This window comes from Phyllostomus discolor, chromosome 7 (genome assembly GCF_004126475.2).
Source record: "Phyllostomus discolor isolate MPI-MPIP mPhyDis1 chromosome 7, mPhyDis1.pri.v3, whole genome shotgun sequence".
Classification (NCBI taxonomy): domain Eukaryota; kingdom Metazoa; phylum Chordata; class Mammalia; order Chiroptera; family Phyllostomidae; genus Phyllostomus; species Phyllostomus discolor.
The window spans coordinates 29,840,823-30,129,180 of NC_040909.2; the positions used below are offsets into that span (position 1 = coordinate 29,840,823).

General features: G+C 39.6%; 4 protein-coding genes and 2 long non-coding RNA genes across 10 annotated transcripts; 4 read left to right on the forward strand and 2 right to left on the reverse strand.

The window, feature by feature from the left end:
- Positions 1-15,529: 15,529 nt before the first annotated feature.
- On the reverse strand, positions 15,530-85,331 carry ACAD11 (acyl-CoA dehydrogenase family member 11). The gene is made up of 21 exons (XM_036030656.1): positions 85,083-85,331; positions 78,558-78,657; positions 75,763-75,888; positions 75,083-75,244; positions 73,504-73,668; positions 70,968-71,103; positions 70,244-70,371; positions 65,038-65,144; positions 63,875-64,001; positions 53,946-54,023; positions 53,159-53,297; positions 46,573-46,680; positions 44,840-44,938; positions 24,732-24,798; positions 24,020-24,105; positions 22,175-22,246; positions 21,177-21,331; positions 18,380-18,496; positions 17,415-17,524; positions 16,372-16,486; positions 15,530-16,340 (listed from the first exon to the last, which is right to left on the reverse strand). Exons 1-20 carry the CDS (start codon positions 85,229-85,231, stop codon positions 16,372-16,374), a joined length of 2,346 nt encoding a protein of 781 aa, XP_035886549.1. The 5' UTR covers positions 85,232-85,331; the 3' UTR covers positions 15,530-16,340.
- On the forward strand, positions 39,605-44,478 carry ACKR4 (atypical chemokine receptor 4). The gene is made up of 2 exons (XM_028518024.2): positions 39,605-40,045; positions 42,650-44,478. The coding sequence occupies exon 2, from the start codon at positions 42,659-42,661 to the stop codon at positions 43,709-43,711; it is 1,053 nt and encodes a 350-aa protein (XP_028373825.1). The 5' UTR covers positions 39,605-40,045; positions 42,650-42,658; the 3' UTR covers positions 43,712-44,478.
- A 535-nt stretch (positions 85,332-85,866) lies between the features above and the next one.
- On the forward strand, positions 85,867-107,157 carry UBA5 (ubiquitin like modifier activating enzyme 5). Of its 5 annotated transcripts, none has more exons than XM_036030657.1 (13): positions 85,869-86,167; positions 90,605-90,650; positions 90,750-90,839; positions 93,840-93,949; positions 94,743-94,829; positions 95,462-95,546; positions 96,557-96,661; positions 96,836-96,963; positions 99,450-99,585; positions 99,845-99,920; positions 100,063-100,169; positions 100,692-100,808; positions 101,117-102,279. In XM_036030657.1, the coding sequence occupies exons 1-12, from the start codon at positions 86,007-86,009 to the stop codon at positions 100,773-100,775; spliced, it is 1,215 nt and encodes a 404-aa protein (XP_035886550.1). In that variant the 5' UTR covers positions 85,869-86,006; the 3' UTR covers positions 100,776-100,808; positions 101,117-102,279. The 5 variants fall into 5 exon arrangements, with proteins under 5 accessions (XP_035886552.1, XP_035886550.1, XP_035886551.1 ...); XM_036030658.1 differs by having other exon boundaries at positions 100,692-100,804; XM_036030660.1 differs by lacking the exon at positions 85,869-86,167 and having other exon boundaries at positions 90,750-90,834; positions 100,692-102,279.
- LOC118501595 lies at positions 95,553-96,164 on the forward strand. Its single transcript, XR_004904220.1, has 2 exons — positions 95,553-95,814; positions 96,041-96,164. It is a non-coding gene; the product is annotated as an uncharacterized LOC118501595 (long non-coding RNA).
- Positions 106,811-145,399, reverse strand: NPHP3 (nephrocystin 3). The gene is made up of 27 exons (XM_028518465.2): positions 144,959-145,399; positions 142,976-143,101; positions 142,280-142,430; positions 140,021-140,173; positions 138,875-139,008; positions 137,325-137,485; positions 136,781-136,937; positions 134,699-134,773; positions 133,028-133,201; positions 130,468-130,571; positions 129,411-129,525; positions 129,022-129,165; positions 128,446-128,543; positions 127,310-127,412; positions 126,816-126,898; positions 125,251-125,389; positions 120,232-120,396; positions 119,085-119,179; positions 118,425-118,547; positions 114,406-114,595; positions 114,007-114,248; positions 112,659-112,734; positions 111,405-111,532; positions 110,256-110,496; positions 108,786-108,911; positions 108,074-108,189; positions 106,811-107,442 (listed from the first exon to the last, which is right to left on the reverse strand). The coding sequence occupies exons 1-27, from the start codon at positions 145,352-145,354 to the stop codon at positions 107,262-107,264; spliced, it is 3,996 nt and encodes a 1,331-aa protein (XP_028374266.1). The 5' UTR covers positions 145,355-145,399; the 3' UTR covers positions 106,811-107,261.
- Positions 145,400-145,608: 209 nt separating this feature from the next.
- On the forward strand, positions 145,609-152,597 carry LOC118501596. The gene is made up of 3 exons (XR_004904221.1): positions 145,609-145,832; positions 146,198-146,296; positions 151,779-152,597. It is a non-coding gene; the product is annotated as an uncharacterized LOC118501596 (long non-coding RNA).
- Positions 152,598-288,358: the final 135,761 nt, after the last annotated feature.

A 288,358-nucleotide genomic window follows, 5' to 3' on the forward strand; every position in this document is an offset into this window, starting at 1 on the left:
AAAATCCAATGCCTGGAAGGAATGTTTGCCTCATCTCCTGGCCCCTGCCAGTCCTTGCAGTGTGTGAGCAGGAAGAGAGGAACCCCATGCTCTCAACCTCCTTATTTCAGGGAAATTTTGTGAAGATGTGCCTGGAAGTAATGAGGGAATGAGTCATTTGTCTTCTGCAAAAAGGGCATATGGAAGTAATTCTACAAATACTTAGTTGCACATGATCAGTGACATTGCTGCAAATAGAACTTAGGCTCAGATCCCACTCATAACACTTTTTAATATTTTACAGGACTCAAAACAGCCCTTCTCATACAATTATCTGGTTTCCTAGCTTTCCAAGACAGGAAATGGAGCAAATTTCCTGGCTTTAAATGTAAGAGTTGACCAGAGACTATCTTGTCAGCCTTAAGGTAATCGAGATGAGTTCAGGGTCTTTATGCACCTCTTAAGTTTAGAGCAGAAAACTTGGTCACTTGCTGCGGAGCTAGGTGAAACCACACCCTCTGAGTGACTGGGACTTTCCTAAAGCAGCTCAGGCTAATGGAAAATCTCTGAAGTCAGGCCTTGGATTGAAAGTGCACAACCTACTCCATCTCCAGGCAGGAGAGGAGAATCTTGAAAGAGGCCAAAATGGGTTGGGGGGGGGAGGCAAATTTGGAGAAAACAGGCAATGAAGGAAGAAGGAAACACTGGAAAAGAAAGCTGTCATTAAAACACTGAAGAGGTAGCCATTACATCCAGAAAATCACAGGATGCCACTCTAAAATATTTTTTTAGAGAACTAAAACCAAGACTTAGAAATTAAAAAGATAGAAATGAAAAAAAACGGGAGATGGTGAGATGAAGTTGAACAATTTCCTGAAGCAGAGTAAAAAGATGGGAGAACAGGAGACAGAAGTTCAATGAGAGGCTCAGTCCAGGAGGCCCATTGTGCAAAACGACCCAGATCCTGGGGGAGATGAGTTTTGAAAAAAAAAAAAAAAGATGTGAGCTGAATGGATGTTTGTGTGGCCCCAAATTCACATGTTCACATCCTAACCCCCAAGGGGACAGCATTAGGAGGCGGGGCCTTCGGAGCTGGTTAAATCCTCATGAACAGGATGTGAGCTCCTATAAAAGGGACTCCAGAAAGCTCTCTCCAGCGCGTCCTGCTGTGTAAGAACATGGTGAGAAAGCAGCGTTTGGAAACCTGAAACAGGGCCCTCCACAGACACTGGATCTGCTGGTACCTAGATCTTGGACTTTAGCTTCCAGAACTTTGACAAATAAATGTTCATTGTTTTAATCCACTGGTTTAGGGAATTTTTTACAGCAGTCCAAACTACTAAGTGGGTGGAGGACACGATAAAAACTCAGAAACCTTCCCAGAAAGCTACTGGATGCCCAGCTCAATGGATGAAAATATGCTCGTACAAATTCAGGTTGCCATGAAATTTTACAACATGAAAACAGGAAGTTTCTGTAAGCTTCCAGGGTGTGGCAGGAGACGTGGAGAGTGTTTCCTGGAAAGGAGCAAGAATCAGAGTAACACTGGATTTCTCAGTAACACTTAAAATTAGAAGACAGGGCATGGCGCCTGCAAAGTCAGGGGAAATGATTTCGCAGCCCGGAGCCTGGATCTAGGCAAACACCCAGCTGAGTGAGGGGGCAGAATTGAAATGTGCAGACACACAAGGTCTCATATTGACCTCCCATGAGTGTTTTCTGAGAAACTCCTGAAGGGTGTTCTCCACTAAAGCAGAGTAGCGAGTAAGGAAGCAGGGATTCTCCAAATCGTGGTGAAAAGAGGTCCTAAATTAAGACAGTAACTTACACCTGACTTAGAACACAAGCAGACCGGAGGCTCTGGGAGCCTGTTCTTCATGAAGATGAAGTTGATCCACAGCCTGTGTGTTCAGATATACTAGGGAAAGGAGGTTGCCGTGCCTGAGAGGAGAGTTCAGAAGGGTCAGACAGCAAAATAATCGCAGTACACCCGACGTGGGAAGGTTAGGTTCTGACTGGCACGTCCAGAAGCGTGGTGCCAATGGGATTATAGTGGGAGAGGGGAGAACCAGGAGGTGAGAGCGAGTGCATGGAACTCTGTTGGGGAAGGAAGGTGAAAGACAGCTGAACCTTCTAAATTAAGAAATCTATCAGTAATGTCTATAACAAAAAAATGGTCAGTATAACAGACTATGAATAGTCGTATTTTATTACCAAGGCCAGATTTCCCAAGTGTGATGATTGTTGTATGGGCAAGTGACATGATGTCTGCTACCAGCTCTCCAGTAGCAGAGGGGTGTGTGTGGGGAGGGGTGGCAAATGGGCTTTTAGAGCAGGGCGTACGCGTGTTGATGACAGTCTTCACGTAACTTTTCTGAAGGCTTGAAGTTCTTTCAGAATGAAAATGGAGATGACTAGTAGTGTAATTGCATTACTTGGGAGTGGTAGCCATGCTCATTACGTGTTTGAGTGGTTGCCGATGGGCACAGGAAATCAGTGTGTCAGAAGCGTTGGAAAGAGGAATCACTGATGTTTTTCGTAACCACTGATGACTTTGAACTCTGATGTCCATCTTTGATTAAAAAGAAAAACTAAGTTTTGAAAAATCAGTACATACTAAGGGAAATGAAAAGTCAGTAAAACCAACATTTTAAAACAGTTTTTGTACATGTAAACAATGTGTAGGAAATATAATAAAAAATAGTATTCACAACAACACAAATATCATAAAGTATTTAGGAATGACCATAATATAAAATGTTCAAGATTTTTATAAAGACTGACCTCCTGAGACTCATGAAGGAATTTCTGAGTGGAGAGACATGTCTTGTGGCTGGGTAGGATGACTTGATATTGCAGAGATGTTCTTAAAGTAAATTCAATGCAATCTCAAACAGCATTTCAACAAAATGATTTTATGGCTCATTTGTGAGATAGTATAAAACTATGGGAAAGAAAATAGATAAGCAATTGCTCAACTAGATTTTAAAGTATATTAAAAAGCTAGAGAATTAAAACAGTGTGGCATAGGTACTGTAAACAAAAGGTGAACAGAAGCAAACAGTTTTAAAAAAATCAGTCCAAATAGACGATAAGTAGCATGTGATGAAGGTGGCCTTTCCGTCTTGCTTTTTGTGACAGCACAGATGGACTGGGAGATTATTATGCTAAGTGAAATAAGCCAGTCAAAAATAATCTAATGAACAAAATTGATGAACAGAATAGAAACAGCCCTAGAAACATGGAGCAGACTGATCTCAGAGAGGGAATGGGGAACTGGATTAAATAAGGTGAAGTGGTTAAGCCAAAAAAAAAAAACTCCAACTATATATATGGTGTGTCCAGAGGTATTCAGCTATATAATATGGAAAATAGAGACATTTATTGAAGAAGATACAAGATATAAGAAACATTGTACATAGGATAATGACTCCTCAGTCCCCTTCAAAGTAGGCATCATGGGACCTCACACAGTTCTCCCAGTCACTGTCAGCTGCCGCATTGTATTTTCCTGAATCTCATGAAGGTCTGAAATCTCTTCCCTTTAAAAGGTGATTTTAGTTTTGGGAAAAAACAGAAGTTGCAAGGTACCAATCTGGGCTGTAGGGAGGCTGAGTCACCTAGGCGATTTGAACTTTCACCCAAAACCTCTGCATGAGATGTGATGCCTGAGCGGGTGCATAGGAAGCTGCCAATCACCAGCTGCCCCCAGCTGCGGCCTTCTGGATCATCCAAATTGTTTCTGTGGAGGAAGGTTCAAGCCTAATGCAAAATTTGATGCAGGTTCCTTGTACTCGCTCAGTCATTTGAATGTGACGGCCACACAGTACACATTCTCCGTCAACAGCGTCTACCTCCCCCACTGACTAGTACCGTGATGTCATCACTATTCACCCATGGGCATTCCAGTCCACTCTCCTTGGCTGTCGGGTTACGTTTTTCTTAAAAACAGTGCCTCTGCTCCATATACGTCAAGTTCAAAAATAAATGAGGAGCTCAAGATAACATCAGTCTCGTTTGATCTAGTCCTGGTGTCTCCACCCCATTTTTAATGCATTGTCTTGTTGCTGCTCCATCTTAGCAGCTCTAGAGTCTGTCTCCAGGCTTCTCCCCCATCGCATAGGCCTCTGACAGAGTCTGGACCAAGTCCATTCTTCGTCAGGTCCTACTTCTAAACCCAGCCACAATCTGGTCCCCCAGCCCCATGCTGAATGCCCTTCCACCACTCCGGGTGCTCTTGGGCCCCAGGCCCGTGCCTGGTCTCAGGCTGTGAGGCCTTGATGAGGCGGCATTTCTCCTGCTATCGCCTGCTACCGCGGTGAACTCAGACTCTAGAACGTGCCGACCTCCCCCTCACCACCGGGCCCTTCACACACTGTTCCATCCAGGACGTTTCTCGCACCTGTTGTTTTCAGATCTGGGAGCTTTCTTGACTCCCTGATGATGATGTGGGCCCTTCCAACGAGAGCACGCCACTCAACGCACCACCTCCCCACAGGAGGCGAGTTTGGCGAGTGCAGGGATGTCTGCCTCTTCCACCTTTCGCCCCCCGAATTAGCATTACACCTACAATATAACAGGCACCCATTCAGCTCTGGGTGAATGGATTAGGCTGGGCTTGTGTAAGTCAGTTCTTAATGATGTTTTTTAAATGGTGTACATTCACGTGGCTCCGAATGGCTGGTAATGTCAAACCGCAACCTGTATCAGCTGACATGAATAAAACCCTGGGCTGTCTCCAGTCAGTGCCCTGTGGGCAAAATTACAGATTCCTGCCCAAGCCTGTTTCCTTTGTCTTATAAGTATTTCCAACAATACCAGCTCCTCAGAATCTGGCCCTTTGGGGTTTGGGGATGGGACCATGTCCCCAAATGACAAGATATCCCACCATTATACTGTCTTGCTTCCTGCTTCTGGGTTCTTCAGTTGAAGTTGTTTCAGACTCATCTGGCACAGTGTCCAAGTTTCTACTGTGGAAATGTGATCTTAACAAAAAATTTTCAGAATATTTCCCATGATTTTCCTGTGTAAGTACCAGTTTATTATCTCAAGGTTGTGAGGCTGATAAAAATTGGGCTCGATCCAGCACAAACAGGTGGGGTTTTCTGGTGCATTGGCGGCTGGAGGAAATACCCGCAAGGGTGAGGACAACCTTAGGATCTCACTCGTGGGGACATCCTTCTGCCCAGGACCGCCCAGGTCCCCCCTCTCCGCGGTGCTGTCAGCCTGGTGTTCCCTCAGTTCTGTCGGTCTGCTGGCGCTCCTGCCGCCGCCGCTGCTGCTGCTGCTGCTGCTGCTGCCGCTGCTGCTGCTGCCGCTCCTGCCGCCGCTGCTGCTGCTGCTGCTGCTGCGTAGCTCCGATTAGAATGTCGGGAAGAAATCCTTTTGATCTGAATGCACTTTGAAGAATCATGAGGCAGCGAAGCTAACACCAGATAGGAAGGAATATGCTAAGTCTTTCAGCATTCATGCTCCATTTCTGGCAAAATATTAGCGCTTCTGTGAGTGGCTGTTTCTGCCTCTTCTGGATGGTTTTTGTCTCGAGCTTTGCCAGCAAAAGTAAAGTCAAAAATAGAACAAAGAAAATCACTAGCATAGCATGTGAGGATCACAATGTTTTGTGGGTTTGTTTGCCTGTCAAATTATATACTCTGTCCAGCTGTCTTGCAGGGTTGGAAGGAGACGAGTTGCAAAAGGGTTTCCACTGGATTTGTATCTAAAACTAACTCCAGTCACAGGGGGAGGGGAGACCTCTAGGATCAGCAGGTCTGTGCTGCCTGCAGAGCGGCAGCCTGGACCACCTGGGAGCACAGGCAGCGGGAAGGAAGCCCGCTTGCTCATCAGCACTGCAGAGGAGGGGCGCTTACCCTTCTAGGTGCAGAACGGACTGGCAGTGTGTTCAAGGGGGCGATCCCTCCAGGCTGATTCAGAGCTTAGTCCCTGATTAGTGGGGAGTTCATTTAGCATCTTGGAGACAGAGAAAGGCGTTCTGAAGAAGTAAACAGGATGAAATTCAGCAAGTAAGCCATTTGGGGACAATTTCCCCCGAAGCCAAAAACTTCCTCACAAACAACTTTGCAGAGAATGTGGGAGAGAGTAATGGATGATCCCAGTTTTGAATTTTATAAAAAATGTTTCCTTTTGCCATGACAAGATTGTTATTAATTCCCACCAAACTGACCTCACAAATCAGCGGTACAGCCTAAAGAGCCCGAGCGTAAACTCTTGGGTTCCTGCGCATTGGAGACAGCGCTTTGTTGCTGTCTGCAAAACCCCAACCACCCTGAGCAAACACCGCTCCTCCCCCAGGTGCTCTTCAGTGATGCTGGGAGCTCGGGCCTTGGTCACTAGGAATCTCAGCAGTAATCCCTTGCTGTGCTGAGGAGTGTATATATATACACACAGACACAGAAATGCACTGGAGATAACTTTCTCCTTCCCCAGACAAAAACATGAAAGATGGAAAATCACTGTCCTCCCTTAGTTGCCGTAGTGACGGTTGTTTTTGGCTGCTCGGCATCCTTTCTCCATTGCTATCAGCGCCCCAAGTCCTCTCCCCACGGAGTGCGATTTGGTGGGAAGGTGCCCTGGTGACCCCTCAGGTGACCCCTCAAACGGCTGTTGCTGAGCGGCGGGGCTCTGCAGTCCTGTATGGTAGCCACTGGCCACGTAGTGACTGCTGAGTGTGTGAAATGTATCCAAGGAACTGAAATTTTAATTTAACTTACTTACACTTAAAAACCGATGTTCAATTCAGTTTTTGAAAACTTTTAAGAATTTCAGTAAGTTAATCTACTTTTTCATTAAGTTTATGAACTCTACGTAAGTTAACTTCTTACAGTTCTAGTATTTCCATGGAAAATTCAGCTTCCAAATTAAGATGTGTTATAAATGTAACCTGGATTTGGAGGGGAAAGTATGAAATATCTTATTGATCATTATTAATGGATTACATGTTGCAATGATAATATTTGACTATATTAGGTTAAATAAAATACATTGTTAAAATGAATTCCACATGCTTCTTCTTACTTTTTAAAATGCAGCACTGGAAACTTTAAATCCCCCATGTGGCTTGCATTATATTTCCCTCCTCACGCATCCTGTTCCAGGACAGGCGAGAGCAGAGCTGGAACCTGAGTTTGGCCAACCTGAGGCTCCTCCGAGCTGGAGCAAACGAGGCGAGGGCAGGGGAGCCGGGGCAGGTCAGAGGGAGGCGAGCCACTGCAGGGCTCCCTCTGCCCACCCGTGTCTTGGCGAAGCCCTGCGCACCGCCTTGGTCTTCCACCTCCGCCCGCCTCGCAGAACCCCTTTGGCTCACGGAAGCCAGTCTCTTCCTGGTGTTTGCAGGCAAACATCATGCTAGACCCAGTGAGAATTTGGCAGGAAGTGAGTCTGTTCCCCCTGCCCCAGTTTCACCAGAATTTCTGGTACATCTGACTACCACCGAAGTCACAACGCTGGGGCTGGGACTGGGGCCAGGGTTGGACTGGGGCTGCCGAGTCTGGACCAGGCTCCCTGGGATGCCGATGCTCAGCCCGGGTTGAGAAGCACGGCTGTAGGTCTTCCTTGAAGCATCTGCATGACCAGTGAGTACACAGAAGCCTGTGCTACCATACTGCTTTTTTAAAAGTTAAATTTATTGGGGTGATACCGGTTAGTAAGATTCTAAAGGTTTTAGGTGTCCATTTCTGTGATACATCCTCTGCATATTGCACTGTGTGCCCACCACCCAAAGTCAAATCTTCCATCACCGTGTATTTGACCCCCGCCGTACTACTGAGGTGGATGTTAAGCAAACTCCCTGGGACCCCTGCCCTCCAGCTGGAGGCGTTGCATTCCTGCATCCAACACATGTTACTGAGGACCTTGATTATGCATGTTCTAGGCATCATCCTAGACACTAAGGATATAGAAATGAGCAAAACAGACAGAAGCGTTTCCCTGCTAAAGGTACTTTTTAGTGGAGGAAGGGGTTAAGTCAGCCAGGTATAAAGGAAAAGTATGTTACATGGTGAAAGTTCTAAGACGACGACCAAACCAGGGAAGGGGATAAGGAGTGTGGGTATGTGTGTTTGAAATTTAGATGGGCTGATCCCAGAAGGAACACCTAGAATGTTGTTTCTCAGGAAAGGAGCAGCCTTGGGAATGTGGGCTGGGGAGAGGACTCTCTAGGCAAGCAGAAAAGCAAGTACAAAGACCCTAAACTAGGACCTTGGCCTTAAAGTTGTTAGGAAGTTCATTAATTTAGGCCACCGCTGACTTGTGAGGCTGAAGCCTACTCAAGGCTTCTGGGGGCTGGCAGTGGCCTCTGAGGAGCAGTAGGCAGGACTGGGTGTTCCTGAAGGATGGGGTGGGAGGATGCTGGGCCAGAGCTCTGTGTGGACTTGGTGAGACTGCTGCCTTTATGACAGCCTCGGTCTTGTACAATTTGGTGTGCCATTTCAGAACGTTTTGACAGGACTTGTTTTTCTCCTTGTCCGTTTAAGGGGTCTCAAGCAGATTTGGAGATGAAGTTACGTAGCTTCTAGGCCAGATAACACCTGTCTGTGGCCAAGAGAGCTGCCCTGTTATACCCAAAACCCTCTTTGTTGTTGTTGTTTTTATTTTATTTATTTTAGAGGGGAAGGGAGGGAGAGAGAGGTAGAGAAACATTCATGTGTGGTTAGCATTCATGTGTGGTTGCCTTTCGCACACCCTGCACTGGGCAACCTGGCCTGCAACCCAGGCATGTGCCCTGACTGGGAATCGAACCAGTGACCCTTTGGTTCGCAGGTGGACATTCAGTCCACTGAGCCACACCAGCCAGGGCCCAAAACCCTCCTTGTTAAAGAGGGACTCAGCTCTCACTGGAGACAGTGTGTGTTTTCAGCCAGCTGACCAGGAGCTCAGACTTCTTCAGTCCCTAGTCAGGAATCCCCACCTGATTGCCAGGTGTGGGCTTGAGGCCCACTTTTGTTTGGCCCAGTCCACTGGGCATACATGCCTATGGACAGATCTCTTGTTAACAGTTGGGTTTTGATTTGAACACTTGTGTGCATGAGAAAAGAAAAGTAAAATGAGAGTAGCCTAATTTCCTAGGAGTCGGTGGAGAGCTTTCTGGTCCACACAGGGAGGAAAGTTTGAATCGAGAGTCCCAGCCTACTGAGGTAAGTGAGGAAATCCAGGAAGGCTCTTTTTGCATAGACTTTCCCCATAAGCGTGGCCTACTTTACCAGGAAACAATAGACAATTCTCTCTCATTTTTTAAAAAGATCTGGGGTATTGGAGGAACAGCAGAAGGCCCATGTGGCTGGTGTGGAGAGAGTAAGGAACCAGGATGTAGAAATCGGAGCCCAAGAGGTGAGGGGGGTGGGGAGAGGAGGCAGCACCATCTCCCTCCACTCCCGTTTAGGGAGGGTGTCCTCGGTTGGTCACCTGGTGGCGGCACAGCAGTGCTGGTAGACTGCCTTCTGGAGGCCCCGTCCCCGTCCATGGGCCGTCCTGCATTGGAGCGGTACTCCCCTCGGGTGTCCTGAGGGAGGGGCCCCACTCCAGGGTCATCGCCCTTTGTTCACACACTTCTGGGCGAACATGAGGCAGAGAGAAGCCCTTGTTTCACAGGGCTTGTAACAACCACAGTCTTACGTGAGAATGTGTGTGGGTTTTCATGATAAACACATCATCACAATCAGACACTAAAAAAAAATGAAAATACTGTGGCTGGATCCTAAACCCTAAATATTCTTTGGCTGCCTTAAATTAAGTGAAGGCTGTTCCCAGAATCCTGTTTATTCGGGAAACTGGAAAATTCTAACAGTCACACAAGATAGTTTTGTTTTTCTGAGCTTTCCTGACTTCCCTCTGGACCTAGAGCTGATGGCAGCAGCAGAACTTTGAAAAGTAGGTGTGCATTGCCCTGGATCGTTAAATACTCATTAAAGATCTTGTTTCATCAGCTGAATTGCCTGAACTGTTGTGCGCCCCGCCACGGCTAGGGGACCAACGTCCTGTCTCAGCCCCCTTTTCTGCAGCTGCCTATACCCCATCCTGGGTCTGCTGTCCAACCTTCGTGTGCAGGGCCCCCGGTGCAGGCTTTCTGCTCTGCTCTCACCGCAGATCTGGAAATAAATGTTTTCTCCTCTCGCCGATTGCAAGTCAGAGGTCAGGAGAGGGTCCATGCTCATCATTCGTTCATTCATACTTTAAAAAATGTTTTCTTTTACTTTTCAGTTACAGTTGACATACAATATTATGTTTCAGGTATACAATCCAGTGATTATTCATCCATATAACTTATGAAGTGATTACCCCGATAAATCTAGTACCCATCTGACATCATCCATAGTTACCACAGTATTATTCACTATATTCCATATGCTGTATTTTACATCCCTGTGACTATTCTGTAACTAACAACTTGTACGTCTTTTTTAAAAAAGATTTTATTTATTTATTTTTAGAGGGGAAGGGAAGGAGAAAGGGAAACATCAATGTGTGTTTGCCTCTTGAACACCCCCTACTGGGGACCTGGCCTGCAACCCAGGCATGTGTGCTGCCTGGGAATCGAACTGGCAAACCTTTGGTTCACAGGCCAGTGCTCAGTCCACTGAGCCACACCAGCTGGGGCCAACTTGTACTTCTTAATCCCCTCACCTTTTCCACCCATCCTCCCATCTGGTAACCATCAAAATGTTCTCTGTATCTTTAAGTCTGTTTCTGGTCTGCTTATTCATTTATTTTGTTGTTTAGATTCCACATACAGGGGTGGGCTAAAGTAGGTTTACAGTTGTTTGCATGGAAAATAGTACAATAACTAAGGAATAGTACAATAATTAAGGAATAGTACAAGAATAAATTCTGTTTCTCTCATTCTCACAACTGGAAACTTACTTTTGCCCAACTCTGTATAAATGAAATCATACGGCATTTGTCTCAGACTGACTTCCTTCACTCAGCACAACACCCTCTAGGTCCATCCATGTTGTTGTAGACAGCAAGATTTCACTATTTTTTTTTAAAGATTTTATTTATTTTTAGGGAGGGAAGGAAGGGGGGGAGAGAGAGAGGGAGAAACAGAGAGAGAGTGAGACATCAATGTGCGGTTGCTGGGGGTTATGGCCTGCAACCCAGGAATGTACCCTGGCTGGGAATCTAACCTGGGACACTTTGGTTCCCAGCCCGCGCTCAATCCACTGAGCTATGCCAGCCAGGGCTAAGATTTCACTATTTTTTTAATGACTAAGCCATACTTCATTCTATATATGCTCCAGTTTTTCTTTATCCGTTCATCTGCTGATAGAAACTTGGATTGCTTCTGTATCTCAGCTATTGTAAATAATGGTGCAATGAAAATATGGATGCTTATGTTTTTTTGATTTAGTGTTTTGGGTTTCTTCAGATAAATGCCCAGAAGTGGACTTGCTGGGTCCTTATTTGTCTCATTATATATAGCCTTTGTTATAAAGTCTGTTTTGTCTGGTGTAAGTATTGCTACCCCAGCTTTTGTTTTCATTTCCATTTTCCTGAAATATCTTTTTCCCTCCCTTTCCCTTCAGTCTGTGTGTCTCACATCCGAGGTCTCTTTTTAACAGCCTGTGTTACGGTCTTGGGTGGTTATCCATTCAGCCAGCCTCTGTTTTTTGATGGGAGCATTTAATCCATTTGCGTTTACAGTAATTATTGATAGATATGTATTTATTGCCATTTATTTATATTTTTTATCTTTTTTGTTCTTCTTAAAGAAGACCCTTTAATGTGTCTTGTAATACTGGTTTGGTGGTAATGACCTCTTTTAACTTTTTCTTGTTTGGGAAGCTCTGTATCTGTCCTTTGATTCTCAATGATAGTTTGCTGAGTAGAGTAATCTTGGTAGTAGGTCCTTGCTTTTCATCACTTTGAGTATTTCGTGCTAATGTCTCCTGGCTGCAAAGTGTCTATTGAGAAATCTGCTGACAGACTTATGGGAGTTCCCTTGTGGGTAACCATCTGCTTTCCTTGTGCTGCTTTTGATTCTCTCTTTGTCTTTAATCTTTGGCATTTTAATTATGATGTGTCTTGGTGTGGTCCTCTTTACATCCATCTTGTTTGGGACTCTCTGTGCTTCCTGGACTTGCATGTCTATTTCTTTCACTAGGTTAGGGAAATTTTCTGTCGTCATTTTTAAAAATGGGTTTTCAATTTCTTGCTCTCTCTCTTCTCCTTTTGGCATCTCCATGATGTGAATGTTGGTGTGCTTGATGTTGTCCCAGAGTTTCCTTAAACTATCCTCAATTTTTTTGATTTTTTTTTCCCTCTGTTCTGACTGGGTATTTTTCTGTTTATCTTCCAAAAAGCTGATTTGATCCTCTGCTTCATCTACTCTACTGTTGATTTCCCTCTAATGTATTCTTCATTTCATTTATTTTATTCATAATTTCTGACTGGTTCTTTATGTTCTCTGTCAACATTTTATATGCCCTAACTCTTTTTGGAAGTTTCTACTAAGTTCATCTGCTCTTCCCCTAAGTTCATTGAGCATTCTTATAACCAGTGTTTTGAGCCCTGCATCAATAGATCAATCAGGTAGATTGCTTCTCTCCATTTTATATAGTTTTTTTTTCTGTTGTTTTTTCTTTGGGACATGCTTTCTTTGTCTCCTCATTTTGGTAGCCTCTGTGTTCATTTCTGTGTATTAGGTAGAGCTGCTCTATCTCCCAGTCTCGGTAGAGTGGCCCACTGTAGTAGGTGTCACGTAGGGCTCCATAGCACAGCCTTCCTGATCACCTGAGCTGCCTGCTCCAGGTATGCACCCTCCTGTAGTAGCTGAGCCTTGATTATTGTTGGCCTGTCAATGGGAAGGATTTACCCCCCAGACCAATCAGCTGAGAGGACTAGTTGCACCACAGTGGAGCAGCTATGCAGGAACTGACCCCATGGAGAGGACTCGCTTCCACAGGGCTCTGGTGCCCAGTGAGTGCTGACTTTGAATGTGTCATTCATCGAGGTGATTGGGTGATGCTCTGGCATTGTCTAAAGCGAGCGGTCCACTGTTGCGCTGGCTTTTGGTTGTCTCAGGAGGTGCAGGCCATGGTAGCCACAGCCTGTGCCCTGCATAGGCCACCCAGCGTGAGCTGCAAAGTGATCTGCAGATGGCTGCTGCTTATGCTGGGCTTGGAGGTGCCCAGGAGAGGCCAAGCTGTGAACCAAGGCTGGCTGCTGCTAGTGCCAGGCCTGGGCCATTTAGCAAAGGCATGGGCACACTCAGGCCAAATGCTGCTTGTTTGGGGTCTGTGGATCTTTGAGAGATTTTAGGAAAGTTTCCAGCATGAGCCAAGATAGTCTGTTTGCTTGGAGAAGCAACTGGAAAGGCTTGGGTGGGCCTGCAAGTTGCCATTCATTTGTACTTTTACTGAGTGCTGAAAGGAGGTCAGGTATGGTTCTAGGGGCTGTGGAGGCCCCACTACACAACAAACGTGAAATAAGTGACTATAGGAGGGGAAAAGAGAGGTTACACTCTAGCAAGCAGACCACAAACAAGTAGGTAAGAGATCGTAAATGATTAGTGCTATGAAGAAAGAATGGCAGATAAACAGGTGGAGAATGACAAAGCATGCTGTGCCCATTTAGAACAAGGAGTCAAGAAAGGACCCTTTGATAAGGTGACTTTGGATCAGGCTTCTGGGAATCTCAGGGTAGGTCTTTTCTGATTGGTCCAGACCCCTTTACTCCTGGGGGCGGGACCATCAAGTGTCAGTGAAAGAGTGAAACTGGGCCCCTGCTACCTGGCTTGACTGAAGAAGGCATTTGTTCTCGGAAGACATTTGCTTCAATACATTTTACTTTTTAAAATCCTTTATTAAGACCTCTACTGATTTAATGCCCTTAGAAGCCTGGGTAAGAAGTTCCTTCCTTCTGAACTTCCTAGAAACTATAGTAGCTTAATTAAAGAACAATGAGAAAATGTTTTTCTGCAAGCTTTATGCAACCTATTAAAGGAACTAAATGCTGCTTTTCACCCACTTCAGTTCTCCTAGGTGAAATAGGAGCAGGCCTGTGACATGTGAATAGGCCATAGTTGTGGGCAGAGCTGGGGCGATGTGGACCTTGGGAAACCTTTGTAAGTAACCAGAGTGATGAGGAAATCAGCTCCTCCATGATCAGCTGAGCTTTCTGTTGTGTTCCCAAAGTTAAAATGTCAGCAGCCTCAAATACCAGAGAGATCCCTGGACAGGCACTAAGGCCTTCCGTGACCGTGACTGCTTAGTGTAGAGCCTTCCAGTAACTTCCCTGTGGGGCACTCACGAGGCCCCTCCCCCTGCTGTCTACCACACACAAATCTTGGACGGTGAAGCGGTGAAGCGCAGGCTGGTGAGTGCTATAAAGCCTCCTGTGGGTGCTATAAAGAACAACTGCCTACTTTAAAGCTACAGGTTTCCAATGCACGCTGAACCTCGCTGACGGCCGGCTCCAGGAGGGCTGCTACACAGCGACACCTGGTGGCAGCCCGAGGAGCCCCAGGAAATGGCTCTGAAGCTCCCAGGCTTACACTCAGTCACCGTAATGGAGGCAAAGGGTCCCTTGATCGAATGTTATGCTTTGAAGACTGGAATTTTCCCTTTCAAACCAAACCTTACTGTTCTTTGTAACATTTTATCTGAATAAACTGAAGGGCAGAGGAGAGAAGTGAGTGTGGATCACATGGAGTGACTTGCCTGAGGGACGGGTGTGTACATGACATAGAAAAAAATAGACTAATTTGAAACAAGTTAACCACCAATTTAGCCAGTTTTCCTCAAAGACAGAGGAAATAATTATCACAAAATTATAAGTACCAGTTGTAATCTTTAATTCTAATTGTTCGGAAACAATCCTGATTTCTTCCAGGTCTCAACCTTTGAAACCAGTAATAGGGTGAAACAGTTTGGGTTAAGGCTTTATCCCCGTTCGGTAAGGCTACCCTCACAGCACCTCACTGTGCTGCACAGATGCCAAGGTGCTTCTCTGCGGCTTCAGTGATCGTCACACAAACCCTCAACAGGGAAGGGTCCTCGGGGTTTAACGTTCATTCGGACGTGCAGAAATGGAAATGGGGGGCCGAGAGGTTAAGGCTCAAAGGCAAATGCTCCGGAAGTCCCCGTGACACACTAGGGGCTGGAATCCAAGTCTCTGACAACGGTCTGCTCCCCACCCCCACTCCAAGATGTTTAAATGATGACTGAAATAATCTCGGGACATCAGTAAACTCATGTGATATGTAAGTTTTCTAATAAGACAGTTTTATAGTTTTTAGAAATAAAATTACTATCACTTGAAATTTAAAAATTTACCAGTTACTATTCCAATGGCTCCCACACTGAAAAGGTAACAAGAGGTAAAATTAATTTAAAAATTTTATTTAATTCAGTGTATCCAAATTTTACCATTTCAACATGTAATATTTAAACATATCATTAAAATAAATGTTAATAAAAATACTCTTTTTAATACTAAGTCTTCAAAATTCGGTGTCTTTTACACTCTATTTCTTAATGCTAAATTTTCATTCAAAATACTTGCTCTGTATTTAGATTTCACAAAATTTACATCTGAAAAAGCCAATTCACATACCCAAGTTATTCCAAGCATACTTAAAAACTTTCCAGTAACTGAGCTGAGAATCAATTTAAATCAACATTTTTTAAAAAATAAGACCCTCACTTCCTCAGCTGCACTAGCCAGCCCAGAGCCCAAGAGTCACAGGTGGCTGGCCGGTGTCCGCTCTCCACACAGCGGGGTCACTGGGGGACAGCACTGGGGCGGACCGTGTGTCATCTCAAAGTTAAAGAACTTCCTTGTCGCTTACATTGTCCACTCCCTCATCAACATATTCTAAGGAATTAAATTCTTCTCAAATACGCTCTCTCATAATATGCCACATTTTCTAGTGAACTTTAAACCGCATTCAGAGTTCATGTGTAAATGCTTCCGGCTGAGTCATGAAGACGCTTCTAAGGGCATGAGTTGTAAAACGACCCATCAGTCATGCCTCTTCCTCCGACGCGAGCATCACTGCAAAGTGCTAAACCAGCCCCCAAGCGAGTGTTACGGAGATCCGCTCTAGTTTTTACAAAGTAATGGTTAAATATTCCTTTAATGTTTAAGGAACAATTCATGACATTCAAAAAGTAAAAGCTTTGTATGCTTTAGCTCTCCAATTTGCTTCATTATCTCTTTACTAATTGAGTGTTTAAAAACTAAATGCTAAGCACTTAGGTATTAGAGCGAATGACCACAGCTATAGAATTTCTTATGTAACTTAATTAAAACCCACTGATCAAACAGATGTTCAAATCTTCCCCCAAAGCGAGTGATTAACCCTGTGCTCAAACTGCTGTGTGAGAGCCCAGTGCTGCAGCCCGGCCGCTCGTCTGGGGGGCGCAGGGCGTCGCCTCCTCACATCCTGGCCCTCGGGCCTCTGGCCTGGTCCTCCAGCTCCAGTTTGGCGATGGCTGAGAGGTGGACTTCGTCGGGTCCATCTGCTAAACGCAGAGTGCGCGTTACGGCATACCTGGGCAAACAAAAAGAACAGGATGGCAGAAGTTACCAGAGGAACATGGTACCTTAACACAGTCACTTTGATTGTCAGTCAAACTCTTCAGTTTGGAAATCTGGCCAAGGCAGTGATAAGAAAAAGAGCGCAGGGAAAATCCAGCGAAGAAGCCCAAGGACTTCTGAAAGGCCCCTTCCAAGTGGCACAGTGCAGCGGGCTCGTCTCAGTCTTGGTTTGCTGTAGGTTACTAGAAATTGCTAGAACTAAGAGACTTCATAGGTAAGCCACAAGCTGTGAACTCTGAGTGTGTAATACTTGTATAATACTAAAAATACGTAGTGCTTGCTATGTGTTTAGCTCTTGCTGCAGGTTAAAAGTTGATGGGGGAAGCAAAGGGGCACTTCCCCAGGGGGAGGGAGGTGGCAGTGGAGGCGAGCAGTCCTCCCTGACTCCCACCAGCACCCGGGGTCCCGCCGTGAGAGGGTCTCCACACGCTGCTGCACACGGGCTGGGCTTCGCGGTGGAGGGGTAAGGCACCCAGTCCACGGCTCTCCTGGTCCTGGGCTCTCTTTGGCTGTCTCTGCCCGGTCCTCTCCTTCCAGGTTCAGGGTGAGCCCCCCTGCTATTTCTTCTACCGAAGAGCCCCAGCGTGGAAGTTCACGTAACTGAGTGAGATGACCGTGGTCAGTATAAGAGCTCTGTGCTAAAGCACTAACGTTACAGCTGAACCTTCAACAACGTGGGGGGTGGGGTGCTGACCTCCTGCACGGCTGAAAATCTGCCTATGACTAGTACTTTATTTAGCTTTCAAAGATAATTTAGAGTAAATTGGTGTCTCTATTTTCTTCTTAAACAATTAGTGGCAAGGCATCTGTGGGTTTATGACTCCAAGCTGGTCGAATGCGGGTGGTTATTAACACCCACAGAGTAAACAACATCTACTCACATGTTAGCCAGAGGGTAGTCCTGGGAAACACCTGCACCTCCACACACTTGGATGGCCCGGTCAACAATTTTGCAGATGGCCCGAGGGGCGGCCACTTTAATCATTGCAATCTACAAAAGCAAGATAAGAAAAGAATGTTCCTTTCTTCCACAATGTACCACTTGGCGGAATTTGATATAATCTGTATTTTGTTTGTGAACTCTAACAAAGGAACTTTTCCACATGCATACACCCCTGAAACAGTATCTTTGATGAAAACCAACAAGGAGATCCGCTGTAATGCGGCTAATGGCCATATTTCAGTCAATGTGGGCCTTCGGGAAAGAGATATCTCTCCCAAGTCACATTTTGTAAATGTATGACTTGCCTTGTTTCCGGAAGAATTTCAGGCAGCTGATAAGTTACATTCATCACTGTAGGGATCATAAAGTGTCCAAGAATTTTCACTAATCAGTTTTCTCTTGGCAATTTTACTTGCTGTTAGCATTAAGCAATCATGTTCTTATTCCATATAGGCCAGAAACACAAGGCAGCAGAGGACAAGCAGTTTTATGTAACATTCACTGAGTGGCAACGCAGGGCTGCCCAGTCTGTGTCAGCTGGGCCAGTCTCCTTCACTAGCACCCCAGGCTTCCAGCAGGAGGGGTAGCTACTCTGCCCAAGGTCACAGAGCTGGCAGAAGGTGACACAGTGGGTATAATTCCAAGTCTGTAAGAAGTTTCGGGTTTCCCTACTCCCTGTTGCTGCATCTGAAGAATGCCGAAGATATTTTGTATTCTGAAAGTCATTCTCTAAATCAGCTCAGTGAAAGGAAAACTAGTGAGTGACATACATTTATAATCTGTAAACCAGAAACCACACAGAAGCTTCCAGTGTTCTCAGTGCATCGAAGTGCCACGAAACCCGACACGCCCATTGGAAGGGAGACTGGAGAAGGCTTGTGAGGGGTGGTGCAGGGGCCTCACCTCCTTCCTGGCGCCAGCGCTGCCCAGGGTGTCAATGCTGTGGGCAGCTTTCAGGGTCAACAGGCGGATCTCTTCAATGGCAATGCGGCTTTCAGCAATCCCGTGAGCCACAACCTCCTGCAGGGGTCAGGGACCGCAAAAAGGAGGAGATAAGCTGATGTCTTACATCCCATGTAACACGGCCTTGAACTTTGGTGAAAGCACTCTAGTCCAAGGACTGTCCCCAAGCCTCACTCTCTATATTTTTTAGTGGAAGAGTTTTTTCATGTGATACAACCTCTCCACTAGTTGTAGAACCACCAGGTTACCTATTTCACCTTCAGGGACTTGGGTAGATGGTGGCTTTTGAGGAATTAGTCTGTTTCCCCTAAGTTGTCTAATTTATGTGCTTTGCACACATGCCCAGATCAGGAGGGAAGAAGATTCCACTTTAGCCTCAGCTCCAGGCCCATTCTCCCCTTTTCCCCGAGAGCTCTGCACTGTGTGTAGACTGCTGGCACAGATTAAGAAAGTGGCACTTCCAGTGACTTCTAGTCCAGGAAAAGAGAAAAGATGTACTTTACCCATTTCTCTTGCTAAGTGCAACTAAAAACCTAGACATCATCTATAAAACAAACCTAAGAGGACTCCAAAATGTGGAGAGAAGAAGGCAGACCTGCTAGGGACTTCCAGACTAAAAAAACAACTTGGTGGTGACTTCCCTGGGTTTTCTTTTTGCCTCATATATCTTGGACTTGGAGCTGAGGAAGCCAGCAACTGGGAATTGTCAATGAGCACAAAGAATTACGCAAAAAGAAAACAGCCCAAGAAAAGCTTTCTCTCTGTAGCTGAGGGGTTGGGAAGGGGCAACCTAGCAAGAAAGAAGACTTACATGGAATAACCACTCTACCCAAGCCAGACACCACAGAAAACCGCTCAGCCCCGCCCCTGCTCATGCCCGCAAAGACTTCCACCCGCAGCAGTGCTGCAGGGAGGAGCCTCAGCACCCGTGCCAGGGTGGCATCAGAATGCCAAGTAAGGAGCTGGGCCAGCAACAAGCTCCATTCTCCCTGCGGTGTCCCTGGACTTCCATGCCGCCACCTTCAAACAAGCCATCAGTGGCGAGTCTCCTTTTGATGGCTGTAAAACTGGGTGACTGAGTACATTGTCATGAACAGACCCCAAATTTGCTGAAAAGGGTTAAGTGGGTAGAAAGTGCTCTAAGGAACTGCCAGGTGGCTCATTAAGACAGAACTTTGGTACAGAGCTGTTAGCTTTATCTCCTGGGATATTTACAAGGCAGCTGGAAGGAGTCTCTGAATTCAGGGAAAAGGAATGTTAACTTCACACACACACACACACAAGCTGGTCCAGATTTCTGTTTATGACGTGTATACACATCTCTTCTACTTCTGCCAGATCATTTTCTTTGTGCCAAATGCAAGAAGTTTCCAGTGAAGGGAGTCATATTTTTGAGAAGCCTAGGCTTGTTCTGCTTAAAACATTAACTTGAAAAAGCAGGAGGGAAATCTCCCTCTAACACAGTGTTAACACCTGTCTTATGAAAGCAGCAATCGAGCAGAATGTTCCTGCATGTTCGAGATGCCTGTCCATCAGCCTTCCTGTGTCCTCCCGTCACCCTGCACCAGGGGTGGGACGAAATCTTGAAAACAGAAGAAGAGCATAAGAGGTGAGAGTGCCTTGAACACCGTCTTCTCTCCTCCTCCAGCAGCACTGGGGAGCGGTACCCATGGCCCCAACTCACTCCTGCTCACCTCCTCCCACAGAGCCCGGCCAGTGGGGGAACCCTGGCCCCTGCTGTGTACTAAAGGGGTTCCCCATGAATGATTCCTGGGTGTGTGCCCTGAAGCAGGCTGTATTTTTCCGTAAGGACAATGTTATGACCAAATCACAGATGTGCTGAATAATATTTTACAAAAAGAAATATAGCCTATAGAAAATAAAAACATACTGCAAAATTTTATAAGATGGTCACAAGTATACTTTACAAGGGCATCAATGTGCTAAAATACACATGTCCAACAAACACAAATACAATTTCACCATGACACGCTTGACACTGACATGTTAGCAATGGAAAGCATGAAATATTTAACAATAATTTTTCTTGTTTTCTTAAAAGTTAGAAGGGCTTTTGGGGGGATGATTTGCATGTCCCACTTCGTAAAAAGTTTTCTAAGGAAGTCTGAAATGATACCTTCTTCTCTCTTGATAAATGTTCCCTCATTTTGATTAGATTGCCTACACATAATGCTGTTGATTGTGCTTTGTGAACAACAGACTCCTGCGTGATTTATGAGTGAGAGCTCAAAAACTCACAGGCATCCCAGCAGATGTTGGTTCCACTTCTACTTGAGTTTCTCCAGTGAAGCAGCCCGCTCCCTTCCTTCCTCGGTCTCTCCCCTCCCTGAATGTGAGGCCAGCTCCCTCTGTCCTGACGCTGGCCTACCCTAACCCCTTCCAGAAAGCCCAGAGACAAGGCACTCGTGCAGCCCTCTGGGATGTACCAGGCTCTCTAGAGAATGGGAATCTGAGGAATTCTGAGACTCCCGCCTGAGAATGGGAATCTGTCCACACTCTGTGCTGAGGTGCGGAAGCACTTTAGGAGTTATTTAATCTTTCACACAGATGACTGTCTCTCATCAGACTATATTCAAACACAGACGTAAATGTGCGTTGGGGAAAAGAATTATGTTGTTTGTGCAGAGGACATCTCTCTGACCAAGGAATGCTGTTTGGTTCAGGGTTAGCATAGTGTGCTGGGCTATAATAAATTGAATTAAATAATTGTCCTCACGTGGGAATGCAGTTTCTTCCGAAAAGCCACCCTCTGTGCTGCCCGCTCACACATGATCTGCAAAGCGCGCTCCGCCAGACCCACTGTTCTCATGCAGTGATGGATCCTGCCGGGGCCAAGGCGGCCCTGGGCGATTTCGAATCCCCTTCCCTCACCTGTGAGGAGGAAAAGGGAGCATGACAGTGACTACAGCCTGCGTGTTGTGTCGTTTACACAAATGATGAACTGCCCTCGGTATAGATAAAGGGCGTCTTAGCAGGGAAAAAGTTCTACAACCAGATTCATTATAAACTGATGGAACTTTTGATTGCTCAGTTTTTGAACCGCCATCAGTAAACGTTGTGATCAAATTTAAGAACTATTTCCTGAGTACCTACTGTGCATAAGCTATCAATGCCACGATGGTTACACAGGTCAGTTCGACACAGTCCCTACACTAGGGACCGGGGACAGGGACGCTAAGCGTGAGGAATGTGGGGAAGGACAAAGATGGGCACAGGAGGGACAGACTGCAACCTCAGGGCGGGGCAGGCACAGGCGTCTGGGTTTGCTGAGAGCAGGGGATGAGGAACACAGACGCCTCCCTGAGAGGGGTGCCCTCTGAGATTCCCTGAAGGCTGCTGGGATTCCGGTAAGCGAGAGGGTGGAGTCGCTCCAGCCTCCCAGTGTTCAAACTCTTTAACATGTGTGCGACTTGAATTCAGAGAGTACTGAGGTTTTCTTAAAACAAGGAGAGGCCTGAAGATCATGTTCTAGGAAATAGTGTGTTGCTCTGAACTATGTAATTTTTAGCTATGTTTTCAATTGATGTGATACAAAACCACAAACACTTTAATAAAACATTCTATATAAGAAAATCCACAAAATAGAAGAATGTTCCCTTGTAAATGGACTGAGGGAAAATGAAATTAAGGTGGACTTCCTATCTCTTCCATATTTAGACCTGAAAATATCTTAATACACAATACTATAGAGTCATTTTTGCGAACGTATCTCACCTAGTATTAAATTGGTGGCAGGCACTCGCACTTGGTTAAAATGGATCTCAAAATGCCCTCCATGAAAATAATCTATCAAATAGAAAAGAAAATTTTAAAGAACGAAAGGAGTTCGCCAGAAAAAACCCAGTCTCATATAATTAACCTGCTGAAGTGTAATTTCTCAAAGACAGTAGGCCTCACGTGCCTCGGGTGTCGCGGGCCTTCCCGGGGAGCGGCCGGGCCCCGGCATCCCTGCATCCCCAGCCGGGAAAACTCGTCCGTCAAACGTTCCAGTCAGGAGGGACTGTGGAAATCTTCCGTCTGTTCTGAATGCGTCTCTGAAGCTGCAGAGCTTTTTGCAATGGAACATGGCTGCACAGCTCTGATCAGACCATTCTATTATTGTTTTATTATTGCTGCTTGTTTGAAGTTTTTTATATATGGGCTTCCAAAGAAAATTTTGTTTGGAGGGAAAAAGAGGTTTCCATAGTTTAAAAATGAAAGTGCGCAATGCAGTGCAAGTTCCTTATTTCTCATTGTAAGAAACCGAGGCCCGGGCATGACGGGGCTGCTGGGGGATGAGGGAGGCTCACTCAGAGATGCAGCGCCGGCGGGCCCTTCAGGGATGTGCACTCCCAGCCTGGGCTCGCTCCCTGCCTGTCCCCTCCTGAAAGTGCTGGCGTGTCACTGGGGCTGGGAACACGTTCACATTTCTGTCTTCACAGCGCCCCGCCAAGTTCTGGAGATAATCTCTTGCTCACTCCACACCCTTTTCCTGTCAGAATAGACCTGAGTAATCAACCTTCTCCACACTGTTTCTTTTGGCCTTGGGCACTGGGAGTTGGAGAGGTGCTGGAGGACTGGTCACACTGAACATTCTAACATGGCTCTGCAGTGCCGGGCATTTGCAGCTGATCTCTATTACGAACTCGTTTCAGGAGTTGTCAGGCTGCTGGTCTGCACCCGACTCCCCATGCACAGTCTGATCCAGGGAGCCTGTTCCTCCCCGTTTTGCCACGTTTAACCCTCAGGTCCTTTCTACTGCAGCTTCCTACGGAGACGACTGTGTCAACTGGTCCGTGAAACTGCAAGTCCTACTCTGTCACATGAACGTTTTCACAGGCCACATTCAACAATAAAGAGAAGGCCGGCCTCCCACGGAACCCGAGGTTCAGTGAACTTTTTTGCAGCATTATCACCTGCTGTGTAATCACCATGCTTTCAAATGTACTTATTTACCTGTTTGTAGTTATTCCCCCGTCCCCACCCCGTGTAAGCTCTACAAGGGCAGAGAGCTTAGTCGCTTGTTTTCGCTCATGCGCACTAAGTACTGAGACCAGTGGTCAGCATTAGACCCTTGCTGAGTGAATGACCAAGCTGCAGGGAAACAGTGGGCATGAACCTGGCATGGGTGGCAGGAAATAAAATGCCCTTGCTTCTCAGAAATTCTATGCATGGAGCAAGGGAAGGAAAAGTTTTGCACTCAAATCAGCCAACACTTCTTGCTTATTAACAGCTCTTACAGGTTGATTAAGAAAGCTAAACATGGGTTTTATTGTGGATTGACTAGACTTCATTTTTCTGTGTGTATCTCACGAATCCATTCTCCTGGGTGACAGACAGAAGGCCGGCCGGCCGGCAGAGCTGTGGTTCCTCAGGTACCACCTGCCCTTTCCCAAAAGTAAACAAGATGAGGTGCAGTGCTGCGCCACCTCTTTTTACTTGATGGCGTTTACATTACGACAGTTGTTGGGGCGAAAAGATTTCCAAGCACACATCTCGCACACTGAAGCGCTGTCTCTCCCCTTCAGTGACACCACGCACCGCAGCCTTGCCACACAGCCTCGCCGATGGGGCACTCACCCATGTAGCCAAAAACTGACAGAGGCCTTCTGACTTCTACCCCAGGCGTGCTGAGAGGGACGAGAATCATGCTGTGCTGTTTGTGTCTGGTCAAAAGAAAAACAGACGTGAGGAGGAGTCTGCTAAATGGAAAAATAAGACATGGCAGGCAGAACTGCAGTTGTATGACTTGTCATTGTCATGTGATCGTGTCGGCAATGCTGTCCGGACTGGGTGTAAAACACACACACCAGAAAGAGGCGGATGCGGGCTGGGATCCGAAACAGTAACAGGGATTTGAAAATATGTAAAAGTTACTTAACTAGGGCTTCTCATTGCTCAACTATAGGAAATGATGACAGACAGTGCTAAACATTTCAAGACCATCACCTTTGATGTACACCATCATTTAATTACTTACAGACAGTTTGGAAAAATTTTGTCTTATAATTTGACCCAAAAAGCTGTGAGGATTCACAGCAATACTTTAAATACAGGCAATTCCACAGTGAAGAATGTATGACAACACTCCCTAAAATGTTTCCTGGATATATCTTTAAGCAAAATAATTGTAAAATACAAGTATATGACATTTAATCTCATAATGTATTTTATTTTATATTATGATTTGTGAGTCTAAATGGTGCATTTTAAGTTAACTGAGTGGACAGAGAGTAAGACTGACTGGTAATCCTAATCCTACATAGACTTTCAGTCACAACTGTTTTATTACCTGGCTGCTGAGGTATTCTTAGTTCTTCCCAAAACGATCGCAATTTTGCACTTTGGATTCCCAGCTCCTAAAACCAAGGGGAAAATGTGCAGAAAACATCATAAAAGGAAATTTTTAGTCTGACATTATACCCTAAAAATTCTAATCCTTCCAAGTTTATCTCTGGCAAAAAAACAAATAGGAAAAATCTTTGATTTATTAGAAAAAACAACACTTCTGTACAAAACTGTGTGTTGACTCAGGAGAAATGACCCGGCAAGGCCAAGAACGGGCTCTGTCTGTGGAAACTGCTGCACGTCAGTGGTCAGGCATGAGGCCAGGAAGCCGCCGCAAGCCTTCAGACCAAAGGACAGCTCTGCTGCTCCTGTGTGTCAGACTGCGGCCTGCAGTTCCTCCCGTTCAGGGCTCATGCTTTCCGGCACGTAGACAGGAGGGTATTAAGACTCATATGCCATTTACTCCCCAACCCGTGGCTGAGAAATGAAACCAACTGCCCCAGCGGTGAGCAGGGCGAGGTCCGCCTGCTCGAGCATCGCGGTCCCTGTCCCAGGGCACGTTGCTTGCCCCGGCCGCGTCGTGGAGCCGCGCCATGGAGCAGATGGTGACGCTGTGCTCCACGTGCAGGAGGCGCTCATTCCGGCTGTAGCACATCTCGGTTCTCATTTATTTATGTAGGGTTAGAAATTTGAAAACACAGTTTCTCTCATTTTAAGGCAAACTTTTACTTTATGATAGTTCAGAGGTCTATGGCCTTATAGCAAAAAAGCACATTTCATTTTCACCAATAAGTCTAACAACCTGGCCCCACAAGGAAACTACCATTTAACTGTCCAATTACAAGGCCATAAACAACTGAGTCAGACTAAATTAAACACATCTATACAAACTCTTAAATTATCATATTTTTTCTTTTAACTTCTCATAAAAAGTGGTTTCAGGAGATTTGAAGTGATGTGAAGATTCCCTGAGAAATGTTAGGAATGACGTCACACAGCTGAATGCCACAAAACCCCATGGGTTTAAAAGGAAAAGCACCATGGAGCATATTAAGGGACAGTGCAGGGATGTGACAATGCAGGGATATAACCAGTAAAACCCACATTGGGAAATCTATGAGACAAGTGATCCGGTTCCTTTAACAATTAAATTGAAATAAAAGGAAAAAGAGAGAGAGGGAGCCTATAGATTAAAAATGACTTTAAAAGCATATCAACCAATAGTAATTTTCAGACATTCGATGCTAGTCCAGTCCCACAAACTGAAATGAAGTAATGGCAATTACGAAACAATGAGAACCATGAATACTGGACACACGGACACTGACACAACTTCAGGTGTGCCAAGGGTGCTGTGGTCGCACTTTTAAAAGTGCCCCAATTGAGAAACATAATAAAACATCTGAAGGGAGTGATGCGGTGTCTGGACTCTATTTCACATAAAAGGGGGTATGGGGAGTAGGGATGAAGCCTGACTTAACATGAGCTGAAAGCTGCTGTGTCTCGAAGCTGCCCAGAGAGCATCCCTAGGAGACACATGTGCAGCAGTGACGTGGAGGAGGGACAGGCCGGCACACAGCTGCACCTGGGACTTCCATAGCGGTGAACAGGACGAGTAACGGACGGCAGGGCCTGGAGGGAAGAGAGGTGCGGTCACTGAAGCCTGCTCGGGGACTCAGCAGAGGACACAGTGAAGAATCGGTGCTAGAAGAAAAGATGATTAGGCAAGAAACAGAGAGCAAGGCAAGCCAGGGTTAAAAAAACTGAGAAGTTAGAACGGGTCTACTTTAAACCCTAGCACTTGCATTTGAAATTCTGAAACTCTGTGCAGTTGGATCTCTTGATCTATAGAAAAAAACAAATAGAATGCACAACTGTAGCTCCTGTAGTATTTTCAGTCTATTTGAGGGGATAATAAACAGAGAAAACTATACAATGGAAACTACAATTTGCTAGAGTTCAGAATGGAAAACTGAATGGATAGTTTTTCTAAATCCAACTTGGAAAGAGTCAAAATGGCCAGAATTGTCTTCCAGTGATATAAAAATATAAGAGTATGATGAAGGTATAACCTTAACAGAAAATATATAGAAGGTGAGGCATGGGGTTGGTGGTGGTGGTGGTCACCAGCAGATGAGAGTTCAGTAAATGCCCAGGAAGCAGACAGGGGCAAGCTGACCAGCGGCATGGACAGAGAAGTCAGAGTCTAGGAAAGGACGGAAGGAACCGCAAAGGGCTCGGGCCCCAGAGTCAGAAGGTATAACTGAGAAGTGAGGCTACGAGATTTATTAGTGGGCCGCTGTATCAGGTGGCACTCTCACAGGTCAGCATCAGACAGCCTAAGGAGAAAAGTACACAGTGTGCTACTGAAAACCAGAACAAAGTCATTCTGAGACTTGAAAGGGAGCTTCCCATCAGCTGACTCTCAAGTGAGTCCCAGCCCTGTTCCACCAGGTCTCCTTACAGAATTCCCACTCAGGAGAGAAATGTGGCCAAAAAAGAGCTCTGAGTTACTAATGAAGGAGACAACCAACTACTCTCCTTCTTCTCTTATGTATGAACAGAAACCAAGGACCTGTAGTATGTGAGGAGAGCCCACAGCATTAATGAGAATAACTGTCCAAAATAAGCTATAAGAGGACCTCAAGGAACAAAATAAAAGAAACAGAACCTAAAACAAAACAAAATTGAGCCAAACCAAACAACAAAATCTCTAGTTAATGTAATCTGAGAGACCTACATGTATTGCAGCCATAAAACCAGAAAAGGATGCTATGAATCAGGGACACCAGCAAACAAGAAAATAAAAGCTCTTAGGTGATTAACCTATGGTTGCTAAAACATAAAATTGAACAGAACCACTACAAATCAAATCAGGAAAATTTCCATAAGCAAAGGAAAAAAGTCAGAGATTAAAAACAGGAGAGCAAAGATAGAGATACTTAGAGCAAAAATATAAAGTCCAACATCAGAATAAAAGGGGGTACAATAAAGAGAAAAATTAAGGGAAGAACTTATCAAAGAAACTTGTAGAAGAAAATTTTCTAAAACCAAAAAATAAAAGTCTTCAGATTACAAGGACTACTGCCTGGCAAGAAGAATCTTCAGATATGCGCTTGTGACACTTCAAAACACCAGCAATAAAAGGGAAATCCTAAATGGTTTCAGAGAGAAAACAAGTCCCTTATAAGCTAATAAGGATTAGACTTGTATCAGGCTGAAGACTCAGAGAGAGGCCTCCAGAAAAGAATGAATTACATGTACAATTTAGAACTGTGTGTTGATGTGTAAGAGCAGATAATGCTAAAAGCAAATAATGCAATGCAAGAAAAATGGCAATTAGAAACTCCAGGAAAATATTTTCTAAATGTACAAGTGAGCCATGGCCCAAATGGGCATGAACTGAAGTAATGCCTAGAGTGTAATATAAGCTTCTAATTGACCTTGATGCTCCAAATGGCCAAGGGGATATCACCTTGCCTCAGTTAGAGAGGGACACGCAATCTAACACACTTAGACCGGCACTGAACAGTATTAACCCAGTTCTATAAAGCGAGTGTGCTATGTGTGGGTTTTCGAAGTTGAGTCGCCCTGTGGTCAAGCACACCACAGAGACATGACATAAATGTCAGCTCTCCCAACAACGTAAAAGTAGAGGCTGTGGCTGACATAAGGTACGATATGGCGGAAGAGATAAAAGGTAAAGAAAGCAGTAAGTGCACTCATATCCTCATGTAATAAAGTAAGCTCGAAGAGAGTCTGCCCATGAGGATGCAGAGGAAAGATTAGAAATCATTTAAAGTTTAAAAGTAATCAAAATATTTGAAACAATAATATATATGTGGAAATGGCTGTTATATTACAAATGAGTGAAACTGTCATATTCAAATTGGAGAGTCAATGGATAGTGCCTAACATGAATAAACTTGGGAAAAAAAAAAGCATTTGACTTAAAATTATAGCACAAACCAGAGAACTAAAACCAGAAAATGTTAGAAGAGTTTTCTCTACCGTATGGTATCGGGGTGTGGAGGGATGGGGAACAGTATGTTCTTAGACATGTTCTCATTTGTTACCATTTCTAATTTAATAATAATAGTAATAATTTTATTTTGTTATTATTTTTTAAGATTTTATGTATTTTTAGAGAGGGGAAGGGAGGGAGAAAGAGAGGGAAAGAAATATCAACGTGCAGTTGCCTCTCGCATGCCCCCTACTGGGGACCTGGCCCCTGTAACCCAGACATGTGCCCTGACTGGGAATCGAACTGGTGACACTTTGGTTCACAGGCTGGTGCTCAATCCACTGAGCCACACCAGTCAGGGCTAACAGTAATAATTTTAAAAGCATTTTAAAAACTAGCCTACCATCTTGTAAACAAATGGAGATCACAGGAGGAGGAGAAAGAGACTTGCTGAGTAAACTGCAGTATGTTGTTTTTTTCCCTTTTCCTAATCTCTTTTTAATTTGAACATTTAGCACAGCTGTGGAGAAGCATTTCCTGCATAGGGCGGGGCATTTTCCCCACTTCGTCTATGTGATAATACACAACTCCAGAAGTCCTCCGTGCATACTCTGCCTTATAAAACACTTAAACTGATTAAAAAAAAACCCCCACTAAAAATAACCTTCATCCGGGAAAGGGAGAGAAGGGGGAAGAAGTCAGTGTGCCTAAACTAATGACTCAATCCATGCCCAGGCTGGTGGTGAAATAAGGAAACACCTTAAACTGGTTTAGACCTCGAACCACACAACTGCTTTCCAGCCCTGTCAGGACCCGCAATCGCATGTACATACATGAACGCATAATTCCATTTGTGACTAGAGAGTACAGGAGAAGTCTTTTAACTTAGAACAGGACATTTTAAAAAACTGACATTAAGTTGGCTAATAGATACCACACTGTAATCAGAAAACAAATAGGCAAACTTGTCTCTCCTATTTTTTCTTCAAATGTATGACTTACTGTCTCTATTACACATGAGGTAAAGAGCAAAACCCTTTTTTCCTGCCTTCTGGGCTTTTGCAACATAGTCATTACTAAGTCCAATTGTTTCAAGTAAAATTAGAAAATTATGATATTAAAAATAAATAAATCTGGTTTTCATTAAAAGAAAAATACAAGCATCTTCATAAATACAAGAGAAATGTAATGTTCAAATAGAGCGCTGTGCAAAGCCCTGAACGGTCAGGAGTCTGGGTATCAACATTAGACAGTAGGGCCCCTTAATTCAGGTTAAAGACATTATTTAAACAGCCAATAATAAATAACAGTGTTCAAATATCTATATATACATATGTGGAAATGGCCCTACTGTGTGTGTGTGTGTGTTGAGCAGTTTTAGGTTCACGACAACATTCAGGGGAAGGTACAGAAGTTCCCTGTATGCCCCTGCCCCCACCCACACACAGCCTCCATGACTGTCAGCATCCCCCACCAGAGTGGCCCGTTTGTTAAAACAAACTTACACTGACCCACCCCAGTCACCCAAACTTCAGAGTTTACATCCCAGTTCACTAGATGCTGCACATTCTGTGGGTCTGCACAAATGCACAATGGCACGGGTCCATCATACAGAGTATTTCCACTTCCCTAAAAACCCTCTGTGCTCCACCTGTTTCTGTCTCCCCACTCTGAACTCCTAGCAACCTCTGGTCGTCTTAGTTTTGCCTTTTCCAGAATGCCATACGCTTGGCGCCCTGGCCTTTTTACTTAATAAAATGGGTTTAAGTTTCCTTCATGTCTTTTCATGGTTTGGTAGCTCATTTCTTTACAGTGCTAAATAATACTCCATTATCTGGATGTTATTATTTTAAATGGCAATCTCTCCCTCTCTTTTGGAAATTCCCATCACACATATTTTAGACTTTTTGATATTGTCCACAGCTTTCTAAGACTCTTCATTTCTTTCCATCTTTTCTTCAAATGGGATAATTGCTCCAAGTTTATCTTCAAGTTCATTAACTCTTTCCTCTCTCATCTCCATTATATCATTAAGCCCATTCAATGAATGTTTTTTCAGATATTTTACTTTTCAGTTCTAGTATTTTCCAACTGATTTTTTATATTTCTCTTCTGATATTTTCTGTTTGTTTTCTAACTTCACTGAGCAAACTTATAATTGCTGCCTTAAGCCCTTGTCTGATAATTCCAATATTTCTATCCTTCAGGAGTTGGGTTTTCTCCTTAAAACTGGTAAAGTCTCCATTGGTTCTTCATTTGGTGGGTGATTTTAGATTGTATTCTAGAAATTGTGATTCTTTAGTTTTAAAGAATCTGGATCTGGATGTTTTTGTTTTATCAGGCAGTTAACTTAGGTAGAGACAAACTGTGGGATCTGTCTCTATTTAATAGAGGTGGGCAGGAGATCAAATTCCAGTTTAGATCCTTCTGCTTAGCAACCAGGTGCTCTGGGTCTGTCCCATGCAGAACTCTGATTCAGGAGTCAGCCAGAGAGCTGGGCAAAGCTCACGTGTAAAACCTGAAACTCCCCTTTTCTGACTCTCTCCTTTCCCGGAATACCCACCCTACTCTCTCCTTATCTAGCAGCAGTGGCTGCACCAGGCACCGTCTTCTGGTTTCTTAGGACGCAAAGACCTGCACCACACTGGGGCCTCAAAGCCTAAATATGGAAAACTCACTTTGCGGTCATCTCATCTTCCAGCTTTGACACTGCTACAAAATCAGTCTGCTTTTGGTCACTCCTAAGAGTTCTTAGGATGCTTTTGTTAGCCTTTCAGCTGTTGATCTGTGAGAAGGTCAATTTTAGGTACTAACTCCACCACACTGTAACTGGAACTCCCTTAGATCCCTTCCTTTAAACGTTGCCAAAACCACTTTTTACATATTTATGTACCTATCATTGCTGTTCCCTGAAGTTTTAGAAATGCAATGATCACCTCAAAATATGATCATGTAAGAAAATTAGAAATCTTAGAAGCTCTAAAATGTTAAAATCAGTAAAACCAAGATCTTAAAATTCTAATTCCCTCAATTGTTCTGTATTGTGAATTACACTTGTAAAATATAGTTAAGATTAAAATGCAATTGTTTTAAAACAGAAACAGACTCACAGATACAGAGAACAGACTGCGGGTTGCCAGGGGTGTGTTGGGGACTGAGTGAGAAAGCTGAAGGGACTGAGACGTACTGATTGGCAGTTACAAAACAGTCGTGCTGATGTAAAGTGCAGAGTAGGGAATGTAGTCAGTAATGCGGTAATAACTGTGTATGGAGCCAGGGGAGTGCTACAAATATCAGGGGCAGCACTTTGTAAAGTATATGATTGTCTAACCACCATGCTATGCACCTGAAACTGACACAAAATGATATTGAACGTAAACTACAATTTAAAAAATAAAAAATTATAAGAATGAAATGTATTCATGACTTGTGACTTGAAAGTAAAAAAAAACTTTATTTAAAAAACGTGTTTTAAAATCCAGTGGCTATAATTTGGGTTCCTTCAAATTTAATGGAATCTACTTTCTAATCAGTTCTGAAAAGTCTCTATTTAGAGAAGGATGTTTCAGTTGTTGTGCCTGTCAAATTTTAATGAGAAAGGATCCCCCCATTCACAGATTTCAAAATTAAGTTTTAAAAATCTCAGATGTTATGCTCTGGACAGTGAGTCCACCCGACTCTCCTCATCTATGGAACCATGCCTGAACTTCCAAATTATCGTCGTTTTATTTTTACAGGAGTGTGTCTTTTTGGTTTCTCTAGGCGCTAGTAGGTTAAAAAAAAAAATGAACTCCATCAGTCTGAGGATCAGCCCAGAGAACACTAGGATGATTCAAATGGCACATGACAGTACTGGCGTTTCCCTGTGGGTCTTAACTGAAATTCCTTATCTGAAGATGCTGGGCTGGGGGGATTTCTTTCCTCCCTTGATTGGACCCAGATGTGCAATACAATGCAAACATGCTTTGATTCTTAGTGAGAAATTATAAAGAGCCTCTCTAGCGAGGGCCACTTTTAATTTTTCAACTAGATATTTTTTCTTCTTGGGGTTTTTAAGGTTTTAGTCGTAGGAAACCTTAAGGCCCACAGGTGAAGGGTCAGGCCACCTGCTCCACATAACTCTTCGCCTCCTTGGTGACCATGCTTCTGGAAATCAGACTAGGACATAATGGTATGACTTGGGGTCACTTTCATTATAGGACTTTTCTTTCTCAATTTCTATCCTGGTAATCAAGAACATTTTGGACAAATCTTCTAAGAATTCATGGATCTTAATCCTAGATAACCAGAAGCTAAATCCTTCACAATAAAATCTTCTCTCCAATTTCTTTAAACCCTAGTCAAAAGCCCCACTTCCTAATACTCGGAATATGTATATTTTTCTCTAATATTTCCCAATAGCATTTCTTGCCTTGAAGTCTCTATCATGAAAAATTGTTGCCACAGCATTATGTAAGTGCCCAACAGATTTCAGGTGTCTGGTACAATTCAAAGACAATAAATAAATAAATAGTAAATAGTTCTTTGATTCTCTCTTGCTCAATCTAATCTAAAATGATGCAGATTTAAAAAAACACTAAGCCTCTAAAGTGGCTCTCCTTCTGGGGTCACTAAGTGGAGGAAGTAAGAGTGAGCGCATAGATTGTAAGGGTTGAAATATTTTGATTTAACCTTGATGTTGCATAAAATAGAAAAAACCCCTCACAAATATATCATCTCCTCTTGGCTACAAGCAGACTTTGGCAGGTACAGCAGCTAAAACATCCTTCTTCTAAAGAGAGTTTTGCTCTTTTATATTATTTTAGTTAATGAACAGGATACCAAATGTCATAGATGAAATATATTAGAGGAAATCTGAATAGACTGGCAAACATTTAAACATATCTGCTATGTCACAGGCTTTCATGAATGAAAACAGATGGCTCAGATAAAATGATTTTGTTTTTGATTCAAACTCTGGCATTTCAAGGCTGTTCATGTGCCAGGATTAAGTCAGGCTAAAAAGGACATCTCCCTCATATTTGCTGATGAATTTTAATTTCTTAGACTCCTACAAACCACAGCGTTATTAAACAGAATTACTCTCTACCACAAGGAAAGATGGCGGCTGGGGAGGGAATGTGACCGCTGGGTATGGACGTGGTCTGTATCGATGAAGAAAGTGACGTGAATTAATTTTATGATATGAAGCACAGTCAGCCATCCACAAATTCCCAAGGCTATTTCTTCTACCAACACTGACTCGCTAAGGTGAAATACTTAAACTTCATTTGGTTTTAGGTTTAAAACTAATACTCAGCCTTAATCCAAATTGGAATGAAAAACCATTATGAATTAAGTACCATTTTGAAATGAAATTTCTACTTGTTAACAATAATGTTCATATACTATCATTCAGTTTTAAAAAAACAATCTCATGTATTCTCTACAAGTATTAATGTGTGTGCTTTTTAATGGGGGAACACTTTGAAATTCACTTATTTCAAATACTAGATATCACTAAACCTCTAGGAAAGTTTAATATCTAGCATTCAATAAATGAGTGTCACATGCTCTGCTGCTACCTTGTTGTTGTAGTTACAGAATACAGCTGGACCAAAATTCCAGATAATTACAATTGAATTTTTTTTAACTTAAATAAGCCATAAGAAACTAGAAGAAAAAACAATTTTTAAAGAAATCTTTGGATAGCAAAGAAATTTTAAACCTTAAAAATAATAAATGAAATCAAAGAAAAAGATAAGTTGACTTATCTATATAAACTTATCATACATTAAAAACCATTTTAAAATGAAAAAAAAAAAAAACAAAAAATTGGGGGAAAATACCACACATAACTGGCAAGGGCAGGGAGGGAGGAGCACTGCCTCTGTTAGAAGCCATTTGGAAAGCAAAGTGGTAGTCAAACAGCACGTTCTCTAGGCCAGGTTCTAGGGAAAAGACACTTCCATACATTATTGGTGGGAGTACGAGGTAATGTACAAGGAGGTAATGTACATCCCTGAAACAATTCCACTGCTAAACTTGTAAGTTGTGGAGGATAAGTTACTTAAAACGGATTGATTTGTTGATTCATTCATGTACTTAATAATTATTCAGTAAGTGGGTACTCTGCATAAGGCACAAAACTAAATGTTGAGGATATTATATACATGATGCAAAATTACTATGGAAGATAGAATATGTTAATAAGTACTAACAATTAGTGAGACAGTGGTATTGGAGTAAAGAGTACGTATATCTAAACTAATCTAGAAGAGCTGAGGAAGGTTTCCTGTATTAAGTAATGCTAAGGTCAGACTTGATCTGAATCCTAAACAGGAGTAAGGGAGCGATGGTGAAATGGGAGGAGTATTCTAGATAGGCAAAAGAGCAAAAGCAAAAGCTCGCAAATCAGTACTGTATGCACATATCGTAACTGAAGAGAAATCATGTAACTGCTAATTATGGAAGCTGCAAGTGTAGACTAGTCATTGAAGAAGTATAGCATCGACTGCTGGTCAAGATGGCAGTGTAGGTAGACACTGTGCTCGCCTCCAACAACTACATCAAAATTATAACTACATTATGCAACAGCCACCCTTGAGAACTAAGTGAAGACTAGCAGAACAGAACTCATATAACAAAGGATATAAAGAAGTCATGTCGAGACTGGAAGTAGGGGTGGAGACACGCAACGGGCTGGTCCCACACACACGAGTGGAGGTTAAGAACCACGAAGTATATGTCTCCTGCAGGCGTCACCCCTGAGGGATCTCAGCCCACCCTGGGCTTCCGAACCTGGAACACCAATGGCAGGAAGAGGAGTCCCCTTGACACCTGGCTGCGAAAATCAGCACAGCCCTCTATGGAGGTGAGACAAGAGGGCTGCTTTTGGCCCTCTTAAAGGGCCTGACTCACTCACTCACAAACACTCGCCCTAAGTTCCAGCAAAGGGATAGCAGTTCATAAAGCACCAGGGGCATGCTGAGAGGATCTCAATTGTCTAGCATTAGGATGACGGCTGGAGGGGCAAAACCATCCAGGATGAAGTTCTGGCAGGCACTATTGTTCCTTTGTTGAGCCCTCCTCCGACGCAGCTGGCAGGTGCTGGCGGAAATGCTGGCAGGAGCCATTTTTCCTTTGTTAAGCCCACTCCACACACAGAGGGCAGGCACAGACAGGCGCCTGAGTCTCCATTAACCTGGCTAACACTACTCTTGCCCCATCAGGGTGATTCCCTGAGATTGTCCCACCCAACTTACACACCCACCTTAACCAAGGTGATTCCCTGAGACTGTCCCACCCAACATATACGCCCACCTTGATCCTCTTTCAGTGGCTATTCCACACTAGTGGCTGGTCTTGAACCATGCTATGGACTTTTAAAAAGTCTCTCAAAGGCCCATAAACCCCAAACAAGCAGTGACTGGCCTCAATATTGCCCTGTACCCCTTGCTAAATGGCCCGAAGCCCAGTACTAGTGGCAGCTGGCCTTGATTTGCACCACAGCCTCTTGCAGGCACCTCCAAACAGCAACTACCACAGATCACTTTGTAGCCCTTACCATGTTGCCCCAGACAGAGTATAGACAGCAGCTGACTCCCCACCTCCAACCCCCATAAGAGGCTACAGAACCAATACACACAGTGGCCAGCTTCAGATCACACCCAATCAACTCACAAATGACACACCCAAAAAGTAGACTCAGCAAGCACCACAGCCCTGCTGAATCAAATCCAGCTCCATGGGATCAGGTCCACACAACAGCTCCTGAACTACAGTTACAGCCACACTTCATAGCCAGTCAGCCCGAGGGTTAGTTCCACCCACTGATGTGCCACAGCAATCAGGGCTCAACTACAGCAGGGGAACACACACAACCCACACAAGGTTACAGCCCTGGAGCACCCAGCTCAGGAGGCCCCTGTCATGGGGCCTCACAAGACACCTATTATGTCAGGTCCATCTGTCAAGACTGTGAGATGTAGCAGATCTACCTAACACACAGAAACAAATATAGGGAGGCTGCCAAAATGAGGAGGCAAAGGAACATGCCCCAAATGAAAGAACTGCACAAAACTCCAAAAAAACTGAAATAGAGGCAAGCAGTCTACCAGATACAGAGTTCAAAACACTGGTTATAAGGATGCTCAATGAACTTAGGGTAAGAGTAGATAAACTCAGTGAGAACTTACATGAAGTAATAGAAACCACAAAAATGAACCAGTCAGAATTGAAGAAAACAATAACTGAAATGAAGAATAATACATTAAATGGAATCAATAGTGGATTAGGTGAAGCAGAGGACCTGAACCAACATTTCTCCAAAGAGGACATACAGATGGCCAATATACATATGAAAAGATGCTGAATATCACTAATCAGGGAAATAAAAATCAAAACCACAATAAGATTATACCTCACACCTGTCAGAATAGTGAATAAATCAACACACAACAAGTGTTGGTGAGGATGTGGAGGAAAGGGAACCCTTGTGCACTGTTGGTGGGACTGAAATTAGTGAAGCCACTGTGAGAAAGAGTATCAAGGTTCCTCAAAAAAATAAAAATAGAACTACCACAGGACTCAGCAATCCCACTTCTGGGTATTTATCCAAAGTAATACAAAACATGTATTTGAAAAGATGTATACATCCCTATGTTCACTGCAGCATTACTTACAATAGCCAAGATATAAAAGCAACCAAAGTGTCCATCTGTAGATGAATGGAAAAGAGGATGTGGCACATATATAGTGGAATATTACTCTGCCATGAAGAATGAAATCTCACCATTTGTGACAACAGGGATGGGCCTAGAGGGTATTATGTTAAATGAAATAAGTCAGTCAGAGAAAGAAAAACACCACATGGTTCCCCTTATATGTGGAATCTAAAAAACAAAGTGAATGAAAAAACAGAATTGGAACATACTCACAGATACAGAGAACACTCTGTATTGGTGGTCAGATGGGAGGGGCTGGGGAGCTGGGTGAAAAAGGTGATGGGATTAAGAAGCACAACATTGGCAGTTATAAAATAGACATGGGGATGTAAAGCACAGCATAGGGAATGTAGTCAGTAATATTGCAGTAACTATGTGTGGTGTCAGGTGGGTAGTAGACTTATCAGGGGGATCATCTTTACATTATACAAATGTCAAACCACTGTGCTGTACACCTGAAACTAAAACAATATTGCATGTCAACTGTAACTGAAAAAAATTTTAAAAATTAAAAAAAGGCCCTGGCTGGCGTAGCTCAGTGGATTGAGCACGGGCTGCTAACCAAAGCATCGCAGGTTTGATTCCCAGTCAGGACACATGCCTGGGTTGCGGGCCAGGTCCCCAGTGGGGGCCACGTGAGAGGCAACCACACATTGATGTCTCTTTCTCTCTCTCTCCCTTCCTTACCATCTCTAAAAATAAATAAATAAAATTTTTTTAATTAAAAAAAAGAAGAAGTATAGCATCAAGGACAAATAAAATGGGGTACTAATCAGAAGGAAAAGTAGGATTATTTATTAAATAAAAAATATTAACTGCAGACATACTATGTGCCAGACACTATTCTAAGCACTTGAAATATACTAGTGAAGAAGCAAACAAAAGTACCCGCCTGATGAAGTTTATATTCCACAACAGGGTGAGAGACAACAGACAACTGATACAGTGCATTAGCACATGGTAAGTGCTATGGGTAAGGTGAATTAGAAGTACAGGTGGAGGGGGGCATTTTTTCAGTGAGAAGGTGGTGACTGGACAGAGGCTTGAAGCAGATGAGAGAGTGAGCCTTGCAAACATTAAGAGGAAGCACATTCCATAAGACAAGTAAGCCAGTACAAAAGCTCTCAGTAGGAAATATGCCTGGTACATTCCAAAACAGCAAGGAGGCTGGTGTGGCAGAACAAGCAAGAAAAGGGGAGAGTACTATGAAATTCGATCGGAGAGGCAATGAGAGGTGGAGGGATCCTGCAGCCCACTCTAAGAATTTTGTGGAAGGTTGCTCATTCATTTCCTCCTGCCCAGATGTGTATTAAATCAAAAGGAACAAGAGGTAAGAGAGGGGAAAGACCAGATAGTCTAGAGAGGGCAGGGATAGGGATAACGTTAACAGCAGCGTCCTTCCGAAGGCAGGAAGAAATTAACGATCAGTTTGGTAAATACAAGCGATGGCTCCTTTGGGAGAAGCGTGCGAGAGCCTGCTCAGGAGAGCTGATTCTGCTCTCCTCTTAGCCATTTTCCATTCGGTGGCTTCACATTGGTAGCTTAAAATTGGCCATAGAGGGAACATTTACACAATGGAAAATGACAGCCACCACCAATCCAGGGACTGGTTTTCCTGGTGTGCTGGTTTAGTTACATGAAAATGACTTTTCCTCAAAGCCTGCTGGATAACAAGGAGGAGAACCTGGTGGTACCCTCAGATATGTACTGTGAGAAGGTGTGGGAAGACAGAGGTTGCAGTGACCCGGAGCCTCTTTTCTGTGAACTGAGTTAGAGCAACTGCTTGGAGAGAAAAATGGCATGTGTCTGAAATAACTTCTGCAGGTAGAGACAGAGCCCAGCCTTGCGTGACTATACAGTGAATGAGAGAACTGTTATGTAAATGTGGAGAGTTCAAATGAACCATAAAGGCTAAATCTGCATAAATGTCTCATCTTTCTCTAATTTTCATTTGTTTAAAATGTGGGGAAAATAAGCAACTTACTCAGACACAGGATGGGCTGCTGGCCTGAAGGAAAAGGTTACAAGAAGGCAAGGGGGTTTAAAGTCACAGGGAAAGGCATCCTCTGAGGTTGAGGATAGGCGAGTACAGTGAAGCAAAATGGAGTCTAATTGCTTAAGTGAAATATTAATGTGGCATACAAGATTATGCCTAGTGATTGCTTAGAATTTAGTCTTTGATAATTTAATTTTCAAAAAGACAACTTTCTGGATGAAAAAAACATTTTGTTTTCTTTCCTAGGCAATCCAACTTAAGAGAGACTTTGCTGCAACCTGCAAGTGCTTGTCAGCTGCCTTGCCACTCTTGAGTGAATTCTTTCAGCTTGCTGGTCAGTTCCTAAACCACAGGTGCTTTCTGGTCACTTTTGGCTAAGTGGCAACGTTGAAAGGCCTGTAGTTGTTGAAACAAAATGAAATTCTTTCAGGTTTGTATCCTAGGACACTTAAGAACTTGGATTTGATTTCACAGGATGGTTATACATAAAATACAGATCAAGCACCCACAAGGTTAAATTGCAGGAAAGCCCTCTTGGATGCAAGACAAAGGCGGGGTATAAAACGAAAACAAAAGTAACCGGAGTTAAGAAGAGGTCTTTGGATTTCATTCACACCGCACTCAAGACTGCTCCTCTCTGCTCACTGAAACAGGTTGGTTTTCCTTTTCTCATTCTGACTGAGGATTTTTTTAAAAAGCCCAAAGACTTTGTGTATTTATCATTGTGGGGGAAGCTTTGATGCATAAAAATCTGAACGTTTATGGGCAAAAGAGAACTATTTGAAAACAGCTGTACACTTTAACCTTAAAACAAATATCTGAATATAGCGAGAAGAAAATATATTATTTTTATACCATTACTTGTCTATGGAATGTTGTTGATGAAATACAGCTTTTGCTGTATCATTTGGTTGCTTTTTTTTTTTTACAAACACTAATTTTTTTTTTATTCTGGTAGTAATTACAAAGACATCTAAATGTGTTTCTATGCATCTGTCAGAGGATCCTCTCTGGAAATCATTTCCATTCCTACCCCTATTTATGCACATTTTTAGTAAGATCAATTCTTACTTTAAAACATCTTTCCTTAAAACCTTATATTATTTGGCCACATGCTTCCTTATGATCAGGTTTAAGATTTCTGGGATGAAAGAGAAAGAAAGAACAAAGTTCTTTTTTTTGTTAATAATTAATAAAAACCAGAGTAAACTTCCAGATTGGAACTTTCAAATAGCATTAAGGATAAAAGTAGTCATTTTAAACTGTCAGCACCTGGTTTTTACATAGTTAAAGTAATTCTTTTATGTGGTATCTTTCCTCAGGGGGTCTTCTTTATTTTGCTTTACTCATCCCCAAAAGGTTAGCAAGTATAAAAATATTATTTTGAAAATGTACTGTTTAAGTTGTCACACTGGTTTTTTTTTTAGATTTTATTTATTTATTTTTTTAGACAGAGGGGAAGGGAGGGAGAAAGAGAAGGAGAGAAACATCAATGTGTAGCTGCCTCTCATGTTTCCCCTACTTGGGACCTGACCCACAACCCAAGCATGTGCCATGATTGGGAATTGAACTGGCAATACTTTGGTTCACAGGCTGGCACTTGATCCACTGAGCCACACCAGCCAGGGCATGTCACACTGCTTCTCTGAAAATATTTGGGGTTCTTCCAAGGACAAAAATAACCAAGGGGAGACAGAAAGGCTAAAAAAAAAAAGCAAAACAAAACTCAGCACTCTAATAAAACCATTAAAAGTTATTATTAAATACATTTTAAAACTTGTAAATTCTGGGTATTAATAGCCAATATAGTAAAATAACAATAATGAGACAGGAGAATAATAGCTTATCTGCTGGCAAAACCTTTCTTTGATAGATATTTACTGAGCAACTAGTATGTGCCAGGCACTTTGTAAAGTATTAATTACAATCTTGGGGAACTTAGAACACAGAGGGAAAATGTGGTCTAGGAAACACATCTTTTCCATAGGATAGGGTCAGTTCTCTGAGAGGTATGTATATATAACTTTTGGATCGGGAAAATCTTCCTGCAGGGAACAGGTAACATCCAGGGTCATTGAGTAGGAACTGGCCCTTCAAGGGAAGGGCAGGAAATAGTATAACAGGTAAGGGAACAGAATGAGAACTGTAGCTCGGGCTACTCAGTACTAGTACTGTCTGTGGTGCTGGGCCCCACAGTAGAGAGAGGTGGCAGGAACCATGAGTAGGACCAAATTATGGAGGGAGCCTTGGATATCATGCCAAGGAGCTTGGACTGCCTCTTTCAAGTGAAGAGATGTGTCTTTCAGTTGAGGAGCTAAGCAGGGGAGTAAGAGATTGACGTTTTAGAGACAGCACTCTGGTGGCAGGAAGAAAAATGTGTTGGACGAGGAGGTGGTAAGGAAGAATGAGAACAGCAGGATGCCAGTTAGGAAGTACAGTAGTAGGCCAGGTGAGAAACAGTGATGGTCTATTCATGTGGATGTGACAAAGAGTGCTGATTAAGATGAGACAGATTCCAGATCTATTTGGAAGGTAAAAATCAGAACTGAAGGGCTGCCTGGAAATCACAGATGAAGGTAAGAGAGAAGTCCGGATGGTGCAAGCTCAAGTGACTTGTGGGCTTGGGGGACCAGTGGAGTGACAGCGCTAGCGAACAATGGTGGATGATGAGCAGGTGGTGGCAGCATCTGGAGGAAGGCGAACTAGAAGAGACTGCTCTATAAATGCCAACTAATGAAGTTGAGCATACATACTCAGATAACATTTCAACATAAGTTTATAAATATATAACATAAAAAGGAACTTTAAGTAATTAAAATAAGTATTTTTACTTAATTGGTCAATATACTGCATACAAATCACAAACTTGTATATGTAAAAATGATAACATTTTTGATTCCTTTTAGTTGAAATCTGACTAAACTTTCACATTTTAAAAACTATTTTCACAAAACAAGTCATGACTTTTATTTAGGATTTAATGATTAAGAAAATTCCTCAGGGTATTATTTTTAGCTTCCTTGTGTAAATCCTAGCTCCTGCACCCAGACATATGAAGACAAGGATGAAAAAGGTTCTTGGGGATATATACTCCAGTGTGGCTTCCATTAAGGATTTCAAAAAATGGCAGATTCAGGCTCATGGATGTTATTGCAACAAACTATTCTCTAGTAAGAGAACAAAACATATGCTAGATAAAAAGTGTTTCCTTTTAAGCAACATTAAAATGAGTATCCTGTTTTCTTTTTGCCATTTAGATTGCAGCCATGGCTTTGGAACACAACCAATCAATGGATTACTACTACGAGGAAAATGAAATAAACGGCACTCACGACTACAGTCAGTATGAAGTGGTCTGTGTAAAAGAAGAGGTCAGGAAATTTGCCAAAGTTTTCCTGCCTGCCTTCTACACAATAGCTTTCATCATTGGACTTGCCGGAAACTCCATAGTAGTGGCGATTTATGCCTACTACAAGAAGCAGAGAACCAAAACAGATGTGTACATCCTGAATTTGGCAGTGGCAGATTTACTCCTCCTATTCACTCTGCCCTTTTGGGCAGTTAATGCAGTTCATGGGTGGGTTTTAGGGAAAATCATGTGCAAAGTCACTTCAGCCTTGTACACAGTCAACTTTGTCTCTGGAATGCAGTTTTTGGCTTGTATCAGCATAGACAGATACTGGGCAGTTACTAAAGCACCGAGCCATTCAGGGGTGGGAAAACCATGCCGGCTCATCTGCTTCTGTGTCTGGATGTTTGCCATCTTGCTATGTATACCTCAGCTGGTTTTTTATACAGTAAATCACAACGCTAGGTGCATTCCCATCTTTCCATACCACCTGCAAACATCACTGAAGGCATCAATTCAAATGCTGGAAATCTGCATTGGATTTGTTATTCCCTTTCTCATTATGGGCGTGTGCTACTTTATCACGGCAAGGACCCTCATCAAGATGCCAAACATTAAAAAATCTGGACCCCTCAAAGTTCTGTTCACAGTGGTTATAGTTTTCATTGTCACTCAGTTGCCTTACAACATTGTCAAGTTCTGTCAAGCCATAGACATCATCTACTCCCTGATCACCGACTGCGAAATGAGCAAACGCATGGATGTTGCCATCCAGATCACAGAGAGCATTGCACTCTTTCACAGCTGCCTCAACCCAGTCCTGTATGTTTTTATGGGATCCTCTTTTAAAAACTACATTATGAAAGTTGCTAAGAAATATGGGTCCTGGAGAAGAAGACAAAGACAAAATGCAGAGATTCCTTTGGATTCTGAAGTCCTTACAGAGCCAACCAGTACATTCAGCATTTAAATGTAAAACTGCCTTCTATCTTGCTTCGATACACATGAATGATGCTTTGCCCTCAGATAAAACATCTGCATTATTCTGAACTTCAAACCTCAGACACGTGGTCGAAACTTACAACAAAGAAGAGTTAGGGTGAGGAACAGGGGAGGGTAGAAGCCAAGAAGAAGAGGAAACAAAATAATGCATAAAACATGCAAATTAAAATAAACAATATTGGAAAATAGTAGTAACAAGCATAAGTAATAAGACCATCATGCTATAAGTAGGCCATCTAACATCAATAAAGAGGCTTATATTAAGGGGCATTTATTATTATTTTACATTACATAAAAATGATTTTCCTGTATAATTTTAATACTTGAATAAATATACAGCAAAATTTAATCTACTCTTCTTTTCTTGTTTCTTAATTTGTGAGTTCATAAAACTCCCAAAATAACAATCAACAATAAAAAAGTACATAAAAAGCTTTTCTGGCCTATTTAATACATTTCTGGTAAGTTTCTAAATACACAGTTTGCTTCCCTATGTCACCTTTCTTTAGTAGGGAACTGGTTATCCCATTAGATTTATCACGCACACTCTGGAAGCGATCCTCAGACAACCACATCTGATAATTACTATAATCAGTTACTTTTATAACTTTCTAAAGGGTTCATTTATTTATGTGAGTCTATTACTGAGAGCTGACTAAACAATGTATTCTTCTATGTATAAAGATTCTTACTTTTCATTTAAAAACTTGTATTTTTAAGACATGAAAATATGTAGCACAATAAATTATTTTAGGTAACATACAATTTCTCTCTAAAAACAACTACATATAAATTACTGTAGTACATATGATATGTCTCTATTAAAATTTAATTTTGATAGACAATCCAAAGGTCAAAAATATTGTGCATTAATATGAATTTTATCTTTCACAAACTGTCAAAGAAAAAGACGTTTTCTGCTCTTAAACATCACGTAATCAAGACATGTTATAAAATTACTTTTCTTTTTATCTGCTATTTCTAAATTTGAAAATGCCAAGGCAGAATTTAAAGACCTGTCATTGTAAAAGTAATAGCTATGTATCATATTATTTTAGGACAGCATCTCACACAAAGGATCAATTTGAATACTCACCACTGCTCCACCATTTCTTGCCATTAACTACATAGCTATCTCCATCTTGTTGGATGCTACATTCAATATTTGTGGCATCACTGGATGCTACATCGGGCTCTACAAATAAACAAAGGCTGAATTTACAGGAAGGCAAATGTCAGTTTACAAAAGAGACTTACAGAGGGAAATGTGAACTCTCTGAGGACAGACCATCTTTGTCTTTTTCATCTTCCTATCCTTCCCCCATTCCACCCTGGTTCAGGAGAACCTACAAATAGTAGGTGTTCAATAAATGTTCACTGGAAGAATAAGTGAATGAAGTAGTTAGAACAGAGGAGATCAGCCATCTAAACTGTGTTCTTGGTTTCCTCATTGATATATGACGGGATAAAACTCAATCCTTTTTCCAGTCATCAAGAGCAGATTAAAAACATTGTTTTTCCCACAAGGGAAGTCTGTACTAAATATTTACAAGCCAGATTTCCTTACCATACAGTTTACTATCTTAAAGGATTTCTAACTATGCCTTGCAAATTCCATCAGGAATGCTTTCTCTGACTTATTTTGCCTTCTATAAAGCCTGCTCAACACTTAGCATCTTCAGAAAGTTTTCCATGGAACTCTTACACAAGTGCTTTACTGCATGGGATTTCTGCATCCACGGGCTCACTCCCAGTCATAGTAATCTGCACTTGGTAATAAAATGTTCTTTTAAATGGGTCCTTCAGATATTTCATGCGCTCAGTTTCTAAAATTAGAGACTCAGTTTCTTCAGAAAGGGGGCCGTGGACTCTACTTATTCTGTAGCCTCGAATTAGTGCTTTACAGACAGAGAGCACATTGTACTGCAGGTGTTATAAATGCCGCTTACTGATTAAATAGAGAGCAGCTTGCTATTATAAATGTATGTAGTGTTATAGAAGACAATAAAATCTGGCCAAAATTACAACCAGATGAAATTTAGCTTAATTTTATTTCAATTATGAAATAATGTTTGTCTCTTCAGGAGTTCTTAATTAGTGTTTCCTATGTGCAAATGGTACCAAACCATTTTTATTAACATGCTCCTAGCTGTATTTCCCTATAAGATAATCTAAGCTATATGACCAGCATTGGTGAAAGTTCTACTTTTCCGGGTTTATGCAGAGTTAAGTATTTTGTAAGTATCAATACAAAATTATCACAAAGATGAATATTTCTTACATAAGGGCAAAAATGATCTTTAATATCCATAGGTGACAATTTTAGAAAAGCAAGACAAAGTATTATGAAACTAGGTGTACTCTGCTGCTAATGCCTACCAGAAAACAACACCTCGTGTCCTCCCTAAGGGGAGGACAACTTTTATTCTGCACATTTAAAAATTTGAAAATTTAGCCCTATCCGGTGTGGCTCAGTTGGTTGGCCATTGTTCTGCAAAATGAAGAGTTGCTGGTTTGGTTCCCGGTCAGGGCACATACGTGGGTCCCAGATTCAGTTCCCAGACAGGGGACATGCAAGAGGAAACAGATGGATGTTTCCCTCCCTTTCTTCCCTGCCCCCACCTCCCTTCTCCTCTCTCTAAAAACAAATAAATACAAATTTTTAAAAAGGGCCCAAATTTAAAACTGTGCTCAAAACAAAGCTATTCATATTGTAACCACGAACAAATTGCCTACCACACAGAGCCACACCCCACATTTCTTCTGCTCACCCGCAATGCCTCTGGGGTGATGGACTGCACGAGAGAGAAGAGTGGTTTGCTTTTTTACCTGTCATACAGAAGCAGGAGGCAATGCTCCCTTGAAGAAGAGGCTCAAGCCACTGCTGCTTCTGCTTTTCACTTCCATATAGGTGGAGTAACTCCATGTTCCCTGTGTCTATGTGATAAGAAAAGCATTTGTTTTGAATTGTACACTTTACTAATATTGAAGTCTAAAATTTATGTTAGAATTAGATAATACAGATGTTCATCTTTTTAAAGCAAACGTTTGCTAACAATATTTTGAAGCACAATGGTAAATATAATTTACAACAAAGGTATGCCACACAGTATTTATAAGTACATGGCTTTCAGTGCATATTTATTCGGCTTGTTCTGAACCACAGACACTTGTCCACTTTATCTCAAGGAAGCATGGTTCTAATGAGATCTAACTCAGTTAGGACTGATGGAAACAATTTATTAGCCTAACATTTGCTGCGTACCTTGTAAATATGCTCTGCCAAGGTTGAAACACTCCTGGAAAACAATGAACATTATTCTACTGAGACTCCAGTTCCTCAAACACACTCTTTGCTTTCTAACTTCCATATGTTTGCACCAGCCAGGCCTTCTCTCAACTGAAATTCTACCCATCATTCCTAAGTAAATTCCTGCTTCTGAGCCACCTTCGTTATGAAGAATCTTGGACTACCCAGTCAGAAATATCTTCTTCTGAACTCACTTAGTAATTATTGTCTCTTTACCTCCAACATTGTTCTTACTACTGTGTGCCCAACACCGTTTAAGAAAGTACCAGCTTATATAACAAGGATGCTGCTAAACACAGAATCCCTGCCCTGGGTAGAAAATGACAAAGACCCTCTACAACCCTCAGCAGGCATTGTGCAGTGCATGATGACACTGTAGTACCACTCTCAGGTGTTTAAAAAAAAAAGAAAGAAAAGCCTTATGTCTACCATAGAGCAAAAGTAGGTGACCTAGATGCCTTTCTCTGATTTTCATTCCTATCGAATTTCAAAAAATAATATCTAAAACCTTTCCCTTGAATACTGATTACTTATAAGATTTTGAGAAAGAATTTTTCAACATCACCTCTTACAATGACTTTAGGACAGTCACTAAAATGCCTATGAAAATTGAGTTAAGTCTCTCAAAATATGTTTGTACTCTGTTCAGATACTCATAATGGAGCCAAAATCATATTAAAATGCAAAATTCTCAGTAGATTAACACAAGCTTAAAATTCTTTTTGACTGAGGAAGAAAATGAGTCCTGAGTTGAAAAAAATGAAGCTCATTGTTTTCTTTGCTTGTTTTAAATTCAGTGTTTCTTGTTATGGTTCAAATGGGGTAAATGTTGAAAATAAACTCTCCAAAAGGGTTTAGTAGTTTATTACAAGATGCTGGCCCAATGAACCTATTATCTATGGGTTGGGAAAAGAGCCTGGGTAAATTACTTCTACACAAGTTTCTCCCCTAATCAGCCCAATGGACCCCCAATTTTCCACTAATAGCTTTAGAATTAAAATTGCTACTTTCAGCACTCCGATATACAATACTATATGACTTATTAAAGGGCAAGGCTCAAAAAAGCCAAATGGGATGACATATGTTTTCTATAAACTTTTATAACTACTTGGGAAATAATTTAGGTATCTTGAGCAGAAATTCGTCTTTCTTAAAAAAATTATATTTTATTGATTAAGCTATTACAGTTGTAATAGTCCTGATTTTTCCTCTTTGCCCCCTTCCACCCATCACCCTTCCACTCCTTCAGGCAGTCCCCCCACCATTGTTCACGTCCATGGGTCATGCGTATAAGTTCCTTGGCTACTCCATTTCCTATACTGTACTTTACATCCCATGGCTATTCTGTAACTACATATTTGCATTTCTCAACCCCCTCACCTCTTCACCCATCTTCCCCCTCCCTGCTCCCATCTGGCAACCTACTGGTAACTAAACTTCCTTTATCTTGCTTTTCGAGTCTTTCTTTATCTCTAACCTTTGGCCTCTTATAATGATGTGTCTTGGAGTGGGCCTCTTTGCACCCATCAGAATTGGGACTCTACTTCCTGGACTTGCATGTCTATTTCTTTCGCCAGTATAAGAAAGTTTTCTTTCACTATTTTTTCAGATAGACCTCCAATTTCTTGTTCTTTCTCTTCTCCTTCTGGCACCCCTGTGATGTGAATGTTGGATCTCTTAAAGTTGTCTCAGAGGCTGTTTCTCCTAACCTCTTTTTTTCGGATTCCCTTTTCTTCTTTTTGTTCTGCATGATTATTTTTTGGTTTCTTATGTTCCAAATCAATGATTTGATTCTTGGCTTCTTCCATCCTACTGCTGTTTCCCTGTACATTGTTCTTTATTTCAATTAGTGTGTCCTTCATTTCTGACTGGATCTTTTTTATGCTGCTGAGGTCCTCACTAAATTCCTTGAGCATCCTCATGAAAGACTGGTTTTGAACTCTGTATCTGATAGATTGCTTCTGTCCATTTCGTTTAGCTGTTTTCTGGAGTTTTGATCTGTTCTTTCATTTGGGCCATATTTCTTTGTCTCCTTGTTTTGGCAGTCTCCCTGTGTCTGTTTCTATGTATTAGGTAGAGCTGTTTTGACTCCATGTCTTGATAGCGTGGCCTAATGTAGTAGGTGTCCGTAGGCTCCAGTGGCATAGCCTCCCCTATCACCTCAGCTGGGTACTTGAAGTGTGTCCTTTGTGTGGGCTGAGTATACCCTCCTCTTGTAGTTGAGCCTTGGTTTCTGTGGGCAGATCAATGGGAGGGATTCACCCAGGCCAGTCAGCTGTAAGAACTGGCTGTGCCCACTACCACCAAACTTTGCCCTCTGTGGAGGATCAGCTATGCAGGGGCAGGGTGGTGGTGCTCCAATGTGGTCTGGGTGCACAGTCCCTGGGGTTTCCATGGTGGTGCAGGCCAAGGTCGGCCCCCACCTGTGTTTTTCCCGGGGCACTCTGCCTGAACTGTAAAGCAATCTGAGATGGCTGCTACTTCTGCTAGGCTTGGAGATTCCCAGGTGAAGTCAAACTGTGACTCTAATCTGGCTGCTGCCAGGACTCATTGAGACCAGCTGTTGCTTGTTTGATAGGATTTAGGAGCCAATACTAGCCATTCTTATTGAAGAGCAGCTTGGGTGGGGTACAGCCTCTGTGGATCACCAAGGTGGATCACACAGTGTTAGCCAGGTTGATGGAGTCTCAGATATGGCACTAGCCTGCTGGGTCTGTGGGATGAGGGTTTAGAAAAGGGACAGTGGTCTCTGCCTGCCTTGATGCCAGATACTTCAGTTTCTCTCTGTGTGCCACTGGTGCCTTTCAAGCTGCCATCCTGCTTCTGGAGCTCAGAGGGAGCAAGTCTGAGTAGGCTAGGCCATCTGTGGGTTCTCCAAGAGGAACTGCTTAGGGATCTAGTAGCCTCCTCCACTGACTCAATCCTTGCTGGGTTTTGCAGCCATAAGTTGTGGGGACTCATCTTCCTGGCACTGGAGTCCTGGGCTGGGAGGCCTGGTATGGGTCTGGGACTCCTCACTCCCAAGATATCCCTCCTGAATTTTTATCTAAGTGGGTGTGAGACCAGCCCGTTCTGCATCTGTGTCCCTCCTACCAGTCTGGGTAGATGTGGTTTCTTCAACTCTGTACTTGTCGGACTTCCATTCAGCTGGATTTTGTAGTTGTCAAACTTCCATTCAACTTGATTCTGATGTTCCTGAGTGATGGTTGTTGTATAGTTTAGTTGTAATTTTGATGTGGTTGTGTGAAGAGGTGAGCCATGTCTGCCTATGTCACCATCTTGACTGGAAGCCTATTGGAATTCATCTTTTATGCTTAAGAAATCTCTCAAAGTATTTAATTGGCATCCATTACATGCCCTTTTTATCTGCTTTGGCAATGCTCCAAAACCCAATGCCCTGAGCCCTTCAAGAAGAGATCTCCGCTACAAAGAAAAATGCCTAGTTTTCTACTTATGATTTTATACATCTTGTTTGCTGAGGAGAATTGTTGATCATGCTTTGATCAAAGAAAATGCATTTCCCTGGCCAATTTTAAAATTTCAGTGGTTTGGTGATATCATTTACACAGTACAACTGATAGACTCATGAAATTAAAAAAAAAAAAAAGAGCACAACCATCTTGTGAAAAGTAAGTTCACAAGTCAAACAGAGAAATAGTGGTAGAGCTGCATGTGCAAAGGATGTCCTCTATAGCATTATTTTTCATATTATGACTCATTAGTGTGTCATGGAATCAACTTAGTGGAATATGGCTAGCATCCATAAAAACTAAAATAGATCAAAACAGACTACGTTAGATTAGACTCAGTGGAAAACATGTGAATGTAATAAGGGAAACTTGTTTCATGAAACCTTTTTTTCTTTTAAAAAAGATTTTATTTATTTATTTAATTTTAGAGACAGATGAAGGGAAGGAGAAAGAGAGGGAGAGAAACATCAATGTGTGGTTGCCTCTCATGTACCCCCTACTGGGGACCTAGCCGACAACCGAGGCATGTGCCCTGACTGGGAATTGAACCAGCAGCCTTTTGGTTCACAGGCTGGCATTCAATCCACTGAGCCACACCATCCAGGGCAAGACTTTTTTCAATAATATATAAGTATCTCTCTCCCACTTCATCTCCCCCAACACCCCCCCCTTTATCCATTAATGAAGACTCAAACAACTCTCTATGCCATATAGAGAGTCACATTATAAAATATATTTCTTACTATTAACAACAAAAAAGTTTTAAACAAAAGATGAGCAGTTCTCTTTCCACAAAAGTGAGCCACCTATGCAATATGATGTAATAGCTTCACACCAATGAGATGAATCTTTAGAAACTTGGTGAATAAATTTCTTTACTTTCACAATAGCCTCATTATTAGATTAAAATGTATTACAACAGTGATTTGATAAATCGGGGTTTTGAAGAGGGAAAATCACACCAGAGTCAGGGTGAGTCATCAACAGAAGCCTAGGAACTATCTCAATTGTTACAAAGAAATGAAGAGTCAAAGAACAGGGAGGAAACACTTTGCTAAAACACCAGCTTGTGTTTTCTCTCAGCTATCCAATATACCTCTTTTTGGCAATTCCACCCTTCACTAACTCTCCAGGGAGAGCTTTAGCATCAGGGCCATACAGTGAGCACAAAAGACAATACTGAGGCCTAACTTGGTCAGGATACTACAGGCTATCACACCATCACCCTTCTATTGCGCATCAACTGCCAGTTCTTGCCTGGCAGCATCAGAGTATTCCCAGGGTCTACCCTAGACCTACTGAGTCACAATCTCCAGGGATGGAGCCTATGAATCCAGATTTTTAAAAATTCCTTAGGTGGTTCTTCTGAAAATTCAGCTTTGAAAACACTTTTAACAGATTATATTCCATATTATTTTTTTAAAGAAAAGTTAGCCTCCTTCCCTCATCCTTTCGATTTTCATGTCAAAGTCCTTAGCAGTGGTGTCCTTGACTTCCCCATGTATACCCCATATCCAATCAGGAAATCCTCTTGGCTCTGCCTCCAAAATATATTTAGAATCTTTCCACTTCTCACTCCTTCTACTGCTAGTCCCCTAGAACAAATTGCCATCATATTTCACTAATAATAATTACAATAAATTCCCCACTTCCCTCCTTCTGTTAATTCTCAACATAACAGCCAAAGTGATACTTTTAAAACCTAAGTCATATCGTGTCACTGCTTTGCTCAAACCTCCAATGGCTTCCCATTTCACTGAGATAAGCCCTTACCTGCTCTATAAAGCCCAACATATAAATAAGGTCCTTTCCTCTCTGATGTCTTCTACTATTCTCCCAGCCACACTCGTCTCCTCGGCTATTCCCAGAACACACCTATCACATTATTGCCTTCAGGCCATATATTTTCTGTTCCCTCGGCTCTGAAAACTCTTCCCCCAGACATCGGCATGGTGAGCTCTCTCCTCTTAAGTCTTTATCAAATGTCATTTTCTAAATATGGCCTAGTCCAACTGTTCTATTTTAAACTGTAATCCATATTCCTTTCTTTCAGCATTCCAGAGTGCCCCTACCCTGCTGAGACCCTTTTTCCCAAAGCACTTTTCATCTTCAAGCTTACTACATTATTTATTTACTATATATATCACTTATTTTTTTCTCCCTCCATTAGAATATCAGCTCCATGGGGGCAGGAATCTTTCTTTATTCTATTCCTTGATATATCTCAAGGATCTAAAACAGGGCTTGGCACATAGTAGATAATAAATAATTGGTGAATACATGGAAAGACAGTGAAGCTAACCAAAAGATTTGGAACTCTCTATTCATGCCAACTAGCCATAGAAATATCAAATATCCAATCAGGAAAATGCAACTCATAATTACACTATAAATCCCTTGGGTGGCAGATTCTATTAACTAATACTCTTAATGTAATGATGTTTAACAAAAGAGTAATCCACTGAGAACATTAGATCCAGTTTTTAATATCTAAATCAAAGTAACTAAGAAGTAAAATTATAGACAAATTTAAATCAACAACTTTATGTATGAAAAACTTCCTTGTCATAAAATAGAGAAAGTTTAAATACCACTCAAAACATGTGAGAACATCTGTTTTTAATAATGTAGTAACCTGGTGCTTGGCAGTTAAAGACAGCTGGAGCAAAGAAGCATTTTCCAGTTTCTTCAGCAATCAAGGCATAGTCCACCTGGCTGAGACCGCTCACAGCAGGCAAAAACAAATTCCAGAGACCTTCTGCTTTGGCCATTTCCTGTCAAGGTGAAGAATATGCCAGAGTGATCATACTTTGCCATGACCTAAAATAGTTTTATTTTTAAGATATTGACACTTAAGCTTTTTGAAATTTAAAAACATTTACGAACTTATTTATTTCATTTTATCCTATTATGCAAAACAAGTCACTATTAATTCATCATCATCAATAGTTATTTAACTGATAAAGAAATGACTTTTCCTCCAAGCTTCTTTGGATTTGGCTAAAAAAACAAATTTGCTTGAGTACTTCTTAATGAACAGAGCTATTACAAAAGCTCCTATACTTGAGCATAATTATGCCGAATAACTTTTTGCATTGTGATTTGAAAACATGAAAGTTGGGTTAAGCCCACGTAAGACAAATGCCTTGCTTGACATTAGTCTCAATTAAGTGACAGATGGTGGTAAGCAGTGTTCATGATATTTCTTTCCTTTGAACAGCTTTAAAAGGCTGTCTTCATCACTATACATAAAACATTATGCAACTTAATTTGTTTATTAGATTCTATTTTTAATTTTTTAAAAAAGTTATTATTGATATAATTATCCTTTACATATATAACAGCAGCAACAAAAAACAAACTAAGGTCTTAAAAAAACCTACAGAGAAATTTTCCATTGTTAAAGGTTTTATTTTTCTTACCTTGAGTTTATCAATTACTGAAGGTTTTTTCCACTTGTCTACTGAATTTTCATTTTGAACATAGAATTCAATTACCTCCTTAAAGTAATAAAAAGAAAAAAGCTCATTGGCTAAAGTTAGCATAACATAAGTAATGCCATAAACTGTTAATATCCAAACAAAACATATTTAGGTGAAGCAGCATTTTTCAACTACTATTAAATCAATCATATTTCTTTCTAAAACCAGACACAGAAGTATAAGATATTCTGGAGGCTTGCTGCTCACAAAACTACGCTCCCTCAATATTAGATAATAGAGTCCCCAAATCTATACCAAGGTCTGAGTGTTTCATTTTCAGCAAGGTGACACATGAGACTGTCACAGAAACCCCTCCTAACATAGTACAGCTAAAAATATCAGCTGAGATATTTAAAATAATTTAAAAAATACCTTCAGCACTGCATAGCTGTGCTGGGAGGAAATTTTTAAAAATCCTCAGAGGCCAGGAATTAAAAAAGCCCGACTCTTCAGGTGTGAGTGAGCACTGGAGGCGCATTTGGCTGAGGGGTGGAGTCTGACCCATGTTGGCCTGGGCCTCAGTTTCCAATGGGCCACATACACAGTGGTCAGGAGACAAAGCCAAATGCCCCAAACAGAGCAAAGGGGAGAATCAGAGGTCATTTCTTCCCTCCACCAAAGCCAGGGTACCTAATAGGCAAAAGCTAAGTGGGAATGGGGGAGAAAACAAAACCTCACCCCTCAGAGGCAGACCATGTGGAAAAGGTCATATATACAATAGGATGAAACAGGAAAAAAAAAAGAAACATTTCTAGCCTGAAGCCTGTCTTTGCCCAAGTTTGGGATCTGAATTCAGAGACCTGTGGGGCACTAAAATCTCAGGCCAAAAATTAAGCTTCCATTGTTCCTGGGGACAGCGACTACAGGACCTGGCAGAATCCGGAGTAAATCCTCTCTGGGTGAAAAGCTGTGAACAAAGCTTTAAATTATCCCAGCAGATAAAGTTAAATTCCAAAGAGCGTGAGCTTGAAATGAAAAATCACTGAACACTTGAGGAAACAGGCCACAGTTCACAAGGATCAGCAAAAATGATTGTTCAACAAAACAGAAAGACTATAGATAGAATAATGATCTGATCCAGAATATAAAGCAGTTATGTCTAACAGGTTTCGAGAATAAAGGAAGGAAATAGAAATATGACAAAGGATTATCAAGCTGGACAGACAAATTTGAAAAGAACTAAGTGCAACTTGAGGAAAAGAAAAGTAACAGTAATTAAACTGAAAACCTCAGTGGCAGTGGTTCTTGAACTTCGGCAAGTTTCGGAATCACTTGGGGAACTTGGAAAAAACCAGGGCCCAGGCCCTCTCCTACTGCAGTGAGCCTGGGGCTTCTGTATTCTTCACTAGCTTTCTAGGCAATGGTGACACAATCCACATTTTGAAAACTACTGCTCTTTGGATGGTTGACAAGTGAGGTTAGACTCAGCTGGGAAGAAAACAATCAAAAGGAGGATCTGAAGAAATTCCTCCTTTCTTGAATGAAGCACAGAATTCAACAGAAGGCAAATATGAGTGGTTGAGGGGTATGATGAACACAGAAGTTCTCACATAACCCTAATTGGAGCTGTAGATGAGACTGAGGAGAGATGGAGTGCTGGAGAAGATATCTAACAGATGTTGGGGTCTGCCCTGCCTGGTCTCAGGAAGCTGTAACCCCCCTGTGGCTAAGGCTGAGTGAGAGACCTCCGGTCCAGGAGACACTAAGGAGACGAAACTTATTTCCCTGGCATGAATGCTGCCTGTTCTGTGCCTGGCCTCTAATACTTGATCAGTTAGCCAATGACAGGTAAGATTTCCCAAGGAGGGAATCGCCTAAGACAGGTATGATCACGTGGAGGCCTCAGGGAAGAGACTCAGGGGGCTGTGGAAATGAAGGGGTGATCAATATAGACCCCTGCCCCCTCGGCTTTGTCAAAGCTTCCTTGTTCTTAGTTGTGAGGAATCCAAGTCTCCTGGCTACCTTTGTCTCCTCTGCCTGACTCAGGCCTGCGGAAATAACAAGGGCGGTGAAGCCCAGACCAGAGTCAGCAGACCCCCGGGGTAATCAGGCCTGGGACATAGAATATGCAAGATCCTGTGAGATCTGCTTGTTGGAGGATGCTATTGAATTAGAATATGAAGGCACAGGCAGGAAAGGAGACTAGCCTTTTAGGTCCTGTAGTCTTTTTAAGTGATAAAACCCAAAATCTCACATTGGCCCTCGAATTCAGAAAGCACAATGAAGCCAGAGCACAGTCAAACTGCAGAAAATCGAAGGGGAAGAAAGGCTCTTAAAGGGACAAATAAGAGGCTTACATCTCAGAGCAACAAATGAGGATATCAGTGGGACAGTATCTCTAATTGCTGAGAAAATAACTGTCAACCTAAAATTCTGTATCTAATAAAATGATTTTTCAAGAAATGGGGCAAAATAAAGGCATTAGAGAGAGAGAGAGAGAAACAGAGAGACAGGGACAAACAGATACAGTGAGAGAAGAGACGAGTATAAACCATTACTTCCCTCGCCTGGGGCAAAAAGAAAAAGAAGGAAAAGAGAAAGATAAAAGCTTATTAGAAGATTCACATTAAGAGAACTTGAAGAAACATCTGAGCTGCAGGAAGGAATGAACAGTAAATAAAGTCACAGACACAATGGGCAATAGCCACATAAAACAATAATGGTAATCTCTAATTCGTGCAACTAAAACATCAAAATGAACTAAAATCTTGGACTACAATGGCATTCTCCAATATTTTGCTAGCATAGCATCTCTGTACCTAATTTCTTCCCTCTACACCTGCACTTGGGCTAGCAGAATTACTTCACTGGATTAAAAGCTATGAACATTGTCAAAACTCCAGATTACAAAATTATTTTCTAAAATTATTCCACCAATTTAATCATATATGTAGTGTACTAAAATGTTCCTTTTATTGAAGGATGGTTAGTCTAGAGCAGGGATTTTCGACTGGTGTGCTGCAAGAATTTTTAAAATATGCAGTACCTGACTATTTAGTCAGGGCCATTGGCCTCTTTCCCCTCACACTGTCAAATTTAAAAAATGACAACTGCCAACACAACATAGTTGTTGGGTGTGAATGAATCAAAATTATAACTATTTTTTGTCAGATAGGCAAAAAATACATTTTATGGTGTGCTGCGGAATGTTAGTAATTAGTTTATGTGTGCCGTGGCATGAAAACGGTTGCAAATGGCTGGTCTGGAGTACTGCTATGTTTAGTAAAAGCTTCAAGAAGACACAGGACGGATCTTTCAAAGGCACTAGGATCAACAGCACTTGTTATTTCTGTTAGGAAGTCACTGAAATTTCCTGTTTAGGGTTGTTTATTATTTCCATGCCTTGTATTGCCACAGAAATAGTCAATGCTGTTGTGCTTGATAAGAAACATATTACGCAATACATTTACAAATTCCTCATCTCTGACTGCCTATGATACTACAGTTCTGAGAAATTATGTCAGTGTTCATATAATTATTTGAAAACGTGTATTATTTAATACCTCCTGTTCTAAAATCTATGCATTTAGAGATTTGCAAACTCTATTTGTGGTACAGTAAGGGTCAGGATTAAAATAAAATACCTCATTACAAAGAGCTTTCTTTAGTTCTTAAAATATAAAAGAGTTTACTGGTGAAAGAAGAAAGCAGAAAATATGCTTGATGCCTGATCAATTTTTCCAAAATATCACCTTTAGCATCTAACTTCCTCATTCACTGACTGAGATACTGTGATGGGGTCTGTTGGTTCTGAATCTTAGATCTGAGCCTACAAATAATTTGCAATTTACTATGTTTTTCACGTTCAATTTGAGTCTGTTAGAAAGAAGCAATAGTTCTTAGTATATTATTAGACTCAGGAAAAAAAAAGACAAATGTTATTATGTTAAAGTGTGTTCTCAGTAACATGTCATATTGCTAGTTCCCATTTTACGTGCTATTTTCGGGACTCCTTATCCTTATACATTTTAAATAACAATTGCTTTTAACATTTTCATAGATAATGAAATTATGCTCTACCTTCATGATATCCAAGGAGTTTCAAAAGATCATTAAAATCATTTAAATAAAGCTTTTTTCCTGTTATAAAAAATTGGGAAAATATGTAAAAGTACTAAGGAAAAGTGATTAATAGGCTTACTAGCTAAACTTACATACTATTAAGATGTTTGTGTATTCTGTGATACAATCGTGTTTTCCAAACCTAACTTTTAGTTTTTGTAAACTTATAATATTTAATAGAATTTTATAGGCTTTCCCCTTTCCATTTTGAAAAAGCAAATTTGTTTTCTCCAAATATCACTTCAAAAATTTATGCTCACAGATAGAGAATATTATTGGTCAGAATCATTCTACAGTAAAACCATTTTTACAGATGTTGGTAAAACTTTTTAAAGGGAGAAAGAGCTCATATTATTAGAAGTGCATATATTCCAGATGTGAAAGATCTACAATCACAAAATGATGGTGGCTTTCCTTGCCACACAAAACACCGACAATCTTTCTTTTAAAGCTACAGTCTGCTTTTTTCTTATAAACCATTTTTACTGCAAATTCTTTATAAATATTTCAATAGCTGCATGACATTAAATTCAGAAGATGCATCACAACCCAATTTGTGAGACTTCTGTGCTCCCTTGATTGCCTGGTCATGTTTATGAATGAAAGAGCAAGGTATGTGGCTTCTGGTTGCAAGCGCTAGTGTGAACAGGCAGGCTTCTGTTTAGAGTGAGAAGGTAAGAATCTGGCAAGGTGGTAGGCCAGCAGGAGTTTATACCGAATTCCCACCAGAATGAAAAAAAGGCCAAAAAGTGGGGGATTCTACTCTAGAGCACTAACTGGTATGTTGAAGCCCTGGCTTCTCTGAAACAGATCCTTTGCTTGTACAGAGTACTCTTGCAGCCTTCTAAAGCAAACACCACTGCTACCTAAGAGTATTAGAGACCAATCCAAGCAGCCCACCACAGGTTCACTCTTCAATCAAAAAAAAAAAAAAGTTATCACCTGTGCTATCTAGCCTTCTCTTGCTTCAAAATTCTTTTGAGATGCGGCTTCCTATGTTGTGGTTTATTCTTTTATACCATCCATTCTGCTTTCCAAATCCAATTTCCGTTCTCTCTTTTTTTTCAGGTTCAGAATATTTTACTCATAATTTACACACCATATTAGAGAACAATAATCCATAACCCTGAATCTATCTTGAATAATTTTCTTGTAATACATTTCCCAAAGCAATATGAGATATAATAATATTTCAGGATATTTTAATATTAAGTATTACTAAAACAATATATTTTTTAAGATTTTATTTATTTATTTTAGAGAGGGGAAGGGAAGGAGAAAGAGAGGGAGAGAAAAAAATCAATGTGTGGTTGCCTCTCGTGTGCCCCCTGCTGGGGACCTGGCTTGCAACCCAGGCTTGTGCCCTGACTGAGAATTGAACTGGCGACCTTTGGTTCACAAGCCAGTGCTCAATTCACTGAGCTACACCAGCCAGGGCAGAATCTTATTTTTTTTTTCAAAGATTTTATTTATTTTCAGAGTGGGAAGGGAGGGAGATAGAGAGAGAGAGAAACATCAATGTGCAGTTGCTGGGGGTTATAGCCTGCAACCCAGGCATGTACCCTGGCTGGGAATCGAACCTGCAACACTTTGGTTCGCAGCCCGTGCTCAATCCACTGAGCTACGCCAGCCAGGGCAGAATCTTATTTTTAATAAATTATCTTTCTAGGTTTTTGGAGTCTAGAAACAGAGTTTACTATATTTAAATGTAATTTACCAATAATAAAATAATTATTTGGTGACCAGGAGAGCCAGAAAATAAACCATATTCCAAATGACAAATTATTCTAATATTTAATTCACAAAGAAATGAGCCTTCCAAAACCAAACAGGAACAAAACTGGTGAACAATGTTTGCAGCTAAATTGCATCAAAAAATGGGAGAAGTTATTTCCAAGGGTGTTATTACAGAAACAAGCCATAAGACCCAGTTAGAAATCTATATGCAGGGAAAAATCTTAAATCCTAAATTATTAGCAAAAATTCAAAAGAAACAAAAATAAATATCTAGAGAGAACTGAATATAAATAATCAGTAATAGTAATGGTAATACATATCTTCAAAGACAAGGGTAGAAAGAAACGTTATTAGCTATTAAGGGAAACTACTCTCAAAAAAGACCTGTAGAAATAAAAAAACTTTTATACATATATTTCCTATTTCCTTAAAGTTAAGAAAATGTTTAATTTGGGGAGAGAAAATTAAAATGAGAACCCTTAAGATTAAAATAAAGACGGTGGACTTGAATGTCGCTAAAGGTAGGTTTTAATGTTCGCACCACACAAAACAGACATGGTCATTAAGTGATGGGATAGACAGAGTGGTTGCTAACACAATAGTGATGATCATTTTGTAGTTTACAAATGTGTAAAATCAACAGGTGGTGTACATTTAAACTTTCACAATGTTACATGTCAATTATCTCTCAAAAAAACTGGGAAAAAGATAAAGATCATGGCTGGTCTCGAAAATGCAAGCCCTCAAGAAGACTGTGCTTTTTTTAAAGATTTTATTTATTTATTTTTTTTAGAGAGGGAAGGGAGACAGAAAGAGAGAGAGAGAGAGAAACATCAATGTGTGGTTGCTGGGGGCCATAGCCTACAACGCAGACCTGTGCCCTGACTGGGAATGGAACCTGCAACACTTTGGTTTACAGCCTGCACTCAATCCACTGAGCTATGCCAGCCAGGGCTAAGAAGACTGTATTTTAAAAAAATTTAATTAGTGAGTTTTTTACTTTACAAATAATTTTTTAAAACTTTGATCACACCAGAAGAAACACTGGCTCCCACAAGTCAATGCAACTTCCTAATGAAATTGCCTACAATCAAATATTTGTTTTATGAATAAAAAAATGTGATGGGTTTTTTTTATTTAAAAATAACACTTGCCTCAAAACTCTAACAATTTTTATTGCTACTATTTGTGAACCTAAAAGTGCTACTCTGTTTTAACCAACCAGCTTTTAGTCAATTAGCTTGGAGTTTTCTGATAAAAATTACTGAAAAAAATTTATTAGAAAATATTCAAATGCATTTACAGGTACAGAAAGAGATTGTGTATCAACAACTCAGGACTAATAAATAGCCTCCACATTTATTTTAGTTCTTTTCTTCTAAGAAATACATGTTACACCCTCTCTTAATCCCATTCCTCTCTGCCCCATCCCCAGAGATATACACTATGCTTCAGTTGATTATTAGCTTTCTTTTTTTTGTATTTTAAAGTGTTTATTATTGATTATGCTATTACAGTTTTCTCCATTTTTCCTCCTTTATTCCCCCTCCACACTTCCCCCACAACCCTCTAGCAATTCCTCTCCCTTAATAGACAGGGAAAGCTAAAAAATGGTATAGGAAACAAAGGACTCAAAGAACTTGAATGTACAATGGTACATACGCACCAGCCAGGGCTAAAATATTAATATTGTATTTTAATAAGGAGCATACATTCGTGTACTTAAGAAGGTTGAAGCACACATTTGAAACTCCCAAAGTCCCACATGTGGAAAGTGGCACAAAAGCAATTCAGATTCAAATAATCTGACCCCAGAGTGTTCACGCTAACCATGATAACCATGATATTATCCTGTCCCCCACAAAGGAGACTTGCTCGTGGTCACTCATTATTACTAATTTGCGGAATTTATACTGCAACCCAGAGACAACTGTCTCTAAATGCCACGTTCTTCCAGGGGCCCTGCTACCTTCTCCTATGCAGTAGCATCAGTACTACATTTTGTGACAAGCTCACAGAATGGCTTTCTCTGTTCTCTTTTCAAAACCTTAGTTCTCTGATGTGTCCCCCTCCTGTTTTATACTTTCACCAATTTATTCCATTTGTGGGAGGAGAGGTAAATGCTGCCGTCTTGAACCGAAAGTGTTCCATTTTCTTGTTAATACCCCAAAGTTCAGAATTTTAAAGCTCAAAATTGTATACATACTAACAGAAAGTTTCCAAAGTGATAACTTAAGCACTGAACACAAATAAAAGTTGAGTATTTTAGAACAGATTTCTTCATATTTAAGTAGTATTTTCTTTAAAAAACTATATATTCATACAGCAAGTGCTGGTGAGGATGTGGAGAAAGGGGAACCCTTTTGCACTGTTGGTGGGAATGCAGACTGGTGCACCCACTGTGGAAAGCAGTAAGAATATACCTCAAAATGTATCTGCCTTTTGACCCAGTTATCCAACTTCTGGGAATACATCCGAAGGAACCCAAAACACTAATTTGAAAGAACACAAGCACCCCTATGTTCATTGCAGCATTATTTAAAATTGCCAAGATATGGAAGCAGCTCAAGTGTCCATCAGTAGATGAGTGGATAAAAAAAACTATGAGACATTTACACAATGAAATACTACTTGGCTGTAAAAAAGAAGAAAAATCTTACCTATTGCAACAGTATGGATGGACCTGGAGAACATTATGCTAAGTGAAATAAGCCAGTCAGAGAAAGACAAATACCATATGATTTCACTCATATGTGGAATCTAATAAACTGAAATAACAAGGAAAATGGGGACATAGAGAGCAGGATGACAGCTGGTTGCTGGGGGTGGTGAGGGAGTGGAGGGATTGAGCAAAAAGGAAAAAGGCCTCATGGACAACAGTGTGGTGAATGCTGGGGAGAGGGGGGTATAAGGGGACTAATTGGTAATGGAAAAATACAATTAAAAATATATATAAGCCATATAAAAACTATACCCCACTGTATGAACAAAATTAATCTCATACCAGATCTTCACTAAAAATACAATTATTCATATAATTCAAGCAATAACATTAACCATCCTATAAACACAAATTGATGAACAATTTTGTTGAAAGAATTTTAGTCTTTTTCAGTTTTCTATTTGATTTTGCCAAATTTCTAGATCTCTCGGAATCATAAAAGATTAAAACAGGAACTTATTGTACTTAGTCATACCAATTCACATTGTAGTTGAAGAACTTGGGGCTCTAAGTCACTGTTGTGTGCCCAAGACCACCTAACTTGTGGCAGAAATGGGCTAGACTCGAACCCTTACAATCTACACCAGTGCTCCATCCACATATACCTCATCCCACCTGCCTTACATGTTTTCATAATAGCTTTTCTCCTTTCCTCACAGCCTTTATCATCTCTTATTTAATGTCTGTCTTTTATGCCCCATGGGAGTATAATAAGCCCTGTCTATCTTGTTCTTTCTTTTACTTTCAATGGCTTTCCAAGTGTCTAACCCATTATTTGATCCCTGATAACTGTCTGTTAACTGAATGAATGAATGAATGCACCATGTTACTTCTTTACCCTCAGTGAACTGACTGAAACTTAATACCTTAAAATAGCATCATGTGAGAAGAGGGGTGGTAGTAATTGTAAACTGCTTGAAATGACACTAAAAAATCTCTGGGTATGCCTACCTTGTGTCCTCTACAGTTCTCTTCATTCTCAAAGGGGTCTGTAAAAAGCCCAAAATCAACCAAACCAACAAAACACCATAAAGTCACTGCCTTGGCAAAGGCCCTCAAAGTAGTGTTTTACTCTAATATAATAAGGTTCTAAACTTTAAACAAAGTTAATTCCTTTCAACTTAATTTTAATTCCACAGATTTATCTGTAGCATTCCCTTGACATATTTTAGAAGCTTGGGGTTTTTCAGGGTCAGGTTCTGTAGCAGCTCAGTGCTCAGGTCAGGAGGGGCACCTACTTATGGACTGACTGCCAAGACCGGATACCATGGTGCTCCTAGAAGCAGAGATAACAGAAGTAATTGGATAGTCCCTGGGCACAAATACATTCTGTTCACATAAAGTTTACCTTTTCAGCTGGAAAGATGTGCTGCTTCATGAAATGCCTCACCCTAGTAAGAAGTTCCTGGCCTCTCCGAGTCTGTACAAACAACTTTGGGGTATTCTCCTTCTGTGGCAGTGTAGTTCTGAAAGATCTTTGTAAAAAGAAGTTATGAGGATATCCAATTATTATATTTCTGAATATAAAGTGAAGTCTACCCTAACTCCCCAAAAACAGCACTCAGAAGGAGCTGCCATATTTTGAATTTTTTAAGTCTTTCATATTATGGGGTGAATAGAGAATCACTTTATTTTTAACATAAACTTTAATGCTTAGACATTATTTGGGGAAAACATAAGCCTGGCATGATCTCAATCAATGATAATTTTGAATCTTGAATGAAGTCACTGGTTAGAATCTCTAAAAAAAGCAGGAGGGAGGAACAAAAGAAACTGAACATAAATTTAATGGTTACTCTTAGTATATGCCTCACAAATGTAACTGCCAGGTATCATTATAAACAATACCTCTAAAGATCATTATGATGAGCAACAGTCAGTCATTATGTTGTGGAGATTACAAATATTCGTCTATACAGTGGATTGTAAAAACAAGGCTGTGTTAACATTATGGCACAAGTACTTGTCACTTGGGTAGAATTTCCAGGGATAGCATCATCCATGGATTCAATAAGTGCCATACATCACACCACTTAGATGGGAGTGTGGCTGGCAACGTGCATTAGACACCTCACAAGTGCTCCACTGATGGAGACATGGATTTGAATGACGCTTACAAAACATTGGAATAAAATTTCATTGGCATGTGATGATGGAAGAAAGAAGTATTTCTAAATTTAGTACATTATCTCATGTAATTTATAATTTTAAATAGGTATATGTAAGTAACAAATATTAGAAGGAAACACTTGGGAGTTTTATCTATATCCTTAAAAGTTTATATACTCCAGTTGTCAAAGATACTTTCAATCACAAATATGAGTATTTTCTTTATATTTAAAGTCAATTTATTTTCAGGTAGGTAAGACATTGACCAAGCAAGTTATTGTGACCGGCAGCAGCAATCCTGGTGTAGGAAATAAAAGCGATCCCCATCCCCCTCCCATTTCTAACTTTCATGTACCTAACAGGTGCTCTAATTTGAGTTAGCTGAAGAATCTGTTTGCTTACCTTTTGGACAGCTGCAATCCGGTTTCTGCCAGAGGCTGCACAAAACTGGCAAACCGGAAGCTATCCTCAGATGCATTATTCCCCAGAAGGTATCTACTATATATTCCCTATAAATAAGTTAACAGAGAATGAGGAAAAATTACTGAAAACTGTTCAACTATCCAGTCTTTGTAGTTTTCCAGCTCCGTGGAGTCACTAAACTCACAGGGTACCAAGATAGAAATGAGATTGAGATGATCAATTCCATTAATTTACATGAAGAAATAATTACATATCACCTCCTAAATTAAATAGTCATACTAAGGTCATCTGGTTAACACACTCACATCCTAGCAAAACTGTAACTGGGAATCAAACCAAACTTGAAAGGGAACTCAACAGTAACCAAAGATACCAAACTGGCAAATTACACCGCCTCTAAAAACCACTGCTCTCCCTTCATCACGAGGGAAAATCTACAGAAACCGAATTAAAAAAAAAAAAAACTATAAAACCAAAGAGAAAGCAATGAGATGTCCTCTAAGAATATTTTATCTCATTTTTTGGACCCAGAGTTCAGGTGAAACTGTCTCCTCTGAACAATGTTAGCAGAATGCTAACCAGCTTTTCCCTCCCTCCCTCCCTCTTTTCTCTTTTTTTCTTTCTTTCTTTCTTTCTTTCTTTCTTTCTTTCTTCTTCTTTCTTTCCTTCCTTCCTTCCTTCCTTCCTTCCTTCCTTCCTTCCTTCCTTCCTTCCTTTCCTTCCTTTCCTTCCTTTCTTTTCTTTCTTTCTTCTTTCTTCCTTCCTTCCTTCCTTCCTTCCTTCCTTCCTTCCTTTCTTTTTCTTTCTCTCCCTCTCTCTCTCTCTTTAAAAAGGTTCTATTTATTTATTTCTAGAGAAAAGGGAAGGGAGGGAGAAAGAGAGGAAGAGAAACATCAATGTGTGGTTGTCTCCCACACGTCCCCCACCAGGGACCCAGCCCATAACCCAGGCATGTACCCTGACTGGGAATCAAACCAGTGACCCCCTGGCTCACAGGCCAGCACTCAATCCACTGAGCCACACCAGCCAGGGCCAGCTTTTCTTTCTTAATTCTCCATGTTCTGTGCTACCAACATAATATATTCTCTCCTTTCCCCTGCCTCCCCACCAAAACACAATCAACTGAATTTCATTATTTTTATATAATTCTTTTCTTTTTTAAAGATTTTATTTATTTATTTGTAGAGAGGGAAGGGAGGGAGAAAGAGAGAAACATCAATGTGCGGTTGCTGGGGGTCATGGCCTGCAACCCAGGCATGTACCCTGACTGGGAATCAAACCTGTGACACTTTGGTTCGCAGCCCACGTTCAATATGGTTAATAATATGGTTAATATGACTGTAAAATGCAGGATGAGGTATAACACAACTATTTCCTAAAGATATTTCAGTTGTTTGTGAATGGCATGAAGTCTGAGGACAGAGAAAAATAACCATAAGTTTCCTTAATCCTCCCATTCTTTGTTTCGAAAATCTCTTATTTACCTTTTCTTCCTCTAAGCCCTGGCCCCTTGCCACTGAAGTATTTCAATTTCTTAAATAAACTCTCAATGTTCAAAGTACACAGAACTGAATTACTATAATAAAGAATGCATTTTAGATTAAGCTGTAGTTTTTTAAAAACTTAATTTATGCTCAATTAATCACATAAATATGATGTTAGAAAATGGAAAAACTTACTCATCTATTCACTAAAAAGCATACATTAAGAGGCTACTCTTTGGTAGGTACTATGCTAGATTTGGGGAAGTTCAAAGAGAATTCTTTCCTCATCAATAAACCTGATTGATAAATGTTTTTTTCCAAATTATATTTTATTGATTATGCTATTACATTTTCCTAATTTTCCCCCCTTTACACCCTCTGCACACAGCACCCCCCACTCCAACAGGCAATCCCCACACCATTGTTCATGTCAGTGGGTCATTTGTGTAAGTTCTTTGGCTACTCCATTTCCCATATTGTACTTTACATTCCCAGGGCAATTCTGTAACTACCTATTTGTACTTCTTAACTCCTCATCTCTTCACCCATTCTCCCACTTCCCCCTCTCATCTGGCAACCATCAAAATGCTCTCTGTGTCCATGATTCTGTCTCTGTTCTTGTTGGTGTAGTTTGTTTTTTAAATTCAATTGTTTCAAGTATATTTTATTGATTATGCTATTACAGTTGTCCCATTTTTTTTTCTCCCCTTTATTCCCCTCTGCCCTGCACCCTCCCTCCCATTAGCATTCCCCCACCTTAGTTAATGTCCATGGATCATACATATAAGTTCCTTGGCTTCTCCATTTCCTATACTACTGTTAACCTCTCCCTGTCTATTTTGTACCTACCATTCATGCTTACTCCTTGTACCTTCCGCCCCATTCTCCCCCCCGCCCCTCCCCACTGATAACCCTCCATGTGATCTCCATTTCTGTGGTTCTGTTCCTGTTCTAGTTGTTTGCCTAGAATGTGTTTGTTTTTAGGTTCAGTTGTTGATAGTTGTAAGCTTGTTGTCATTTTACTGTTCATATTTTTGATCTTCAATTTCTTAGATAAGTCCCTTTAACATTTCATATAATAAGGGCTTGGTGATGATGAACTCTAACTTGGCCTTATCTGAGAAGCACTTTATCTGCTCTCCCATTCTAAATGATAGCTTTGCTGGATAGAGTAATCTTGGATGTAGGTCCTTGCCTTTCATGACTTGGAATACTCCTTTCCAGCCCCTTCTTGCCTTTAAGGTTTCTTTTGAGAAATCAACTGATAGTTTTATGGGCACACCTTTGTAGGTAGCTATCTCCTTTTCTTTTCCTGCTTTTAAGATTCTTTCCTACCTTTAATCTTGGGTAATGTAAATATGATGTGCCTTGGTATGTGCTTCCTTGGATCCAACTTCTTTGGGACTCTCTGAGCTCCCTGGACTTCCTGGAAGTCTATTTCCTTTGTCAGATCAAGGGAGTTCTCCTTCATTATTTTTTCAAAGAAGTTTTCAATTTCTTGCCCTTCCTCTTCTCCGTCTGGCACCCCTATGCTGTGAATGTTGGATCTCTTAAATTTGTCCCAGAGACTGCTTGTACTATCCTCATTTTTTTATTCTTTTTTTTTCTTGTTGGTTTTCATTGGTTATTTTCTGCTTCCTTGTGTTCCAAATCATTGCTTTGATTCCCAGCTTCATCCATTCTGCTGTTTTTTCCCTGTAAAGTGTTCTTTATTTCAATTAGTGTGTCGTTTGTTGCTCACTGGATCTTTTTTATGCTGCTGAGGTCCTCAGTAAGTTCTTCACAGTGTTTTGAATTCTGTATCTGATAGATGGCTTATCTTCATTTTGCTTAGCTCTTTTTCTGGAGTTTTCATCTGTTCTTTTATTTGGGCCATGTTTCTTTGTCTTCTTGTTTTGGCAGCCTGCCTTGTTTGTTTCTATGTATTAGGTAGAGCTGCTTTGACTTTGTGTCTTTGTACTGTGGCCTAATATAGTGGGTGTCCTGTAGAATCCAGAGGCACAACCTCTCCTATCACCCAAGCTGGGTACTCAAGGTGTGCCTTCTGTGTGGGCTGAGTACACCCTCCTCTTGTAGTTGAGCTTTGGCTGCTGTAGGCAGATCATGGGAGGGATTTACCCAGGCCAGCCAGCTGTAAGGATTGGCCATGACCATTGACTACCAACCTCCACTCTCTGTGGAGAATCAGCTATGCAGGGACAGGGTGGTGGTGCTCTGACATGGTCTGTAGCTGTTCACTGGGTGTGCTTGTCCTGGGGTCCCCTGGGTAGTGCAGGCCAAGTCAGACCCCACCTATGCTTTGTCTGGGGCCACCCTGCCTGAACAATAAAGCAATCTGAGATGTCAGCTACTTGTGCTGGACTTAGAGATTCCCAGGCAAGGGCAAGCTGTGAATCTAGTCTGGCTGCTGATATTGTTGGGCATGGGGTTCACTGAGGCCTACTTGCTTGTCTGATAGGATTTAGAAAAGTTGTGCAGCATGAGCCAAGACCAGCCATTCTTATGGAAAAGCAGTTCTGTGTTTGTGCTTCTCCTACCAATCCAAGATGTCGGTTCTTTAATTCCGTAATTGTCAAAGACTTCCATTCAATTTGATTTCTGACAGTTCTAAGTGATGGTTATTCTATATTTTAGTTGTAATTTGGATGTGGCTGTGGAAAGAGGCGAGTCATGTCTGCCTACACTGCCTACACTGTGAGTTGAGTGGGGTACAGTCTCTGGAGATCTCCAAGGAGAGTCAAACAGTGTTAGCCAGGTTGATGGAGTCTCAGATATGACACCAGCTTGCCAGCTCTATTTGAGGAGACCTCAGCAAAGGGACAATGGCCTCTGTTTACCTTGATGCCAAACAGTTTCTCCCTGCATACCACTGGTGCCTTTCAAACTGCTACTCCAATGCTGGAGCTCAGAGGGAACAAGTCCGAGTAGGTGATTCCATGTGTGGGTTCTTTAAGAGGAACTGCTTGGGGCTCCAGAAGTTTTTCCCACAGACTCAATCCCCACTGGTTTTCACAGCCAGATGTTGTGGTCACTTATCTTCCTGGCACTGGAACCTGAGGCTGGGAGGCCTGGTATGGGGCTGAGATTCCTTGTTCCTCAGATATCCCTCCCAAATTTTTATCCACCACATATTGGTATGGTACCAGCCAGTTCTGTGTCTGTACCTCTCCTACCAATATGGATCGATGTGGGTTCTTTAATTCCGTAATTGTCAGACTTCCACTCAACTTGATTTCTGACAGTTCTGAGTGATGGTTATTCTATATTTTAGTTGTAATTTTGATGTGGCTGTGGGAAGAGGTGAGCCATGTCTGCCTACACTGCTATCTTGACTAGAAGTCTCATAAAAGGTTTTAAAGTCTGAAGCAGACATCATTAAAAGATTTTAGCTGTGTCTTACAATGGATATTCATAAAATAGCCAATTTTCATAAGTGTTTCTCTTTTTATCATTATGTCTTTGTCCCTTCCTCTATCTTTTAAGTTTAATATACCAAAAAGTGGTAATACATTTTGCTACTCATATTTTTTCCTCGCAAATTCCTATTCTGTAAATTCTGAATTTATATTTAACCATGTCTTGTTATTTGTCATTATGGAAATCCAAATGATCTAAGAATAAAAAAAGACATGTAAAATCCTTGAACACCTGAAAATACTTAATAAATAATGGTAAAACACATGTTAAAAACAATTAATTACCTGTGATATTCCAGCCATTTTAAAGTATAAAAGGGCAAGAAAGAAATTCCAGTTAGGAAGAGTACAAGTAATTTCCCTGCAGCGGCAATATGTTGAAATTAGTTCTTCCATTGATGGTATTCCTATAAAAACAGTATGCACTGTGAACTTTAATAAAAATCTCATGGTAAATATTTCAAAGTGTCATAATATTGCATATGTTTATAAAATTAAATATAATAACCATTAGTCCATATAACAAAACATGTTCTAAATGTTGATTTCCAAAAGAAAACCATACACAAAGGATTATATTTTATCATAAATTACTACAAGTTCAATGGAATATTCAGAAAAAGCAATAAAAATTATTTAGAAACATTTTAAAAACAAATAAAAGCTTTTTATCTAAAATTGAAATATAATCCTATTTTTTTAATGTTTTATTTATTTACTTTTTAGAGAGAGGGTAAGGAAGGGAGAAAGAGAGGGAGCAAAAACATCAATGTGCAAGAGATACACTGATTGGTTGCCTCTAGCATGGCCCCAACTGGGGACCCAGCCCGCAACCCAGGCATGTGCCCTGACTGGGAATCGAACCGGTGATGCTTTGGTTCACAGGCTGGCACTCAATCCACTGAGCTACACCAGCCAGGGATATAATCCTATTTTTAAGTCATTCGGAATAATAAAGATAATTGTATATTAATAGGAATTTAGGCATCATTACGTTTTCATACCCATGTTTCTTGAAAATAAGAACTGTGATTTGTCATTAGAACTGTCCTTGGCCAAAAGTAGAACAGGAAGACATGAGCTAAGTCTGACAAAGGATGACCAATGGTTGAAAGCTCCCAATCCAGTACAGCTATAACTCGAGACTGTAATTAAAAATAAAAAGAATTAAACATTTTAGATAGAAGACAACTAAAATGGAGGAAATAAGTGAAATAGAATACATTCAGAATCATATTTTCCATCAAAGGAAAGCTGAGGCCATAGTCTATAGCTTTACCCGCAGTGGCACGTCTCACATACACACTAACTAACGCCTTGGTTGTGTAGAGCCAAGCCCTCTGACCCGTCAGTTCTCCAGCTTTTCCTTTACACAGCCTTAGTCTCTCTCCTAATGAGCAGAGACTGAAAGAGTAGAAACGTCCCAGGTGGGAATAACTGAGGTAAAGCAGAAGTTCTAATAATTTCCTACAGTTTAAGAATTTATGCCATATGTAATTAAGAGTTTGCTCTGGTGATGAATCTTACTACATAATATTACAATCTGACGGCAATTGTAATATTTAAATGTTATTTCATAGTATAAGGACAAAAATGTAATTGATGTAAAAAATGTAAAAAGATGTTGTTTATTTTACAAATACAAACTCTACCATTATATAGCAACATAATAGTCATAATTTGGAATCAATAAAACAGAAAATTTCCCTCATTCTATTTTGTGTAACAGTATGTATCAAGGGAATATATTTCTTTATGTTAAGAACACAGACAGTCAACTGTAAATACAAGAGGAAAAGCAATTTGCAGATAACATATATAGCATTTTTGTTTAAATAAAAAGGTTATAAATGAATTACTTTAAGGGGCTGAGGAGTGTAGGGGGTGCAGAGAAGGGAACATCCCTTGGACTGTTCGGTGCAGAGGAGCGGCATGACAGGGTTTGCCTTTGGGGGGTCACTCTGGCCTTTGAATGGACTGTAGGAGGGCCACTGAGGAGGCTACAGCAATAATCTAGTTAAAATTATCCAAGCCAGATAAAACAACAGAGGTCATCTGGGCCGCATGAAGTGCTGGGTTTCAGGCTTTTATGTAACTTTGTGTATGCCTGACCTCCCTTGCTCTTCTGTTGCACTTATACGTATTATTCTAGCTTCGCAGAAAAATGTGGATTTTGGAATCACACAGACCTATATTCAGATCTTAGTTCCACCATTTATTAGCTGTATAATTCTAGACAAGATGGTTATCCTCTCAGATCCTTAATTTTCTCAGTCACAACATACACCTCCTTGCATAGGGTTAAATGTCACAATTAACAGAGGGCAGGGAGCATGTCTGTTTTTTTACCAGTTCCTAGCAAAGTACCTGGCACACAGTAGGTGGCCAATATGTAGTTATTCAGTGAATTTAAGTACAGAGCCTGGTATATAACAGGCAGTTAAAATTTGCTATTAGGACCATGGGGAAAATTGATCACTTCCTTCCACTATGATTTGATGTTACAAGACCTTTCATCATTGTGGTTATACTGTTATTATAAAGTACTCTACTAGCTGGATTTTATAAGCTAATGAAAAACATTGGGTACATTTTTCTCTATTGTTCTATTTGCTTCTGTGCTCTTAACATCCAGAGAAGATGAGATACTTATAGTATGCTATAAATGGTTAACTTTTTCTCAGTGAAAATTGGAAATCTCCTTTACAGTTACATTTCAAGATATCTGAAATATTTCTTAGGTAATTCCACAAAGCTGTGAAACAATGGCCAGTGAGAAAAGTTGATGATTAATCAAACTGTATCAATTACTGTAAATTAATTAGCAATAGTTTATTAGCATCCCATCTATCCCTGTTTGTATAGAGAGCTATAAAAAACTCAATATAACTCCTAGTGGTTGAGATGAACATTTACTAGTCCATTTTGCTAACCTATCAACAAAATTATTTCTGACAGTTTTCCTGAATCCTCAGCACAAATGACTGTTTTTCTTTTTGTTGATTATGTTCTATATTTTTAAATTTTTCTATGTATGCTTTTTGTACTACCGAGTTCTATTAAAATGTATGTATCTTACCTTTTCAAAACAGAAGAAGCATATGCAAGCCCAGAGGACAAACAGCAGATAAAGAAGGCAAAGGAGAACATTACAGAATTTTTCATAAAAAGATGAAACTAGGAGTAAGGTTATTATATAAAATTAAATGTCATAAGTCAAATATAGTTGTTGGTATAAACAGTAAAATTTGTCTTTGAAGAAAACAGCAACATAGATAAATTCCCGAATCTTATTTAAACAGTAAGTCAGGTATCACTAAGAATTAGACCCATTCTTAAAGGTAGGCAACTACCCATGTCAGAGAATCTGCAGGACTCATTTGTAGAAGTTTGAGTGGTGAAGACAGTCCTGAATGTGGGGGAAAGTGGGGACCAAGAGGTTGGCCTCCTTCAGCACTCTGGGGGGGGGGTGAGGGGAACATCTACTTAGTACTTGTGTCCCATGTCAGACCTACTTAATTTATTGTAAACATGGCTTACAGTACCTCTTTAGGGTGGAAAACTATGTTATCCAGTCTGAAATCTCCATGAATCAAATTTTCTTCATTGTCATTTTCTGGCAAGTTTTGCATGAGCCAGTCAGAGAGCTGGCTCATGGCAGGGATGTCCTGGTGAGCTGCAGCTTCATATTGCTTTGTCCAGGTTGATACCTGAAGGTGTATAAATAAGAAAAATGACAGAGCTAAAGTGGAATGCAAGATCCAGTGCTTCTAAAATTAAAGCAAAATTTAATCACCAAATTTAGTTTTATTTTTAAATGCACAAGACAAATGCCTGTAAGTGATGGTCATATCAGCCTAAAACATTAATATCGGCCTAAAAACTTAAACATTTAGGTTTTTCTTCTATCTAGTTCCATTTTACTTACATAGATTTTTATCACACACACACACAAACACACAATACTGGCCTACGAATCAAGAGATGTGGGTTCTTGTTTTTATTTGGCAACTGTTTTTGTGAAGAAAAAGAAGAGTGCATACAGACACACACAAATAAACAGGCACAGAGAAACTCTGGAATGTCACAAGAAACAGCACGTAAACAAAGTCCCCCGCCAACTGAGACCACATTATTTATCTGCTTATATAAATGTCTCCAGTCCTCAAGGTTATCTGTTCAGTTTAATGCAGTAAAGATCTTTATGTTTGGAATCATATAGACCTGGGTTTAAATTATGTCTAAGCCACTTATTTGTGTTACTTGATACCTGCAAACCTGTTTCCCCATCTGCAAAATAGGAGTGACAATACCTACGCCTTCGGGCTGTTGCAAAAATGAAAAGGATGTGGCATATAGTGAGTAGTCTCTAAACCTTAGTTCTCTTTTTTCTCCTCTCAGCCCCCTCAAAAAGACACACAAAGGAAAAGACACACAAAGGAAATCAACCCCATCCATACATATCTGGTTCTGCTGATCCTTTGATTTTAAGTGCTTGCCACCTACTCCCTGTCACTCTAAGTTTTATCCTTCCTTAAATACACAGTGCAAGATCTCGCTCCCAGGAAGCTTTCCCTACTTTTAAGCAAGGGCATAGTGATATCTACCATCTGAATGGAACAGCTCTCATGATGAGTGCAAAAACAGTACTACTTGATTACATACTCTTTTATACCATTCTCTTGTTTCATATAAGTGAGATTCATGCATTGGTCTCTTAAAATGACCATAGTTCCTTTGTGGAGAGAACTTATTTCTGTTTTCTTGCTATTTAATGCAGTACTCAGCACATATTAAACACAGTCATGCTTAATAAATATCTGTTAAACCAACATCAAAGGAGAAAACTGAATAAAAATATATTAATAAAGTGCCAGTAGATGAAAAGGCTGAAGTAGCTTTAAGTTTGCATTCATTTACATTCTGTCAGTTACAGAAGCTTGCTAAACAAAATATGATCTAAAAATATAACATTGTTTTACACTTAAAATAAGTCAAACTAAAGGCTGATACTAAATGTTAGAGCCAAGTTTCAGAAAAGTATAAAGTAATAGGTTTTTATTTTGACTAATAATGTATATTACTTCTGGAAACTTTAGAAGAAGAGCGATGTGGATCCATTACCTGCCTTTTGCAGTACCCAGCACCGACTCCGTATCCTCCCAGCTGCAGTGAGTGTATGTTCAAAGAATGTAAGCGAGCCAAGGTTTCTATCATGGCCACGTATAAGGCTGAGCGTTCTGCTGGGCTAACTCCAGGAATTGTGAAATCACGAAAAATTCGACCCTATGGAAGCAATTACAATAGATAATTTAAAACAGGTCAACCTTTTCTTACCAACTCTTTGCAGAGTTGCTATCCCCTACTGCATACAAAACTATCAGGATAACAGTTTGCAACCAAAAACAATTCTTTGTAGAATATGCTAGAAAAACACTCATTTGTGAAATATGTCTAATATGAGCGTACATGCACAAGGGAAAATACAGGTGAATTTAAAGAACAAAGACTACTCTCAAGTTATATTTTACAAAAAAATCTTTAAATTTAAAATATTGTTCTCAATGGACTGATTTTCAATTTGGAGTTTTCCCCCCCACCATCTGGACAGTTTGGTTTTTACCATTACACACGGCTCTTTACTGACACCTAGAGGAAAACACTGTGCTCCAATTAAAACAAAAGTTTAAGCCCTCACAAAGCAAACCAATCACCTAAAATGTTGACAATAAGCTATCATTATCAACATCTAATTTCTTATATAAATAAAAGCCACACCAAAGTAAGATTAAGTGTTAATTTACCTGCACATGTTCCATCACATAAAATTCTGTTCCAATGACAGAAGTATCACTGCAGTACAACAAAGGCTTGGGAACAGGGAATCCAGTCGCAAACAAAGCTTTCTGGACTTTACATTCTCTATCAATCTAAATAGGATGGTAGATTTTAAAAATCAGAAACACAGAAATTTAATAACTACTTGGGAGTTAACATTAAGGTTAGAATTCAATTTTGAAATAACCCAGAGGATAATAACTTCCTTATTATTTTCTTTAAATGTAATCTTAGTGCAATTATTATAAATTAGACCAGCACTAAAACATAATCATTTTTTTCTGGGGGAATATTTTTTAAAGATTTATTTACTTATTTTTAGAGAGGGGAAGGGAAGGAGAAAGAGAGGGAAACATCAATGTGTGGTTGCGCCCCCTCATGTGCCCCCTACCAGACACCTGGGCCTGCAGTCCAGGCGTCCAGGCATCCACGCATCCACGCATCCACACATCCACAACCCACTCAATCCACTGAGCTACACCAGCCAGGGCAAGAACACTTTTTTATTTTGAGGTATAATTGACATGTAACAATGGAAAGTTTAATATTGAGTCATATAATGTTAAGTTAGTATTATTGTAAAACATAACTTAATTAAGCTAAAAAGAATAGGTATATTCATGGGACTTAATACTGGCTCTGGTCATCTGAAGGCAACAGATCCTAACCACCATATTGCACAGATATTATCATAAAACATTTCTTTGTTCTCAGCAGCTCCCTGATCACTGGCTCACTCTGTCTCTCTCATGAATTCCCTGGGGGCTCAGGCAAGTCTCTATTCCAAGGCCCTGGGCATAGTCAACTGTAGGATGCTGGGGGAGGTCAGTGGGTACCAGAAGGAAAAAGCAACTGCTCCTTCTGGAGATCAATGGAGGTAGCAGGGGTATGGGGATCCTTTCTAGTAACTGAGGTTGCTATAGAGCTCAAGACAATTCTTGGGGACGGAGGCCATGAAAAGCAAGCTTATACTGAAGCAGAAGCCCAAATGAGATGGTGAGGAGAAATGGGTCTCCTGACCAGGACAGATGTATGGGCGTATCACTTAAGACCCGAGGACACAGTCTACATGAGAACTGTAGGCTGCCAACTCATCTGCATGCAAAGTCCCCTGCCCCAGGCTCAGGCAGTGGTGACTGATCACTCATAAGAAGCAGCAGCCTTGCAGCTCACTGTGATAGCAGGGATAAGCAGGTGCTGCTCCACTAACTACAGCAGCGAAGTGGCTAAATCCATGACCAAGGCGAGAGAAGCCAGTGGTGCCAGTGGCTGTAGAAAAGAAGTGTTTGTAACACCTCGTTGCTGGAAATCAGGGGTGGGAAGGGATGGGATGGCATGGTGGTGGGGACAGATAGGTTAGGGAGTCACAAAGTGGGTGATGGTGTGGGAGCCTTGCTTTTTTTCAATGCAGACTTGGGAAAAATAAAGAACGTAGAAACAAAGTACTCCAGATCCTTGAGATGAGAGCATTATGTTATGTAATGTCTTCTGGTAGGATGTTATCAAAAAGAGAGACAAATAGAACAGTTTTGGGGGGCATTAATCTCTGGATAGGTAAGGACTCTTCTTCAGCCATGCCATGTTGAGGCTTAATAAAGGTTGCCCATCTTTATTGATCTTAAACATCCAAGTTACTTCATGTTTCTGGGAATATGATATGAGATCAAGAAAACCAAAATCAGCATTTTTCATTGCTGTGACATTAAGCCCACTCCTTAATGGCCTGAAAAGTCAGCTGGGCCTGGGAAGCACCTATGGCTATAATAATACTCTAATTATAAATATTAATATTTTTCAGGACTTTGATTTCTGTATTCCCCTGTTTTCTTCTCTAAAAATTCATAATGTTTTCTGAAAACAGAAAGACCCAATTAAAAAATATTTTATAATTCTCACTAAGTCCACTATTTAAAGAATACTATGAGTATTCAAATATTTCTTTTTACCACCAAAAGATCAGGGGATTGTCATAGCAAATATTTTAAATAATTCAGTGAATACATATTATTGTAAGATATAATATGCTTTTAAAAACATTATTTAAATATATAACCAAAGTACAAAACATCTATAAATGAGCAGCACTGAAAATATTCACTGGAGCCCTGACTGGTATGGCTCAGTTGGTTGGATGTCATTCCGCAAAGTGAAAGGTCGCCGGTTCGATTCCCAGTCAGGGCACATGGGTGGCACGTTTGGTCCCTAGTTGGGGCATGTATGAGAAGCAACCGATCAGTGTTTCCAATGTCTCTCTCTCACATCAATGCTTCTTTCCATCTTTTCTCCCTCCCTTTTCCTCTCTCTAAAAGTAAATAAAATCTTTAAAAAACACTCACTGGATGACTTTATTTCTGGCCAGTTGTACAGGAAGGATGAAATACATAAGAGGACTGGGTGTTGTACAGGATTAATAGCCTGAAGATAGACTTAATATGAGTCTCAAATCCTTTTTCAAAACAAAAATGGCATACACAGTTCAAGTAAAATGTTTTATCTAAGGAATAAAATGCATTTTCTATTACTTAATAATCAGGAGATGACTTTTCTGTACATGTCTAGTCCAGACCTCTGTCCTGACCTCCAGTCTCACATATCTGTTGACTGTACAAATGCATCTGGATGTCTAAAAGGCATCTTAAAACTTAACATTCCAGAAGTGAGTTATGATATTTCCCCTCAAAAGCAATTTAAATTGGTTTTGTGTGAATAAAAGGCATTTATTTGTCAGCAGAGAATGTATTATTGCATCCGCATACCATACCTTATGTGCCTTAGGAAGAAGTGAACCAGGTGGCTTCTTTCTGAGGACATATTTTTGGAAACCCTTCTGGAGATAAAAGGTTGGATTGGACTGTCCTGACCTAGGTAAGAGGAAAGAAAGGTCAGGTCACTTACAAAGATATGTTTTCCTTCTTCCCCAAATCCTGCTGAAATGTCAGGAGAAACACAAAATGCAAATACATCCATTTCAGTGTTGGAAAGCCAAGAGTGGTGCCACCAGAAGCTCAGCCCGTGGGTTTCTGGATGATAAAAAGCAGATTGCAACACAGTGGCAGCTGGAGGACCTGTAACTAACACAGGTAGAAGAGAGCACCTTACTCACTGCCTGTCCGTCCCCGCCCCCCCACCCCCCTACTTTTTAGAGACTTTTCCTGACCTCACTTCCCCCTATACTTAAAATTTTTATTCCCCTTGGTGGAAAAACTTGAGAGTTGTTTACATTCCCTCCTCCAATTCCTCTCCTTTTTTCCCCTTAAATGCATTTCAATCAAGCTTCATTCCTATCTTTCCCCCAAAAACTACTTTTTCAAGGTCACTAATACTGTTACGGCACCAACCGTGATTTTCCCCTGCTGCTCCAGCCACTCCTTCATATGCTCCTTTGCAGCCTCCTCCTTAATTCTTCAACTTCTTACTATCTTGGTGCTGGGACTGAGTTTCTAGACCTCTTTCTATATGTAGATGTGTTGTCTAAGTAAGTACTATGGTTTCATGGCTTTACATGCTATCTCTATGTCCATAACTCCTACATGTACATGTCCAGTCCAGACCTCTGCCCTGACCTCCAGACTCACGTATCTGTTGACTGTACAGATCCACCTGGATGTCTAAAAGGCATCTTAAAACTTAACATTCCAGAAGTGAGTTATGATATTTCCCCAAAATCTGCTTCTCTATAGTCACCTCTACTTTATTTTATGGTAACTCCATCCTTCCAGTTACCATGAAAAAACGGAATAGTAGTTGTCTCTTCTTTTTTTCTTTCATACCCCCACATCTGATTGGTCCTACAAAATAAATCCCAAATATGATCACTTTGAACCTATTCTATACTACCATCCTGATCCATGCCACTAATATTTCTTTACTGGATCACTGCACTATATTCCAAACTGATCTCCTTGACTTTGCCCCTTTCAGTCAAACACAACAGGAAAATAGATTTGTTTTAAAAGACAACTCAGTCCCTCCTCTGCCTGCAAACCTTAATCTCTCCCATTTCAACTCGAAGTAAGGGCCCAAGTCTTTATAACAGCCAACAAGGACCTGTTGCCTTTGCTTCTCCTCTGGACACAATGGCTTGTACTACCTCAACATACTGGGCCCACTCCCCCTCAGAGCCTTTGCTCTTGCTGTTCCTTCTGCCTGGAATGTTCTCTCCCCAGGTAACTGCATGGCTCATATCCTCATCTCCTTCAAGCCTTTGCTGGATATCACCTTCTCAATGAGGTCTTCCTGCTCCCACCGCCCCAAACACTGCCTATTCTTCTTTCTCTCCACAATACATACAACCTTCTCCTACACTGTAATATTTAGAAAGTGATTTTATGTATGTTTGTATTCTCTAGATGGAAGGAAAGTTCCAAGAAAGCAAGATTTTTTGTTTGTTATAGCCCCAGTGACTGAAGCAGTGCCAGGCACATATTAGACACTTGGCAGCAAAATGTGGGTTTTGTTGTAGTAAGCTATAAAATACTTTCAACATTTAATTTCAAATATTTAGTTTTTCCAATATGACCTAATTTTTGCAAATTCAAAATAAATTTTGCATAGATAAAAGGATATTTATGAAATTTGTAAAGGATAAAGAATGACAACACAACAAACACCAGTGTTCTCACTACCCAGTTTAAGAAAATTACTGCATCTCTGAAGCCCTCTGTATGCCCCTACCCCCCTCAGAATACCTGTCTTGATTTTTAAATTTACCTTTTCCTTGAAGTTTAGATCCTTACACAGTATAACGCTTATTTGTCCATTGTTTGATTCTGTTGTTTTATATAGTGGCAGCTGACTGATTTTCAGGGCTGTATGGTATCCTGTCATATGAATATACTACAATTTGTTCATCCATTCTGCTACTGATGAACATTGTATCATTTCCTATATCTTTGCTATTACAAACAGTGCAATGAACGTTTTTGCAGATTATCTTTTGATATCCTACTACAACAGTATATCTAGGGTACATACCTAAGAATAGAATTGCTGCATCATGGGGCATATATATCTTTCTATCTTCATTTTTACAAGATCATGCCAAATTGTTCTCCAAAGTAGCTGTATTAATCATGCTCCTACAAACTGTGGACATGAGTCCCTGTTGCTCCATATCCTGATCAATGTTTGAAATTGTCATATTAAAAAAAAAAGTCAATACGGAGGTGTGAAATGGTCTCTCATTGTTTCTATCTGTCTTTCCCTGATTACTACAGTGCAAACGACCTTGGGCATCTTCAAGTCTTTTAACCATTTTTCTGTTGGGCTATTGGAGCTCCTTATACATTCTGGTTATTAATCTTTTATCCATTATTTTTATATATTACAACATTTTTTAAATTTCACTTTCTTTAAGGTGTCTTTCACTGAAAATGTACCAATCATTTTCTTAATGGTTGTGCTTTCATCTTTTTAAAGATTTTCTTCTCTACTCCAAAGTCAAAGATCACATCCTATATGTCTTCCAAATAGTTTTAGTTTTGCTTTAACACTAATTCACCTGGAATTTTGTGAGACAGAGCAATGAAAGGGTCTAATTTCAATGTTTCCATACAAATAATAATTATACCTGTATAACGTATTGAAAAGTCCTCCCCTACACATACTGATTCTTGATGCCAGCATTGTCATATATCAAAATTCTGCGGATTTGTGGATCTTTTTGTGGGCACTTTATGATTTTTTGGCTTATGTCTGTGTCAATATCATGCCTTCTTAATTCAAATTTCTTATTTTGTTCCTCTTTGGAAGTTTTTAGTATTCTTAGTCCTTTGCTCTTGCACATAAAATTTAGGAGTAATTTCTCAAATTAGAGATAAAAATTAAGATTTTGATTGTCATTGTACTGAATCTATACATCAAGTAGAAAAAAAAGAGATTTACTAATGAAATTTTCTATTCATAAACATTGGCATCTCTCAATTTGTTTTTAAGATTCTAATAAAGTTTTATAATTTTTTCTGCTAATGTCTCTACATATTAGATAATATTTAGATAATTTATATTCTTGATGAGCTTATTAATTGCATCTTTTTGAAGATAACATCTTAACTGTTGCTAAAGTACAGATATGCAATTGGTTTTTGCATGCTGAACTTCAATAAACTCTGTTATTATCTACTGATTACTGGCTTTTTAAATCCATGAGTCATTTAGTTTCTAAACACGTATTTGGTAACTTCCTTCAGCTGATTTCTAAACTTTAGGCATTTATATTCTGAATTTTTTAACTGACATTTCAGAATTTTTATTTTTATTTTATTTTTTTTAAAATGTTACTTATTTATTTTTAGACAGAGGGGAAGGGAGGGAGACAGAGAGGGAGAGAACCTGGTGGTGGTGGAACAGGCTGTCCCACACTCACATGCGGTGGATAAAAATCGGAAGGGATACCTTGGGAGCCAGCAATCCCACCCCCATGCCAAACTGCACAGCCCAGGGTTCCAGTGCCAGAAGATAAGTCCCCATAACTTCTGGCTGTAAAAACCAGTAGGGATTTGGGTGGTGAAAGAAACTGCCAGATTTTCAGGAGAGTCCATTTAAAGGGCCCACAAGGATTTAGAACATGTGCAAACTCTGGGATTCACCACCAGGGCAGCAGCTGGGAGGCCATCAGTTACATACAGGAAGTGGGTGAACTGATTAGAAATGGGGTGCATGCCAGGCAAACCTCCAGAAACCAGGCAGCAGCAGCACTGTCCCCTCTCCTAGTCCTCCCCCCACACAGAGCCACAAATCAGGTGAGGTGAGTTGCCTCACCCTAGAGATTACTTAAGGGTCCGCCCCACACAATTTACAGGTGCCTTTTCTAAGATAAGGAGTCAAAACAACTCTACTTAATACACAGAAACCTAGGGCAGCTGCTGAATTGAGGAGAAAAAGAAATATGGCCCAAGTGAAAGAACAGAACAAACCTCAAAAAGAACTAAATGAAATGTTGATGACCAATCTATCAGATGCAGAGTTCAAAACACTAGTGATCAGGAAAGAACTCACTGAGTAAGGCAAAAAATAAGGGAAGAAATGAAGGTTACATTAAGTGAAAAAAAAAAATCTACAAAGGCCCTGGCTGGTGTGGTTCAGTGGACTGAGTGCCAGTCTGGGAACCAAACAGTCGCTGGTTTGATTCCTGGTCAGGGCACATGCCTGGGTTGCAGGCCAGGCAGGTCCCTAGTTCGGGCTGCACGAGGGGCAACCACACATTGCTGTTTCTCTCCCTCTCTTTCTCCTTCCCTTCTCTCTAAAAATAAATAAATAAAATCTTAAAAAAAAATAGTGGGGGGGACCAACAGTGCAGAAAATGAAGTTGAGAATCAAAGCAATGATTTGAAACACAGGAAGGAAAAAGCACCCAATAAAATAGCAGGGAGAAAGAAGTATTTAAAAAATGAGTGTTAGCTTAGGAACCTCTGGGACAACTTTAAATGTACCAACATCCAAATCATGGGAGTGCCAGATGGAGAAGAAGAGTAAGAAACTGAAAACTTATTTGAAAAAATAATGAAAGAAAATGTCCTTAATTAGGTAAAGGCAATAGACATACAAGCTCAGGAAACCCAGAGAGTCCCAAAGAAATTTGACCCAAAGAGGACCACACCAAGACACATCATAATTAAAACACCAAAGGTTAAAAATAAAGAGAGAATCTTGAAAGCAGAAGAAAAAAAAAAAAAGCAGAGAGTTAACTACGACCCAGTTCCCATAAGACTATCAACTTATTTCTCAAAAGAAACTTTGCAGGCAAGAAGGGACTGGCAAAAAGTTTTCAAAGTGATGGAAAGCAAGGACCTACAACCTAGATTACTCTATCCAGCAAAGATTTCAATTAGAATGGAAGGGCAGATAAAGTGCTTCCCAGACAAGGTAAAGCTAATGGGGTTCATCATTGCCAAGCCATTATTATATGAAATGTTAAAGAATCTTATTTAAGAAAAAGGTCAAAACTATGCACATTAAAATGGCAACATATTCACAAGTATCAACAACTGAATCTAAAAAAACAAACCAAGCAAACAACCAGAACAGGAACAGAACCATAGATACGCAGTTCATTTGGCAGGTTATCAGTATAGCAAGGAGCAAGGGAGAGAATCGGGGAAAGGAGCAGTGATTAGAAGGCAAAATTGGTAAGTACAAAATAGACAGGGGGACAATAAGAATAGTATAGGGAATGGAGAAGCCAAAGAACTTGTGTGCGTGACCCATGGACATGAACTAAGGAGGGAAGTTGCTGGAGGGAAGTGGGGTACCGGGTGGAAGGGGGCAAAGGGAGAAAAATTGGGACAACAGTAGTAGCATAATCAATAAAATATATTTTAAAAAAGAAAGATGGGACGAAAAAGCCCCTTTTAGCTGTCTATCTCTCTTCCCTTGAGCTTGTCAGGCATAATTAACTGTTTTTTTTCTCTGAGCCTCTATTCTCAGGACGAGATTACTGAAAAGTATCCCCACACAGTTGTTTCAAAACTTAATACAAACAAGACAACCAGACCAGAGGCCTGGACCCTGACCCCAAAGACAACAGTAAAACAAATCGAAACCTGCACCGTCCGCCTGAAACCTCCCGATATACAGCTAATTGACATGACTGCCCAGCTCCAGCTCCATCCCCCCTCCCCCTTTATCACCCAATGAAAACTTAAAGCCTCTGCAATTTGCCGTGGGTGTATCTCTTCACACCAGACCTTCTCCTCTTGGAAAGTGAATAAAACTTTGATCTCTGCCTTTTCTTCTCTTTGTGAATTCTTTTTACAGCCCAAGGCACTGTCCACCCTAATAGGGAACTGTATTCTCAGGATCGTCTTTACTAAAGCCCAAAGTGGTGCTGTCATTTGCCTAGTGGAAGATCTAGCATGAGAAGTCGGATCCCCCAGCTGGTGCCATTAACTCAGCCTCGTAGAACATTGCAAATTATAAAGGAATTTCACCTGATTAACGGGCAGGGGCGCGGGGGAAGATCTTATGGACTAAAAGTTGAGACAAGGCCTCTGTATACCCCACAGAGCTTCCAAGCCTCAGTGAACCTTCGAGGTACATAATTGTATCCTTTAACAAAGATTCTTTCTCACGGTTTTGGAATTGCGATTACGATCGCTTCCATTATCGCCCGCGAATTGGAAAATACCCCAAATGGAATACAAGGGACGGGTGATGCCAGCTCCTGGCTGCAGAATGCCTCATTAGGAAAATAAACTGGGGTGCGGAGAATTGGGAACCCATCCAGGGTCAAAGGAAGCAAATCACAATGCACAGATTTGTTTCTATTGGAGAAGGCTGGCGTCGATACCTGTACTGGGCAACCGTCAGCTTGGTCTCAGGCTCTGCCCCAAAGCCGGGCAAGTGCTGGTTGAGGTAGGCCTCCAGGGACCTGCAGTTGAACTTATGCTGAGGCAGCACTTCGGCGATGTCTGAATCGCCAGAAGGATTCGTCTTCATGATTGCTGCGGCAGGACCCACAGACGCTGAATCCACAGATAATTCCGGCGCGAGGAACTGCTACTTGACGGCCAGGGGGCGAGGCCGCTGGCGCTCAGGCTCCAGCCAATCACGCACGTTAGGCACGATTGCTAAGCAACCCTGGCGGGTAGGATCTAGTGATTTCGGCTCTAGTCAGGCAAAGTCGGTACGACCTCTTGTGGTTTAAGATTTTTAAATGACCAGTCAGCGTCAGAATTGGAGACCTCAATTTGAAAGACGGCGAAGCCGCACTAGTCGTTACCAGCAAATAAGAACGCGGAGGCCTCTTTCATTTCTAAACGTACGCACTCGCAGGCGGAAGACCTGTAGGTCCGGTTCAGAAAAGCGCCCGTCCGGCCCTCGAGCCCAGGAATAAAAGATCCTGGTGTTTCTCCTAGTCGCCCAATTTAAAAGGCAACATCGGTGGCTGCCCGCTCTGCACACTTAGGACCCTGGCTCTGCTGCTGCCTCTCTTAGGACCCCACAAAGAAAGAAATTAGAAGGGGCTTTTGTTTGTTTGTGTCCTGAGGGGGAGGGATGACTGCAACCGGAACCAGTACCGTGGGAGGCTTGCGGGAGTGGCCGAAACGTGTCCTTCCGTGAGGCGCTGAGAGCACTTCCCCGGGGTTCTGCGCTTGGAAGGCCGCTAGGTGCCTCCTTACAGACTCCTCTGGAGCCCCGCAGACCTGTCAACGTGGGGCGGCGGCGAAGGCGGCGGCCGGGGCTGAGAACGTTAGCGACCGGAGTCCCAGCCATGGCCGAGTCTGTGGAGCAGCTGCAGCGGCGGGTTGAGGAGCTGGAGCGAGAACTGGCCCAGGAAAGAAGTCGGCGGGCCCTCGGGGGCGGCGACGGAGGAGGCGGCCGAGCCCGCATCGAGAAGATGAGCCCCGAGGTGGTGGACTCCAACCCCTATAGGTGACCGCGGGTCGGAGGGGGCGAGGGGGGCGAGGTCACGGTCTTCGTGTGGCCTTGAGTGAAGCGCTTCCCTTTCATGCAGCTTATATGGCATCCCACCTCCCTTTTCTTGTTCTGGGGGTCCTGGCCCCCAACAGGCAAGGCTAAGCCTTAGTACGGGTCAAAAGATGTTCTTTCGCTTAAAAAACCAACCAACCAACCAACCAAACAAACAAAAAACAAAGCAGAACCCCCAAACAAGTGAATCAGCCATATGGTACTGCTCCTGTGCCGGCCCAGGACACGTATGCAGTTTTCTACCGCTCCTAGCTGTATCATTCAGCCTCATAAAATGGATAGTAACAGCTTTCAAAAGGTGACATCAAATGTAAAACCCGCTAAACATAACCTTCGAGTTCTGAGTTTCGTAAAGGCTTCTTAATGTTTCTTAAATTGGGGGCGTGGTGGGAATAGCTTGATTAGTTCTTTTTTTAATTTTTATTTATTTTATTTTTAGAGAGGGAAGGGAGGGAGAGAGAGAGAGAAACACCAATGTGCAGTTGCTGGGGGCCATGACCTGCAACCCAGGCATGTGCCCCGACTGGGAATCGAACCCGCGATGCTTTGGTTCGCAGCCCGAGCTCAATCCACTGAGCCACGCCAGCCAGGGCGCTTGATTAGTTATAAAGCCATTGGATTTTACCTGTTCTGTCCCCTCCTCCTTTCTCCGTTTCCTCAAGTTTGTTAAGTCAGCAGCCGAATACAGCGGACCGGTTAAGAGTAACGTCTCTAGAGTCAGATTAATTAGATTTAAATCCCAGCTCTTAGTAGCTGAGTAACCTTGGGTCAGTTATGAACATGTCTGCTTCGACTTCTCACTTGTAAAATGGGGATAATGGTAATATCTTTTTCTGTCAGAGTTGTGAGGATTGGAAATGTCAGTATATGTAAAATTCTTAAAAGAGTTTGTACATGCTAAGCTTTGTAGAAGACTTTATTGCTCAGTTGTATATACTAACGTTAATTGAGCTTTCATTACCTGCTAAGCACTTTTCATGCGTCGTCACTCATGCATTTCCTCTCCACCACAACCATAGGAGATGCCACTGCTATTTTACCCATTTTATAGATGAGAAAATTGAGGCTTAAAGAGCTGTTGTGACTTGTCTCAGGTCAGGGAGCTAGTAGTATATAGTAAGGCCTGAACTGCCATTAGATTTATTTTATTTCAAAATTCACATGGAACTGTCTCCCCAGTAAAAATAAATAAGCCACTAAGTAGTGTGGCTAAAATTTGGATAGTAGGTGAAAAGCTTTAAAGCAGGTGACAAAGAAAAGATGGTATTGTTGTTCTTTTCCTTTAAAGAGCAGGAGAGTTTGGATTTTTAAATTTTTAAAATTTATTTATGACATAAAAAGCCTCAGGAAGTTTTGGAGTGCACGAATTTTTTTAACCAATGTAAAATGAAAATTAGTATTTAGGCACAAAGATTTTAAATACAATGTTTATAAATAGAGAAACCTGACAAAATTCTAATTGTTCCATAATTACAGAAGAGTTCATATTAACCCAAATCAAATGAAATCATTCCAGGTTCTTGTTTTTCCCTCATTCATCAGCTCTAATAAATTAGCATGTTGTCTTAATTCTACTTTCTTCTTTTCCTTTTTGTTTCGATTTTATTGAGATATAATTGACAGGGTGCGTGTATTTTGGCTGTTTGCAAATATGAAGGGTTTATGATCCAAAATTTTGAGAATTTGAATAAGTATGAACTGATATCTCTAATAAGAATGAGTGGAAACTGTTCCATTTGGCATCCTTAAACATTTTGTAATTTTACAAATGAAAATTTTGAATTTTTTCCATTCAAGAATGGAAAGCAAGGAGATGTGGATCATAGATTTAGAATCATCTTTCAGGCATTATTTTAAAGTGAGACAATCCATTGACATTGTATTAATCACAACCAAACCTTCAAAACTCAAATACATTTAGTATTTTCTATCTTATTTGCACCATTTGTGTTTTTTAAAACTGCTACATAGAAGATGGCAGTTTTCACCCAAAGCTCTTCATTAGTACATGGGAATTTAATAAAGGTCCACCTTAATTTTCTGAATGTTCCTTCAGCAAACATTCAGTGAGCACCTTTTTATTTCTAGCCCTCCAGGATGGTATTATCTACCACTTATTGCCGTTCCTTATGCACAGACACTGGGGAATACAAAGTAAACATGCTCATTTCCCTCCAGAGATTACAAGATGAGTGTGAGATAGATAGAAAGTTAAACATGGGATTGCAGTGTGAGTGGTAAGAATTATGATAAAGTACAAGGTTATCAAAAAATACAGGAGAGGGGTTTGTAGGTGTTCTACATCATTTAACTGCATTGAGTGACACAAAAGAGGTATAAAGCCTCAGACCCTCAAAGACATTTTGCTTTAGTTTGAGAGACTCAATGGTTGTGAAATAATGATCCAATAACACAAATAACAGTAAAATTATGTGAAATAGAATATAATTATAAGCATATGGAGAAAAATGAAAGGGGGAGCAGAGGCTTTAAAATGAGAAAACTTGGTTTCAAATACTAGTTTAAAACCCCAGCTCTGATCCTTGTTTGTCAGTTTGCTGATTTTGGGAAAGTTAATTAACCTGAATCTTTTTCCTCATTTGTAAAAGGGGGTTGTAGTACACTCTTCTCGGGGTTACTTATGAAGACTAAAGAGAGCATCAAGGTAAAGATGGCAGATTGGTCACAGGCATTTATTATCACTGTCTACCTAGTCCCACCAAAATGACAGTAAAGTAGAGGGTTTCTATTAATAATCAGGATGGGGGGTCCCTGTACTTGAAGATTATAGTAACAAAATTTTAGAAAGTAGAAAAGGGATGAATGACTGATAACCAATTTAATGGATCCAGTGAAGTCGACTCTTAAGCCTACAGTTTACATCACAGAATCCCCCAAAGGCTTAGGATTGAGCACAGGTACTTCTACAAGGGCTTAAGGTAGTACTAAAAAAGATATGGTTGAAAGTGTGTTGGATAAACAGAGCCCAGGTTTCCTATATCACTTTTTGTAGCTGAGGTAATCTAATGCCTCTTCTCTACATGAAGACTAGAGACTAGATTTACTCATTAAAGAGAGTAAAATAGAGGATTTCTATTAATTGAAGCAGGCCTTTGTTTACATACTGAATGCTAGGACTCCCAGCCTTGCTCTTCCCATTAACACCCCCACACAAACAGCCATACACACCTGTCATGCTGCAAATTGAAAGATTCTTCTTTAGGGAATCTGATAGAGCCAAGAAGAAAGAATGACTGACATTGTGGGTTTCAACTAAATAGCCCAGCCAGATCACCCTACAGTGAAGCCCAAAGTCAAACAAGATAGCCCACATCTCTGCCTTTATTAGTGTCTGGCTAAGTATGAGCGGAACAAAGGAAAAGAGAAGCTCCTCTCACGAAAGAAACAACATAAAAATGTTAACTTGAATAGACTATGTAAGGGGAACACATCCCCAACATTATCATTACCCCCAGATGAGAGATGGCATTTTGTAAATGAAACAGAACAAGGTGATACCAAAAAATAAAAATCATTTAGATGATTAAAAAGAATTCTTGAAAGTGGGGAATAACAAAAATGAAAATTCAATAGGAAAGTTGGAAAACAAAGTTTAAAAAAAAGTCCAGAAAATAGAACAGAAAACTAAAATGATGGAAAATAGGAGAAAGAAAATAAGAGTAGAGGACCAGTCCAAGTGGTCCAACTTCTAAATAATAAGAGTTCCAGAAAGCTGATTCAGGAAAACAAACCAAACAAACAAGGAAACCATCAGATTCTTCAAGGAAATTTCTCAGAACTGAAAAATGTGCACCCAAGTTGATAGTGTCCACTAAGTACTCAGCACAATAGATGAAAATAGATTCTCACTAAGGCAAACCGTGAAGTTCCAGAAGATACTGGAGTTATAGCTTAGAAATTTTGAGGTGAAATTATTTCCAATTAAAAAAAATCTTGTTGTGCCCTGGCTGATGTGGCTCAGTGGATTAAGTGCCAGCCTGCGAACCAAAGGGTCGCTGTTTCAATTCCCAATCAGGGCACTTGCGTGGGTTGTGGGCCAGGTCCCCAGCAGGGAGTGCTTGAGAGGAAACCACACACTGATATTTCTCTCCCGTTCTTTCTCCCTCCCTTCCCCTCTCTCTAAAAATAAATAAAAATAAAATCTTTTTAAAAATCTTGTTGCATGGTCTGCGAAGGTAGACATTAATGTTTTTAAAGCTGACCTGGTGATTTAGTTTCATCTGGTAAAACCCAGCTGAAAGATTTCTTCTCTTTTAATGGATTAGTAATGACTGATTTTTGGTGTCTATTTTCTGTGATGTATGTTTACCTATGTTACTAAGGTTGTAACCTTTAAAACATTTTTTTCTTTGTTTTAAGCCGCCTGATGGCATTGAAACGAATGGGAATCGTAAGCGACTATGAGGTATGATAAACCTTCCCAAGTTTTTTGAAGATGATTGCAATAAATGAAAATAATTTTTGATGACTTATGAACCAAGACATATAATTTTGCATTTTACAGAAAATCCGTACCTTTGCTGTAGCGATAGTAGGTGTTGGTGGAGTTGGTAGTGTGACTGCTGAAATGCTGACAAGATGTGGCATTGGTAAGGTAAAAACATTTCTCTTTGCCTATTAGGTAGAGAACTACTCACTTCTGGAGTAAATCAGGTACAAATTAGCATTTTTCTCCCCTTATTACTAATGGTTTATTGATTTGTGGTGTATTTATTCAGATCGTTCTTTCTACCCAAGGGGGCTAAGACATGGCCCCACCCAAATGGAAGCTGGTGTTAATGCTGATTAAACAAGGACTACCTAATTGTGTTCGGGCACTTTTTTGTTTGGGGTAATGTATAAACAACTTGGACTTAAGTGTTTAAAATTGAACTGGAGAATGGTCCAGATTTTTTAAACCCATATATATTTATTTTATTTTTTTCTAAAATTGGCTTAGATTGTGGATTGGAAGGAGAAGTAACTTTATTCCAGGGATCAATCTACCAGTCTTAGACTTACAAAACTGGAGTCCATGATGTTAGATATATAGAGGTTGAATATATAAACTCTCCACAAATTATGTACACTTTAATTTGTCATTTTGGTAAAGAATGCATTTTTCTTTTTTTCTTTTTTTTTTATTTCAATCATTGTTCAAGTACAGTTTTCTCCCCCCTACTCCCGTTCCAGCCCCTCCACCCAACCCTCCCCCCTTCCCCCCATTACCCCCCACCCCTAGTTTTTGTCCATGTGTCCTCCAAATTTGTTCCTGTAATCCCTACCCATTCCCCCCTGAAATTCCCTCTTCTCTCCCCTCTGGCCACTGTCAGACTATCCCCTATTTCAGTGTCTTTGGTTATATTTTGCTAGTTTTTTGTTTTGTTTTGTTTTGTTGTGTTGTTTAGATTCCTGTTAAAGGTGATATCATGTGGTATTTGTCTTTCACTGCCTGGCTTGTTTCACTTAGCATAATGCTTTCCAGCTCCATCCATGCTGAGAGAATGCATTTTTCCATAAAGTTTATCAGTGTTTTTTTAATATGTTGGTTCACTCCACATGCCAAATTTGTAAAAGAAAGTAATTTCAAAGTTGTCACTCATTTATCAATATAAACAAGACAACACCAAAATAATAAAAATGTTTATTAACATTGTAAAGTCTGTGAAGAGGCTCACAAAAGCCAGCCATCGCTGCTGATAGCTGACGGAAGTGCCCTGGCGGACGGCCAAGGGCAGCACAGGTCCTGGGGACCCGTGGTTTTCAGGTTTGACTGTGTCAGGTGCCCTTGGAAGGCTCATTAAACCAAAGATTACCAGATCCTACCCCAGTGGTTTTGATCCTGAAAGTTTCAGGTGGACCTAAGAATTTGAATTTTTATCAAGTTCCCAAGTGATTTTGATGTTGTTGCAAGGATGGCACTTTAAGAACCTCTGGATCCTTGCTACTCGAAGTATGGTCCCTGAAGTAGTAGCATCAGCATCACTTGGGAGCTTATTAGAAATGCAGATTCCGAGGCCCCACCCCAGGCATGCTGAATCAGGACCTGTATTTTAACAACATCTCCAGATGACTTGTATGCATATTAAACTTGGGGAACTGCTCCTGTATATTCACAAGCTCTAGGTGATGCCGATGCTACCCCAGGGCACACTTTGAGTATCAAGTGTCTAGAACAGTGACTGTCCAATACTGCTGTAATTAGAATTACCTGGGAAGTTTAAAAAATTCCGATATCTGGACTGCATCCCATAATAAGTTAATCACAATCTCTGGGAATGGGACCCAAACATCTGTATTTTTTTAAAACTCCCCAAGTGATTCCAATGCGCACTTAAGGTTGTACCCTATGGATCTACATAGGTAAGTAGAGAAGTGCAGGGTTAGAGAGCCAGAGCCCACTTTTTATCACCAAAAGTTTTTGGAATCCCTAGCACTCCTTGGATTCCCAGATCCAGACCAGCCGCTTTATTTTACAGATGAGGATACAGGCCTAAAAAGTGAAACTGAGTCACCCATGATCAGAGCTAATTAATGCCAGTGTGACAACTCACTCCTCCTGTCTCCAAGTTTAGGGTTTCCTGCACTTTACTCATAAATTGGCTGTGAGGCCCACACTCAAACTTAATGCTTGGCCTGATCTAATAAATATTGTTGAATGAGCTTAAATAAATCATATTTTGGAGACTCTGGGGTTAGAAAATTGTCATAGGGGACACAAGTGATATCTTTTCTAGCAAGATTTTAAGGGTTACCTAGGAGTTGTTTTTATGCACTGGGTTAATTTTTTTTAGTTTCCATATTGAGAAGAAGAAAAATTCATTTTTTATTTTATTGTTAAATTTAAGATGCTGGGAGTTGTATTACAAAGTCACAGAATTTTAGATCAAGGAAGAGACTTTGGAAATCCTTGGGCCCAGCCTGTTCTTACTGATGAGAAATAGGATCTTTGGGCCCATTTTCCTGTTAAAGTTTGTGTGTGTGTGTGTGTGTGTGTGTGTGTGTGTGTGCACGAGAGAGAGAGAGAGAGAGAGAGAGAGAGAGAGAGAGAAACAGACAGACACTGTCATGCCCGAATATATATAGCAGCAAACAGGAAGTGATTAGTTAGTAATTCCTTTTGGAATAATGCTCTAGCCATGGCATGGGTACTTATAGTATCATATACACAAAATGAGTCATACTATACTATAGTTTTAAGTTATGGCATTTATTTTTATCTTATTGAAAATTTTATTTATCTAATGGGTTCTTGGCTTTTAGCAAGAACTTGGAATGAAATGGAATGAACATTAATCATTTGGGAAGACAGTACAGCATCATGGTCAGGGTGCAGGTGCTGGGCTGAGAATGTCCAGACTTGAATCCCTTTTCCACTACAACTTAGCTGGATGGCTTTTGAGCAGGTGCTGTAGTTAATCTCATTTCTAAAATGAGGATAACAGTATGTATGTATTGAACACTTACCTCCTATGAGCATTAAATGAGTTAATATATGGCACCCAGTGTTTCAGAGTTTATTATTACTGTCAAACCGTTAAACCCATCAAATGTAAAGCCTACTATTTCATTCTGTGTTATGCTTTTCATCAGAATACTGCTATTTTTGTTTTAGTTGCTACTCTTTGACTATGACAAAGTGGAACTGGCCAATATGAATAGACTTTTCTTCCAACCTCATCAAGCAGGATTAAGTAAAGTTCAAGCAGCAGAACATACTTTGAGGTAAATGGAATAGCAATTAAAGACCATATTTATTGAAATCTTACTTTGTGTATTTGGTATGAGTTAACCTAATGTATAAATGGACCTGACTTTTTCTTTATAAAAATGCAGGTTTCACTTATGTGAAAGATTCTCTTATCTCTTGGATCTGGGTTGGCAACCTTTTCCTATATAGGGCTAGATAGTAAATATTTTAGGCTTTGAGGGCCATATGACCTCTTTCAAAACTGCCCAACTATGCCTTAGCAGCTGTAGGCAATATAAAAATGAATGAGCGTGGCTTTGTTTCAATAAATTTTATTTATGAGCTCTGAAATTAAAATTTTATACATTTTATATATCATGAAATAATTGTTGTTCTTTTGACTTTTTTTTCCTGCAGCCATTTAAAAATGTAAATCCATTCTTAGCTTGCAGACCTTACAAAAACAGGTGGCAGGTCGGTTTTGGCCTCAAGGCCACGGTAGGCCAGCCCTTATTCCAGGATGTTTCTCTGTGGGCCCAGACACACTTGCACTGAACTGAGTGAAGGAACAAAGAAACTCTTTTGTCAGGCCCAGATGTAGCTAACAGAATTGATAAGGCTTCATTTTCAGCACATAGATTGTGGGAACATTTTTGTAAGCCTTCTGATAATCTATGTATTAAGAGATAGAAGACTCCTTAGAATGTTCGTTGAGTACCTTGAATTCCGTTTCCCTGATCTCTGTTAAGTGATCTTTAGGTTTTTTTCCTGCCTTCTCTTACTGTTCTTACTAGTAGGTTTTATACTCATTCCTTTGTTCTCTCTTAGGAACATTAATCCTGATGTTCTTTTTGAAGTACACAACTATAATATAACCACAGTAGAAAACTTTCAACATTTCATGGATAGAATAAGGTAAAATTTTATTTGTGAATATTTTGCACAATGTCCAGCTCAGTGAAACAAGTATTATTAGAGAAGATACTGATGATTAATTTAATGAGTTAATGGAATGAAATATATTTTTGTTTTTAAAAGTTAATTTTTGTGTAGTTTTTATATAGTGGGAGCTCAGTTAAAAGTGTATATATTGTCCAAAATACAATGGTAACAACAAAATAAAAACAAACCAAAAACACCCTATTATCATAATAGTATAACAAGGAATCCTCAATTATACATTCTGTGTTCTATAATATATTTCTATCTGAAAGTGGTTTTCTAGAGACTATATTACCACTGAAATAATGAGTTGTATTCAATTAACTTTTTACTACATTTGAATAAGAGTCTGAAAGCTAGTAGGTAAATGGTAACTTTTGTAAGTAGACTTTATACTTGCATCCTTGTATGTCTTGTGTAAGAAGTGCTGAACTATCATTGATATTCTATTAATAGTTACTTAATACTCTTTATACTGGATCTTTAATATTACTATTTCATAATTATACTTAAACATTAATGAAACAATAAACGTGTGCCTGAACAAATAAGTTAAAATGTATTTTGTGTCCTGATTTTTTTCCTAATAAAATTTATTTTCTTAGTAATGGTGGTTTAGAAGAGGGAAAACCTGTTGACCTAGTTCTTAGTTGTGTGGACAATTTTGAAGCTCGAATGGCAATAAATACAGTGAGTATTCCTATTGTGTAAAATGTACTTACAGATTTATCTATTTTCCTGTATGTTCTATCCGTGTATGTTCCCCATCCTAAAAGTAGTTCTGCATTTAAACCCTTTTATAATGTGCCTTATTTATTCTTAATGTTCCCTTCACCTACCTTCGAAATGCACTCCAATGGCTGGGGCATCTGTCTAGCCTTGCTATTGGGGCATATGTTTCAACGCCCTACTCTCATGTGCCAATAGAGGAAACTATAGAATAGCAGATACTTGTGAGGTACAATTTTTTTTTTAAGATTTAATTATTTATTTATTTATTTTTAGAGAGGGAAGGGAGGGGGGGGGGGAGGGAGAGGGAGAAAGAGAGAGAGAAGCATCAATGTGCGGTTGCTGGGGGTTATGGCCTGCAACCCAGGAATGTACCCTGGCTGGGAATCGAACCTGGGACACTTTGGTTCCCAGCCCATGCTCAATCCACTGAGCTACACCAGCCAGGGCGTGAGGTACAATTTTTAAAATAAAGGAACATCTTACAATACTGTTATTCTTTGTCAGCTTTGGTTTTAACTTTCGTTACTTTATTTTTAAGTAAATGTAGAAATATATATAAATTGCCTTTAAAAATGGTATCTCAAAAATATAATGGAATTCTTTTTAAAGTATTGTGTTTTCAGCTTTTCAAATGACATTTGGCATTTTTTATTGCTGAAGTAATTTTAGAAAAATGAAGTTTTACATCAGTAAGAAATTCAGTGAACTATGCTTCAATTTAATTGGACTATTTATTGACTGCCCACCTTTAAACAGAGTGACAATGGCCTAGAAATTCCATTATTTACAACTTACCTCTTTTACTCTGAAAGTTAATTTCGGAATAAAATTAATTTACATTTATTATACTTATTAACTTATACTTAATTCATAAAATACATTTATTTCAACCTTTTTTATGAAAAGAAGTTATGGTAAACTACTTCTTGCTTTTTTATGTTCTTTTACTTTTACCTATTTCTACCAAGGCTTGTAATGAACTCGGACAAACATGGATGGAGTCTGGGGTCAGTGAAAATGCAGTTTCGGGGCACATACAGCTCATAATTCCCGGAGAATCTGCTTGTTTTGCGGTATGCATAATTCATTTAGGGTTATTGCTCACCATTAAGTACTGCAGTTCCTACACACATTGAAAGTGTATTACAGTTCAAAGAAAAAACAAACTGAATACGGTGGAACACTATTTGGAGCATACACACTTTCCCTTTCTTGACATATACTCTCTTTTATTCTTCTTCCTGCAGTGTGCCCCACCACTGGTGGTTGCTGCCAATATTGATGAAAAGACTCTGAAGCGAGAGGGTGTTTGTGCAGCCAGCCTTCCTACCACGATGGGAGTGGTTGCTGGCATCCTGGTACAAAATGTGTTGAAGTGAGTGAAGCCTAATTTTTCTGAATAATCTCATGTCTTTTGATTTTAAAAAAAAGATATTTTAAGAAGTATTTTAAGTATTGGAATGACCAGGTAAATATTTAATTTAGATTTTGAAATTTTGTCTTAAATATACATATATTTTTAATTTTAAATACTATGTATAATATTTGTATACTTTTTATTTGTATGTAATATACATTAATAGACATAATTTAAATGGACACTTGACTCTTGAACAGTGTAAGAGTTAGGGCACTTACCCTTGTGAAGTCAAAAATCCACATATAGCTTTTGATTGCCCCCAAAATGTAACTAGTTAATACTAGTCCCTTGGTATCCACTGGGGATTGGTTCCAGGACCCCCATGGATACCCCAATCGGAGGATGCTCAAGTCCCTTATATAAAGTGGTATCAAACAATGGATATAGTCAGCCCTCTGCATCTGCAGATTCCTGGGGATACAGAGGGTTGACTATGTAGTTACTGAAAAAAAAAAACAAAAAACATGTATATGTGAACCCTGTGCAGCTCAAACCTGTGTCATTCAAGGCTCACCTGTATAATTATTAATAAGTATAATAATATGCATACACATTTGTATCACTGCCTACATTTGGAAAAGCTTTTGTTAAATGGTATAATGGTACTGGTGTATTTATATGTGACTCAACCAAATAATACAAATTTCTACAGGTTTGCCCAAAGGTTGGAGACTTAGGCATAAACTCACGTGTTTCCACTCTCTTGATTTAACTCTTACTGAAAGTAATATGAGTGTGATTAAACATTAACCAGGGTAATATCTCTGTTATCCCAAAACAAATATCTAGCAACCACACCAGCTAAGTCTGAGTTTCAACTTTCATCATCTCATGGCACACATAAACTAATTACTAAAATTCTGCAGCACACCAAAAAGTATATTTTTTTGCTGATCTGACAAAAATGGGTATAATTTTGACTCATTCACATAGGATGGCTATTGTTGTGTTGGCTATGGTCGTTTTTTATTTGACAACCTCAGGGAAAAGAGCTCAGTGCCCCTGTCTAGTCAGGTACTGCACACTTTAAAAATTCTTGGGGCACACTGGTTGAAAATTTCAGATCTAAACTGTAACTAAATAAGACAAAAGTTTCTTCAAAACTGAAGTTGATGTCAAAGAGTTTTTGAATCAACTCACAGTTAAAAGTAGAACTCCTTTAGGTGCTCCCTCTTTCAGGTCATTTTTTTTGTCACTTGACAATGTTAATAAGCTTATTATATTTCTTAAACCTTCAACACAATAAGAAGAGGCTGCGACATGATATAGGGAGGCACTCTGATATCAGAAGTGTCCACTGCCAGCAAAGGTATTATAAAAAGCATACATAAGAACTCTCAAGGCAACTGTCTGGAGCTATTTTATATAAGAGCAGACAGCTTGCACAAACTTCAGTAGGCCCCATCTAAACAAAACACTTCATAGAATGACACAGAAAGGGGAAAAGAATCATGGCTGTGAAGTATTCTCTCACAGATGTCATATTTAGCAAGCCCTCTATTGAGGGACACTTAGGCTACTTACAGATATTTTGCTATTATTAATAATGCTGCAAACATCTTGTCATATATTATCAAAATTTATGTAAAATTTATTTTTACAGATACTACTAAATTTCTCTTTCAAAGGGATTGTACATTCCCATCACAGTGTAGGAATACCTGGTTTGCCCACACCTTTGATATCTTTTGACATCATAAAACTCTTTAATCTTGGTTCATAGGACATGTGAAAAATGGATATCTCTTTTAATTATATTTGTGGTAATTTGAACACTTTTTCTGTGATTTGCTCATATTCTTCACTCAGTTTTTTTGCTTTTCCTTGTTCTATATTAAGAACATACATTGGCAAATATTTTTCCTTTTGTTGTTTATCTTATATATATCATTTTCCCTCTATATATAAGCTTCAAAAAGATTCAGATTAGACTGGGGGGAAGCACAGGAAGCTTTATGTATACTGAAAATGTTCTGTGTTTTGATCTGGTAGTAATTATATGGATGAAGACTTTTATAAAATTTAATTGAGTTTTACTTTTAAGATTGTAAACTTTATAGTAAGTTATATATAAAATTTTTTAAAAATTAGATTTAGTATCATATCTCAGGAATTTTTAATATATACTTCTTTGACATTTTAATCTCCCTGAAATCAGTATGCTTCTTAAAGTTGTTAACATACCATAGTTTAATTGGCAGCATTTTATCTTTATTAGAGATTCAAAACACAAGACTTCTGTGATTGATGAAAGTAATCTTTTCTTGATGTCATTCAACAAATATTTTCTATGAGCCAGTCCCTGTAAACAAGACAATAAATTTCTTTTCTTGTTGCAAAACTTATTACTTATTTCAAAATTGTTTTTTAAAATCCAATTACTTTCTTTTAATACTTTCATCCTTTTATTTATTTAAGTCTACTTTGATTTGTTTCTCTAGGTTTCTGTTAAATTTTGGTACTGTTAGTTTTTACCTCGGATACAATGCAATGCAGGATTTTTTTCCTACTATGTCCATGAAGCCAAATCCTCAGTGTGATGACAGAAATTGCAGGAAACAGCAGGAAGAATATAAGGTACATGTCAGTCTGTCAGAATGTATGAGAGCGTTTTGCACAGGATAATAACTTTGAAAAGAAAAAATTATTTAGATTTGGAATGATAATTGGATTCTGGGTTCTTAAAACTTTTATTCATCATGCTTCAAAATAAAAATTCTGTTCAAAGTCCTTTTTGCTTTCGGTAGGATAAAAAGCCTGTCTAAATTCTTGATTAATAATGTGTCAGAGAACTGAGAATGAATACAAATGCTTTGACACTGTTTGATTTCTACAGAAAAAAGTGGCGGCACTGCCCAAACAAGAAGCTGTTCAGGAAGAGGAGGAGATAATACATGAAGACAATGAGTGGGGTAGGAAGCCTTCCATAAGTTGGAAGGGCAGCCTAAAACATAATTAGGGAATCTAATTATAATTAAGGGTATACATGTTTTGAGTTCTTATTGCTTATTAAGTTCCTTTAAAACTGTTAAAAGGTCAAATTTACCTCTGCAGGTATTGAGTTGGTATCTGAGGTTTCAGAGGAGGAACTGAAAAAATCTTCAGGTCCAGTTCCCAACTTACCTGAAGGAATCACAGTGGCCTACACAATTCCCAAAAAGGTACATCTAAAATCTGATTTACCATAAGTAAATGCTATATCAGAGAAAATGTTTATCTTTCATCTGCATCCAACTCTATTAAAAATGCTAATGTATTATTTCTGGTATTAGATATTTTACACTATAGGCATCAAGATGTGTGAGAGAAGTATTCAGTGCCAATATGGATGTGTGCACAGCACATTTAAACTTTGTTCACTCATTAATGGATCAAGTAAAATAGATTTTGATAAAATGAAAATATTTTTGGAAGTTGGTAGTTTTAGCCGCAATACCATTTAAAAGTACCACTCTTAGTAGATACCTCAGGAATATTGAAATTACTGCCTTGTTAATCAAAAGACTGATGTGGAAAGTAAAAGGATTTTGTCTTTCCTAAAAATTAGAAGGCATATTTACTAAAAAAACTTAACTTTGTAAACTTGTTGAACATGGTTAAAGCTTACTGATTATGTATTTCTAAGCATCAAGAATTGTATATGGTTATTTTTTTTTCACTATGTTTTCCTCCTTTGTTGATAGCAAGAAGATTCTGTACCTCAGGTAACAGTGGAAGATTCTGGTGAAAGCTTGGAAGATCTCATGGCCAAGATGAAGAATATGTAGATAATGGACTGGACTACATTTTAATCTCTTTGTTTAAACCTGTTCCTTTGCAATTAAAAAAAAAAGTCATTTTAAAACCTGACAAAATTTAGGGCAACATCAATTGATGTGTATTCTTTGCTAAATTTTTGTTATACTTTTTGAAAATACTTTCACTGTTGCTTGTTGTTACCCTATCCTCAACTAAATCAATAACTCTTCATTCTAGTAAGGAAATTTCACAGGATTATTTTAGGCAGTTATAAATCTTACTGAAAACTTAGCCATTGAGATGTTTGGATCTTTGTGAAGGATGGAAGAAAGGACCAATTTGATGCTACACATACTCTTTTTATTTCCAGTAATCCTTTGTGGTTTGTGGTCATGGGCAATGAAGCAGTATGAGGTCCTGAAATATATGCAGGACAAGAAAAGAAGTACTGCTGGTGGATTTGCGCCAGTAGGCGTGTTCTCGTAGTTTTGGAATTGCTCTCTACAGGAAAACTGCCCACCACACTAACTTGGCCAACAATGAATTTACAATGGTTAACCTATGAAATGCAAACATTCCCTCAAACATTTCCTGATTACAAACTGAAATGTAGTCATTGGAAAAGTTTGTAAACTTGTGAATTATATATTCAAAGTCAGTTGGGCAACCTAAAGGACGTTTTTTCATGGATAGATAGGTAAAGGTACTTTGAGGAAGTACAAACTATATTTCTCCACTGACCAAGGAAACAGAATCACGGAGCCTGTGGGACACATGTCTGGAATCAGTGTACTTTACTGAGGGGCAAGGGATGCATGTAGGCTACAGTCATCTGGATTAGAACCCTCATGTGCGTTACCTTCTGAATACTGTATTACATTGAAGTTTGACTCCCTAGTACTGACAAGGGTTTGTCCAGCAGAGTGGGCGTTAAAGAGGCCTAAAGTGCCTCTGCAATGACTGACACGTGTTTATTCACTGGAAGTGTACCATTTGCCCCGATCATGACCACTAAATCGTAAACTGATTCACCGGTTTTCTCTGGACTTACATACAAATAATGAAGGCTTAGAGAGCCTTGGCTGTAGCAAATCCCTATTGGCTGGGAGACCAATACAAAATCATGCATGTGTAACCGTTATCCGAGTGAGCACCTGTCTCACTCAGGTTCCCAGTGTCAGAGGGAGGGAGATCCGTAACCCAAGAGAAGATGTGTAGGCTGTTGTTATGCTTATCTCCTATTCTGATGATTCTTTTGCTTTGAAAATATGTCTAAATTATATCTTTAGGGGGAAAATGTTAGTAAAAAAATTAAAAAGTTTATTGTCCACTTGTAAAACTTCTAAAAACTTATTTCAGAAAGCCCCAAGTATCAGATGTGTTCGATATATTAGTTTTGAGATTCTAGGACCGTATTGTGATTCTTTGGTTTACAGTAATGTCAGGAAAGTAGAGGGATAGTTTTCTAGCTGTGAGACTTACGTTGCCTTGGTACATCATTTGACATTTTTAAAATTTAGTGTATTTATCTATAAAAAAACTTTTCTAGTTACTAGAGATGTTTTGAATTTCAAAAAAGAAATTCAGCATTCCTAAATCCTATTTCTTTGTACCTTTGGTATGCTAATTTGGTAAGGCTTTATTTATTATTTAAAATGTTAATAGTTTGATAAAGGATAATAGCTAGAACTTGCTATCTTCTAAAGACAGTCTTTGTCTGCTCTTGGCACTGCACACTCCTGATGTCTTATTTCAACAAATCTTGTCTAAGTTGTCTAATTTTTTAAAGATTTTATTTATTTATTTTTAGAGAGGGAGGCAAACCTCAGTGGTTGCCTCTCACATGCCCCCTACTGGGGACCTGGCCCACAACCCAGGTGCGTGCCCTGACTGGGAATCGAACCAGTGACCCTCTGATTGCAGGACAGTACTCAATCCACTGAGCCACACCAGCCAGGGCTAAGTTGTCTAATTTTTTGATACTATATCTTCCATTAAAAAGTTATTGGGTTATTTCACCAGGAAAAAATCTAGTAACAGGTATCTTTTGGAGTCTAGAGTGTTCTCTTGACAGTTTGATTGCCATGAAAACTTGTATATGCAGGCAGCTAATTATAAGAAATGAGTCCTTACTGAAATTTATACTACTAAATAAACCCATAGTGCTTGACAAGATTTAATACTATCTAATGTGAAAGATGTAAATACACTCCCCAGATTGCCTTAGAACAAAATATCTAAATTCTAGTAAAACAGTATGTTCAACTTTAATCCCTTCCCTCATTACTAATGGGAAGTTAGTTTGTGATACTGCTCAAATGATTTATGTAGTAAAGTAGATATATACTATGGGTTTCTTTAAAGAAAAATCCTCCCTGAATACCTATAAACACCCTGACCAGCACAAAAAGGTAATGATCATTGAAGAGTATTAAGGAAGATTTGAGCCCCACCCAAACTGCATTAAAATTTTTTCTATAGAGTATTAATAAAAAATTATTACTACCATAATTTGGACCCACCAATTCAGTTTTATAACTGAGCTGTTGAAAGGTTCTTTTTTTTTTTTTTTTGGTGAAGGAGTATATTAATGTGAACATAATATCCCTAGTTGAGAACCTCAAATACACATAAAGATCTGTCCCAGGTATCTTTTTTTCTTTCTTTCTTTTCTTTTTTTTTTTTTTTTTTTACTTTATCAGGCAAAGGCCCTTTTCTAAAAATTTTATTGATTATGCTATTACAGTTGTCCCACTTCCCCCTCTTCATTCCCCTCCACCCTGCACACCCCCTCCCACCCACATTCCCCTCCTTTAATTCATGTCCATGTGTCATAAGTTCTTTGGCTTCTACATTTCCCATACTATTCTTACTCTCCCCCTGTCTATTTTCTACCTACCATCTATGCTACTTATTCTCTGTACCTTTTCCCCCTCTCTCCTCCCACTGCCCTGTTGCTAACCCTCCATGTGATCTCCATTTCTGTGGTTCTGTTCCTGTTCCAGTTGTTTGCTTAGTTTGTTTTTGGTTTTGCTTTAGGTGTGGTTGTTAATAATTGTGAGTTTGCTGTCATTTTACTATATGTTTTTTATCTTCTTTTTCTTAGATAAGTCCCTTTAACATTTCATATAATAAGGGCTTGGTGATGATGAACTCCTTTAACTTGGCCTTATCGGAGAAGCACTTTATCTGCCCTTCCATTCTAAATGAAAGCTTTGCTAGATAGAGCAATCTTGGATGGAGGTCCTTGCCTTTCATGACTTGGACTACTTCCTTCCAGCCCCTTCTTGCCTGTAAGGTCTCTTTTGAGAAATCAGCTGACAGTCTGATAGGAACTCCTTTGTAGGTGACTGTCCCCTTATCTCTTGCTGCTTCTAGAATTCTCTCCTTTTTAATCTTGGATAATGTAATTATAATGTGCCTTGGTGTGTTCCTGCTTGGGTCCAACTTCTTTGGGACTCTCTGAGCTTCCTGGACTTCCTGGAAGTCTATTTCCTTTGCCTGATTGGGGAAGTTCTCCTTTATTATTTGTTCAAATAACTTTTCCACTTGTTGCTCTTCTTCTTCTCCTTCCCCTTCTGGTACCCCTGTAATTTGCATGTTGGAACGTTTAAAGTTTAAAGATGTCCTGGAGGTTCCTAAGCCTCTCCTCATGTTTTTGAATTCTTGTTTCTTCATTCTTTTTTGTTTGGTTGTTTCTTCTGTTCCACACCGTTAATTTTAGTCCCAGTTTTCTTCCCATCACTATTGGTTCCCTGTGCATTTTCCTTCATTTCACTTAGCGTATCCTTCATTTTTTCATATTATTTCCGACCAAAATCAACCAATTCTGTGAGCATCCTGCTCACCAGTGCTTTGAACTGTGCATCTGATAGGTTGGCTATCTCTTCATCACTTAAAAGTATTTGCCCTGGGGCTTTAATTTGTTCTCCGGTTTGGGCCTGTTTCTTTTTCTTTTTCTTTTGTCTTGTTGCTCCTGTTATGTATGAGGGGCAGAGCCTTAGGTGTTCACCAGGGCGGGTCAGCCCAGTCACTGGGTTGTGATGCAGTCTGTGGGGGCGGGGTCCGAGAGTTAATGGCTCTTGCTCCGCTCTCTGAGATTTCAGTCCCTTCCCTCCCTTCCCACTAGCGAACTGGGCCCTTCTGGTGCTGATTCCCGGGTGGGTGGGCTTGTGTACATTCTAGGACCCTGTGGGTCTCTCCAGTGAACTCTCCTATGAGGCTGGGAGTCTCTCCCTGCGCCTCAATCCCCACAGGTGTTTTCTATCAGTGTTTTGAAGGTTTTTTGAAGCTTTATTTTCCCGTGCTGGGACCCTGGGCTCCAAGGTCTGTCTCGCTCCCCAGCTTCACCTGGTTTGTCTGCACGTGAATGTGTGACTGCCTGGTCACCCTGGGCGCCTCACTGGGTCTGCCAGCTGTCACCTGTGCGCCCGGGTCTGTCAGCCACTGCCTTGTTCACCAGGGTCCGCAAGCCACCGCCTTTTTTTTTTTTTTTTTTTTTTTTTTTTGCTGTGACCCCTCTCTGCTCAGTGCCCAACTCCACCCCTCCTACTGGTCTGGATGAATGTGTCTAACTCCTTGGTTGTCGGGCTACCATACAGTTCAATATTCTGTCAGTTCTGGTTGTTTTTTTTTGTTTCTAAATTTTTGTCCTTAATTTGGTTGTGTGAGGAGGCAGTGTGTCTACCTACACCTCCATCTTGGCTGGAAGTTTCTTTTTTTAAGTATGTATTTTATGTGAAAACATCTAATCAAAATATAGTTTTAAGAATTATATTTAAACCTAAATTTTTTGAAATTTAATCACCCCAAATATAATTAGTAAATTGTTAGCATAAAGTCGCTTGAATAATATTAATAACTTGAAAAATGCTGTTTTCGCTTTTTGTTTTTCAAGTCCAAATTTTGTAGGAATAAAAAATAAATGGCTATTATTCTTTTGCTACTTTTGCCTTTTTTCAAGGTTCTAATATATTGATCTCAAATGATTTCCTAAAGCAGTTTTTAAGGCACTTAAACTTAATGTATTACTTATGTGTTATCACTAAATAATCAAATTTTAAATTCTAATAGCTTAATTATAAAATCAATGTCCAGTATATTTGTAATTAAATTACTTTGTGCCTTTCATAAACCCACAAAGATGTATTATGGTCATATTTGATCTTTTTTCCCTCTTGAACTTCTCTCAAAAGGGGGAAGAAGGATGAGGATGTTCATTTTATAAGATTCTACCCTATTTCTTTTGAAGTCACCACTGTTTTGCCTTAAAGTTAGACCACTGCTTCTTAAACTTAGGTGCATCTGAATCACCTAGGGATCTAGCTAAATTGCAGATTCTGATTCAATAGGTGCAGGGGAAAGCTTGAAAGTCTGAATTTTTAATAAGCTCCCGGGTGGTAGTTCATGGACTACTCTGTAAATAGCCAGGCCTTAAAGTCACTAAAATCCTGGAGTCACCAAAGCTCACGTTGAGCAAACTACTCAGCAAGTAGTGACAACATTCCAGTCCCTTTTATAATGTTCAATGCATTTCTTAATTATGTAAATATAACCCACTTGTATAAATGAGTGGGGAAAAGTCGGAACATCAAATTGTACTTTTATTTTAAAACAGTGAAGCATGGTTGTTATATCTTTTCACCTTTACAATTACTACATATCAGAATCTTACAAGTATTAAAGTTGACGATTTTATTATATATAAATACATAAATGGTACAAAACAATATTAAAACTGTGACAATATTTATAAAATCTATAAAAATATTTAATTTTCAGTATAGAATGGCAAACCTTTTAAGGAAGGACAGAGTAGAATGCCACGTCCATATTTTAGGTGATGTCTAAGAACGCCAACGAGCTTGATTTGTTACTGCATTAACGACTTCAGATTACACAGATACATACAACACAGTAAGATGTTACACAATGTAGAGAGCACGGGAAACAGAGGGCTTGGCCCAATCTGCTCAAGGAAAAGATAGAGTAAGAAAAATGTAGCAGTCAGAGATTTCTGTTATTAGTTCATTTTACAGAAGACAATTCATACTTTTCATAAACATTATCCCTTTATTTCTTGGAACTTTTCTTTGAGGTAGAGAATTGGGCCAGACTACTGCTGCAAAGCAAGGTAAGCAATGGTGAGGTAACGTAATGTCTGAGAGATGAAAAGAACATGGATGGAATTCTTAGACTCCTCGTCGTAGCTACTCTGCCAGCTCTTGTTGAGCAGAGGCCAGTCTCTATTCTTCATGTCGTCTGAGGACTCGAGTGTCTCCACAGCCTTGGATCCCATACAACAGGGAAGTTGGCTCTTTCAGCTGAAACTGACATAATCATGACTCAAACGTCAATGAAGTCCAATCGAAGTTTATACAAATACCACTTAAGTCATACAAAGTAAAAATAAATTTTCTTAAAAACATTTTAATAAGTTTTAAGTTCTAATGTTCCAAATGCTTTTTCATTATTTTATCCTGAGGTGCATTTTCAATGAGTTGTACTTGCTGCTACTACCTTTGTCCTTGATGAAGGAAAACATTAGGAGAATGGGTTGTTTTTACACTAAATGTATCTCCACTGGATGAGTGTCGGGAAGGAGCTTTTCCACCCAAAAGGGACGTTTCTGCTTCTTTTATTTCCATCGCCCTTTTGTATAGTTCAGCAGCTTTTTCAAAATCCCCTTCTTCATAGCTATAAGAGGGGGAGAAAAACCTCTTAAAATCTGAATATAACCTTCTAACAATTCTAAATGAACTTACAGGATTAAAAAACAACAAAAAACAAGTGAATAATTGCTTATTTTTACCCTAGTACATTTATTTACTCGGATCAAAAAAAATAGAATACCCAAACTCCTTTCCTTTCTATTTGTGCTGCTATGGAGCACTCAGCATTTCAGTGTCTCATATGGGCACCATTAAAGCCACATTGTGGAGGATGCAGTGAAATTTCTAAGGGAAGTCAGGTATTCTCTGTATCCTGAGTTAAACAAATGCAAAGCAGAAGTCAACATGTACTTAATGGTAAATTAGCTCTGAGGACAGCACATTGCTCATACTATTCAGGGCCAGCTGGCTGCAAATGTGAACCATCCTTCACTATTTGCCATGACAAATTCCTCCACAAAATACATTGTGCAACCTTCATTTTGTGTCTAGTTACTACTACCGTATCTCTTGAAGTCCATCAACCAGAAACAACCCTTCCATCTCCAAGAAAAAACATTCAGCAACAAGTAATTTTTGTTGTCTCGTTATGAGCTGAATTAAAAGGTGTTCTAAAAGGGAGTTTGGCTACACCAGGAAAGTGAAACCATTCTTACCTAAGCACAGCTAAATTTTTTAATGTTTCTCCAACTCGAGGATGCATCCGACCCAAGCTGTCTTCATAAATCTTTAATGCTTTTTCATACAGTGGCAATGCTTCGATGTGTTTTTTCTTATTAAAAAAAAGTAACAACACTCACTTTAACACACTGGGTTTATGAAATCATTATTAATGCACTCTGGATTAAGCTGACCAAGTTGGATAAGCACCTTTAAAATGTTAATATCCTTCTAAAATATGTGGATAAACAGATTACTTTATGACTAGCCATAATGAGAGAAGCAGTACAATGGAAAATCAGAAACCAGTTTTAGATCTGGCTTGGTAACCATCCACCTAAGTCCAATTCTATAAAAACACAAACTTGTTTCTTTATTGACCAGTGGGTATAAAACCTATTTCTCACCTCTCACAGGCAAGTATCCCAGCTTGAAGGTAATATTAGATACACAGATGCAGGGAGACTTTAAAGTCTGGGAGACTCCAGACTTTAAAAACACTAAGCCTATGCAGCGAACTGAACAGTCAGTCAGTGCTGTATACTAAGAGGAATGTAGCCTCAATAATTTCTCAAGTATTAAAGGTAGCATTAGGAGGTAACCTTACATTTCCTTTAATTATTTTTACTCTGCCACATCTAATTCATATTTACCTATATTTCCTACCTTAAAGCCATTCATTTATAAAGAGAAAGTGTGGGAACTTACCATCTGGCTATAGAGGACAGCTAAGTTCACCAAGGCAGTAGCTACACTGGGGTGCTTTAGGCCAAAGGATTTCTGCCGGATTTCAACAGCCAACTCATACAAAGGTACAGCTTTGTCAAGTTTCCCCTGAAACGTAAAGGTGAAATGTAACAAAAATACTACAGCAATAAATACTATTGGAGTTTTTCCATAAATAAAATTTTGTATTAAAAAAATAATTTTTGAGAAAAAAATTCAGATGCATTACCTCCCAGTTCAATGGTTAAGTTCATAGGCAACTGGAAATCTAATAGAATATGTAAGTAAAACTTTATTAAATACAAAAACATGTTCTTTGATCATTAGAAAGCTCTTCAGGATTACCCATTATTACTTATCCTTTCTGGTAAAGTAAGGACACGACAAAGTACAGGATGGGGCAAAAGCAGGTTAACAGCTGTGAGGACACAAAATGCAGTTTCTTCTGGTATTATTATTTACTAATTATTGTACTATTTTTCACATGAACAACTGTAAACCTGCTTTTGCCTCACCCTGTATGTTTGCTATTATATATAATTTAGAGATGACATCGAAATAAAAACTAATTTCCCACCAAATCTTTTCCAGGCTTTTCCACTTACTTATTTTTTAATTGTTATGGAGAGATAACAACAATGCTGCCTTTTTACTGAAACAACGTCAGTGCCTGGAGGACCAGGACGGGTCCCACTAGGTCTAGGGACAGGGTAGCAGTGAACGCAAACTGCACTGGATGGAAGCAAGCTGCTCTGTTTTTTTTTTGTTTTTTTTTTTAAGAAAAGTTATAAAAGTTCCAAACATCACTCTCACTAGAAGCCTCTGGCAAAAAATGGTGTTTAGTTCATTATATATAATTGTAGACAAAGAGAGTGACATTAAAATGCTCATTTAATCAACTATAAAAACTCTTCCTTCAGCTATGACAACTGGGTGATTTATGTTTATAGTACCTTCACACAGCAAACTTAACACTGATTGAATTTTAGAACTTCTGAAATGTAATAGAAGAACTGAGTTTAATTAGAATACTGATGAGTCCTGGCCGGTGTGGCTCAGTTGGTTGGAGTCATCATCCCAAAAACCAAAAAGTCCTGGATTTGATTCCCAATCAGGGCACATACCTGGATTATGGGTTTAGGGCTCATGCAAGAAGCAACAAATCAATGTTTCTCTCTCTCTCTCTCTCTCTCTCTCTCCCCCTTCCTCTCTTTCTAAAATCAAAAAGCATGTCCTCAGGTGAAGATTAAAAAAAAAAAAAGAATACTGATGAAGGCATTTTAACAAAAACGAGCCAGTAACTTAATTAAGTCTGAAATAATATTTTTAAATGTTCTACTCAGCTATTGTTAAAAAGTGAAATCATTATGAAGACAAATGATTTTGCTCATAGCAATTATGGTTGAATTGGTATGTTGTAAAACACATGTAAGCATGCCAAGGATTACTTACCATCTTCTTATATAAGATCGCAAGGTGCTTCACTGTGTAAGCCAAGGAAGGGTGATCAGGAGCCAGTGCCCGTCTCCGAATGTCTAGGGCTCTCTCATAGAGCTCTTCCGCTTTGTCGTACTGTTTCATCTCATTGCACAGAGCCGCCAGGTTGTTCAGAGACTGGGCACAGTCGGGGTGATCTGGTCCCAGGACGCGCTCCCTCATTTCTAAGGAACGCTTCAGAAACTGGTCAGCTGTTCTATGAACAAAGACCCAAAATGGTTTAAACAGCTTATTTTCTAGAAAGCAGAAACCCTAGTCTGAGTTAGGTAGAGAACAGAAGCATTTTTATTCTTAAATCCAAAGGAATGAAAATGAGGGATTCAGCTCAAAATCCTTTCTCCCTTTTCCCAGCCCTCTTCCCTTCCTGCTCTTTTCCAAAAATTGCAAATGCTTCCCTGCTAGTTTGAGATCACAAATAACTGGGTGATTGCCTCAGTTCTCCACTTCATTTCTCCTAAAAGACACACCCACAAACATTTTCCAAACAAGCTTTTTATATCTTTAAAATAATTAGACCTAACGCAAACAAAAGATTATGATATTCGCTCTTTCTCCCTTTGGGGTTAGTACTTAATAATTTTTAATTAAAAAGTCTTTTTGTGAATCAGACTAAAAATCTGTTATATTTTTTGATATCCAAAGTATCGATTTTGCTATATTTTTCTGACATTCAAAGAAACTCCAATAGGCTTCTTTTTCAGAAAGTATAAATATTGTCATTTTGTCTTTCATGTGCAATTAAGCTGAAGAATAAAACTAGAATCCATCTACATTCTTTTCTTTATTCTCCTGCAGTCCCAAGTCTCTTCTTCTGTGAGGTTCATGTACTGTATCTACACAAACTCACTTTTCATAAACATATAAAACACTAGGGAAGCCACAGATAACTTTTTAGTTACTAAGAAAGCAACATGAAAGAAAGCAGGAGAGAAAATGTCATGGATTTTTTTTAGGTGTGGCAATCTTCATAACATGTCATGCAGTGGTTTGTGGCATGGTTTCTGTCTATTTCTTCTAGCGTGACTTGACAAAGCTGCAAACAGCTTTGCATCTAACAGAAAAACACTAGATATGTGTTTAAATTATTAACACCATGGTACTCACTCTAAGTTATTTTGAAGATAGTAGAGAACACCCAGTTCATTGAGGGTCCGAGCATTGTCAGGAGTGTCCTTGCCTAATGTAAGCTCTTCTAACTGCAGGGCCCGCCTACGCAGAAGGGCAAATCCGTACTGCAGCAAACACAAAATTCGCAGCAATCACTATGTAAGTGCAATCTCTGGTTCCGAAACAACATACTGGGGCTCTAAAAATTCCTTTCTCCTTCTGTTCCCTTTAGGAACAATTATTTTAGGTATCACACTAAATTAATCTAATGAAAATATACATATTTTTACATGGCATCACATTCCAAAATTCATTAAAAACTATCATGAAAATAATTATGAGATATTTTAGCAAAGTGAACTGGATCCAAAAAAGTTTCAAAGAAGATCAGGAAACAGAGTTAACTGGCAGATAGTTACCAAACCTACTGGTAAACACTTAGACTGTACACATCGCTTACAACTAGTAGACAAATGAGTCTTAGAGATCGAGTGCACAGTATAACGAATATAGATAACCATATTGTATTATAATCCTCAAACTTGCTAAGAGACTAAATCATAATTATTCCCACAAAAAAATGCTAATTATTTGATGTGAATAGAGGTGTTAATTATCACTTTAATGGCAATCATTAGATTATATAAATGTATCAAATCAATATGTTGTACTCCTTAAATTTATACTTATCTGTCAAATATATTTCAGTTAGAAAACATAGCATTTCAAATTAAAACAAACATGTTCTATTCAGATTTTATCAGCAACTTAGATATGTGAAAATATTTTTTTTGTTCTCAAGGGTAATAATTTCTTTACTTCTGAATCCAACATAAAATAATAACTAAATTTCTTTTACTATCTTTTCCAACTTTTTAAAGAAAAGAATTGAAGCAGCTTTCAAGTCTATCTTCCAAAGTCTAACATTCAAATGACTGTTACAGTTTTCACTTAAAAAATAGTGGCCTACAACACAGTGTAAGTTTAAAGTGCACAGTGTGATGATATTGTGAAATAATTACCACAATATACAGTTCTACTTTTTAGGAGTCTACTAAGTTGTACCTCTCATTAGCACTAATATTTAAACACATTATAAATGAATAAAAAATATTAATCAGCATTTTTCTAGAAGTGGCTTCAAAACCTGAAGTTATCAAAACATGTGAGGCTTATGCGTCTACACTTGGAGAGTCAGAGAGGCTCCGTTCCCCTCTGGTCCAACACAGTACAAAAGAAATCTCTCATTACCAAGTTGCCTTTTCTCCTTGTAGCTTTCTGACGAATTTTAAAGGATTTTTTCCTAAAATGCTCAGCTTGTTCATATCTTAAGAAATAAAAAGGAAAGTGAGTCAAACAACAGAAACATGTCCAAAGCATCATACTTCAGTGAAATGAAAGCACTTCTTACCTAGCGTAAAGCTTTTTTGGCTATGAAAACAGTGTTTTTGCTAGAAATAAAAGTCATATGGGATTAAAAATATTAAAAAAAAAATCTCACCCAAGGATATGTTGACTGTTTTAGACAGCGAAGAGGGAAGAGACAGAGAAAAACATTGATGTGCGAGGGAAACACCAATCTGTTGCCTGCCATACGCACCCCAACTAGGGATGGAACCCACAACCTAGGCGCGTGCCCTGACCTGGAACCAAATCTGCAACCTTCTGGGTATACGGGATGATGCTCCAACCAACTGAGCCACCTGGCCCGGGTGGAATTAAAAATCTTTAACAGAACTCTTCATAAAACAAAATCGAACAAAACAAATCTAGTCCTCCAGGTAGCAGACATTTAACAGAGTTTTAACTGATTTAACTCACTTTGAATCTCTAAAGGACAGCCTAACTAAATGAAAATCTAAAATTTTAATTTGCTATATATATATCACCTTCTTCTGTAAAGGCTAATTTTTGGTCAAATATAAATGTGAAATTCATACAAAATTTGTGTGAATAATACTTCTAAAAGTTAAAAGCAAAAACTTCCAATATGTATTAGTTTTGACAGAGTAAAAGAAATGATTTCTGATAGAGGAAAAGATGTGGTTCAGTGGGTGCCTAATAGATACTTTTTGTTTTACCAGGGGCCAGCAAAGGGCTAGATGATGTTTTAGGCTTTGTGGGCATGTGGTCTCTGTCAAAACTACTGAAAGAACTCTATGGCTGAATCAAGCAAGCAACCAGAGACAATATGTAAATGAAAAAATTCAGCTGTGTTCCAATAAAACCTTGCTTAAAAAGCAGGAGGCCATCTGGACTTGGCCAAAGGCAGTGGTTCGCAGCCCTTTGTGTTAGTAAGGTGCTCAGTGTTACAAAGCTAGTAGTGAGTGCAGGAGCCCAGATTCAAACCCAACAACTCTATGACTCCAAAGTCCATGCTCTACCTACCACTCATCTTCAGATAGAGAAGAATCTTACAATTCTCATTTTCTGTTTACCCCATGAAGACATAGGCCAACAAAGAGTATTTGAATGTGACACATCCTAAAGATACAGGATAAGGAGAGGTACACAGCCACAAAAACAGCCTACTGCATGACTACATTTAGAACTGTAACTCCCTGTCACAAAACCAGAGTAATAGTGATCCAAATCTTACTTATTTTGTTTCTGGTACAGAGTTGCAAGTGCCTCAAGTTCACGAGCAATATGTGGATGATCCGCACCATAGGCATTTTCAGAGATTTCCAATGCCTGTTTATACAGTTGTTCTGCATTGCCAAACTTCTTCCACTGCACGTACACACTTGCCAACTGGTGGAGGGACTGAGCTACTCTTGGGTGATCTGGATCTAAAGCTGTTTCCCGAATTTCTAGAGACCTCTGCAAAGGCACCACAGCCTGGAGGGAGAAAAGATTAAGGCCAACTAAAGTGAATGAAAGGCTGTAAGGCCTACCATCCGATTAGCACAGCAAATGAAGCCTGCTTTAACTCCTAGGAAGGAGAGCAGAGTAAATGGGAAAAGCCCACACTGCCTCCGACTCCAGCTGAAGTTACCTGGCTGAGTAGGCCCAGGTCCTTGAGAAATCGCCCCAGGGTTTCATAGAGACCTGCTAAGCAAATCATGTTCTCCTCGCCTTCACAGTTTTTCTCATACTGCTTCAGGGAATCGAAGTACTCTGCTGCCATCGCACTTTTGTCTTTGCCGACAAACTGCCAGTAGCTCAGCAACTCAGCAAAGTGTCCTCTGTTTCAACAGATAACAGTAATTAATGAAAAACAAACTTTAAACGCCATTATCAAGTGAAAATGCTGGAATGCATATCAAGTCATGGACAATCTATTAGTAGGCAAGTACAGTGCAGTGAGGTAAGTCTGTGGACGCAGACTGTCACCTGAGTCACTGCCTCCTAGCTGTGTGTGATCATGAACGGGACGGGTGACCCCTGAGACCTCAACTTCTGCAGAAAGGGAGACACTGACACTACCTGCCTCAGGTGTTCCTGTGAGGAGATTACGGCGCATAGAAAATACTCCATGGTAGGGGTTGTTACCATTAACATCGTTATGGTTACTCATCAATGGAAACTTATCAGGATTCTTTTTAGGTACTTCATGACATGTAGTCAACTGCTGAGTTCACCCTAAAAAAGTATTTTAAGTGATGGAAATCAGAACAGAAGAAACAAATGAAACACTGGCAACCTGTCATAGGATATCTACTTCGTATTTTCATCAAGGAATTGAATAATAAAAGTAAGCTTAATCATCTGTAGATGATACCAAGTAGGGCGAGAGTTGGTAAACTAAAGCATGAATCTGATTTTAAAAGAATCACGAAACATTGGAATGAAGATAACATTGAGCTATGAGGTACAACAATGAAATCTGAGAGTTCACTCAGGGAGGAAAAGCAAATTATGCAGCTGTTATGAGAAATGTTGAAATTTCTAAGTGAGAAAGAAAAACTCCATTGTGAGGCTTAGCAGGTCAGAAGCTTGGCTCATAAGAATGTGTGGTTCTAACATTGGCAAGTTCAAGTATACCAGAAAAGAAACTTAGTTGAAAAGGGTAATTGTTTCTTTAAACTCAACACCAGTCAGATTCTCTGCAGAGACCAACACACTTCGAGGCACCTGACAGCCTTGCAAGTCAGATATCACGAACCACCTCTCCAGGTGATTTAGAATCAAACCTGCTTGAAAGCAAGACTAAGATATAAAGCTGTCTCAAGATCATTTTAGACCTTCGGACAAGATGGTGACATAGGTAAACACAGCTCACCTCCTCACACAATCACATCAAAATTACAACTAAAATATAGAACAACCGTCACTCAGAACCATCAGAAATCTATTTGAGTGGAAGTCTGACAACTATGGAGTTAAAGAAACCACATCCATCCAGACCAGTAGGAAGGGTGCACAGGCAGGACAGGCTGGTCCCACACCCACATATGGTGGATAAAAATTCAGGAGGAATATCTCAGAGTGAGGAGTTCTAGCCCCAGGTTCCAGTGCCAGGAAGACAAGTCCCCATAATTTCTGGCTGCAAAAACCAGAGAGGATTGAGTGAGTGGAAGAAACTTATGGAGTGCCAAATGGTTCTTTTTCAAGAACCCAAACACGGACTTACTCTGACTCAATCCCTCTGAGCTCCAGTACTGGGGTAGCACCAGTGGCCTATAGGGAAGAACTGAAGTATCTGGCATCAAGGGGAGAGCTGGGGTACAGCTTTCTCCCAGACAGAAAGGACAGTGGAGGCCATTGTCCCTTTTCTGAACCTCCCCACCATCCCCAACAGAGCCATAGAGTTGGCAGGAGGGTGCCATATCTGAGACTCCATCAACCTGGTTAATGCTGTTTGTCCGACCCGACAAATCCCTTGAGACTCTGTCCCACCCAGTTTATGGGCCCACCCCAGTGACTTTTCCATATGAATGGCTGGTTTTGGCTCAAGCTTTGCAACTTCCTTAATCCTCAAATTAGCAATAATGGCCTCACTGAGCCACCAGCCCCTATACTTCTTGCTAAGTGGCCCCAGGCCTGGCACTAGCAGCAGCCAGCCTAGATTCACAACTTGACTTTGCCTTGGAATGTCCAAGCCCAGCATAAGTAGCAGCCATCTCAGATTGCTTTATAGCTCTTGCAGAGTGGCCCTGGGCAGAACACAGGGTCACAGGGTGACCTTGGGATTTCCACCTGGGAAACCCCAGAGCCTACACACCCAGTAGACAGCTACAGACATCACTGAAGCACCACCACCCTGTCCCTGCACAGCTGATCCTCCACAGAGGGCAGAGGTTGGAGGTCATTGGTCATAGCCAATCCTTGCAGCTGATTGGCCTAAGTAAATCCCTCCCATTAACCTGCCAACAGCAATCAATGCTCTACTACAAGAAGAGGGTGTATGCAGCCCACACGAAGGGTGTACCTTGAGTACCCAGCTTGGGTAATAGCAAAGGGTGTGTGACACTGGATGCTATAGGACACCTACTACATTAGGCCATACTACCAAGACAGCGAGTCTTAGCAGCTCTACCTGATACAGAGAAACAAACACAGGGAAGCTGCCAAATGCCAAAGAAACATGGCTCAAATGAAAGAACAGGTCAAAACTCCAGAAAAAGAGCTAAACAAAATGAACATAAGCAGTCTATCAGATGCAGAGTTCAAAACAATGGTTATAAGGATGCTCAAGGAACTTAGTGAGGACCTCAAAAGCATAAACAAGATACAGTCAGAAACGAAGGGCACACTAATTGAAATAAAGAACAATTTACAGGGAAACAACAGTAGAGTGGATGAAGCCAAGAATCAAATCAATGATTTGGAACATAAGGAAGCAAAAAACAACCAATCAGAACAATAAGAAAAAGAATCCCCCAAAACAAGGATGGTGTAGGCAGCCCCTGAGAAAACTTCAAGCATTCCAATATTTACATCATAGGGCTGCCAGAAGGAGAAGAGAAAGCACAAGAAACTGGAAATCTATTTGAAAAAATAATGAAAGAAAACTTCCCTAATTTGGTGAAGAAAATAGACATGCAAGTCCAGGAAGCACAGTGTCCCAAACAAGATGGATGCAAAGAGGCCCACTCCAAGACACATCATAATTAAAATGCCAAAGATTAAAGATAAAGAGAAAATCTGAAAAGTAGCAAGAGGAAAAAAAAAATACTCATAGGAAAGTTCCCATGAGACTGTCAGCTGATTTCCCAACAGAAATTTTTCAGGCTAGAAGAGAATGGCAAGAAATATTCAAAGTCATGAAAGTAGAGACCTACAGCCAAGAATGCTCTACCCAGCAGAGGTATCACTCAGAATCGAGGCGCAGATAAAGAGCTTCGCAGACAAGAAAAAACTAATGTGTTCATCATCATCAAATTATTATTATATGAAATGTTAAAGGGACTTATTTAAGAAAAATAAAATAAAAACTATGAACAATAAAATGGCAATAAATACATATCAATCAACAACTGAATCTAAAATACAAACTAATCAAACAAGAACAGAGACATAATTGTGGATGCAGAGAGCGTTCTGATGGTTGCCAGGTAGGAGGGGTGTGTGGGGGAATCGGTGAAGAGGTGAGGGGACTAAGGAGGACAAACAGGAAGTTATAGAATAGCCATGGGATGTAAGGCATGGTATAGGACATGGAGTAGCCAAAGAACTTACAAGCACAACCCTGAAGACATGAACAATGGTATGGGATTGCCTGAGGGAGTGGAGGCTACTGGGTGGAGAGGGGCAAAGGGAGAAAAATTGGGAAAACTGTAATAGCATAATCAATAAAATATAATTTAAAAAAATAAAAAGATCATCCTAGTTCTGATTTTATGAAGCAGCCTTTCTCTATCTTTTTACTTTTTTCCTCCTGGAAAAAATAGAACTCATTATAATTTGCAAACTGTCTTACATTACTCCCACACTGTTGTATATTTCAGGTAGGACTGAAATTGGACCAATTTTTAAGTTAAAAATGCTATTTTCCTTTGTTAAGCTGAACCGTTGTACAACTACTTAAATATGTTTTTCTGGGGAAAGGTGTTCTACAAAAAAGTTTCTTACCTTTTATAGAGGTTTTGAGACACAAAGAGATTGAGAAGGCAATCGTGCAACTGCTGTTTGCTTCCCTGCTGCTGAAAAAGCCACGGGAGCTCATCTGCGCTTCTCCAAGTTACCGGGTCCTGACTGCAGAAGAGAAGGGACAGCACTCACAGCACCCTCCTACAATGAGAATGCTTCAAAAGCCTTCAGACCAATGCTGAAGGAAGAGAAATACATTTAATGTATACCTCTGACTCTTTAATTACCAATGTTAGAAACTTTACTGACATAACTAGGGCAATAAAAAAGTTATATTCAGGGACACTGACCAAACTGTAAAGTTATTTTCCTAAAATTGAATTATAAAAAAACAAACACCAACCCTCAATGAACCCATATATATACACACACTATTTTTTTAACTATTTAACTGGAATAAGATGAAAGTAATAAAATGATCCTGCATTGGTTTTACTTAAGTTTAAATCTTTAGCATAGTATTACAAGACTTATAGAATTATCTTTTATCCTTTTGACATTAACAGAATAGGGAGAGAATTTAATCTTTTTGTAGTAATTAAGTATTTATACATTAAGCTGTAAGTTGAGAAAGAGAACTCAGGACGCAGAAGTGAAGTGGGTAGCAGAAGTCACCAAGGACACCATGGGCATTTACAATACCTCAGCTGCATGCTGAAGTAATTGATTAGCTTCTGCCTATAAGAGGAAATAACGGTGGCATCTTCCATGTACTCCAGTCTAACTGTTTCCCAAGCCTAGGGAGGAAAAAAACAAAATACTGCATTCTACTTTTGTATTATGAATTTGTAAAATGGAATTTATACTTATTTCATTCTCATCATATATTAGAAATGGCATTAGAATATTTTAAAATTCAGGATGTATTCATGTGATAAATTGACACAAGAATAAAAATTCCTGTACTAATATTTTAAGAACTCAAAACATAATTTATTTCAAACTTTTAGTTAATATGTTAAAAAAAATCTCAGAAATGTAAATGTAGAATCATTACTGTACACCTGAAACTAATATAATGTATATCAACTATACTTCAATAAAAATACTAAAGATGTAGATTTAAAAAGTACTAAAAAGAATAACAATAAAGGAGAAAGAAAAACCTGTAAAATTATAAACATTTCATACCTACAAATATATAATACAGCATACTCAAATGAAAGACTTTGTTTCCATTTGTATACATATATAAGCCAATCATGGCATTGCAGATAAAAACTGTATTAGTCAATATTTCCTAAACATTTACTACTACGTGCTAGATGTCATGTCTCGTACCTCACAAAGACCAAGGACCATGTCAGTTAATTCTCTTCACAGCCCCTGTGGTAGGCTGGAAAAGTCTGCCCTGGGCTTGAAGCACTGGACCAAGGTTATGTAGCTATTAAGCTCTAAAGAGCTTGGTTGTAAATAGAAGCTGATTGATTTACAAAGTCCAAACTCTTAATACGTATATAACTAAACCACATATATAACTATACCTGCAATTCAATGAATTATAAAATGGGGAAAAAATATACTTTCTCTTCCAGAAAGAAATTACCTTTAAAAGTAATAACCCTCTCATAAAGGTACACATATAACATTAAATATAAGCTAAATTTTATTAACCAAATTTTATATCTAACCTAAAATCATTACAAAAGAATTTGTAACACCAAATTTCTGATTTCAATTTTGTCTTATAACTGAAACTTAAAATAATATTGTATTATATGGTATGACACAGTATGCAATATGTTGACATTTATAAGTAAAAACTACATAATATTAAAATGACATTTACCTGTAGATGTTTAAACTTGAGCAAGCCACAACTATAAGTCAACAAACACATTTTATATAAACTGTGAATAAGGGAGGTCAAGACAGGCCAGGACATCTGTGGATAGAGTTCCATCAGTTCTGATTCACTCACACCATTATGACTAACATTTATGAGGCAGAGAATCTAGGTAGAAAAACAAGTTAACAATGATCATAAAGTACTTCTATACAAAACTTACAGTCATTTAAATTTCCATAATTCTTTTAAGCGTATTGATTTCTTATTCATATTTATAATTCAAATGATTTAAGAAACTGATAAACAGACTTTTTTAGAATGAAACACACTTCCCAAAAGACACTAATCAAAAATAAGATATGGAACCGTAAATGACCCCAGACAGCCACAGCAATTTTAAGAAAGAAGAACAAAGTAGGAGGGATCACAGTACCTGATATCAAACTGTATTACAAGGTCACTGTAATCAAAACAGGCTGCTACTGGCATAAGAGCAGACAGACAGACCAACATAACAGAATAGAGAGCCCAGAAGTAAACCTAAGTGTCTATAGTTAATTAATATTTGACAAAGGAGGAAGAAGCATAACATGGAGTAAAAATAGCCTCTTCAACACATGGTGTTGGGAGATCTGGACAGCTACATGCAAAAAAAATGAAACTCAACCATCAACTTACACTATACACAAAAATAAATTCAAGGTGGATAAAAAACTTAGTTATAAGTCGTGGCATCATAAAAGTCCTAGAGAAAAACAGGCAGGAAAATCTCAAATATTCCATATAGCAGTATTTTCACTGATACATCCCCTAGGGCAAGGGGCATAAAGGAAAGAATAAACAAATGGGATCTCATCAAAATAAAAAGCTTCTGCATGGCTAAAGAAAACAGCATTAGAGTAAAAAAAGAACCAACTGTATGGGAAAACATATTTGCCAATGATACCTCAGACAAGGGTTAGATCTCCAAATTATATAAAGAACTCACACGACTCCACTCTAGGAAGACAAACCACCCAATTAAAAAATGGGCAAAGGACTTGAACAGACACTTCTCCAAAGAGGACATCCAGAAGGCCCAGAGACATATGAAAAGATGCTCAGAATCACTAGCCATCAGAGAGATGCAAATTTTAACTCCAGAGAGATACCACTCCACACTGGGGAGAATGGCCATCATAAACAAAACAACAAACAAGAAGTGTTGGAGAGGATGTGGAGATAAAGGAACCCTAGTGCACCGTTGGTGGGAATGCAGACTGGTGCAGCCACTGTGGAAAACAGTATGGAATTCTCTCAGAAAGCTAAAGATGAATCTTTCTTTTGACCCAGCAATACCACTGTTGGGATCATACACTAAGGATCCTGAAACACCAATCCAAAAGAACCTATGCACCCCAATGTTCATAGCAGCACAATTCACAATAGCCAAGGATGGAAGTAACGTAAGTGCCCATCAGTACATGAATGGATCAAAAAACTGTGGTACATTTACACAATGGAATACTACTCAGCAGAAAAAAAAGAAAGAGCTCCCACCCTTCACGAGAGCTTGGATGGAACTGGAGAGCATTATGCTAAGTGAACCAAACCAGGCAGTAAAAGACAAATACCATATGATCTCATCTATAAGTGGACCCTAATCAACAAAACAAACAAGCAAGCAAAATACAACCAGAGACACTGAAATAAAGAACAATCTGACAGTAATCAGAGAGGAGGAGGAGGGAAAGGGATAATAGGGGACAATGGGGGGCATCAAAGAGCATGTATGGACACATGGACAAAGTCAAATGGCGGGGGATGGGTGGGTTGGGAGGTGTGGTGGGGTGAAAATGGAGACAAATGTACTTACACAACAAAAAAAATAAAATTTTAAAAAAGAATAAGATAGAGTGAAAATAAATAAAGGAAACCTCATTTAAAATTGCGTCAGGAAGCCCTGAAGGGAGAACATCTCATGCACCTGTTACTCACTGCAGCCTGCATAATGAGCAGGAAGAGGAAAGATAATTATTTTGACAAGAGAGGATATTAATCACATTGGAATCTCACCTCCCACGTTTAAGAAAAAGGGAGACCCCTTTCTGCCCCAGCAACAACACACTAACCACTGCTTGTGGCCAATGAGAAAGTGTCACCACCTTGAATTCTTGTTCTGATAGGGGACTCGAGTTAGAAAATTTTAGTTCAAGGTAAAAAGTTATAAGCCTAGCAAGTAATGTATATGTTAAAGCTTTTGTTACAGAAACTACAGATAAAGCCCATCCTGGCTCCTGGGAAAACAGCCGACCTCCTGGAGCACTGCTGAAGATCACCACCTGGGGACAACTGGAGGCATCTGGGCCTTTGGGTCACACGGAGAGACAGATGACCACCTGCCCCTGGGAACAGCTAACTGCCCAGGACAGGAATGCTGCAGCTTCTTTCACCTAATTTTCCCTGAATCTCAAAGCCCTCACTGCATTTTGTTTATTCCCTGGTATAAAAACATTGGCCTGGAAAGAAAAGACAAGATGGTCTGTTAGGGTATGAACCTGCCATCTTCTCAGATCTCTGGCCATCTGAATAAAGCACCCATAAAGATTCAATCGCTGTCATTGCTTATTGGGTTTGGTAGTGACAGACAGCCCGAATGCCTGTGTCTTTTCTGGTTTCAGTTTTTCAGTGAAGTTCTGTTCAAAATAACTCTCCCCAATTTCCCGGGGAGAAGGAAATTGTCCCTGGGGGAAAGCGGGGATAGAGGACAGGTACTTCAGAGCCTTGGTTTCCACACCCAGAGTGAGGAGGGAAGGTGGGCCTACATGCCCCAGGAGACAAGCAGCTGGAACTAGAACACTTGCCAACACCAGGACCTTCCAGGGGCTGTCCCCTCAGGGAAGGGGTACAAGAGGAAAACATCTGCCCACAGATGTGGGGGAAGACAAGGACACTTATGGGCTAGAAGGTAACATGAAAAGTCAAAACCCGAAAAAACCCCCAAGCTGAGAAATTAATGTAAAAATGGACCCAAGTTCAAACTATAAGAGTTCAGCAATGTTGCTAAATATAAAGAAAGTTTTCAGAGATCAAAATTGAATTTAACTAACAAATTTTACAATGTTATTTTACTTGTCTTTCTCTTTCTAACTTATTTCACTTTGCATAATACCCCCTGGGTCCATCATGGTGTTGCAATGGCAAGGTTTCATTCCTTTAATTGCTGAGTAATATTCCCATGTATATACAGCACACCTTTATCCATTCATCTATCAATGAGCACCTAGGTGGCTTCCAGATCTTGGCTGTTGTAAATAATGCAGCAATGAACACAGGGGTGCATACATCTTTTCAAATTAGTGCTTTTGTTTTCTTCTAAATGCCGAGGAATCTCCATACAGTTTTCCATAGTGGATGCACCAATTTACAATCCTATCAACTGTGTATTAGGGTTTTCTTTTTTCCACATCCTTGAGGTGTACAAAAGGTGAAGGGAAATAAGAAGTATAAACTTCCAGTTATAAAATAAATAAACCGCAGGAATGTAGTATACAGCCCAGGGGCTATCGTCAATAATGTCATAATAATTTGGTAAGTGACAAATGTTACTAGACTTAGTGTGGTGATTGCATCATGAGGCATACAAATATTGAATCACTATGCTACACACCTGAAACAAATGGACTATTTTATGTCAACTAAACTTCAACAAAAATTAAAACAAATAAAATGCTTTTTTTAAAAAAATTTTTATTTATTTATTTTTTAGAGAGGGAAGAGAGGGAGAAAGAGAGAGAGAGAGAGAAACATCAATGTGTGGCTGCTGGGGGCCGTGGCCTGCAACCCAGGCATGTGCCCTGACTGGGAATCGAACCTGCCATACTTTGGTTTGCAGCCCGCGCTCAATCCACTGAGCTACGCCAGCCAAGGCATGCTATTTTAATTATACAGTCCTTAGAAACAAATCTTAACCAAATGTGTATAAGACCTCCATGGGGAAGAAGGTAAAATGTTACTGAAAATCATTAAGGAAGACGACTATATGGAGCGTTGTCTAGCTTTCCATGAAAGAGCAGACTTATACGGCAATTTCCTCAACTTAGACTCTAAATTCAATGCAATTCCAAAAATTCATAATGAGTCTCCATGGCACTTGCTGAGCTGGTTCTAAAAATACACATGGGAAATTAGCCAAGACAACTGTGAAGAATAATATTAAGAAGGGGCTTGCCCAATCAAATATTAAAGTTCACTTTAAAATTCTAATAGTTAAGACACTGGTATCGGCAAGGAACAGGCAAAGCTGGAAGAGAAAACCCTAGAAACGAATCCATGTGTCTATATCAACAGATGGCATTCCAAATCTTTAGGAAAGATGCACTGTTTGGTAAACAAGGCCAATGACAAAAGACTAAACAGTAGACTCCTTCCTCACACAATAAACACATCAAATCCACATGAGTTAGGGACTCACACCTGACCGGCAGAACTGTCCAACATTTTGAAGGGAAAATGAGAACACTTTCATGATAGCAACGGATTTTAAAAAGAAGATAGGCGTAAACCATAAAAACAACTGTTGATAACACTGACTTCATCAAAATAAAACTTTGCATAATGAATAACACCATAAAGTTAAAAGATAAGAAACAAACAGGAAAAGAACATTTACTTGCAAACTCAGTAACAAAGGATTTGTATTTGTACTCAGTATGCAGAACATTTACGAATGTGTTCTACAGATGTATAAGGAAAAGACAAATAGCTCAATTAACAAATGTTTAAAGGACTTGAACAAAGAATTCACATAAGAAGAAACAAGAATAGCCAATAAACATGAAAAAGATTAAAAATCTCAGTAAGTAGGAAAATGCAAATTTCCTGAGATATCAGTTCTGGAAGCAAGCACACATTCCTGGATCTGCTTGAAATGTATTTAAGTACAAAGTCACCAAAATTTGCTATTTGCTATTTATTTCAATTCACACAAATACAAACAAAGCAAAATAATCTTCCTTTCATAAGTTTACTGCACGTTACCTGTTTCATTAGTTCTCTGTCTGCTTCGTTTGCCATGGACTCCTGGATAGACTGCAGAACAAGTCTGTACAATGACACAGTATCTTGACACTGGAAACACTGATGAAGGATTTTATCTAAGCTGCCTGCTCTCCCAGCACTGTTGGAATGGAGAACAGATTTAATTTCTTATAGGCTGCCAACTTCTGTGAAAAATTTGGGGCAGATTAAAAACAATGTGTTCTCTATTTTTTACACAGCAACTGATAACAGGAATTCTGAAACATGATGGAGGAAAATAGTGGTTTTATGGGGCTGCTGGGGTCAAGTTTATTTTAGTGTACCATTTAATTCAATTCAATAAACAAATGCTGGTTCTTATTAAATTCAAACAATTAATACGTATTACAGAACATAAAAGTGAGTAAGACACGGTTCTTATCATCTAGAAGCATGCCACCTAAATAAATATTAGTTAGCCATGCAAATTAAATTTTTTTACAGCCAGAATCTGGAAAATATCAGGTAAATAGGGGTGTTTGTATTAAATTTAGTAAATTAATATTAGTAAATAGGGGTGTTTGTATTAAATTTTACACAATATTTACCAGTAGTTCATTTTTTTTAAATTAAAAAGACATTTAAAAAAGAGGAAAAATCAAAACCAGAAAAAATGGTCCATAGTCCCTCTCAAACAGATAATTTCAATCAACATTGTGAAATAAATGGAAAGTGACTTGCACTCTTGAATTGTACTTACTGATGTTCACAGAGGCCAGATTCATGGCACAACTACGGGAACAGTGGGAAAGGACAGTGCAAATACCACAGGCAAGTCACAGTTTTAGAAGATTTTTTCACTTCAAATGTGGTGCTTAAGATGAGGATGTGCAATTAAGACACAAGAGTATTAGACTCAGTGTCTAGAATATGAGTTGTGCTAGGATTACTATCTATTGTAATGAATACCAAAAACATGTAATGAATACCAAAAGTTAATCATTTTTAACTCTGGTTTCATATGGACAAACAAGTAGGCTGAGCCAGTACTAAAGAAGAAATAAAAGTAGTGAAATGCCCTAATGCTCATCTAAATGCAAATTACTAATGATTATCTAAAATGGAATAATCTATTTTAAGATGAAAGGTTTATCAGGATTCGACAACAGAGACAACTAAAAATCCCTACTTACATACCTACCTACTAATATTCAAGGGCACTGGAAATAACTTTTTTATGCCTCAGCTGACTCCTCATTTCCCCAAAACTAGGGGGTCTCAAGCAGGTGACAATGAGCCCTCAGGGGTGGGCCCCAAATGAGGGCAATGACAGCCTTCTTTTGCAACCCCCAGTAGGGAAAAGGTTAGTATGATGAAAATTACACAAACATATTCAACAAGTTGTGGTAATTCATGGGCTATTGATCCTCAGCCATAAGTCACATTCACACAGGATGTTAGTATCACTGTTAGAATAAAGAGAATCTGAGTGGCCCAAGAGATTGTCATAGGGATCAGCTGTCCGTGTCGCATGGTGAGGAAGCAGTCTGCAGCCAACACAAAACATGCAAAAGATCACCACTTACCATACAATCATTCTGCCGAAAAGGGTGACATAAAGAGCATTGCAGGTTGTAGCAGAACGACAATGTCGTTCTAGCTTCTTCTCCTGCACCAGTTTGCCAAAAAACAAAACAAAATACAAAACCACCCTGGGGTTAAGCGGTCTTTACTACCGAGCCACCAACAAATGTCCCTGCAGGAAGGACATGGGTCCTGCCATCTCGTCAGCAGCATCACTGCTGAGGGGTGTGGGCCACTGGAGGGCAACATGCAAATGCTCGTATGGCTTTTAAAATACCTGCCTAATATAATGTAGTCAAGTAAACCTATGACCAAAATCTTCCTTATTGCTTCTTCTGTATCTTATAAATTTAAGAGCAAATGCACTTAACAAAGTAATTACTAACCTCAATTTTCCTTATAACAAGAGAGAATACTGACTTTTAAGTCTCATATAAGGTGTTTTCAGGAAAGCACATAAAGAGTAAAAGATAGCAGCATTATTCAAAATACTTACCTGCTCCTGACTCAGTTTAATGTCTACGGAGTGGCATTCTGCAATTATAACAGATCTTGCATCTTTCGGATTTAAAGGATCAAGATGAAGAGTGGGCCACAACCTTTTATTTAAAGAAAAAAAAATGAAATTCTCTTCTGATAATATCACAAAAGCTGTACTCTACCCACAAGTCAAAACCCATTACAAGAATTAATTTTATATACTGCCTTTCTAATATAAGCAAAACTAATCTGTTAATCCTATTAAGTAATATTATTTCATTTATTCTAATGTGTATCATTATTTTCAACAATTAATCACAATGAAGACTATTATAAAATAAATAGCATGGACATTAGACAGTGAAGTGGTGTAACACCTCTAGTTCTGTGTACTATACCCATGAGGAACAGCACAAGACACAGTCTTTGCCCACAGGTTCCTTGTGATCCAACTGAAATTGAATCACCCCACAACACGCATTCTCAGTGGAATGGTGAAGACTGTTGGGGGAGGGGGTGAAAAATCTTACTCTTTTTATGTATGAAGCACAAATATACACATGTATCTCTTTATATGCATAAGCTAACATATAGAATATGTGCGGTATTAAACTTCCAGGCGGGGAGGTGAGAACATTTACTGAAAAGGCTCCTTGTGGGAGTAAAACTAGGTGGGGAAATACTGCCCCATGGAAGTCCACCACTGCATCCCCTCTGGGAGGACTGTCGCAAAGTCAGCTTGCATTTCAGGACCACAGGTGTCTTAGTCCAGCCCTCTCCCTGTTTTCCTCATCCATAAATGTAACTGCCTACTAGACATCAAGTTACGATTGGCAGCTCAAACTAACCACGTTGGAAAACAAACCTTCCTGTCCTTCGGGCTTCCCATTCAGTTCATAGGACCACAAGTCCCTTGATTTCTCAAGTCAGAAACTTGGGAGTCATCCCAGCTTTCCCCTCTCTCACATCCCAGATTTAACCTCCTCCCAGATCCTACAGTTTGCATCTTTTTCCTGACATGGTCCACTTCTCCCCATCCTCACTGCCACTTTTATAAAAAACATGAAAAGCGCAAACACATATCAAAAACCTCGCCGTGTGCGTACTTAAGACATTTCACGTGATCTGAAAGAACTAAAGTCGGCATCGTACCTCCATGCTGGAGGGCATGTTTCTACATTCACAGAAACAATTACTCTGACATTCACTGGCAGTGGGTCTATCAGCCATTTCATGTGTTTTTCAACTTGCTTAAAAATATAAAAACAAAATTCAATCTATTAATTAAGATATTTCAAAACAACCCAATAATAGCTCCCCAAGTTAAATAAAAATTCTCTGTAAGTTTGTCACTACTATTAAAGATAAAATCATCCATTTTTGGATGATTTATCTCAGAATATTAGAAGAACAGGTGGCAAAAGGCAATTGCTACAGATCTGAATTCTGGACACTTAAGGAAACACCCAGGCCCTAAAAATATGTCGAAGTTAACAATTTTTGCTACTTGTGAAAATTCAGTTGGTCTTTCCCAACAAGGTATTAGCATCTACTGGCAAACAGTTTTTTTTATCCACATGCTTCGTCTTTAGAAATTAAGCAGAAATAAAAGAAACAACATCAAGATTTTCTTCTCACAAACACGTAAATTAAATGCCTGCTATAGTCATTACTGATATTTTTGGATTGTTCTGAGTATGTCAATAGGTTGTGAAGTAAAAACAGTACCTGAACTTGATCTATGGAATCAATGATGATGATGATGCTTCCTTGATGACGGGCAGAGAGTTTTTCTAGCCAGCGTGGAAATTCCTCGAGAAGCTTAGCAGGATCCAACGTGAGAGCAGAGACTGACCAAGAGTGCTGCATCAGCTGCCAGGTGAGAACACACACAGACTGAAGTAGTTACGCTGTATCACAGGTGGTGACAAGTATTTCTATCTCTGCATTCTAACCCAAAATTCAGTCACAGATTGCATTGAGTAGTATTTTTAACCTTATGCAAAACCAAAACAAATGGGTAATATTGAAAATTGGTTTATCGCCAGGTACTTAGCCCCAATAACATCTGAATCTAAATAAAAGCTCTGGTAATTCCAAAAGATGGCACACTATACCTTTAGAGTAAGTCGTTTAATAATCAAGGAAGACTCTGAGCTGGTTGACATGGGCCTCCCCACAAAATGAGAAAGAATGAGGGTATTAGGGGAATTCTTCTGTTGTAACTGAATCCTGAAAGAGGGAAGCTCACTTTATTGTCACAGAAAAGGGTTCACAGTGCATTAATTTTCACATGCTATGTATCAGCAATCACAGGGCCAATTTTTTTAAAATATGGAAAATTTCCATTTTGTCTCCTTTTAGATTAACTCCTTTTAAATTAACTGTTAAAAATTATAGATTCATTTTAATTACAAATTGATATTCACAAATGTAGCCAAAATAGCGTACATTTGAATTTCAGGTATTAGTAAAATGAGCATCAACCTCTAATTACAAATATGGTATTAGACAAAAAAAGAAGTTTCTTTGTTAAATATAAAAATAGTATTTTCCAAACATAACTTTAAATAAAAGGGCAATAAGAAACACCATATGCTAACTCTTCAATGTAAATAGTTATTAATGAAAAAAATATTCTTACTACTTATCTTTAAATAATATGAACTGAAATGAATTGAAAAGAATTTATTAGCTTATATGAACCTCAGTCCATAATTTGAAGAACTAGTTGGCATTCATAGTAAAGATTACCTTTTATATTTATATTCTTTATGACTTATTTCACTCTAAATAGTCTTTGCCTTGTTTCACATATTTAAAATCCCAATGGAACTTTTAAGATGAAGCCAATAATTGAAAATAAAGGCACATTCCCTCTAGAATTCACCTAATTCTACGTCACACTGCTCACCCCCTCACAAAGCACTCCCTTAGTTCTGACCTATGTCATTTATTTACACAAATTTCTATTCATTTCTCATTCTGTATCTTTTCTCTAATATCTAAACTGTGTACACTTCAGGGCACAAAGCTATTAGTTCACTGCTTTTTGCTCTTTTAATGTTTAGTACAGGCTATGCAGCAAGGCAGACATGCAATACCACATTTTATTGAATGAATCCTGTAATTCAAATGATACCATGATAACAATTTAATTGTATTGCATCATACCACTTTGATAAAAGAAGGGATTTTCCAGAACCTGGTCCTCCAGATACAAGAAGGGGTGGGATTGGTGCTGGTGCTGCCACGAGGTCATTGAGGCGTTGGTAATACTAGAAATAAAAATGAATTTAAATTGTAAGGATGCACATCTCCTTAGAATGGTCAATAGTCAACTTCTGATTATCCTCTGAACTCTTTGGAGAAAAGCTGCATGAGAAAATGAAACCTACTTGTAATCAACAGCACCCTCATCATTGCTTACTTTTATGGTTGGAATTTTAACCAACTACAAATGGGCCCCCATTTCTTCTACACGTAGTTTTGCTATAAATAATGAAGGAGGGACACTTAAGATCCCCATGGGGTTTTGCAAGACTCAGGTGTTTTGCACCATGCTGCAGGGAGGCCTGTATTACCCGTTAGCCCCTAAACTACAGAAAATACCAATGAATGTCTTCTGGGGGCGACCCACAGACATCCTTGATCTCCTGGTCAAAACACGGGTCCTGGAGACCACCTCAGTTTCCAGGGATTCCTCAGGGTAGGTCCAAACAAGAGCAGGTTTGCTACAGAGAATCAGATTAGGACAGGCCACCCGAGATTTTTCTGAGTTCTAGGCAAAGTCCAAGAACCATTTTTCCCAGGCTTTCCCCAGATACTAAAAACTGGTTCAGAGCTGAAAAGGAAACATTCAGAAAACCAAAATATCTTAGTACTTATTTAAGGAGATTCCAAAGTCAACTTGAGGGCTGAAACGTTTACTAATTGTACCAGTGATCTAAATGACAGCTGATAAGGATTTAAAAGAATTTGTAATAAGTATTTTGTGGCTGGCTTTAGGGCAGCAGAAATTTCCAGCAATTACAATAAACGATCACCTGGTATAGTTTCTCGATTTCTCTGTTTGTCAAATTTAAATACCTAATATATTCTCCAGGATCTCGAATAATTTTGAGAGCAATGAGTTTCTGAAGAAGCAAAAGCTTTATTGACTTATGACCTTGCATATCTTAACAACTTAATTCATTGTCCCACATAAAGCCCATTTATAGACCCATGGTTCCCAAATTAAGACCTCTTGAAGAAAAAGTGTACGATTTAGAGCCAGATTTTGGTTCAAATCCTGGATCTGCAATCTACTCACTGTGTGCTCTTAGGCAAATCACAATCTGTATCTTAGGTTCGTCATTTATAAAATAATGATGATAATATCTCTCTTACAAGGGGGGACCCCCCCAAAGCTCCCAGAATTAACTTCTGGAAGGCAGGTCCCTTGTAGTACCAGTTTCTCCCCCTAGCTGAGTGTTCTAGGAACCCACCTGTGCCAGTGTACCAGCTGGTGGTGGTGTGAAAGGCTGCATTCAGCTTCCATGAATTTTTTTGAAGACTCTTTCAATGCGTTTGCCCATTTCACGATGGGTGATTTATAAGCATACCTGCCCACACTGTGCTGAGTGTTCAGCAGTTTTTGACCAAAAAACAGCATGATCTCCATGTCTCACCCTCCCTATTCACCAGGTCTCGCACCTGAGTGACTTATTTTTTGCTTCCCTGTATGAAAAAAGTCCTCAAAGTGAAACACTTTGCTGATGTGGAAGAAGTGAAACAAAAAATGGCAGAAGCATTAAAAGGCATCAGAAAAGACGAATCAAAAAATGTTTTGAGCAGTGGAAAAAATGTCTTGATAGGTGTATTGCCTCAAATAGAGAGTACTTGAAAGTGACTAAAGTTCAAACATGTAAGAATACACAATTTTTTGTTAATTGGGTCCCCGTTCATCAACAAATAACAACAATTTAACATTCATCACGTGCCAGGTACTATGCCACGTGCTCTACATGTGTAATCTGGTTTAATCCACCCAACAACCCTGTGGTTGGTACTATTAATTATTCTCATTTTATAGACAAGAAAGTCAAAGTTTGGAACTAAGTAACAACCAAGCATGGTTAGGAAATGGAAGAATCAGGACATAAATACACAGTTTAAATTATAAAATTTCTGTAAAAATATAGCTGTTTGTGACAGCTACTATACAATATTTTTTAAAATATTGGTTTTCAACATTAATTTAAAAAGCACTCAAAATGTTTTGAACTTGGGCACAGATACTATGTGCACTTCAAATTCTGTTAGTTTATTTTTAGCTATTTAAGGATGCTGAAGGAGTGATCTGCCTATCACATTAACTACTGTGTTATGTTTTCTGAATGCTTGATACTTTGATTTCTCCAAGAACTGGAAGAATAGATAGGCTTACTAATTTTATTAAATTTCCTAGATATCCTAATCTTGAACTGGTGAATGACAGAGGGTAGCATAATGAACATGTAGATGATAAATCATAATCCGTAACTAAAACTGTTTGATGCTCATAAGTATATTTCATCTCACGTACCTTTCACATGACACGTATGTAAGCACATGGCTCACAATAGATAATCAAGCCACGAGGGCAGACACTAAGACAAATATTAACCTTGACTTCACTTAGGTGAAAACACAGTCATCACACAGCCTTTAAGTGGAGACTGATCTTTGTTGGAACAATACTCTAAATGCTTACTTTCTCAAATCCCAATTCATGGGCTGAGTTTGAAGCCTGTTGAAAAGTTTCCATTTGCTCTTGCTCATCATGTATGTCCCACAGAACATCACCAAAGTCGTCTTCTTCTGGAATAGAATCTTCACTCCCCAAATCCTTAGTCTCCAGGTCTGTGTTCTCAAAGCCTAGGATGTCCTGAGCACCAAGAGCAAGCACATGAAAACTAATGAAACACAAAAAAACCTTGTAGCAGCAGTAGCACAAAGGCCTAAGGTGGACTTGACCTACTAGGGAGAACAAGTCCAAAACCATGGATTTGGTATAGTAGGTACAAGAATAAATTGTAACCATAAAAAACACTAGTTTTAAAACAGAAAAAGAAATATTAAAACGATAAAGACAAAGACCTCTCTCTTTTATTAAAAATAGAGTTAGAAGGGTATTTGACTCCCATGAGATCTGTTTTCTGAAAAATGTTATATAACATCTTTGGTTCTATCTGGCAGATGAGTAATTTTAAAGACTGTACAAATACTAAGTAACATGTTCCTTTACATTTTTATAAGGATGTAATTACTTAGATGAGGTTCTTGATATCAAATGTCTCTGTTGTGATCTGTAGCCTTTATATCACTGAAATTCTGTGATCCTTCTAGTGGTGAAGATGGTGAGTATGTCGCTCTCACTTGCTGTCACTTACTATGCTCAAGTCATTTTATTTAATTGGTCTTAAAGTTCAAATGGTTGTTCAGAAAATCAAAACTGATGTCAAAAGTTATACTAAAGAACATCATACAAAATGTGTTGCCAGAAGTCTTATCATTATGTTTTGGGGTTCACTCTTTTACTCTGATAACATATCTCCATACTTCTCAGATTGGGCCCCCAGTCCCCCGGGGGAGGTTGCAGCAGGTACGGGCAACCACAGGCTAAACATGGTACATCTAGTGCCCATTTAACTACAGGTGAAGGCTTATTTTTCTTTTCATCATTATTACCATTTTTGCTGATACATGATTTTAAATATTCTATGTTAAAAATAGCCCTGGCTGGTGTGGTTCAGTGGATTGAGCGCCGGCCTACAAACCAAAGGGTCACCGGTTGGATTCCCAGTCAGGGCACATGCCTGGGTTGCAGGCTAGGCCCCCAGTAGGGGGCACGTGAGAAGCAACCACACATTGATGTTTCTTTCCCTCTTTCTTCCTCTTCCCATCTAAAAATAAATAAATAAAATCTTAAAAAAATAAACACAGATATACTATCAAGCAGAATATATAACACTCATACATTTTCAAGGTAATACTTGAGACATCATAGAAACTTCCAGACACCTCCATGACCCTGAGAGGTGTTTTCACCCCTCTGTGTTACAGCACAAAATTTTGAGGATTTTTCAAATACACAAAAATTCAAGGAGTGAACATTTTCCCTTACTTTTTAACCAGCACTTTTGCAATACATTTTATACTTCACAGTACTGAAGCATCAAACAGCGCTGAGACAGATGAGGGAGATGCACAGCACTCGTAACCCCGCAACGACACCACAGGATGAACACCCCACAGAAACAATGGCGCTCTCCCTGAGCACTGGCTCCAGAAAACGAACAAGTGATTTTCTCTGGAAAACCCAATTTTATGGAAAGCAGTCTTAAATATTTTCAATGAAATCTTGCAGGGGATGCATATTTACCTGTTTAATAATCTTTTCCACATAAGTATACGTTTTATATACACCTTCTGCAGGATCACCTGAGTGATCAATGATCTGGGGGGGAAAAAAAGAAGTTTAACAAGAAGAAGAAAAAACAGTAATAACAGGAGGAAGTGGGTGGGGGTGGTAACCACTTTTCTAGTGCTTATGTGCCATAAACTGTCCTAAGTACTTTCCATGTATTAGCTCATTTACCCTCACAACGACCCTCTGAGGGAAACCCTCTGACTACTTCCATTTTATGGAAGAAGAAATTGAAGCAAGTTAAGTAATTTGTCCAAGGTCACACAAGGGATTTAGTGTGCTGTAATCAAACAGTGTATGTTTTTTGCCTATGTGTCCAAATTTTGTCTACATATTTCTGTACCATTCAACATACATACCTAGCCTTCAAAACACATCAAAATCAATTTTTATGCCAGTAAAGTTAATTCTACAAAACAAAAAAGCAAAATACTATTTGGCTATGTACAACAGTCTTTTGAGTTTGCTCAAAGAATGCCCTATCTGAAAAGAACATGTGTATTACTAAAATGATTGACATCTGTTAAGATAGCAGCACAAGACAATGGTTTTAGAAAGTGTATCAGGTGAACTGCCATGAAGGCTTAGCATATGTTCACATTTATAACATGGTAGAAAGAACCTTATTTTATCTTACTTTCATAAATTCATCCTTCTAGTATACTGATTTATAGAATTAAAAGAATAGAGATAAGAAAGGTGAATTAGTATCTTTTCTCATGAGACCTGATGGAATAAACTGATAATAAAAATACACCAAAGACAGAAATGGTTCTAGAGATTAACTATAATAAAAAATCACTTTTTTGACTTAGACTCTTTGGTTTAATGTTATGCTGGTCTCAAGATACATTTTTAACACTAAATGATGTAAGATAAATGCTTGTGCCCTGGCTGGTGTGGCTCAGTGGACTGTGCACCAGCCTGCAGAGCAAAGGTGGGGACGCATGCCTGGGTTGCAGGCCAGGTCCCGGTTGGGGGGTGTGTGACAGGCAATCAGTGGGTGTTTCTTTCCCTCACTTCCCTTCTCTCTGGAAATAACTAAATAAAACCTTAAAAGAATAAAATATAAAATAAAATAAAAATAAAATAAACAAAACAAAACAAAACAAAACAAAATAAAATAAAAATGCTTGTATTCACATTTGATCTTATTTTCTGGCTGAAATAAAGAGAACTAAAACCTTAAAAAATCCTAGAGCTGTTTTCTATTGTATTCTTAACATTACATAAACATTTCCCAAACTAACTCAGTGTGCAGTGATGCAAAATCTGCAATCTCCATTCTAAAGTGTGTCTTGCCATGAATGTAAGGATGATTAAATCTCTTTCTCCACTCATCAGTTTTTTGCTTTTCCCCATGCTCTTAGGAAAGATTATTATAAAAAGGCTCCTCCTTACACTAATTCTTGGTCAGGTAGATAGAAAAGAAAAAAAGAGAGAAAAGAAAAAAAGAAAAGAAACTTGGGGAAAAAAGCACAGAAAAGAATCTGAGTTATCCACTCACAGGTAATACTTTTTAGCCACATACCGCTATTTATTCCTCTTTCTCTCATAGTTCATAATGAATCTGTTAGGAAATCTATTGACTCTACTGCCAAACCTTATCCAGAACCCTACCATTTCCCATCACCTCCTCTACATCACCCTGGTCCAGGCCACCAGCATCTCCCACCTGGATGACTACAACATGCCTCCAACTCTGACCTCTCCCACAAGCTCTAAACCACAGTCAGTTCTCAACACAGCAGCCTAAACAATCCTCCGCAGAATTAAATTTCTTCTGCTGTTGCTGATAAAGTCCTCCAACAGCTTCCCATCTCCCTCCAAGAAAGTAAAGGTCCTTAAAACAGTCTCCAGGGTTCTTCACAATCAGCCTCCTTTTACCTTTTCTATACTTCTCCCCGCACTCTGCCATCCATGCACTCCGCCTTCCTTCCTCTCTCCACCCATGCCACATGACTTCCATGTCATGGCCTTTGCTCTAGCACTTGCCTCTGCCACGCATGTTCTTAAAAAACAACCTATGGATTTTACCTTGACTTTGTTGGTCTTGTTTTGGTTAGAAACTTGATCAATCAATTGCTGGACAGAATTGGAACTGACTTTCCCGTCCTCCAAACGATGATAAATTAATCGTGGTTTACCTTCTGGATTTTTCAGAAAAGCTTCTTCAAAGTCTTCCAACAAAAAGCTAGATTGGAAATCAGTATTTCTTTTACTATACTGCACTGTCGCAACAGTCAATCAACCTAAGTGTCCATAGTGGGGGTTACTGCAATAACAAGTGGCCAAAAAAGCCCAGGTGCAGAACAAGGGAAGCTTTCTGAAAACTGGTGTTTTTATAGCTCTGTTCCAGCTTAGCATTAAAATAGAATGTGTTCATTATTAGATGGTGAGAGTGCATTAAATTAAACTTTAAAGCATATGTAACTTTAATTTTTTAAATCTAACATAAAAAGCTCTCAAACATACTGTTAAACATGGCTCACAATAATGGATCAAACTCATGAGGCTTTGCAAATAAATGGAAAAGTTAGAAGCTTAACTCCTGTAAAAAATTACAAAACTTTCAGCTTACCTTGGTAAAGTTAAATGAATAAATAAGATAACTAATGAACTCTTCTCAATTTCCCACTTTCTTACAGCAAGGTATTGATTTTCAGTATCTATTGGAAAATGTTCAGCATGGAAAAAATATCCCATTGTCTCACACATTTTCTTAAGTTTAGGTGAATAGTCCTAAAAACAAGTTAAGACATATAAAAGCACACTATATTTAACTAAAGGTCTAGTCAGTTTCATACTACTTAAAATAAAAAAGCATGCTTTAGAACCAGTTGGATATTTTCTGATAAAAAAAATATACAATCATATTTTTAAAAAATCTTTAAGAGAAAAGGCAAGTTTCTCTAAAATGAAAATAATAATAGCTTAATAACTTGGCTGTTTCCTAGCTCAGAAAATGATAAAGCCTAAAACAATGGGAGAAAAATATTAGGTTATTTTGCTTTGGTATTTATATGTATTAATATTTTCCCAAATGATTTATGTTTCACTGTTGTAAAGAATGAAAAATATAAATCCATAGATCTATATAGGAAAAAAATACCCACGATGAATATTAGAACACTAAACAAACATACATAAAATAAAAATATGTTGGTCATAACAAATTAAGTTACTAAGTAATGATGACTCTCATTCTGCAACATATTAGTAATTCAACATGTGTTTGGGAATAACCTATTTTCAGTTAGTGAGTGAAAGCTTTGGTTTGCAAAATTTAGCTTTTACCAAAACTGAGTAACATAAAAAAAAGCACTAAATGAATTTACTAAACAGTCTGGAGGGTGCTAATATAGTAGGTTCAGCATGGGACATGCAGATTTACTTAAAATTCAGTTAGAACAAACCGACAGTAGTCAGCAAGTGTTTTCACAAATTAATAACAGTGTAACAACTTGGCTGCTCTGGCGGAGGTCTTTGTGGTCCATTTAGTCTCTGTCACAAGTTATTCTGCTGTGGTAGTGAGAAGTGGCCACAGACAAAATGTAAACAAATGAGCATGGCTGTGTTCCGATAAAACTTTATTTATAGACACTACAATCTGAATTTCACGTCACAAAATATTATTCTTCATTTGATTTTTTCCAACCATTTAAAAATGTAAAAAGCAATCTTTCCTCTGGGTCATACAAAAGTAGACAGCAGGCCAGATTTGGCCCACAGGCTGTAGTTTGCCAGCCCCTGCCTTCCATGAAACCTGATGGCTGCTTTGAAAAATTAAAAGCCATAACAAGGATTAAATTTTGTTATAACCTGACACAGATTCAAGGATAGAGCAGACAGATACTAACTAAAGCAGGCACTATCAGCAGGGGACTTACACATTGTGGGGAATGTGTAATGGAGCATTCAAAAGCACAAAACGTCTACGACCTTAATTTAAAAATACGGATAATACTGAGCAAAATTTTCTCTTAAGAAAAGCCCCAAATGCTTCCTGCTCTTTAAGACATATGGAGTAGGCAGCAAACTATGAGGTTTAAATGTAGTAGAATCAGAAATGGGAAATAATATTACTTTATATTTTAAATCAGTGAATATGAAATTTATAAATATCTTTACCTTAAGGAAAAGATCCATTTCAGGCTGGGTTTCATCTGTAGAAATGAGGTAACATCTGACAGTGTTACTCCAGAGAGAATGTGAAAACAAGGGAGTAACTTGTAATAAACTAGCTACAGCAACATCCCAGTCATCTGAAAATAAAATTTCTCATAAGTTTGCAAAAAAAATCACCAGAAAGCATTTGACAAGATGATTTTTAGAAAGTCAGAAAAAACACAACAGGTGTCTTAGAATGGAATCTGATCTCATGTGCTAATACTGGCATAACTTTTAGAATAACACATTAGAAGGCAATCAGTTCTCTAACGTGAAATTCTGTTCTGGGACTTAAAGCAATCAATGTCGCCAGTGGTCTTTGCTGCAGTACTGGTGGTTTCAGTCAGACGTCACGGAATTTGGCCACATGGGCTGTTCAAAAGTTTGCTTCTTGAGGAGAGCCTACATTACCAGGCTGGCCTATGGTTTTACCTACTTACTATTCTTGAATTATATTAAGTAAAAAAGGAAGTTCAAGAATGGTGTAAAATGATGGTAACCATATGCTACTTAGTGTTAAAGAACATTTTAAGAAATATTTGGCTAACTCAAAAGGCATAATTTAAAAAATGACTTTTATTTGGCTAATAGATAAATAATTTTATAGTTCTAAGAAAAAAGAGCAGGGCTACTTATAACATCCCAGATTGCCACTGGTGCTGAAATTCTAGAAGATGTTAGAGATATTTTAGATACCAAATTATAAAAAATGATATTACTTTTGACTAAGAAAACTGTATTACATAACTGAGGTTTTGTATTCTACTCTGCAACCTGCTCTAACCTTCGACATCATCAAAGATGCACAAGGAAAGACTCAATTAGACTCTCATTACTCATCTAAACACCTGAGAATTCAGACCATCTGTTCAGTTATTAGAACATGAATGGACAGTCTAGCCGTGGAGCACCACCTGATTCTGAGGCAGACAAGGTAATTACACCAGCCCTGGTCAGTGACAGCACCAGTGCATGATGGTTTGACAATGGAAGACATCCAGTATACAAATCTCACATTCTGCTGATGGTAGTTGTCCCAGCACTAGATTATAGTAGGTAAACAGTCACTACCATCAGCCACGGTAATTGGCAATTGGTGTGTGTTACCTCTGTTGACGTTTGCAAAGGGTCCTTCCACATCTATGGAACTGTGGGCGAACTCAGGACCCCTGAAGGACTGCTGAAGCTGGATCATACTCCCTATGGAAGGTTCACTTCCCAGGGCTCCTCCAGGCCAGTACTCACACTGGGTTCCAGTGGCTGTGAAAGCAAGTGATTTTATCTGAACATTCAAAAACTTACCGAGTACACTGAACAGGATCTCTAATTTTAAAAAATACTGCAATATTATAAATATAACATATATTTGAACTTGAATCATTTTGAAAGTACTTTGCCACCCATTTCTGCCAAGTTCTAAGGTGCAGGTGAATGTAATTCTGGTTATCATCTCAGTTTCAAAGAGGGAATTAAAAAGAGAAGGATGAAAAAAATTAAAAAACAGTGCAATATACATATGATGTTTCATAAAACTGTACACTTAAAACCTATATAATTTATTAACCAATGTCACCTTCATAACTTTAATTAAAAAAAATAACCAAGGGAATTATAATAACAGACATAAAAACACCCCCACACAAAAATTCTCAAAAACATTTCTAACTATATGGTTTAAGTATCAGTATAAAAGTTGAAGGAAAGACTTTCAAAGGAATACTATTACTAGCTCAGTAGTAATTAATGATGGTAATTCATTAGGCTGTAAGCTAAAGATGTAAACACTATATCCTGTTTAATCTCCCAGAGCAACAAAATTGTTTGAATTGATAGGTACTTATGTAATTATATTTGCCAGACTATCTATAAAGCATCCTTGACTAAACATAAGTAAACTGGAGTTTGGACTAAAGTTCTGGCAAAATTGAGATTATTTGTAGGTCTTTGAATTTCAAATGAGTGACACTCCCTCAGATATTCTTTCTTCATGTTTAAATTAAAAGATGAAGAAAGACCTAGGAGGAAATATTAACAGGCTTTTATTAACTTGCCAAGACAGTAACAATACAATAGTTTTAAAACACTGTACATTTTTAACATGTGTCAAATCTGAAATAACCACCAGGATTACTGTGGGGGCATTAAAGAATCTTCTTAGTCACTCTAAGCTAATAAGAATCCCTTCATTCTGCCCCATCCTGAAAACTTGCTAATGAAAACCCTAGCATGCTGGTCGGATTCCAATTGCACTAAAATACAAATTGAAAGGAAATGTCAGTTGCCATACTTCACTCCAAAATGCATCAGTTTATAAGAATATAATTAATTGTTCTTTAAAAATAAATGGGAGTATGTCTGCATTTCCCCACCACATTTAAAATAGAATCTTTTTTCTTTTTTTTTCAATATCAGTCACACTTTAATAATGTTTTCTTGGAACACAGTAGACCCTTTCATTCTATGATTCCAGGCTTCTCTTTCTTTCTTTTTTTAAAAAATATTTTATTTTTAGAGAGATGGAAAGGAAGGGAGAACAAGAGGGAGAGAAACATTGATGAGTGAGAGAAACATCAATCAGTTGCCTCTTGCAAGGCCCCAACTGGGGGCCTGGCCCGCAACCCAGACATGTGCCCTGACTGGGAATCGAACCGGCAACCTTTTGTTTGGCAGGCTGGTGCTCAATCCACTAAGCCACACCAGCCAGGGCCAGGCTTTTTATTTCTAGAAAAAACATATTTTATATGTCTAAATATAAAATAAAAACTTTCTGAATAGTTCATAAAACTGCACTGGAAACTACACAATGAAATACTATGCAGACAATCTGATAGTTGCAAAGACTTTTCCATTATGTGGAAAAGCAATGTGACAGAGACTGCTAAATGTCCAACAATATCCACTTTCTCCTTCTTCCTTCTATAAGAACCCCAAACTTTAGGTGGATACAAGTCTCTCCTATTAATGATTATACTTTCCAATTATCCTAGGTATAGTTCTGGCCAATGGAATTTGAGTAGGAGTAACTCGTATAGCTTTTAGGCCCTGCTTTTAAGGAAGGGAATGTTATCCTTTCCTCTTCCCCTGGCTAAAATATAGATGTGACAGTGGAACCTGGAGGAGCTATCTTAGACTAGACAGAGAAAAGTTGTGGGTTAATGCTGGCAGAGCAACAAGACAGAAGAAACCTCAGCCCCTGACAACATCATGTACTTTAGGGAAAAGAGCTTTTGTAAGAGCTGAGAACTAGAGAGAAAAATGCAACTCTAATAGCTATCACTGGTAAGTAAAAGGACTCAAAGTTGGCTCTATAATAGCATCATACCCATATTGAATGCTCAAAATATTATAAATAGGAAATACATTCACCAGTAACATCCGTACAGTTGTCATCCGAATCAGACTCCCCAGGATCAAATACTTGGATCCCCTGAGCTTGTAGCCTCTGAAGTTTGCTCTCCAACTCTCGTTTGGCCCTCAGTAAGTCCTGAATTTCATTTTCCTTGGTCTCCCTAAAAATCTTGGAAAGAAGAATTTAGATTTTGAAAATTTGCTATAATAAGAAGTGTCTTCAACTTTTAAGGGGAAAATCTTTCATTCATTTGGTTCTTGCTCCCCTCCTTTGTAGGATGAATAATCTGAGTACCCCTGCCTCACTGTTTACAGCTGGACCCCCTGCAATGACAGCAGGATGCACGCCTGTGGAGTAGCGCTGTCTTGTGAACTGCAAAATGTTTAGCAAATGTGTTCCCCCTGCCACCAAAGGCCAGTAATGCCCTCCCACTCCAAACATCCCCAAACATTTCCAAATGTATTCCCCCATAAAGAAACGCTCCATTTCTTTAAAAAAAATCCTTATTAAAGTGTTCGCTTGTATGCCTTTTCTTTGAAACTATCTCAAGTTTACCAGGTGCAACTCAAAACTGTAAAGTGTTCCACTCTAGTTCTTAGAATTCTCATGACTCCTACATTATTTACTATTATTTTTATCACAGCATTCTATGAACTTTGAATATATATAGTTATTATTCCACATCACTTTGAGAATAAAAATGTAAGGAATACCTTGAATTGCCTTTTAACTTTATCTCTGTCATGTTCAAATGTAGCTGCCCTTTCCATGGCTTGGTATTTGGCTTCCAAAGCACTCTCCTTTTCCCGAAGTATCTTCTGATAAGTTTTTTGAAGTGCCTGAAATAATTTACCTTGTTATCTAACAAAAATGGAAATCTTGCCCTATTTTACATGATCTTACATACATATTACATATCTTAGAGTTTTAACAATTTACTTATTTTTATTTTACCAGTTATCAAGAACTATATATTGCCATTTTATTCAAACACATACTAAAAAATGCAAACATGCCTGAACTATAGTAAATGAAGACACTTCACCATTAAGCTTTCCATGGAAAGTACTTTTTCTTTACTGTACAAGTTCTTAATTTCACACCTCACTTTCCCCTTCTCTCAGAGAACAAGAAGTATAATTTCTAAGCTTAACTGGAAAGATAATTCTGTGACACCATGTGCTCTTTGTCTCCTGGTCTTATTCGTCTTACTATCTGCAGACCTCCCCCACTTAATGTCTGACTAAACGCATTAAGTAAATACAGACTTGTTTATGCCTAGGTATGTGAGAAAGTAACGAAAAAGATTATACAAGGAATCAGGACTGGTAACAGGAGGAACCTGAGACTGTGTGTGGCATTTGTCCACCCTTACTGCACTTGACACTGGTTCTCTTCCATCTCCATCTCAGTGTTATTTCCAACATACAGTGTTTATTGGAGAGTGGTTTGGAACCATGAAATCTGATATCTGAAATGTATACAACCATTTTGTACATGCAAGTGCATTAAGGCTGCTCGGTAGAAAAACTGGTAAGACAACAGATTGGCTGCTGATAAGTATTTCTTTCCAGGTAACGAGTGCTGATGATACAACAGCTAATATGGGGGTGGGTGGGTTGACTGGCATTCCTCTAGAAGAAAAGGTTTCCTCCTTTTAGAAAACTCAGTCTGAGGGTCTAAAAGTGTCTTCCATAGTAAAGAAAGTAAACAAACCACAACTCTCAAAGGGGCCCCAAACAATTGGCACAAAGTCTCATAATTCTGATCACAGAAAATCAACCGTTAGCTTTATTATATACTATTTTAATGAGTTAAAATAGATCTGCTACAGGGAGGTCAGGCATTTTTTTTAGATTTTATTTATTTATTTTTAGAGAGGGAAGGGAGGGAGGGAGAGGGAGGGAGAGGGAGAGAGAGAGAGAGAGAGAGAGAGAGAGAGAGAGAGAGAGAGGGAGAGAGAAACATCAATGTGCGGTTGTTGGGGGTCATGGCCTGCAACCCAGGCATGTACCCTGACTGGGAATCAAACCTGCAACATTTTGGTTCGCAGCCCGCGCTCAATCCACTGAGCTATGCCAGCCGGGGCGCATTTTTTAAAAAGTAAATTAAATAGATTAAGGGAACTGGAGTATACCTCAACCACAGCAGTTAAGAGTGACAATCTATTGTCACGATGCAGAAAAATTCACTTTGGGGTCATTAAAACCCAAGAGCAATGGAACCACACAAAGTAACCGAGACATATATGCCACCTTAGAGGTCCGTAAAATTTTAGCACAGTGGGGAGTTATAGACTTCTGGGAAGATTTTGATGAGTTGTTTCAACAGATTGTATCAGTGTATTTTGTATGTGTGTGCCCTGTGTGAACCTACTTCTCTAGAGCCCCATGGAGACTGGCATTTGCTGCTTCGGGATACTTTCAGGCTAATTGCTTCAAGACCACTAAATGAATGAACCAGAAATAGAAAAGGGGTGGCATTAGTGAAGGAATCAGTTTAGACCCCAAGAGAATATACACCTTCAAAGTAATACGCAAAGCAGTTTCTGCTCAACTTTCAAAACTACTTGGTTTGGAAAGGAGACGGGATGGGCATGGATCCGGGAATAGCTATGCGGCCAAGCGTAGGCGGCCCGGACCTCACTTCCCTGGGCGTTGAGGCCTCCCCGGTTGCGCGCCCAGGCTCGGCGTTACCTGCAGCTCGGCCCGCAGCCGCTTGTTCTCCGTGTCCAACTTGGCCTCCCGGCGGCCCATGGACAGCAACTCCTGATTCTTGCTGACCCGGAAGATCTCGTACTCCTTCTTCAGCCGCTCGTACTCAGCCACCGCGTACTCTAGCTCCGGCACCGAAGAGCCGGTGGACTTGAAGCTAGCCCCCAGCAGCCCGCCGCCGCCCGCCCCGCGGTTCAGCGACCCGGGCCCGGCCCCCGCGGCCGCCGCTCCCGCACCCCGGCGGAAAGAGCTGCGCAGCAGGCGGGCCTTGGGCTTCACCTCCACCGGGATCTCGCAGGCCTCTCCACCGCCCGCCCCGTACGTGTCCTCGATTACCTCCCCGCCCGCGGGGCTCACGAGCGACGAAGCGGTCCCCATAGCGCCCACAGCCGCCCCTACCTGGCGTATTAGGAGGGGCGTGACGGAGCTAGCGGGGCAGGACCCAGCTGGGCTACCCGAAGGATACTGGGTGGGATGAGGGGCGGGGCCAGCGGCGGGACCAGTGGGATAGGGCGGGGCATCAGGACCTGGCGGTGTAGTTCTACTGAAAGGGGCGGGGCGGGGCGGGGCAAGGCGGGGCGAGCGGCGGCCGCAGCGACTTGCGCTGTGCCAGGTCAGGGCCTGCAGCCGAGCGCACCTTCACGGCTTCTCTTAGCTGTCCCCACCAGCTCGAGGCTCACTGACTGGCGCATACCCCACATTGAACACTGGCTTTGGGCTTCTAGCTTCTACCCCTCTCTGCTGCTGTTCGTGTCCCGCGGCCGCCCCTGGCAAAAGCGCTCCTCTCTGAAGGCAATTGGGAAATCTGAGGAATTTATTGAGCGCCGGCTCCGTACCTCTCACTACGTGTCTCTGGGTATGCAAACAATTGGAATGCCCAGCAAGACAGAGTACCGGCCAAGAAAAAGCTTTTAGGCTTTGCAGCCTGAGACCACTAGGAACAGTCCTTACGTGAGGTGAAGGTTTTTGACGTTTTGCAACATCTGATACTGGATGGAAATTGCACATCAGAGAAACTGTGGGGCAACTCACCAAATGAAGGAAAAGATAGTATTGCTATATGGGGGCAGGGGGGAAGGGTAGGGTTTAGGTGACTAAGAAGGAAACGAGGTGGGGGGACTGTTTTAGACGTTAAAGTCAGGGAAGAGAGGGGTGGCATCTTCTCCCACCGTATCTCGTATTCTTTCCCGTCCGCCTAACTCTGTCTTGTAACTTCTACAGGTTGGGAGCCCTGGGAGACAGGACCGAAGGGAGGGCAGGAAAAGCTCCTCTTTGATTGATACTGCCGTGGGCTGGATGTTGGTGCTTTTTGGACCATAGGTAAATTGTTAAAGCTGGCCCTTTTAGGTGATTTTGTAAGTTCCAGAAAGACGTTTCTCCCTCTCATAACTGGAAATCTTTAATCTTCAATTCTCTTGACACAGGCCCGTGTAGCTCTATTCCAGCTGTTGCTCACTCCTTCCTTCCCCGGCTATCCTGCAGAAGGAGTGAGCTTTAAGCATCCTCTCTGCTGATGTTCGTTCATCTCTCCAGGGTGTCCCTTCAACAGACCCAAGATCATCCAGCTTGGTTCATTTCCCTGGGGGCCCATATCTGGCCCGCAGGTGTTATAGGTCAGGCTTCCTGGGAGGCAGACTCGGAGATGGACATAACCACGCACAATGTGTGTTAGGGAGTGCCCTTCGGTTCAATTCACAAGGAAAGAAAGGAAAAGAAGCAAAACTGGGAAGTGGGAGAAGTTGAGCTTTTTTGCAGTCTCAGTGGAGACCTCAGCCAATCCGGGAGTTCAGAAGATGAGAAAACCCTGTAGAGTTTTCTTAACTTGGGGCCGGGGAAGGGCCTGGGACCTTATTCCCACGTACCAGCCAGTTATCAGCTCTCTTCAGCCCAAACAATCCCTGTGGGGAATGACAGTTGAGGGCTGTCAGCTGGCATCCCTTCCAGGGGCTGGAGAAAGTCTTTTAGTTATCATGACATCTACTGCAATAGGAAACACAATCTTTGCCCCAAAGAACTCTGAGGATGCAGGCCAGTTCTTACTCCCTCCATCAAAATAGCTAGTCATCCTTTCTCTTACCCTCAAGCTTTTCTCCAGGAGGGGAGCATGCACACGAAGTGAAGTCATCTTGGACTCCAGTCAAGCCTATTTGCTAGCTCTTTACAACTAAGTGACTTCAGAGCAGAAGAATCACCCGGCCAACCCCTACTGACGCACGAAATCATGAGATATAATAAAATTGTGTTGGTTTAAGCCACTGACTTTGGGGGTAATTTCTTCTCACAGCTGAAACAAGAGAAAATTTTTCTCACATTAGGTCAAGGTAGCTTGTAAAATTTATAAATACTGTTGCCACCTTTTTAAAAAATGTCATTTGTAAAATACATATTACTTGTGTAGGTTAGTGTGTGGGTGGTTCTCAGACTATGAATCTCAGAATCACTAGGGACAGTTGTTAAAAATTGAGATCTGCTGAATTTTAATTTCTGAGACTGGAGCTTGCAAATTCACATGTTTAGTTAACTCCCAAGTGGTACTTATGTAATTTAAGACTTCAGAACCATTGAAATTGTATAAAAACTGGCTAGGGATGATCTAATTCGTTGCTACTCAAAATGTGACCCACAGACAGCAGCATCAGCATCACCTTGAAGCTCGTTAGGATTCAGATTCTCAGGTGCCATCACAGGCCTACTGAATCACAAAGTATGGAAAAAAGATGCCCAGGTGATTTGAATATTCCTCAACATTTGAGAAACACTGCTGTAGAATGATGAGTCCTAACCTTGGTTGCACGTCACAATCACTTGGAGAACTTAAAAAAATATTGCCGCCTAAGTCTTTCCTCAGACCAATTAGATCAGCATCTCCAGGGGTGGAGATCGGGCCATCATTATTTTTTGAAAACTCCTGAGAAGATTTTAATAGATAGTTGAGGGGAAAAGTCAATGGGCTTATCCATTGCTGTCTCATTAACGCCAACATGTGTGTGATCCCCTTTGTTAACCTTATTTTAACATATGTTTGCATGCATCCAGATTCCTGTTTACACTTTCTATCCTTTTATCACATTTCATCATAGAGAATGCACCTGCGATTTTGACCACTTTGGTAGTTTGTGCTTCAGTTTCCAAGACAGGGCATCACAGGTGGGCAAAATATCCCTGAGAAAATGTATCACCTTGGGATGAATGACCTATCCAGTAATGCTATATGGGGAAATAGTCTTTGAAGACAAAGGAATTTTATAAAAGGAAGGGGTTCTAATTCTCAGGAAAGTTGCTAACATTTTCCTTGGCTGTTTGGTGCTCCTCAGTTCTACCAAGTGAACTCTGATTACTAAAGTCCCTTGCCACAAAGTCTATAAGTATGACTCTGATTTCAGGAATTACATAATGATGGGCAGTATCTAATCTCATCAAACATCTGTGTTTTAACATTTATACCACTAGGGAGCAGTATAACTCAGGAAAAAATTAATTTGGCTGGTAATCTGTGTATGTACATGGTGCCCAAAAGTAGGTTTATAGCTGTGAGTGCACGGAACACCATTCTTCTATTATTATCTATTAATGATTCTATTTATTTGTATTACAACTGTAAATCTCCTCTTGTCCACCCCTGTATATAAAAGAACCATATTTCTCATAAATGAGGAGATGAGAAATGATGAGAGAATCTAGGGGGGTTGGGGGAGGACGGAATGTGGAAGGTAGGGAGGGGAGGGCAGGGGAGAGTAATGGGGGGAAATGAGGACAACTGTAACTGAATAACAATTAAAAATAAATAAAAAATAGATTAAAAAATGAAGACAATCTGTAAAGAATTCAGTTCAGGTGGTGTATTCAGTAGTGATTATCCACATTGTGGTACTTAGTTCTCATCTCCAGGCATAACTTGAATCTGGAAATTGGTCATGAAACAGACAAGAGCAGGAGTCTGCAAACTTTCTTTTTTTATTTTATTTTTTAATTTTTAAAATATATTTTATTGATTATGCTATTACAGTTGTCCTATTTCCCCCCTTCACTCCCCTCTATCCTGTATACCCTCTCCCACCCACATTCCCCCATTAGTTCATGTCCATGTGTCATAAGTTCTTTAGCTTCTACATTTCTCATGCTATTCTTACCCTCCCCCTATCTATTTTCAACCTACAATCTATGCTACTTATTCTCTGTACCTTTTCCCCTTCTCTCCTCCTCCCACTCCCCTGTTGCTAACCCTCCATGTGATCTCTATTTCTGTGGTTCTGTCCCTGTTCTAGTTGTTTGCTTAGTTTCTTTTGGTTTTGCTTTAGGTGTGGCTGTTAATAATTGTGAGTTTGCTGTCATTTTACTAAACATGTTTTTTCAATCTTCTTAGATAAGTCCCTTTAACATTTCATAAAATAAAGGCTTGGTGGTGATGAACTCCTTTAACTTGGCCTTATCTGAGAAGCACTTTATCTGCCCTTGCATTCTAAATGAAAGCTTTGCTGGATAGAGCAATCTGGGATGTAGGTCCTTGTCTTTCATGATTTGGAATACTTCTTTCCAGCCCCTTCTTGCCTGTAAGGTCTTTTTTGAGAAATCAGCTGACAGTCTTATGGGAACTCCTTTGTAGGTTACTGACCCCTTATCTCTTGCTGCTTCTAGGATTCTCTTCTTCATTTTTACCTTGGCTAATGTAATTATGATGTGCCCTGGTGTGTGCTTTCTTCAGCCCAACTTCTTTGGGACTCTCTGAGCTTCCTGGACTTCCTGGAAGTCTATTTCCTTTGCCAGAATGGGAAAATTCTCCTTTATTATTTGTTCAAATACGTGTTCAATCTGTTGCTTTTCCTCTTCTCCCTCTGGTATCCCTATAATTCAGATGTTGGAACATTTAAAGATGTCCTGGAGGTTTCTAAGCTTCTCCTCATTTTTCTGAATTCTTATTTCTTGATTCCTTCCTATTTGGTTGTTTCTTTCTTCCTTCTGGTCCACTCTATTGTTTTGAGTCCCAGTTTCTTCCCCATCACTGTTGGTTCCCTGTGCATTTTCCTTCAGTTCTTTAATAGTAACCTGCATTTGTTCATCTAATTTGTGACCAAAATCAACCAATTCTGTGAGCTTCCTGATCACCAGTGTTTTGAACTGTGCATCTGATAGGTTAGCTATCTCTTGGTCACTTAAAAAAATGAGTTCTGGGGCACTGATTTGTTCTTTTGTTTGAGCCATCTCTCTCTCTCTCTCTTTTTTTGGGGGGGGAGGGGGGTCTGGTTGCTCCTGTTACGATGAGGAGCGGAGCCTTAGGTGTTCACCAGGGCTGGGCACCCCAGTTGCTAGATTGTGACGTTGTATGTGGGGGCAGGGTCGAGAGGGAACAATGGCGGTTGCTATGTTCTCTGTCGGACCTCAGTCCCTTCTCTGGGCTCCTGGGTTGTGTGCTCTGCCCTGCTCCACAATCGCCACCTCACTGGGTCTGCCGCTGCCACTTGTGTACTCAGGGTCCACCCGCTGCGATCTTGAGCGCCCCAAATGCCTTCTGCACTCAACTCTCTCTGCTCTCTGTTCCGTGACCCACTTCTGTGTGCTCGTCTCCGCCCCTCCTACCAGTCTGGATGAACGGGTCTATTTCAACTTCTTGGTTGTCTGACTTCCATTCAGATAAATTTTCTGTCAGTTCTGGGTGTTATTCTGCCTCTAAATTGTTGTTGTTTCAATCTTGGTTGTGCGTGGAGGTACAGTGTGTCCACCTATGCCTCCATATTGGCGGAAGTCCCCAAACTTTCTTCCATAAAGGACCAGATAGTACATATTTTACTCTTTGTGGCCCACATGGTCTCTTTCTCAATTATTCAACTCTGTGCCATAATAGCATGAAAACAGCCATAACAATACATAAATGAATGGGTATGTCTGCATTCTAATAAAACTTTATTTACAAAAACAGGGTGGGAAAATACAACCAGTGTTTATATTTCAAAAAAACTTAAATAAATTAATTTCTTTTTTCTTTTTTTATTTTAATCATTGTTCAAGTACAGTTTTCTCCCTTTTAATTTCTTAAAAAGTAAAAAAAAAAAAAAATGAAACAGGTGAGGAGGCAGATTTGGCTTGAGGGCTATATATGGCTTTCTGATCCCTAAACTGGAGGGATAGTTTTCAAACACGGATAATTTCCAGAAGTACCTGGAGAGCCTGTTGAATATTTAGAGTCCTGGACCCCACATCAAATCGACTGAATCAAAATATCTGTAGATGGGACCCAGGTATCTGCTTTTTTAAAGTCCCCACATGGTTCTAAAGCAAATACTAATTTAGCAACCATTATGCCAAAATAAAGTTAACTGCCCCCTTTAAGGAACTGCAGGGTCTTCCTTGGCCTATTATAATATTTTCACTACCTCACTCAATAACTATCCATGGTATAAAAGATATAATTTAATCTTAGGCTCAGATTATCTCTATAGGTATCCTGCAAGCCTGTCAATGAAGGTCTCATTTCTATGTAAATATTTGTATTAAGCCACTGGTCTGGGCATTTTTTTGTACCACAGTGCACCCCAGCCTGTCCTGCAGATAGAGGGGCATAATGAATTAGTTTGAACACAGAAGGGGAGGTAATTGAAGAAAATGGTACAAAGAGAAGGAAGCATTTAGAGAGATGGTTGAATGTTGTGTAGTATCTCCCCAAAATGTTCCACATCTTTAATAAATTTATAACTTCATAAAACTTGCTGTAATTGGATTTTTGATTTATCCATCCCTCCCTTCCTTCCTTCCTTCCTTCCTTCCTTCCTTCCTTCCTTCCTTCCTTCCTTCCTTCTTTCCTTCACAGAAATCAGTGAAGGGGAGGAATTGAATGCCTAGGTGAGTACATGGTGAAACAAAAGTGACACACGATACAATGGGGAAGGAAATTAGATGAGAATATTTTAAATATGAAGTGTCCATGCCTCATGAAGTGTGTTCTTCAAAGATAGGGTTGCTGTGGACTGTTTCACCTTGGACTAAGTAAACATATGGATATATAGAAAGTCATGCTTTAAAAAGAGTTGCAATGGGTTCTGGTAATAATTTAATAACATATCTATTTACTTGTGATCCTAAAGCATACTGCATATTTTGGACTTTTGTTTAACAAATAAAGCAACTATAATTTCTGGAGCAGAAGCAGCCTTGGATGCAAGAAGCCATTCATGTCTTGCTTACTGAGGAATGTCCTTTTGTTTCTCAAGTTCAGAGCTGTTCTCTTCCCTGCTGTACCTCCACTCAGTTCATTTGTGGAGTTGAATATAACCTCCGCTTAATTTCTTTCACGGAACCACCCATTCGTTCCAAGTCTGGTAGCCAGTGTCCACTTCAGGTTGTCATTAGTGACCATCATCCTTTTCCCACACTCCTGACCCTCCTCACCCACCTGACAGGAAGTCAACAAGGGGCCAGATGTAATCAGCTCCCACAAGGGAGAAATGAAGTCTTCTTCACCACTGTGTAAATTTGCAAAAGGATGTGCTTTTCTGACTTAAGTCAGATACTGAGGAGAAAATTAGCTGAGATCTGTAGTTGGGGTGGGGGGGGGGGAATACTATATCTCTTTACAAGTGTATATGCAAAATAAAAGGTTTTAACTTTCAGAGTTTAAAACATAGGGGCTTTTCTTTTAGATAATATTTATTCATGGTTATAAAATTATAATAATTTTGATCATAACACTGATAGCTTTTATACACAAGTGATAACCTCAATTTGTAAATGAGTCGTGTTCCAATGGCTAATTTAATAACCTAATATTTAGTATCTGAAGTATATTTTCTCAAGAAACAATGCTAGAGAAGGTGATTATTGTTTCAGCTCAGCACACAGAAAGCTATTTATGCTAACTGCCAAGTAAAAACAATCCAAGCACCATTATAATGTGTGTTCTTTGGAACCATGCTTTTAGCATATTCACTCAAATTATTTAGGACCACATCCACCCTTGGGTTGTAAAATCTTAGATATTACCTCTGCGCATGTTTGTGGCCGGCTAGACACCACAAAGAGGATATCTACAGAAGGAAATAGTGAAGAGCAGAGCAGAAATAAATGAAACAGAGAATAGAAAAACAATAGAAAAGGTCAACACAGCTAAGGTTTGATTTCATGAAATGATAAACAAAACTGACAAACTTTTACCTGGAAAAAAATAAAACTCAAAGGAAACCTACAGAAAAAGCTCCTTGGTGATGGTCTTGGCATTGATTTTTCTTTTAAAGCATAGGCAACAAAAGTAAAAATAAACAAGTGGAATTTCATCAAATTAAAAAGCTTCTGTACAGTAAAAACAACCAAGTAACAAACAAAATAATCATCAACAAAATGAAAAGTTAACCTATGGAATGGCAGAAAATATTTGTGAGCCATGTATCTAATAAGGAGTTAATAGTCAAAATATATAAGGAACTTGCACAAGTCAATAGCAAAACACAAAACAAAAAAAAAAAACAACAAAAACAAAAACAAAAAACCAATTGAAAAATGGCCAAAGGACCTGAACAGATATTTTTCTGAAGAAGACATACAAATAGCCAACAGGTACATGAAAGGTGTTCAGCATCACTAATTACCAGGGAAATCAAAACCACAATGAGTTACCACCTCACACCTGTTAGAATGGCTCTTGTCAAAAAGAGAAAAGATAACGAGTGTTGGTGAGGGTGTGGAGAAAAGGGAATCCTTTTGCTCCACTATTAATGAAATGGAAATTGGTGTAGCCATTATGGAAAGCAGTATGGAGGTTCCTCAAAAAATTAGCAAGAGAACTACCATATGATACAGCAATTTCACCTCTGGGTATATATTTGAAGGAAATGAAATCACCATCTCAAAGAGATATCTGCACATATTTATCACAGGATTTTTCACAATAGCCAAGACATGGAAACAATCTAAATGTCACTTGACAGAAGAATGAATGAAGAAACTGTGGTACACACACATGGTGGAATATTACTCAGCCTTGGCGGAGAAAAGAAGGAAGCCCTACCATTTGTGACAGCATAGATGGATCTTAGGGGTATCATGCTAAGTGAAATAAGCCAGACACAGAAAGGCAAACACTGTATTATCTCTCTCATATGTGGATTCTAAAAAAGTCAGATTCACAGAAACAGAAAGTAGAATGGTGGTCACCAGGGCTTGGGAGTTGGGGGAATGTTGGTCAAAGCATAGCAATTTTCAGTTATAAGATGAATGAGTTCTGGGGGATCTGATGTACAGCATGGTGAATATAGTTAATAATGCCATATATTTGAAATGTACTAAGAGAGTAGATCTTTTATCTTGTGACACACCCCAAAATTGCATCTGTATGACACAATGGATGTGTTAACTAATCTTATGTGGTAATCAAGCCCCAATATATGTATATCAACTCGTCATTTTGTGCTAAACTTATACAATGTTATTTATCAAGTATATCTTGTAAAGTTGGAAAAAATGCAATTTCACTACATAGCCAAACAAACAACTAAAAAACATAAAAAACAGAGATAATTTTCAGTGTCACAAGGACAAGGATCTGGAGCAACTGGAACTCTCCTGCACTGTCTGAGAGAGTATAAATTGATGTAAGCTCTTTGGAAAATTGCTGTAAGTATTGCATAAAGTTGCATATCTCAGCTATTTTCATCCTAGGCATAATTCTTACAGAAATGCATACATACATTTACCAAAATACACACACAAGAATATGAAGTATTGGGTTAGCCAAAAAGTTCATTTGGGTTTTTTCTGTAAGAACGCTCTAATAGCACTGAGCTGTCTCTAACTTCATTCAAAGTAATTTTGTTAGGTTATATTGTGACAGCTGTCATATCAGTGTGTATTTTTAAAAGCTTATTAAAATTGGTGAATTTTTGTGTAGCAATTTTAATATTGAAGATGGAAGAAAATACACAACATTTTTAGCATAGTATGCTTTATTATTTCAAGAGAGGTAAAAACAACTGAAACACACAAAAAAAGATTTGTGCAGTGTATGGATAAGGTGCTGTTACTAATCAAGTGTGTCAAAAGTGGTTTGTGAAGCTTTGTGCTAGAGATTTCTCACTGGATGATGCTTCACGGTTAGGTAGACCAGTTGAAATTGATAGCGATCAAACAGAGACATTAAGAACAACCAACATCATACCACTCAGGAGATAGCTGACATACTCAAAATAGCCAAATCAATAAAGTTATTGGTGAAAATGAAAACTATGTCTTTTATTTTATGGAAAAAAACTAAACAGACTTTTTGGCCAACCCAGTATATACGGTTGTTTTTAGTTGGGTTATAAAGTGTGTAATCATTTTTAAAAATTTTCCATTTCAAAGAAGCAGTTAATATGTAAATAGTTAATATGCTTTCATAAGAAAGATGTTGATGGCCCTTCAAGAAATTTCAATTACTTTGAAATTTCAGTATGTGGAGCATCTGTGATGTCAGTCACTTCCACTCATGCCTCTGAGTGTGTGTGTACACAAGCTTATGATTAGTTCCCTTTAAGAGATGTTGGTTTAAGATCACATATTCACATAAAAATATCTTCTTTGAACACTGCATTGAGAGATTCAGTTACTCAAAGAATAAAAATTTTTAATTCAAATATAGTTTCACAGAACACACTGTAGTGAGGTGTCAGGATAAAGCCATGTCTATCAAAATCTATTTCCTTGGATTATGAACAGACATCCTTTGAGTAAATTAGATCCTTCTTCTCCTTATGAAATAAAACTTCAGGCTTCCCATAATTCCTAAAAAGTTACCTTATAATCCTTAGAAGCCACATATAAATTGATGATATTTATTGTCAATACTCATGACTTAATTTTTAATTTTTCTTCTTTGTTTTAGTCACCTCAAAAATAAACCAAAGATCTAGTTCCAATGGATGCTGGAGTTCTACATCCATTTAAAAGGCATATATATATATATATATATATATATATATATAGATCATATATATATCTCATATATAAATATATAAGATATATATATATCTTACCAGTATTTAGATTAATCAAGTATTTAAAAACATTATTCCATCTCTCTATAATTGTCAGTTATACATTTATTTATTAAACTTTTAGTGGTTGCTTTAAACATATCAGCATGTATCCTTGACTTATTAGAGTTTATTATAAATTAGAACTTTTAGCATTTCTCATATGCAAGAATTTAAAAACTGAAACTTCATTTACTCTCTTTCAACTTCTGTGCTTTTGTTGTGCACTTTATTTTTGCATGTATTTAAAATCCTATAAAACATAATTATTTTATGTAGTTGATTTTTATTCATATCTATGCCTTTTCTCCCCTTTCTGTTGCTCTCCATTCCTTGCTGCATTATCCTGCTTTCATCTGCGGTCAGTTGAGAAACTCCCTTTAGTGTGTGTGTGTGTGTGTGTGTGTGTGTACACATACATATATATAGATAGATTTTTTTTAGGGTAAGTCTGCTGGTGGCAAACTCTCTCCATTTTTGTTTGTCCTAAAACATATTTTTTTCACATCTTTTTGAAGGGTATTTTTGCTGAGTATAGAATTCTAGGCTGGAGGGTTTTTCTTTCAGCATTTTAAATGTATCATTCCATCGATTTCCAGGTTTCATTGCTTATGTTTAACTGTCAACCATAAGTCTCACTGCTGAGCACTTGAAAACAATATCTTCCTGCCCTGTGTGACTTCTTCTTGATTTTCTCTTCTAGAAAGATTTTCTTCTTGATTTTCTTCTTCTAGATAGAATAATGAATCTTTGTGTACATATTACCAACATTTAAAACTGTTCAACATTCTAATTATTATTTCATGTAACTATTGTTTTATCTATTCCTCTGCCCACTCTTCAAACCTCAATTTATATTTTTTTTACAAAAATTTTGAGTTAGAATTTATAAACATTGAAAAAGCAAATCAGAACTATACAGTGTTGGCAAGTATATCTACTCATGTGACCATACTGTTATGGACTGAATTGTGTCCCTCTAAAATTCATAATTTGAAGCCATAATCTGCAATGTGACTGTATTTAGAGATAAGTTCTCTAACAAGGTAATAAAGGTTAAGTTATGTCATTAGGGTGAGCCTTAATCTAACGGGGCTGGTGTCTTATAAGAAGAGGAGGAGACACTAGAGATCTCTGAACACAGAGAGGAAGGGCCATGTGAGTGCACAGCAAGATGGAGGCCCCCTGCAAGCCAAGAGAAAAACCCTCTTGGGACCAAACTTACCAGCACCTTGCCCTCAGATTTCCAGCCCCCAGAACTGTGAGAAACAAATTTCTGTTGTGTAAGCCTCCAAATCTGTGGTATTTTCTAATGGCAGCTGTGGCAGATGACAGAGAACATTTAATCCACCCAGAAAATTTGCTCATGTCTCTTTCCAGAATGTCCTTAGTGCTCTTCATCCCAAAATTTTTGTCAGTGCTATAAAGATATTTATAACTATACCAATTATGAAGTTTCAGAGGCAGGAGGAAAATAGCAGTGGTGAGCTAAGCAGAATGGCTTTCCCTGGGATGGTAGAGTAGGGATTTTCATCTTTGACCTGCTCAGAGATACTATGTATTCATAAGTAGGTTCCATGTTATCCTCTGCCTGTTTTTCAATGTATAAAACAGGTAACACTACATACTTACGGGTAAATATGAAAAATTTATGTGACTCTTGGGTGGTAGGACAGGATAGTTCAATCCAAAATACTATGCATGTAAGCTATTTTAGTGTACATTTTATGTACTGGGTACAGACCCATTTTCCTTCTTTTCATATATTTGTAAGAGGTAAAAATGTAATAAAAATGCATGTATCATTTCACTTTTATGATAAAAGTAAATCTATTATATTTAGGACAAACAGTATCCTAATAGAAAAGATAGGTCATTGGGAGAAAATTCAATAGCCATAACATAATACCCTCAGAAAACTGAGGAAGAAAGAGAAGTCTTAATGAAGAGGACACATTCTAAGGATGCCTTTTACTGTCAGACACAGCTCTGCTTTCTGAAACCTTGCAATGGGAAACTACTTCTGTTGGTATCTAATCCAGAATGAACTAATATTCCTTATGGACTCAAACCATCTTGCTTATATAAAATTGCTTTCTTTAGATTATGAAATCATTGACTCCTAGGATTGTAGACCTGGAAGACTGGAAGACTAACTTGTGTAGTTTTATTGCTGTGAAAGAAGAAGTTCAGTGAGTTTCAATATTTTCTCAAAAACTAGTATTTCCTAAAAACTAATGCCTGGACCCAGACCAGACGTGAAATCTGTTGTCTTCTACTCTGGAGTGTTTTTCATAATTCTATGCTAAGTAAAGAAAGTTAATAAGTAGATTTTAACAAGCATAACTACCTCAAAATGAAAAAAATAGGACACTTTAGAATATGTAATTTTTAGCATAAAATACATTAGTGCAAGAGCAGTGTTCAAAAGCAATAACTTTATTGTGTTTCTAATAAGAAAGAAACCACCGATCACTAGCATGTAGAAAATTGTGTGTTTAAAAGAGGGGCAAATTATGGTGCTCAGAGCTTGTCGTTTGCTTATAGAGTGGATCCTGCTTTACAAGGCTTTTTACCAGATGTCAGAAGGCAACATTTTTGGAGATATTTTCCATTTGCCACTTAAGAAAAAAATACATGCATCTGAAAACCTCTTTTAAATTTACCTCAAAGGAAAACTGTCTGTTGCAAGACTCTTCAGCTTATTTGTGAAAAATGAATTGTCATTTCATTTTAGAACAAGGTAAACAAGGCCATAAAAAGCATTGCTCAGAGCTGTTAGAGATACATACATCTTTTAAATCGGAAGGGAAGTTCACTGCTGCATTTTAAGCCAGTGCTTTGTTATAGCAAACTAAGTAAGTTGTTGAAATGATGAATTAAAAGGAAAACTCCGTTCTAGTGTTACAGTGATAAACGTGCTACCTCCACTAGTGTTAACTACTGCAGTGTGACACATGGGACCGAGCTGCTGAACTTTGTAAAATAAACTCCTTTTTGTAGGCTGTGTGGAAAGCTTGTTATTATCTGTGTTTAAGTTAGATCGACTTTTATTTGGACATAATATAGTTCTAGTGCTTCCCAGTTAAAAAATGACTCAACTAAATGCTACTTGTTCAGTTACTTTCTCTCATGTTTCATCCATAGGTAAGTGTCCATATAGACATATTGGAAGATAAAGGAATCTGAAGCTTTTTGAGGCTCTTTCTGACAATTATTCAGGAAGTAAGATATTGAATACAGGATTTTAAAAGTACACTTAACATGTTTAACTCAGAGAGCCTAGCTTAGCTAAGTTACCCATTTATTTCCCATCACATTCTCCTACAGGGCATTAAAATACTCTAATTAGATTCTCACAGAATACACTACAGTGCCATACTGGCCATTACGTTTACATTTTATTGAATTAAGTGTCTATTGTTGGTTTCTTGAACTCTTGGACCAATCATTAACTATTTGTGTAGTTGGTATAAGTGAGTTGGTATGGGCTTTTCACTATGAGCCCATTTCAGAGTTGAATAAACTTGACTGAGGAGGGAGAGTGTCTGAATTCTCTATGAGGTTAAAAGGGCAAATGGCAGAGTGCTTGATATCTAGAATTCAACTTATGAAGAATTGAAGATTCACCCGGTCCAGAGCCCCTCTATCACCTCGTGCTGAGAGTGAGTTACAGCTGTGGAAGCACTAAACAGAGGTAGAAGTTGGTGTTTTCATTTTGTCACATTTTTCTTCACACACAAAAAAGAGAGATGTTGTTAAATAACTAAATTTACCAAACAGTTCTTTTTTGGGAGTTAAGTCAGCAGGAAACCTATTATAGTTTCCCCTTTCTAGGTCAAAAGACGAACATGCCAACAGTGCTCAGGGGATTTTGAAGTATGTATCACACTCCCAAAAAAGAATTATAAAATCAGAAATATGATTGCTTGACTAATGATGAGAGTGAGGCAATGCAACCTCTATTCTAAAATTCTAGTGCATTGCCAGTCTCCCTGTGATGTTAACTTGGCATGTGTCTCAGTTTAGTAGAGTGGATACCACAGAATTGCTTTTTGGCAATACGCTGTATGATGCTTAAAGAAAGGAATGATGTTGACTGAGTCAAGACCAGCATCCAGGGTGTTGCTGGCACAGAGCTGTCATGTGGAATGAGGACACATATGTTCTACAGGGATGAAGATGTTCTCTGACAAATATTGAAATAACGTGACATCTTCATGGTAATTACTTTGCAAATTTTGTCCCCCCAATGAGGATACTCATTAAATCAGGAAAGACAAAACTTCCAAACACGAGACTGATTTAACTAAAACTCCAGTGAGCAACAGAAACACAAACAGAATGACAATGATCATTCAGAGTGGTGACCGTCATCCAATATCCTGATGATTATGTCTATTTTATGTTGAACTTCAGATTGCTCTTCTTGAAAGTCAGCAACCAGCAAAAACTGCTCCACTAGAACCAACTCATTATTTCCAGAATATTAATCAGAGACCAAGTCAACATTTATTCATAGTGAAATATTAATTGATATTTCCTACAGGGCCATTTTGAATTATAATTATATGAGTGAGATAAATGGAAATCTGCATTTGGGATGGAAAGGGTGATGTATTAATCAGCATCTCGTTGGCTCTGCAGCTGTTTCCTTCCTACAGTACTTCAGGTCACCTTGAACGTGTGGGTATGGGAAAGCCAAAACCTCAGCAACTCTCCCAAAATCAATTAACAATATTGTTTGTTCATATGTATTAAGCGTTCCATTTCAGACTAATGTTTTATTTAACTAAGGTTATTACCCTTAATGGATATGACCTTGAGCAATTTGTTCAACACTTTTAAGCTCCAGTAGTTTATCAGAATTATACAAATGATGATAAAATGGTAGCAGAAATATAGTCTGCTTCAGAAAGTTGTAGTGTGTGGTAGAAGATAACATCCATGAAGTGCTCACCACGGGGCTGGCACACAGTAAGCACTCAATAAGTGAGTCATGTTAGTCTTACTGATGATCTATTAACCAGCAAGGGCATGTGTGTTTGTGTGTGTGTATGTGAGAGTGTGTTCTGCCTACAAAGCATGTTTGCTTATTTTTCAATAGGTTTAATGCTTTAAAACAAAACCTTTTGAAATTTCTAAAAACACTTAAGAGCTGACTTCATTCAGCAAATGAATATTGGCTTAGAACCAAAGTAGCATGAAAGCATATTATAAATATTTATTGTAGATTACTTGAAAATAGTATATTAAATATAAGAACTTTGATTAAAAAATAGAGGGTCTTGGTCTGAAATGTGTGATTAGAGTGAATTAAAGCAAGCAGGACATGTGATTCCTCACTTGTTCTATCTTTTATAAGTTGTTAATATGTAATCCTTTGAAAGAAGATTTCTTCTACAGCAGAAAATACATGTAGGTATTGCATTTGCTTAAAGATTATTTTTCTAACAATGATTATTCTAGATTATATTATTAAAAGATCTTGATCTTTTAAATGTCTTTTCTCTTTCAATGATAAACACTATTATGAGGATATTTTCCCATTGTCCTAGGTTTCACAACTTTTATACTCTACACATTTTGAAAGTGACCTGCCATTAAAATTTCTCTTACATTAACGGAAGAAAATCCTCATTTCATCAATGAGACCTAAAGATTCTGGATTGACAGTGCCCAAAGGCTTGTCCCTTGATGGAATTATAACCAGAGGCTTCACCCTGCATCAGTCAAACCTTGGGGCATTCACCAAGGAGTTCTAGGCTGGGGGCGGGTGGCACTTACTGGCAAAATAAGTTGTGTTTTACAATTATTCCTGGTCACACATAAAGGAGACCAGAGACAGGAAGAGAGACACACAGACTATCCACTAATCTTCCTGGCTTCCCTCCCTGCACCATTCTTTATTTAGTTTTCAACAATGCTTGGACTGTTTTCTATTTTCTGAGAGCTCGAGGTCCAGTGGTGAGGGAAAAAAAACCCAGACCTTTACCTTGCATTTGTGAAACTTAGAGAATCTAGGGAGACTACCAATAGCGATAAAAATGAATTGTGTGATCAATGTAAAATTGCTACTGTGAGAAGAGCTATGTGGGAGAGACTCCCAGCATAAGCAGAATCCAGAAAAGGGAGACTTAACCTGGCCAGGGAGGTCAGGAAAGGCTTTCCTAGGGAGAAGCTGTTTGAACTACAGTCTGGAAGGATGAGATAGAATTCCTAGATAAAAAGGCCCTTTGGCAAGATGGAATTTATTGCTAGTTAGTTCAAAGGGCTTGAGTGAAGGACACAAAGGCCAGAACGGATTGCTGCTGGGCAGTGTGGAGGCAGAAGAGACTGGAGAGGTGGGCAGGAACCAGAGCATTCCAGACTTTGTAAACTGTGTTAAGGGGTTCCCCTTTTATCCCCAAAGCAGTGAGGCATCTCTGAAGGGTTTTGACCAGTGGTATGATATGATCTGATTTGCATTTTGGAAAGATGTTCAATCTGGGTTCCAGTAGAGAAGGCACCAGAGGGGACAAAAGTGGTTCAGGGCATATCCATACAATGGGAGTGGCTTGAACTAGCATTGTGGTGGAGATGGAGAGGAATGTCGGATTTAAGAAGAATTGGATATGGAAGGTGGAGGTAAGGGGAGCAAGAATAAGACCTAGCCTTCTGAAAGGCTAGGATGACTGGAAGGATGGGCACACCATTTGCTGAATTTGGGAGTAATAAAAGGTGAAAGACCTGGTGTTTTGAAGTTTGAGGGCCTTTAAAGGAGCTGTCAAATAAGCTTTTGGGTTTTGGAGTAGATCCAGAACTTCCCTCCTTCCTTCCTATTCCCCACCCCCACCCCACCCCCACCACCACACACACTGGGTTACCACTGTGTGTGGTCTATGGGAAACATTTTTTTTAAATCCTCTAACAAATTTCTAGTAGGAACCTACCTTGGATTTTGACCTTGGAGCCTGCCCTGAATTTCCTGTTTGAAGTTCCACTGGTCCCTCTGTTCTGTTGTAACAGGACTGTCCACTCCTCTCCACACAGAGCTGCCTTGGCCTTCAGCTGGGTGGTGTAGTTATCTCCTGTACCTTCCTTGAGCTACAGCTGGAGTTGACTCCTGGGAGTTCTGTCCTCAGCTCTGTCCATTTCTTTTCATCCTGTCCAGCGTGTGTGAATCATATTCACCAGCAGGCTGTTAAGTATGGCTCTACTTGTCTCTTCACCTACGCATATGAGCCTAATCATTGAGGGGATTTTAACGGTGACCCTCTATCCCAAGGGCTCTATCAGTTTCCTGTCAGTTCCTAGCTGCCTCTAGCACTGACTTCCTTGTCTCATTCTCTTTTTGCTGGATCTACTTATTAAACCTTATGGCAAAATCCTGCTTCTCATCAGGAATTTCTGTAGTTCTCAGCTTATGAGTAGGATTGAGAATACTGAGAGGTCTTCAGTTTGCTTATATCCCCACATTCTGTTTGATGATTTGGCCATCCAGTAACTACCTCAAAGTGAATTTCTAGAATCCTGTTTAATAACTTCAATTTTAGAACAGAAAAACACTTGAAAATCCAGTAATAACTACAGATCATTCCTTTCTAAAAGAGCAGGCTCATTTTGAACACATAAATGTTGATTTTTAATGATTGATTTGTTCATTTACAGATTGATTTATTTGACAAACATATATCTCAGGCTCCTACTCAGACTGAATTTGATGGAAGAATTCCTTCTACTTGTTTCATTTAGGAATTGTCCAAGGAAATTTCTGCTGTCCATTTAACACAGGGAAAATATAAATGGTTCAGATGCTCCTGGTAGCAACAGAGTTAACTTTGATCCAACTTTTAATAAACTTAATTCTCAGAAAAAACTCCTTATTTGCTTGCTAGAAACACTTTACTAATTTATTAGTCAACATCCCATTCTTGGTATATCAAAAATGCTGACCAAAATGTTTACATACCCTTAAGCTTCATTCACAATTCTGTGTGAATCTACCTTGTCATATGATTTTTATTTTTATCTACCTTAAATTTAAGCTGCAGAGATAAACTGGCTCATTGTGCCATCTTTTAATTATCATAAATATAAGTGTCTATGACATATAATTTAATTTACCTGCATTTAATTTCAAATACATCTGCAATAATAAAATGAGATACTTCTCAGTGTTTCCCAACTATTACCCTGTGAATTATATAAGATTGAGGAACACGATGTTGTTTGATAGATGAGGAAACGGAGTCACAGAATAGTCGAATGTCTATCAGAGATCATACAACATCTGTGTCTGCAACAACTAATAAATTCTCTGGTGTAAATAAAATGGTGCATATGGGTACAGCTACCTCCAATCAGCCTCTGAACTCTTCTTTAATGAATATGTAATACATTCTCTTCATTTTGAGTTTCCTTCACACAGTAAAAATCATGGGCATTCTCTTGTTTATTTTTGTTCAAATTTTGTGTGTAATTGTTTTCATTTATCTTCATCTATGTATGGTTTTGATTATGGGTTGTGGCTGCTAGATAGCAAGGGTCACAACTTCTATTTATTCACTTTATCTCTTAAGTGTGTAGGGTACACAGATAAGCATGTAATTAGGGGTCAGTTGATGTTTAGCCAATTTTCCACCTCATATTGTTTTTAAGTGAAGAATTCCTAACAAAACTCTGCTAATTGGTGGTAACTCAGGGCCAGAGAGGTTTCCTGCCTGAGTTGTAAACCCTGTCATGTCTGTGGGCAGATACTGTGAAGGGAAGAAAACAATTTTACACTGAGCATTTGAAAAACTTGTAACGGTTTAGCCAGTGTGTCAGAACTTAATGCTGGTATTCTGACTTCAAACTCCAATTTTGCCTCTGTTTTTTATCCCTTAAAAAGCACAGGATGGGCATTTTAGATACTGAGTCAAATTCCCTCCAGCTATGGAAATAAATAGTGTATACAGAAACATTTTCTAACGTTAAAATCAAGAAATAATGGAAACAAATACTTATCCAACTAAAATGCTTTTATAGTAGTTCACAAAATTAAAAGGTAATTGGATGTTGAAATATTCTAATAATGGAACTGAGAAAAGGAACAATTTGAAACCTTGATTTAAAAAATTCTTGCCATTTTAGAAATTTTCTATTTTTATTTATACATATATTTCAGTTTATATTCGAGTTTCTGAGCAGCCAATTGTTAAAATATTAGTCCTAAGTCAAAGTCAAACATCTTACATGAAGAATAGCATTTCTCTAAAGTACAATACTTCTGTGCATATGGATTGTACGTTTCACAAGCAGAACTCATTTGATCTGATTCTTTCATATTCACAAAACCCAGGCTCATTCTGAAGTGATAGCAATAAATGCTCTCTAACAAGGATGGAGCTATGATCCGCTTCTTCAGACATTACCTCATTTGGTCCTCATAATGGCTCTATTACTTGGGTAGAAGAGTAATTATGATTATTAGCATGCCCATTTGAAACTGATGATCTCAAAGCTGTGGTCAAACAAGTTATTGTCAAGGTACAACCTGATGTGTTGTGTATGTGTGTGAGGGGGCATTTAATTAAGTGCCTATCATGTATTAGAATGACCAACAGGCATTTGATTTTTATATCAGATTATATAAGATAAAGTATACAGGTTTTAAGAACATGGGTCCTGGGTTCAAATGTGAGTTTTCTCACTTACTAATTCTGTGATGTTGGGTAAATATAAACTTTCTTAATATCAGCTTAAAATGGTGAAAATAATTCACTTACTAGAAGTTAAATAAGTTAAGGGATAGAAAGTCTTAGCACAGCATCTGGGACACACTAAACTCTCAGCAAATACAACTCCTAGTATAATCCAGCAAAACCAGCTAAACCTCATCACACACACACATAAGCACACACACTCGTCACCAACAACAACCCTATGAGCAGGGCAATGTTTATGTATTCTTTTTAAATTGTTTTATTTATTGATTTTTGAAAGAGATCAACTTTTTGTTCCACTTATTGATGCGTTCATTGGTTGATTCTTGCATGTAGCTCTGTCCGAGGACAGAACCTGCAGCCTTGCTGTACCAGGGCACTCTGACCACTGAGATACCTGCCCAGGGCCTCTATATTCTCTTATATAAACACTCCTTGAATGATCTCATCTAGTTTTATGGCTCTGAATATTATTTATTCATTGATGACTTCCAAATGTAGATCTTTAATCTATACCTCTTCCCTGAACTTGAATATCCAGCTGCCTACTTGACATCTCCTTCTGGATGTCTAATAGCATCTAAAATGGAATGTTCCCCAAAATGAGCTCATCCAGTACCTCCTGCAAATCTTCTCATCCCAGGTAATGGCAACTCTATTCTTCCAGTTGCTCAGGCTACAAGCCTTGGTGTCCTTCTTGACTTCTTATACTCCTTACCTCTCCCTTATATTCAACATTGAGTCCAGAACTAAATTCACTTTCTTCTACCTTCAAAATAAATCCCGACTGCTTTCACTTTTTACTACCACTTGTCACTATATAATATATTACCATCATTGTATCATCTTGCTTATTGTCTGCTTCCCCTAGTAAAAGAAAAGCTTCATGAGGGTAAAGAATTTTTGTTTACTTTATATACTGATTCTTTGTGCTTAAACCAGTCCCTGGTACATAATAGGTACTCAATAAATATTTATTGAATGAAGGAATTAATACTTATTCAATGGATGAAGAAGCTGAGACCAACAGAAATTAATTTGCCCGAGGAAAGAAGAGGATAAGTAATAGCACCTAGGTTTTTGTGACTCCAAAGCCCACATTTTATCAGTGTTAATTTCTGGATATTGGTCATAACCTAGATTGTCTTTAGGTAAACATTAATATAATGATGTCTTAGCACATCCTTGGGAAATAAAGATTTGTTATAACAAATTTAGCCAATGTTTTAAACATCTTACTCAAAGGCCAGTGCTAACTGGCTTGAGCACAGAGGGAAGGGGGTGCTAAGGGGACTGGGGAGTAACTTCTGATCTTGTTTCTGCTTCTCGGGCTTTAGTCCTGCCCACTTGGCTGATTCCTGCCTGGCCAGAGTGCTGAGATTTCTGAGACAGAGGCACACTTTGCTCAGGTTGGGAAGATATCTTTTCCCTTCTTCACCCTTTTTCTTTTTTCTCTCTCTCTGCTCTCTCCATCTTGTCTTTCCACTTTTCCCCACCTTCCTTCTCTCTTCAGCTCTCTCTCTATCTTCTTGCTCCAGACTACTTTCCTTGCTTCTTATTTTGTAAGAGTCCTCTTCACCCCTCATGTACAATGTCAAGGCTGTCAACTAGGGCACAGGGCCCAAGATTCATCATACAAGATGTGAACACTGACCTTTGAACCCCTGAAATTTCACATAAGTAAATCATCTTAAATGAATGTTAAATGACTTTGCAATAGGCAAAGATTTTGTAGAGAGGATACAAATAGCACTTATCAAAGCTAAGGTTGATAAATTAGACCTCATTAAAATAAGAAATTCTCTTAATCAAAAAACACTTAAGAAAGTGAAAATGCAATCCACAGACTAGAAGAAGATATTTGTCATATGTGTATCTAACAAAGGATTTATATTTTGAATATACAAATTACCAATGAAAAGACAAATAACCCAACTAAACGTGGGCAAAATCCTTGAGCAGACACTTCACACAAAAAAAGTGTACATTCAAATGACCATCTGAATTTTTCATCAGAGAAATATAAATTAAAACCATAATAAGATTGTATGACACATACAACAGAAATACTAAAATTAAAAAGACCTTTAATACCAAGTACTGGTGAGGATATGGAGTAATTGGAATTGTCATACATTGGTGGTAGGTGTGCAAATTGATACAGTTACTTTGGAAAGCAAAACATAAACCTACCTCTTCATCCAATAATCCCATCCCTGGGTCAAGAAAAACCAGATTATGTGTTCACCAAGAGAATGTACAAAAATGTCCATAGTAGCTATATTCATAAGAGAAAGAAAAGTGGGAACAACCCTGTGTCCATCAACAAGGGAATAAATAAATAAATAAATAATTAAATATGTTGTGTATTCACACAATGCAACACAGAACTGCAATAAGAAGAATGAACTCTGATGAATCTCATAGACATGTGTTGAGCAAGAGAAGGGTGCATTCATATTCTCTATTTCCATTTATATGATGTCCTAAAAAAGCAAAACTGATCAATGGAGACAAGAATCAGAATAGTGATGACCTCTGCAGGAGTCTGCTGAGAAAGGGCACAGAGGGGATTCTGTGTGTTGGAAATTTTGTAAATTTTAATCTGGGTGGGGTTACACAGGTGCATATGATATAAGAAATTATCAATCTGTAAATGTATGATTTAGGCAGTTTATGTATGTCATACATTAATTTAAAAATAGCATACCTTACCAGAAGGGAAGGGAGGCAGGAAGAGAGCAATGTGAGTAAAGGAGGTCACATATATGGTAACCAAAGGAAACTAGACTTCAGGTGGTGAGCATGCAATAGAGTGTATAGATGTTGAATCATAATGTTATACACCTGAAATTTATGTAATGTTATTAACCAATGTCACCTCAATAAAGTTAATAAAAAACAAAAATAGCATATCTTTATGTCTAGGCATTTATCACACAAATAATTATACATAAGTACTTATAGCAGCTTTAATCATAATAACACCAAATTGGAAACTACCCAAATGTGAATCAACATTTGAATAGATGAACAAACTATGGTATATCTGTACAATGGATGATTACTTAACAATAAAAAAACTGAATGATTGATAACCGAATGAACATTTTTGAGAAATTATTATGCTGAGTGAAAGAAGCCAGACACAGAAGATTCCATTTGTATAAAATCCTAGAAAATGCAGACAAATTTATAGAGACAGAAATCAGATCAGCAGTTGGTGGTCTGGGGTCCAGAGTAGAGGGAAGGATGGACTGAAAAGTGGCATGAGGAAAGTCTGGTGGTAGAAGGAAATATTCTGTGTCTTGATTGTGTCAGTGGTTTCCCAGGTGTATACAGATGCCAAAATGCATCACATTGTATCTTTGAAGGGATACAGTTTATTTTTCATCAGTTATACTTCAATAAATTTGTTGAAAAGTAACATATACCAAATTATGAGTACTCAGAGTCTGGGGCTCGATCAAGGTCTAGAGCACGTGAGTTAAATAAACTTCAGTTTCCTTTTCAGGACCCTCACACCCCAAATAAAAGTAATGCTAATCTAAGCAGGATGTGTATAAAGGGGAGGGATGGTCCTACCCACCTCACCTTATGGAGGCAAATGGAGGACATAAGTGGAGAGTGGAGTGCAAAAATGGATGGTAGAAGACAGACAGCATACAAGTCATCTGAATGGAGAGAATTTAGTGTAAAGAATTGTTACTTACATAATAGAAAGAAAAGAATACTGAGGCATTAGCAAGGAAGAATCACAGGATGCAACTATAACCTCTAGGTTTGGGGAAAACGGATGGAAGAGGTTAGAGTTATTAAAACTTGGAAGCTCAGAGAATGGTTCTATATAATCTCCTTATAAATGTGCTGATAATTGGCCTCTTAGTAAATAAGTTAATGGAGATTACCTATGGAATGTTTTTTAGCAGGAGTGACCCCCAGTTAGGATTGCTTGTGGAAAACTAATTTACAGTCTGTGGATTTATGAAGTGTGGCTCCCTGGAGGATTTCAGTTAAGTCATATAATGATCTGGACATAAAATGAAGATGATTCATAACCTAAATTCTCCCTGCTGTAAGGTAACCCACAAATCTCTTTGGAGAACTCATCATTGCTGTGGGCCAGACAGTGCATGTAGGATGCAGGAAGAAAGGACCTGGGGAGTTACACTCCAAGCTCTGCACCTCTGCCTGATTCACCTGTGCCCGTTAATTATGTGTACCCTTCATTATTAGTGAAGCTTGATCTCAGTAACAGAGAAATTCAAACTAACCCAGGGAGTGGTTGGCATGGTTCAGTCATGCTGTTTTATTGAGCGAAGTATTACTGAGTCCTAAAAACAAAAGGCTCTAGAGGCTCTCAGTTATGTTTATCAGAAACATTGGATTTTTATTCACTAAATAACATCCATGTTCAGGAATCTAACTCATGTGTTTCCCTGGCTATTGTAACTTTTTGGTCTCTGAAAGAGTGGAGGTAAAATGTCACTAAACTTTTAGAAAATAAGGGTTCTGGTCCTACCTATGCCACAAATGGACTGTGTAACCTTGGGTAGAACCCTTAATTTATCTGAACCTCAGTTTTCTCATCTTTGCAATGGTGGGGGGATGCCCATACTGCCTCCTTTATGAAAATGAGATGAAAATGTAGAAAAATGCAAAATAACTGTACAAAGATACAAACTCATGTTTCTATTAGAGGTACTATCCTTTCTGTATGTCTACAGCTATACATTCAAATATAATGCCTTTGATTTAAAGAAGCAACACTTTCCATCTCTTCCAGTGCTTTTACTTGCCTGAATATATAGTAGAAAGTCTGAATTCTCTTACTTTTACTAATACTTGCAGGTCCTCAATTCATCTGTTTTCTAAAAATGTATTTTATTGAGGTAGAGTTTATGTAAAGGGAAACACAGACCTCAGGCACACAGTTGAATCAATTTTGACAAATTCTTATACCTGTGTAACCTATACTCCTATCAAGTAGGGGACATTTCCAACACTCAGGAAGACTGCATGTGCCCCCTGAACTCCATCGCCCCCTTCAGAAGCAACCATTGGTCTGATTTCTATTGCTGTATGTTAATTTTTCACGCTCAAGAACTTCACACTTTTTTGTGTTTGGCTTCTTACATTCAGCATAATGTTTGAAATTTAGCTATATTGTTGTGGTTATAAGAGATATATTCTTTCATCTTTTTCTGTATGGGTTTTCATTGTAGGAGATTACCACAGCTTATCTATCCATACTGCTGTCACTGTTGGGTTGTTTCTAGTTTTTAACTGTTGCAAATAAGACTGAGAACAACCTTGCACAAGATTTTGCATAGACACATGTTTTAGTTTCTTTGGGGTAAATACTTAGAGATGGAATTGTTGGGTCACAGTGTAGATGCATATTTATCTTTTTAAGAAACTGCCAGTGTATGAGAATTTCAACTTTTTCATAACATATCCTTGCCAATGTTTGGGGTTGTCGGACTTTATTTCATTATGGCTGTAGGTGTGTCTCAGTATCCCTGGTTCTTTTTTCAAGTCTTAAACTGGTACCTATGGAACCCGCTTGAGTATGTTCATGAAGTTACATGAAAAAATGTATGCCTGCTTACATTTTCACAAACACAGAGCCTATACAAATTGCAGCTGCTTTAAGCAGCCCCTCGTTCCCTCAAATTTAACAATTACACAAAGAGCAGTCTCTAAAGATATGATTTTTGTTTAGTCTGATGGGCTAGGCTATAGTTAACTAACAGTAATCAACTATTTATGTTCTCACATCTTAAAGATTTTGTTTCACTATAACATGCAGTTAAACATAACACAAATTCTTAGAAGCTCTCAACATCTTAAAATACCATTTGGCCCAGATTTCTAAAATACCCTCATGTATCCACAGTCCATTCTGTTTCAGCATAATGAAAATCATGTGCTCTGTTCCTGTGCTATTAGGAAAAAAATTTACATTCTCAATTTGATTAAGGAAAAATTAGTCATAGAGACTTTCACAATGAATGTCTTTTGGTCCACCTTAAGCTCAGGCAAATAAAACATGTATGGATAATAGCCACAGACATTTGGCATGTCCTCTAAGGCCCAGATTATGATTTTGATTTGATCCATCATTGTAGTCTTTTAAAAATTTGCTTCCTAGATTTTTGTTTATTTTCATGTGTATAATTTCACAAAGGTTTTCAAAGCACCATTGGTGTGTGTGTGTGTGTGTGTATAAAGCTTAAAAAGCCGGTGAGCTTCAGATAAGATAAAGTTGCCTTTTTGCAAACCCCTCACATTTACTTTTAGAATGCATGCTGAATGAATTCAAGGATTAAAGAAAGAATTGATAAATGCTTTCTCATTCTGTGGATATCCTGTTTATGCCCAATTCAAAGCATGCCATTAATTTGCAGCGGTCATTTCCAGTGTAATAAAAAAAGAGCCAGCTTCTAGCATTTATCTTTGCAAATGCCTTTTTTTTTTTTCGTAGGAGGCTGGGTATGAATAAAAGTAACATAGAATTATGTGTTGGCCAACCTGCACCGCCTCCAATACCTCGCCTGAGTATTAAAGCAAAGAATGAGGTGCAGCAGGATGGCATTTCATTCCAGACTATCACAGGTCATAGAGGCATTCGTGTAGTGTTTTACTGATAGTTGTTCGATATGACTAGAGGAGAAATGGAGCAGGGGAGAAAGTTCTGATATGCTTTTATTTTTTAGTAATAGATTTATGGAGGTATAATTCACCTACCGTACAGCTCATCCATTTAAAAGTGTACAATTCAGTGGTTTGCAGTATATTCACGGAACTGTGCAACCATCACAACAGTCAATTTCAGAACATCTTCAACATCCCAAAGAATCCGTTTACCCTTTATCAGTCTCCTCCCACCCGCATTCTTCCTCGGCCTTTCCAGCCCTAGATAGTCATGGATCTACTATCTGCATCTATGGATTTTTATGCATTTGCCTATTCTGGACACTTCACATTAATAAAATCATATAATATGTAGCTTTTCATGTCTGTCTTCCTTCAATTAGTATAACATTTTTGATTCTCACCCATATTATTACACGTATCCTTACTTTATTCCTTTTTGTTTTTAGAGAATATCTTATGATATAGATATACCACATTTTATTTATCCAGTCATCATTGATGGATATTTGGAGTATTTCCACTTTTTGGCTATTGGGAATAATGCTGCTATGAACATTTGTGCACAACTTTTATGTAGATGTATGTTTTTGATTCTTTTGGCATATACCTTGGAGTATATGCTGGATCAAATGGGAAGTCTAAATTTAATCTTTTGAGGAGCTGCTAAACTATTTTCCAAAGCGGCTGCACCATTTTGCATTCCCACTAGCAATGTGTCAGTGTTCCAATTTCTCTGCAGCCTGGTCAACACTTGCTAGTGTCAGTCATTTTTATTAAAGCCATTCTAATGTGCGTGTGAAGTAGTATCTCATTGCGATTTTGAGTTGCAGCTCCCTGATGGCTAATAATGTTGAGCATCTTTCATGGCTTATTGGCAATTTGTGTATCTTCTTTGGAAAAATGTCTATTCAGAACCTTTGCTCACTTTTTAATTGGGTTGTTTTCTTATTATTGAGTTGTAAGAGTTTTGATATGCTTTTGAGTAACAACATGAAATGAAAAACCTTGTAAAATAAGTATCTCCAAAATGATAATAATATACATATTGATTGAGATGCTTGGAATCACGTAACTTAAAAGCTATAAGTCACCATAAAGATGCTCAAGGCAAAGCCCTCCTTTTATAGGTGAGGAAAAAAAATCATTGTAAAGGTTTAATGATTTCCTAAGAAGCAACAGCCAGTGAGTTAAAGAACAGGGACCCAAACCCAAATATTTTTATGCAGAATTTCTACTGTAATTGAGGTACTTCATTGCTTGAAAATGCCAAAATATGCTCTATGCTGCCAAGAATTCTTAGCTCTTTGTTTGCCTCTTGTTCTTTAAAGATGCATACAATATTGATATCTATTGCTGTGGATTATGCCAGGCTTCTGTTTAGGACAGGACTAATGGATAATGAGTTGAAGCAATGATTCTCAGGCTTGAGCATGCATCAGAATTGCCTGGAGAACTTGTGAAAACACAGTTGTGCCCAACATACATAATGTGCAATATCACATAAATATATATTTAAATCATGATACATGATGCACAAATGCTGTTGACAAAGGTTAAGTAATGTACACCATTTATTGTTTGACCCCAAATAAACAATTATTAAATGGAAATTTGAAAACATAGTCTAATGTGTAATCTTACACATTAGATTACACATGGGCTTTATCCTCAGAGTTTCCGACTTAGTAGATCTGAGGAGGGACCCAATAGTCTGCATTTCTAACAAGTTCCCAGGCGAGGTTGACGCTGGCTGGCCCAGGGGCCACACTGTGAGTACCACTGCACCAGAGGAGAGGAAAGATGTTAGTGCCTGGGGTGGGGACACAGGATAGAGGGCAGGCTTAAATTTTAATATAACGCCATATACAAGTGAAAACTCTCCAGATGTCCTTAATTTTAATCCTTTTCAGTGTATACTTTGGAATACATGACTTGCTTTTTTCTTATTCTGGCTTGAAAAGAAGATAGTAACAAAAATGCCAGTCCTTTTGGTTTCCCTAAATAAATTGCAGAGCTTTATACCATCCAAACGTTAGATATAAATTATGTATTATGTATTATATTTATATTTATACATAAAAATTTGACAAGGATATTTGGCTTCACTTTTTACAGAGAGTGGTTGCTTATTCTAAAACAAGGCAGCCAGAAGGTATCATTTTGATGTGACTGGAAAGGAGATCAAATTTCTCTGGAAAAGCTAAGTCACCAGGTGGGTGCTTAGAGTACTTAACATTGATCCTTGCACACCATAGGTGCTCTGTAAATATTTGTTGAATGGATAAATGCCTTATCCTCAACACAAATACTTTCATGTTCAAGAACATAAATGATAAGTTTTAGCTGTAAGTAGTTTTCAGACTTCCATATCAAGGTGAGAGGCATATGCATTTTGTTAAGTCTTTATGAATCCGTGTACATCTTTTTCTCCTGAAACTTCTGAACCAATAACTGTACTTAACCATTAGGCCTTATGTGATCAAATATACTTAAAAATGAGTAGTACATATCTGATACAAATTATGCTACTCATTTATTCCTGAATTCTAAAATGAAGCATTTAGAAGTTATATACAGAAGGAGCCTAAATAGAGTATGTTTTAAGTCTTTAGCATATTTATTGTTTTGGTTGAATTTAGTTTAAGAAATAAGAAAATTTTTGTAGATAGCCTTAGAAAAGATGTTAATCATAAAAAACATATAGATCCAAGGTTGAATTATCTACATAACTCTTGGAAAATTCTCATGATGTAAGACACCAAGGCCATATTTTCAGAACCAGAATGCAAATTTTCTTTTTTACCATTTTCTAAAATAGGTAACCAGCTGGCTGATGGCCTATTGGGGCAAGTACAGTGGGAAAGTGCATGGGCTTTGGGGTCAGAGCTGTGTTCATATTCGGCTTTGTTACTTCCAGGCTGCTTGACGATAGCAGACAGTATGACGTGTTGCTCAGGTCCCTTATTCAGGACTAAAAAACTTGTTTCCTCCAGTTGCTTCGAGCTCTGTGGACTGCACCTGTGTTTGAATGGTCCTCTCACAATCTCAGACACAAGGTAGATGTCCAATAATGTTAAATTCCTTCCTGTTCTTCAGCTAGGTTTCCTTACTGTTTGTAGTTAAGTCAATCCCCCCCACCCACCCACCACCACCAAATACTCACCTTGTGCAAATACATGTAATTGTCAGAACTTGAAATCTGACATTCTGTGAATACTTTCAGTTGGTTTTCCTAACCTCAGGCAAAGAGTTTCATTCTGGGACTAGTTATAAAGAGAGGTGGTTTACAAAATATTACCACTAAGTAGGCCAAGGTCTGGTTCCCAATTTCTGCTTCTGTGTTAGGTTTCCTCTGACTGCCAAGAAAATGGATAATAAACTTTTATAAGTTACTGGCCTCATGTTTGATTCAAAAACTTAAGGGAACATGACTGTGTTTTGAGAGCCAGCTTTTTATGTTTTTAAGATTTTGCTCTTTTCTCCTCAAAAATGTCACACGGCAAGAACATGCTAAAGTGCTTCACTGTGCAACCTGTTGGATCATATGGCAGGTCAAACCAGTGATTTGGGGGATTTGTCCATCACCCCCCAATATCAATTCTATTCTTTTTCCTTTCAATAATAAACCACATTTCTCATGGTATTAAGTGGGCATTTGTCCATTCAGATAGGGACTGCATTTCCCAGCCTCCCTTGCCATTACATGTAGCCATGTGACTATGTTCTGCCAATGGGAGATAAGCAACAGTGATATGTGTGTGTAGCTTTGGATCACACTTTTAAAAAAGGAACTCTTTGCCATAATTCTCTTTCTTTCATTGCTGGCTGGGAGATAATCCATCTCACACAAATGAACAGTATATAGAAGATGGGGCAAAAGTAGGTTTACAGTTGTTCATATGGAAAATAATACAATAATTAATAAATAATAATACGAGAAAAACTCTATGTTTTGTGTACTCACAACTGTAAACCTACTTTTACCAACCCTGTATTGAAATTGTAGAAGTACCTATGAGTCACTACCTTTGGAATACTATATAAGAAATAGATTTCTGTCTTATTTAAGCCCCCCCCCCATATTTTAGGCTGTCTTTGTTATAGAAACATAGTCTATACTCTGCTAATATATGTATTATCTTATTTAATCTTTAAAATGATCATGAGAGATATTCATTAGTATCCCATTTATAGATGAAGAAACTGATTCAGGCATTAATTTTCCCAAGCAAGTGGAAAGACTTGAAGTTCAGAAAATCTGTATTCAAGTCTAATTCCTTTCTCCAAATAGATTCTTTCAGGAGAAAACAAAAACATTTTCTAGTCTAGAAAGTAAAATTTCATGGAGACATGACCAAAAGTTTATAAAATCAAGTAAGGATAGTTTGAATTTGTCTTCTTCATTAAATCTTGTCTTAGAAATGGGGAGCTTCTTTAGAGATTGACACCAGAAGAATGAAAGTCAACAAAAAGAGGAATTGTTCTATTTTACATAGAAAATCGACTAAGAAAAATCACTACTTCAAGAAGAAGGGAAGACAGCATAAATAGTCTGAAGTTGATTAACATCATTCATTCACAATAGATTCAGATGAGGGAAGTTCTATGGGTGTTTGGGCACACCCTTACCTTGTAATTTTAAGTTTTAAAGAAGAATTCTACCTTCCCACAAACTTCCCTTCAGGGACTCTCTCTGCCAGAATCTCAGATGGATTAGCTGGCATAGCATGTCATTCCTTAAATTCTCATGCTGGTGCTAGCGCAGCACACCAAGCTGTGAGCAGCTCTGTTGCCAACAGCTTCACTGAGGAAGAAGCAGATCGTATGCTAAGATGTGACCTCTGTAAATTCACAGTGATAAACAAGCAGGTGCTTAATAATCATATTTTAAAATTACATCACAATTTGGGTTTTGGAAGAACATCAATTAATCCTATTTGCACAAATAGAAGACTGCAGATTGCCTTTGAATTTGTTGCTCTTAGAAGTGTTCTTATGTGAGGACCCTCAGAATGAAAGAGTGGGGATTCACTTGCTCTGAGTTGCAGTGCTGGGGCACCAGGAACATACGGGAAGGAACTGAGTAATCTGGCATCAGAGCAAGAGCTGGAGGGGCAGCTTTCTCCCAGACAATTGTTAGAGGCTATTGCTCCTTTTCTGGGCATTCCCCCCACAGAGCTGGCAGGCAGGCACCATACCTGAGTCTTCATCAACCTGGCTAACATTGTCACCTGCCTTGGTGACTCCCTGAGACCCCTCCCCTCACCCAACTTGCAGGCCCACTCAATCCATTTTGAGTACCTTTTTAATACAAATGGCCTGTCTTGGTTCATGCTAGAGTTTCCTAAAATCTCTCAAACAAGCAGCATCTGACCTCAACATGCACATACCACTTGCTAAATGGCCCAGGCCCAGTGCTAGCAGCAACCAGTGTTGGTTGGCAGCTGGGCTTCTCCTGGGCACCTCCAATCCCAGAACAAGTAGCAGCTATCCATAGACCACTTTGTGGCTCATTCCAGGTGGCCCCAGAAGGGTACAGGTGACAGGTGGACTTGGCTTGCACCTCCCAGGAATCCCCAGGGCCAGTATACCTGGTAGACAGCTTTAGGACATGTAGAAGGGCTACCCAAACTCCTCCACAAGGGACACACTCAAGGGGCTGACTCAGCAGGCACTGGAGTCCAAATGAAGTAAGTCTTGCTCCATGGAATTGGCCCCTGCACAGCTGATCTTCCATGGTGGTCTCAACCAGTCCTCTCAGCCAATCAGCCAGGGGTAAATCCCTCTACTGTGGTGCCCACAGCAATCAAAGCTCAACTACAATAGGAAGGTGTGTACAGCCCACACAGTGAGCACATCTTGAGTGCCAGCTTGGATGATCAGGAGGCTGTGCTACTGGACCCTACAGGATACCTATCACATAAGACCATTCTACCAAGACTGAGAGACAGAGAAGTTCTACCTAATACCTAGAAACAAACACATGAACATCTATATGCCTGCCTTCCTTCCAGATTTGTCAGTTAATAACATTTTGTTGTTGAAAAATTTTAAAGTAAATTGACATTTCACCTTTCAGTATTTCACCATGCATTTCTTAAAAAGCAAGCATCCTTTATAACAACAATACTATTATCAAACTTAAGAAAATTAACAATAATTCCATAATATGTAGTCCATATTCAAACATCCCCGATTGTGTCAAAAATGTCACAGGTATTGGTTTGTTATCCAAACTCAGTCAAGTTTCATGCACTACATGTTGTTCTTGTCAGTTTATGCTCTTCCTCTAGAAGAGTTTCTCCCCATCCATCTATCTCTATCTCCCACCCTCCTTTTTTAAGTGAGGTCGGCTTTTTGAAGAGTTTGGGCCACTTGTTTTGTAAAATGTTTCACATTCTAGAATTATTTGATGGAATCATCATGGTGCCCTCTAACCTCTCTATTTCCTATAAACTGAAAGATAGGACCAGGTGTTTGATTAGAACCAAGTTTTGCTTTTTAGGTAGAAATTTCTAAGTTTACCATCAAATTTATTAGCCTTTCTCTGCATGTTTCATGCCTTTTGTATTTTGTTTAAGAAAACCTTAATAAAGATATTCTGCATTCTAAAAGTTAAAAGAAAGAAAGAAAAAAAGACACACAAGGAGGTAGACAAAATGAGGAGCCAAATAAATGTGTCTCAAATGAAAAAAAAAAATAAAACAGAAGAGAACTCCAGAAAAAGAACTAAACAAAATGGAGACAAGTGAGCTGCTAGATGTAGAGTTCAAAGTACTGGTTATAAGAATACACAATGAGGGAAAGAGTAGATGAACTTAGGATGACCTCCAAAAAAAAGATAGGAAACATTAAAACAGAGGAAAACATGAAAATAACCACCCAGAATTGAAGGATACACTAACCAAAATGAATAGATTACAGGGATTCAACAGTGGAGTAGATGAAGCAGAGAATCAAATCAGAGATTTGGAAGATAAGGAAGCAGAAAACACCCAATCAAAATAGCATAAGGAAAATAGCACCCCAAAATGAGGATAGTATAAGGAGTACAACTTCAAGCATACCAACATTGGCATCATGGAGGTGCCAGATGGAGAAGAGAGAGAGCAAGGAATTGAAAACTTATGTAAAAAAGTAATAACAGAAAACTTCCCCAACCTGGTGAAGGAAGTAGACATACAAGTGCAGGAAGCACAGAGTCCCAAACAAGATGAACCCCAAGAAGGCCACACCAAGACACATCATAAATAAAATGGCAAAGGTTAAAGACAAAGAGGAATCTTAAAATCAAAAGAAAAGCAGTTAGTTACCTACAGGGGTAACTAACCATATGAAAATGCCATATAATTTTACTTGTATGTGGATTTTTTAAAATTTTATTTTAATCATTGTTCAAGTACAGTTTTCTGTCCTTTACTCCCATTCTAGGCCACCCACTCATCCCTCCCCACCTCCTTCCCATTTCCACCCCCCGCCCTAGTTTTTGTCCATGTGTCCTTTATATTTGTTCCTGTAAACCCTTCCCATTCTCCCCTGTATATGTGGATTCTAAGAAACAAAATAAACAAGCAGAACAGAAACAGGCTCATAGATACAGAGATACCCATAAGACTGTCAGCTGGGTTCTCAACAGAAACTTTACAGGCCAGAGGGATTACTGTAATATATTCAAAGTGATGAAAAGCAAGGACCTACAACCAAGATTTTTCTATCCAGCCAAGCTATCATTTAGAACCAAATGACAGATAAAGAGCTTCCCAGACTTATCACCACCAAACCAGTATTACAAGAAATGTTAAAGGGTCTTCTTTAAGGAGAATAAAAAAGATAAAAAACATGAAAATTAAATGGTAATAAATGTATACCTATCAACAATTACTTTAAGTGCAAGTAGACTAAATGCTCCAATCAAAAGACATATGGGAGCTAAATGGGTAACAACAAAATCCTTACATATACGGTCTATAAGAGGCTCACTTCATATCAAAAGTAAGTCTCACTTCAGACACACAACCCTGACAGGGTGGCTCAGCTGGTTGGAGCATTGTCCCATGCACCAAAGCATTGTGGGTTTGGTCCCCAGGCAGGGCACATACCTGGGTTTTGGGCTGATCCCCAGTTGTGGTGTATACAGGAGGGGGCTGATTGATATTTCTCTTTCACATCGCTGTTTCTTTCTTTCTCTTTCTACGCCTGTCTCTCTCTAAAAAACAATAAATATATCTTCAGGTGAGAATTTTTTAAAAAAGAACTCTTAAGAGAGACATACACACAGACAAAGTAAAGGGATGGAAAAAGATATTTCATGAAAATGGAATCAAACAAACAAACAAAAGCTGAGGTAGCAATACTTGTACAAGAGAAAACAGACTTTAAAACAAAGGCTACATAACAAGATGTAGCCTTGGCAAGATGGAATCTTGCCATCTGCAACAGCATGGTCGGACCTAGAGGGTATTGTGCTGAGTGAAATAAGTCAGACAGAGGGAGAAAAATGCCATATAATTTTACTTATATGTGGATTCTAAGAAACAAAATAAACAAGCAGAACAGAAACGGGCTCATAGATACAGAGAACATTTTGACAGTTGCCAGATGGAAGTGGGGTTGGAGGGTTGAGTGAAAAAGGTGAAGGAATTAAGAAGTACAGATTGGCAGTTACAGAATTGTCGTGGGGATGTACGGTACGGCATAGGGAATATAGTCAGTAGTATTATAATAATTGTGTGGTGCCAGGTGGGTACTAAACTTATGAGGGTGATCACTTAGTAAGTTGTATAACGTCTTATACTGGGTTGTACACCTGAGACTAGTTTAATATTGTATGCCAATTATAATTAAAAAGTAAAAAACCATTTTAAAAAGAATGAAAGAGGGACACAAGCTGGTTCTTTGTGTTTGAGGAGGACCATCCATGCTGCCGTATGTGTGGCCTCCAGTTATCTGCCTCTTCTCCTTTCTTCCAACAAGTGTGTGTGGTGCAAGTCACACAACTCTCTCTCTCCTGCCCAGCCCTGCCCTCTCTCATCCTCTCACCCCGCTTCCCTCTGTTTATGCTAGGGGGAGGAATGCCGTTCCTTTCAAACGTGAAAGCATAGACCCCTTCCCTTGCTTCTTCTGCTGGGCATGGGGTGGGGGGTGCTCCATCAACTGTCCCTCTTAACTGACCCCTCAACTTCTTCATCTGGTGATCACTCCTTTCTTAAAACACACTCGTGAGCGCGCACACACACACACACACACACACCTTGTGGTGGTTTTGCAATATGTTAACACCTAGGCCGAACTACATTTCCCAGAGTTCCCTTTCATTTATATTTCTAGTTATTTGGGCCACAGAGGAGATTCCTGTGGGAGATTTGGAGGGTGGCAGTGAAGCAGCAGCCATTTGGTAGCTTGCACAAGTTGCTACGTATCTGCTGGCTCACCTCTGTCTGCGAGGCGGCAGTCCAGTCTACGTCGTCTCTGCCTTCTGCTGGACCCTCCTTCCATGCTCCCATTCCTAGGCTGGGTGTCTGTGTTCAGCTCTATGAGGAAGGATCCAACTTCTGCCGGGCGCCCACCCCACTAGGGTCAGAGGCAGTGAGAACTATCACGGATTTCAGTCCACCCTGATGGGGCTTCAGCTCATATTTGTGGGTTCTAGCCTGCTTTTGATCTCCTCCACTTTACATCCACCTCCCCTTCTGTTCACCCTGTGGGCTTCATACTCTAGCTTCAGATGCAAACACAACTGCCTCACAGAGACTGCTCGATCAGCTCTCATAATTTGGTAAGGTCAACCTCCGTATCAAATCCCTGTGTGTGTGTGAGTGTGAGTGATAGAGAAAACATACACACTTCTCCTGGTGTTTGACTTAGTGATACATGCTTCTTGACATTTTTACCAAACACCCTCAAATTGTATACTTGCCCACATTCTTCCTTTCTTTCATCTCAACATTCTGTAGAACATAGTTTATATTTAGTATTTTACTACAACATTTATGCTTGTGTTTCTCAAAGGGACCATGTGCATTATAATGCTTATTAAAAATGCAGATCCCTAGGCCCCCCTCCAGACTGATTGAATTAGAATTTCTAATGGTGGGCCTTGGAATCTGCATTTCAAACAAGCTCTCCCTGAATGGTTATACACAGTGAAGTTTAAGAAATACTGCTTAACCCCCTGTAAGCTGGGCCCTCTTGCCTCACCTTCTTCAGTCTTCCTTGCCTCCTAGTCTCCTCTTGAAACTGCTTTCTTGAATGGCATTGGTGGCTTTTGGTCTGTCCAACCCAAAGACATATTTTCTGGCATTGGTTCTCAAGTGAAGCTGACATTGAAAACTCTCTCCTTCTCTTCTTTATGTCCTCATAGATGTGCCTACTGGTGGGTCTTCCTCAAAATTTCCTGGCCTGTTCCAGTGACTAGGCACCCGGATGCTCACCCGTCTCTCCTTTTTACTCCCACTGCTTGTTTGTTTTCTTAGCTAACTTTTCCCAATGTTGTAAAATATTCCCATTCAACTAAGAAATAATATATTAAGCAGTTACTGTGTGCCCTGAACTATGCTGGGCCCTGGGAATAAGCACATAAGTAAGATTTAATTCTCGTACTAAAGGAGATCAGAGTTTAGTGGTTTGAAAGACTATAAATCATCAATTATAATTCAGGGTAATAACTACTTCTAGAGGTGAGTAGTGGGTGCTAAGATGGAGGAAGAAGTCAGGGCAATATGCCTAGAGGAAGACTTAAAATCACTCTAGCCAGATATAGAATCATATGAGGATGTTTCAGAAAAAGTGTTGCCAAGAGGTGGGAGGTGTCAGGGATTAAGGTGCAGGCTGGGCTTTGTAAATAATTTGTTTTGTCACATGAAGGAGTGGGAACCATGAAGCCAAACAAGTAAGCTAAGGGTGCATCATGAAGAGCCTTCTAGATCTCATTAGGGGGTTGGTCTTTATTCTAAGATGCCATTAGAGAGCTTTAAACAGCAGGGGATAAGGAGATACAGATTTGTGTTTTGAAAATATTATCCTAGTAGTGGTGAAAAAAGTGGTGACCTTGGATCCCAGCCCTTGCAAAATGCTAGGTGAGGGATGGTGGGGCCTTGAGTCAAGCCTGGCCACAGTAGTTGAAGACGAAGAGAGAGATCTAGGAGATGGGGTTAACAGAAGTTGGTGACTGATTAGATGTGGCTGGTGGGGAGGATTTGGGAAATAAAAGAGAAAGAGAAGCTTAAGATATTATTTAGATTTGTGGATTGAGTGAACAGTTTATGTGCCTTTACCTGGGGAGGGTACTCAAGGAAGATAAACAGGTTGGGGTAAAGTTTGCAGGACAGGGAACAGGAATGAAGACTTCAGTTATGGGCACACTCAGGTGGCCTTTCTGACCTCATTGACACTGCTCTTTTGGGGCACCTCAAAAAGATGTGTAACTGGGCTTTTATAAAAAGAAATGGTTACCCTACAAATCAAAACAATGTAACAACTGAACTAATTCATCAATGCTATTCTCCCCAAAACTTTGTCAGTCATCATGTACTGTTTCCTTCCTCCTCTCTAGCAACACTGAAGGGGAAGCTGTGAGGGGCGCTGCATAATGGCCACTTAAAGAGGTCCATGTCCTAATCCCAGGAACCTGCAAACATGCTACAAACATGGCAAGAGGGACTTTGCAGCTACGGTTAAATTAAGGACCCTGAGATGGAAAGATTATTCTGAATTGTCTGGATGGCCCAATATAATCATGAGGGTCCTATCAGAGGAAGTTGGAAGTAACAGAGTCAGCAGAGATGTGATGAAGGAAGCAGTGGTCAGAGTGATGCAGGGCCATATCCAAAGAAAACAAGTTGCCTCTCAAAGCTGGAAAAGGCAAGAGAATGGATTCTCCCCTAGAACCTCTAGAAGGATCCAGACCTGCCTACACCTTGACTTCAGGCCCTTGAGGATGCATTTGGACTTCTGACCTCCAGAACTGGAAGATAATACATTTCTGTGGTTTTATGCCACTAAATGTGTGTTAATCTGTTACAGCAGTGATAGGATACTAATGCAGAAGTATAACAAGAATTGAAGCTGACAGGTCATGCAATGGCCTTAGATGCTGGGACAACTGAAACCTCAAGCTTGCCTCATAGAGATCAAGAGCCCTAAGGCTCCAGTGCCCACATTCATTATTTCTTGGTGGGATACCAACAACCCATGCAATCCCTCTTCTCCAAGCAATCACACTTCATTATCATCTCTTTTGCTAAACCCGTGGCTCCCAGACGTTAGTGTACATCAGAACCACCTGAAAGATGATTGCTAGGCTCTACCTTCACAGTTTCAGATTCAGTATGTTTGATGTAGGGCCTGAGAACTGGCATTTCTAAGAAGCTCCCAGCTGTTACTAGGGACCACAACTGTGAGAAATACTATTATACATGTACTAACCATTTTTTTTGCTCACTGTGTTGCTGCATACAGTCTCATCTCCCTTATTTATTAAATTGTTAATTCTCTTAGGTCTCATTTTTCATTACATTCTCAGAGTTTAGCAATATGCCTGACAAAATACACATTTTATGAATGTCTGTTGATACCATATGTAGTTCTGTCTCTCCTATCCCTTAAAATTTAAGGGCCCATTGCCTTTCAGCAAACACTTCTATTGCACAAAGCATTCTTTAAGATGTGGAACTGTTTACAACCCCTGCAAATTTCACTCAGATATGCACAGTGGACACTATTCTCAATGAATTGGACATAATCCACTCTCTGGTTTTTATATTTCTGCAAAATTAAGCCCATTATCATTTGGTTGTTGGCAACTTCTCAATAAGATATCTATTAAGTGTAATACTATCACAAGACATTTGGTGACATAAAGAAGAAATTATATAAAAAGAATAACCCCCCCCCCCCCAGGGGAAGGAAAGAGGGTGAGGAGAAGAAAACCACGTTGGTCTTTCTCATGAGAGCATTCAGAAACAAAGACGTTGGTTTATACCAGTTTAACACTGGGCTCCCAGAGACGACGTAGTTCCATTTCAGCGCAGCCTTGCCCTCACAGCTCAGAGCTTGGCTTCAACCCAGAACCATTTTCCAGCCCAAGTTGCACTCCGAAGAGAAGAGGCTCCCAAAGTAGGTTTTTAATCTTTCATAATGTTTTTAGAATTCTTGCGTTAAGGTGTCTAGAGGCCCTCCCATACCAGATTCCTTCTGGTTAGTTGGTCTAAAAAAGTATAACCAGACAATAGAATATGAATGTCATCCTATGAAATCAAATCATAAAGTACAATTACAATTTTCCTTTGTTATTCTGTTGGATACAATCCCAATTGATTTACCTTTTAGAATAAAGTCACATACTTATAGGGCATTCAGTTTACAATAAAACAGTTAGGGGAGAGGTTTAACCTTAGAATTAACTTGGCTTTAAAAAGAATCTATGTGGACATTTTGGAGGCATTCAGTACTTGTACAGAGGTGGCAGATACACGACTAACCAGATCATGCCCACCTGCCTTTACCCCATGGAGCCCAAACACATCTTCAGAATCCTTTTCAACACATTAGGTAATATGGGTAGAAACCTGGAACCTGGAGTCAGAACATAGCTGGGTTTGAATATAAGCTACTGTACACACAAGAGACATGGCCTCAGGTAAGGTGCTAATCTCTAAGCCTTAGCATTACTAAACACTTAACGTCATAGTTCACAGGTTCTGCTGTGTTAAATGGAATAATGTATAACTAAGCCAATTTTACCATAGGCTAATTGATATAAACAGGAGTTATGTTTCTAGGGTATCTCATCAACATTATATCAAAACAACATTGAAGGAAACAATATTCCTTGAGGAACTGCTCTAAAAGTACTTACAGAGCCCTACGGAACATAAGTAAGATGTGCACACATTCCTTAGCATAGGATCTGGCACAAATATTTCCACAATGAAATTGTTTGTCTACCACCCTTCCGCATGGTGCTTAGAGCACATCTGGACTGAGTCCTCATTGGTTAGGGTTTGAAGTTGATTAACTAATCAGGCTCTATCCCTTCTGGCTCAGCAACACAATTGAGTGAGCACACAGTCACTACCCAACTGGGCGGCACCCTTCTGAGTCCCAGCTCCACTTTCCCAGCAACCTGAAATCTCCTCCAGACCACCTGCTCAAAGGGTGGTGGTTCAGATAAAGGAGAAGCTGCTGTTACTGTTGTTTGCCATACCTCTCAATCTTTAGAGGGTGTGGCTCATAGCTTATTACTTGCTCCCATCTCTCACTAGAGTTTAAAGATATCGAATGCAGGAGTTGCTATTACATTTAACTCACCAAGCATGTCTTAAACCCATATAACATGTTGCCAGTCCTCTAATTCAACCTACCATTGTCTCTGGCCTGTGTCTCTGCAACAGCCTCTACATGGGCTTTCTCCTTCCGATTCTGCCTCTCTCCCAACCAGTCTCCATCTTGGCCAGTTTGATATTTTAAAAATGCAATCCTGACCTTGATCCCTGCTTAAAGTTCTTCCTAGGCTCTTGTAATAATATGTAACATCAAGAACCAGGCCTCTGTGGGTGGCATGACTTCCCTCTGCCTGTTTCTTCATCCCCATCTCACGCCCCTTTCCTCCTCTCCGTACATCCCAGCTACACTGGCATCTCTCAGATACTCAACTGAGGCAAGCTCTGTCCATTCTCAGGGCCTTTGCACACCCTTTTCCCTTTGACTGGAATGCTATTTCCCCAACCTTAATCTGCTTCACTCTGATTGTCTCTTTAGGCTTCAGTTCAACTGTTCCTTCCACAGAAGTCTTCACTCATTCCACCCCCTAATGGGAGTTGTATCTCCACTTGTTGTTTTCTCCAGGCTGTTTGTATTTTTCTCCATAGAGCTCAGCACAATTTGTAATTCTACCCTTCACTCTACATTTACTTGTTTCATATTTCTCTACCTTTCTATACTGTATGTTTAATCACTCTCCTAGCTTGGGAAGACTCTTAAGCAGGTTCTGTTCAGCTTCACAAGTATAAGAATAGGACCTTTCTCTTCATTCCCATCAAACCACCATAGTAGATTATGAGGGCCCCACCTTCCTTTTGGGCATTGCTTACTGTGTCCTGGTATTTTGCAATGGGGTGCTTGTCCTTATGGGTTAGGTTGAATAAGGATTGAACTAAGTCCAGGGTCAGGAAAGTGTTACTTGTGCTGGGGGTTGCTCAGAATATACTTTCAGAGTAGTTTAAAATTTCTGTAATAAACTGCAATGTTTTAGTGGCTTGATACAATAAAAATTAACTTCTGTTAATTTAAGAATTGACACAAATGCAAATGGTTCTGGTAAGAGTGGGACCAGAAACCCAGGAACTCTTCCAAGCAGGGACTCAGGGATCCAGACTCCTTCCACCTTTTGGCTCTGCCATCCCCTAAGTCCTTAGAGCCTATCACTTATATCTGGCAGAACAGGAAAGAGGAAGGAGCATGAAGGATTGTATTGGAAGGATTTATGGACAGTCTAGGAAGTGGTGTATGTCACTTCCCGCATTCCATTGGTTAGAACTCACTGGTTCATGATATGGCTTTATTTCTAACTGCAAGGGAGTCTGGGAAATAGAGTCTAACTCTGTGCCCATGAAGGAGAGGCAACAAGCATGGAATTTGGATGCCTGGGGAAAGGATGGTTGGTATTAGGCCCAGGTGTGGGTGATAGGTTGTATTGGCAGATGTACCCTTGGCTGTCATCTGGTCCTGGCTGCACACAAATTCTCCTCACTAGGATCCTTGGCAGAGATGCAGCTTGTTCCCATTGATGGCCCCTTCCGGCCTGGACTACTCTCTCCGCTTCCTAATCAGCTGTATGGGAGTTCCGCTGTTCAGCTCAGAGGAATCTTTTTGATCTAGTGGAGTATCTGTGTAGTGAAGCCCTGTTCATGCTAACGTTTTGCCTATGTCTAATGTAATGTCTATTCCCCTAAAAGACAGAAGTCTGCCTTTCCCTTTGCTTTCTGCTTATTACTTTCATCCCTGGAGGCAATGAACACAGCCTAGCTACTTGAGTGGGAACAGGGAAAGAAAAAAGTGAACTCTTGGGAGAAATAAACTTTAATATTTCAAACACAACAAATATGTCCCACAACAAATATGAGCTCAGTGAGGCTAGAGATCCTGTCTGTATGTTCACCACAATATCTCCAGAATAGTATTGAATAAATAAATGTGTGAATACATACATGAATGTTGTAAGAAGCAGCTAAGTGTTCTTCATGCTGGTTTTTCACACCTTCCCAGGCTTTTCTCTTAAGAGAGCACTAGCAGCGCTCTTGTGGCACGAGACCAGGGAGAGCTGTAATTGTGGTGCCCAGGACTTTCTGGGACTAACGTACTGTTATATAGTTGTGCACACACACACACACAGGGGAGAGAGACATAATTCAAGAAAACAGGACAGAGAACCACAATAATAAAGGGAAGAGAAATAAAGACACCCAGTGCCTGGCACATAGGGGCCCTAGGAATGTTTGTTGAATGAGAGAAAAGAAGAATTGCTCAGTTTTCCCCATTCAGGGGCTGAAATGGGCAATTCATAAACAGCCATTGAATTCCAGCATTATATTCTGAAAATGTATTAAAGAGAGTTATGTTGTAGCCTCATCATAATGTCCCTCTTCCCTTAAGCAATAGACTAAGTTTGTTTTTCTAGATGGCCCCTCTGCCTCACCAGGACTGTAGGAGTTCTGCAACACACTGGGGGAGAACTAACTCTCACGACAGGGAAAGGCAGGACCAGGAGGCACTGAGATGGCTCCTGTCCAAAATTGAGAAGGAAAGTGATGTAGCTTAAGACAGGTTCTTTATTACTGGTTCCTCTACTGAGGGGTTTTTTTGGGGCGGGTAGAGGGTTCAGGGGTGGAGAATTTAATGACGAACTTGTGTTTTTTTTGTTTTGTTTTGGAAACATCTCAACTTTTGCGGCAGACACCAGAGGTTGGCACTCCCAACTCTTATGTCAAACCACTTCTTCCTGGCCTCTGTCTGTCATGCAGGCTGAGAAACAAAGTTGCTTTGTTCCCAATCTTTCTTGTAGCCAAAGAAGGCCATGTGGCACAATTTTCTAGACAAGGAGACATGTTGCTCCTCCCGTATGTCTTCCTTTCTTCTGCCTTGAATGGACAAGACAGCAGCAGCTGTACCTGCCATTGTGTGACCATGAGGGACAGGTAAGAGACCCACAGAGATGCTGGCCTTGACATTGTTGAGACACTGAACCGATGCTAACAGAACCTGTATTCAGACTTTCTCTTATGTAGGGGAAAAGTATCCTTCTTTGTTTCAGGCACTGAAATGAAGTATTCTGTCGCTCGAGGCCCAAAGTATTCCTTACAGGCAGCTCTTCTTTCTTTTCTTTTTTTTTTCCAGATAAAAGGAAATGAACCAGCTATATTTAGTAAATACGAAAAAATTCCCACAAAATATTAAAATAAGATCTTAAACACGGACTGGCAGGATAGGCAAAACAATTTTGCAGAAGAATAAAGTTGGAGGACTCACACTGTCTGATTTTAAGACTCACTCTAAAACTAAGTATGTATAAAGTCTTTGTACATCAAGACACTGTGTTGCTGGCAAGAGGATAGACACATAGATCAATGGAACACAATACAGAGTTCAGAAAAGATGGAGTTGCCAAATATTCATCACTGTGGAGTATTTCCACATGGAGAACATATCCAACAACCCAAATTACCTCTTCTATTTAGAGATCAAGTCAGATCGATCCAAATGACTTAGCCTGAGATAAACTGCAATCGTAACAGTGGGTTGGAAAGTGACTTCTGTGTTAGCCTTTCCTTGACTAGGCTGCACTTCGCCAACTTCAGGTCTTCCTGCTATCTCCCCTGATTTCCCTGGAGTTTTAGGAAAACTCCGTTTCCTCTTCTTTGGCAAGCCAGTCCTGGCTCTGTCAGTTCTCAGCACCCCCGGAACCACATCTCGTCTGGAGTGTGTACATAGGCTCCGATTTTCCTTTCCTGTCTCTACTAATGTTCTCTCCCAGCCACACCATCCATCCTCCTCCTCCAGTTGTCTGGCTCCACAGTTTCCTTCTTCCTCATTCCTTTCCCTAAACTATGAATCAGATTGTCATCTCTTGCTCAAAACTGCCAGTGGCATTTCCTTCTCACGGGGTCTGTTTCTTCAACACAGCGGAGGCTTCAGGACCTTCGTTCTCTTTTTTTTAAGTATATTTTATTGATTATGCTAATACAGGTTCCCCAATGGTTCCCCCTCTATCCCCCCTTCACTCTGCACCCCCAACCCTCCAGCATTCCCCCTACTTAGTTCATGTCCATGGGTTGTACATGTAAGTTCTTTGAATTCTCTGTTTCCTATACCATTCTTAATCTTTCCCCCTCTATTTTATGCCTACCAATTATGCCTCTTAGTCCCTGTACCTTTCCCTCATCCCTCCCCTCCCCCTCCCCACTGAAAACCCTCCATGTGATGTCCATTTCTCTGATTCTGTTCCTGTTCTAGTGGTTTGTTTAGTTTTTGTTTTCATTGTTTTTCTTTTTGGGTTCATTTGTTGATAGTTTGTTGTCATTTTACTGTTATTAGTTTTTGATCTTCATTTTCTTAGGTAAGTCCCTTTAACATTTCATAAAATAAGAGCTTGGTGATGATAAACTCCTTTAACTTGACCTTATCTGGGAAGCACTTTATCTGCCCTTCCATTCTAAATGGTAGCTTTGCTGGATAGAATAATCTTGGATGTAGGTCCTTGCCTTTCATGACTTCAAATACTTCTTTCCAGCCCCTTCTTGCCTGTAAGGTTTCTTTTGAGAAATCAGCTAATAGTTTTATTGGCACATCTTTGTAGGAACCCTTTCCTTTCCTCTTGCTGCTTTTAAGAGGAAAGGGGAACTTAATGATGATGTGCCTTGGTGTGTTCCTCTTTGGGTCCAACTTCTTTGGGGCTCTCTGGGCTTCCTGGACTTCCTGGAAGTCTATGTCTTTCACCAGATTGGGGACGTTTTCTTTCATTATTTGTTCAAATAAGTTTTCAATTTCTTGCTGTTGTTCTTTTCCTTCTGGCACCCCTATAATTCAAATACTGGAACATTTCAAGTTGTCTCAGAGGTTCCTAAGCCTCTGTTCATTTTTTTTTTAGTTCTTGTTTCTTCATTCTGTTCCAGTTGGATGTTTTTTTGTTCCAAATTATTGCTTTGAGTCCTGATTTACTTCCTGTCACTGTTGGTTCCCTGAATATTTTGCTTTATTTCACTTTGGGCATCTTCATTTGCTCTTTCATTTTGCGACCAAGCTCAATCAGTCTGTGAGCATTTTGATTGCCAGGGTTTTGAACTCTCCATCAGATAGGTTGGCTATCTCCCCATCGCTTAGCTCTCTTTCTGGAGTTTTGCTCTGTTCTTTCATTTGGGCCATATTTCTTTGTCTCTGCGCACCTGATATGTTGTAAGGGGCTGGGGCCTTAGGTATTCACCCAGGCAGGGCAACCCTCCTTACTGCACTGCAGCGCTGCCTGTGGGGGAGGGGCCAGAGAGGGAACAGTGTGGATCACCTGCTTGTCTCTAGCCTCAATTTCCAATGAACCTGTGTGAGACTGAGAGTTTCTCCCACCATGGCAACCGCTGTAGTCCATAGTCAGCTCTGAGTCTCAGTTTCCCATTCAGTCAGCCCCACCTGTGTGGTGCACTGCCTTGCCCTGGGTTCTCTCAGCCAGCCCCCACCTAGCCATGTGGTCTGGTCCGCCACCCTGAGGCAGGTCCAGGACCTTTGTTCTGATTAGTCACCTGTCAGGAGCACTCTGGTCTCATATCGTGGCATGCCCAACCCTTTCTGGACCTCAGGTCTCTAGCCAAATGTCTTCCCCTCAAGCAGGCCTTCCTGACCAGTCTACTTCTTCATCACCTTGCCTAGTTTTAAATTTTCTGCAAAGCTTTCTCAGTCCCCAATGATCTTGTTCATTATTTTGTTTACTTCATTAATTTCCATTTTCCTTTGCCTCAACTCCACCAGAGCAAGGACCTTACCTGCTAAAAGATGACATTTGCCTTTGGTTTATAAGAAAATGAGTGAACCTGAGGGGAAAGATCCACAAGCCAGGTGACCCTGTTTCCCCACAACAGTCCAGGTTATTAACATGTCATTATTAACAGCATCCCCTCTCACCCTCAAAGGTGTGCTCTTTGGAGAGAGAATGCCTTTCTCTGGGTCCTTGTCTTGGGTCCCAAGTGCTCACAATGATCTTTTTGTGATCAGTGTCTTGGTAACCATGCTTTTCTGACACAATGATGGCCTCAACCTCAATATAGATTGGATGGAAAGCAGGGACTAGATGTGAAGTAAGCAAACAGGCTGTGGATGACAGCTATTTTAGTTAATATAAAATCATTTTTCTGCCATAAAGGTGTATGTGACTGTTTTTTAGTAATTGCAGCATATTCTAGCATATAAATGACTGGTCATTTAACTACTCCCTTATTAAGAAGCATTTCAATTGTTTCCAATTTTCCCCCTGCTATCCATCTTGTGATAATGAACATTCTGGTGTACATGTGCAAAATTTTACCAGGATAAATTTCTACCAGTAAAATTTTTGTGTTGAATGGTATGTACATTTACAATGCTCGTGATTATTGTCTAAGGCAATTTCAAGCAGGAAATTAATATGACAGTCATCTCCCACTAGAGCTAGCGTGTGTTTCAGTTTCAATATCAGGTTAACACACTTTTATTTTACGCATTTATGCAAGGATGCCCTTTAGAGGAAGATTTTTTAGATATTCAAACTATGTAATTATCTTTTGCATTCAGAGTTTTTATTTAATGCTCTCTAATGAATGCATATGGAATGAATTCATGGACCGTTGGTAGTAATGTTCCTTCTGTGTTAATTTTAGGCCCTTTAATGGTCACAGATGGATCCCTAGTTTACACAGTTCATTTTTTTTTTAGACAACAGTCCCACTGTCTACCAACTTATGCATGCAATTATGTGTTAAGTTCTGAATTAAAGTGAGTGTCTGGGTTTAATTTTGAATCATATGCCAAAATCACAATATATTAGAACTGTAAGGGATCTTATAGATCTGTACTAGAGTGCCCCAACTTATACTCTGGGTTGTGAAACAGGCACCACTCGGGTAGGGTCCCAAAGTTGAACATGTGAGCCTTGACATGCTAAGTAAACAGCAAAGAGTGTCCGTCCATGGGAGGGCCATCCTGGTCACTCCCATGTCAACTTCTGGTGTCCCAACTCAGATGTGCCAAGGCCAGGGGACTCTGCTGCCCCACAGAGGTGAATGGCTCCAGAAGCAGCTGCTAGGGTAGATCCTTGCCTGGACCATTGCTCTTCTTTAACAGGCCGGAGGAGATTCCCAGCCTTCATGGGGAAGTTCAGCTAGGGTGGACTCCATGCATCTCTGATGATTAGTGACATTGAACATCTTTTCATATGTCTATTGGCCATCTGTATGTCCTGATTGGAGATGTATCTATTAAGGTCTCTTGCCCATTTTTAAATTAGATTGTTTGGAGGGGTTTTGGTGTTGAGTTGCATGAATTCTTTATAAATTTTGGATATTAATCCCTTATCAGATGTATCATTGGCAAATGTGTTCTCCCATTAAGTGACTTGTCTTTTCATTCTGTTGATGGTTTGCCCTGCTGTGCAAAAATGTTTTCCTTTTTTTGTTTATTTTTTCTTTTTGTTTCCTTTGCCTGAGGAAGTATATCAGACTAATTAAATGTTTTCTTTTGTTTTCCTTGCCTGAGGAAATATATTAGAAACAATATTACTAAGAGAAATGCTCAAGATTTTACTGCCTATGCTTTCTTCTACGAGTTTTATGGTTTCACAGCTTACATTTAAGTCTCCCCGAATTCTTAAATTACAGGATCATGAAAGATTTCCGGTCTTGGGGGAGAGGCCTGGCTGGCCAGGGTTGTAGGGACATTTGGGGGGATCAGCACTGGGACTGTTTACCAACTTGCATGAATTTTAATATTTTAGCAATAGGTCCTCCTGTACTCATGTGTAAGTAGTCACAATGGTTCAAGTTTTGGTCCTTTTACTGTTGCCAGGGATTTCCTACTCTCAAGGGCTGTTTGTGATCTGGCACTGTCCTCTCTCCAACTTCATCTTCTATTGCTCCCCAGGCCCTTCTCCCTGCATTCCAGCCATACTAGCCTTCTCTGTGATTCTTGAGCACTGTCAAGCTCCTTCTTGCTTTAGGGTCTTTGCACTTGCTGTTAGGTCTGCTGGAACTTTCCATGGGGTGGACTGCAAAGAGGGTGATGACAGCAGCCAGTCTGGTAAATCTGCCATGTGGCCACTTTAGGTATATATTCAGTATCATTGGTAAAATGCTCAGTACTTCAGATTTCTTTTCTCTCTCTCTCTCTTTCCTTCAGAACATTCTATATTGGCTGTCAGAATCTGAATAGTAACTATTTTTCTTTTTGTTTCTGTAATAATTCTAATTGTTTTTCCTCCACTTTCTTTTTTTTTTTAAAGATTTTATTTATTTATTTTTAGAGAGGGAAGGGGGGAGAGAGAGAGAGAGAGAGAGAGAGAGAGAGAGAGAGAGAGAGAGAAACATCAATATCATCAATGTGTGGTAGCTGGGGGTTATGGCCTGCAACCCAGGAATGTACCCTTGCTGGGAATCGAACCTGGGACACTTTGGTTCCCAGCCCGCGCTCAATCCACTGAGCTACGCCAGCAAGGGCTTTCCTCCACTTTCTACTCCATACTTCCTGTCCACCCCCTTCCCCAGATTAATGCTTTATATTGGGTACAGAGGTGCTCCAGAAAGAACAAAGGAGAAATGCACATTTATATGATTTAAGATATTATCTCAGCTACATTTATAATAGTTACTCATAATAGGTTCAGGCAATGGGCTGAATACTTTCTACACATTGTCGCATTTAATCTTCACAAGAGCTCCCCTTACACATGAGAAAACAGAGACCTTCAGTGATTGATGAAACTGCTTCAGAAATTGTTAAATTCTAGTTAAATAGGAGAACAGGGTTTGAACCCAGGACTGCCTTCCTCCATGGCCCATGCTCCTAACCCTTGCTGCCTTTGTGCCCCTCTGTAAGATCATCACCAGTGAAGCCCCCTTTACAAAGCTTTACAATTCCTTTATGCTGCCTATTTGTTTGCTGCTTGCTTACTGCCCTAACTATACACTAACTGCAAACTGCAGGGCTAAAACTTAAAAGCAGATAACAAAAAGAAACATGACACAGAGCATGGTTGTAATGGCAATCAAATAACAGGAGAATATCAGGAAAGTCCCCATAGAGAAAGCTTTTTCTAATCCAGGGAAGTGGCAGTGATATTTCATCATGAAGCACAATCTAGCAAGAATGGGCCAGCAGGCTGAATTATATTTGAATATATTATCTTCAAGTTGGGCACATAGGCAAGGGTACATATTATATGCATGGTTATTTTCCTTTGGCTCAAGGCATGTCATTGATGCAATAAATTTCTCTTGGTGTGTAGTATCCCAATTGGCTCCTCAAAAACCTGTGGTTTCCTGCTTCTAAGTTCAACATGGTTGAAAAAAAAATTTCTTTGTGTCTTTATCATTTCTACTAAATCCTAAACTATTAATAGTTTCAATTTATTCCTATGAAGGAACTATTTTACTTTATAATTATTCAAAGGGAAAATTTGAGTGAAAAAATGTTCAGTTCTTGTAGTTTTCTTTTTCATCTTGCCCCATGCAGTTAAAAATAATGACAAAATGTTGTCACTGGACCAGCAGCAGTGCATGTCACCTGAGAAACTTGTTTGAAAGGCAAATTCCTGGGCCCTACCCCAGACCATCTGCAGTCTCCTAGAAGCTGTATAGTTTCAACTTTCGCATTTACATTTGTAATTCATTTTTTCCATATACAAGCACCATTTATTAAAAAGACCTTTCTTCCTCCAGTTGAATTGCTGTAGCTGTTTCACCTAAAATGAATTGACTATAAACATGTGGTCTATTCCTGGACTCTTTAATCTATTCCACTAGTTTATTTATCCTTCAGAAGTATCACATGCCTTGATTACTGTGTCTTTATAATGTCTTGAAATCAGTTAGGGTGAGTCTCCAGCATTGTTATTTTTTTCTCCATTTATTTAGATCTTTAATTTCTCTCAGCCTTATTTTGGTGTATGGGACTTGCTGTCTTTTGCTAAATTTATTCCTAAGATATACACAGATGTCTTAGGAATACATATGTAATTTAGTGCTTCCATTAATGATATTTTAATTTTTAAAATAATGGTAAAATATATATAACAAAATTTTACCACATTAAACTATTTTTAATTGTGTAGTTCAGTGGTCTTAAGTACATTCTCACTGCTTTCACTACCATTCATTTCTGGAACTCTTTCCTTCTTCCCAGATTGGAAGCAGGTAATCATTTAACAGAAACTCCCTGATTCTTCCTTTCCTTTGGCTCCTGCCCACCGCCACTCCACTTTCTGTCTTTATGTATTTGACTACCTGAGGTAAGTGGACTGCCTCTTTGACAAGACTACCTCATGTAAGTGGAACCATATAGTATTTGTCCTTTTGTGACTGGTTTATTTCACTTCTCATAAGGTCTTCCAGGTTCATCCATGTTGTAACATTTGCCAGAATTTCCTCCCTTTATTAGGGCTGAATAATATTCTATTTGTATGTATATACTATATTTTGTTTACCTATTCACCCATCTGTGGACACTTGGGTAGGGTTGCTTCCACTTTTTGCCTATTGTGAGTTATGCTGCTATTAACATGGGTGTACACATATTTGTTTTTGTCCTTGCTTTTAGTACTTTTGAGTATATACTTTAAATGGTATTTTAAGACTATTTTCTAAACATTTATTGATAAAATTCAGAAATAAAATTGACTTTTGTGTATTGATCTTATATCCTGTGACTTTACTAAATTTATTTATTAGTTCTACTAGTTTAGTAGAATCTTGAAAATATAAAATGTGTATATATTTATAAAATAAATATATGTATATAAAAATATAAAATAAACTATATGTATATCATTTATCGACAGTGAGTAAAGAGAGTTTTACTTCTTCCTTTCAAACTTTATACCTTTTACTTATTTTTTTCTTGCACTGAGGCATGACTAGGACCTTAAGCACCATATTTAGTATAAGTGGTGGGAACAGACATCCTTCCTTGCCTTGCTTCCAATCTTGGGGTGAAGTGTTCATTAAGTGTTCCTACATTAGGGAAAATGTTAGTTGCATGTCTTTTACTGATGCCTTTTTATCAGATGTAGGAAACTTCTTTCTCTTTCTGTTTTGATGAGAGTTTTAAAAAACTATAGTCATATATAAAAATCTGCACATGTTTAATGCATGCAATTTGATGGATTTAAACATATACATATACCTGTGAAACCACAATGAAGGTAATAACACATTTGTCACTTCCAAAAATTATTCTCCTTTACACATGTACATTGAATTTTGTCAAATGCCTTTTCTGTGCCTGTTTTAAAAAATCACTGGCAAAGGGCAATGAATTTTATGCACCACTGATGATGCAGTATGAGGTAAGATGAGAGACCCAGCTTCTTTGTGCATTTTGTTGCCTTTGTGAATTTAAGATTTTATAAGCTAATAAAAAAGAAAAAATGGTTGTTGGAGTGGCAACCAACAGTGATGTCATTATAAGGCCTCTCAGCTCAATTTTGGAATTCTGTGAAGCTTACATTACAAGCCAATGAATAGAATAACTTGCTGCACTTGATACCTTGTCTCACCTATCCATCTTGCTCATGGCAAACTTCTCTTCTTCAAATGCAGATCTGACCATGCTACAACTTGGATGGAAACAATCTGCTCACTAGTTATCACTGCAAAACAAATTCCATGGCATGGTATCCAATGTCTTTCTGGACTTGGCTTGATGTTGTCTTTTTAGTACTTTTTCAGTGCACCACTTTCTACCTTTGTCACACAACATTTGCCCTTACTCTGACATGCTGTGCATCTCTGTGTCTGTCATTGCTGATCATGCCTTTGTCCCCGCCATGTACTCCACAATCCACTCATCTTTCAAGACCCAGCTCAAATGCTTCCTCTTGCATGATGCCGCCCACAATGTTTCCAGTTGCGATTGATCTCTATCATCTCTGTGCTCCTATTGTTCCTATAACTACTTTGTTGTAGGATATTTATTGGTGAATGTGTTTGTATTATATTTTCCTTAACTATATATCCCCACATTGCCTCACATAGGAATGGCAGATAGACAGCAAAGAAGCCACAAGTTCCTGTTCATGATCCTGTGGAAGATATTGCTAAATGATTACAGCATGATTTTTTAGTAACCCTAGATGCACTTCAGGACACCTGAAGACATTATTAATTTATTATTAATAGCTGATCCAGGCAGTTATTATTAGCTGATTAAATGAAATCCTGCATTCTGTCTCTAGCTCTGTCTATGACCTTGTTAATAACAAAAGCTTAGGTCTTTGGTTAGTTGAAGTGATATTCATTGCCTAGACTCACATGGTGGTTTCCACCAAGAGTTAGATTTATTTGGAAGAGGGCAGAAGGCTAGAGGATTATAATGGATTACTGTGCTATAGCATTAGAGCATGTGGAGGAGCTGACCACATGGAAGAAATCTGTTAGTAAGAGTGACAAGCTCTTGCAGAAGGGAAGCCAGGCTGTCAGGCCTATTTTATTTACTTCTTAGACTCACCAGGAGACCTTGTTATTTTCTTGGTTTAGAATCTAAGAATCAGATAAAGGTCTACACATCATCTGTGTGTAAGGCCATGTGCTGGGAATCTCATGGGCCAATGGAAGGAGTGAGAGTGTTTCCAAATATCATAATCCATTTCATTACTATGGGGCACACTTTCATTAGACAGAGCTGTAAGTGCCACCCTGGGAACAGCAGGTGTTTAAAATGAAAAGGAACTCTTTAAACCATACAGACATGTCTGAGCAATGTTCAAAAGTCAGTTTTGGTTGTTTTTCTTCCTGGCATTGAGTTGTACTAGCTCTTTGTGTATTTTGGAGATTATTAAACCCTTGTCATATATATCATTGGCAAAAATGTTCTCCCATGCATTGGGTTCCCTATTTGTTTTGTTGATGGTTTCTTTAGCTATACAAAAGCTCTTTAATTTGATGTAGTCCCATTTGTTTATTTTCTACTTTGTTTCCAGTGCCTTAGGAGATATATCATCAAAAACATTTCTATACCTGAGATTTCTATACCTGAGATACCTAAACATTTGAATACCTGAGATTTTACTCCCTGTGTTTTCTTCTAGGAATTTCAGTTTCACAATTTACATTTAAGTCTTTTATCCATTTTGAGTTTACTTTTTTGGATGGCATAAGTTAGTCTTATTTCTTTTTTTTTTTTTTTTTGTATGTACTGGACCAGTTTTTCTAGCACCATTTATTGAAGAGACTGTCTTTGTTCCCTTGTATGCTCTTACCAACTTTGTCAAATATCAATTGTTCATACAGTCATGGGTTTATTTCTAGGCTCTCTGCTCTGTTCCATTGATCTATATGTCTGTTCTTATGCCAGTACCAGGATGGTTTTTTTTTTTTTATTACAGTGGCCTTATAGTATAGTTTGATATCAGGAGTTGTGGTATCTCCAACTTTGTTCTTTTTTCACAAGATTGCTGAGGCTATTTGGGGTCTTTTGATTCCATGTAAATTTTCAGAGTATTTGGATCTAGTCCTGTGAAGTATGCCATTGGTATTTTAATAACTATTATATTAAATGTATAGATTGCTGTGGGTAGAATGGCCATTTTAATGATGTTAATGGAATTGTTTTCTTAGTTTCTCTTTCTTTTTCTTTAAAGATTTTATTTATTTATTTATTTATGAGAGAGGGGAGAGAGAAAGAAAGAGAGGGGGAGAAACATCGATGTGTGGCTACCTCTGGTGCACCCCACACTGGGGACCTGGCCTGCAACCCAGACATGTGCCCTGACTGGGAATCAAATCAATGACCCTTTGGTTAGAAGGCCAGCACTCAATCCACTGAAGCCACACAAGCCAGGGCTTAGTTTATCTTTCTGATAGCTCGATATTGGTGCATAAAAATGCCATCAATTTCTGGATATTAATTTTGTAACCTGCTGCTTTGCTAAATTAATTTCTTATGTCTAGTAGATTTTTGGTGGAGTCTTCAGGGTTTTCTATGTACAATATCATATCATCTGCAAATAATGACAGCTTTACTTCTTTCCAATTTGGATGCTTTTTATTTCTTTTTTTGTGCCTGATCACTGTAGCTTGGACTTCCAGAACTATTTTGAATAAAAATGATGAAAGCAGACATCCCTGTCTTGTTTCTGATCTTAAAGGGAACATTTTAATATTTTGCCTATTGAGAATGATGTTAGCTGTAGGTTTTTCATATATGGCCTTTATTTTGTTGAGGTATGGTCCCTCTATTCCCACTCTGCTAAGAGTTTTTATCATAAATAGGTGCTGGATTTTATCAAATGATTTTTTTGCATCTATTGATATGCTCATGTGATTTTTGTCTTTCATTTTGTTTATATGATGAACTACATTTATTGATTGGTGAATATTATACCAACCTTGCATCCTTAGGATAAATCCCACTTAATTGTGGTGTATGATCTTTTTGATGTATTACTAGATCTGCTTTGCTAATATTTTGTTGAGGATTTTAGCATCCATATTCATCAGGGATATTGGCCTATGATTTTCTTTCTTTGTTACAAAATGGTCAAAAGACCAAATAGCTACTTCTCCAAAGAGGACATATAGATGGCTAATAGACATATGAAAATATGCTCAACATCACTAATCATCAGAGAAATGCAAATCAGAACCATAATGAGATTCTACCTCACACCTGTTAGAATGGCCTATCACCAATAAATCAACAAACAACAAGTGCTGGTGAGGGTGTGGAGAAAGGGGAACCTTTTCATACTGTTGGTGGGAATGCAGATTGGTGCACCCACTGTGGAAAACAATATGGAATATCCTTAAAAAATTAAAGATGGAACTCCCTTTTGACCCAGCATTTCCACTTCTCGGAATATAACCCAAAGATCCTGAAACACCAATACAAAAAATATATGCACCCCTATGTTTATAGCAGCACTAGTTACAATAGCCAAGATTTGGAAACATCCTAATGCCCATCAGTGGAAGAGTGGATAAAAAACTGTGGTATATTTATACAATGGAATACTGTGCAGCAGTAAAAAAAGAAGAAACCCTTACATTTTACGACAGCATGGATGGACCTGGAGAAAATGATGCTAAGTGAATTAAGCCAGTCAATGAAAGAAAAATACCACATGATCTCACTTATATGTGGAATCTGATGAACACAATAAATTAATGAACAAGATAGTAACAGAAGCTTAGATACATAGAACAGACTGACAACTGCTGGAAAGGAGGTGGGGGAACAGGATGAAAGACAGCGAAGGGATTAACCAAAGAACATCTATCCACAACTTAAGGACTTCGACAAGAATGTGGGGATTACCTCAGGTCGAGGAGAGGGTGAGGTTGGATGAGGGAGGAGAAGGGGAGAAAAGTGAGAACAACTGAAACAGCTTAAACAATAAAACAAACAAACAAACAAACAAACAAACCTATTTTAACTGTAAAAATTTCAGTTTGGGAAATGACAGAGTCATCAGGGATTTCTTTGAAGATAAGTTTAGTTTCAAACATTTGTCTATTTCTAAGGATAGACTGTCCAGTTCAATGGCCATTCATCACATTTGGGTTATTTAAAGTTAAATTAATTAAATAAAATTAAAACTTCAGTTCTTCATTCACATTAGCCACATTTTAAGTGCTCGACTATCCTCATGTGGCTAGTGGCCACTGCACTGGACAGGGCAGATACAGAACATTTCTGTCACTGCAGCAAGTCCTAGTGGGCAGTGGTGTAAGGCTGGTGAAAGACTTAAATTCCTTTGCACAGCAGTATCAGTTTTTGCAGACGTTTTGGCTTGCATGCAGCAAATATTTCTTGGTACTAGCATTATTTATGTCATGTAACTCTTTTTATTTATGTTTCTTTCACCCAAATAAATGTTTTTCTCTTCCAAGACCTTTCTGTTTAATATCACCTTTGAGAAAATTATCATTTCCCATAGTTAGAGGCCTGAGTAGTAAGGAAGATTCTATCATTTATCTTTTGTTGCTTCTTTATGATGGTTAATATCTTCCTTGATCCTTATGAGTTTCTTTTTGCAACCCTCTGCTGCTAAGTTGGTTATGTCCAGCATGGTTGTTTGAATTTAAATTACCTACAATTTGTCTTACTAAAGAAGATGTAGTGAATTTCATCACTAAGGGAAGGGACTATTGGGAAATAATGTGTCATATGACTGCTATCTATTCTGTGACATTTTTATTCTTGACACATCTCCCACATTAAATAAAAGCTATTGTATATAGGGAGAGGCATTAAAAATAGACCACACAATATGAAGTGGCTAAAGCTTTCACAGTTTTAAATGGGGTTTATTTGAAATGACTTTAATCTTTGTTATGGTGACTATTCAAATGTTCATTCTTTGTTATAACTCAAAGCCATATGTTTACTTCATTTATTCCTATGAAGATAAGATTAAATGTTTTTAAAACATTTAAGTAAGGTGAAATAAAATGGATTGTGGCATAGGAGACAAAATCTAATCTTCATTTCTATCCCTATGGTTCCACAGATTTTCATCATTCTTTATAATTTCCTGCTACGGCACCTCTGAATAAGGTCTCGATCGGCTACTTAATATTCATATATTCTCTTTATCCACACAGTACTGAGGCTAAAAACTTGGTATATGTACTTGGGAAAAAATGAACAAGAATTTTTTTTCTAGTTTCATTGCTATCATGACAAATCCTCTTCAGAGACAGATGTAGTGAGGTGTTCAATTACATCACCTGGTTTAAACCCCAGCTCCACTGTTCCTGGCTGTGTGGACCACAAAAATGACCTAATATTGTATACTTCAGCTTCATCTTGAAGATGAGTTTGATTTTCAACCTACATTATTGGATTTTCCTGAGCTTTAATAAAAGCCCTTACAATAGTGTCATTACTTTTCACTTGGGTTTCAAATCTAAAAATCATTTGTCTATGACTTTCAATTTTTTAAATTGAAATGTAATTACTATGGTCTGAATGATTGTATCCTCCCAAAATTCATATCTTGAAATCCTAATGCCCAGTGTGATGGTGTTAGGAGGTGGAGCCTTTGGGAGGCAATTAGGTCAGTGAATAAGACTAATTCCTTTATAAAGAGTCCCCAAGGAGAGCTCTCTTGTTCCTTTCACTGTGTGAGGATACAGCCAGAAGTTAGCAGTCTATAATGCATAGGAGGACTTTCATCAGAACTTGACCATGCTGTACCCAGATTGTGGACATTCAGCTTCCGGAATTGTTGTTTGTAAGCTACCCAGTCTGGGGTATTTTGTTACAGCAGCCTGAATGAACTAAGACAGCATGATGTACAGTGAAATGCACAGATCTTAAGTAGTAGAGAGTTTGATGAGTTTTGACAAAAGCATACACAATCTAACTCACTATCAAGATAGTATAGGAAATGCCTATCACCTTATTAAGTTCCCTTAGCCGCTTCCCAATAAATCCCTGCTATCTCCACCCCCAGTGCGTGCACATACACACCCACACACACAGAAATCACTTGATTTTATCACTATTGCTCATTTTTTGTCTGTTCTAGAATTTCACCTTCAATGGAATCATATAGTATGTATTCTTTTTTTTAAAAAATCATTGTTCAAGTACAGTTTTCTCCCTTTTACTCCCATTCCAGCCCACCCACCCAACCCTCCCCACTTCCCTCCCATTATCACACTCCCCTTAGTTTTTGTCCATGTGTCCTTTAAATTTGTTCCTGTAAACCCTTCCCATTCTCCCCTGAAATTCCCTCTTCTCTCCCCTCTGGTCACTGTCAGCCTGTCAGTATGTATTCTTTTGTACCAGGTTTTTCCCATTCTCTGTGAATTTTGATTAAATGTTTCACCTTCTTCTATAATATCACTTTCGTTCACATTTTATGTGGAACACCTGTCTTTAACATAGTTAAAAAATCATGGGTAGAGAGGTTTTATTTTAAAAGTTTCAGGGAATGGCTTGGCTTGGTGTTTTGAAAATGGCTTTGTAATTCCTAGCTAAATGAACATATGAGATTTGGCAAGGTACTTAAACTCTCTGAACCTCACTTATCACTCTGAAATGACTGTTGTAATATTTACCGCTCATAAATTTTTATTAGGATAAAATAAAATAATGTATGTGAAGTATGTATCATTTGTGAATACAAAAATCTGTCAGTCCCCTCCTCTTTTAGGCCAATAATTCTCACAGCAGTAACCAAGCAGTCATTTTGGCCATGTGTGTGACTAATCACACACCCATCAATTACACTGAATAAGTGGCTCAGTAGGCTCAGAGAGGTTGCTCTCTTATATAATTATAGTGTTTTATACTCATTTACCCCTTTGTAATTTACAGAACATTGTTTTCACTTGTTAGCTCATTTAATCTCTGTTGCATCTCTTACAAAAAGTAGCTGATATTATATAATATTTATTTTGCAGATAAGGAAACCAAAACTCAACATGGTTAAGTAGCTGGTCCAGAATCATTCAACTAGTTAGTGAGTGGACTTTAAAACCAGATGTCTGGCACTAAAGCTGGTCCTTTTCATGGAACAATGTTGTGTCCCCTGGGGTAGAGACAAGAGTGATCTAAGACCCTCAAGTTTTGCTGCCTTTACTCTATACCTGGGAGCTGGCCAGGCAGGTGTGTGCATTCTGCAAAACTCTCCACATGTCTTTTTTGCCTTCAGCACCATTTGTGATTGGCTGTGATTGATGATGGCCCAATGATTCCTGTGTTCATTCATTCATCAACAGGTGTATGTTATTCTGGCCATCCCTGTGACTACTATGTGCCAGAAACTATTCTGACCCCTGGAAATTCAGCAATATGCAAAGTAGACAAAAAAATTCCTTCTATAATGGAACTTACATTCTAAATGGGGAAGATGGACTATAAATGAATGAATAATATGTCTGTTTATTTAGTTACTTATATAATGCTGGAGGGTAATAAGTTCTTTGAAGAATAATAAAACAGGGGAGGGGAACCCAGAGTGCCAGGGCATAGGATTTGTTGTTCTAAACAGGGTGGTGAGAGAAGGCTTTGCTGGTAAGTTGAAGGAGGTGGGAAATGAACCACACAGATAAGGGGTGGGGTTGAGGGTGAAAGGTATTCCTGGCAAAGGGTAGAGCAAGCTCAAAAACAATAAGGCAGGGAGGAGTTTGGTATCTTTTAGGAACAACCGAAAAGTCAGTGAGCCAAGAGCAGAGTGAGTCAAATGAGAAGGGAAATAGGGAGCTAATTATGGCAGGCCTATTTTGCCATTTTAAGGATTTAGGCATTTACTACAAGTGAGCTGCAAAGCCATTAGAGGATTCTGGGCAAAGGGAGCACATGATTGATTTATATTCCTAAAAGATCATTCTGGCATCTGGGGTAACAACAGACCATAGGAAGGTGAGGGTGGGAGCAGGGAGACCAGTTAGGAGGCCACTGCAGCAATCTAGATGAGAGATGATATAGTGATGGAGGTCGTGAGAAGCTGTTAGATTCTGGGTATGGTTTGAGGTGAGAGCCAACAAGATTTCCCAATGGATGGGCTGGGTTTTGTGAAAGTGAGGTTAAGGTGATGTTATGGTTTTCGTTCTGAACCAGTGGAAGGAAAGAATTTCTATCACCTAGGGTGGAGAAGGCAGGAAGGGGAACAGGTTCAGAAAGGAACGTCAGGATTCCACTTTTGGAGAAGCTGAGTTAGAAATGCCTGTCAAACATTTAGTGATGTGGGACACTAGATGGATATACGAGTCTAAAGTTTTGAGACAAGGTCTTGGCTGAAGGTGGAAATTTGGAAATTTTCAGAAAAGAGGGAAGATTTAGCCCTGGCTGGTGTAGCTCAGTGGATTGAGCATGGGCTGTGAACCAAAGGGTTGCCAGTTCAATACCCAGTCAGGGCACATGCCTGGGTTGCAGGCCAGGTCCTCAGTGGGGGCCACATGAGAGGCAAACATACATTGATGTTGCTCTCCCTCCTTTTCTCCCTCCCTTCCCCCCTCTCTAAAAATAAATAAATAAAATCTTAAAAAAAAGAAAAGAAGGGAGACTTAAAGCTGGAGGCTACATGAGCACATTGAAGGTGTGGAAGCGCAGGCAGAGAAGTGGGGACTAGACTTATTGGAGGGATCACTTTGTAAATTATATAAATGTCTAACCACTATGCTGTACACCTGAAACTAATATAAAATAACATTGAATATCAATTGTAATTGAAAAAAAATGAAGAGTTCAGTTAGGGTCTCTTTGGAACTGATGAAATGTGATTTAAAATGAAAACTATCTCTCAGTTACAGAAAGGTTATTGGAAAGGTTTTGTCTCTTATTACTATTTAATATTTTCACTGATATTTCTCACTTATTCCTCACCTACTCTTCCATACTAAAGAGATTCTTACTAATTTTATCTTTAGGAGGAAAACCAGCCCTGCAGCCCTGAGGACCATTTATTCTTGGTCCCTCTCAGATTAATGGGTCCTGATGTGCTATTGGTCTCTTTTTGAAACTATGCTACTCTTTTCAACTCTTTAGAAATTAAGAGGAAGCAGCCAAATAGGCACAAAAACAAATATATCTTCTGTGGGCTGAACAGCTTTATCAATGTGAGGAACCGAGTTTTAGTTCAAAAGTTCTGTTTCTCTACAAGAAGTAAAGATAAGAAACTAAGAAACATTCCAACTGTTTTTTTTTTTTTTTTCATCTTCAACCTGGAGAACTGCCTTCATCTTATAGAGAAACAAAATCCTCTTCAGTTGAAATGTGGACAGGCAGAAATAATCCCCCCACTACCTTAGATGTTATATAATCTTTAGGTTGTTTGAAAATGTCAGAGGGAACATTTTATATTACTCTGAGAGTAATATAAAATGAAATGAGAGAGGAAATGCCTGGAAAGATTTTGCTCCATTTACTATGACTGCATAACAAATTAGCCTAAAACTTAGTGGAGTAAAAAGACATTTATTATACTCTCGAATCCTACGGGTAATGCATTTGAACAGGGCTTGCCTATCCTGCTCCATGAGATCTGGGACATCAAATAGGAGATGTCAGGCTGGGAGCAGGAATCATCTGAAGGCTCATGCACCTGACTAGCAGTCGCTACTACGTGCCACTTAGGGCCCCAGTTCCTTTCCACATGGGCTTCTCCATGTGGTCTCTCTGCATGGGCTAGTTTGGCCTTATTTGCAACATAAAGGCTAGTTTCCCAGGGTGAGTGTCCTGAGAGAGAAAAGCAGGTGGACACTATCTCTTTTGTCTGACTTAACATTAGAAGTCACACAGCATCACTTCTGCCATACTCTTTGGCAGGGGCAGTCTTGAGCTCATCCAGGTTCAGTGGAAGGAATACAGGTCCTGCCTCTCAGGTGGGGAGTATCAGTCACATTGTAAGAGGAGCCTGTGGGTGGGGGGGGGGGGGGTGTATCCATCTTTGGGAAAATACAATTTGCTAAAGATTTAGTGACTATTAGGAGTGTAAGCTATTAAACTAAAGAGTTTTGGGTTTGAGAAGTAGAGAAGACATAAACCTCTGAGAAGAGATTAAAGATAGAGGTAAGAGCTTTTCATTGCTAATTTTAGGAATACTTTGTTCCTTTTTTCTTCCCATTTTTACAGACAATAAAAATGTTGCCTTAGAAAGAGGTCTGTCTGTATCTGCGTCTCAGTCTTACAGCCTCATTTAGGATGGTATTTGTACAGTTTGCTGGGTGACAAGTCTCTCAGAAGGACACAGGGAACTGCCATATGGTGGAGCTGCAAACAATTACTGAAGGCTCTTGGGAGTTTGCAAGCATCACCCATGGGACAGAAGCTTTCCTATGAGGCTAGTTCCCTGACAAGAGACCAGTGAATTCCCTAACCTACCTTGTGTTTATTTCCCACCACTTTCCCTCCAGACACATGCAAAGAGAAGTCAGGTTACATCATACCCTTTGCCTGTGTAGATTTAGATCTAGGGGGAAAGCTCTTCTCTCAACACACACAAAGTCAGTACCCTGGACTCATATTTAGAAGAGACTGATCCTGGTTAGAGCATAGATTAAATGATTCACAAGCTCTAGATAAAGACTGAGAGGGAAATGACTAAAATCCTTGGTGTTAGGAAGGCTCAGAGTAAAGCGAATGCAATATGTAAACCAAGTTTGGGGCTTGGCTACATGGGAGCTGCAGAAGCAGAGGCATCCAAGGGAATGGTGGGTGCTGTAAGAACAATGAGGGGCCAATAAAGGCTGGGAAGTGTTTGGCAGTCAAAGGAAAGTGAAGAAACAAGAACAGAGAAAGAAGCTAGTCTCCCTAGGAGTGGGCAATGTCATGGAGGCATGGTGGAAAGGACTTGGAAGGAGGGAGTAGTAGGGGGTTGGGTTAGGGATGAAGAGGTACAGACCAGTTTTGAGATAAGTTTGGTAAAGAAAAGATAACCTGGGTGGGTAGAGGACTTATATTTTGGGTTCTGGTAGATAACACAAATTTTGGATAGTTCAAATATTCACAAAAAATTGTAATAATAATTTATACAGTAGAGTAAGTCTGCCTTATGTGGTAGAAACTTAATGCTAACCCTGGCCTGTTTGTCTCTCTCTCTGCTCCATAGGAGGTTACTCTTGTCCATCTATCTTCTGTTTAGATAGGGCCATGAAATTCTCCTGGGCAGGGGCAGAAGTGGTGTGAGAACTAAAGTATTTAATTACTGCTGTAAAACTCTCCAGTTCTCTCTTGTGTCCACCATGAGAACCTGATATGTTCCAGATGATGGAGCCTTCAGTAATCTGGGTTTTGGAGTGAGGGCAACCTGGACTAGAGACTAATAGCCCCTTGTAGCTTCAGTAATGTAAAATGGACATATTGCATGAGCAAAAAGTAACTGTGTTAAGCTACTGAGATTTTGGGGCCATTACCTCAGCATAACCTAATCTATCCTGATTGGCAACTGAGGTGTGTGAATACATTATTTTCTATAATAACTTCTTTCATTTTGCTGTCAGGACTGCATCTTGTTGGCAGCTGACAAAAGGGGACTTAAATGTGCCAATTAATGATTATAGTCTCATTAAAATATACAGACAGGGGTGGGCAAAAGTAGGCTTATAGTTGTTCATATGGGAAAAGACATGCAGGTTGTTATTATTACAATAACTTTATTAACTCAGAATAAACACTGTTTTGTGTACTCATAACTATAAACCTACTTTTGCCCACCTCTTTATATATTTTTTTTTCAAGAAATCCTATCAGGAATTTTTTTCCAGCTAACATGATGGTATCTAGGTATAGAGGGAAGCTCATTTGTCCTTGTGACAGAGGGGAGGACAGGGATTTATGTTCTTTCTGGTCCCTGGATACCCTGCTGACTTCAACTGCAGAAGTTTAGGGCTAGGACTTCTGCTAACTCAGTCCTAACTAGTGTTTCTAGGTCTCACCGGTCCTCAGACCTCATGTCTTGCCCCATCCAGTAGCCTTGCCTGGAATGTCTGCCCCTGGCCCAGCCTCCACTACCTTTCCATGGCAGCACCATGCAAGCTTAACAGTCTCTATGCTCAACTACTTTTTCACCCCTCCACCCTTGGTCTATATGCTTGTCTGAATCATTTTTTTTACTGCCTCCTTTCTGTCTATCTTAGATTACTATCCTTTCACTGTCTGCTCATTGCCTGAGCTAAGGATCAGAAAGACAGGAGTGCTGGGCCCTTATGGGACCAAGCAAAATCTTCCTCCTACACTATCCCCTCCCCCCAGTTTTTTCTTTCCCTTCCCACTAGGGAATGAATGACTTCCCTTTTCTGTCTGGTGGAAACTTCCTCTCTTGTTCATCTGGAGACATCTTTGCCCTAAGTGGCCTTGTCTTCTTGTTCAAGTCATTAAGCCTCATGCTTGACCTTAATGGTGAATATAATTTATGGGAAACTAAAAGGAAAATTCAGGTTCACATTTTTAAAGATAATTATATTAGCATTTGTGAAGTACTTTCTCCCTGGATATTCTGCCTACTTGCTTGACATTGTCATTTGCTGATTCACTCCTTCAAGAGTCCAGCCTCCTCCAGTGTGTGGTGAGCCCTTTGAGGGCTGTGGACTGCCCTTGTGTCGACCCTCATGGCTCAGGTTGGTGGACTGATTCAGGGAGCTTCTTCCACTATGTATAAATAAAATATTTGCCTGCAGCAAAATAAACTCAGAGTTTAACCTCCAATTTCCATGGAACCCTGGGGAATGTAATCCTTTCTTTTTATGTCTTCCAACTGTCTTGTATCCTCAACACCATGGCTTAATTTTCTTGATGGTCTTCTCAGAGAGTTATAACATTTCAAGACTGGCAAAGGTCAGGTGAAAAAATGCAAAGATTTTAATTTTTTCAACTTTCTTTTTGTCACATTTTTGGTCTGTATATTGATCGAAGCCTTGAGTGAGTTTTTTCTTATTAAGAGAATCCTCATCTTTGTACAGAGTATCTTGTCTAAATTTGCACCACTCCTATGGGAAGGCCACATAAATATGATGTCCATAGATCACTTGAAGCTGAACCCTAGGGAGTCTTGATGCTTTTAAACCTAGAGAATGATTTGACCCGGAAGCTCTTTGTTGCTCTTTATGAAAAATAATGACTGCTCAAGAGCTTCTTAATACTCTTTTTAGTTTGCTGCTGAATATTTTTAGGCATGCATGATCTTGAATTTGTTGAGCTCATGATATTCTGTCTTTCATCTCCCCACCAAACAATCGAACCATACTTCAGGGATTTGCCATCTGTCTTTCTTACTCTCAGCTGCCGAAAGTTTGTGTTAGACAGAGCTGCCACACTTCCCTTTGGTGGCAGGAACAATACAGAGGAAACTGTCTTCTTCTTTTCTGTTAACAAAATGATTGTGGGAGCACATTCAAGAGAAGATATGTGGCATTTTTGACCAAACAAAATGCATTCCTAAAAGTGCCCTGAATATGAATCTCTTTATTTCAACTCCTATGACATTATTTATTTGATTGGACAGCTTTTGTGCATTATTTAAAGTATTTTCAGATCAACCTCTTACTTGAGCTACTTCCATGGAAACTAGTTCCTGCAGATTTTCATCTGCTTCATGCAGGGGCAGTTAGGCTGAAACTTGCTATGGGCTCGTGCCATGACCATGTACCTCTAGTTTCTTGTCCTAAGGATTCTCTGGTATCACATCATGGGATACTGCTTTCTTCGTAGTTACAGATATGAAACCCAGAAATTTACCTGAGTCATTCTTGACCATTGAAGTAGAGGAGTAGATAGATAAATGTTCCTTCTTTTGTCCCCAGAGTGGACACTTCCGAGATACAATACAAAAGGCTCCTTGAAAGGTCCCAGTAGATCAAGCAATGGCTGCTCATAGGAACGGCCTGCTCAACAAGTCATTCTTGTGTTGGCTTTGCATTCTTGTTTTGCTTTCTCCATCTTGCAGTCTTGCCCTCTAGGAACTGTATTTCAAAAATAACTTATCTGCAAAGAAGTTTTTTTCTTGGGTTCTCCTTTGGGGGAACCAAGACTAAAACACTATTCTTTATAAAATAGGAGCTAGTGTTCTCTCTTGTTTCTTAGCCTTTCTAATTAAAGCCTACCAACAGAGAATCAAACATATAGAGAAGAAGCGTTTTTGAGTTTGGTGAATGTGTATGTATATATTGGAGTGTGGAACTGCATTCCAAACCAGCTATGGTAATTATTTTATTATCTACATAAAGAGGCAAATGGATTATCCAAAAATCATTTATACTTTATATTAAGATGCACCCACTCCCCCATTTACTGATAGTCCAAATTCATCTTTTCTATTCCTGGCTTCAAGTTCCTTCCAACATGGTACTTCTTTTATAACCTAGGATCCTCTGGTATAATGGTTGGGAAGAGATCTTGGAGAATCTACAAAGCAAATAAACTGACTTAACTGTAAAATTTATATTGAAATTATCTGATGCTTGGGATAATTTGCATTTTATTCCCATCTATCAACGTGAATAATTAAGGACTGATTAAATGGATAACAATGATATTATTTTCTTTTATTTAAAATTGGAAACCTGTCTAATTAGTTGATCCTAGTGGATACATTGTCAAAATGGCTATCAGGAGAGTGGTCCATATAATTTAGAGGGTTAGAAGGGAAGGGGGTTAGAAAAACACCTTCTTAGGTGAAGCTGGGCCCCCTCCAAATTCAAGAGCCTTGTGATTGTGGAAGGAAATACTGATGACAATTTCCATAATCAATGTCTTGAGAAAGAATTTGTTCCCCAGTTGTGATATTGTGATTTCTAATAAATATATATTTGGCTTTCATCCTATTTCTGGCACAGAGTTCCTAAAACCCTTGGAATTTCTTAAGTGAAGACAGAGAAAGTTGTCTTATGTTAATGATGTGACATTTGGAAAGCCTCTTGGTAACCTAAGGATATGGGCTGGTTGCCAGGGAAACCAACCTTTTGATTAGAGTGTCAGAACTTTCCGTCTTACCCAACCTCCCAGGAGGGGAGCAGGACTGCAGAGTGAATTCAATCACCAATGGCCAATGATTTACTCAACCATTATTATGTAATGAAGTCTCCATAAACACCCAAAAGGATGGGGTTCCAAGAGCTTCTAGGCTGGTGAACACATGGAGGTGCTAGGAGAGCAGTGCATCCAGAGGCTTATAGAAGCTCTGAGCCCTTTCCTGTGTACCTTGCCCTATGTACTTCATCTGGATGTTCTTCTGCATCCTTTATAATAGCCTTTATAATAAACTGGTGACTGTAAGTACATGTCTCTGAGTTCTGTGAGTTGATCTATCAAATTACTTGAATCCCAGGAGAGGGTCATAGGAATCCGATCTATAGCCAGTGGTTCAGAAGCACCTGGGCTTACAATTAGCCCCTGAAGTGGTAGGGGTGCGACTTTGTGGAACTTAGCCCTTAACCTGTGGGTTCTGACACTATCTCCAGATAGATAGTGTTAGAATTGAGTTAAATGGTAGGACACCCAGTCAGCTGAGAAATGGACAATTGCTTGGTGGTGTTGGAAAAAACACATATCAAACCTGCCCAAGAAGATATAATCCCATCAAAATCTCAAAGGAATAAACATTCCATAAGAGAGATTTGGAGAAGGAGATCCCTGAAATTTTGCCTTCTACTAGGGATGCTAGGAATTGGGGTTTCAGTCACTTGATAGCATGCTTTAAATGATTTTTATGCTACCATTTCTTCTTTCTGAATAGGTTGTAGATACTGTGTGGTCCTATCCTTTTGCCAGGATAGGCAAAAATTAGAGAAAATCTGGAATCACCCCTTTTCCTGAGGTTGCACTATGTAATCAGTCATCATGACATTCCTTCAATCTTCTGTTCAACTTGGATCATTGTATTTTCTTTGGTGGCTCATAAGCCATCGTTATTACAAATACATGTATGTTCCCTTTTGAAATCTTTCAATAACATAGTGGTTGGATTATCATTTTAGAAGTTGATTGTGAGATGGCAGCTTTACTCTAGGCAGCGTTTTTCTCAGCTTCTGTGAAGAGGGGGGAAACTCGTGGATCAGTGGAGAAACAGAGCAAGTGGGCTACGTTACGGAATCACTTTTGAAAGCAGGACATCAAAAATTATTGCACTCACTGGAAAACCAGGTGATCACAAAAAAGGAGTAGAGGGAAGCTGTGAACACCAGGATACATGAAGGAGATTGCACCACTGAATCCCACAAATATTCTACCACAGAAGTTCACACCATAATTACAGGGAATCAGAACAGATTAAATTAACAAACAAGAAGAAAAAAGAAGAAACCCATGAACAATGAGAAAACAAAGAAACAACCCCCAATTGAAGGGAAACGAGGAAGCCTCAGGAAAAATGCTAAATGAAATAGAGGCAACTCAACTATCAGATAGTGAGTTCAAAACAATGATTACCAGGAAGTTCAATGAACTCACAATGAGCTTTCAGAAATTAGAGGGAAACTACATCAATCTCACTGCAAACTGTATAAACATGAAAAAGGAAATAGAAACTCTCAACAAAGGTCAAGAGGAAATGAAGAATACAATTTCTGAACTGAAGAACACAGTAGAAGGAATGAAAAGCAGGATCGATGAAGCAGAAGATTGGATTAGCGAGCTGGAGGACAAAGTAGAAAACAGCATTCAGGAAGAGCAAGAAAAGGAAAAGAGGCTCAGAAAGAATGAAGAGGGATTAAGAGAAATGCAAGACAATGTGAAACGTAATAATATCCGTATAATAGGGATACCAGAAGGAGAAGAAGAAGAGCAAGGGATTGAAAACCTAGTTGAAAAAGTAATGAAGGAGAACTTCCATAATTTGATGAGAGAAAAAGTCACACAAATCCAGGAAACACAGAGAGTCCCAATCAAGGGGAACCCAAAGAGACCCACCCCAAGGCACATCATAATTAAAATGACAAAATTTCAAGACAAAGAGAGAATCTTAAAGGCAGCAAGGGAGAAAAAGGAAGTAACATACAAGGGAGCCCTAATAAGGCTAACAGCTGACTTCTCAATGGAAACACTTCAAGCCAGAAGAGAATGGCAAGAAATACTCCAGGTAATGAGAACCAGAGGTCTACAACCAAGGCTACTATATCCAGCAAGGCTCTCGATCAAGATAGAAGGCCAAATAAGAAGCTTCCCAGACAAAAGAAGTCTAAAAGAATACACCTTGACCAAATCAGCTCTGCAAGAGATTCTAAAAGGACTGCTTTAAGGAAGGGAGGGAAAAGAGAGACAGCGAGAGAGGAACACACATACATGAAAGACAATGAATAAGTACCTATCAATAATAACCTTAAACGTAAATGGATTAAATGCTCCAATCAAAAGACATAGAATAGCTGATTGGATAAGAAAAAATGACCCACATATCTGCTATCTACAAGAGACCCACCTCAGGATAAAAACCTACACAGGCTGAAAGTGAAGGGCTGGAAACAAATCTTCCAAGCAAATGGACAGGAAAAATAACCCAGGGTAGCAATACTCATATGAGACAAAATAGACTTCCAAAAAAGGACCATAAAGAGAGACCCAGAAGGTCACTTCATAATACTCAAGGGAAGAATCCATGAAGAAGACTTAAATATTGTAAACATATATGCACCCAACATAGGAGCACTGAAATACATAAAGAAAATCTTAGAGGACTTCAAGAAAGATATGGACAGCAACACAATTACAGTGGGAGATTTTAACACCCCACTATCAAAAATGGACAGATCTTCTAAACAAAGATATCAACAAAGATATCAACAAAGATATTGTGGCATTGAACAATACCCTTGATGAAATGACTTTACTGATATATACAGAGCCCTCCATCCAAAAGAAGCTAAATATACATTCTTTTCAAATGTGCACAGAATATTCTCAAAGATAGACCACATGATAGGACACAAACAAGCCTCAAGAATTTCAAGAAAATTGAAATCATACCAAGCATTTTCTCAGACCACAAGGGACTGAAGCTAGAAACCAACCCCAAGGGAAAAAACCAAAAACACTCAAAATCATGGAGATTAAATAGCATGCTATTAAACAATGAATGGGTCAAGAATGATATTAGGGAAGAAATCAAAAGGTTTCTGGAAACAAATGAAAGTGAACTCACAACAACCCAAAACTTATGTGACACAGCCAAGGCAGTCCTGAGAGGGAAGTTCAGAGCGATACAGGCCCACCTAAAAAGGTTAGAAACATTCCAAACAAACAACCTAACCCTACATCTACAAGAATTTGAGGAACAACAACAAAGGCAGCCCAGAGAAAACAGAAGGAAGGAAATACCCAAGATGAGAGCAGAATTAAATGACATAGAGACTAAAAGCACAATTCTAAGGATCAATGAATCCAAGAGCTAGTTCTTTGAAAAGAGTAACAAAATCGACAAGCCTTTAAGCAGACTCATCAAGAAAAAAAGAGAGAAGACCCAAATAAACACAATCAGAAATGAAAGAGGAGAGATTACAACAGATACCACAGAAACACAAAGGATTGTAAGAAATTACTACAAAGAGCTGTATGCCAAGAAATTTGAAAACCTAGGTGAAATGGACAACTTTCTAGAAAAATATAATCTTCCAAAACTCAATGAAAAAGACGCAGAAAGCCTCAACAGACCAATAACAACAAAAGAAATTGAAGCAATAATCAAAAAACTCCCAACACACAAAAGCCCTGGACCAGATGGTTTCACAGGAGAATTCTACAAAGCATTTAAGGAAGAGCTAACCCCTATCCTTCACAGACTATTCAGAAAAATCCAAAAGATGGGAGTCTCCCAAACCCTTTTTATGAGACCAACATCATCCTAATTCCAAAACCAGATAAAGACACAACAAAGAAAGAAAACTTCAGGCCCATATCACTGATGAACATTGATGCTAAAATCCTCAACAGAATACTGGCAAACCGCATCCAACAATACATTAAAAAGATCATACACCATGACCAAGTGGGATTCATTCCAGGGATGCAAGGATGGTTCAATATTCGCAAGTCAGTAAATGTAATACATCACATAAACAAAAGCAAAGACAAAAACCACATGATCATATCAATTGATGCAGGAAAAGCATTTGATAAGGTACAGCACCCATTCATGATAAAAACACTCAGCAAAGTGGGAATAGAAGGAGAATTCCTCAACATAATAAAGGCCATATATGAGAGACCTTCAGCCAACATCATACTCAATGGCCAAAAATTAAAATCTTTTCCACTAAGATCAGGAACAAGACAAGGATGTCCACTTTCACCACTTCTCTTCAATATAGTGCTGGAAGTTTTAGCCACAGCAATCAGACAAGAAAAAGAAATAAAAGGCATTCAAATCAGAAAGGAGGAAACAAAACTGTCACTATTTGCAGATGACATGATAGTATACATAGAAAATCCTATAGACTCTACCAAAACACTGCTTGACCTAATAAATGAATTTGGCAAAACAGCGGGATACAAAGTCAATATTCAGAAATCAAAGGCATTTCTGTACACCAACAATGAAACAGCAGAAACAGAGATCAAGGAAAAAATCCCATTTGAAATAGCAAAAAGAAAAATAAAATATCTAGGAATAAACCTAACCAAAGAGGTAAAAGACCTGTATTCAGAAAACTATACAACACTGAAGAAAGAAATCAAGGAAGACACAAACAAATGGAAACATATACTGTGTTCATGGATTGGAAGAATTAATATCATTAAAATATCCATACTACCCAAAGCAATTTACACATTCAATGCAATTCCCATTAAAGTACCAATGGCATATTTCACAGACATAGAACAAATACTTCACAAATTTATATGGAATTATAAACGACCCCGAATAGCTGCTGCAATTTTGAGAAAGAAGAGTAAAGTAGGAGGGATCACAATACCTGACACTAAACTATACTACAAGGCCACTGTAATCAAAACAGCCTGGTACTGGCATAAAAACAGGCACATAGACCAATAGAACATAGCAGAGAGCCCAGAAATAAGCCCAAGTCTCTATGGTCAATTAATATTTGACAAAGGAGGCAGCAACATAAAATGGAATAAAAATAGCCTCTTCAACAAATGGTGTTGGGAGAACTGGACAGCCACATGCAAAAAAATGAAACTTGAGATCAGCTTACACCATATACAAAAATAAATTCAAGGTGGATAAAAGACTTAAATATAAAACGTGACACCATTAAAGTCCTAGAGGAGAACCTAGGTAGGAAAATCTCAGATATTTCACGAAGAAACTTTTTTACTGACGTGTCCCCTAGAGCAAGGGACATAAAGGAAAGAATAAACAAATGGGACCTCATCAAAATTAAAAGCTTCTGCACAGCCAAAGAAAACAGTATCAAAATAAAAGAGAACCAACTGTATGGGAAAACATATTTGCCAATGATACCTCAGACAAGGGTTTAATCTCCAAAATATATAAAGAACTTACAAGACTGCACTCTAAGAAGACAAGGAATCCAATTAAAAAGTGGGCAAAGGACTTGAACAGACACTTCTCCAAGGAGGACATACAGAAAATCCAAAGGCACATGAAACAATGTTCAATATCGCTAGCTATCAGAGAGATGCAAATTAAAACCACAATGAGATACCACTTCACACCAGACAGAATGGCCATCATAAACAAAGCAACAAACAACAAGTGTTGGAGAGGTTGTGGAGAAAAGGGATCCCTAGTGCACTGCTGGTGGGACTGCAGACTGGTACAACCACTTATGGAAAGCATTATGGAACTTCCTCAGAAAACTAAAAATGGATCTGCCTTTTGACCCTGCAATTCCACTGCTGGAACTCTATCCTAAGAATACTAAAACACCAATTCAAAAGAACCTATACATCCCGATGTTCATAGCAGCACAATTTACAATAGCTAGATGCTGGAAGCAACCAAGATGCCCATCAGTGAATGAATGGATCAAAAAACTATGGTACATTTACACAATAGGAATTCTATGCAGCAGAAAGAAAGAAGGAGCTCCTACCCTTTGCAACAGCATGGATGGAGCTGGAAAACATTATGCTAAGCGAAACAAGCCAGGCAGTGAAAGACAAATACCATATGATCTCACCTTTAACAGGAACCTAAATAACAAAACAAAGAAACAAGGAAAATATAACCAAAGACACTGAAATAGAGGACAGGCTGACGGTGACCGGAGGGGAGAGAAGAGGGAATTTCAGGGGACAGTGGGAAGGGTTCACAGGAACAAACTTAAAGGACACATAGTCATAAACTAAGGAGAAGGTGGTAATGGGAGGGTTGGGAGAGGGGACTGGATTGGGAGTAAAAAGGAGAAAACTATTTGAACAATGATTAAAAAAAATGTTGATTGTATTGATGAGGACTATTTTGGTTGCAAATGACAGAAAGTCAAGTAACAGCAGTGGAAGCAAGGACCTTGTGGTGTGTCATGGATCTCAAGGCAGCAGTGGGGCTCAGAAGCCAATCTCAGGCAGACCTCTCTCTTTACCTTTTGCTTGTTCATGTCTTTATTTTTCTGCCTAGGTTCTCTCTTCCTCACTCTTTAACTGGCTTGCTCTGCTCACACGGAACAAGAATGTGGCTGTTGCCTGGAGTTACCCGAGCTTTTCGTTTATAGTTTTAGTTTTCTAAGAAGAGATGGACTCAACTTGTTTTCACTTACTAAATACCTGGCAGAGGACTCTGAGAGGCCCAGGTTGGATTAAATGCTCACTCTGGAACCAGGTTCTGAGAGGTGGTTGGCCCAGACCATCTTCCCCTAGACCAACTAACATTACTTATATAAGATGATTGGTCCAGAGGTTTTTGTGTTGATAGAGTAGGGGAAAAGAGCTGGAAAAGGCTATTTTCAGGAAAAAGTAATGGAGGGGTAGAGATGGTTCTATGTAGTTAGAGCAGTAATTGTTCACTACACTGATCTGAAGAAATTTGGCCCTTTATAGTCAGTAAGGTAAATATCACATAAAATACCAAATCTCTTTAGTACTGCGAATATTAAATGACTTATTTAGAAAAATAGGGTGTTTTAAAAATATATGGTTCCTGATTGTGACATGGATGAAGATGATGTGATAATTTAGTGTAAATATCTAGTGTTATTAAAAATATAAATATTGAAATGTTGATAGAATTTGGAATGCAATGAAAATGGAATTTCAAATGATAATTTGGCTTAATTCTCCCAGCTACTGAAATGCTCCTTTAATTAAATGTGAATTTAGTTTTATTTGCTAATTGTGCAAGTAATAAGTAATTTAGCAGGCTAGCTCTGGAGGTATTTTGCTTGGTTTGATATTTTTCTTTGTCAGTTACTAGCTATATGGCTTTGAGAAAGTTAGTTAATCTCATTATGCCTTGGATTACTTATCTGTAAATTGGGGATAATAATTGTGGCCTTTTCATAGGCTGGTATGAGTATAAAATTAGTCAATACATGCAAAGAACTTAGAACAGAGCCTGGCATGTGTTCAGCATTCAGTAAATGTTAGCTATTATTGTTAGAATACTCTTTGGGCATTATTACTTTCTTCAAGATTATAAATGAATAATACAAATAGACTTTCTTGCATACCTTTCAAATTTCATTGACATGATCACTTAGGGCTTTTTGCCAAAACTTTTTGAGCTCTATTTCACAGAAAAATACAAAGTACACCTTACTTAGTGGTAGTGCTTTGAGACCCTGAGACATCTTCTGCCCTGGTATCCATTAAGACTTTTCACAAATGTTCTGTTTCATAGATATTCCAGCACCCTCTCCTTCTTAGCACATGATAGGATTTTTTTTCCACCTGTGGGAAGTTAAGTGTGGCCACGTAACATGCTTTGGCAATGAGGTGCATCTTTGGGGGTAGAAACTCAAGAGTCAGTGTATGTTTTTCCAAATCCTCTTTTCCTTCTACTATGACAGCTAGCAACTTTGACAATTCACAATGGATATGTCAGTTAAGAAACAAGGAAATGATCTTTTAAACAACTGAGATTTTGCTCTTTTTGATTCCTGAAATTCTTCAAATAAGACCTCTGGAGAGGAGGGTGTCTTCAAAGTGCTACGTCTGGCTGGGCTGGTTCTTCTTTGGCTATATTTCATTCAGGAATGAACATCTGCATAATTAGGGTATCCATTTCAAAGAACATCACATTATTAAGAGCAAATGTTTTAATGCAGGAAAAAACGCCCATATTTTGTGCAACGATGCTGTAATTTTAAAACTCTGGCATTAGTTGAAAATTTATATTAAAGTAATAAATTTCTAATCCAGTCTCACAAAGGCAGAGCTCATTTTTCAGGCTGCCATCTCTGTTTGTTTGGTCAGGCCCCCCCTTCCTGCCCCCATATACACGCACCCATCATTCCAACACTTCCACTGATAAACTATGTTTCCTTGTTCGGTGTAGTTCTAACTAACCATCTCATCTATCATTTTTTTCTGCTTTCACTTATAAAAGACCTGATTTTCTCTATTTAGAAATTCTTTTAAGTTTTCCATCTGGAAACTTAAAAAGTACAGTTTACTTGGCCTTTTAAAATAGCATTTCCTGTCATTCCTGGGCTAGAAATAAATATACAGTTGGGTAAGGGACCAGTTTCAATTTACTTTTAATTTAATTTTTCAATTTGATTTTACAGAGGCTAGAGTTTTACTGTACCATTCCTTTCAAATCCAACTGGCCAACAAAATCTTTTGTTTTCCTCAGAAATGTCTCTTAAATTCACTTACCATTCTGTGCTCCTTGGGCCATATACCATCCATTCAGGTTTTCCTTATCTCTAGTTCAACCTTCCCAACTGGTCTTCTTGACCCTGTTCTCTTATCTACTATCAGAATTACCATTCTAGAAAGTAAATTCTACAAGCTTATTATCTGCTCAGGGGATAAAATGAATGAGCATTGAGTCCTTTGTCCATTGTGTCTTTTTTCCTCACTTCCTGCGTAAGTACTCACAATTCTCCAAAGACACATGTTTACCATTTGTTGAAAATGTCATAGCTATTCATGCCCAGAGGCTCTGGCCATGTTGTTTCCCCTGATCTGTAACAACACCCTCTTCTACAGCTGTGTTGTTTTGCTAGGGCTACCATAAAATACCACAGACTGCTGGGGCTTAAACAACAGAACTCCAAGATCAAGGCATCAGCTGGTTTGATTTCTTCTGAGGCCTCTCTTGGAGCCCTGCGGACAGCCGTGCTTGTCCCTCTGGTGTCTCCCTGCGTGTCCAAATCTCTTCTTCTTATAAACTGGTCTGATTTGTTTAGAACTCGCCTTAATGGCCTCATTTTAAATTAATCACCTCTTCAATGACACTATCCAAGTAAATAGTCACATTTTGCGTTACTGGGAGGTTAGGGCTTCAACATAGGAGTTTTGGATGGGACACAGGTTAGCCCAAACGTACCATATTCTTCAACTATTCATCCTTCAAGATCCAGTCTTCTGGGAAGCTTTCCCTGCACCCTCTAGTTATGAACTCCTTAATGCCCATAGCACTTGATACTTACCTCAATTATCAGACTAACGGTGCAGTATTGTGGTAATTGATGTTATAGGTTGGCAAACTTTTTCTTAAAGGGCCAGGTAAAATTATTTTAGACTTTGCAGGCCAGTCTCTGTCACAGCTCCTCAACTCTGTCATAGTGGTAAAGGGAGTTCAGAGCTCTTGTGTCCAGGTGCCAGTCTGTGGGGGCATCATAAGTACGAGAAGCTTTCTTTCAATTTTAATATGAGTTTAAGGATAGTGATCTATAACAAAATCTTCTTTGGTTATCTATTAATTTATTTTTCATGATAATCTAGTGCAGCTGGATTTTTTGGCCAACTCAATATATGGCAATTGCCTTTTTACCTGAAAGCTGAGCTAATCAGAAAGCTCAGATGACCATTTTTTGTTTTGCATGTGTTTGGGGAGTGGACACTATTTACTTTTCTATTTTGAGAAGATGAATGATAGGTAAATAACTTGTGTTAATTCTGAGATGTTGCATGCAAGGTACATGATTGGGTTACCTCAGATTTAACCCGATCTCTGATCCTTACACAACTTCCAAAATGGTAACCACTAGCCCGTGTGGCTATTTAAGTTTAAGTTAAGTAATATTAAATGTTCTGTATCTTAGGCGTGGTGACCACATTTTGCTGCTCATGTGGCTGCACTTGTGGCTCATGGCTACCCTACTAGCACAGACCTAGGACACCACTTCAATACAGGACATTTTAATAGGACACTCTTACTGTCCTAGCTAGTCTAAGTGGTTATAATCTGTCATATAACATTTTATTTTATTCAGCTTACTTTTAAAACTGAGAATGTTATTATATTCTAATTTATTTAGCAATCCAGGCATGAAAACACTTCTCCCACCCATTTAGGAATGCTGAAAGTTTATTGCAGTCGCTTTATATGTATTTAGCAATTAAAATATTTAAGTCTTTTATGTGAAGGATCAGCATCTAGAAGAACTGGCAGCCCAGACTTTTATGTATGGAAGCCTAGTAAGATTTACTTCTCTGTTTCCAAGAGCTTTGCAATTGTGGACATTTCCACAGTCATCTCTTCCTTCTTGTATATATTTGGAGTTGTTAAAGACAAATTTAGTCACTCTGATCTGGCACAAGTCTTTTGATTGTGTGAGTTCACTTGCTGAAGAAGGCTTGCTTGCTACCCAATGTCAGGATTAAAGAGTTTATGTCCAGAGGGCTTCTCTCACTTGGTTTTTCCCTCCTGGAACCTCATGTGCCTGTACCCCATCCCAGAAGGCAGGACTAGTGCCTGAAATTGCAGAGCAGATGAGGCAAGTGTGAGATCACAGGTAGGCTGATGAGTCCCTCATGACCACATGTGCTATGTTTTAATTAGTGGAGCTTTTCTTATCTCCTTCACTGTATTTTAATTGCCCATGGGGCAGCCTCACTTCCTAGATGAAGTTCACAGAGTCCCTCAGAGGCTGAAGAATGATTCACTGCTGCTTATCCCAAGGTTCCAGATGGCTTCCTGTTGCTGCAACTCTAACTTAACTCCTAGTTATAGGCAAGAGACCTATACTGAGAAGCCAATCTGATTGTCAGGCCATTTTACTAACTTCTAACTGTGAAAATCTGTTCCTTTTCAGATAGCCCCTTAGATGGGGAAATAATCTCTTGCATTTGCACAATAACCATATCTGGCACTGATAGAATGTGTACATTGTACTAGGTAGTGGGCTAAGATGTTTACATATGTATTTCACTTATTTTTCCCAACTTAATGAGGGGGCTTCTATCACTAGCCCCGCCCACTGGAGGTCACAAAGCCGGGAAGATGTAGAGCTGAGATTTAACCCCAGGCTGTCGGACTTCAGAGTATATGTGTAAACACACACACACATGACTCTGTTAGATGCTTGACTATTTTCTGCTTCATCTTCTTCACAATCCTATGAAGTATAAAAGGGCCCAAAATAAAGCCAAAGAACAAGACAGAGACCCTGACACCAGAGAAGTTAAATTTCAAAGCTCCTAAACAAACTGAGCTTGTGCTCAGACAAGATCATGCCCATAACATGCCATGACAGGCCCACAGAGGGAATGAGCATAAGTGTGGAAGGAGAGGACGGAGAAGCATGGTCTGTGAAAGGAAGCAGGAACTTGCCGGTGTGACAGACTCCTGCTAGTTAGGCTACTTACTGTCTTGTTCAAGAGTAGCCAAGTCTCAGGTGATTCAGAAATGGGGTAGTCATTCTAAAGTACATTTGGGACAAAGAGAGATGAGGACTTTCATGCAAATCTACTCAGTGAGTTTGGTCTTCTAAAGCCAGGAGGTGGAGAGGGACTGGATTCTGAGGCAGTTCAAGGTGTTTCAGGAATCTGCCCTTTGGATCCCCCACTACCAGGGCCAGCTTCTCTAGTGCATCCACTCCTTCAAGGATGTCCACCCATGTCTACCTCACACCTCCACTTGTCTTTTCTTTCCCTACTTTCAAACCCAATAATGAGAGAGGAAATCCGACTGGTTTAACAAATGTCTATCGTCTCTGTGCAGAATCCCAGGCCTCAGGACAACTTGTTATAGGCAGATGATTGGCTATCTTTGTTGTCAGGTACCCACCCAGGCTCAATCAGCTGGGCTGAAGGAGTTCAACAGGATAAGAATGGGTGGGGCAAAAAAAAAAAAAAGGAAAATCTTGCTCATCTAGATAAAACCTGCTGCAGAGCTGTGTGCCTCAGAAGGAGCTGGAGTTCAGAGGCACTGACATTAGATCATCTTTTACAGAGAGAGAATACTGCACATGTGTACAACTAGATTAAAGTTTACTCCTGTCTAGTGGGTGTTTATGTTTTAGGAGGCGATTTATTAATTTTCTCCAGGTTATCCAATTCCGCATCTACCCATCCTAAGTGCTCATTCAAGCCCCACTCTCTCCTGCAAATTAGGTTTCAGTAAAATTCCCATGCTAGGTTTTTTTTTATCTGGAATCTTCTGAAACTCTAAATTACCCCAAAATATGACACTCATTTCTGAAGGTCCCATTTGGGATTTTGATTGAGGCTCTCAGGGCTTAAATTCTTAATTTTTATTTTCTTCTCTGCCACATAATCATTCTCATATACATTCAGAGTTACTAATGTTTATTGCTGGCATTTACCCTACCTAGTGGTTCTCATGTCTGGCTACACAGTGAATTACTTGCAGAACTTCAAAAAATACCTCAGCCTATGGCATATCTCTGAAAATTATGATTTAATTGTTTTGTAAAGGTCTGGAAACTTGTAAAAAGCTCCCCGGTGACATTAATAAACACCCTGGGTCCATAGCCACAGTATGGTCCCTGAGCAGCAGCATCCGCAGCATCAAGAAACTGAATAGGAATTCAAAATTTGGGGGCTTCTGCTAGATCTGCTCTTTTAGAATCTTGGCGGCGTGGGGGTGGCACTCAGCAACCTGAGTTTTAACAAGCCCTCCGGGTAATGCTGATGTGGACTCAGGTTTAAAAACCACTGTTCTACACTGAGCTGCTTAATTTATTATAACTCTTCATAGCACCATAGCTCATGCCTTTTAACTAAGCCCTTTGGAGGTGGCCCCTTGAATTACATTTGTCACACATCCTAAGAGCTGCATTGGGCTGTCTTATGGCTTGGCAGAAGGTTAATCATCTTGATTATTCTGGCAATCTTCAGCTAATTTATTTATGATTATTAATGACCAAAATAAAATAGCTAAGTTAGTCCTCTTAGTGGGCTCCCTTTATAAATTCTTTTTTTAACATGATTGTTTTCCTGATTGTTTCAGACCATCATTTTCTCCCCACACCTGTTCTATGACATGATAAATTAGCCAGATATTAAAGTGGCTGTTTGTTCTATCTTCAGTTACCATGATAAGATTTTCCAGTTTTGGGGGGAGAAAACCCCAACAACTGTTTACCAAGATTTCTAATACTAAATGTTGTTTTTTACAGACACATAGAGTATAATGTGCTTGCCACAAAATAAAACGCATATTGTGTGGGGCATCACACAGGATCTGAAATTCAGGATACAATGCAGCCATTGTTATTGTATTGTAATTGTCTACTTGTGAGTCTGCTCTCCACTAAATACTGAGCTTCTGAGGAGGGATGGGGTGCATTTCCTACTCTTTTCTGTCTCAAAGAGTGGCTGATGTGTAGTGAACACCGAGCACGTGTTTGGTGAATGGATAAAAGCATGGATGAATGACAGCATCATCCAACACCAGCTGGTTGCATCCAAGCACCACATTTGTTTTGTCTGGACGCCACACTATAGAAGACTCACTGTTGACACAATCCAGTCTTCCTTCACTCCTCAAAGTAGATTAAATCTCAACGGTATGATCCAGAGGTCTGTGAACTGTGGCCCTTCTGGCCAAATCCAGCCAGCCTCCTGTTTTTAGAAATAAAGTTTTATTGGAGCACAGCCAAACCTGCTCATTTACATATTGTTTATGGCAGTTTTTGCAATGCAATGTTAGGGTCGAGTAGTTGCAACAGAGACTGTATGGTCCGCAAGCTTAAGATGCTTACTCTTTGAGCCTTTACTGGAAGAGCTTATCAATTATTAGCTCTCTATACCTTTCCTTCAAAACTCTAATACAAATTGTAATGATATAACATATGAATATTTTATTAATGTTAACCTCTCACATTATCTTTAAGCTCCATTGTTTTAAAAACCATGTTTATCATCCTCACTACTACATTCCTAGAACGTACACTAGTGTTGGCACATAGCAGTTGCTTAATAAATGCTTTTTAATCAAATAAGTATATGATAAGTTGGGAGTAAATATGTTCTCTGGAGTCCATCTACATTTCTGTTTAAGTTTGTGAGATAAATGGTGTAGCCTAAATGGGATAATACACGAAGTGCTGAGCATAATGTCTAGAGCATGAAACGTGACAAATAAATGATAGCTCTTACTATGCAGAATCTTCCATCTTCACTTAAAAACCCCATGGAGCCTTTGCTAACAGGGAATAGCCTTAGAAATGCACACACAAAAAATTAGGAAATACATTTATTCTAGGACACACTTTTATTTTAAAAAGTATTAGGTGGCTACCCCATGCCTCATAAAGCCACTTTTCTTATTATGTGGCTTCTAAGTTTTCCCACTGTGCCCGTTGTTTTGTAAGCCCTCACAATCATGTGTCTAATAGAAAAGAGGACCAGTGGAGAAGTAAGCAGCCTTACCAAGGATTGTGTCAATTCTCCATGTGTTTGAGTGTTGGCTGGGGCTGCTCTTTGGGGTGGCCTGGGGAACTGTTGGAAGTGCAATGTCTGGGCTCCCCAGACACCTTCCCCAGAAGTTCAAGTTTCATCGGTCCAGGTGGTGCTTTTAAAGCTTCACGGGCACTTCTAATCTGCAGCCAGGAGTGAGACTGTCAGTTTCACCAGTTAAGAGGTATTCAATGAATATTTGTTCTGAGAGACTGAACATAGAAACAGATAATGGTCAGACCATATACAACAAAAGAACTTTGTAGTAGCTGACCTAGAAGAATCAGGACCCAGTCAATAATTGCCAACTTTTCTATTTTTTTATTCTCAGGACCAACCATAGAAAGTCACACATATTCCCCAAACAAATCAGATAGTATGCCCTGCTTCTAGTTAGCACACCTCCAGCATCTCATACTAACAACCCCCAAACAGGGCATACCTGAAGTCTTTTCTTTTCTCACTACAAAGCTTTTTTTTCTATTTTGTTGCTTGCATTTGAGTTTCTGCCAAATGCAAGTAATGGTGCTGACTCCCTTGCTATGCCAGACTATGAATTAATAGCTTTTCTTTGTTCTCATTTGGTGGTCTTCATTTATTTCCACAGGACTATTGGTCTTGACTTGTAACTAGTATTGCATATATAAATGACATACTTTGGCTTCTGTTATAATCAGGAGAATCATGTAGAAGAATACCACTGGCATTAGCCTAGGTAAAAACTGGACTGAATATAAAAACTGAGGATATCTCAGATAGCCCAAGGGCAGGGGCCATTTGTGTGGCAGGAACCCAGGAAGGCTGTTGAGAATCAGAATATTTTCCCACTGTGTCTCTTGTCCCCATTTTTCTCAGTGTAACTTCTTCATTCTTTCTTCTTGCTCCAAATCACCTGTCTCGATTTTCCAGTCCACATGGCAGAATAAGCACTGCCAATAATTCCCTGTTTTACATCTCCTCGCTGAAAGACAGAAGGCCTAGACTGCCTGGAATCTCTTATCCACTGGCCCAAATCAGGGAGGTTCTTCTCCTACTGCCTCCTGTAACCATGTGGATTTGTGGGAGGTCGTCAGTTCCCACAGTAAATGGGGAGTGTGGCTGGGTGGCACACTTTAACAATGCAACCTTAATAATGCAAAAAGCAGTTTCATTTAAATTCTAGACTTTCCTGAACCCTTTGTTCAGCTGTTTTTCAGCTCCCTGGTAGTTTTGGTCTTCTTTGGTAAGGCTTACTTTGCATAACTTGCACCTGCAGCTTCATTTTCAGGCATCTTGGGGTCATTTGAACAGTTTAAGGAAAATTGTCCTTGAGGCCACAGTGCCTCAGGGACCTTATGGGTGCCTCTCTGCTTTACAAGCATGTGTGCCCATAGAGGTATGCCAGCTATGTCCATGTCCCTACCATCTCCCAGTGTCCTTTGGAAGTACACTTCACCCATTACTTGGCAGGGGTATTCATGCCCAGACAGCTGCTATGACCCATGCTATCCTTTTGGGGGGCTTTATGTCTTTGGATTTTCTTGTCCAGGAGACCTGGGGTTAGAACAACTGTTCGAAGCACAGTACCTATCTCCACTCATCAAAATGATGCTCTTCTCCCTCACTTCCCCCTCCCTCCACAAACCCACAGGGATGCAGAGTCAGCAGGGAGGTACTAGGAATGAAGTTGGAGAGAATTTCTTGAAGTAGAATGAGCTCAGAGCCATCTCCTTCTAATCAACTTAGGCACTAAATTCTGGCCAACACAAGGAGGTAATTAAGCATAAGTGTATGTCATTTGCTTTGCAGGTGAATATAAATTGCAGAGACTAGAGATTTTGAGACGCTGTTCAAGCCAAAACTAGGGCAAGCTGTGCTTCTTCCACCAAATCACATACCATAAGTATAGAGGAGCCCATAGGATTAAATCCAGAACTAATACTTTCAAAGGAAGCTTGGAGAAAATGCTGCTTCAAATGTTCCAGCCACTATAACCATGGAGCTCCACACTGAGTCTTGACATCAAAGATTTATTGAAGACCTGACACATTTGCCATTATGCAAATAAGGTATTCTTACTTTTTTCAACTGTGAAGTTCAATTAACATTTTATTGTGTGAAGTCAAACAGGAGCCAGCTCCTCGAACTTAAAGCTTTAAACAAACAGCAATATTGTCAGTCTACTTTGATGTCTGCTTATCTCTAAGCAGTGAGAACAAGAACAAAGATATCTAGTTTTGCATCTGTTATGCAAATACAGAGTTCACAGTATCTGCCCTTTTCAAGGTCTGGGGACTATCTGATTTGACATTATCCAAACCAGATGCTTGAGGACAGCTTGTGAAAGATCATCTCTTCCTTTCATCCCCCTCCCCTCCTGAAATGTTTTATATGAGTTTGCAGTGCACCTGACCCTCCACTGGGAAGGATTCATTAGGCCCTTTGAGCCAGAGGGCATTGTGACACAGCTGGGAGGGACTGAGCTTCCATTCCTCTGCTTGCTCACGTAGGCTGTGGCAATATGTTTTTGAACCTTGATTTCATCATCAGTCAAATGGGAATGATGTCGTGGAAGCCCTAAACTCATTTTATAACTAAGGGTGCACATTGCACACACCATCAGAGGGGGAAACAAAAGCAGCTTTGCATCATGAGATGACCACAAAAAAAAAAATCAGAAACATGCCATTGAAAATCCTAGTCTCCATGATAAAGCCTTGAGCCCCTTCCTGAAAGTTAAAAACAATTTTATCTCATTCATAACTTTGATGTTTTCAGATATATAATGATTCTTGCAGATATAATAAGCAAGTGAAGAATGGTTTTTGAGCAATGAAAATAGCAATCAGACTGATTTGTAACCTTATAGTATTTTTCTTTAAATACCCACTTGATCCTTTATTTAGGGTGTTCCATTCTTCTGAAGGTTGCACCATCTTACAAACATTGCAAGGAATATTTTTTTTATTGCTTAAATCTCCCTCTAGGTTTTCCCTTGACCACTGTGTGGCTGGAATTGCCTGAAGTGAGGGTAGAGGGATTTAGAGGCGCCAGCTCACAGAGTCACTCAGAAGTCTTGTCTTTCCTTGAGATCAAGAAACAAGTCATTGTGGATGGTGGAGATGTGATCCCTTGCACTGTAAGACCATCACTCTGCCTAGAGAGTAAGAGTGCTCTAAAGAGGGACAGAGGTAAGTGCAAGTGGACAAGCTAGGAAGCCACTGTAGCAACTGTGCAGAGAGAAGACAGAAGCTTGTCCTCAGTGGTGATGGTGGTGGTACAATGGGCAGAAGAGAATGGAATCAAAAGATAGTTTGATGGTAAAATGAACAAGACTTGATTCTGGCCTGGAAATGAGTTGGATGATGAAGCCATGCCCTGAACAGGGAGGCACTGGAGTAGGGCTGGGCCTGTGGTCTTGTAACATCCTATGGACATGTAACGTGTGACTCTCACTTTCCAGGGGCTGAGGAATTCCTCAGAGGAAGGAATTCTGAGCCACATGGTGCCTTTCCAGCGTCCCTGAATCTCAGTGTGTAACCCATTCAACCCTCTGTTGAAATGCACAGAATTCATTCTTCTACCAAAGCCACTACAGGATTGCATCTTCCTGAAGAACTCATATAAATGCATGCATCCTCCAGGGCCAAGACAGATGAGGCATTAAGCCATAGTCCTCCTCTTTGAAAAACTCTTTATGTTTACATGGCATTTAAAAATTCGCAAGGTGTTTTATCACAGTGCTACTCAAAGTGTGGCTTCCAGAAGGCAGCCTCAGCATCACCTGGGAGCTTGTCAGAAATGCAGACACTCAGACCTTCTGAATCAGAAACTCAGTGTGCATGTGTCAGGGGTCGGCACCCTGTGTTTTAACAAGCTCTCCAGGTGATTCTGATGCACACTCAAGACTGAGAAGCACTGCTTATCATGCATCTTCCTTGCTTAACAATTGTCAAAGGTGAATATTGTCCATCCCTGTTTTAGTAAGGAAGAATTGAGGCTCTGAGAAGTTAGGTAACCTGCTTAAGCATGCAATTGGTGGTAGCAAATGTAGAAATCTAGTCCACAAAATGTCTAAATCTACCTTTGGTGTCTATCAAAGCCTTCTTGTTTGGAATGAGCAGAAGGACCTTGAGGGAACAGGCATATGTATAAGTGTTGATGGGGCCAGAGGGTGGGAAGGTGGGTTTAGAAGAAAGATATGGAAGAATGAACTACTTGACACCAAATAACAAACAACCAGGTTGTATTCTTCTACTTAGGGAGGGCCTCACAGGTGGGCACAGAGGTGGGCTGGAGCTGGCTGGCACCAGGTCATGAAAGCCCATAATGCATATTTCTTCTAAAGTCTGTGTTCAGGGACATGCTCATAGGTTAAAACAGGCTGGGATGGGAGTATTTATACCAAAGAAAAAGGTAAACACTATAATCAGGGTTCCTCAGCCCTAGGCCCAAGAACAGGTTGGCAAATACTTGCCAGCACACTCCTGGATGGGAGGAGATCTCAGAGACAAAGTGTCATAAAATGGGAGGAGCTGACAGAGATGTCGGGCAAGGTCGCTGGGGTCCAGGTGGTGTTGCTGATGTTTCCCCTGTGGATCGATGTAACTGGCAGCAAATGAACCAATCTTAAATCACAAGCCTTAGACTAATTAACCAAGTCAAGATGGGGAAAAACCTACTGAATACAAATACTTCAAAACAGGGGTCTTCTTCACTGAATCTAAAAAGTAACAGGGACAGGATTTTCGTAGTGAAGAGCACCTCTTCAGCCACTCTCTGGCTTCAGCTTGGAGCCACTCTGGAGAACTCTTGAACAAAACAGTAACAGGTGCCATCAGTGAGACCTGCAGCATCTGGGAGGAAGGAGCTTTTACCAAGATCTTGTTTATGTTACCTTTCAGTTAGAGTTCAAATTGAATACAATTCTGAGCATTTTTCTAAAAACCCAAGAGAGAGAAGCTGTAATTATGTTGAAACATAGCTTCATTCTGAGAGGCTCATTTAAAATGAAACTCATCTTAGCTAAAATTGAATTATATTTAGAAACCAAGAATGAAGACTTCTGATGTTAGGGTTTTAACTCATGATATCGTAGAATTTAGCTACTGCAACCAATTATGGGAATCACTTAGAACTCCTTTAAACCTGCTGACTCTTCACCTGGATTACATATTAGAATCCCTTGGGGGAGTTTTTAAAAACACCAGTTTCCAGGCTGCACACCATGCCTGTTAAATTGGTGTCTCTGGGAGTGGGACCCAGACCTTACCTTGGAGTACCCCAGAGGGTTCCAGTGCACAGTTGGAACTGGGATTTGAACCCCAGTCTAGAAATAGTGATAGAAACCACCTCCCTTATTTTACAGATGAGAAGCTTGTAGCACAAACTGCTTCGCTGACTGTCCCAGAACCAGTTAGTTAGTTGCTGAGTGAATCATCAGTACGCTGGTGTATCATTAGTCAGTTAACAATTGCAGAGCGCTTACTGTTTGCCCAGTAGTGTGGTGGTGGGTGCCCTGAAGTTTAGAGGGAAGGCCAGTGTGGTGGACTGTGGAGCCCCATGCCCATAACTCCCACAAGCATTTGCATCCTGGTGAAATAATTTTAAATCAGTTGTGATTCCGTTTACCACATGCACCTCTGCCTTCCCAGGTTTTTTCAATGCCCTAGTTAATAGGACTCCGACAGCACACTGGAAGATGTTTTCCTAGCATGTATCACCATTTGTAGTTATGTATTTATTTATGAGATTATAGTATTAATGTAGACTCCACCACCAGTCTGTGAGCTCCATGAAGGCAGGGATTATGTCTGGATTTTGCTCACTATTTACTCATTTATTCAACAAATATTTACTGAATGTCTAGTCTGGATCAGGCTCTGTTCTGGCAAGTAGAATATTGCCTGGAACTAGTATTCACTAAATAAACGATTCTGCCAGTTACAACAAGGCAGGAGCAAAGTGGTATACAGAAGCATAAAGAGGCAGCCCTTTGCCTTAGAAGTGTGGTTCTCTGAGTGGTCCCCAGACAAACAACATCAGCATTACCTGGGAACTTGTTAGAAATGCAGATTCTTGGGTCCCGCTCCTGCATTGTTGAATTAGAAACTCTAGGGGTGGGCCCAGCGATCTGTTTTACAAGCATCCCAGGTGATTCTGATGAATGCAGAGGTTTGAGAGCAACTGCCATGGGGAAGCTGCAGAAATTGGGAGCTGATGACATGCCCCAGATTTTATTTTGCCGTTAGTTAACAAATGCCACCTCTGGTTCTTCCACCAATGGCTGTTTTGCCTTCATCCTGTTCCAGAAATTCTAAGGGTTTGAAGTGACGGCTCAGATTATGATCCTCAAGGATAGTTCTTCCATCAAACTGTGGCCTATACCTTTGAGGAAGATGACATTGCAAGGGAGGCATGGCTGAATATCCTTTTTAAATAAGTTGGTTCTGTTCTTACCCAGCAATTTTCAGCTAGTGTATTGTGGCACACTGGTGTGCCACAATAATTTTTAAAATATGTAGTACCTGACTAGTTAGTCAGGGGCGCTGACCTCTTTTTCCTTAGACCGTCAAATAAAAAAAAATGACAACAGCCAACACAGCAATAGCCATCCAGTATGAATGAATCAAAATTATACCTATCTTTTTGGTTAGATTGGCAAAAATATATTTTTTGGTGTGTCGCAGAATTTTAGTCATTAGTTTATGTGTGCTGTGAGATGACAAGGTCGACAATAGCTGTCCAGATGTCATAAGTCAGGAATGGGAGCGTCGACTGATTACCAAGTTTGAGACCACTTTGTCCCTGCCTTGCCAGTTCCAGCCACGAGCAACTCCCAACTGTTTTTGTCTCTCCTTTGCTGGGATGGCCAAGAATTTTTGGAGAAAGGCACAGATCCTTTGTCTTTGGTCCAGTCCCCACTCACACCATCCAGCTTTTCACCCTCTCTTCCTCATGCCTGACTGTTCACCTCCCACTTTCCTCAACACCAATCTCACTCTGACCCTTTTCACTCTCAGTGGTGGTCCTGCCACTCCTCGAAGAAGGTCAAGGAGTTCGACACTCTCTCAGGCTCCTCTCTCCACTTCATCTTTCTGCACCTGCACTTGTTCCTTCTTACCTCATTTTCCACTTCATTTACAGATGCTTTTCTGAGAAACTTATATATATACACTGCAGTCTATAATCCTGCCCTCAGGGTGCATCCAGGGGAAGCTGATAATAAACAGGCAAACAAGCAAACGAATATGTGAATATACGAGCGAGTATAATTATAAATCGCAACAAGAGCCACAGAGAAAACGAACCAGGTCCAAAAAGAGAAACTAACAGAAGGAGGAAGATGACCTGTTTTTTCTCAGGGCTTTTCTCTTAACTTTGTGATTCTGTCCTGGTTTGCTTCTTCTGGTTTAATTACTATCATTTCTTTCTCTGGACTCCAAATCCTTTCCTTCTGCCTACAAATAGTATTGACTCCCTCCAGTTGTCAAATATGTCTTCATAATTCATTGGTTTACATTGGGATTGGTTTACAACTGTTTTCTATGTCCACTTCTTTGTTGAAGCTGCGCCTTTCATTAAACAGGTCACTGAAGCCCAAATCCAGTGGCCGTTGGTCAGTATTACCATTCTTGTCTTGTTATCAGACTGTCCATGTCCCTTCCAATGAAACCTATTCCTCTCCTGGCTTTGTGAGGTGGAGCCAACATTGCTCTTGAACCTTTCCAAATGTGCCTTTCCTCCTCACCTTTCTCTCTTCCACATCTTTACGTTTACTGCCTTTGTAAAATCACTTCTAATTTTTCCCCGCCCGTTGTGACCAGGCCCCCTGATATGTCACAGCTATCTTCTTAATGAGTGGCAGGCAGCATTCACTGCCCCGTTGTAGATCTCTCGTTCTCCTCTCCAGGGACGTGAAGTGCTGAAGGGAGAGAACTGGGAATTAAACATTCTGATTCTACCATGGGGCCCTGTCGTGGAGGCCCTCAATAAATATTGGAATGGATTACTGTTAGCTACTTAGCGGTGGTTAGTAGATCGTCTTAAACAATATCTTTAAATATTTCTTAACTGATTTGATGTGTTTGTGTGTTTAATGAATGTAAAGGCCTGGAAGCTGGGATTAGATATTTCAATGGGGAAAAAATGGATTATTATTCCAAAACTGAAAGACAGGACCATCTGCAGCCCCGGTGCTCGAGCACAGAACCTCAGTAGAGGCTGCCATGGCAACCCACAGCATTGCTTTGTCTTAGTCAGTCTAGGCTAACCTTTTAAAACATATGACTATAAGGGGTTATGTTATTTTCGTTAAGTATGTAATCACATTTTTGTTCTGAGACACTCCCTGCACATTCCTGTCATTATGACTTTCTGGAATACGTCCCCATTCCCCCTCTGGTGCTTCTTTCCCAGAACCAGAAATGCCTCTTGTGTTTTATTTAAGAGGGTTGAATGGTAATGGAAAAAATACAATAATAAAATTATAAAAAGAAAACTCTTGTGTTTTAACATCCAAAGTGGTACAATTGGTGGTGCCTTCCCGCACCAACCTCATGTTCTGTGACCTTCAACACTTAGACTGTGAACGCCTCCAGGTCAGGGAGAGAAGCTGATCCATATTTGTATCCCTGAGGTGGAGCTCGGTGCTTGGCAATCAGAGATATCCAATGAATGCTGTTTGAACAAGAGAATACATGCATGGATGACCATTCTCCTCTGGTCCACCTCAGAGACTCAGAAGGTCCATGCAGGAGATGTAGGAATGGGAAGCTGGTGGGGGTGACTGGATGAAGGCACGGAGGATATCTGGATAGATGTCAATGATGGAAACCTCTGATTGCACTTGTATTAGAAAATGAGAATGAAATACGTTTTACAGATAGACCTTACATAAGGTATTTGTTGGCAGCTGTCACACCTCAGGGATATCCTTGTTGTACTGTGGGCTCCTACCCATCTCTCCTGTGAACATGTGTCTCTCCACTCACCGCAGTGCTGGGTTATTCCAAATTCAAAAGCTTCTCAGTGTTTGGGAGAAAGAAGGCAAGAGAGTTCATACACTCCAACAGGCTGACAAAAACAGAGCAATTGACACAATCGAGCACCCTTTCATGTCAGGATATTTACATACACATTTTTATTTCATCTTATTAATGACCCAATAAGGTTAATATTAGTTTTATTTTGAGGTGAGAAAATGGAGGCTCAAATAGATTCAGTGTTTTAGGGAAGCTTTGGTGAAAACTATAGAAGCTGTTGTGAACTTACCACCAAAGTGCCAGAGTCTGGTGGTGTGACACCTTTGGCCAGTATTTCTTTCCCTTCATAGTGTTAATTATTGAGTTGGTCAAAATATCCATCATGGGTTTGTTTTTCCCCCCATAAAATAAAAGACACATTTTTCATTTTCACCAATAACTTTATTGATTTGGATATTTTGAGTATGTTGCCTATCTCCCACTATTGGCTTCTAGCAGATAGAGGCCAGGGGTGCTACTAAACATCTTCCAATCCATAAGACAGCCCCACAGCAAAGAATTATTTGGCCACAATGTCAATAGTACCAAGAAACTTCCTAAAACATTTTTGACACATTCGATCAGTTACAGCACCTTCTCCACACACTGCAGAAATCTTTTTGTGTGTGTTCTGTTTGCATTTTTACCTTTCTTGAAATAATAAAGCAAAATATACTGAAAATGTTGCATATTTTCTTCCATCTTCAATATCAAAATAGTGGCACAAAAATTCACCAATTTTGATAAGTTTTTTTTAAAATGCACGCTGATACACCAGCTGTCACAATACTCCATAACAAAATTATTTTGAATGAAGTCAGAGATAACAAAGCACTAGTAGATCCATCATACAGAAGGAACATAATGGATTTTTGGGCCAACCCAATACTACAGTGAGCATCTGTGTGTATACAAAGTGTGCTTTTCTTGGCTTTTTTTACTTTTTATGTTCAGTTCTATGAATTTTAACATATACATAGTTCATTACCAAACATAACAGCAACATTGTGCTGTCACCTTATTGTCATACCATCCCTGCCTCGGTCCCCTGACATGTACTGATCTGTTCTCTATCACTATTAACTTTATCTTCTTGACAATGCCCCACAAGTGAACTAATAAAACACGTAACCTTTTGGGATTGTCTTCATTTACTTAGTATAAAGTCTCTAAGATTCATCCAAGTTATTGTGTATATCAAAGTTTGTTTTCATTGATGCATAGGATTCTATTGTAGGGACATAGCACAATTTGTTTATTCACTTGTCCATTTGAGGTAGACAGATTGATGGCCCTCCCAAGGCTATCCACATGCCAATCCTTGGGGCCCATGATATGTTATATTACAGGACAGGTAGGAATTAAGATTGCAAATGGATTAAGATTGCTAATAATATGAGCTTAAGAAGCAGAGTTGTCACGGGTTAACCAGGTGGGTCCATTGTAATAACAAGTGTCATTAAGTGGGGAAGAGGGAGTCAGAAGAGTCAGAACCAAAGAGACAGCATTGTGAGAAGGGCATCTGGCCACTGACTTTGAAAATGGAAGAGACCATGAGCCACTCTGATTTAAAAAAAAATAGACATAAAAAGAAGTTGTCTTATTCTTTCCTACTTGAGCATCACAATGTGAAGGTGTGATCTGTGGGGCTAATGCAGCCTCCTTGCAACCATGAGGGAAACTGGAGAAGTTCAGCCAGAGTCCTGACTTTGGTGAGCAACTAAGGCAACCTTAGGACAGCCTACTTTGAGGCTTTGTACATGAGATTACTAATTAACCCCTATTGTTTCAGCCACTTTAAATTATATACTCTGCTACTTGCAGCCAAAAGTATCCTAACGGATGTAAGGACCATGTATGTTTTGTTCGCCACCATCAACTAGTGCAGTGCTTGGCATATGGGTAGAAGCTCAATAATTGTTTATGGGATTTGTGAATGACATCACTGTTCAATCTCACTGATGAGTCTACTCTGTGTCTGGGTTCTTGTGACGAGGTACCAGTTAGGTCCAAGGAGGCTACCTAAGTCTTTGCCTGGGTACCTGCCTTGAGTTTCAGTCACTTGTCCATTGAATCTGGTCTTTCCTTCTTCTTTGGAGTTCCTTCAGGGTGGGAGTTAAACCTGTTGCTGGTAGTGCCTCCCAGCTCTCCTTGAGACCAATCTCTGCCCAAATTGTGAAGGTATGGCCTGATTCCTTATCTTTTGTTACTGAGTTCCTTCTAGAGAGGAACTATGTGTGCTCTTTGATGAACTGTCCAACCACAGACCACCTGCCTAGATTGCCAGATTTTGTCTACTTTTCATCTATTACCATATCCCTTGAGACTATATTTCATCTACTGGTCCGAAGCACTTTCTCCCACCTAACACCACTATCTCTTGTATGTTATCCAGTATACAAGTGCCTGCAGTTCCTGGAGGGTGTGACTTGTTTACATCACTAAGCCACCCCCTGGTCTGATTTGGTCAGTCCTATCACAAACTTCCTGAGCCCTGGAGGGCTCTCTTCCTGATATACTCAAAAGCCATTTCTGTCATCAACTGTCAATTGGGCAGATGCTAATGAACAATGACAATGGTTTCTTCTGTAGGCTAGTCAGCTTCACCTGTGACTGAAATGTCAAGCAGAGCTGAGCTACAGGAGGAATAAGAAAATTCTGCTCTGCTCATTGTTCACCTCTACGATGAAATGAAAAGGCCAAGGCTGTTTGAAATCCCCCAGCAAGGACATTTCAACCTCACTGTTTATATAATCAAAGAAAGTAAACTTATTTTTCATCTTACTAAAATTATTGAGAACTAGGAATGGTGGAAATTTTTAGTAAATTATAGAATTACATGACCAGCCAAAAATGAAACCTACCCAAACGTTCATTATCAATAGAATGGTAATTCAACTGGGGTATATTAATACAATAGAACACTATATCAATGAGAATGAAAGACCTACAACCACATGGACAAATTTTAAACATAATTCTGGGTTACAGAAGTCAGTTGCATACATACCATATGATTCCATTTATTTTAAGTTCAGAAACAACATGTCCAGTATTTTCATTTTGTACTGGTTCCCATAGATTATGCAGCTAGTCCTGGATATAAGTGTTGCTTTGTGTAATGCAGGCAGTGCAGGTCAAGGATTTGTAATCAAAATCTAGTTTAAGTGAACTATGGAATTTTATATTTAAAGGTAAATCCTATACAACAACAAATCATTTTTATACAAAGAATACTTTTCTAACTTATTTATTTTACTGCTAAATTTCTGAATCACAAGTTGACTTAAAACAAGAAACCAAATGGAAAGTGAAATACTAAATATGAATCTTGGAATAGTCTTATTTAAAAACTGGAAAGAGACCTTAAAAGTAATCAGATTCTTCCCTTTTGTTTTGTAATAGAGAAAAATTAGGTCTAAAGAAAGAAGTGATTTGTAAAGAAACTGACTCAACTACGTAAGTGGAAGTCAATGAAAATTGATCAGCATAGTGTAATATTTGAAGATTCAGTAATATTTGGAAATTTCTGGCAAAGTTTCTGCAGAACTTCTTTTTCTATGCCAGAAAAAGCCTCTTAGCCAGGCCAAAATAATAAACTTTGCTTTATATAGAATCATTTTCTGGGGATAAAGTATACAGGCAAATTGATTACACTTTGTATAAAATAATTACCTTAATGTATCATCTACCATATGTGATTTTCCCTTGGAAACAGAAATGGCTGTCAGAATGGCTCTGCCACAGACAAGTTGGTTAGCATCAGCCTGACCCAACACAGTGTCTGCCACATGCAGATTCCGTGCCCAGCAGAGACCCCTGCGTCTGTCTGGGGAAGGGGGCATGCATTTCAGTTCAGCTTGGGTTGCAGCTGTGTTGTGCTTTAGATCAATGATGTTCTGGACCCACAGAAAATATGGATGAATTAAAATTTTTAAGTAGCTAAGATGGGCCAGGAGTTGTGCTGAGTGACAGGATTGGAACACACCTTTGTTCTCAGAGAGTCCCCAGTTACAACTCAAGGCACTGAGTGCAATAGTACGAAGGGTAGTAGGATATGAGGTGTTTGTGGAGGCTGCTGGGAGAGTTGGGGCAATGCTGTGCTTCCTGAGTCTTAAAGGATGAATGGAAGTCAGCCTGATGAGGGGCCAGGAGGGGGATGACATGGCAAGTAGGGCATAGAACTTCAGGGGAAGGTGTGAGCAAAGCCAGTGAATGGTTTTAAACAGGGGAGTGAGTGGTAGCTTAGGAAGATTACAGTGGCAGCAACATGGACAATGGATAGTGGATGTTGGAGGGCAAGATGATGGCTGGAAGTGGTCCAGGTAAGCAAAGATGAGGAGAGTCTAAGCTATGAGTGCCCCTTACCCCTTCTCAGACAAGGTACCTGAAAAAAGTGGAAAGATAAAGTTATTAGGCCTGATCATCTACGAATGCAGAGGTTAAGAAAAATGGTTTGGTTTTGTAGACATGGTAAAACAGGCACAGTGGTGCCATCAGCTGACATGAGCTTTCCAGGAGAAGTGGATTTAAAGGGAAGGATGATAAATTCTTAGAGATGCTGAGTCCAAAGTGCCTGTGGAACATCTAGATGGATAACTTGCACCATTTCAAACGTTTGAATCCTTTTGTAAAGTTGTCTGAATCTGTGTTTGTGGTCATTGAATAAATGAGTTTAAAGCTTGCACATAGTATGCAACACCATGCATCTTCATTTCAAGTGAACGTTCACATTATTTAGGCATTTTTAAAACATGCCTAAAGAGGAAGATAAAGTGAATACAGTGTAATATATCAAGTGTATCTCAATTTAAAAAATAAAAATAAAGAGGAAGAGAATAGAGAAGTTAAATATTACAATTTTATTGCTAGAAAAGGCCATATTAATCACATTCCATACAAAACAGTTGGAGGTCAGCAAGACCCCTTCCAAGGCCTCCCAGCTATTACATGGCAGAGCAGGGGCTCCAGCCTGGTGGCCTCTTCCCCACCCTAGGCTGCCTCATCAAGGTATCACAGAAGGATGCAATTCACCTGTCTAAAGTGTTTCCCACTCCAACTTCTCATTTTAAAGGAGAGCCTTCAAAAATCTTCTTCCTGTATCTACATCTTCCCTCCACCTCAGGTCTCAACTTCATGCCCCACCTCTCTTTACTGCTTGCATTAAAGTTTCTTTGTGGAGCACCTTGGAGAAAGTTCTCATGGCCGGGCAGTTAATTCCATGATTTCCAGCGAAGTGAGAAGCCTTCTGAGCACCAACAGTTATGGTGGTCAAGTTGCCTTCATTTGCTCTGAGGATGAGCAGGGCCTTGAATGGTCAGAGGCACAGGGCAGGAAGCATTGCATCAGCTGTTCCTTCCAACAGCTCATTTCAGTGAGAGAAACATCGTTATCAGAATTCAAGTCAAGCAGGCTTGAAGCACCCACTAGGAGGACTTTTAATTTTTAGGGATTAGGTTTTGAATAAGTGTGCCTGAGCTTTTCAAATTACACTCAAATTCTAAGAAGGCAAAGTATCATGTGTCATGGCCAAGGCTTCATTTGACATCAAACGTATGCTTATGGGGAGGCTCTAATACCATCAATGTGTATAGCACAGTTGTGTCCAAATTATAAAAAGCACAGAATATTTCTTTCCAAAATGATTATCAATTTATAGTAAAACATGTGCATGGCGGGACAAATTTCTCTGTCCCTGGATATTGTCTTCCTCCACTCTGTCTTCTGGTGTGGAGACACCAAACTTTAAGCATAATGTAGAATCAAAGGTATGCTGAGAGAAGTCATTATTACTGGCAGGAGAGAGCTTTTTCTGTCTTGTTGCTGCTCCACTCTGAAACATTTAAAGCCTTGGGCTATGGGATTTGTCAGCCGGCAACCATGGAGACTGAAGTGTGTGCTCTGGGTCAAGAACACTGGGAACGGAAAAAGGGAGGGGATTCCAAGGGGAGGGGAGCTTCCAGACCCATGTGAGCAGACCTTAGTATAAAAGGAGAACTGTAAAAGCATTTGTGACACCCTCTGGTCTCTGAGTGTGTTCCCAATTTGCCTTGTGTAAAACTGGGCTCTTCCTCACATCTCAGCCATGCAATGCAGCAGGGTTCCATGTGCTTTCGTGGCATGTTGGTAAAAGCCATGATATGTGGGATATTGAACCCTTGGTTAGGCGTGTATAACAATAATGAAAATTATAGACTATCATTTACTATTTATTCTGCTGAACACCTCAGAAGTGTAGTTTGACCAAAGTCTGATTGTCCATATAGTGTTGCCCGGACAAGAACCCAAGTCAAAAAGCTGCCATTTCAGAGCACTTCCCACTGTCCTGTGTTGCCCAGGGTTTGTGATCGAGTGTGGAGGTGTGTGCACATATGGAGATGGAAAAGCTTCAAGACTCCAGTGAATGAGTCCCACCTATATGGATGATGGGATTTTAGGAATGTGATCAGAATATTATTTTGTCTAGGTTTCTGAGAGTTGTGCCAGGTTGGAAGGCTGCCCTGTGCAGATTAGGGATATGCTGTAGAATATGTCTGTTGGGAAGGTTCAAGATAATCCATGGGAAAGAGTCTGGCACAGAGCCTGGCACACAATAGTGATTAATAAGTGAACTATATGAACTCCAGAGGACCTCTTTTACAGAATATTTTAAGCCCTTTTCCCTACTGCCCCACTTCATGGAGCCATTAAACATGGTGCCACCATTTGATAGACTTTGGAGAGCTCATCTTCCTTTGGAATCCTGGGGGTGCCCTGGGTTTGGAGACCTATGGGATGAATTTGTGGCTGGTTCTGCCAAGCCCAAAGGGTCCACCAGGTGCGTCCTGGACAACCTTGCTCAGTCCTGAAGTTTTATTTTTCACTAGCAATGTTTCCACCCCAGAGCTGAGGCAGAGAGCCTGCTTCCTGGTACAACTTTTCAGTCTCAGCCCACAGATGGGCAGGGTTTTCTGAACAGTGGTATCATGCAAGGTTTTATTCTGGCTACCTGATTTTGATTCTGCTTCTTTCCCAAGCATTTGCCTCCACCCCTAAGGTGTATCCAAGACTCATATCCATGGGCTTCATAGCTTCAACCCCCCCTGCTCTATCTAAAGTCTCCTTTTTTGCTCCTGGCCCCTGCGAGTTTTCTTTCTTGTTTGCATGTGTATTAAAGAGAAACCTTGTGAAGCTTTGAGAATTCAAGCTATTTACTGAATGGCCTCTGGCCCACTGAAGGCTCAGGTAACCAATCCTGGACTTGAAAGCAGGCACTCTGCCTCCTGGGCCAACCAAAGACCTGAGCTCAGAATCTTGCCTTATTGGCGCACAACCTTCCCTTTGACATAACCAAATTCTTTGAATTTCTGCTTGGAGGGACCTGCTGAACTCATACCTGAATGAGGTGATATGGCTCTCCCTTCCAAGTAAACAATAAATCTAACTTTGTTTTAGATTATATTTGGTAGTCTTTGCTTTATACCATCCAACACATATCAATTTTTAAATTTAATTTACTGGTTTACACATCTGCTAGGTCTGCCACCATGTCTAGAGGTTCAGGTAACTTCTGCAGCATCTACAATGTTGGCTCACATTCTACAAAGTCCACAGAGGCCCTCAAGGTCAGGGGAACATGGATAAAAGTAACCAAACAAGGAAGGAATGACAAAAGCATCTTTCTGCTGCTATAGAAGGGCTCTCAGCTGCCTTGCCAAGGTCATGGCTCGCTCTTCAACCCAAAGTCCAGAGGGAGATGGGCCACTTTCTGTGTAGTCAGGAATCTGGGTTCTCACCCTCAGCAGCCATATGGGTTAGGGAACATTCATCAGCTAGAGAACTCGCTGATCTAGAAAGGGAGACTTTTCAAAGGACAGCCCAAAATATTTTGTAAACTTATGGAAAACTGATAGTGACTTTCTTCATGTGCCAGCTGCTGACAAGCATTTTTATTTAAAGATATATCAGGTGGAAAAACAGAGTATTTCAGTGCGTGAGGGTTGCTCTTCCAAGGGTCACTTGAAAGAAAAGTCACCCTCAGAGAAACTAACAGACTCAGCACAGAATGTGAGGAATTCAAGCAGAATTCCGAATGAAGACAGTCTCTTAAGGTGACTTAGAGCATGTGTCTTGGGGTTCAGAGGTTGACTGAGTCTGTACTCCCTGGGTAATCTCCACCCCTCTGTGCCTCGGTTTCCACATCTGTAAAATGGAGGTGAAAATTATACCTACCTATAGAGCCATGTGGGATTAAGGTGATTTAATGCAGGGAAAAGATTTGAAACAGTAACTGACACATAGTAGACATGACATAAACTTAGCTCTTATTATACTACATAGTAAGATGTTAAAACCTCAGAAGTTTGTTTAGCTGAGGCCTCTGAGCTGAAAACAGTGTCAAGAACTCCCTCAGTCCAATGTGAATCACTGAGCCAGCTAGACCTGTGTAGATCACCTACTTTGCAAAGCAGGTAACTAGAGCCCAGTTCTGCCAGAGTCAGGGAGGTTGAAGATTACGTGGAGGGGAATGATTGTTTCTTTAGAGAGAGTTGTTGGAGAACTCTGCAATTGCCACTTTCCAGGGAATAGAGGTACTTCTCTGCCACTTTAAGCCAAGTGAGGAGAATGTGTTGAGCAAACTACCCAGAGAGTTTAGCCTGCGTTTCCTAGAATTTAGGGATGAGAGGGAAGGTCCCTGATGCACATTTGGGAAAGTCTGTAGGTAAGAGGCTGTAGCTAAAGAGACCAGAGCAGAACAATAGAGAGTGGCATAGGGAGGGAAGTCACTTTTGGGAGGGAAGGGGGTCCACAAACATATGGATCTTTGGAAAGGGATCCTGGGGTGAGTTGTCTTGAAAAGGATACTTCCCAAGGCAGTATCCTTCCTGGGGTGAAGTGATCCAGGCAGAAAGAGGCTGAAGGGTTACTGCTACATGCAGACTGAGGGTTCTGGGGGAGTCACAAATGGCCATCAGGGAGGAGCCTCGTCACACCAGGAAACAGCAGTTGTAGGACGTGTGTGTGTGTGTGTGTGTGTGTGTGTGTATGTGAAGGGAGGAGAGGGAGTGCCTCAGGCACTCAAAAAAATGTCCCAGAGGAAAAAGAGTTAGCATGTAGACATCTATTCCACCAGGGAACATCAGTGCTAGATTGTAATTGTACTTTTTCAAAAAATGAAATATCTTTTCCTTCACTCCCAGCTTCTTCTCAGCCTCCGAGGAAGCCTGAAGCAGAATTGTAGGTGATGGTAGGAAGAATAGGTAAACAATGTGTGGAAATAATGATGGAGCCAACTCTACCCCATTTTTCTTCCCCATTGCAGGATTTCAAGCTTGTGTTAGACCTAATGAAGGAGAAATTTTAAATTACATGAGAGTTTAAAGTCAGCAAAGTGAGTTTGCAGAGGCAGATGTGAAAGATATTAGTTTTCAATCTTTGCACCTTACCACCTTCAATGGTTTTAGATCACTTATCCTAGAAGCAGAGACTGAGACAGGTACTCAGATCCCAGTATTCATTGAGAAAGTGCTTTCAGGAGAAACCTATAGGGGATGGAGTGAATAAGAATAGAGCAGGGGAAGAAGTTAATCAAAGAGGTGGTCTCAGGTAGGGTCTAACCTTGGCCTGATTCATAGGATCAGTGGACCATAAGTAACACCATAAAGATGTCCCATCTAGAGGGGAAGGGACTGCATTAGTCACCTGGGAGAGGTTGTGGAGGTATCCTCCTGGATGAATTGGCTCCTGTCAACCAAGGGCAATTCTTCAGAGAAGGGGGCAAGCTTTGAACTGAACAGCCAACCCTTGAACTAGCTGAGTGGTGGGTTTTCCAGCCCAGTCAAAGGGATCTAGGTGAGCACAAGAGTGACTACTATAATACCTTATTCCAGAGAGTATTCCAGGTAGTCTTTTCTTTTCAGGAACTCCAGCAGTCTCCTTAAAATGTTATGTGCTGTTGATATCTACATTAGAGACTTAGTCTTGAAAAGTGCTCTATCTATGAAATACGCATTGAGGCAAAGCAAGTTTCTCTACCCAATTTGTGCCACTAGATTGAACCTGACATATAGCACCCTTCTTTTTGGAATTCATGTTTTCCTTACAATAGTAAGGATGCAGCATAGCATACCTATATGTTTTTCTCTTTCCCAGAGTAAGAAATCACGTAAAATGAAGTCTTGTGAACCTCTGACATTTGTGGGGTCCAATGCAAGAGCACAAGTGGAGGTCTACATACCATATATCAGAATATTTAAAAGGTATAAATTAAGCTAACAAACTATAAAGTAAAATTAGTTGTATTCATCTGTTTTATCATATATGCCTTCATAACAACCTGGGAGACCCAGTTTGAGTTTATAATTTCCATATCCCTTGAAGTTCCTCTTCATGCTGGGATGAGATCGCAGCGGAGAGTGGTCTCCCAACCTCTGGCCCCCCTACCCTCTTCTCCTCATCCCTAGTTCTAGCCTGTTCTGTGAAGGACCTTGTGCACAAGTGCATCAGTCTGCTTGGGCTGCCATACCAAAATAATACAGGCTGGGCAGCTTGAACAACAGAAATCTATTTTCTCATAGTTCTGGAGGCTTGAAGTCTCAGGTGAAGGTGCTGGTTAATAGGCTCCTGGTGAGAGTTTCCTTCTTGGCTTGCAGATGACTGCCTTCTTACTGCACCCATACGTGGCCCTTCCTCTGAGGCATGTGGAGAGAAGGAGCTCTCTTGTCTCTTCCTCTGCACATCAGCCCTATTGGATTATGGCCCTACCTTATGAGCTCCCATAACATTTACTACCTCATAAAGGAGGCTTTACCTCCAAATCGAGTCAACATGGGGGCTAAAACCTCAATGTATGGATTTGAGAGGGATGCAATCCAGTCTGTAATGCAAGACTATGGACATTCCAGCCTCTACATAGCCTGACAACAGGGTTGGGTTTTTTTTTTTTTTTTTTTTGGCCACCTCTCAGAACTTGAGATGTCATACCAATAACAAGGTCTACTTTTGGAAAGACTAACACAAAGAAAAAGTCTATAGCCTTGGAAATGGACGTGGGGAATTTGGACAGGGATTTTGAGATCCCAGAACTTAGCCTAGATCAGTGCTATCCAGTGCAACGATGAAAGTATTCTATATTTGGGCTGTCCAATATGGTAGTCACTAGCTACTTGAGAACTCAAAATGTGGTTAGCGTGACTGAGAAACTGAATTTAAAATTTTCTTTCATCTTAATTGAAATTTCAACAGCCACATTTGACTAGTAGCAACAACATTGTTCAGTCAAGATGTAGAAGTTGGAGAGCAGGCTCTGTGTGAACATGTCCCCTGGCCCCACAGGCCTCTTGTCCTGTGGGTAGGTACCAGATTGTATTTTTCAAAGATAGCCAAACATATGTATTTATCCCATCCCACATGCTCTTCTTAGAATGTGATTGACATGCCCTGTATCAAGAGATGGGGGTATATGTTTTCCCAAGGCAGAGGATTGTGACTTCCAGGACTAAGGAAGAATTCTCTCTCTCTCCCCGTCCCCTCTCAGAACTTTTGCTTTTGGAACCATGGTAATAATCAAAGACCACCCATGAAAACAAGAAAAGGCTATTTAATTCAAAGTTTGTATAGCACGACAGTCAGCCAACATCACTTGTGTTTTGCAGAGATCCAAAGGCAGGTAGAGGAGTGAGAAAGCTATAAAGTGGAGAAAAAGAAGGATTCAGGTATGCCCTGATTGCAGGCTATAGGTATGGGGAAGCTGTAGGCACCCTATGTGATTGGTTGGGGGAGCATGTTTGTCTTTCTTGGCTGATGTTAAGTTGGGTGTGGGGGGAAAATTAGGAAAGCTATTAACTACTGATCAAGTCCTGGCTGTTATAAGCTAATTGCTGCAGGCGTTGTGGTTAGCTTCCTCGGGTGGTTGCTGCTTGTTGTGGGTCAGAGTTCTATTTTCATATATGGCCTAGCCATTATCCATCTGTATATGCAGTCCTCAGAACCCAGCCACCATTGTGTAAGGAATCTTCTCATGTGGAGAAGAACTAAGCTTCTCTGCAGCCAAAGCCAACTCACCAGCTCTGTGAGTGATCCTCCTTGGCAGTATGTCCTCCAGCCCAAGTCAGGCCTTCAGATGGCCGTAGTTTCATATGACATCTGGTGGCAACATCAGGAGAGACCCTGAACCAGACCCCCCCAGCTAAGCTACTCATAAATTCACAACCCACAGAAACCATGAAAAATACAAATGATTTTTCTTTTTTCTTTTAAGATTTTAATTATATTTTATTGATTATGTTATTACAGTTATCTCACTTTTTCTCCCCTTTATCACCCTCCTCCCTGCACCCCAACCCCTGCTACCTCCAGCATTTCCCCCTTAGTTCATGACCATGGGTGGTACATACAAGTTCTTTGGCTTCTCCATTTCTTATATTATTATTAACCTACCCCTGTCTATTTTGTGCCTAGCTGTTATGCTTCTTATTCCCTGTACCTTTTCCCCCATTCTCCCCCTCCTCCTCCCCACTGATAATCTTCCATGTGATCTCCATTTCTGTGATTCTGTTCCTGTTCTAGTTGTTAGCTTAGTTTTAGTTTTTGTTTTTTAGGTTCAATTGTTGATAGTTGTGAGTTTGTTGTTATTTTACTGTTCATAGTTTTTTATCTATTTCTTAGATAAGTCCCTTTAACATTTCATATAATAAGGGCTTGATGATGATTTCTTTTAACTTGACCTTATCTGGGAAGCACTTTATCTGCCCTTCCATTCTAAATGGTAGCTTTGCTGGATAGAGCAACTTTGGATATAGGTCCTTGCCTTTCATGACTTGGAATACTTCTTTCCAGCCCCTTCTTGACTGCAGGCTTTCTTTTGAAAATCAGCTGATAGTGTTATGGGAACTCCTTTGTAGGTAACTGTTTCTTTTTCTCTTAGTGCTTTTAAGATTCTCCTTATCTTTAATCTTGGGTAATATAATTATGATGTGCTTTGGTGTATGCTTCCTTGGGTTCAACTTTTTGGGGACTCTCTGAGCTTCCTGGACTTCCTGAAAGTCTATTTCCTGTGCCAGATTAGGGAAGTTCTCCTTTATTATGTTTTCAATTTCTTGCTCTTCTCCTTCTGGCACCCCCATGAATCAGATGTTGGAATGCTTAAAGTTGTCCCAGAGGTTTCTAAGCCTCTCCTCATTTTTTTGCCATTCTTGTTTCTTCATTCATTCCCTGTTGGATGCTTATTTCTTCTTTTTGTCCAAATCATTGACTTGAGTCCTGGTTTCCTTCCCTTCGCTGTTGATTCCTGTATATTTTCCTTTATTTCACTTTGTGTAGCCTTCATTCCCTCCTTCATTTTGCCCAATCAGTTCTGTAAGCATCCTGATTACCAGTGTTTTGAACTCTGCATCAGATAGATTGTCTGTCTCCTTGTCACTTAATTCTATTTCTGGAGTTTTGATCTGTTCTTTCATTTGGGCCATATTTCTTTGTCTTGGTACACCTGTTACATAGTAAGGGGAGGAGCCTTAGGTATTCACCAGGGCAGGGCGACCCTCTTTGCTGTGTTGTGGCACTGATGTGTGGGAGGGGTCAGAGAGGGAACAATGCTGCTTGCTCTGCTCTTGTCCCACTTTTCATCACTTCCCTCACTTCCCACAAGCACACTGGGCCCTTCTGGTGCTGATTCCTGAGTGGGTAGGTTTGTGTACATTTTAGGACTCTGTGTGGTCTCTCCAATGAACTCTCCTGTGAAGCAGGGAGTTTCTCCCACCACCACAACCCCCACAGAATTTTTACAGCCAGGGGTTTTGAGTCTGAGTTTCCTGCACTGGATCCCTGGGTTTCATGGTCTGTCTCACTCCCCTGTTGTTCCTCCTGTCTTATCTGCTCACAAATGTGGGACCACCTGTGTGGCACACCATCTTGCCTTACCACACCCTCTCCACCTTGGCTGCCCATCTCTGCCCCTCCTACCAGTCTGGATGAATGTTTCTTCACCTCCTTGGTTGTTGGACTTCCATGCAAATTATTTTCTGGCAGTTCTGGTTGTTATTTTTTTTTAATTGGTTGTTATCCTTCTTTTGGTTATGTGAGTAAGTGAAGCATTTCTGCCTACACCTCCATCTTGGCTGGAACTCCTAAATTTTTCATTTTAAGCCACTGTGTTTTGCAGTGATTTTTTAAATGTCACATTAGACAACTAATGTAGGAGAAGAAAGCAACAGAAAAGGGCCATCCAAGAATCCTCAATGGTGTGGGGCTTGGGACAGGGCCTCTCCTCCCTGGATCTAAAGGCAGTGCTGATAAAAAGATATTGATATTGTTTGTTGCAGTACCTTAGTATTTCCTAGGGAATGGTGGGAAATTTATACATAAGAGGAACCTGGAGGACAGATTAGGTGTTTTGAGATCAGAATATTTTTTAATATGAGCTATAACTAAAGAGCCTTCTATTGGACAGACACTCACAAACTAAAATGTAATGAGGCCATATATTTGCTTGGCCGTGTAAGCACACAGAAATGTACACATTTTGAAATAGTCACAGTGGAAGGAGATCTGCTTAAGCAGATGATGCTGTCTGTCAGTTTTCAAAAATGCCTGAGAAACTTCTCTTTCAGTATTGCCCAGAAAGCTGGATTACAAGCTTCCCATGAAACCAGACTCATCCGTCAAACTGAGATGTGGTTTGTGACCCCAGACAGCATTTCCCAGCTTGATCACCCAACCTACTTAGCAAATTTCTCTCTGAATGTCTTAGAACTGTTTCTGAAACCCACATCCCCCCTCTGAGGACACACGCTGTCAGCGTTATCTTTCTAAAACACATCTCGGATCATGTGCTTCAGTGGCTCTCCGCTGCATAGAGAATTAAGTCCCAACTTCTCAGCCAGATTTTCAAAACATCCTGTAATATGCAACCCCCACCTCCCTTTCCAGTGCTGTCAGCCCAGAACACACGAGCCCTCTCTACTCACCGCCGATAGGCACTGCTTACTGAGGCCCTTGTATGTGCCCTGTACTGTGCTAAGAGTGTTATGTAACCTCTCATTTTATCCACTGTGAGTTTGTAGGGCAAATGTCATCTGTACAGAAAATGATAAAACAGCGAGTGCTAACACCTTGTATTGTCCTTCCAATGTGATAAGCCCTGTCCGAGAGAAATATGAATAATATGAGACATATATGTAATTTTAAATTTTCTAATTGCCACCTTAAAAAAGAACCAGATGAAATTGGTTTTAATGAATATTTTATCAGTGAATATTAATCGATATTAAAACATTGATATATTTCATATTCTATGTGTGTACATATTAAGTCTTCAAAATCCACTGTGTGTTTTACACCCACAGCACATCTCAATTTGGATATTACATTTTTTCACTAGAAGTAGTTGATCTGAATTTAGAGTTCATAAAAAGTACAGTGAGAAAAGCAGATTTACATACCCAAGTTGTTCCAAATATGCTTAAAAGATTTCCAATACCTAAATCAAGCACCAAAAAAATCATTCTTTTCCTGTTCTCATCCATATTGACATTGACAAAACTGCTTCAATTAAAATTTTTAATATCAGTCAAAATTAAATAAAAAGTTATTTTTTCAGTTGCACTAGCCACATAGCAGGTGCTCAAAGGCCACATGTGGTGAGCATCCTTCATGTTGGAGCTCTGAGCACTTTACTAACGGCAGCACAAAGAAGGTGGGTGCTGTTATTATCTTCATTTTACAAACAGAAAACAAAGGTGCGGAGAGGTAATAGCTTGCACATGCACCGACAGCTAATCAGCTGAGCTCAGAATGGTCAATTTGCCCAGTGTGACTTAGCTAATAAAGGTTGGAGCTAGGATTTGAACTCAGGGTTACTCATATCCAAGTCTAAGTTTTTATCCACTGTGCTAATCTGCTTTATATATACTTAGTTGCTCCTGCTTTTCCTAAAATCCTTACTTTCTTGTTTCTGGATTTTTTTTTTAATCCTATTACTCCCCTGTCTGAAATGCCTGGTGAGGTCCATGTTGAGAGTCATTTATTCAGTCATACAGTCATTCAGTGAACCCCTTTTCCAGCAAGTATTGCCAGCCACTTTTCAAATGTCCCCTGTGTAGGATCGAGTAGTGATAGAGACAGATGTAACTTGTGCCCTCACAGACTGTACGGTCTAGAGCAGCACATCTCAAATGTTGGTCTAAGGATGCTGTCACACTTTAAAATCTACTGAGGAGCCCAAAGGGCTTTTGATTATGTAGGTTACAGCTGTCAGTATTCACTAAGTTAGAAATTAAAACTAGGAAAGTTTAAAAGTATTTATTCATTTCAAATGGCAATGAACCTATTATATGTGAACACGAAGAATGTGTAACTATGAAAAAAGACCTCTATTTTTCAAAACAAAAAAATTAATGACTGACATTGTTTTATAATTTTGTTGATCTCTTTAATGTGTGACTTAATAAAAGACAGCAGGATTCTCATCCGTGCTTCTGTCTTTAATCTGTTTGAATTTGTTGTCTGGTTGAAGTATATAAGGAGAATCTGGCCTCACCCAGATATGTAATTGGAAAACAGGGGAATCTTAAATGCCTTTTCAGATAATTGCAGAAACTTTCCTTTGCTACTATACCAAAAACCAGCAAGTTGTAATTTCTTAAAGTTACCTACAATGTAGAATCTAAAACCATATTAATGGTAAATATAAAAATACATTTTTCATATATTAAAATTACATTAAAATGTATTAGTCTATGTTGCATTTTCAGTGGATCATACATGTGATTTTGTAACAACTTGCATTGTTCATTGGGAAACATTGACTCATTGAGTTACATACCACTCTTTCAAATGTTCATAAATTTCATTATATAATACATAAAAATCACACTCATTGGTATTAGCACTGACCACATAAGAAAAGTGTTGGAAAGCTGTCAAGCTTGTGGAGACAGATATTATTTTTCCAAAATTCTAATTTTTATTTGCTTAAATTTTACCATTGGCAACATATACTGCAAGTTGTTTTAACTTGGTTCATTGGCAGAAAATGTGCACCAAACGCTCAGGTATAAATAACCACAGTTTAACTGCCCGTTGTTCTTCCAGATAAAAATGGTGTTTCACAGAAAAAGCATCTGGCTCAGCTCACAAGCCAATCACGCAAGTGCTTTTCCTTGAGATGACCCTTGAACTTCAGTGTATGGCCAAAGTGTTTTATGCATACTTCCCATTTGTCATGCAGAATATTAAACAGGCATATTCAAGGGTTGCAATTTAATAAAATTAATCACTTTTTACTGCTTAATCAAAGACATTCTTAAGTAGAACTAGCATTTTTTTTCCTGTGAGTCGATGGGTAAAGAATACAATGACTAATGGTACAGTTCACTGCTGCTGTCTTGCCCACTATTGCTTTGGTACCATCACTGCAAATGTCAATACAGTGAAAAAGGTAAACAACATCCTAGTATTATCATGAAAATCCTTTTGACCTTGTGCACCTGGTGAAATGGCCTCAGAATCCCCAGGGCTCTGAGGACTACATTTTGAAGACCAGTGTTCCAGAAGGAAAGATAACTACACAAGTACCTGGGTAAGCTGCCAATTCCAAGGGGTCAAGGAGGGCCTCATGGATTTATTAGATTAGCCTAGTGACCCAGGTGACTGAAGGTCAGGGTTGGGGAAGGGAGTGTCAGGCAGAGGCAGCAGTGTGTGTGGAGCTACAGAAGTTCATTGGGCAACAGCCTGCAAGATCTCAGGGAGAGCAGATAAGTGAGGAGTCCAGAGAGATGGATGGGCAGGGCCAGCCTGTGACCTGCCTGGCAAATGCCTTGAGAGCATCATATTACCTCTGCTTACTCCTGGAAATATTTAACCTGAATCTAATCTTGAGGAGACAACCAGACAAATCCAATTTAAAAGTACATTCTGCCAAACAACCTGCTTGGACTTTTACAAAATGTCAAGGTAGTGAAAGAAAAAGGCTAGGGAATTGTTCTAAATGATAAAAGACTAAAGATCCATGACAACTAAAATATTACATAATCCTTGATTAGATCTTGGATTGAAAAAACAATAACTATAAAAGACATTATTGAGACAATTAGGGAAATTCAAATATGGACTGTGTTAGATGATAATATTGTATCAAGGTCAAATTTTTAAAATGTGATCATTGTATTGTGGATATGTAGGAAACTGCTTTTGTTTTAAGGGTATTTAGGGGTGAAGGATTATGATATCTGTGACTAATTTAATTTTCATTTTTTAAAAAAATTTATTTATTAATTTTTAGAGAGGGAGGAAGAAAGAGAGAGAGAGAAAGAGAAACATCAATGTGCGGTTGCTGGGGGCCATGGCCTGCAACCCAGGCATGTGCCCTGACTGGGAATCGAACCTGCGATGCTTTGGCTCACAGCCCGCGCTCAATCCACTGAGCCACACCAGCCAGGACTAATTTAATTTTCAAATGACTCATCAAAAGCTATTTGTATGTACATAGGGAAAGAAAAAGTGGTATGAGCAGTGTAGCAGAATGTTAACAACTGAGTCTAGGTACAGGATGTATGGGCATGCATGTTACTATTCTTGCAAGTTTTTAGTAGGTTTGGGAAATTTCCAAGTTAAAATGTTGGGATATAAGGAGTTAAGGAGTTACCTAGAATCAGTGGAATCATGGAAATATGTTAGACAAAAAGAGTATCATAAATAGGACTCTTAGGTTACAAGGGACCAAAACCCAATTTGAACTGGAAACTTATCGGCTTGTGAGATCAAACACGATGGGTGATGCTGGTCTCCAAATTTCAGAACTCAGATCTGCTCAGGCCCTACCACTCCTCTTCCAAACCTCCCTCTCTCCTGTTTCTCTATAACATTTAGCCTCATTCTTTCCAACTGCAGACAGGATTCCTCTGCCAGGGAATGTGGCCTCAGGAGGCAAGTGTGAGTGTATTTCCTTACTGCCCCAGGATGCCCTCCCCACACCTGTTTCAGGTTGACTAAACCCTAGGACAACATTCTGGTGGATCCTATGGGAACCAGAGAATCATTTCTTTGAGCAATCACTGAAGCCATTGATGTGAATGATGGTAATTGGTTCCTCTGGTCCTGAACTTGCTTCTGTGAGTCAGTTTCTCTTCTTAGAAGCAGAGGCCAAGACAGGATTAGATTTCCAAGAGCTTTATTGGGGGAAATGCCAGGAAAGGACAACCTGCAAGGCAGCAGGAATAGTCAGGGAGAGCCATTAGCCTCTGATGCAGGCCTGATGACTGTGAAAAGAAAGAGGGAAGGATGGACTCACTAGGAAGAGCCTCTGGCCACAGCACAGTTCTAAGACAGTCTCTGCTAAGCTAAGAGAAACTTCCCCAGAAAGTAGTTGCTTGCTGGGGAAGTACTACGGTGGTCCAGAAGGTCCCAGCCCTAGATGCCCGCCATGCTCACTCACTGGCTGGGAGCAACCTGGGTCAAGTGTGGTCTTGATATGAGCACCAAGGTGGATCCCAAGGTGCAGTAGCTGGGGCCTGGCCAGTCACCTATTCCCCCATCACCCCAGCCGGTTCTTTAGAAGGCAGTTTGAACTGCCACATCCTGTTGGTCAGAAAGCAAATGGGGAGAATGGAGGAAGAGGTGCTGAGCAGAAAAAGGATAAGAACAGTACTTTTCAAGAGGGAAAAAACCCCGCCTTTTCTTTGCTTTCTCAGCCCTCAATTCTTTAAGTCTTTACATTCTTACACAGTAGTGGATGTGTAATAATTAAATTTAGATTCTGGAGATGATTACACAAAAAGAGGTATAAAACAGATTTTATGCAATAACAGTGTGATCTGACTCAGTCTAGCGGGCGTGAATTCCTCTGAGGGTAAAAACATGCATTTGAGGTGTAAAGTCTGGTGTGTGAAAAAAATTTGCTTTCTTACTACTCTAACTTCCTGTGTTTTCCAATTGAACTCCAGGATGCCTGAGGGTTCTTGTTTCTTATGTAAGAGTTGTGTGAGTTAGTGGCAGAACTAGAAATAGAAACTAGGTTTCCTCCATGTTCCATACTAGTTCCTGGCCTCAGTCACATCACACAGGTAACCAGGGCTGGAACACACAAAAGCTGGATGCCACCAAAAGATGGATAAGATGTGGAGGTGAAAGACCAAGTTTGGTTTAAAATAGAAGAACTATTAAAATAAAATGGGGTGGTACACCAGCAATGGAAGGAAGTATGGTGGTCCTCAAAAAATTCAACGTAAAATTACTTCATGATTCAGCAATTCCACTTCTAGATACAAACCCAAAAGAACTGAGAGCAGAGGCTCCAATAGGCATCCCTGTACATCCATGGTTATGGCAGCATTAGTCATGGCAGCCAAAAGGTAGAAGTAACCCAAGTGTCCATTGACTAAAGAATGGGTAAAGAAAATGTGGTATGCATATTCAATGGAATATTATTAAGCCTTAAAAAGGAAGGACATTCTGGCATAAGCTACCACACTTCATGAACCTTAGGGACATTCTGCCAAATGAAATAAGCCAGTCACTAAAGGACAAACACTATATGATTCCACTTATATGAGGTGCCTAGAGTAGTGAAATTTATAGAAACAGAATGCTAGGAGTTGAGAGCTATTAGGGGAGAAATTTTTAAAACATGAAATGGGAACTACTTTGGAAAGCTATCTGGCAGTATCAACTAAAGATGAATCTGAGTGTATTCTAGAGCCCTGCAACCCTGCTCATTGTTTTATGTCAAAGATAACAGTGCATTTGTCCACCAGACAACAGGTGCAAGAATGATTGCTTATAACGACACTATGCATGTGGCCACAAACATTCAAATGTCCACCTTTAGGAGGATGAGCATATAAATTGTGGCATAATCATACACAGAAGTACTATACAGCAAACAACTACTACTACTGCTACATTAACAAACTCCTACTACACACAGCATGAATGAATCTGACGAACATGAAGTTGAGTGATTCCATTACAAAAAGGAGAAACTGATCTCTGCAGTTAAAAGTCAGAATGATGGTTGCTTTAAGGAGGAGAGGGAGGAGTGACTGGGAGGGAGCTCGAGGGTGGCTCCTGGGGTGCTGGAAGTCTTTTATTTTTTCATCTGAATAGTGGTTACGTGGGTGTGTTCACTTTGTGAAATTTCATTGAACTTCACATGTATCATTTAGGCTCTTTTCTGCATGTATGCCACAATCTTTAAATTTATTAAAATAAGGAATCAGGAATAATTAGGTTTCTAGAGTCACCACTGAGTTCAGAATTCATCTTTACATAACTAACGCTCAGAATCGATATGGTGGATAGTTTGGGGCCCGGCTGTGGGAAGATGGGGACCTTTTCTGCAAACAGAATGTGTCAGTTGTGTGACTGAGTAGGAGTTAGTGGCAGACTGTCAATGCTTTAAAAATGTGCTTCAGGTTAAAAACCCTTTATGTACATATACTGACTGTGCTCCTCACAACAACTCTGGGAGTACAATTGCCAACAGCTCCCCCTGAGTGAGAAAACCAGCACTCAGAAAACCCATGGATTAGGAAGGCATCTCAGCTAGCTAGTGATGGAGTCCGAAGTGAAGCCCTGGAAGGATGGCCCCAGAGCTTGCGTTGGCTCCTCCTCCCACTCTGCCCCCAGGTATCCTTTAGCACCTGGCTGCTCCCCCTCCTCACATGATACTGTAGCTAGGCAGTGTGGTTCTGTGTATATTATCTATGTATTTCTATTGTAGAGAAAGGATTTTATAATTTTTCTTGGTGTTCACTCTGTTTACCAATTAGATTTAAGCTTTTATTGTTTTAATTTTTAATTCAGTGCTTTATTAGAATTTTAATGCATTAAAGAGTTATTTTTGTTTAGGCTTATATTGTAGAAGAAGTATGGTGGCATTAAAGGAAATAAAGAAAGTAAGTCCTCTCTTATCTCTCACATCATAACCCAATTACTATTTAAGTTACAGTCTACCTTCTTTTAGATCTGCCTTGCTGTGTTTTTTTCCCCACTTTTCTTTCACTTAGCAATACATATCTTAGAGTCATTAAAACTAGATTTTTAGAAATAACTTTTATTGTGTTAAGGGTCAGATATTATTAAAAATTACAAACTGAAAAAATATGAAAAAATAAACATTAATGTGCAGCTGAGCAGGTACCAGTACTAACAACTTACTGGATTTCTTTCTAATGCTCTTTTTTCCTATGAATGTACAGTATTTAGTTAGAAACTGGAATCACACTGTACAAAGATACAAAATCATATCTTGCCTTTTTCCCAATTATTCTTCCGGGCTACCAATATTCTTTGAAACCATCATTTTAGTGGCCCCATCACAGCTATTGGATAAATATATTTAAAAGAAAAATTTCCTACTCAACTTTTCATTCTTAACAGACTTTTCTAGTGTACACACATATATAAATGTAGTTTTTGACACAATTTCAAAGACTGTAAGCTTCTTAGGGGCAGGCTGAATGTGGAGTGAAGTACAGGATCTAGCCTGAAATCGAAATGACAGTTCCCCGAAGATGTTGCCTAAAGTGGGGGACAGCCCCGTGAAGGTTTTGGATTGTGGGTGTCTATTACTCGTGGATTAAACAAACTGTGGAAAATTGTATCTTACTACTTACTTACAAGGCTAAAAAAAATCTTCATGTAGGCAAATAGTCTTTGGCTAATGATAACAAATAATGGTATATATTGGAATATACCCCAGATACCTTCAGCTTTATATACAGGGCCTGGCAGAAGTAACACCTGCTTGAGTGTGCTTGGTAGGGTACTAATGCAGGTTTAATAATTTATAGTTTTAATTTGAACATTTCACATAAAATCTCATATGGCATGCTTGAATGTGCTATTGTTATGTTACAGAATTACGTGCTTATGATTTTTATAATGAAAGAGTTTGTAATAAAAACGAGGGTGTTATTTGTGCTGGACCCTGCATATATACACTCGCTGCCCTATTTGCCAGAAACTTGCCCACCACCAGGTGTCTTTCTGGCATTCCCATGGTGTCCGTCCTCTCTGCTGGAGCTCCTGGGGCTGGCGTGGTTCCTGGGCAGCCACAGGCACCGCAGAGCTCTGCTAGTTCCCGATCCCACCTGCTACGCTATAATTGCTTTCCCAGGGTTCTGTGTAAGGCCAGAGAGATCAGGAATTCCCTCTCTTTCCCATTCCAAAGCCGGTCAAATCTTCTCCCTCAAGCTTCTCTTGATCCCAGAATTGTTAATAGGGGAAACAACCATTTTTTTTAGGAAAAAACCCTTAACCCTCTCACTCAGGAGGGATTTTGTTCTCTTGACCCTAAGAGAGTTACTTCGGCCTGTCCCCCATAGTCTGATCCATTCTTTCTAATCCAGAACTTTTAGAGCAACAGAGGCCCCATAAATATACTCAGATCAACTTGATCTGACCTAAAATTTAAAAAAACAAAGACATGGAACAAAGAGCCACATTTTTATGCTATGATCAGCTTCAGGACACTCATATGAGAATATGGAAGAACTGAGGAAAAGGAAAATTACAAAATTGGGTGACTGCACTGTATACAAATGATAACCTCCTTGCCAGTCTCTGCTCCTTTAAATTCACCAGAATGAGGGAATGGATAGCAAAGATTCCATTAAAATCACTGGTTATGTGTACTGTTATTTTTAAAACAGGTCTGTTCACCAAGTGATTGAGAGGATTAGGGCTCAGCTTCATGGCTATTTATTTGAGTTCTGAATGATGCAGACAAGTGCTCATCAACGTTAAGACCCTGTGAGGTGTGTGGTGTAATCAGTCCCACATTTAGCAAATTATGGCTGTTCTGCATTTTGTGAGTATAGCAGTTAAATGTGTCCTGATCTAAAACTGAATTTTGTTGCTGGCACTAGTGGGAATAAATAAAATTCACTGAACTTAAATATTGTTGATGGCATTCTTAGTATAAATAAGGTTGTCAGAATTGCATACCCCTGTGATCATACCTTTCTGTAAAAGTCACTCAGCATCAGAAAGCTTCTGAGATTATTCTGTACTTGCCATGTTTACCTGAGAATAAAGAAAAGAAACTTTAATTATGGGAATGAACCCTATTGGAAATCAAGAGGACTCTGTGTGCCTTTAACTACCCACAGTATTTTTATTTCCTCCCCTTGTGCTCCCCTCTTCTCCAAACTCTCCTCACTCCCAATATTTACAAAACCCTGGGATCCATTATTTCCTTGGTGCAGACTAGAATTACACACTCTGTGAATATCTGCCCAGCAGGGGAGGAAGGAGAGCTGGAGGAAGTCACCAGGAATGTTAAGGTGCAGTCTGATGGAGGTAAAATAAGTGTGTTGCACAGAAATTAACATGGTACTACAAAGAAGAAGTGTATGCAATAGTGTTTAAAAGTCACAGAGCCTAATTTAATTTAAAAGCTATTAGGATCATTGCCCAAATAGCCACGTGCCTATATTATATATCTCCTCAAATGAAAAAGAAGAAGCAGTTAGCTTTTTTCTGGGTCAAATATATTTTCTGATTAAAGTCCTGCTGAGCTCTCCAACAAGTTATGATCAGAAAAGGAGCACAGTTAAAATCAGAGTTTGGTTGAGTTTAAACTCTGATTGTAAGATGTGTTTATACCTAGAGATGTTTTGTTGTTATTTTTCTTTTCTGACTCCAAACACAATAGCAACTGTAAACCAAAACTAATGGTAGAAGTAGCAATGAGGTTATAAAAATAAAGTTTCTGTTCTTAAGGAGAAAGGAGATCCCCAAACCTTTGAACAGAATATAGGTTGCTTCAGAGTAATAGAGTGAATATTATCTCTTCTCAGTAGGTAAGTCCACTGCCAAAATCCTGAGATGAGAGTTTTCTTGAGGTGAAGAACTAAGCCTTTGAAATATCTGTCCTCATTACTTATCTATTAGCAGTCCAGTCACCTGTTTCTACACCTGGGAAATGTTGTCCCCCCTCATCTACATAAAGGCACAGGCATGGTTAATTAGACACGGGCACCTGGTCCAAACAGGAATTCGGAACTGAGACTGGACGAAGGGTGCTGAGACTAGTCACATGTCACCTCAGAGGCCATTAGCAGTGGCTGCTAAGCCAGGTGGATTACCAAACAGAAAAAACTGGGAAACAGACTGGGAGAAAATATGAGACTTCACCAGAATATTCTAGAGTAGTCTCAGGTTCAGTGAGTTCATGCAATCAGCTACATTTTTGTCTTTGGGTTCCATGATGGCCACTGTTGTCTTTATAATAAGAAACCCTTTCAGCTAAAATTAAATCCAAGGGGCTGATGTTACTTCCAACCAGGAAAAACCTTCCAGGGGTAGCCAACCTTTGGGCGTCTATGTACAACACTGGAAGAAGAGGTGTCTTGGGCCACACATTAAATACATTGTGACATGTAATCACAAAAAAAACTCATACAATTTTAAGTAAATTTACAATTTCGTGTTGGGCCATATTCACTGTGATCCTGGGTTGCATGCAGCCTGTGGGCTGCAGGTTGGACACCCCTACAGACAAAACTCTTGAAAATTGCCTGTTATAATTGTTTACTTAAAGCTAAAGCCATTCCTCTTTTAAATGCTAAGTTCAGACAAGCCTGATATGAGCAATACTATTAATTTTGATGTTTTAAAAAGATGATAGAGGGGGGGAGGAAGATGGCGGCTTTGCTCTAGGCAGCGTTTTTCTCGGTTTCTGTGAAGAGGAGGGAAACTCGAGGATCGGTGGGGAGGCAGAGCAAGTGGACTGGGTTACTGAATCACTTTTGAAAGCAGGACATCAGGGATTATTGCGATCACTGGAAAACCAGATGGTAGGGAGACTGCTTCGGGACAAAAGGGACCCGGGAATCAGTGCGGGGTCTGGGGGTGTGCAGTCCCCAGGCCCGGTGCTCCAGGGTGTGCCTCAGGGCTCCCAGGAGAGGGGAGTCGCTGCTCCCTCCACCGAATACGGGGGTTGAGCAACTCCAGGGGAGAACGTGTCACTTGAAGGAACAGATTGGCCAGTTGGTCTGGGAAAAAATCGCCCAGGGACTATGAACACCCACCCAGAGACCTGGGAGGAGTGAGGGGCCCCACCCAACACGACCGCCCCTGGTGGGGAAAGGCGCCAACACCCCTGGCCTGGTCGGGGTGTGGATCAGTGGAAAACAAAGAGCTGGGAAGGACTCCGCTCGTGCCCCATCGGGAGGCCTCACTCACGCTCACTGTGAACTCCGGGGGGGTTGCGCACTCCATCTCGAAGCCTGACTCTCGAGCACTGTGAACCCGGAAGGGTCGTGTGCTCCATCGGGAAGCCTATCTCGCGCTCCCTGTGAATTCAGAAGAGTCATGGCGTGGTGCTTAGGGCCATCCTAGAGCCCAAACCTCAAAAGTTTGGTGGAGGGGCGCACACTATTACGATTCCCAGGGAGGGCGCAGTGAATCCCACAATGTCTCGGGTGCCTTCTGAGATCATACAGCTGGAACCCTGCAGGACCCCGGAGTCCGAAAGAACGCGGCAGTGAGCTCTAGACAGCGAGTGTGCTTGGGAGCGCCCAGGGTACCTGACAGTCTTGCTGAGATCTGGCTGGGAAGAGGGAGAAGCATTTCAAAGGTCCCTCAGCCAAATGAAGCCAGCAAGATCAGAAAAACTGGTCTGGCCAGCCAGAAACCAACAAGAGGTTTTTCTTATTTTGTTTTGTTTGGTTTTGTTTTGTTTTTGTGGCTGTTGTTGGTTGATTGATTTTATCTTGTGTTTTAAGTGACATTTTATTTTTCGATTCTTATTATTTTTATACCTCGCAATCCCTTATGTTTCTCTTCCATTCATCCTAATATTATTCTTTCCACTCCAAATTTATCTCTCCTGCACTACATCTTCTGCTTTTCTTTCTTTTCTTTTTTTCAATCTTGCAAGTTACTGTAAATTTGTATTATCTTTTTCTCACTTTTCTGACATTTTTTATTTTAACAGTATTTTGGTATTTTTTTTCTTTCTGTATAATCTTCTTTGCTTGGCTGGTTATACTGACATTTGATAGGTTCCCCCTGGTATCTCAGTCACAATGTGTTGATAATTTACTATTCTTCATCTGTGTTCCATTAATACACCTCTCAAGGTTCTATACTCTTTATTCTTGTTATCTAGATCTCATCAATTCTGCCTGTCACTTTACTATTACTGTTAATAAGACTTAGTTCATACAATTATAAATACTACTCAATACCCCTACCTGATCTCAGCCCACCTTGCAGTTTTCTGAACTACACTATTGTGGGGGTTGTCTCTATTCTTTTACACACTACTCCTATATACTAATCTTTAATCCAATCATACCTTAGAATCTGACCTCCCACAGCCTCACAGCTTTCTAGATCCAACTAACAATCCTCTCGTCCCCAATAAGAGTCTTACCCTCCTTCCATCCTACTAAAACATGGATAGTGGGGTGGAGGATCATGGTTAACACTATAAGGAGCAAAAGGATAACCCATTTCTTCTCTACTGGCTGCTAATGTAAATATCATAGTAGATTGTATTGCTGTCTTAAACCATTTCGCTTTACTCCTCCAACTGATCACAAAAAAAGAGTAGGGGGAAGCTGTGAACACCAGGATACATGAAGGAGATTGCACCACTGAATCACACAAATATTCTACCACAGAAGTTCACACCATAATTAAAGGGAATCAGAACAGATCAAATTAACAAACAAGAAGAAAAAAGAAGAAACCCACGAACAATGAGAAAACAAAGAAACAACCCCCAATTGAAGGGAAACAAGGAAGCCTCAGGAAAAATGCTAAGTGAAATAGAGGCAACTCAACTATCAGATAGTGAGTTCAAAACAATGATTATCAGGAAGTTCAATGAACTCACAATGAGCTATCAGAAATTAGAGGGAAACTACATCAATCTCACTGCAAACTGTATAAACATGAAAAAGGAAATAGAAACTCTCAACAAAGGTCAAGAGGAAATGAAGAATACAATTTCTGAACTGAAGAACACAGTAGAAGGAGTGAAAAGCAGGATCGATGAAGCAGAAGATCGGATTAGCAAGCTGGAGGACAAAGTAGAAAACAGCATCCAGAAAGAGCAAGAAAAGGAAAAGAGGCTCAGAAAGAATGCAGAGGGATTAAGAGAAATGCAAGACAATATGAAACGTAATAATATCCATATAATAGGGATACCAGAAGGAGAAGAAGAAGAGCAAGGGATAGAAAACCTAGTTGAAAAAGTAATGAAGGAGAACTTCCCTAATTTGATGAGAGAAAAAGTCACACAAATCCAGGAAACACAGAGAGTCCCAATCAAGAGGAACCCAAAGAGGCCCACCTCAAGACACATCATAATTAAAATGGCAAAATTTCAAGACAAAGAGAGAATCTTAAAGGCAGCAAGGGAGAAAAAGGAAGTAACATACAAGGGAGCCCCAATAAGGCTAACAGCTGACTTCTCAATGGAAACACTTCAAGCCAGAAGAGAATGGCAAGAAATATTCCAGGTAATGAGAACCAGAGGTCTGCAACCAAGGCTGCTATATCCAGCAAGGCTCTTGATCAAGATAGAAGGCCAAATAAGAAGCTTCCCAGACAAAAGCAGTCTAAAAGAATACACCTCGACCAAATCAGCTCTGCAAGAGATTCTAAAAGGACTGCTTTAAGGAAGGGAGGGAAAAGAGAGAGAGAGAGAGAGAGAAACACATGTACATAAAAGACAATGAATAAGTACCTATCAATAATAACCTTAAATGTAAATGGATTAAATGCTCCAATCAAAAGACATAGAATAGCTGATTGGATAAGAAAAAATGACCCACATATCTGCTATCTACAAGAGACCCACCTCAGGATAAAAGACCTACACAGGCTGAAAGTGAAGGGCTGGAAACAAATCTTCCAAGCAAATGGACGGGAAAAAAAAAGCTGGGGTAGCAACACTCATATCAGACAAAATAGACTTCCGAAAAAGGTCCATAAAGAGAGACCCAGAAGGTCACTTCATAATACTCAAGGGAAGAATCCATCAAGAAGACTTAAATATTGTAAATATGTATGCACCCAACATAGGAGCACCGAAATACATAAAGAAAATCTTAGAGGACTTCAAGAAAGATATGGACAGCAACACAATTATAGTGGGAGATTTTAACACCACACTATCAAAAATGGACAGATCTTCCAAACAAAATATCAACAAAGATATTGTAGCATTGAACAATACCCTTGAGGAAATGGACTTTACTGATATATACAGAGCCCCCCATTCAAAAGAAGCTAAATACACATTCTTTTCAAATGTGCACAGAACATTCTCAAAGGTAGACCACATGATAGGATGCAAAACAAGCCTCAAGAATTTCAAGAAAATTGAAATCATACCAAGCATTTTCTCAGACCACAAGGGACTGAAGCTAGAAACCAACCCCAAGGGAAAAAACCAAAAACACTCAAAATCATGGAGATTAAATAGCATGCTATTAAACAATGAATGGGTCAAGAATGATATTAGGGAAGAAATCAAAAGGCTTCTGGAAACAGATGAAAACAAACTCACAACAACCCAAAACTTATGGGACACAGCCAAGGCAGTCCTGAGAGGGAAGTTCATAGCGATACAGGCCCACCTAAAAAGGTTAGAAACATTCCAAACAAACAACCTAACCCTACGTCTACAAGAACCCGAGGAACAACAACAAAGACAGCCCAGAGCAAGCAGAAGGAAGGAAATACCCAAGATCAGAGCAGAATTAAATGACATAGAGACTAAAAGCACAATCCTAAGCATCAATGAATCCAAGAGCTGGTTCCTGAAAAGATTAACAAAATCGACAAGCCGTTAAGCAGACTCATCAAGAAAAAAAGAGAGAAGACCCAAATAAACACAATCAGAAATGAAAGAGGAGAGATTACAACAGATACCACAGAAACACAAAGGATTGTAAGAAATTACTACAAAGAACTGTATGCCAAGAAATTTGAAAACCTAGGTGAAACGGACAACTTTCTAGAAAAATATAATCTTCCAAAACTCAATGAAAAAGAAGCAGAAAGCCTGAACAGACCAATAACAACAAAAGAAATTGAAGCAGTAATAAAAAAGCTCCCAATACACAAAAGCCCTGGACCAGATGGTTTCACAGGAGAATTCTACAAAGCATTTAAGGAAGAGCTAACCCCTATCCTTCACAGACTATTTCAAAAAATCCAAAAAGATGGGAGTCTCCCAAACTCTTTTTATGAGACCAACATCATCCTAATTCCAAAACCAGATAAAGACACAACAAAGAAAGAAAACTTCAGGCCAATATCACTGATGAACAGTGAAGCTAAAATCCTCAGCAAAATACTGGCAAACTGCATCCAACAATACATTAAAAAGATCATACACCGTGACCAAGTGGGATTCATTCCAGGGATGCAAGGATGGTTCAATATTCGCAAGTCAGTAAATGTATCACATAAACAAAAGCAAAGACAAAAACCACATGATCATATCAATTGATGCAGAAAAAGCATTTGATAAGGTACAGCACCCATTTATGATAAAAACACTCAGCAAAGTGGGAATAGAGGGAGCATTCCTCAACATAATAAAGGCCATATATGAGAGACCTACAGCCAACATCATACTCAATGGGCAAAAATTAAAATCTTTTCCACTAAGATCAGGAACAAGACAAGGCTGTCCACTTTCACCACTTCTCTTCAATATAGTGCTGGAAGTTTTCACCACAGCAATCAGACAAGAAAAAGAAATAAAAGGCATCCAAATCAGAAAGGAGGAAACAAAACTGTCACTGTTTGCAGATAACATGATAGTATACATAGAAAATCCTGTAGGCTCTACCAAAAAACTGCTTGACCTAATACATGAATTTGGGAAAACAGCGGGATACAAAGTCAACATCCAGAAATCAAAGGAATTTCTGTACACCAACAATGAAACAGCAGAAACAGAGATCAAGGAAAAAATTCCATTTGAAATAGCAAAAAGAAAAAGAAAATATCTAGGAATAAACCTAACCAAAGAGGTAAAAGACCTGTATTCAGAAAACTACATAACATTCAGGAAAGAAATCAAGGAAGACACAAGCAAATGGAAACATATACCGTATTCATGGATTGGAAGAATTAATATCATTAAAATGTCCATACTACCCAAAACAATTTACACATTCAATGCAATACCTATTAAAGTACCAATGGCATATTTCACAGACATAGAACAAACACTTCAAAAATTTATATGGAATTATAAACGACCCCGAATAGCTGCTGCAATTTTGAGAAAGAGTAAAGTAGGAGGGATCACAATACCTGACACTAAACTATACTACAAGGCCACTGTAATCAAAACAGCCTGGTACTGGCATAAAAACAGGCACATACACCAATAGAACAGAACAGAGAGCCCATAAATAAGCCCAAGTCTCTATGGTCAATTAATATTTGACAAAGGAGGCAGCAACATAAAATGGAGTAAAAATAGCCTCTTCAACAAATGGTGTTGAGAGAACCGGACAGCCACATGCAAAAAAATGAAACTTGAGCACCAACTTACACCATATACAAAAATAAATTCAAGGTGGATAAAAGACTTAAATATAAAACATGACACCATTAAAGTCCTAGAGGAGAACGTAGGTAGGAAAATCTCAGATATTTCACGAAGAAACTTTTTTACTGATGTGTCCCCTAGAGCAAGGGACATAAAGGAAAGAATAAACAAATGGGACCTCATCAAAATTAAAAGCTTCTGCACAGCTAAAGTAAACAGTATCAAAATTAAAAGAGAACCAACTGTATGGGAAAACATATTTGCCAATGACACCTCAGACAAGGGTTTAATCTCCAAAATATATAAAGAATTTATAAGACTGCACTCTAAGAAGACAAGGAATCCAATTAAAAAGTGGGCAAAGGACTTGAACAGACACTTCTCCAAGGAGGACATACAGAAGATCCAAAGACACATGAAACGATGTTCAATATCGCTAGCTATCAGAGAGATGCAAATTAAAACCACAATGAGATACCACTTCACACCAGACAGAATGGCCATCATAAACAAAGCAACAAACAACAAGTGTTGGAGAGGATGTGGAGAAAAGGGATCCCTAGTGCACTGCTGGTGGGACTGCAGACTGGTACAACCACTATGGAAAGCAGTATGGAACTTCCTCAGAAAACTGAAAATGGATCTGCCTTTTGACCCTGCAATTCCACTGCTGGGACTCTATCCTAAGAATACTAAACCACCAATTCAAAAGAACCTATGCATCCCAATGTTCATAGCAGCACAATTTACAATAGCTAGATGCTGGAAGCAAACAAGATGCCCATCAGTGAATGAATGGATCAAAAAACTATGGTACATTTACACAATGGAATTCTATGCAGCAGAAAGAAAGAAGGAGCTCCTACCCTTTGCAACAGTATGGATGGAGCTGGAAAACATTATGCTAAGCAAAACAAGCCAGGCAGTGAAAGACAAATACCATATGATCTCACCTTTAACAGGAACCTAAATAACAAAACAAAGAAACAAGCAAAATATAACCAAAGACACTGAAATAGACGTCAGGCTGACAGTGCCCACAGAAGAGAGTAGAGGGAATTTCAGGGGACAGTGGGAAGGGTTCACGGGAACAAATTTAAAGGACACATGGTAATAAACTAAGGGTAGGGTGGTAATGGGAGGGAAGTGGGGACGGTTGGGAGTGGGGGCTGGATTGGGAGTAAAAAGGAGAAAACTGTAATTGAGCAATGATTAAAATAAAATTTTAAAAAAGCTCACGTAAAAAAAGAAAATTTTAAAAAAAGGTGGTAGAAAGTTTTTAAAAACATTTTGTTATGTTCACTGTGTTCTTCTACAAAACAATAAAATGAGTTAGTTGAAAATGGAAACAACTGTACTTGAACAGCAATTAAAAAAAAGTAAAAAATAAATAAATGAAAAAATAAAAGAAAATAAGAAAGCTCTATGACTTCCCTTAAAGACTCAGTAATGATGTAAAGTACATATTTTTAGGGAAAATTTCACTTTTATGAGTCTTTTCTAACATCCTCAGGTAGACCTGGCCTGTCTCTCCTTGTGCAGCAAAGCATATTGCTTATGACTCTTTCTGAAATGTATCACAATATGCACAGCAATTAGTTATATTCTCTGAAATTTATTGCAGCTTCACGCTGTGCCAGACATTGGGAGTATAAGGGTGAATTGCCGACAAGCCTGGTCAGTCCACAAAGGGAGACGAACAGACATAACACCACATCTAGTGGGACTTTCCCTGCTGCCTCAGTGTGCCTGCGTATTCCAGTGAGGACAAGGACCATCTCCACAGGAATTGCTAGGACATAGCAAAGTCAATCCTGTGACTCCTAGCCCATCGTCTAAATTCAACCTTTAGACGAGAAGAGAAGCCTAGATAGTTAAGAAAAAGTATTTTTTAAGGTAATTCATATGAGCAGAGAGCTTAGCTTTATGGTGATTCCATTCACTTCCCCATTAGGGAGAAAGGGAGATACCTGCTGCCTCCCTTTAAGACAAGCTGGAGCTGCAGGCACTAGGAGTACAAGAGATGTGTGCCCCAGACTTCAGCAGGCATGGAGACTGCTCTGAATCTCATGAGGCTGCTGGAGGAAACAGCAGTGTCCTTAAAAAAGAGATGCTTGTAAAAGGAATGACCCACACTTCCAGGGTTTGCAAGACTGTGTAGAAAGTTAACCAAGCTGGAGTCAACATGAAAGCATCCAGTTCAAGAGGCTGACCCCCGGGGAATCAGAACACATTCTGCTGGAAGGCAGAAGCTGAAGAGTGAAGGGGTTCTCAGAACAGACTAGTTAGTGAGCTCATCCTCAAGAAGATGACTCAAGAATCTGGCAATGTGCCCCATGAAAGGGACCACCATTTGGGTGTGAGCATTCAACAGCCAAAGGAGATCTGCAAACAGTACCAGGGAAATAAGTAGATCTTTGCCCCTTTTCTTCTCATCCCTCTCCCTGACCCCAGTCTTGGAGGCCCCGCAAAGAGAAACCAAGAATTGGGTGAAAGATGGAAATACTGATACAGAATTGGACTGCATTTCTTAATGTCTGAAAGCAAGACTGCTCTTTAATACATGAAGATCTTACAGAGCAATGAGATATATGCCCCAGCTGTTTCCAGGAAGAACAGAGACCTGTCAGCGTTTGACAGCACTGGTGGGAGACAATCAAGCCAAATTCAACTCATTCAATAGACCGGCCAAACGGGTAAGCAGGTGATTGTAAAAGGATGGCCTGAACATGACGTACAGAGGAGTAGGGGTTGTCATGGGGAAAGCATGGGGGCACCTGACTGAGTGTCAGGGGAGCAGGGAATGCTTGCCAGGGTCAGTGAGCTCAAATAGCAGGCAGGAGTTTGTCAGGTAAAAAGAATGAAAAATTGAAGGGGGAGGGCAGCTGGGCAGAAGTAGGGGCAGGGGCAAATTTCTAGACTGGAGAAAGAACAGCCTGTTTGGAAAATTGCAATTTAGCATGTATTGAATTTAGGTTCTGATCTGGGAACAGTGCAAAGTAATGAACTACAGACTAGTCATGAATTTGAAGTAATCTTGGAGTCTATAGGAATCCATTAAGCAGCATTTTTTAAAGTAGGAACGTAGTGTTGTGAAAGGCCATTCTTGCTGAGACACCTGGATTGGGCAGACCTGTTAAGGAACTGTAACAATAATCAAGGTGTGGGATGCTGGTAGTTCAAAGTAGAACTAAGGTAATGGCTATAAGAATAGTAAGAAGACAGCAGATACCAGAGCTCTTCAGGAAGTATCATCTAAAAGGCTTGGTGATTGACTGACTAAGGGAGCAAGTAAAGGAAAGAATTAAGGATGTGTGCTTCATACTCCCAGCTTGAACAACCAGATCTATTTAATCATTTAATAATTTTTCCCCCAGCACTTCCAAAAGGCCAAGCGCTCTTAGGAGTGTTGGATATAGATTTTGTAGTAACTGGCAAGATGATTAGACTGGATGGGAAACTGAAAGAGTGAATGTAGACAGCTCTTTTCAATAATTTGATGGCTGTGAGGGGGAGAGAGGGGGTACTAAGTAGAAAGAGATGAAAGTTGGCAACAGGCTTTAGGTTTTTTTTAAAATACAAAAGACTATGACCAACTAGTGAGAGCTGGCCAAAGAAAGGGGCTGTTTGTTAATGGTAAGGCGAAATTTATGAGGAATTAAGGAAGCCATATTTAAAAATTTAGGGCTAGTGTGTATGTTGAATATTCTGGATACTTCTCTTTAAGGGTCTAGAGTTTTCTGAAATAGAGCTGTCTTTCATTCAGATTCAAATTGGGACCATTGGATTTACTTTGAAATTACTTTCTCCTGTGTTACTAGAACAAAAGAGCATAAAGGGAAGGCTGTATGAACAAAATACACACACACAGAGCACTTACAGAATCTCTGTAGCCTGAGGCAGATGGGGGCACTGGATCATAGAGGAAGTTTGTCGTGGGTGTTCTGTATGCTTCCACCTGGGGAATTTTCTCAAGGTGTTACAGATTGATTTGTTGTCTTGATTAGTTGAAATGCTCACAAGGGCATAGACTGGGTATCTGAAAAGAAGACATTATACTGTCTAGCTGGAAAAAAATAAAATAGATCATAACTGTAGGATACAAGAAAAATATATCAGTGTAGGGGATGCATTTGGGGCAGCAGCTTCAACTCTTGACTGCGTGAAATAGCAAATGGCAAACATGAGCCACAAATACCCAGACCAATTTTTATTCTATTATTCTGTGTAGACCAACTGAATGTGGTCCAAATTTTACACAGCTGAACCTGAGAACTCTGCCTGCCCAGGCATCATGATGGGATTGGGTCAAAACATTTTACATCAATTCTCAGAACTGAATATACCCAAGAAAATATAAGCTTTATGTCTTTATGTGCACATAAACCCATACCCCCAATCTATTATTCAAATGTGCATTATATAGACTTTTATAGGGTGTTTATGCCATGGAGTATGAATAAAAATTAAAGATGCATGTGTTTTTATTAGATGGGCCCTAAACTTGATTAAATAATCAAGTCTTTGCTTATTGAGCCATGAGGCTGTCCTTCTGGTTTTCTGCTCTATGATGCTTAGATTTTGGATTGCCAACAAGTGAGAGGCAATTTTCAATGTAAAAAATGTTTGCTTCTAGAAACAGTAGAGTTATTATGAGGCAGATAACTGCAGAAAAGAGAAGGCAGTGGGTCCAGGGGCTTGGGATGTGATTGGCAGTGAAAAAAAGGAATCTAGAGGCAGATTGAATGGTGGGTGAATGTTCATGGGCGATGGCAAGCACAGAAAAATAACATAAAAATACTTCTTGTATATTATCTTGTGAAAGACTGAACTTGGATAGAGTATATATTAATTTGATATTTAATTTCAAGTGGCCTACTTTTTTTCTTCTAGGGCACATATGTATGTATGTACTATAGCTTGTAATTTGAATTCTGAAAGTAACTGAGATACAACCAGCCAATCCCCCCCTTTTCCTCTGTAAACCATAAATAACATGAGCTGTGAATCATGCCTGGGGCTTTTAGAATGACTTCACCAAGTAATGACATGTCAACTTCAACTTGGGTTTTTATGGTAGATTTTATGGATAAGAAAAGAATAACTGTATTTATTAAACTGACAGTGACTAGAATTATCACTGACTGTGTATCTTGAAATGCAAATACTGCCACCACTTTAACACATGTGTAGTTTGTCTATGATAAGGATTCTTTGTCTTTATAATGTATTTAGATTCTGGTATATCCAAACGTTGTGATGCAGCATCCAGTCTGAGTATAATCTCAGTGTAGGGGCACTGGACACCATGCTAAAGAAGGATTTATCACAGGATCCAACCTCTTCTCGAATGTTCTGTTAAACCCATGTATAAGAAGAGCAGAAAGGAAATAGAAAATGGGAGAAGAAATGTATATTTAATGTTTAGTCAGTGCAACCAAAGTTGTCCTTGAGGTCAGTGTAGCGACATCCACCACACTGGGTGGATTGCCTTGAGTGAGAGTAAAGTGAGAGATTGTCCTTCATGTCTAGAAGGTTTGGAAACACCCAAAAGACTAATCACCAGTTACCTGGCAGTCATCTTGAGGTGACAGAAGTTCAAAGTGATTGGATATTTTGAAGCAGAAATTACTTCTGTCATATACTCTTAGAGAGAGATGGGGTAAACAGAAAGGAGCATTTGAAAAAGGAGAGTAAGAAGCCAACACTGTCAGGGCACATCCAGGGACAAGTAGAACCTGGCAGATACAAAGACTTCATTGAAAAGAAGAGCAGAGTTCTTGGCTAAGTGGCCCTGAGTTGTGCTGCTTTCAGAGCAAGAGTGTGATCACAATGAGTCTGGTAGACCCACCGATGTGCCACCCTGCTCTTTAAGGTCTACCTCCACTTCAGAGAGCTGCTAGCCTAAGACCTTGACACCCTTGGGGCAGGACATAGTCAGTGACCAAGTGAGGCAGGAATGTGAAGGCCTGGATATCTTGACCAGACACTGGACAACTCTGATGGGTAGGACTTACTCCAAGATTCCTGCTAGGTGGGCCAAGGCTTTGCTAGGTCTGCCTCAGAGTTCAGCTTCTGCTTTTACCCCATCCTGCTTCCTGCTTCTTCCCTCTTCCTTTCAAAGATTTGATTTCTAACAAATGCAGTCACCTCAAACTGTCTCAGCATCTGCTTCCAGAGAACCCAGCCTGCATCAGCTATAGTGCCTCAGGTTACTGGAGAGACACCCCTCACAATGTCTCAACATTCAAGACACGTGTTGTTTGACACATGTCTCATATAATACCTTTGATCTGAGTTCATGCCCACAAGTGAGTCTTCCACCATCTGATTTTTATGTGGTTTGCCTAAAAAGAATGTGCTGGTCAGGCATGGTAAGCATCTAGCTCTCCTGACAGTTGTATTTTGCACTATAAATGAGTAAATTAGCCTTTTGAGAGAGTCAGTCTCTGCAAACCTTAATAGTATGAGTCTGTTCCTGAGATATGGATTCATTCTTAGAGTGCCCACAAAATTGTTATTCTGAGCCTGTGAGGTCCAGGACCAGAGTCTGACTGTGGCAAGCTCCTTGGTACAGCAGTGAACACCTGTTATTTTTATTGTGCAAACCCTATCCTCTGAGGACCATTCCACCTTCCATTCTTTGGGATTTTGGTCTCTCTCAGTCATGATAACCACCACCACTACCACCACCACCACCACCACCACAGGGGTAGGCCTGTGCCCCAAACTCGACTGCCAAAGTTCACTCTTCTGGAAATTTGACTCTCCAGTGGAGGTACTCGTGGGCAGAAGGTAGGTGGAGCTGAGTCATATGATGGCAGTGCTCAAGAGATGTCCTTGAATTTTTGCTGCTGCATGTCCTGAAACTAACCTAGTTCCTATACTCCCAAGCCTTGTTTGTTCAGCTCTTTTCTCCAGTTTGTAAATGACTCAAGCACTGTTGCAAAGAAAATGCCTTTTACTTCCTCAAGTTAGTCTATGTATTAGTGAGATCTAACCAGCAAAACTGAGACTACTTAAGTGTTTTGGACCAGATGCAGGAGATTGTTAGAAGGTGAAAGGAGACCTCTGAAGCCAGCCCAAACCTGGGAGACAGCGTAGAGATTAGTCAAGCAGGAAGCTACTCTCACCCTCAGGCTGAGGGGACCAAGGGAGGTGGAGCTGTCAGAGCCCAGAGGCCACAGTCACCTGGAAGAAGGGGGAACCTCGGCAGACCTGTCTAGCATGAATGAACTACAGCAATGAAGGAGACCCAGTTACATGGGTAAAGCTGCTAAAGACAGAGCAGAGGGGAAGATAGACCCTGGCTCGCCCTTCCCACTGCCCTCCAAACTCCCACCAGTGCCTCTGATTAGCCAGAGCCTGTTGACTGGGAGCCTGGGAAATGAAAGGTACCATGTCAGCCTGACTGCAGTGTGGAGCACAGGGCCAGCACCCTCTGGACATCTTTCTGTCGCTTCCCATGAAAAACAATGAAACACATTAAAATGACATACCACAGCCATTTAGGGGATCTTTCAGGCAGGCAGCCTATGTTTCTACCACGAATTGTGCTTCTTATTGGAAGGGTAATTCTGTGAACCAAGCACTCTGCCCAGCATTGTTTGTATTTGTTCTTATAGATCAGATCTAAATTCCCAATTCAAACCCACTTAGCCCTGGGAAATTGACATTAAGAGGGGCTAATTTGAAATCACATGTACTCAAGACTCATTATTCACTGCCCAATAAAAGGTGAATTTAACCCTCTTGTCTTAATGATTCCAAACTGAACAGACATGTACCCCATGAATAAGGCAGAAAACCTAGTTAATAGGGTTCTAAGGAATGGAGAATGAAGAACCAGTTGTCAAAATCTCAAGGAGTCCATGTGTTTACTGTATTTTACTGGGAAAAACATTTTAAAGCTGGAAAGTTACTGAGTAAACAATAAATTTCTATAGTATGTTTTTAGCCACATGAATTACTCTGCACAATCCATCCAGAAAATGAAATGAATTGGAGTCCCATTTTCATTGTTGTTGTTTTACTTGTAATGACCATTTCCTTTATGTTTTCATGAAAAGCGGCTGGCTGACTGCAGTGTGTGTGTTTACTTATTTTTGTAAATATCCAGCAGGAAAATTATACCTTGTATGGAAAAAATTATTTGAGCAGGTGTTCCAAAGGAAAAGTGCTTGCGATGTTGTCTCCCTGGCATGGTGACATAATGACGATATAATTTTAAAGATTGCTAAGGCTATAGATTTTCCATTTCATTCTCACGTATGGAAAATTACAAAGGAAAACACATACTTTAAAAAGCAAAACAAGTCTGCCCAGCACTTTTCATTTGTGGGTAAAACAATTAGAGCAAATCATTTAACAGTAACAGGAATTTAAAATGTGCTCTAGGGGAAACTGGGTTCAAATGCCAACTTTGTTAGAGTCAAAGCTCTCTCTTAAAGTGTAAATGACTCAGGGGTTCATAAATTTGTTCATTTATAAGGAGTGATAACATATAGCTTGGGCACAATGATAAAAATAATCTAATAGCCAACCAAACCAAAATGATAGTAATTTAGCACAGTACACATAAAACCTTCCAATAGCTGGCAACCTACACACACACCTGATTTCCAACTTTACCAAAAGAAAATCTGAGGAGAATTAAGTTCAAGTGACAGACACTTCTGCTTCTTCCAGTTTCCAGACATAGGGTTATGTATTTCAAATAAAGGAGAAATAAAGATTGATTTTATGATGCATCAAATTCAAGCCTCCCTTGAAGGTCATGCAGATACTTGTGTTGCATATAAAACTTAGGAAAGATTGCATGTCTGAACAACCCCTGAAGACTAAATTCAGTCTTCAAAGTGAAACTATCCCAGTATTTAACAAATCAGTCACAAAGGTCCATTTTCCAAAGTAAGGGACTACAAGAGGCAAGAGTCTCAGGAAAGCAAAGATGCTGAGATGTATTCCAATTCCTCCCTCCCTTCTCTTGCAACATTGCTGTCATTTATTTTTAATCTATGTACATGTTCCAATCACTCAATACATTGTTACTGTCATCTCAAACAGTTATCTATTGATATTATATCAACTAACCCTAAGAAAAATAAAATAGGCTATTTTACCTTCATTTATTCCTTCTCTGATATTCTTCCTTTCTTTATGTAGATACACATTTCTGACTCATCATTTTTCTTCACTCTGAAGAACTTAATTTTTAAAATACATTTTAACATTTCTTGCAGGGTGTATGATCTAGCAATGAATTCCCTTAGTTTTCATTTGTCTGAGAGAGTCATTGTTTCTCCCATGCTTTTGAAGGATAATTTCACTGATTATAGAATTCTAGACTGGTAGTTTTTTCTCAACACTTTAAATAGTTTCTGCCACACTTGCATTATTTCTGTAAGAAGACCACTGTAATTCTTATCTTTGTTTGTCTGTAGGTAAAGTCTGTGCTCTCTTTCAGCTTCTTTAGAGATTTCTGGTTTTCTGAACAGTGACTATAATATACCTAGGAGTAGTTTTTTAAATATTTATTCTGATGATGTTCTCTGAGCTTTCTAGATTTGAAGTTTTGTGTCTGTCATTTAGTTTTGGAAATTTCCAGCCATTATTCACTTCAACATTCTCTTTCCATTTTCTCTTTCTTCCCCTTCTGATATTCCAATTATGCATCTGTTACATCTTTTGAAATTGTCCCACAATTCTCCCTTCTTTTTACGGTACAGTTTGCCAAGTTTCTATTGCCATATCATCAAACTTAACAATTCTTTCCTTTGCTGTGCTCAATCTGCTGATGAACACATTGGAGGCATTTTTCATTTATCTTACAGTGGTTTTTATTTCTAGCGTTTCTGTCTGGTTCTTTCTGAGAGTGCCATGTCTCTGCTTATGTTACTCATTTGCTCTTGTGTGGTGTTCACTTTTTCCACTAGTGCCCTTAACATATTAGTCATATCAGTCATATCAGCCCTTAACATAGTTATTTTATATTCCCAGTCTGATAATTCCAAAATATGTGTCATATCTGACTCTGGTTCTGATGCTTGCTTTGTCTCTTCAAGGTTTCCCCCCCCCCTTGCTTTTTAGCATGCCTTGTATTGTTGTTGTTAAAAGCTGGATGTGAGGTAAACGGACCTTCAGTGTGAGATTTTGTGTTAACCTGGCTAGGAGTTGGGCTTTGCATAGTGCTTGTTATAGCTATAGGTTCTGGAGGTTTAATATTCCTTGACTGTCCTTGCTTCTGTCTTACCTGTTGTCTTGGAGCCTCCCTAAGACCCCCTTCTTAGATAGAGCCTGAACCTTGCAGCTCTGTCAGCTGTGATCCACCATTACTTGACTGGAGTCCTGTTGATTTGATGTTAAGGTGTGGGAGAGGGGAAGTATTTTATAATCTTATCATTGAATCTCAGTCTTTTAGTGGGCCTGCATCCCTGTCCCTTGGCTGTGAACCTCACAAGTGTTTTTAGCTCTGCCTCCCATGCCCTCACTTAGGTGAGACAGGATTCCAGAATGTGCTAGAAGTAGGTAATTGCCCTTCCTCCTAGGTAAGATAAGGTTCTGATAAAATCTTTTCCCCTGGAAGGGCAGGTCTTTCTTATGAAAAATGTTCTGGGTGTTTTCTAAACAGTTACTTTTCCCCTCCCACTGTCAGAGACACAGGTCCTCTGCCTTGGCTCCACCAGGGGAACCTGGTGGGGTTCCTGGAAGTGAAACCCACAACAGTGTGGGTACCTCCTAAGACTGTGCCATCCAGGTGTGGCTCGTGTTCCAGCTAGTCCACATTCAGCCCCAGCAATCCATCAAACTGACCAGTGTCTGGTAAGTGTTCCTGCTAGTTTGTGGCTCTTGCAGCTGGGGCTACAGGAAAGCTGATCTCAGCTGCCACTCTCTCTGTCCACTTGATTCTCCTGACTTCAGGGTGGCAGTGTTCCTTGCAACTGGAGTTCTCTGGTGGGTACAAGAAAAGGCATTGATTTTTAGTTTTTTGAGCTTTTTTTTCCAGATTATAAAGATAAGACAACTTCTGAGCTCTTTTCATGTCAGAGCTGAAACTGGAAGTCCTTTCTGTGACTGTTTCTAAGAAAATGTTACAGGTGTAATTGAAGCCTCACTGTCTCCTTTCCAGCCCCTTCCTTCTTTCAGGGGGATAGTTACCATCCACAGTCACTGTCCATGGTTAATCATTATCCAAAATGGGGTTCGTTCTGCCTACCCATCCATGCTTTTAGGCATTTACAGTATATGCACTCTATGAGCAATTGTATCAGTTATCTTTTAATTTGTGACAAAATCTGATACAAATCTGACTTAAGACAACACATTATTTTTCACAGTTCTAAACTGGGCAGCTCTTTCTGGCCTCAGGAGTGGATCTCTGGTTGGCTTTACAGACGTGTCTGGCAAGTGACTCATTGTCAGGTGGTGTAGCAAGAATGACTTGATCAAGTGCCTCTCATTATCCAACAGAATGGTCTTGTGTCATTCAAATTTTTGTGGTCACAGCGTCTCCAAGAACCGCAGGTGTGTGAATTGTGATGCCCAAGCACTTTTCCAGTCTCTGCTGATGTCAAGTCTGCTATTATCCTATTAACCAAAGCAAGTCACACAGCTTAGTCAGTGTGGGAGGAGACTTTGCAAGGAATTAGTTGTGCTCATTTTCACAGAAAACTCCCTTAAATATATTAGTATTATTTTGCGTTTTTAAAGTGTTACATGTATGGCAGCATAAATTCATTTCTTCCTGCAGTGTTCATTTGTTGCTCAAAACTCCATGCTTTAGCTGAATTGAAATAGAACATTAGTTTTTTGTGCAAGAGGCTGACCTATGCAAAGACACTGAAATAGAGGACAGGCTGACAGTCACCAGAGGGGATAGAAGAGGGAATTTCAGGGGAGCTTGGGAAGGGTTTACAGGAGCAAATATAAAGGACACATGGACAAAAACTGGCGAGGGGGGTGGTAATTGGAGGGAAGTGGGGAGGATTGGGTGGGTGGGCTGGAATGGGAGTAAAAGGCAGAAAACTGTACTTGAATAATGATTAAAATTTTTAAAAAAGAGGCTGACCTATGTATTGTAGGATATTTAGTATCATCCTGGCCTCTCCTAATTAGATGCCAAAACCAAGCTTCCAGTAGTGACAACCCAAAATGCCTCCAGACATTGCCAAATGTTTCCTGGGGGGCAAAACTGCCCATGTTGAGAACCACTGCAGTCTAAAGGTGTATGCCTAGAAGTTGAAATTCCTAGGCCATAGATGGATACATCTTTCACTTTACTTACACCACACACAAGAATAAATTCAAAATGGATCAAAGATTTAAATGTTAGGCCCCAAACCATAAAAATCCTAGAAGAAAAGTAGGCAGCAAAATCTTGGATATTGCTCATAGCACTACTTTATCAGATATATCTCCCCAGGCAAAGGAAACAAAGGAAAAAAAATAAACAAATGGGACTATATCAAACAAAAATTTTTTTGGCATAGCAAAGGAAATCATCAACAACAAAAAAGACAACCCACGAAATGGGAGAACATACTTGCCGATACATTTGATAAAGTTTTAGTATCCAAAATTTACAAAGAACTTACAAAACTTATACCAAAAATATAAACAGCCAATTTAAGAAAATGGGCAAAGGACCTGAATAGACACTTCTCCAAACAGGGCATACTGGTAGCCAATAGACATATGAAAAGATGCTCAACATCACTAACCATTAAGAAATGCAAATTAAAACCACAATAAGATAATACCTCATACCTGTCAGAAGGGCCTCTGATTAATAAACAAACAAGTCCTGGTGAGGGTCTGGAGAAACGGGAACTCTTTTGCACTGTTGGTGGGAATGGAGATTGGTGCAGCCACTGTGGAAAGCAGTATGGAGAGAATCTCAAAAAATGAAAAAGGGATCTGCCTTTTGACCCAGGGATACCACTTCTGGGAATATATCAGAAGGAACCCCAAACACTAATTTGAAAGAACATAAGCACCCCTATGTTCATTGCAGTTACTTACTCTCACCAAGATATGGAAGCAGCCCAACTGTCCTTCAGTAGATGAGTACATTAAACAACTATGGGACATTTACACAAAGAATATTGTTAGGCCATGAAAACAAGAAAGTTTTATGCTTTGTGACAACATGGGTGGACCCAGAGAACATTATGCTAAGTGAAATAAGCCAGTCAGAGAAAGACAAATACCATATGATTTCACTCATATGTGGAAACAAACTGAGATAACAAGGAAATGGGGATGGACTCATAGATGGAGAGCAGTGTGAGAGCTTGTTGGGGCAGGGGCAGCCAGGGGGTGAAAAGATTGAGCAACAAGGAAAAAGGACTCATGGACATGGACAACAGGGGATGAGGAGAGGTATAAGGGGACTAAATGGTAATGGAGAGATACAATAAAGATGAAATACAATACAATACAATACAATACAATACAATACAATACAATACAATACAATACATACTATAGACTGAATGTTTGTGTTCCTCCCAAATTCATGTGTTGAAACCTAATACCCAGTGTGATGGTATTTGGAGGTGGAGCCTTTGGGAGCTAATTAGATCATGAGGGCGGAGCCCTCAAGAATGTGATTCGGAAACACTTTGTAGAGCTTCCTCACCCCTTTGGCCGCGTGAGGACGCAGCAAGGAGACAGCCACCTGTGAATAGGGAAGGGGACACTCACCAGACACTGAGTCTGCCAGCACTTTCATCTTGGACTTTCCAGCCTCCAGGACTGTTTTTTAAGTCATCAGTCTATGGGATTTTTATTATAGCCTAAAGAGACTAAGACACTAAATCTTACCAAATTGCTTTCCAAAGGGCTGTGATAATTCACACTCCCAGAATCAGTGTGTGAGAGTTCATGTTTCTTTCCGGCCTTGCAATTATTTGATTTTACCAGACTTTTAACCTTTTATAAATCTGATGGGCATAAAATTGCTTCTTTTTGTTTTATTTTGCATTCCTTGAATTTATAATAAAGTCAAGCATCTTTAATTATGGGCAACTCAAATTTCTTTCCCTTTGAATTTTCTTTTAAAAAAATCCTTTCCCACTTTGTTATTAATTATTAGCTTATAGTTCTTGATATATTTTGTATGAAAATTGTTTTTTTTTTTTAGTTATGTGCATTGCAAATGTCTCCTCTCTGCCTACGGCCTACCTAAGTCAAATTGATCACTGTATTGATGCTCCTCCTGAACACTTAAAACCTCTTTAATTCTAATCAGTAATGTCATTGAGGTCCTATTTTTTGTTTTTTATTTTATTTTATTTTTTATTTTTAAAATATATTTTATTGATTATGTTATTACAGTTGTCCCACTACCCCCTTCATTCTCCTCCACCCTGCACACCCTCTCCCACCCACATTCCCCCCTTTAGTTCTTGTCTATGTGTCATAAGTTCTTTAGCGTCTACATTCCCATACTTTTCTTGCCTTCCCCCTATTTTCTACCTACCATCTATGGTACTTATTCTCTGTACCTTTTCCCCCTCTCTTCCACCCCTCACTCGCCTGTTGATAACCCTCCATGTGATCCATTTCTGTGTTTCTATTCCTGTTCTAGTTGTTTGCTTAGTTTGCTTTTGTTTTGGTTTTAGGTGTGGTGTTAATGATTGTGAATTTGCTGTCATTTTACTGTTCATATTTTTTATCTTCTTTTTCTTAGATAAGTTCCTTTAACATTTCATAAAATAAGGGCTTGGTGATGATGAACTCCTTTCACTTGGCCTTATCTGAGAAGCACTTTATCTGCCCTTCCATTCTAAATGAAAGCTTCACTGGATAGAGTAATTTGGGATATAGGTGCTTGCCTTTCATGACTTGGAATACTTCTTTCCAGCCCCTTCTTGCCTGCAAGGTCTCTTTTGAGAATCAGCTAACAGTCTGATGGGAACTCCTTTGTAGGTGACTGTCCCCTTATCTCTTGCTGCTTCTAGGATTCTCTCCTTCATTTTTACCTTGGCTAATGTAATTATGATGTGCCTTGGTGTGTTCCTTCTTGGGTCCAACTTCTTTGGAACTCTATGAGCTTCCTGGACTTCCTGGCAGTCTATTTCCTTTGCCAGATTGGGGAAGTTCTCCTTTATTATTTGTTCAAATAAGTTTTCCACTTGTTGGTCTTCCTCTTCCCCTTCTGGTACCCCTATAATTCGAATGTTGGAATGTTGAAAGATGTCCTGGAGGTTCCTAAGCCTCTCCTCGTGTTTTTGAATTCTTGTTTCTTCATTCTTTTGTTTGATTGTTTCTTTCTTTCTTCTGGTTCACTCCACTGATTTGAGTCCCAGTTTTCTTACCATCACTATTGGTTCCCTGCACATTTTCCTTCATGTCATTTAGTGTAGCCCTCATTTTTTTCATCTAATTTGTGACCAAATTCAACCAATTCTGTGAGCATCCTAATCACCAGTGCTTTGAACTGCGCATCTGATGGGTTGGCTATCTCTTGGTTGTTTAGTTTTATTTGCTGTGGAGCTTTGATCTGTTCTACTGTATGGACCATTTTTTTTTTGTCTTGCATGACTGCTATGTATGAGGGGTGGAGACTTAGGTGTTCAGCAGGGCAGGTCAACCCAGTTGCTGGGTTGTGATGCTGTATGTGGTTGCAGGGTCCAAGAGGGAACAATAGCACTTGCTCTACTCTCTGTTGGACTTCAGTCCCTTCTGCCACTTCCCCCAAGCAAACTGGGCCTTTCTGGTGCTAATTCCCATGTGGGTGGGCTTGTGCACATTCTAGGACCCTGTGGGACTTTCCAACGAACTCTCTTGTGGGGCTGGGAGTCTCTCCCTGCACCTCAACCCCCACAGGTGTTTTCAATCAGTGCCCTGGGGCTCTATTTCCCAGCTCTGGGACCCTGGGTTGCACACAGTGCTTCACAATCGCCGACTTGCTGGGTCTGCCGGTTGCCACCCTGCGCCTGGAGCCTGCCAGCTGCCACCTGTGCTCCCAGGGTCCACCCACTGCACTCTTGAGTGCCCAGGATGCCTTACTCACCTGGTCCCACAGCTCTTTGTGCCGTGACCCCTCTCCACCCAGCTGCCCGACTCCACCCCTCCTACCGGTCTGGATGAACCTGTCTATTTTAACTCCTTGGTTGTCCGACTTCCATACAGGTCAATTTTCTGTCAGTTCTGGTTGTTGTTCTATTTCTAAGTTGTTGTTGTTCCTACCTTGGTTGTGTGAGGAGGTACAGTGTATCTACCTATGCCTCCATCTTGGCTGGAAGTCGAGGTCCTATGTTTTAGTTGAAGTTTTATTTTAATTTCTATTATGGATTATCATGTTACCAGCCAATACTTACTTGTATTTATTCACATGTCTACCAGTGCCTCCATCTCTTCTTGCATTTTATCTCCCCACATTTTTGTTTATCCTTTAAAAGAACTTCCAGCAAGGACTTTTCAGCCTTTGTATTAAGTGCTAGTTTACCTAAGTGCAGAATTCTGGCTTATAATTATTTTCTCTCTTCTCTGAGAAATCTGATGCTAGTCTGTTTGTTCCTTTGTAGGTGATTTCTCTTCTGTTGGTGATCATTTTTAAAAATTGCTTTGTTTTTGATATTCGGCAGTTTTACTATGATGCATCTAGGTGGTATTTATATATATGCTAAATTTACCCTTCTTCATTCTGAGAACTTAGGTTTTTCTCAGTTATATAAAAAAGTTGCTTTAATGATTTTTTTTAATTATAAGTTTCCCAAAAGTACCTATAGAGGAGTAACTGGCAAAGACTAGATTATACCATCACCTGAGTTGTGCACTTGAGCTGTGATTTGTGCATTCAAATTATGACCTCAGGGCCCAGTGGAGACTCAGGAAAGAAGTACCACCTTTCCTGACTAGTGCTGATGCATAAAGCCAGACATGAATGGGGCCAAAATCTGGAGAAAAACACCAGGGTCAAGGGCATTAATTCCAAGAGTGTGAGTGTACATGTGTGTATGTGAGTGTGCGAGAGTGTGGAGGGGTGTGTGTGTGTGTGTGTGTATTTGGTTTCTGAAAGAGAGAACAGCCCACACTCTCAAAACAGCAGGCAGGAGAAAAAAGACAAGGTTTATATATGCTAGATCTGGCAACTAGATTTATCTACTCCTGCATGAATAGTTGGATGAGGTAGGTAAGATCTTCTTCTCCCTTGAAATTATTTGATTCTAATGCTCCCATGTATCACTGTCTTTTTGATTCATGTCATAGAGCTCGTCCCTGTTTTATACTGCTCTCTGCCTGAGGGGAAATAAGAATTTCCCTGTCTACATTCTAAAGACAAGGTAACCTACTTGGCTTTTATCAGTTTGGTGTTCTTGATCCTAATTCAGATACCATGTGAGTATATGCGTTCCTATACTTCCTTCCCATCAGCCCTTGCAAAGTGACTGAATACAAAAGTAAATCGATTACTCCCCAACTGAATCTAATTTTTGCATATTAGTGGTAGTGTTATTCAAACAAGGAATCTGAGCATAACTCAGATGTTAACTCTTTACCCACAGACCCAGTGAAAAGTAACACTGATCTAGTACTGTATGAGCCAGCCACTGCTCCAAGCACTTGACAAATATTAGGCAATTGAATCCTCATAGCACACCTTGAGAAGGATACTCTAATTATCCCCACTTTACAACTGAGAAAACTGAAGACCTAGAGATTAATTTACAAGGCCAAAGTTCAAGCACCACAAAAGTTAATGTTATTGCAGGCTGGGTTCTCCAGAAAGAAGACCCAAAGATGGGGTTTTGTATGCAGAACATTTAATAAGAAGTGTGCTCAGGACTAATACCTGTATAAGGGAAGAGAAGAAAGTGGCATTGGACAGAAGGCAGTCTCAGAAATAGTGTTCATCAACACCATCTGAAGCTGAGGTGGCCCTTCAGAGTATGTCCAAGTTTTGTAGCACAAAGGGGCCAAGGGTTCTATGTTGACCAGTCATCGGATAAAGGCTGTCCTTGGAAAATGAGGCATGACCTTGGTGAAGCAGCTCTCTTTGGCTGAAAACATTTCCCAGAAAAAGATAGCATCCTCAGCCACTGGGAAAAGAAGTGTCTCAGTCCTGAAGGGGAATCAGGTACTGCGTCCCACATCCATTACATATGTACCTATGAGTCATTCCAGGATCTTAAAAAGCAGGTTTGGATTCAGTAGGTCTGGGCTGGGGCTGAGCGTCTGCATTTCTAACAAGCTCCCAAGTGATGCCAGCGCTGCGGGTTTGTGACAGCAAGGTCCCGCTCATGCCACTTAGGTGCTGCCAAGTTATGAATAGAACCTAGGCAGTCTGATTATGCATTTATGGTCTTACCACTCTGCTGTGCCACTACTTAAAGAAAGTCTCTACTAAAATTTTAATTCTAAAGAACTAACTTGATAAACTGTGCCAGACTGACTAGCTTTAAAGCATTTTCAGGTCTCCTGGATTACCAGAGGCACAGTGGTGTCTATAGTGGGCATTTTATGCAAAGCATTGGCTAATTACTGCAGTTTTTCATTTCTGGCTTTCACAGTGATGTTTTCATCCAGGAAATTCTTTCCAGCTAGCCTGACAGTTGTTTTCCTCCCCGATCTTTATGTGGGTGTATCAAACATAAGAGTGGTCCTAGCTAGTTGGCATTCATAATTTGTGGTATACCTTGGCTATTATTTTATAAGAAAATTACCATTTTTCTACTTAAAGAGTTTATTATATTCTTAGGTATGAGTTTATTATATCTTAGAGCCAATTTGATTCCCCAAAGGAGCCTACCTTTAAGAGAATTGGATTTGTTGTCCAGGATCATTTACACTCATTTTTTTATAAACATCTCTATTTTATAAAGTCAAACCTATACTAAAAATTTTCTAGGTTACAATATCTTGTTAATTACATGATGATACTTTTCTTTTTTAAAGATTTTATTTATTTATTAATAAAGAGAGGGAAGGGAGGGAGAGAAACATCACTGTGTGGTTGCCTCTTATGGGGCCCCCGCTGGGGACCTGGCCTGCAACCCAGACATGTGCCCTGACTGGGAATCAAACTGGTGACCCTTTGGTTCATAGCTCAAGCTCAGTCCACTGAGCTACACCAGTCAGGGCCACATGATGATACTTTTCTCACTGTGCTCTCCCCACAAGCATAGAGGGAAGAAGATAAAATGCTGTGCAATTTTATAAAGTCCAAGCAAAAGACAAATGTGGAAATCAGTAATGTTTGTGTGTCCATTCTTACCTTGTTTTAAATGACTATAAAATAACTTAATTATTTTACTTTTTTATTATTTTACACAAAGTATGTGATAAGAATATCTAGAGACTGGGTGGAAGAGACGTGGAAACGAGAAGTGACCTGCTCGAAGATATTCATGGTGTTGTAGGAAATAAAAGCTTGAACTGGGCAACATTCTGGTTAAGACTCTCTTCTAGCTCAATCTGTTCCCTAGGCAACAAAAGTCTGTGTTAAAAAAGAGGAAAAGAAAGGGAGATAGCACTTAGAGTAGTTAAGGTCTCAGAGTTTTGTTCATTCAGGAGATTCACAATGGAAAATCATTTGTTTGAATACTGCAATTAGTAATAGTCACTCTAAGAATTTGGGTCAGCAGATGAAATAATGATGCTTCTAGAACAATGGTTGTCAAAGTGCAGCCCCTGGGCCAGTGGCATCAGCATCACCTTCAGCCTGGAACTTGTTAGAAATATGGATTTCTGGCCACATCTAGATCTGCTGAGTCAGAAACCAGGGCAGGAATGGGGAGGACAAGGCAGCAACCCTTCCTACAAGCCCTCCAGGTGGTTCTATAAGCCACAGAAGTTTGAGAACCACTGTGGTGATAAAATTTTAAGACTGTTCAGAACTGCTTCTGATCCAGAATGTTTTTCTATGCACACATTAGGTGTCCATGTATAGACTCAAAATATTTAAAACATTAGTGTTTTAGGAAGGAAGTCTCACTAAGACAGCTGTATCAGAAGCAAACTCCTTACTCAAGAGGACTGAGTTAGAATAATCTCTGAAGTTCCTTTTACAGCTTTTTGTAGGCCTAAACTGTCACAGTTACAAATGGCAGGGGCAGCCTCAGCTGTGAAGACACTGCCGTTGAATTTCATTTCAAGCAATATCCAGAAGAGCAGTCCGCAGCAGG

Coding starts and splice junctions, on each gene's coding strand:
- UBA5 (XM_036030657.1), top strand. CDS start 86,007: ATGGCCGAGTCTGTGGAGCAGCTGCAGCGGCGGGTTGAGGAGCTGGAG. Junction 93,950..94,742: donor GCAGCAGAACATACTTTGAG/GTAAATGGAATA, acceptor GTTCTCTCTTAG/GAACATTAATCCTGATGTTC. Junction 96,964..99,449: donor CTGGTACAAAATGTGTTGAA/GTGAGTGAAGCC, acceptor TTGTTTCTCTAG/GTTTCTGTTAAATTTTGGTA.
- NPHP3 (XM_028518465.2), bottom strand. CDS start 145,354: ATGGGGACCGCTTCGTCGCTCGTGAGCCCCGCGGGCGGGGAGGTAATC. Junction 136,938..137,324: donor ATTCATTTAACTTTACCAAG/GTAAGCTGAAAG, acceptor TTTCCAATCTAG/CTTTTTGTTGGAAGACTTTG. Junction 119,180..120,231: donor TCAAGTTTAAACATCTACAG/GTAAATGTCATT, acceptor TTTCCTCCCTAG/GCTTGGGAAACAGTTAGACT.
- ACKR4 (XM_028518024.2), top strand. CDS start 42,659: ATGGCTTTGGAACACAACCAATCAATGGATTACTACTACGAGGAAAAT.
- ACAD11 (XM_036030656.1), bottom strand. CDS start 85,231: ATGAAGACGAATCCTTCTGGCGATTCAGACATCGCCGAAGTGCTGCCT. Junction 78,658..85,082: donor CTGACGGTTGCCCAGTACAG/GTATCGACGCCA, acceptor CCTCTTACCTAG/GTCAGGACAGTCCAATCCAA. Junction 46,681..53,158: donor CTTTAACTGCCAAGCACCAG/GTTACTACATTA, acceptor CTTATCACATAG/ACACAGGGAACATGGAGTTA.